The 288,358-nt window shown below is 35.3% G+C and overlaps 5 protein-coding genes and 8 long non-coding RNA genes across 29 annotated transcripts; 8 read left to right on the top strand and 5 right to left on the bottom strand.

The window, feature by feature from the left end:
- Window positions 1-2,211: 2,211 nt before the first annotated feature.
- LOC142221668 (oligopeptidase A) lies at window positions 2,212-4,667 on the top strand. The gene is made up of 2 exons (XM_075291434.1): window positions 2,212-2,402; window positions 2,468-4,667. Exons 1-2 carry the CDS (start codon window positions 2,314-2,316, stop codon window positions 4,560-4,562), a joined length of 2,184 nt encoding a protein of 727 aa, XP_075147549.1. The 5' UTR covers window positions 2,212-2,313; the 3' UTR covers window positions 4,563-4,667.
- A 5,591-nt stretch (window positions 4,668-10,258) lies between these two features.
- On the bottom strand, window positions 10,259-36,505 carry Osbp (oxysterol binding protein). Of its 6 annotated transcripts, none has more exons than XM_075291433.1 (3): window positions 36,430-36,505; window positions 33,806-35,802; window positions 10,259-11,525 (listed from the first exon to the last, which is right to left on the bottom strand). In XM_075291433.1, exons 2-3 carry the CDS (start codon window positions 35,612-35,614, stop codon window positions 10,776-10,778), a joined length of 2,559 nt encoding a protein of 852 aa, XP_075147548.1. In that variant the 5' UTR covers window positions 35,615-35,802; window positions 36,430-36,505; the 3' UTR covers window positions 10,259-10,775. The 6 variants fall into 6 exon arrangements, with proteins under 6 accessions (XP_075147548.1, XP_075147542.1, XP_075147545.1 ...); XM_075291427.1 differs by having other exon boundaries at window positions 35,880-36,492; XM_075291430.1 differs by having other exon boundaries at window positions 35,919-36,492.
- Window positions 24,379-25,703, top strand: LOC142221667 (uncharacterized). The gene is made up of 4 exons (XR_012718178.1): window positions 24,379-24,642; window positions 24,736-25,040; window positions 25,135-25,376; window positions 25,445-25,703. It is a non-coding gene; the product is annotated as an uncharacterized LOC142221667 (long non-coding RNA).
- Window positions 36,506-41,960: 5,455 nt separating the features above from the next.
- LOC142241344 (uncharacterized) lies at window positions 41,961-43,307 on the top strand. The gene is made up of 3 exons (XR_012723587.1): window positions 41,961-42,190; window positions 42,334-42,587; window positions 42,665-43,307. It is a non-coding gene; the product is annotated as an uncharacterized LOC142241344 (long non-coding RNA).
- Window positions 43,308-95,712: 52,405 nt separating this feature from the next.
- ssh (Protein phosphatase Slingshot) lies at window positions 95,713-117,414 on the bottom strand. Of its 4 annotated transcripts, none has more exons than XM_075291425.1 (10): window positions 117,277-117,414; window positions 116,767-117,168; window positions 109,498-109,541; window positions 104,958-105,147; window positions 104,285-104,883; window positions 104,151-104,216; window positions 103,887-104,081; window positions 103,539-103,808; window positions 98,452-101,160; window positions 95,713-95,893 (listed from the first exon to the last, which is right to left on the bottom strand). In XM_075291425.1, exons 2-10 carry the CDS (start codon window positions 116,827-116,829, stop codon window positions 95,803-95,805), a joined length of 4,227 nt encoding a protein of 1,408 aa, XP_075147540.1. In that variant the 5' UTR covers window positions 116,830-117,168; window positions 117,277-117,414; the 3' UTR covers window positions 95,713-95,802. The 4 variants fall into 4 exon arrangements, with proteins under 4 accessions (XP_075147540.1, XP_075147539.1, XP_075147541.1 ...); XM_075291424.1 differs by having other exon boundaries at window positions 117,226-117,387; XM_075291426.1 differs by having other exon boundaries at window positions 116,767-117,043; window positions 117,226-117,387.
- A 41,246-nt stretch (window positions 117,415-158,660) lies between these two features.
- LOC142241336 (uncharacterized) lies at window positions 158,661-160,033 on the top strand. Its single transcript, XR_012723586.1, has 4 exons — window positions 158,661-158,762; window positions 158,821-158,902; window positions 158,998-159,140; window positions 159,217-160,033. It is a non-coding gene; the product is annotated as an uncharacterized LOC142241336 (long non-coding RNA).
- Window positions 160,034-162,460: 2,427 nt separating this feature from the next.
- LOC142241328 (uncharacterized) lies at window positions 162,461-162,973 on the bottom strand. Its single transcript, XR_012723578.1, has 2 exons — window positions 162,881-162,973; window positions 162,461-162,812 (listed from the first exon to the last, which is right to left on the bottom strand). It is a non-coding gene; the product is annotated as an uncharacterized LOC142241328 (long non-coding RNA).
- A 3,532-nt stretch (window positions 162,974-166,505) lies between these two features.
- Window positions 166,506-173,107, bottom strand: LOC142241322 (uncharacterized). The gene is made up of 3 exons (XR_012723576.1): window positions 172,883-173,107; window positions 172,213-172,813; window positions 166,506-166,730 (listed from the first exon to the last, which is right to left on the bottom strand). It is a non-coding gene; the product is annotated as an uncharacterized LOC142241322 (long non-coding RNA).
- Window positions 173,108-178,168: 5,061 nt separating this feature from the next.
- Window positions 178,169-178,927, bottom strand: LOC142221663 (uncharacterized). Its single transcript, XR_012718175.1, has 2 exons — window positions 178,791-178,927; window positions 178,169-178,724 (listed from the first exon to the last, which is right to left on the bottom strand). It is a non-coding gene; the product is annotated as an uncharacterized LOC142221663 (long non-coding RNA).
- Window positions 178,928-179,058: 131 nt separating this feature from the next.
- On the top strand, window positions 179,059-180,360 carry LOC142221664 (uncharacterized). The gene is made up of 2 exons (XR_012718176.1): window positions 179,059-179,394; window positions 179,900-180,360. It is a non-coding gene; the product is annotated as an uncharacterized LOC142221664 (long non-coding RNA).
- A 2,350-nt stretch (window positions 180,361-182,710) lies between these two features.
- LOC142241317 (uncharacterized) lies at window positions 182,711-183,231 on the top strand. Its single transcript, XR_012723573.1, has 2 exons — window positions 182,711-182,974; window positions 183,043-183,231. It is a non-coding gene; the product is annotated as an uncharacterized LOC142241317 (long non-coding RNA).
- A 3,582-nt stretch (window positions 183,232-186,813) lies between these two features.
- Nmnat (nicotinamide mononucleotide adenylyltransferase) lies at window positions 186,814-264,198 on the top strand. Of its 9 annotated transcripts, none has more exons than XM_075291415.1 (6): window positions 186,814-187,197; window positions 187,258-187,664; window positions 188,110-188,211; window positions 188,275-188,426; window positions 190,828-191,005; window positions 191,072-191,292. In XM_075291415.1, the coding sequence occupies exons 1-6, from the start codon at window positions 187,092-187,094 to the stop codon at window positions 191,105-191,107; spliced, it is 981 nt and encodes a 326-aa protein (XP_075147530.1). In that variant the 5' UTR covers window positions 186,814-187,091; the 3' UTR covers window positions 191,108-191,292. The 9 variants fall into 9 exon arrangements, 7 of the variants coding, with proteins under 7 accessions (XP_075147530.1, XP_075147533.1, XP_075147534.1 ...); XR_012718173.1 differs by lacking the exons at window positions 190,828-191,005; window positions 191,072-191,292 and adding exons at window positions 190,306-190,404; window positions 190,462-190,619 and having other exon boundaries at window positions 186,815-187,197; XR_012718174.1 differs by lacking the exons at window positions 190,828-191,005; window positions 191,072-191,292 and adding exons at window positions 188,737-188,975; window positions 190,462-190,619 and having other exon boundaries at window positions 186,817-187,197.
- Window positions 245,853-264,866, top strand: mah (solute carrier family member mahogany). Its single transcript, XM_075291414.1, has 6 exons — window positions 245,853-246,406; window positions 246,474-246,719; window positions 246,782-246,891; window positions 246,950-247,090; window positions 264,062-264,268; window positions 264,326-264,866. The coding sequence occupies exons 1-6, from the start codon at window positions 246,045-246,047 to the stop codon at window positions 264,814-264,816; spliced, it is 1,557 nt and encodes a 518-aa protein (XP_075147529.1). The 5' UTR covers window positions 245,853-246,044; the 3' UTR covers window positions 264,817-264,866.
- Window positions 264,867-288,358: the final 23,492 nt, after the last annotated feature.

Below are 288,358 nucleotides of genomic sequence, written 5' to 3'. Positions count from 1 at the left end.
AGCTTGAGTGGCATTATGGCCCTTGAGAATATGGATCATAGAAATTACATTCTGGATAAGTTTGTGGAGATAATGGATGAAAGTGCCATCAGGGTAGAAATTCACTTTATACCAGGTCATACCAATATCAAGGAAATGGGATTGTGGATAGAATGGCCAAGAATGCAGTACGAGATGGCACACAGCTTTTTATGCCTTGGACTATTAAGGATGCTATTTCTTGTGCCCATGATGTCTTATGGAGTGAATGGACGGCAGATTATGAGAGAATAGCTAGAGGAGAAAGTGAAAATCATTATTACAAACTTTTTCCTACAACTAATAAAAAGACGTGGTTTACTCATAACAAGGCATCACCGGAACAGATTAAAATGTTAAACAGAATTCTCAGCAATCACTGCTTTTGCAACAGTACTCTCGCAAAAATGAAAGTAACTTCAACAGGAGAATGTGAGACATGTGGAATTGATGACACTGCTTCCCATATATTGTTTCAGTGTAGTAAATACAATTCAACAAGAAGTGCCTTCAGAAGTTTTCAAGGAATCGATACAGTGGATCAGTTTGTCCACACAAATGGTATGGAGACAAGGCATATTAAAGAGGTAAAGTCATGCAATCAGGTGACTAATATCGACATTCATCTTGTCAAAGGCTTTGTTTACGTTTAGTAGGTTTGTTTACATTCCTTGTGTACACCCTGCCAACATTTGTTGAATTTGGGGGCGCTTCTGAGAATCCCCACTACGTCGAAAACAGTCGTATACGATATCCAAAACTCCTCGGAAAAGCGCCGTCACTATTGAGAAGTTGTACCACGCCAAGTTACTACAAAAAAGTATCGCATGAGTGCAATTATTAGGTGCCCATCTGGATACATTTAGAAAGATGCCAATAAGAGCCCCTTCAAACAAACAGAGAAAGTGCATTTTATGATAGTTGTAAAAGAATCATTGTGGTCAAGTAAAACACGATTGTTTAGATGATTATTAATTTTATTAAACATTTATAAATTCTCATAAATATAACATTTATACGACTATCACATTTAACATATTTTTATGCATTAATAAAAGATTGAAGTTGAGTTTCAAGTTGCAAGTTACATGTTGTAGCGTCTATCAGCCAGTGCTTTTATTCCCAATGGAGGCAGCGTGTCTGGAAAAATATTTGAAAAACTATCACTTTATTCCATTTGGAAAATCAAAAATTGTTCACATATACCTTTCACAATTTTAAGCGAAATAACTATGTTTCCAGCACTTCATTATCGTTTTTATTTAAATAAATTATAAGAAGCTAGTTGTGCTTGGTTTTTCACAAGATATAAAATGGCTCTTGTAACAATAGTGATGGCAAACTACTCTCATGCGAATAGTGATGGCAAAATACTATCACATTTGGCGATTGTTGCAGTGTCACATACGAGTCTGTGGTAGCGATGAAGATGAAATGGAACTTTGAAATGCTGGCAGGGCATAAATATTACAATACAACAACACTACACATACACAGAATGTCAACTTAAGTGACCTGCCATTTTAGTTTGACTTTCTAAATATCATGGGGTGTACACATGTTTGCTCGTGACTTTACCTTTAATTAATATGCCTTGGTATAGGCCGGTATTCACCTCTAGCGAAAAATTTCATTCCCATAAGAAATGCATTGCTATTTATGCTAACGAAATTTTCGGTAGCGTTCAACTTCGAAAGCTGGTACGCACCTCTAATGAAAATAACAGGGTTGTCAAAAGCATATTTTGGCAGCAAACATTTAATGTATTACAATCATTGTGTGCGTAAAAGTTTTAAAAGGTCTGTAAATAATAAACAATTTTTTTGAGGAATATTTGGAACATATATTAACAATTTTTAAAAGCGATTAGCTGGTTTAAAATTTGTGTTCACAGCCCTGTTTCTTTTGTTGTAGACTTAAATAAATTTTTGCTACCGAAAATTTCGCTAGAGGTGCATACCGGCCTTATGGAGAGAATTGTAGAGCTGACGAATTTTTTGGAGATGGCTGATGTTAAATTATGAACTAAAAATTGTCATATTCTAAATCATGGGTTTTCTCATACAATTGGTGGTGGCGTTTTGGTTTCCCTTGTGGGAATCTGGCCAGTAGACCTCTGGCTGTTTTGCAGTCGGATGGCAACGTTAAAGAGGAAAGAAATCAAAAATTACAAAAGCACGTGGCAACGCTTGCTTGAATCAGTTGATATCACAGTGAAAAAATGAAACAGCTGTCTTGATTGTGTAAATCATAGATCAGAATTAATCAGATTAATTATTATTAAAAACGAGAAATATGCTTTCCGCAGTTCGTCAATTAGCGAAACACCAAAGTTCTCGAAGATATTTACACATTACCAAACCAAGAAATGGCTACATTGTATTGTAAGTGGTTACAGACGGCCGGTGTTTGATTGATATAACCAAAAATGTGTTTTGTTGCTTCACAGAGTTCCAGAGATAGGAGAGGAATGCCAAGCAGGCGACGTTATCGTCAAGCCTGATGGCTTACCAGCCTTCAATGACATAACAATTGAAAATTGTTTGGGTGCTATTGGCAGTCAGGCTGGTGCTATCGAGAAATTGGTAAAACGAGTGGAAAATGAAATAAACGATCTAAAGGAAAACGAGAAAGTAGATGTTGGTGGAATTTTTAAGGAGTTTGATGAAGTAACAGGCCCCTTGGATACAACTTGGGGCATTGCGAAGGCTTTGTATTTAGGCAATAGTACGTTAATACCCACTAAAACTTATATGAATATACATGAAAGAGCTAGAAATGCCAGAGCATCCCGATTTTGCAATAAAACATTGTTTCAAGCGCTGCAAGGGCAAAACGCGGATGAGTTAAAAGATCCCCAAGAAAAAAGACTTCTTCAAAAATATTTGTTGGAAGGACAGCTCAATGGACTGAACTTAAAAAACGATACTCGCAATGGCCTCAAAGAAATTTTAATGCAGTTGGGAAAAGAACGTGCTACATTCAAAAACAAAGTAAACGTATCGATGCACAGTTTCGCCCATGTTGTTAATGACTACCAACTTGTACGGGATTTTCCATCTACTCTATTAGAAGCCACAATAATAGACCCCAATGCACCCATAATACAAGGCCCATGGAAATTTACACTACAGCCTCAGATAGTAGAAGGCTTCCTTAAGTATTGTCCAGATCGCACACAACGTTGGAATATATGGCAAGCCAATACTAGAAAAGCATCAAATTATGTAGAACAAAGTTTGGAAAACAGTACCCACTTGGAGAAAATAAGAGCTTTGCGTAGAAGGCAAGCCAACGTATTAGGATATCCAAATTATGCAACCATGTCAATGCAAACCAAAATGGTCAAAGAAATTTCCCAAGTTAAACAAATATTTTCAAAACTATTGAATTTTGCGGGACCAGCACAATCAGTCGAAATAAAACAGTTACAAGAATTCGCAGTTAAGTGCGGATTCGAACAAAAATTGGAGTTGTACGATGTAACGTATTGGCAAAGAAAATATTTGCTATCGGAACACAAACTTGATGAAGAAGCACTGCGAGCATATTTCCCCATTCCCCGGGTATTTTCTGGATTGTTTGCCTTGAGTGAAAAGCTGTTTAATATAAAAATTCTTGAACGGAAAGATACCCAGGTTTGGCAACCGGCAGTCAAATATTTTGATATATACGACTGCGATGATACCAATAGAAACACACCCATTGGAGGTTTCTATGTAGATTGCTACTCCAAAGAGAATAAGTTCGGAAAGAACAATGGATGGATGGTTAGTGTCAGAAATCGGAACGACGCTGCTAAACTATCACCATTATGCGCTTTAATATTCAATTTCAACGCTCCTCTAGACAATAAGCCATATTTACTAAATAATGACGATCTAAAAATGGTATTCAAAACGTTTGGCTCTGCAATGCAACATCTTTTAACAAAATCTTCATTCACCGATTTAGCTGGGCTATCGGGTGTAGAATGGGATGCCTCACAAGTTGCAGGCTACGTAATGTGTAACTTTTTAGATAATCCCTCAATATTAAAGACAATATCCGGCCACATAGAAACCGATGAGCCAATACCAGACGATTTGGCAAATAATATTCGTTTACTAAAAACTCATTTGGGAGGATATAATTTATGCCAAGAACTTTACTTGTCTGATCTGGACTTAGAACTTCACCAATCACAACATTTTTGGACAGACGTTGTTCGTAAATTATGGCCTGTTTATAAGTGTATGCCTCTGGATAAAAAAGATTCTCATCCCTGCTCCCTCACAGAAATATTTTCTGGTGATTGGGGAGCTGCGTACTTTAGCCATCTATATTCTAAAATGATTGCCGCTGACATATCCGATGCATTTTTAGAGAATCCCCAAGACATGGGCGTAGTCGGTAAACGATTTAAAGATACGTTCCTTTCATCCGGCAGCACAATGCCTACTGCAGAAGTTTTCCGACACTTCCGTGGCCGTGATCCATCAGTAGAGGCATTATTGAGGTCGTTAGATATCTATAAAGAATCGCAAACGACGGGCGAATTGTAAGAATTGTGTATATCATAATTTCTTTCATAAGTTAGTTTTTGTTGTTGTAAACTATTTTTATTTAAATAAAATAAATAACAAATAAAAATATTGTGTCGTATACAATGCAATTTTTCAATATCGCATACTTATCCCATAGAATATGAGAATACCCTCTTGTTTATTGGCTATTGGTTGAACTTATGATTTAGTTGAATAACTAAAGCTCATTTATTATTTTGTTTAGTCTGGTTTAGTCAATTTAATTAAAAAATAGTAATTGATATTAAAAATATTCTTTCATAAATTAATATCTTAATAATGCTGCAAAAAAGCGTCGCCAAAAAAGAAGTGAAAATGTTCTTTTTGGGTCCGGAAGTGGTGCAAAATTGACGGGGAAGCGATGAATGTAATATGAACTTGTCATAGATCGAATGTCCACCGTTTCAACCAGCCGTTGTAATAAATTTTCATCACTTCTTAATGTGTGAACTGAATTCAGTGTTTGGAATGTGAATTAAAAAATTTTGTTATATTTTGTAGGTTGTAAAGATGATCTAGGGATCTCTGTCTCAAATCGGCCGACAATAGGCTTTTAATTCGTCGTTTTCATTGTACCCTTCTCTTATTTTATGAAATCAGTTTGTGTTATTCTCCTTCAGTACGAGGGCGGTTCGGAAACTTCTTAGCCTATCAATGAAAGAGAATAGTTAGTTTTTCAAAAATATTTTTATTTTTCAATATAATCTTCTGAAACTTCAATACAACGCTTTTCTAGCAATTCTATCCCTTGATTAAAATAGTTTTCCTCAAGGTCTTCAAAATAGTGGTAAATTAAAAGTCACTGGGAGCTAAATCAGGAGAATAAGGTGGGTGGTCAAGCAACTCGTACTTTAATTCGTTGATTTTAGCCATTGTTAAAACAGAACGCTTTTCTCGAATTTGTACATTTAATTGATCCAAAAGGTTGCAATTTATTGTTTTACCCTTTTGCAGATAGTCAATCAATAAAATACCTTTGAAGTCCCAAAAAAAAAACCATTGCCATAAACTTACCAGCCAATTGAATTGTTTTTGCCTCCTTTAAGGCACTTCCTTCAGCTTCAGTCCATTGTTTGGATTGTTCTTTTGCCTCTGGAGTATAGTGGTGGATCCATGTTTCATCAACAGTTATGAAACGACGCTTAAAATCCATTTTATTTCGCTTAAAACGATTCAAAAAAGCTTGAGAAATGTTCATTCTTATGCGTTTTTGATCGACTGTTAACAAATGCGGCACCCATATTGCAGAAAGCTTTTTCATCGGTAGTTCTTCATTCAAAATTAAATGGACTCGATCATTTGAGATACCCATGATATTAGCAATTTCACGCACTTTTTTTCGTCGATCATTTAATAACATATCATGCACTTTGGCTACAATTTCCGTTGCTGTTGCTGTTTTTAGACGTCCACTACGTGGTTCATCTTCAATGCTTGTACGACCACGTTTAAATTCAGCAACCCAATTTTTTGCTGTTGCATATGAAGGAACACTTTCACCTAACACATTCACCATATCATTATGAATTTCTTGTCCCGATAAACCTTTTTTATGTAAATATTTAATGACAGCACGCATTTCTAATTTTTCCATTGTAAAAAAATTGCGGATGCGTCTTTTTTGAACACCTGTTTCTATATGAAGGAGTTCATAACAGAGATGGAAGTTTCCAAAACACTCTTTTCTGTTAATACCGCGCTTTTTGTGCTAGGCTAAGAAGTTTAGGAACTGCCTTCGTAGTACCTTAGTTCTTTATTTATTCATTAATTACATTTACAATTAAACTTACCTTACCGGTCTTGAGCCACCGTGGTGCAATGGTTAGCATGCCCGCCTTGAAAGCTCACTATCTGTCAAAGAATACACAATCGTGGCGTTTCTATACATCGAAGACAATAATGACAATAATGTCCATCCGAGCTCGATATTAAATGGACTGACAACTCTGAATGTTGATCCATGTGTACTTAGGCTGTTAGACGAACTTCTAATTAAGAGACGTATTTCAGCCACACTAGGACAAGCAAACATACAAAGGTATGTGAACAGAGGCACTCCCCAAGGAGGGGTTCTATCACCTCTTCTTTGGAATGTTGCTATAAATAACCTTCTGGTTACCCTAGAAAAAGAAAGGATAAAAGTTGTGCCATACGCAGATGACGTGGCTCTAGCAGTCAGGGTAAAATTCCCATCCACAATCAGAATATTAGTCGGAGGACCCTCCGGATGACTGAGAAATGGGCAAAAGACAATGGTCTTGGGGTAAATCCTGCAAAGACAGAACTAGTCATGTACTGCAAAGATCGCAAAACTCCCACGGTTAGGTCCATTTCCTTAGGGGGTATTGCAATTCCCTTTGGTGAGTGTGCAAAATACCTTCGCGTTACTTTGGACAGGAAGATGAACTTTCAGCTTAATATTGAAGAAAGGACGAGAAAAGCAACGGTAGCTTTGTACTCGTGCAAAAAGGCAATAGGAAAAAAGTGGGGACTAAAACCAAAAATTGTGCATTGGCTATACACGGCAGTGGTTAGATCTATAATGCTATATGGTGTTGTAGTCTGGTGGCTGGCACTTCACCAGCCAACAAGTTTAGACAAAGTTCAGCGTATGGCGTGTTTGTGTATCTCAGGCGCATTCAGCAAGACAGGAACAAATTCCCTTAATGCCATTCTGCATCTATTGCCTTTAGACATTTTGGCCAAACAGTCATATGCAACAACGGCTGTGCGGTTGCGCGAGCTACACAGTTCGGTCCTCAAAATAATGCCAGATGCGCCTAACGCAGTGGATTACACTTTGGCGAGTCCACTTTTCGAAAAAAAAGTTTGGGACTCTAATTCCCAACAGTGAGGCGTGGTGTACACAGACCCCGGGGAATAAAGAATATATAGATTTCTACACTGATGGCTCCAAATTGGATGGACAATTGGGTTTCGTAGTATATTCTAATGATCTGGAACTTCAAATAGCGAAACGATTACCTAATCACTGTAGTGTTTTTCAGGCTGAAATATTAGCAATAAGAGAGGTGGCGAATTGGCTGAGAAGTAATGTTCCAAAAAATGTGGGCATTAATATATACTCAGACAGTCAACCTGCAATAAAATCCTTGGACTCTGTGTTCCTCAAATGAAAAAATAAATGAAAAATATTCACCTAATATGGGTGCCTGGCCATAGGAACATACCGGGACTATCTTACATATTCCAGGGGAACTAGAATCTGTTGGTATGCACCTGGCTACCTGCCAGCTCATGCTGCGTGAGAAGAAGAATTGCAAGGGCTGTAACGACACCAAGCAAATATGGCCCCATTTAAACTTAAACCGCACACTAGATATGCTAGTGTTCTCGAGACGTCAGATATCACTCCTGATATCTGCTATAACGGGTCGCTGCCTGATAGGCGATTTTGCAAAAACTATAGGCGCGAAGGAACTATATGATGCGGAGGAAAAGGAATCAATTAAACACCTCTTGTGTGAGTGTCCTGCATTTTGTGTAAAGCGCAAGCCACTTTTAGGAGCATATAGCTTCAGATTACTGGCGGATCTGGAAAACGTTAACTTAAGCAGTCTGCTATTGTTTTTGGAACAATCTGGTTGGTTCAACAAAGAAAAATAATCAAGAAGGTTCAGCGGTTAAAACTAGAAGTGCCCATATGTACTTTTAGTACTTTTAGTTAATGTGGTATCACAATGGACTGAGTAGTCTAAGTGAGCCTGAATCTTAATCGGGCTGCCACTTTAACGTGGGTTCAAACCCAAAAAGTTTTTCAGCGGTGGATTTTCCCACCTCAGTAATGCTGGTGACATTTCTGAAGGTTTCAAAGCTTCTCTAAGTGGTTTCATATAAAAAGGAGGTCCCTTCTCATTGAGCTTAACTTATAATCGGGCAGCACTCAGTGATAAGAGAGAAGTTCAGCACTGTGGTTTCACAATGGACTGAATAGTCTAAGTGAGCCTGAAATATCGGGCTGCCACTATACCTAACCTATAGGTTGTTAAAAGGCCAACAAAAGTAATATGCTTGTTTTCTGTTAATAACTCTTTTATAGCGCATTTTTGTGTGATTACAGCTCATAAAGACTTATTGTTGTTAAAAACAAAGATGCAAATGGCACATAGAAGTCAAAGAGTTTGTTTAAAGACAAATCTATATTTGATGCTTACTGTTGTGTATATCCAACCAACTACTGGTTATTACTTTACGTTTTCGTTTGATTTTTTCCGTTTTCCAAAATTTTTTGATATCAATGATAATTCACAATAGAGAAATGTTTAATTTCAAAACGATAGGATGTTACTTAATTCTAACGTTGATCATCCGTTAAATTCAAACCTAAATTATATATAAAAGTGGATAAATTATAAATAAAAGTAGACTTTTTGGTTTCGAATTTCAATTTATTTTTTGCTAACATCAAAAAACGATTATACGCCATCTAATAGAACTAAAAATAGTTTTAATTATTAAAAAAAAATGTTAAACATATTTGACTAGGTATTAGTCTAAAAGTCCACTTTTTTACTTTTTACTAATTTATTAGGGACGTTCAAAGAGAAAGGCTATTAATGGCTTTCTTGTTTCGTGGTAAAAATTTGCACAAAAATGCAATTTACTATATAACCAGCACATGTATTATACGTAGATAGTAATTTCAGATTTAAATCAAAATTGAGAAATACACCGAAAGTATACCGGAGACTAGACAATGTTTTAACAAGTTCTGAGTTGGGGACATCAGATTTTTATATATTTTCTCATTTGTTTCACACATACCTGATCACGCCGTTTGGAATCTGCTATAAACAATATGTCCGTACCACTAATCTTAACAAAGATTCGGGCAGCATTCATTGTAAAGGGAGAAATTATCATGTGTGGCATTGCAATGGATATGATAATCTCAGTACCTGCAACAACCGATAGTGGGTATGCCTAACTTTCTAAATGATCAAATTTATCATATTTATCAGATATCCTGATGAATATGTGTAATTTTTAGTTTTCTACATTTTTCTTCTATTTGGGAAGAAAAAAAATTCCCGTTACACATTCTTAGTATGTTGATAAATATTTATTTAAAAAAAAAAAACAAACGACCACGAAAACATTTTACAAATATTCTCTTTGTTACAACAGATCAATACATAAATCATACTCTAATTAAATTGATTACAAAAAATATTTACCTTTTACATTACTGCAACATAATACCATTGGATTTTAATAAGAAATCTTTTGATATTTCTGTTACAATTGTACTATACGACATACTAAACATTGGGATTCACACATTTATAAACTTTAAAGGGATAGTAGTGTATCATTTCATAACAATTAAATCAATCAGACAATATTATCAATGTCAAATGCATAAATAATTTCAATTGAAACCTGATGTACCTCAATACGGGCTTAGTGCAACAAAAAAACAAAACACAAAAATGGGGCTGGCTTTTATGTATGTACGATTTGGATTGTAATTCAAGCTACTTTTTTTGAGCGCCCATGCGTGTGGTTTTGTCATTTCTTAAGAAAGAGTACAACATTCATTCTATTTATTCACAAATTGTCATGTTGTGTCATGCAGTATGATTGATTTACTAATTAATATTGGTGTTTTACACATACCTATTATATGGCTGGATTATACTTAAAAACTCTCATTTATTTTTTCATACGTTTGTATTTTTAATTACTTTCAATAATTGTTTATTACATTATAATTACTGCATTCTGCTAGTGGCGGGTAGCGATACAAAATAGCAGGTTAGGAAAGAACGGAAATCTTTTTTTAAAGTATGGTGTGTCATAGAGTTTAAGTGCTTCCATACATCAAATTTTTTTATAAAGTACGGTTTTTTATTGCAAATGAGAATAAAATAATACATAACAACTAGTTTTGTTTTGTGGTTTCATTCATATTGAAGCATACATTATTATATCGTTTCATAGTATTTTGAAGAGATGATGTCTTAGCGTGTTTTTTATTTTGTTTTGACATTTAATTGTAAGGCCTAATTTAACTACATATTTATATATTGATTATTCAAGGTTTTCTATAACTCTTGCAATGTATGTTTAAAATTGTTTTTGTTTTTATTATCGTTTTTCTATTAATGGTTATTTGATTTCTTGTTGTTGCATGTTTTATTGTGAATTACGTTAATTTTTTGTAGCTGTTTAGAAAATATCTTGACATTTTGACCAATCTTGTCTTTTTTTGTGTTCCCAATAATTGCCGGTATGGATATGGACAATATTATCGGTACCCTCTTCGCGTTCTTGTGTGAACCACATGGGTTGGTATGGCGGGAAGGGTTCGCCTTTGCTGGCAGCGAGTTCTGCTTCAGCTTCACGTTGCTTTCTCTTGGCTCGTTGTTTCTCTTCAAGTCGCAATTTCTCACGATTACTTTCATCCCAGGCACCATCTTCCATTAGTCGTTGATCAGGTCTCAAGCGCGAATCTGTAGGAGCTACACCCTCCTCCATTTCATTAAGTTGGGCGGCCAGGGTAGTGAAATTGTAATATTTTTCACTATCCGGATGTGGCATGTTTCGTTGCCATGCCGTCTTATAAGCCCCAGTCTGATACACTGGACTATCGGGTGGCCCTGATGTCGATAGGGCGGGGGCAATTTCAATTTTACTGTCCCAGGCACCTCGTACAACCCATTTGACTTCATTATTACGATTCATAACAACACCCTTTACACGTCTCTGAGTGTCTCGTGAGAAATATGAATAAGGGATATACTTAAGCATACATTTCAGACCTGAAGCAGCATTCAATCCAGTAATTTCCATTTCACCATGTTGATCCACCCATAGTTTTCCCACTATAATATTGTTTACCGTGGTTGTCACCTTACGCCATGTATATTTATGATCTGTTTTAGGGAAATGGCAATAAGCACTACCCAAAGGGATGATCTAAAACAAATAAAAAAATAATGAAGGTTAATGTTAATACTACTATTAAAAAATATATATTTTTACTAAAATAACAGCAGCAAATTTGGCAATTTGCATGTATTTCTCATAGCTGATAGAAAAATTGACTAGAGTAAATTTTGAAAAAAGTCGAGAAGTCGACATTTACAATACTCGAAAAGTCGACATTTCCAAAGTTCCAAAAAGTCTCTGCTCAATGTTAGGAATATAAAAGTGAATTTAATATATCTTGTAATGACTTATGTTACTTATAAAGTGAAAATTATGTTTTCCAAAACAAAAAAATTATCCTCTGAAGAAGTACTAATCAGATGATGGGAAATCGGCCATAAGAAATATAACAGCAGAAACCGACTGCTGTTGTTGAATGTTTTTTTGCATGGGTGTAGATAACCAACAAATTCTTCATTTAAAACTCGTACTGCAGGAAAAACTGTTAAAGTCAAGACTTTAAGAAAGTATGTCCAAAAAAGTGCTAATGAGCTTACAAGATTTATTAATGTTGTCAAATGTGTTATCATTGTACTGAATACTGATATATGAGATAACGGGTCGTTGTCTGATAAAATTCGCCAAAAAATTGTCACGAATGAACCAATTCTTAGGTGTGAGTGGCCCAACAATAGGTTTTAGTTTGAATCATCAGGTATTTCGGTAGCTGCCACTTTTGAAGCTTTTATTCTTTGACGTTTGATAAGTAAATACTAAACCATTACGAAAAATCGAACGACACAAGCTTCAACTACAATTCACTACAAAATTGGTGAAAATCTTGCAGTTACAGTTCCGGAACTCCATCGAAAAATTATCCTGACTAATAAAGCCAATTTCTACTTCAATAGCTACGACAAAAAGCAAAATTGTGGCATCTAGGAATCGGTATCGGAATCCAAAATTTATTGTTGAGTTACCTATTTTCTAGCCAGCAGCTAGGATATATGGCTGCCAATTTCCGGTTGGTTATGAAAGATTTCTTTAAAAGAACATGGTCTGTAACATGATCTTAGTTATTGCTAGTTATTGTGATATTGCTTTTCATTACTGACAGAATAACTTCCTAAAGTGAAAAACACTAAAGTGATTTGCGCGATATTGATTACCTTTGAATAGCCACCAAAACTTGTCCATTCAGTTCGGAACCATGTCTACAGAATTCAAAATAGATTTTACTTCCAGAAATCTGTGTGGGAAATAGTGGTTGAAAATTATTGTTGAATAGAGGTTTCGCCAGAGTATAATACACAGTGGTTGGAATTATTTAGGAAACCTCAATTAGGTCGTTTTTTTTCAACCACCGATATCTAGCTCAGTCCTATGACTTTTGCTGCAGTTGTTTGGCCAATATGTCTAATGGCTATTGACACAACTTGTCAGTAAGAAAATATGTACCAGTAATGCTGTTGACACTTTTGAATTTTTTATGTTGGTTATCGGAGTCTAACTGTATCTATATATCATACAATTCATAATTTTTTTGCTTTAATTATGCTGGTTTCACATATACCTACATATCAGGCGTTTGAGATAGGAATACCCATAACATACATCATGGGCCTAAATACGCAAATGTTATTTTTCACAGGCCCTCTCATAATTGTTTAATATTTCAATACCAATATGAAATTATGCAAAATAATTATATAGGCATTTCACCTCATTGGCCATGTCCAGTATACAGAAACATTCATACAGAAACATTTTTTATTAATTGTAATCAAAGCTCGCCACAATTTGATTATTATTTTGACCTGGACCCTAAAATTTTAATGTGTCGAATGAATAAAGTGTTAGTTCGTAGAATCTAATTTCATATGCAAAGAACACTGAAGTCATTGCGTGACAATAATGATACATGTGTATTACAAAAAATGTGTAGTAAGGTGTCTCGAGTTTTTCTTTATTGAGTATTTTATTTATTCTTTTTAACAAAATACATTGAGTGCCTACAAATTTCAAGAACTTTGATTGTACCAAATCATTTCTTATGCAAAATAGGCAAAGGAAAAGTGAAATATTTGTAAGAGTTGATAAAGGGAAAAGTCTACTATCAAAAACGAAAGGTTCGAGTGTAATTCACAGTGAGTGTAGTGAATTCACCAAATTGTTGATAGTTTCGCTAAAAGAAGAGGATGTTGATAAAGAATGGGGTAGTTCCAAAATTAATGTCCGTTTTACTGTCTTGTAGTCTAAAAGGTTTTGCTCTTATCAATTTGACAAACAATTTTTTTCCTGTTTAGGTTAAGCTACTTAGTCGACATATGGTTTTAAGCTGTAGTCAAATAGTAATGAATAACTCGAAGAAGATATCAATAAAAACAAAGTATTTATATTGGATAAGTATGTTTGAAGTTTAATATAACTTTCTTGTAGATGGATGAGGTGTAATCATGGGATCCACCGTGGTGCAATGGTATGCATGCCCGCCTTGGATACATAGGGTCGTGGTGGGTTCAACCTCAGTTTCAACGGAACAAAAACTTTTTCAGCGGTTAATTATCTTCTCTCAGCAATGCTGGTGACATTTCTGAGTGTTTCAAAACTTCTAGAAGTGGTTTCATCGCAATTTGGAACGTCGTTATGAATCAGAAAAAGATAAGGGCCGCGGCGATCCAGGAGACTAAGCTGAATTCCACCTGCAGCCTACGCCATTGTGATGGATACAAAGTACTTCGAAAGGATCGCACAAGAAGTGGAGGTGGTGGCCTGGCTTTCATAATACACCGTTCCGTGCAGTATAGACCTGTCCCGCTTGTGCCAGACACTAGTGACCCGTATATGGAATCTATGGGGGTAGCAGTCAAGTCTGAGGCTGCCAAACATTGAGTGGCTATTGTGCGGGCATAACCGATTGGTTCTAGGAGACTTTAATGCCCACCATGAACTTTGGAATTCACTCCTAGGTAATGACTAGAGAGGCATAGCTTTGGCAGAGCAGATAGATGACTTCACATTTTGCACGGTGAACGAAGAGGACACACGTAAATGACGTTTCCTGGAAACCCGTCATTTCATTGGGATCGGACCACCTCCGAATAATTCTCACCATTAACCGACCCTCCGATTTCATAACCTCTGAACGCCGGACGTATATCAATCAGGTCGAATTGCCCAAGTCAGGCCCAACTTCCCAGTCGAAGCGGCTGGACTCGCAGACGAGCGTGATGAACGCCGTCGTGCTAACCCTGCTGATCCTAGAATCATATAACTAAATCTAGAGATTAGTAAGATAGTCGGCGAGCACAAGAGGAACACTTGGTTAGAACACCTGAAGCAATGTAACTTAGGCACAGGAACTGGTAAATTGTGGTCAACAGTGAGAGCCCTCTCGAACCCCGCTACAAGGGATGATGGGATTTCAGTCACCTTTGGCGACGTGACTGTGACTGATCCGAAGAGATGCGCCAAATACTTCAACCGACAGTTGTCGAGCATCCCGAGAGTGATAGAGCGAAAAGGAGAGCCACTCGTCGCATACGTGGTCTCCGAGCCGACGACACACCACAATTACCCGCAGCCGAAGTTACCAATGTCATCAACAGCGCGAAACCATCTAAGGCGTTGGGCCCCGACGGAATTTCAATGCTAATGCGGAAGCATCTGGGAATACTGGGAGTTGAGTACCTGACCAGATTCCTCAATTTGTCCTTGGAATCACTCATTATACCCGTGTCTGGAAGATGGGAAGAGTGATTCCACTACAGCCTTACATGCCATTTCGACACATATCAATAGGGGACTTAATCAGCCCAAGCCGTGTCATAGGACGGTCCTCGTGGCGCTTGACCTATCGAAAGCGTTCGATACGGTCAACCATGCCACATTATTCGAGGACATCGAGAACACGTCCCTACCGGCAGGAACGAAGCGTTGGGTTCTGAATTATATGTGTGGACGCCAGTCGTACGTGGAATTCAGAGACAAGAAGTCAAACCCCGTAGAGTTAAACAGAGAGTTCCCCAGGGCGGGGTGATATCTTCGGCACTGTTTAAGCTCTACCTGTCCTCGATTCCACCCCCTCCTGACGGCGTCGAGATTGTGTCTTATGCAGACGAATGCACAATCATGGCATTCGGGCCCATTGTTGATGACATTTGCAATCGATTTAATGTCTACCTCGCTGATTTCACGGCACGAAATTTGAGGATATCTCCCACCAAATCCTCAGCCACACTATTCACTACATGGGCGGCGGAAGTATACAGGCAGTTGAATGTCAGAGTCCATGGCGAAACAATTCCGACAACAAATTACCCCAAGATTCTCGGGGTCACATTCGACAGCCTTTATAAGTCGTCCGCCCATGCCACTGCAATTTGTGATAAGCTCCGTGGTAGAAACAAGGTCCTCAAGTCGCATGCCGGCAGCACTTGGGGTGCGGACAAAGAAACCTTGTTAACTACATATAAGGCAATTGGCCGGTCATTGGTAAACTATGCAGCGCCAGTGTGGACACCTCAAACGAACGATACGCAATGGAATAACATACAGACCTGTCAGAACACTGCCCTTAGAACCGCAACCGGATGTCTCCGCAGTACACCCCTGGATCACCTTTATGCGGAGACCAAGATCATCCCAGTGCGTCGACACAACTACATGTCAAAGCAAAGGTTGCCATCGAAGTTGTCATCCGAATCACCATCTTGTGGATAGACAACCTCCACCCAGGAATGTAAGGGTTGATATTCACCTTCTAGAGCCCGAGACCCAGCGTTACAAAAGAGAGCCTCTAGATCAGGCAGCATACCAGACAGGTCTGAACAGGATTCATGAGGATACTGTAGCTGAAGTGGTGAGAAGCTACAAGGTTAGTCCTGTTCTCGGAGTCCGACCGCCGCCCATAGCACCGGAGGAGAGAGACAAGGGTAGTTTTGGTCCAACTAAGATCAGGCAAGTGCAGCCGCCTCAATTCATACTTATCAATGATTGATAGCAGCGTAGATGGCTTGTGTCCCATACGTAATCAAGGGCCACATGACACTCGTCACCTTTTTGCTTGCCCAGCTAAGCCTACCCGTCTCACTACCAGATCACTCTGGACACATCCCATCCTTGTCGCAGAGTTCCTTGATCTGGCTACCAGCTGAACTACACAAGCATAGAACAAAATGAATAAAACTACATTAAAAAACTGTTACAACAACAACAACGTCGTTCGTAGTCGGCTTGTCATTGAGCTAAACATATAATCGTGCAGCACTCAGTGATTCACTGTGGTATCACACTGGACTGAATAGTCCAAGTGAGCCTGAAATATCGTGCTGCCACTATACCTAACCATATTATTTTTTTAATGAATTCTTATTCTTTTTTCCTAAACGTAGATATAACGTACATATCCTGCCAGCATTTCAAAGTTCCATTTCATCCTCATCGCTACCACAGACTCGTAAGTGACACTGCAACAATCGCCAACTGTGATAGCATTTTCAATCACTATTCGCATGGAAGTATTTTGCCATCACTATTGTTACAAGAGCCATTTTATATTTTGTGAAACACCAAGCAAACAAACAAAACACGATAATGAAGTGCTGAAAACATAGTTATTTCGCTTAAAATTGTGAAAGGTATATTGGTGAACAATTTTTGACTTTCCAAATGGAATAAAGTGGTAGTTTTTCAAATATTTTTCCCTACACGCTGTCCATTGGGAATAAAAGCACTGGCTGATAGACGCACAACATGTAACTTGCAACTTGTAACTCAACATCAATCTTTTATTAATGCATAAAAATATATTAAATGTGATGTGATAGTCGTATAAATGTTATATTTATGAGAATTTTTAAATGTTTAATAAAATTAATAAACATCTAAACAATCGTGTTTTACTTGACCACAATGATTCTTTTACAACTATGCATTGATCAGCTATGATGCGCGCATTCGAGACTGTTGTTGTACGAAGTACATTATTGTACTCTAGTACATGTAATGATATTATGGCTCATATATATTAGAGGTCTGCATCGAATAACTTTTCACTACATGTATGCAATTCGCTGTCGAATATAGTACATACAATGTCTTTCTCTCAGAGCGCAAGTAGTGAAGTGAAGAGAACACTTGCTTGTCAAATACCACCAAGTAATAATCCGAAACAATATGTGTTCCGAAAAAAAGGAACAATAAAAATGCAAGTACTTGAGAAAAAGTACAACATGGATTCTCTTCACTTCACGTTGTACCATAAGTATTTCTCAGTTATGTACGAAGCAAAACTATCCATTGTTCTTAATCATAGATATGTATGTATGTCACATATATCATATATTTATGTATGTCACACACTTACCTTAACGTTTGCCGTTCTTTATAACAAACCGAAAACATATATTATGGAGAGTAACTGTTTTTTGTATTTCTGCAACTGCACGTGGTACATGGAGTACTCTATGAAGTTTTGTTCTCGCAACATACTCGACGTGATCACTCTGAGTACACTTCAATAAGAGAGAAAGATGAATATGTGTTTGTTGGTAGTGAAGACATCAGAGTAGCAACAAGAAGTTACTCGTGGCTTTTGGTGTTCATCAAAATGTGTACCAATTGTTTTGCGACTCTCTCAAATAGATGTACTCATGTAGCAAGTACACGTGTACTCTTCATTTACAAATGAAATTGTGCAGACCTCTAATATATATGAGCCTATCATTACACATTTTTTATGATGTTATGGAAGAGCAAAAATGTTGTCCAAAATGGTTGGGAAGACAGCTGTTTCGGATTTCCACATCCTCATCAGTTCCCTTTATTGGACGATCTACTAATTTCAATTATTAGACAATATTGGTAAAGCTTTCTTATATTGCAAAGAATGAGCTTCAAACAATCCAAAATGTCCAAAAAAAGAAAAATAGTAGAAGCATTTTTCCTTCCAATTAACACCACTCTAAATTGCACTCTTAAAATGCACTTTCTCTGATTATTTGAAGGGGCTCTTATTGGCCTCCGTCTAAATGTATCCAGAAGGGCACCTAATAATTGCACTCATGCGATTTTTGTAGTAACATGGCGTGGTACAACTTCTCAATAGTGACGGCGCTTTTCCGAGGAGCTAATGATGAAGTTTTTGAAGGAGATGATGATGTTTGTTTGGGCGCTGGTAGATATGCAGCAAAGTTTCAGAATAACGAAGAAGACAAACCATTGATGAACAAAGGAATAAGCAAACGCATGCAAATAGAAAAAAATCAGAATGTAAACAAAACTCGAAACAATGAAAGTTCGATGGCACAGTACTATGCATCGAATGTTGGCACAAGATTTTCTATGAATTTTCGGGACATAGAGGAGTCAATCAGACCATTTGATGGTAGTGGAGTTTTAGCCGTTAAATCTTGGATTGAAGAATTTGAGGAAACAGCTGAGGTCATGGGCTGGGACGACTTCCAGAAATATGTTTTTGGTAGGAAGTCGCTGAGAGGACTTGCTAAACTTTTTATCTCTAGCGAAAGGGGAATCACAACTTGGAATAAACTGCAAGAGTCTCTGATAAGTGAATTCGGGCCGAAGATGAATAGTGCACAGATTCACAAATTGTTGGCTGAACGCAGGATTGGTAAAGAAAGCGTGCATGAGTACTTTTTGCATATGAAGGAAATAGCTTCACGTGGAATGGTCGAAGACATCGCATTGATCCAATACGTGATTGATGGCATCAGAGATTCAACGTCAAATAAAATGATTCTCTACGGTGCGACTAATCTAAACGAATTTAAGATGAAACTACGTTGTTATGAAGACATGTGGGTGAGACCAAAAAATATTGGTGAAGCAAAACAAAACACGTCAAACGTTAACAAAACGACACCCAAGAATACAAATAAAGACGTTTCATGTTATAATTGTGATGCAAAGGGCCACACGTCGAAAACATGCAAGGACAAATCGAAAGGTTTAAAGTGCTTTAACTGTAACAATTTTGGGCACATTTCAAAGGATTGTCCTTTGAAGCAGGAAAAAGCGAACGTTCGCCAATTAGTCTCAGAAGACGCAATGAAAAAGGAAACTAAATTTGGAGATAAGTCGTGGTATGCTTTATTTGATACTGGCAGTAAATTCAACGTTGTATCTAAGAAGATTTACGAGTCATTGGAAATGTCCGAACTGAAGGAGTCGAAGTTTCACTTAATAGGGTTTGGTAATAACTCCAAGGAGAATGAAGTAAAACATCTTGGTAACTTCTCATACAGAGTCGAGATAGACGATGAATATTACGATTTGGAGTTTCACGTAATGCCAGATACGTGCACCGACGTGGAAATAATTCTTGGATGTGACATTTGCAAATATGCCAAAATAACTATTACTTCAGATCGTATAGAAATTAATAAAATCAAGGATGCGGCAAGTCAAGATATCCATAGCATTATGATCATGAATGTTTGTGATGATAACGATCAAGATTTGGATATCGATAAGGCAGCTGGAGAAGATTTTGCCAATAGGGTTAGGTTAGATTAGGTGGTAGCCCGATATTTCAGGCTCACTTAGACTATTCAGTCCATTGTGATACCACATCGGTGAACTTCTCTCTTATCACTGAGTTCTGCCCGATTCCATGTTAAGCTCAATGACAAGGGACCTCCTTTTTATAGCCGAGTCCGAACGGCGTTCCACATTGCAGTGAAACCACTTAGAGAAGCTTTGAAACCCTCAGAAATGTCACCAGCATTACTGAGGTGGGAAAGTTTTTTTTTATACCCTTCACCACTACTGTGGTACAGGGTATAAGTTTGTGCATTTGTATGTAACGCCAAGAAGGAAAAGTCTGAGACCCATCGTTTAGTATACCGATCGTCTTAGAATTAAATTCTGAGTCGATTTAGCGATGTCCGTCTGTCTGTCTGTTGATGTATTTTTGTGTGCAAAGTACAGCTCGCAGGTTTAATCCGATTGTCCTAAAATTTGGTATAGGGTCCTGTTTCGGCTCAAAGACGATCCCTATTGATTTTGGAAAAAATCGGTTCAGATTTAGATATTGCTGCCATATATATTTTTCACCGATCTGGTCATAATTGGCGTGTATATCAACCGATCTTCCTCAAATTCCGTACATCCGAATATTTTGAGTCTCGAAAAACTTGCAAAATATCAGCCAAATCGGTTCAGATTTAGATATAGCTCCCATATATAGCTTTCGCCCGATTTACACTCATTTGCCCACAGAGGCCAATTTTTTGCTCCGATTTAGTTGAAATTTTGCACAGGGAGTAGAACTAGAATTGTAGCTATGCGTGTCAAATTTGGTTGAAATCGTTCAGATTTAGATATAGCTCCCATATATAGCTTTCGCCCGATTTACACTCAAATGACCACAGAGGCCAATTTTTAACTCCGATTTAGTTGAAATTTTGCACAGGGAGTATAATTAGCATTGTAGCTATGCGTGCCAAATTTGGTTGAAATCGGTTCAGATTTAGATATAGCTCCCATATATAACTTTCGCCCGATTTACACTCATATGACCATAGAGGCCAATTTTTTGCTCCGATTTAGTTGAAATTTTGTACAGGGAGTAGAATTAGCATTGTAGCTATGCGTGCCAAATTTGGTTGAAATCGGTTCAGATTTAGATATATCTCCCATATATAGCTTTCGCCCGATTTACACTCATATGACCGTAGAGGCCAATTTTTAACTCCGATTTAGTTGAAATTTTACACAGGGAGTAGAATTAGCATTGTAGCTATGCGTGCCAAATTTGGTTGAAATCGGTTCAGATTTAGATATAGCTCCCATATATATGTTTTTCTGATTTCGACAAAAATGGTCAAAATACCAACATTTTCCTTGTAAAATCGCCACTGCTTAGTCGAAAAGTTGTAAAAATGATTCTAATTTTCCTAAACTTCTAATGCATATATATCGAGCGATAAATCATAAATAAACTTTTGCGAAGTTTTCTTAAAATTGCTCCAGATTTAAATGTTTCCCATATTTATACCCTGCGCCACACTGTGGAACAGGGTATTATAAGTTAGTGCATATGTTTGTAACACCCAGAAGGAAACGAGATAGACACATGGTGTCTTTGGCAATAATGCTCAGGGTGGGTCCCTGAGTCGATATAACCATGTCCGTCTGTCCGTCCGTCCGTCTGTCTGTGAACACATTTTTGTGATCAAAGTCTAGGTCGCAATTTAAGTCCAATCGCCTTCAAATTTGGCACATGTTCCTAATTTGGGTCAGAATAGAACCCTATTGATTTTGGAAGAAATCGGTTCAGATTTAGATATAGCTCCCATATATATCTTTCGCCCGATATGCACTAATATGGACCCAGCAGCCACTGTTTTATACCGATTTGCTTCAAATTTTGTACGAACATAACACTTAGTCGTATAGTCAAGTGTGCAAAATTTGATTGAAATCGGTTCAGATTTAGATATAGCTCCCATATATATCTTTCGTCCGATATGGACTTATATGGCCCCAGAAGCCAGATTTGTGGCCGAATTTGGTTGAAATTTTGCACTAGGAGTACAATTAGTAGTATAGTCAAGTGTGCAAAATTTGATTGAAATCGGTTCAGATTTAGATATAGCTCCCATATATATCTTTCGCCCGATATGGACTAATATGGTCCTAAAAGCCAGAGTTTTGGCCCAATTTGGTTGAAATTTTGCACAGGGAGTAGAGTTAGCATTGTAGCTTTGCGTGCCAAATTTGGTTGAAATCGATTCAGATTTAGATATAGCTTCCATATATATCTTTCGCCCGATATGCACTTATATGGACCCAGAAGCCAGAGTTTTATCCCGATTAGCTTGAAATTTTGCACAAGGAGTACAATTAGTAATATAGTCATGTGTGCCAAATTTGATTGAAATCGGTTCAGATTTAGATATAGCTCCCATATATATGTTTTTCTCATTTCGACAAAAATGGTCAAAATACCAACATTTTCCTTATTAAATCGCCACTGCTTAGTCGAAAAGCTGTAAAAATGACTCTAATTTTCTTAAACTTCTAATACATATATATCGAGCGATAAATCATAAATAAACTTTTGCGAAGTTCCCTTAAAATTGCTTCAGATTTAAATGTTTCCCATATTTATTTTTTACTAAAATTGTGTTCCACCCTAATGCATTAGCCAACTTAAATTTTGAGTCTATAGATTTTGGAAAAGTCTATCAAATTTTGTCCAAATCGAGTGATATTTAAATGTATGTATTTGGGACAAACCTTTATATATAGCCCCCAAGACATTTGACGGATGTGATATGGTATCGAAAATTTAGATCTACAATGTGGTGCAGGGTATAATATAGTCGGCCCCGCCCGACTTTAGACTTTACTTACTTGTTTTGTTTTGCAACAAACGTAGAGAAGAGGTTTTGTTATATTTGTAATGTGTGTGTGTATGTTTATGTTTGCAACAACCTCCATCGAAATCAGTCCGTGGTATACCTACGAATATTCGTACTCAGATCTACTGTTTTCGCTCTTTTCTCCTTTATTGTAAAAATACATTTTCGAACAGCGTTTTTAAGAAATGTTCGTTCTCAAAAAAAGTAGATAACATGCAATAATACAAATCAAGTCATTAGTTTTCAATGTGAGAAAAAATTAAAATAAATGTATATGCTCACATTTCTCAACCAAAATTTAAACTATCCATAATTTTAATTAAATTTTCGAGAACTAATATCAGAAATAAGAGAATGCTAGGATATAGTACAATAGTAAAGCAAATATGAATGTCCTTACACTGAAAAAAGCATGCCCGGTTCCAAAGATTTTGTCTTTACTTTAACAGTTTGGGTATTAATTCCGAGCCAAAGAAGCGGAGAATACAAGTAAGGATATTTTAAAAAAGCAATTCTCTTTTAAATTTGGGGGTTATGTACTTGCTTCTAGGAAGCAAATGTTAATTTTTCATTTTTTTAAATTTTTTCGCCAGTTGTTATCAAAATCCTTTAAAAACAAGTTAACGACAATGTTATTTTCCATATTAAGACTCGACTTCCAGTAGAAATTATGCTATGTTTCAAGTAAAAAGCGTCTTTAAAATAAAGTGTTGAAAAACAAGTCTTATTTTTTAACGATTTTTTGCTTTGTAGGCAAGATGCAAAAAGGAAACAAATTTAAAGACAATTTTATTATTTTTAAAGAATTTTTCTTAATTATTAAAGTCACGTTGACCTTACCTCAAAAATTTTATCTTTCATCTTATGATACACATTTTTAAGTAAAATCACTTAATTATAAGGACATTACAACTTCATTCAAAAGTTTATTGACTTTTGGACAAGGAAAAAAACTTTATTTTAGAGAAATGCGTCTTCCATGTTAAGCAAAATTTGCATTCTTATTCTAAGGACATGAAATCTTTGACTTCACGACAATATTTTTTTCAGTGTAGAAAACTAAAAAATTAAATATAAATAAGACCGTTTAATTGCATTTATTTGACGTTCATCTTTGTACACATCTTTGTATACACAAAAAATTATCACCAACATTTTTTCAATTAAACACTTAATTGAATTTGGAAACGGATTCAATTAATATGTTAATTGATTCAATTAATTATTTAATCAAATCCGAATAAAACCCAATTAAAAAAATGATTGATATTTGTTACGTTTCCAATTAAAATATTAATTGATTCAATCAATTTGTTAATCAATTCGGAAATAATTTTCAATTACAAACGTGATTGAAATTTTTTCCGTTTCCAATTACACATGTGATTGATCCAATCACCATTGTGATTGAAACTGAATAATTTTGAGAAATGGAAAGAGCGAAAAGAGAACAAGAGAATAGGTATTTATTCAACAATGTATGATGGAGAGATCAGTCTGTGGAAGTAACTCGTAACGAACGGTTGGGTTTTTGTTTTTCGCGTAAATTGAAAAACATGATTGGCAACATTCTGTCTGCTGCATTCAAAATGTGTGCATAAATATTTTGAACGCAACAACAAATCATAGCAAAGGGTTGAAATAAATAAAGTGTGCAACAACAAACGGCCACGTGGTAAAGGTTTGAAAAAATATATGAGAGAACGCATTTGAAATTACCTGTGTTTGTGTTTTGTGGTATTGTAAATTTGGAAAACAATCTACGTTTATTAAAGGTAAGAAATTGTGAAATGTGAATACCGTTTTCCATTGAAGACTGTTTACATTAAACGGACTAAAATAATATATTTTTTATTCATTTCTTTTAGTGACCAATTTTATTTCGTGAAATTGACCAATCAATCCCATCAACTCCATCATTTTATCAAATATATAAGAATATGCTTGCAATAAAAAAGTGGGTACCGTATTGATCTTTTAAAATTATATTTTTTTTTCACTCCTATTTTTCTTAAAACCAAGAGCGGTATGGGTTTGTTGGAAGATTCACCTTGAAGTTGCGAAGTGGCGTTGGCATTAAATTGCATTTTTGTTTTACCTGCCTTTTTCAGTTTGAACCCAAGTAGAGAGCAGTATATTTGGTATATAAACTAATGAGCTGAATTATGTAATGGTAAAAAGTTCTTTCTTTTAGATTTAAAAATATGAAAAATATCCGAAAATAATAAAAATGTGTATTTTCCATTTATAATTTTTTCTATTTCCAGAATTTGCAAAGTATCATCAATATAATACCAAATATTACATTGCTTTCCCATTATTTTTGTCTTTGATTGGTTCAAATTTTAATAGACGATTTCAATGTGTGGATTTTGGAAAGGAATTGTTACTAAAATTAAATTACCGAATATTAAGGAATACACCTTTTTATGCTAAAAGACTACAACTGCAAAAGAAGATTATAAATCTGCAACCTGGAACTAAGAATTGAACTTGATATTCAATGCAGGTAATGTTTAACAAAATTAACTTTTAATTGAACAAAATTAAATTCAAATTATTCTGTTTTTTTTTCAGAAAAACTTATTTAGCTTACAGACTGCTGATTTATTGGAAATCTAGGCGCATCTACATATTAGAAGGAACATGCTGACATGGTTATTATGATAAGGAAGTGAATGATTTATATAGTTTATTTTTTCACCCTATACTTGTTATTGATAATAATTGTATTTGTAAGTTATGTTAGAACAAAACACAAATGACAAGAACAAAATTTATTTGTCTATTTCATAATTCAAAAAATAATAATATATTAAATATGTTTTATAAGAAACACATATTTTCTTTTATTTCAAATAAAACTAAATACGATTTTGGGGTCGCAATATATAATTTTTTTGATCGAAATTTATAGCCAATTTCAATTAATTATTTAATTGAATGAATCAAATAGTTGATTGATTTTTGTCGCGAAATTAATTAAAATTTTAATTGATTTAATTAAAACTGTGTGTGAATTTTATGTAAAAAATCAATCACGTTTTTAATTGATTCAATCACACAATTAATTGATTCCCTGACAAAAGTCAATTAAATTTTTAATTGAAAATCGTGTTGGTTTTCAATCAAAATGGGTGATTGATACTATCATTTTCGTGATTGAAGACATTTCAATTAAAAAAATGATTGAATCCGCGATTTTCGTGATTGAAATCAAAAAAAATTTTTTTGTGTGTAGTAATACGGGATGAAATTGATCGAAAGTACTGTTGTTACTTTTACAACACGTACTAGAGATATATTTTGACATTTGCCGTTTTTGAAAACAATTACCAAAGAAACACGTTGTGTTTTCCCCAATGTACGTACGTACAAAAATACATATCGTACATTTTAAACGTTTACTCACACTGCGCTAAGTACTAGCTATATTTGAAATTACCTACACCTACACAGTGTAATTTCAAAGTTACACATTTCATTCAAGTAATATTTTATTCGGAGCGGAGCGGTTTTTCATTTGGGAACCGCTCCGCTCCGCCCCGAATTTTAGAAATGCCGCTCCCGCTCCGGCAAAAAAAGGGCTTGCTCCGCTCCGCTCCTGATCCCTGCTTCTCGGTACACAGAAAAAAATATCACCAAAATATTTCCAATTAAAAAGTTAATTGAAGTTGAACATTTTTTCAATTAATAAATTAATTGATACAATTAACTTTTTGATCATGATAGAAACATTAAGTTAATTAAGTCAATGATTGAAATTTTTTAAATGTTTAATTAAAAAATTAATTTATACAATTAATTTTGTAATCAAATTCGGAAGACTAATTCAGTTAAAAAAAGTGCTGATTTTTTTTTACTTTTTTAATTAAAAATGTATTTCAAACAATCATTTGTTAATCCAAATAAAAACTCTAAACCAATCTAACTAAGTAATTAAAAATAGTTACCTTTTATAATTAATAAATTAATTGCGTTTTGCAATCAACATCAATTAAATTTTTAATTGAATCAGGCGAAAGATATATATGGGAACTATATATAAATCTGAACCGATTACAACCAAATTTAGCAAGGATTGGTAGAATGTCAATTCTACTCACTGTGAAAAATTCCACGCAAATCGGTAGTAAACTGTGGCCTCTGTGGTCATATGAGTCTAAATCGGACGAAAGATATATATGGGAGCTATATCTAAATCTGAACCGATTTGGCTGATATTTTGCATGTTTTTCGAGACTCATAAAATACTCTGATGTACGGAATTTGAAGAAGATCGGCTGATAAACACGGCGATTATGACCAGATCGGTTATAATAATATATAGCAGCTATATCTAAATCTGAACCGATTTTTTCCAAAATCAATATCGATTGGCTTTGTCCCGAAAAACGACCCTATGCCATCGGACTTAAACTCCGACCTGTACTTTGCACACAAAAATACATGAGCAGACAGACGGACATAGCTAAATCGACTCAGAATTCAATTCTAAGACGATCGGTATACTAAACGGTGGGTCTCTGACTGTTCCTTCTTGGCGTTACATACAAATGCACAAACTTATACACTGTACCACAGTAGTGGTGAAGGGTATAACACCTTATTTGGCCATATATTTCTTTGACATTCCTGTATAATTCCTGTATTTGACACCTAGAGAAAAATATTAAAGTCTTCAAGCCTTTAAAATAGGTTTCTACAATATTTGACACTTGGAAAATCAGTTCATAATTTACACCTTTTCCAAATGAATGAAATACATGCGGTTTCGACAACGGTGATGAAATTATATATCATTAGATCTAATTCCTTTAGAATTAGATCTGATAAGATATTACCATTTTACGGGTCTGATCAGATCTGCCTAAACATACTACCGTATCTAATCAGATATGGCGGTAGATCTAATAATATCTGATCAGATCCCCCAATTTTTACACGGGTAAAAATTGAGAGATCTAATCTGCATTTCTATACCGCATATAGAGCTAGAACTCCTACATTTTTGATTGATTTATTTAAATTTACAAGATATACTAGGAATCCTCAGATGTTTATCCCAAAGTTAACTTCTATATTAGAGCGATCATTCCACGTTAGGGCTGCCCGACTATACAATGTCTTGCCTCTTCCTTTAAGAAGTTTTTAATGTACTACAAGTTCTTTTCGTCAGAAATTGATTGCTCACTATAATATAAGTAATGATTAATGATTCCCTGGGGTTTTAACAAATTCCTACATAAAAAAGATATATATATAATAATTAAAAAAAAAAAAACAATATATTAATAAATAATTATATTAATAAATGAACTAAAATATGAACTGGTTCTCATGCATACTTTAAGTAATAGGTAATGATGAACTCTAATATGAAGTAGATATAATTCTATAATTCTTTAGTTCTTTTCTGTATTATACATTTTTGTAAGTAATTTCTCAGTATTAGTTTTTCCTATTATTTATTTATTATTAATGTTATGCTCATTTCCACAAATTTATAATCATTTAATCCTATATTCACATTTCTAGACTATAAGCTAGGTAATGTTGAATTTAATTAATGTTATAAATTAAGTCAATTATTCAAAGAATTGTGTAGTTTTTGGGTCATATATGGTCTAGCGACTTGACTCTTTATGAAATAAATAAATAAAAATAAATAAATAAAATTTGATACAATTAGATATGAGTATATCCGGTAATTGGTAAGATTTAATCATATCTAATTTCTATGGAGTTAGATCTGATCAGGTCTCAATATTGGTCTAAATCTAACGTCTTATATATGATTATATCTATCCCTATATATAGTTGGATCTGATGTTAGATCTCGTCATATGTGGAATTATATATAATTATATCTGTCTCAGCATATAAAATGATTAGATCTAGAGTGGTCAATTTTGAGATCTAATCATATCTAATTAGATCCCCAAATTTTTACACGGGTTATTAAAATTATTACATTACACTGAAAAAAATTCCGTAGTTAAACTACCGCAAATTTTAACTTATTTTTATTGCATACAAAAATTATTTGTTTATAGTTAAATTTTATTATTTTTTGCGACATTTTCCACAGCCCAAAGAAATTTGTCCTTTTTTAAGTATGTCTCAAACATTTTATTAACTAAACATATATATGAACTAAACATATAAAGTTCAATGACGTACACATAAGTCCAATATGAACTAAAGCATAAGAAAATTTTCGTAAGACTATCAAAAATAGTAAGAATGAACTACTGTATCGTTAAAATGGCCATGATTTGGCGTCAATGATTTCTTTTTTTAGAGTAATTGCATGAATTGCAGTTAGAATGTGCACCGCGGCATTAAATTTTACGCGTTTTAACGACGCTTTGTGAAAATCTCAAAATGTGGAGTACAATTTAGTTCAATTTTCATTCTTGCTATCCTTAAGGCTTTTTCAAATACCTACCCAGTCAGAAATTTACGATGGTTATAAATATTGAGCGTTGCAACAGCGTTGGAACTCAACGTTGAAACAACGCTTGCTAAACAAATTAATTGACGGTTTTTAAATAGTAAATTTTCCATAAAATTATCGTTGAAAATGCATGTTCCATCAATGTCCAATGGTTTTTAATGAGTAATGGAGGTATTATTGTTGATAGGAATTGATTTATAATAGGATAATGTTCCTTTATCATATAAAGTGAATATGTACATTAACAGTGAAACCACTAGGAACAACAATTTGGGTAATTTTACAAATGAGTAGAAAGTTTTAACTAAACTAAACGCTGACCTCACGCCAAAACCCAAATATAAGTACTTATTTATCGACTAATTGAAGAAATTTTGTTAGACATAATTACTTTTTTTCACATGTTAAGGTGAGTATTAACTTCGAGTTTAGCCGCTTAAATCGCTAAAGTGAAAACTAAATCAATAAGAAAAATTCACAAAATCATACATATTTGTTGCAAATTTTATTATAACTTGATGGGGAAAAGCCCAAAGCAAATTTTCACAAAGTTTGTATTCCTTAAAATGGATTATTAAAGAAAAGTAATCGTGAAAAAATGACGTTTTTATCGCCTAAACTCGAACTTAATACCCACCTTTAAAGAAAATTTCATTGTTTGAAGGAAAAAATTGGAGTTCAGTATTGCAAGAATGTTCTTTTGGTGCATTTGGGGTAAAATGTACAAATCTTTTGGCGCATTTGGGGTAAAATGTACAAATCTTAAGAAATTCTGAAGTGTTTTGTGTGAAATACCCACATTTGTGTATAACTTTTTCCCTTTGTTAAGTTCATTTTAGTGTCGTAGAGGATTCTCTTTTTAATGTACCTTAAAATTTTTCCAAGAGTGAATTTTGAACTATTACCTATAGGAAATAATAAAGACATATGACTAGCCCCTAAAATCACAAAATTTTCACGATTACTTTTCTTTAATAATTCATTTTAAGGAATACAAACTTTATGAAAATTTGCTTTGGGCTATTCCCCACCAATATATAAAGAAATCTGCAACAAATATGTATACTTTTATGCCGTTTTTACTGATTTAGTTTTCACTTTAGCGATTTTTGACCATATTAAAATATTTTTTTTACCAATTATAAATGTCAATCTTAATCTTAGTTATGTATTTTTCCTATTAACGGCCATTTTCATGTAGCTCCGTTAGGCTTTAACTGCCAAATAACAGAAAGTAAATTGCAAATATCTTCTCTCCAGTTAACTTTAAGTGAAAAATGTTCGTCAGTTGTGTTCCTAACTGGCTATGGAATATATATGCAAGATGATAATTTCGTCCATAATACGGTTCAAAAGTTGGTTAGTTAACGGAACACTAACGGAGCTTTATGAAAATGGGGGTAATTGTTAAGTTTTCTGATGTTCCTTTGTAAAGTGTAAAACACTAATTTTGTTTTGTTTCAATAGCGGTTTTAAGGTACTGTAAAATTATAATTCTAACCCTCCTAAAGCATTCTAGAAACAATTGGAAAGACGTATGAAATTTTGTTTTTCAGTGCTTTTTAATGGTTGTAAAAACCATCGATACACCGTATAACGATGTTATCATTTTGGGGTTGTCAAAGCGTTCGTTAAACCATCGGAAAAGCGTATAAAATATTGTTTTCATGACGCTTTGAAAACGTTGTTAAATACAATCGATACACCGTGGAATGATGTTATCATTTTGGGGTTGTAACAACGCTTTTTCCCACCGTGTATCAACCGTTCACAACGCTTTTACAACGCTTTTCCGATGGTTTTTTTCTGACTGGGTAGTGATCAAAGTTATCAAAAATTCGATATGTTATGTACGTCATAAATCGGCTTTTGCTTACTATTGTACCCCTCTGTCTGTATACATCAAATATTAATCTAAATGAAAATCCATTTGTTTATCCGTGATTTACCAATCTAAAATTCGGAAATATCCGATAATATGTCCAAGAGTTTTTAACTGATTATTTTTCTTATGAAACGATCCGCGTGGCAATATTTTTGCTAATCTATGTGCTACTTAAAACCTTGCATTAAGAAACAATAAATCATTAAACAAAGAGGGAAATGCAAGAAGTTTGTTAAATTATATTTTATAGGAGAAAAAAGAAAACAAGGTAATTAGTACACCTCATTAAGGGGTCTGACTGATATCAGACACAATAGAATTATTGTATTAATGTCACACAATTTGTAAAATATTTTCAATAGGTTGCCGAATACACGTCCTGCGTACATCTGCGCATACGAATAGTATAGCAAATGACAATGGATTGCAAACACAAGTGCTACATATAAGCATAGTTACTACTGTTTATTTGTTATCAAATAAAACAGCCAACTAAACTGAACCAAACACAAAGCGAATATTTTTGCTTGTTTAGATTGAGAATATATTTTCTATGTTATAAAGTATGTATGCACATATATACTACTAACGACATAAATAGGTCTATATTAGTGGCATCATTGAGAATTTGTTTATAAAGTCAAACACAAATGTTCAGTTTTGTACAAAATACTTTCATTATATACTTTCATTAGTTTATACTGTTTGAATCTGTTGAAATTTGTAATACATATTTTCTTCAAGTAATTCTATAACGCATTTGATGTTATTTAAATTGTTCACAATTTGTGAAAAGTTATATTAAGATTAGAGTTAAGAGAATTCTATGATTAGTTTTTTGTAATTTTGTATAAAGTAACTGTATAAGGTCTTTGTAAGGCTTAGTTACATATGATGATAATACTAAATTAAATTAAATTATAAATTAGATTATTTAGATTAACCATGTGCGTTCTAGCTGTCGGACGAATGACTGCTATTTTAACTGTTTATTTTCTGTACAATAACACAACTGCTAAATAAAGTAATTAAATTCCATTTGTTTTTGCGATTTAAGGTTTGGTTGATTTAATTCACTTAATTCTTTTATACAAGCTTAGGCAGAGAGTTACCGAAATAAAAGTTTTGTAATACTTTTTTTAGATTTCAACTGCGGAGAGTTACCGAAATAAAAGTTTTTTTAATACTTTTAGATTTCAACTGTGAAACATCAAATATTTATCTATGGCTCATTTTACATGATTTGGCATCGCATTTATTCCCTTAATTGCTTATAACTTTGTCGTTTTTCGGTCGATTTCCTTCTAGTTGGTCTTATTTCTTACGTTAAAGTATAATCATTACGAACATGGTTTATAATTTTCTGGCGGCAAAGAGTCATTGTAAAACACGATTTTTTTTTTTAAATGCGCCCCATTTTTATCGATATATATAAGTACTTAACTTATCACAGATTCCATTATACATGTTTGTTCGTCATCTCAATGCCTTGCATTTAAGTACCAGCAACGATATAATCGGACATTTCTAGCTCGAGATATAAGATGTCTAGTGAAAAAAGGACGAAAAACTAATGCCCTATTTCTGTATGTCGAACGAAAACCCAGTCGACTGAAAAGTAGTCATTCGAATTCGAATCAATTTGGGTTTCTCTAATTTTGAAAGTTCATATCATTTGTATGAGAATAAAACTGCTCCATAAAAAAATGTTAACCTTCATTTTCGAATTCAGCAGATGAAAATACATAAGAAAAGTCCCCTCTCATCAAATGTAAATTTTCAGTGTAAAATAGTCTTATTAATGATCACTTATATATGTATATAAGTGGGTACTTAGAAATTTGTCACTTTATTTTTAAAATTGTAATTTTTAATTAGACTATAAAAAGGTATACATTCAAATTAAAATGGTTTTACGTCATTCTCCTTAAAAAAAACACCGCATTTTCAACGATAATATTGTAGAAAATTTGCTTTTTAAAAACCGTCAATAAATTTGTTTAACAAGTGTTGTTTCAACGCTCAAAATTTATAACCATCAAGAATTTCCACCTGAGGAATTGCATGATTGACCGTTTATCCGCTTTTTCAATCAAATGCAAAATACAACCTTAAGTTTATATAATAATGCTTGCGATTGTAAGGTAACATCAGAGAAGTGCTATTTAGTGGTTCTTCAGTTCGGATAATATTGGATTGAAAGAATTTGCGTACATAATAACAAATAAAAAGTATGATTCCATCGTTTTTTTATCCTAGTCGATATAACATCACGATAATTTTCCGATATGTATTGTATTTATTTTATGAATCCATACGTATGAGAACCTTTTTGTGACCCACCCATCACTTGGTCTCTAGCGACAAAATAGCGACAAAAATTAATTAAAAGCGAATACCATACTTTATTTGGATTCTGACTGTATACACTGCTTGTTGATAACAAATTTGCTAATTCGACAACAACAAAATACGATGAGGAAGGAAATGTGATTCACAGTGTAGACAATAATAATCAAAATAAAATGGATGCGTTCCAAGGCTTTAGGAAATTGTATTGATTAAATTTGTATGTTTCAATAGTTGATCTTACCTGCAAATACTTTCCACGAAATTTACTTGTCATTGTAAATTCCTGCCAACACGTCCACTCCCTGCCTTCACAATGTATAGCTGCCATTGGTGGATGATGTGAAACTTGTTCAGCTATACATCGCCAGCCTAAATCATCCATACGATCACATTCGTAGGTTTCGCCAAGAAGTGGATTGAAAGGTTTTCCAGTACGATTTGTTGTAGTGGCATAGGCGGACACTGTAAACGCAGCTAGGTAGGCTAATTGTTCGCATTCGTCAGTACAACGAGCAGCAACATCTAAGATATTTGCGTACTCGTAGTCCTCGGTAAGACGTTGAAGCATGGACAGTGGTTCGTTGAAGTTTACAGGCATGGGTATCTTGGACAACTCCTTTCCAATACAGTTTTTCATAATCGACCATAAGTTGAGAGGGTAGTGAGGTTTATCGGGAACCCGAGTTCGTCTCTGACGAACAAGTTTTGTTGAATTAGTATTGCCCGTAAATTTGCCATCGGGCTTGTTATGGTCATCATCATCATTGCCACCACCAGCACCACCTCTAGAACCATCACCAGAATTATGTTGATTACGGGAACTACCCCCAGATGAAAATCCATCACTATGACCTCCACTTAAACTATTTGGTGATGAATTACTACCTGAAGGAATTTGGGTATTGTGATCCGAGCCGCCAGCTGGTGCTGCTCGATCGGGTGTGTCCATAGTTTTCTGATTATCCAACACGCAGACCTGCTGCGGTAATTTCCGAATAGATGAAAGGTCGGCTTCTGAAGAACTACTGCTACAACTGAATCGTTCAGCCTGCATTTGTTTGTGACTGTGAGGCAATTGTAGAATAAATGCTCCTCCATCTGAGCCATTTTGTGGACTATCCTCATTGGATTCATTCTGCATCAAGCTAGATGAACCTTCAGCATCGAAGAATTCCGTCTCATCATCGGAAACAAAATTGGATTGAGTCATCGAGGAGTCCATAATTTGGGGTGCAGCCAATGGTGGATTTGGTACCACTTTATTATGCTGTACAAGATGGGCGGCTTGTTCCAGTTGTGTGTGTTGTTTTGCCAATTGTTCGACCATTTCTTCTAAACGCTGGCGACTCTCTCGTTCATGTTGCAATGCCTTCGACCACTTGTGACCTTGCGACTCGGCAGAGCGTAAGTAATCATTGCATGCATTTATCATTGCTTTGGACGTAATGCGAAAGAGTGTTGCGCGTTCATTAACAATTTTTATACGACTGACTACAGTCTCTTCGTCGCTCGCAGCAAGATTTATCGATCGTAATTCATTGAGAGCGCCCTGTAGAGCGATGCCGTGCTTGTTAATCAAATCGTAACAGGTGCGTAGACTCTCCAGACGATCTGTTAAGTCGCGGACGACCGTAGTGATCTCTTGACTGGGAACAACTTGGAAGGTTTTTTCTTCTTCTTCTTCTTCACTTTCCATTGCCCGAATTGCCTTCACTTTGGCCAATTCCAAAGCAGTGACCCACGATTGTCGCTCTACTTCATTGGCAGTTTTGATGTGAAATGTTTGCGTACCACCATTGGAGACGACAAAGGTGCAAGAGTCAACGGTATGGATGAGAGCACCGTGCAATGAAATTGTTCCTCTACATGTATGACTCATTTCGCCCTGACTACGATAATAGCTGAGAACACCCTTAGATAATACGAACCAGCGTTTTTGGTAACCCTTTAAGTAATTGGTCCACTTAAGAAGCCAACCTTTCATCTCCGGGTCATTGTCATGTTCATTGTCGTTGCCGGGTACTTTAGAAACTACGGAAACATCTGTCATTATCACACCACCAGCGCCTCAGTTCTGTTTTACACTCGTCCTCTCTCGTTCTACTCTCCCCTCCACGACGACTTTCCAAAGCAAATCTACGTATGGAATTCCGTATATATTCGGTCGATAATAGTGACTGTTGCTCCTCCAAATCACTTCCAAATTCTTTTTACGTAAAGTAGCTCGTCTACCAGTGGCTACAATATAGGAATTTCTTCTTTGTTTAGTAGAATAAAAAAAGAGAAAAGCAAATTTGCAATAATGGAAAACTAACAATACACGACCATTGAACTATTTAACGCCACGTACGTACTTCTTCGTAAGTTCCACAGAGAAGTAGCAACAATAAAACAAAATATAAAAATTCAATCAACCAACCCGTAATTCGCGAAAGCTATATTTTACTTGTCACTTCTACTTCTTCACCACACACATACAATTCTTACTCTTTTTTCACTTGGTTATCAACTTGTTCATATTTCCTAAAAATGGACATTCATATACACAAATGGGTAACAACCAATTTTTTCACTCAAACATTAAGAATATTCCGACTTTTCGAATTGTTAATAAAAAAACATATGTACGTTTATTTTTCTTAGTTTTTTTTTCTAGTTAATACTTTTTTTATGAAATCCCATTTAGTGTGCCCAGATTTTTGACAATTAGTTTAGTGGTGTTGGTAGCGATTTCATCTACAGATGAGAGGATTCGATGGTGTTCTCTCATCGTGAATTTGTTGATTTAAACAAGTTATAAATGTTTACTATAGTTTTTTATTGTAATCAAATATATGGGAAGATTAGGTAATTATGCGTAATTACTGCAATATTTTTCTTTTTACGACAGCCCCCATAAAAATGTCTATCATTGAATGACTGAGAGATGACTTTGGCACAGCAGAGAAATGTCAATTGACAAACTGTCAACCGTTCAATACAGAGTTGTATTTTAAGTATTAGAAGCCCATGATGCACCAATTCCATGATTGCTAAATAAATGTTGCAGCGTCTATCAGCCAGTGTTTTTATTCTCGATGGAGGCAGCGTATCTGTAAAATATCTGAAAAACAATCATTTTATTCCATTTGGAAAGTCAAAAATTGTTCACCAATATACCTTTTACAATTTTAAGCGAAATAACTATGTTTTCAGCACTTCATTATCGATTTTATTTAAATAAATTATCCCTGCCAGCATTTCAAAGTTCCATTTCATCCTCATCGCTACCACAGACTCGAAAATGTCACCACAACCATCGCGAACTGTGATGAGGGAAGCATATCAAAAAGTACAAAATGTACATGAAAGTATTTTGCCATCACTACTGTTAGAAGAGCCATTTTATTTTTTGTGAAACGCCAGGCGCAACCAGCTTGTTATATTTTATTTAAATAAAAACGAAAATAAAGTTCTGAAAACAAAGATATTACGCTTAAAATTGTTAAAGGTATATGGTGAACAATTTTCGACTTTCCAAATAGAATAAAGTGATCGTTTTTCAAATATTTTTCCAGGCACGCTGTCTCCATCGAAAATAAACAAACTGGCTGATAGACGCTGCAATATGTAACTTGCTACCAAAAAGTCAACATCGTTCTTTTATTAATGCAAAAAATTATGTTAAATATGATGAGATAAACCGAAAAATGTTATATTTATAAGAAATTATAAATGTTTAATCAAATCAATAAACATCTACACAATCGTGTTTTACTTGACCACAATGATTCTTCTACAATTACCTTAAAATGCACTTTTTCTGATAGTTTGCAGGGGTTCTTATTGGCGTCCTTCGAAATTGATCTAAATAGGCACCTAATTTATGAGAAAATTTTTCGTAGTAACTTGGCGTGGTACAACTTCTCAATAGTGACGGCGCTTTTCCGACGAGTTTTTGATGTCGTATATGATTGTTTCGACGTAGTGGGGATTCTCAGAAGCGCCCCCAAATTCAAAAAATGCTGGCAGGGATAAGAAGCTAGTTGCGCTTGGTGTTTCATAAAATATAAAATGGCTCTTGTAACAATAGTGATGGCAAAATACTTTCATGTACAATTCATACTTTTTCATACACTTCCATCACAGTTGGCGATTGTTGCAGTATCACTTACGAGTCTGTGGTAGCGATGAGGATGAAATGGAACTTTGAAATGCTGACAGGTTTATTACAATTTTAATACGAGCTAATTGGACATGAAGATTAAGGAATTGGTATTATTACGCAATTGAAAAGAAAATGCCAGATACCCATATTACAAGCCTGACTATACATATGTTTCAGTGTCGGCCAATCCACATTTCCATAGTCTCTAGTAAGATCTGGCAGGGTGAGATGATTCAATTTGGGTCTTATATGCTAATTTCTTATGTAAATTACATACGAAAATTATTTTCTCCCAAGGTGAACCATTTTTCACCACCACTGTGCATCGTCTTCTCATATATTTTGATATTTTGTGAAACACCAAGAGCAAATAGTTTTTTTTTACATTATATGAAGGAAACGTAAAATCAGAGGTGAAACATTGTTATTAAGCTTAAAACTGTGAAAGGTATATTAGTGAAAAATTGTCGAAATACAATATGGAATAAACAATGATTTTTAATATAATTGAAATAATTAATTGTTTTGGGTATTTTGGTTTATACAAAAGAAACTTTCAAATAAAAAAAAATTTAAGTAAAAGTTTTCATTAACTTTCGATTGTGTAAATTGTATTTAAAGAAAGTTTTATCTTATGACGTTATCGTTTCGCAAAAAATGTTGTTACGAATTTGATATTTCTATTTAAGTTTATTCAAATTAGTTTCCGTTAATTTAAAATTTCAAATTGTAACGGTCAAATTACGTCATCGCATTCAAAAACAAATCTTTATTTTCTAGTACTTTCCTAAACATCTTTTGTGTTCTTAGTTTTACAATTGTAGTAACCCCTTTTGTTTTGTTATTGTTGCACTGGTAGAAAAAGGCGGTATGTGGCCATTACCGTTCGGTATTACTAAATTGATTCACGTTACCTTTTAATTTTGGTACCACTTCCCTGCCAAAATTTTTTGAATTTGGGGGCGCTTCTGAGAATCCCCACTACGTCGAAAACAGTCATATACGATATCCAAAACTCCTCGGAAAAGCGCCGTCACTATTGAGAAGTTGTACCACGCCAAGTTACTACAAAAAAGTATCGCATGAGTGCAATTATTAGGTGCCCTTCTGGATACATTTAGAAGGACGCCAATAAGAGCCCCTTCAAACAATCAGACAAAGTGCATTTTAAGATAGTTGTAAAAGAAACATTGTGGTCAAGTAAAACACGATTGTTTAGATGTTTATTGATTTTATTAAACATTTATAAATTCTCATAAATATAACATTTATACGACTATCACATCACATTTAACATATTTTTATGCATTAATAAAAGATTGATGTTGAGTTACAAGTTGCAAGTTACATGTTGTAGCGTCTATCAGCAAGTGCTTTTATTTCCAATGGAGGCAGCGTGTCTGGAAAAATATTTGAAAAACTATCACTTTATTCCATTTGGAAAATCAAAAATTGTTCACATATACCTTTCACAATTTTAAGCGAAATAACTATGTTTCCAGCACTTCATTATCGTTTTTATTTAAATAAATTATAAGAAGCTAGATGTGCTTGGTGTTTCAAAAAATATAAAATGGCTCTTGTAACAATAGTGATGGCAAAGTACTTTCATGCGAATAGTGATGGCAAAATACTATCACAGTTGGCGATTGTTGCAGTGTCACTTACGAATCTGTGGCAGCGATGAGGATGAAATGGAACTTTGAAATGCTGGCAGGGTTTGTATCAAATAATTTACATCCCGTATTATTGTGGTATTAACTATCACAACGACGTAACACATAATATGTAGACGTTGCGACCAATTGTAATTGGTCGCCTTGGTAGTTTAGTTTTTTTTCATCCCAACAAACACAAGGATGAGCATTTTTCATAGGTAACGGCAATCAATTTGATAATGAATCCCATCATCAACATTAATTCAAATGGCCTTGCAAATTGCTTGCGTTCAACAAATTTTCCAATAGGTTTGAAGCGTTAAAATGAAATTTAGTTTGAAAAGTTGTTGGTAATATGTTGAGAAATTGTTGCTAACGTGTTGAATTCTACTGTTGAGGGTAATGCCTGTTTTTTGTTGAGAACGCGATTTTCTAAACAATTTCTCAAATAACATTCTAATCTAATTCTTTGAAAAAATGTTTGAAAGCGTATTGAATATAAGTATTTCTCCAATGCTTGTGTTTATTGGCTTGTAAATAACAATAGTTTGGGATAAGATGACGAAAATTAAATGAATTCAGTGAATAATGCGAAGTATAGGTAAGTATAATATGTTTTTAGAATTATTTATGTTTTCTAATTCGATCATCCTATAATTAGATGCGCAACTGACATACAAAAACCTTCCAAATACAACAACAGACGACTTGTGGGATGCAGTGCCTGAATTGCGACATGGAACTGAATTGGGAGAAAAAATTAGCATGGAGAAATTACTTGAGGGATGCTGTGCCTGAATTGCGACATGGAGCTGGATTGGGAGAAATTAAATTTTGAATGGAGACATGATTAGGTTTTTGTATGTATGTTATGTATTAAATGAAGTACGTAACAAAGACATTTTACGTGTATTTTATTAAACTAAATATTATTAAACCAATACCATTTTGGTATTATTTGGTAATACCGCACTGTTTATACATCAATACCTTTATGGTATAAATAATAGTACCGCTTAGGTATTATTTTCAATATCATATTGGTACTTTTATAATACCGAATGGTACTTTCATGCTTTGCGTACCGCCTGTACCATTCGGTATTGATAATGTACCATATGGGGTTGGCTAACTATCAATAACGTACGGTATCGATTTGAGCCCGTATGGTAATAATTTTTCTATGGGTGTGTAGTAATATGAGCACAACCCCCCTGCCAACATTTTTTGAATTTGGGGGCGCTTCTGAGAATCCCCACTACGTCGAAAACAATCATATACGACATCAAAAACTCGTCGGAAAAGCGCCGTCACTATTGAGAAGTTGTACCACGCCAAGTTACTACGAAAAAGTTTCTCATCAGTGCAATTATTAGGTGCCTATTTAGATCTATTTCGAAGGACGCCAATAAGAACCCCTGCAAACTATCAGAAAAAGTGCATTTTAAGATAATTGTAGAAGAATCATTGTGGTCAAGTAAAACACGATTGTGTAGATGTTTATTGATTTGATTAAAGATTTATAATTTCTTATAAATATAACATTTTTCGGTTTATCTCATCACATTTAACATAATTTTTTTGCATTAATAAAACAATGATGTTGAGTTGCATATTGCAGCGTCTATCAGCCAGTTTGTTTATTTTCGATGGAGACAGCGTGCCTGGAAAAATATTTGAAAAACGATCACTTTATTCTATTTGGAAAGTCGAAAATTGTTCACTTTCACAATTGTAAGCGTAATATCTATGTTTTCAGAACTTTAGTTTCGTTTTTATTTAAATAAAATATAACAAGCTGGTTGCGCTTGGCGTTTCACAAAAAATAAAATGGCTCTTCTAACAGTAGTGATGGCAAAATACTTTCATGTACATTTTGCACTTTTTGATATGCGATGGTTGTGGTGACATTTACGAGTCTGTGGTAGCGATGAGGATGAAATGGAACTTTGAAATGCTGGCAGGGCCTCTGTCAGCTAAATTACGAGATAGGCAGAAACGTCAAAGTGATTGTTCTAGATAATTTGTCACAGCCCGGAGGCTACCACCATCTGGAGGGAGGAACCGAGTTGCCGTACGCTGGTTGCTGAACGGTGTTGCCGGCTTTTGGCTCAGTCTGTGGGGCGCGGTTCATTGGCAACTCAGTCCTCTGGCAGGTGACAAAAAACTAAACATTCAACCAGCTTTGGAGGACAGCACAAAGATCAACAGGTACGTATCACAAAAATTAATATCCACACAACTTACCACCCATATTGGCTTGCTGGCATGCCGGTTTTCCAAGGCATGCCGTGGCCTGACCCTCCCCAACCATGGTGTCCCCGTGGCCCATCAACTCGGGACACCCCAAATGCTACTCACCTGTTCTTCAAATCACCTTTTACCTTTTCCTTTTTAAAATTCCCTTATTCCCCCATATTTAAATTAATTTCCAAAGGCAAATATTTCAGTTCATAACGTTATAAATATTTATGATTTATTGAAACTAATTCTAACAAAATATTCAAATTAAACAAAATCCAAAATCAAAACATATAAAAATTCCATTATTAATTATTATTGCTTCTTTCCCAGGAATGAATGATGAAAACTTCCAGTCTTCTTCCTTTTCGTTTCCTGTCTTTTCCGTCCGTCCGTCAAGATAAGGTAAGTATAGTATAACGTCAAGTAACATTCTGTCAATAAAAATTTGTATTTTTTTTTTTCAGATCAAACTTTTACAAGCAATCACAGTCCGGTCTAGAGTCTTATGGGGAACACATTAAACACTTCTATGGGGGACACACTTTCTTTGTCCACGTAGATTAAATAAATTCCTAGGGTGAGCTCAGCCTAACACTATTGCCCAAATCTGGCACTATTTATAAAACCCAACTGTTAATGACAATCCCCTTAATACCCTACAGCAATCTAGTGAAAATGTACTACTACGCTTATTAATATTCAAACAATTTTTATTTACAGAAGTGGAAAAGTGCCAGTCTGTCCGTCCGTCAACGTCCAAAATACGTTTCTGTCCAAGTTTTTGTAAGACTACGAAAACGAAAGTAGCACGATACCTGGGCACTGTAGGATGACCAGCGCAATGCAAGTATACCCAACTGATGATGATGACAGCAATGAAATTGATACCAACGAATGGAAATGGGTCATATGAATCCTGTCTGCCGGTAATGCTTGGGGCCGCAAATGAGGTGATGAATCGAGGTGGACGCTCGGTAAGTATCGTAATAACTTTACTTGACGGTTACTTCCTCTTAATTAAAATGTCTTTCTTCGATTTTTTTCTTTCCAGGTTGCCTTTTTTATCTTTTAAAATTTATTTCTTTTATTATATTTCATTTGCTTTTCACTAAAGTTCTCCTTTTTTCTTGTTTCCTTTCGTTCCAGGTCAATTAGCATTTAAGTCTAGCTTTAAGTTTGGTTTAATTTTCTCTTTTAGCATTTAACTTTAGCTATACGTTTTATTTAACTTTTTTTAGCGTTTAAGTTGGGAGCCACCGTGGTTCGATTCCTGCTACGACCGAACACCTGCTACGACCGAACACCAAAAAGTTTTTCAGCGGTGGATTATCCCACCTCAGTAATGCTGGTGACATTTCTGAGGGTTTTCAAAGCTTCTCTAAGTGGTTTCACTGGAATGTGGAACGCCGTTCGGACTCGGCTATAAAAAGGAGGTCCCTTGTCATTGAGCTTAACATGGAATCGGGCAGCACTCAGTGATAAGAGAGAAGTTCACCACTGTGGTATCACAATGGACTGAATAGTCTAAGTGAGCCTGATACATCGGGCTGCCACATAACCTAACCTAACCTAACCTAGCGTTTAAGTTTAGCTATAAGTTTATTTTACTTTTTTAGTGTCTAAGTTTAGATTTAAGTTTATATGCTTTAATCTCGCCAATTTTAGCTCAATAAACATGTATAGTTCAGATTTAACTGGTTTTCGTATTTAATTTATATCAATTTGGATTGCGTTTGTATCAAATAAATTTGCTTCCACTATGCTTTTCCACTATATTCGTATCAGTTTTCCTTGAAATGAATAAACATATACATTTGTTTACATTCGTAGCGAGTGTCTCGCTTGTATTTTTATTTCAACAAACTTCAGATCAGACTTTATTTAACTTTCAAAAAAAACAACGCTCAAGGTCCAAAATCCTCCATCATTCACGCTTCATTCGCCATCATCCCAAGCTTTCCCAGCCATTTTATCACCAAATTCCAAAACACCATCTAAACCAAATCATCTGTCAGACATCCTCTCATAGAGAATGCCGATTGATGTCCATCATCTCTCCCTCTGCCTATTTCCTCCTGTAGTCCATAGATGGCGCTGACCCCTCTAGTATTACCAATCAAACTAGTGGGCGCACATGACAAATTGTAGGCAAGACTATGAACATAATCAGCTATGCATGTGCAACATCTGCCGGACACTAGTAGAACATTATAGATGACTGTAGGTAATGAAGATAACCAGTTGAATATGTGCTGTTAGATAAATTGTATCTAGATAGTTGTAGATGGTTGTAGGCCAGACTACCAAGAATTTGTATGACTGATTGCATGACTTTACCTCTTTAATATGCCTTGGTATCAAATTATATGTAAGTAAACCGGCAAATAAGAACCACAACGATTTTTAATTCAATAAAATATGGATAAGTACATAACAAGAAAAGGTATTTTACTTAAAGTATAGTATACATATGTTTGCAAAAATTAAATCCTGGGTTTTTATAGAAAACAATACGGATGAAAAAAATACTACTGCATCAAGTATCCAGCAAGATCAAGCTAGAAAACGTAAACAAAAATCGCAATGGATTGACTATGAAACGGCTAGTTGGGCAGAAATGAGGAACAATTTTTTCTTTTGTAAATTGTGCAACGTACAGTTAAAGGCGACTTCGGGTAAATGCGACCTCCTGGCCCATTCTAAAACAAGAAAACATTTAACTGCGGCAAATGCTATATCGACGCATTAGAAAATTTCAGAAGCTTTCAGTATGGAACAAAATGCGTCCAAGAAGGCGGAAATAAGGTTGGCTTTATTTATCGTAGAACATAATCTTGCTTTTTCTGTTGCGGACCATATGACCAAGGTTTGTTAAAATTCATTTTCTGAAGAAGGTGCAAAAAATATGGCATTAGGGAGAATGAAGGCTACTGCCATTATAAATAATGTTGTGGGTAAACGACAATTTTTAAATGTCTGTAAACGTTTAGAAACCAACAAATTTTCGTTATGTATAGATGAATCTACAGATCTATCTAACAACAAATCTTTGTGCTTGATAGTTCGAGTTTGTGTTAATTTTGAAATTCTTGATCTTTTCTTTGGTTTGTTAAAAGTTCATTCAGAGCAATGCAAAAAGTTTATATGAATTAATTTTGGCACATTTTACAAAAAATAATGTAAATTATAAATCTAATATGATAGATTTTGCAACTGATGGCGCCGCCGTAATGACGGGTAAGCACAATTCTGTTGCTCAACTTTTCAAAAAAGAAATACCAAGTTTGTTCGTTATGAAATGTGTTTGCCACTCATTAGCACTATGTTCTTCCTATGCTTGTCTTCAATTGCCATCAGAAATAGAAACTTTGGCAAGAAACATCTACAATTACATTGGGCATAGTCCTAAACGCTTTGGCGTATTTGGAGACATACAAAAATTGCAGGATCTTAATCCAAGAAAGATGTTACATCCTAGCCAAACAAGATGGCTATCACTTGAATCAGTCATTGTAAGAATACTTGATTTGTATGAGCCGTTAAAAATATATTTCTCATTTGCTGCCAACGTTGATAAAATAGATACGGCCAAAGTAATTTTAGAAAATTTAAACGAAACAAATAAAATATACTTGTGTTTTTTGAAGTATATTCTCAACATTATTAATAACACTAACAAAATATTTCAAAAAGAATCAACTGAAATCCACCGTTTATATGTTCAAACGGAATTATTGTTCAGAACAGTTTTATGTAATTTTATAAAACAAGAGGCTTTAGAAGATAAAATTTATTTAATTTTTTATTTATTTATTTTTTTTATTTCCTTTCCCATGCACAAGACCACGAAAGTCTCATATTTCAGCATGAGAAGTTTAAAATCATAATGTACAAGTAAATAAATATAATATAATTACAATATTAGGTTTCACGAAAAAAAAGAATCAAAATAGATATTTTATATTGAAAAACTGATTACAGACTGAAAAAACACTATTAGAATTTAAGTTTGACAATTGTAAAAGGAGACAAATAACAACAATTAAAGTAAAATTTATAAAATTTATAATAACAGATAATGGATAAAGAATATTAAAATTAAAAATATGAAAAACAAAAACAAACAAAAGACAGAAAAAATTGAACGAAAATTTTATAGCAAATAAAGGAAAGTTAAAACTAAAGATAAATATTGCATAAAAATAAGAGTACATATTGCATGAATACGAAAACAAATTTTAAGAATTAAACTGGCTAGCAAACAATATAGAGTAAAAAATGATAAAGAAACTAGTATAATTATTACTCAAAAACGAGATAACATTTTTCTTAAAGACATCTGCGTTACTTATACATTGGATATTATAAGTAAGTGAGTTCCACAGACGGATGGAGTTAATAAAAAATTGCCACTCAGAGACCAAACAGCTATGACGAAGCAAAATTAATCTTTTTCCTCTATTAAATCTTGAAAAACGCAGGCGTTGAAATAAATGCACAGGGTGACCACTATAAATAACCCTATGAAAGAAAACAAAGACTCTTAACTTAAGTAGGTTGTGAAATGTCATGTCATACAAGCATACTGAGAAAGCCGAAACACTGTCATATCTTCGTATACCATATACGTAGCGGGTAATGCTATTGAACGTCCTATTCATTCTCTGCATGCTTAGGGCATCGCACTTAGCAAAAAGTTCACATCCGTAAAGCATAATGGACATCAAGAATGATTTGGCTGAGATAACTCTTATTCTTAACGGAGTACAACGTTGTGACTGCCATAGTGTCCGAAGTATTGAATACACACCCCCACACATAGCAGTAATATGGTCAGACCACGTCAGAGTGCTGTTGAACATCACCCCAAGATTTCTGGCACGCTCCACTATCCCAATCGTCTGATTATCTATCCTTATGTCAACATTAACTCTAGACCTCACAGTTCGCCCTTTAATTACCAAACACTTAGATTTTATTGGGTTAATAGTAAGACCATTGGCCGATGCCCACATTGATATCCTCCCAAGATCCTCATACAATAGAGCCTCACAACTACCAATTGATGACGGTTCGCACCCTATATATAACTGAACATCATCAGCATACATTCGCATCCGACAATGTCTCACCTGCTTAGGTAGATCATTAGAGTATAGGGAGAAAAGCAAGGGTCCTAATATTGATCCTTGCGGAACACCCCTGTTCACCAACCGCAGCTGTGATTGCTTGTCCCCAATCCTAACATACTGATACCTATCCCAGAGGTATGATGAAATTAATCTTGCTGACGTGATTGAAAACCAAAAGAAATTGCGCAATTTAGCACAAAGTAACTCGTGGTCTACGGTGTCAAATGCTTCAGAATGATCTAATATCAGTGAATTCAAATGACACATGCAACGTCGGATGATAGCCATCCTCAGGAGTAACATAGGGAGCAGTACGCGACACACTCACATCAAAACAGTTGCAAAATACCAGATCAAGTAACCTACCATTATTATTGCGAATCTCATTAAGCTGACGTAAACCAAACTCAAATAAAGAATCAAAGAAACACCCAAATGCACCTAAAGACGATGGGATCAAGTCACCAGACTCCGAACACGTTTCCCACAAAATACCCGGCATATTAAAGTCACCAAGAACCAAAATGAATTATATGAATTAATTTTGGCACATTTTACAAAAAATAATGTAAATTATAAATCTAATATGATAGGTTTTGCAACTGATGGCGCCGCCGTAATGACGGGTAAGCACAATTCTGTTGCTCAACTTTTCAAAAAAGAAATACCAAGTTTGTTCGTTATGAAATGTGTTTGCCACTCATTAGCACTATGTTCTTCCTATGCTTGTCTTCAATTGCCATCAGAAATATAAACTTTGGCAAGAAACATCTACAATTACATTGGGCATAGTCCTAAACGCTTTGGCGTATTTGGAGACATACAAAAATTGCAGGATCTTAATCCAAGAAAGATGTTACATCCTAGCCAAACAAGATGGCTATCACTTGAATCAGTCATTGTAAGAATACTTGATTTGTATGAGCCGTTAAAAATATATTTCTCATTTGCTGCCAACGTTGATAAAATAGATACGGCCAAAGTAATTTTAGAAAATTTAAACGAAACAAATAAAATATACTTGTGTTTTTTGAAGTATATTCTCAACATTATTAATAACACTAACAAAATATTTCAAAAAGAATCAACTGAAATCCACCGTTTATATGTTCAAACGGAATTATTGTTCAGAACAGTTTTATGTAATTTTATAAAACAAGAGGCTTTAGAAGATAAAATTTATTTAATTTTTTATTTATTTATTTTTTTTATTTCCTTTCCCATGCACAAGACCACGAAAGTCTCATATTTCAGCATGAGAAGTTTAAAATCATAATGTACAAGTAAATAAATATAATATAATTACAATATTAGGTTTCATGAAAAAAAAGAATCAAAATAGATATTTTATATTGAAAAACTGATTACAGACTGAAAAAACACTATTAGAATTTAAGTTTGACAATTGTAAAAGGAGACAAATAACAACAATTAAAGTAAAATTTATAAAATTTATAATAACAGATAATGGATAAAGAATATTAAAATTAAAAATATGAAAAACAAAAACAAACAAAAGACAGAAAAAATTGAACGAAAATTTTATAGCAAATAAAGGAAAGTTAAAACTAAAGATAAATATTGCATAAAAATAAGAGTACATATTGCATGAATACGAAAACAAATTTTAAGAATTAAACTGGCTAGCAGACAATATAGAGTAAAAAATGATAAAGAAACTAGTATAATTATTACTCAAAAACGAGATAACATTTTTCTTAAAGACATCTGCGTTACTTATACATTGGATATTATAAGTAAGTGAGTTCCACAGACGGATGGAGTTAATAAAAAATTGCCACTCAGAGACCAAACAGCTATGACGAAGCAAAATTAATCTTTTTCCTCTATTAAATCTTGAAAAACGCAGGCGTTGAAATAAATGCACTGGGTGACCACTATAAATAACCCTATGAAAGAAAACAAAGACTCTTAACTTAAGTAGGTTGTGAAATGTCATGTCATACAAGCATACTGAGAAAGCCGAAACACTGTCATATCTTCGTATACCATATACGTAGCGGGTAATGCTATTGAACGTCCTATTCATTCTCTGCATGCTTAGGGCATCGCACTTAGCAAAAAGTTCACATCCGTAAAGCATAATGGACATCAAGAATGATTTGGCTGAGATAACTCTTATTCTTAACGGAGTACAACGTTGTGACTGCCATAGTGTCCGAAGTATTGAATACACACCCCCACACATAGCAGTAATATGGTCAGACCACGTCAGAGTGCTGTTGAACATCACCCCAAGATTTCTGGCACGCTCCACTATCCCAATCGTCTGATTATCTATCCTTATGTCAACATTAACTCTAGACCTCACAGTTCGCCCTTTAATTACCAAACACTTAGATTTTATTGGGTTAATAGTAAGACCATTGGCCGATGCCCACATTGATATCCTCCCAAGATCCTCATACAATAGAGCCTCACAACTACCACTTGATGACGGTTCGCACCCTATATATAACTGAACATCATCAGCATACATTCGCATCCGACAATGTCTCACCTGCTTAGGTAGATCATTAGAGTATAGGGAGAAAAGCAAGGGTCCTAATATTGATCCTTGCGGAACACCCCTGTTCACCAACCGCAGCTGTGATTGCTTGTCCCCAATCCTAACATACTGATACCTATCCCAGAGGTATGATGAAATTAATCTTGATGACGTGATTGAAAACCAAAAGAAATTGCGCAATTTAGCACAAAGTAACTCGTGGTCTACGGTGTCAAATGCTTCAGAATGATCTAATATCAGTGAATTCAAATGACACATGCAACGTCGGATGATAGCCATCCTCAGGAGTAACATAGGGAGCAGTACGCGACACACTCACATCAAAACAGTTGCAAAATACCAGATCAAGTAACCTACCATTATTATTGCGAATCTCATTAACCTGACGTAAACCAAACTCAAATAAAGAATCAAAGAAACACCCAAATGCACCTAAAGACGATGGGATCAAGTCACCAGACTCCGAACACGTTTCCCACAAAATACCCGGCATATTAAAGTCACCAAGAACCAAAATGATATCGCTCAATGACGCCATTCCATAAACATAACCGATCAATCTGAGATGACTCTCATAAATCTCAATACCTGAATTCGGAGGAACATAAGAGCACGTAACAAAAACCGTCCTACCATGATGCACCAAACGAACACATAGAAACTCAATTTCCGCCGGAATATCAACCTCGCATAAAGTCGACGAAATCGTACAACGAACCGCAATGGATATCCCACCCCCTCTACGCAATGTCCTATCATGTCTATAGAGAAGAAAATCGCTGCAGAATACCTCACCATCTAGTACATCAGGCCTAAGCCACGTCTCCGTGAAAACCACCACATCAAATTCACAACCAAAACTACCCAAGAAAACTTTTCTAAGCTTCGTATTCAATCCACGGACATTCTGATACAATAAAGACAATGAAGGAGACAATGATCGATTCAGTTTTTTGAAACAGTACCCAAATCTATACCATTAGAGCGTCCCTGCCTGACACGAGGCACAAACTCACGTACTAGAACACCCGAAGGCCAAAACGACTCACTCACGATAGAATCAAATAACCTCGAAGGAACAATAATCCGAAAAGAAGAAATATCCCTAGGTCGTTGATAATTAAATTTGTGAACCTCACAATCATTCCCATTGAACTCACTACACCGCTGTGTAATATAGGATACCAACTTATCAACAGAAGTATTCTCGGCCAAGCGAGACACGAAAACCGTCTTTCTTGGTGGCACAACCTCCAGTTCACAAACTGGCGGGGAAATTTGAACATTAGACGCCCTAGGCACATGAACAAGGTCATTGTCAATCCGCGAATCCCTGCGATTGGAGTTATCCAAGCCACACACATCAATAGACTCAACACGAATAATAGGAGTATCCAAAAAACCAACAGATGACTGAACTTCAAGAACATTTCCCACAGTAGACCGACATGCAGAAGAACCGGTAGAACTATTACTCGGAGGCAATCGCGCTGAAACCATATCAACCCTAAGATTATCAAAACCAGTAGAAGACTGAGTCCCCATAACATGCTGATTAGATGAAGTAGCAGAAGAATCAGACGGTCTCAACCGAGCATCAGTTATATCAACGGAAGGCGCAAAGCAATTACGCAAATCCGGTGTGGTCGGTGTAGTAACCGAGGCATAATCAGCGACCAAGGACGCAGGTCTCTTCCTCTTAGGAGAGACATTCTCAGGAAACTTAAAATCAGAGAACATTCGCTCATACTTCCTAAACTTATCCACAACCAAATACAAGTCCTTATGCAATTCAGAAAAACCTTTCTTTGCTTCAGGGAACAATTTATAAAAATCTACATCCAAAGACCTACATTTCAAACAAGACCAACGTAACCCATTAGAACGATCCACTATCTTATCAAAATGTCGACCATTCAAGCCCGCGCACTGAAGGTGAGCATGACCATCACATAACCAACACGTTATCGACCGTTCAAGAACGTTAGTCACCTTGCAATTGTCATATAAACAATCCATATCAAAAATGCCTAAAACTATGCACTGAAATATCTCAATATTTATATAAAGAAGAAATAATAAAAATGCCTAAAAGCATGCACTGAAATACCGCAATATCTATGTCCACGCAATGACAACTATAATACGGACAAAAAATGAAACAACAACAAAGTGATAAAGATGCACAACCAACTGCCCAATACGACAGCAAATGGAGATAAATTCAAAACAAAACGGGGAAAACACTCAAGAATCACAAAATCTATGAGAATACCTCAATATGATTTGACTCACTCTCTTGAATGGTATACAACACTTGGCACAATACACAATAAAAGAGTAATAAAATAATAATTTCACACAAATATTTAGGAGCGCACATAAAATACGTCAAACTCACAACAGGGTTGCCAACTATGATCATAAAGCGCCTGATATCCTCCGACACGTCAACAAGGGCTGTAATACAACTATTCTTCTGTCGAAATCCAGATTGTGACTCCGTTAACAAGGCATTCGTACGCAAGTACTCATCCATTTGATCCCTCAACACACGCTCAAGTGCCTTTGATAGAAATGGCAGAATCGCTATGGGTCTGTAATCTCCGCCTGTCTTTGGTACAGGAACTATCCATGCTACCTTCCACCTACTTGGATAATAACTATTGGTTATTATCCTATTAAATATGAAGGTAATAAAGGGAAGGAGTTCACGCAATATGATCCTGATAAACCTAGGGTCTACACCATCAGCACCTACAGAGTTCGATCCTATGGACATGATACTTTCCAAGACATGCATCTCCTCCACTCCAGTGAACTCAAAATGATTATAAAAGCAATGGTTGTCATATCATAGAAGGAGGAATCAGCGTCCCGCATGGGAATGTTCAGAAACTTCGCGTTAATATTGTCAACATCAATTGATTCATCATCCACATAACTATCTTTTCTACCAACATCTAGCTCGCGTACCAAACTCCATATTCGCCTTGATCCAACAGCATCACCAAATTTAGACATATAGTACTCAGACTTAGCCTTCTTTATATCATCATGAGCATCCTCCTAGCATCACAGTACTCACCGCGTTGTTCAGGAGTTCTATATCTCTTCCACCTCCTGTAGGCAACATCCCTCACTCTTAAGGCATTTGCAACCTGATGCGTAAACCAAGGACGATTTCTTGGGCATATAGTCTTACCCCTCAATGGCACCGCTATATCGTAAAGCTTAACTATATTTTCCTCAAGATAAGTCAGTTGGTCATCGATAGACGTCATACCATAAATCAAACCCCAGTCAATACACTCGAACTCAAAATTCAGAAGATCGTAATTAATATTCTTAAAATCACGAAACTTGACAGAATGTTTCTTGGCATCCAGGCGATAGTCATATGTCAAGAAAATAAGGTCATGACGTGAAAAGCAAGGTACTGAAAGTTGATCATACAAAAGTATATTCGATAAATCATTAACAAAGAAAAGGTCCAGTAAAGTCGCGTTAGTGGAAGTATAATGTGTGGGTGTAGTATTATTAACAGAAAAGAGTCCTAATGATAGCATAGCATCGACAAATCTGGATTCAATGAGGGCATTACTATTAAAATCACCAGCAATAACTATATTCCCATAGCGAACAGTAAGTGAGTCAAGAGTAGTCATAAAATCCTCTAAGGGTACACTATTGTTTGGCATATACACACATCCAACCAGTAAGTTGGAGGAACCATTCGTCACCTCAAGAAATATATACTCGACATTGTCCATCTCCAAAGAGCTACTAATAAATCTGCATTTTATCCCATGCCTGACATAGATGGCAACACCTCCCCCACGTCTCCCTCTATCAGCTCTAAAAACCCGATATCCTTTAAGTGATACCAAAAAGTCGCTAAGATCTGAATTCAGCCATGTCTCAGAAATACAAACAAAGTCCACGTCCGAGGTTTCAAACATTATACGAAATCCATCCATTTTGTTCTTCAAGCTTTGGGCATTCAGATGGCAAATTTTTATACGTCTATGCTGTTTACATAGAATCTTTATCATATTGGCTGTGCCTTCTGTGGAACTTAAACCTATGTCACCAATGTGTGTCATATGAACGATTTGATTTACAAGTGTTGTAACGCATATTAAAGCATTTATCAGAGATGCAGTTACCCCGCTTTTGCTTATGATAAAAAGTCGTAGAAGATTCAAAAAAATAAATATAAATCATGCAATACTGTTTAAGATAAATACTAATGAAAAAACTTGCTTGAACTTGATGATTTTGACTTTGGTGTCGGGAAGCATCATCTTGTTCCAAAAAAATATTATTATTCAAGTCATCCATTTCCTCAATCCGAAACGAAGGGCCATCAGCAGTTTTTTTAATATATACGAAACCACGCATTGAAAAAGCACTGTGTAGAAGTTTCTGTCGTTTTAGTCGTACAGCTTCCTGTAGTATTAAATAGTTCGGCTTCGTTAAACTTTCATTGACAAAAAATGTAGATTCTGAGTTAAATCCAATATGCGATAGCTTGAAGTTGAAATTCTTGTTCTGCTTCCTGTAAATTGATAATGATTTGAGAAAGAAATTCTTATCATATGGAGACCACATCTTGGCAATGATTGATGCATCACGAGAATTATTTTTGTGTTTGTTATTTTGGTTTTGTATCCTATATATATATTGGTAAGCTGGTGTTGGAGTGTTTATTGTACAGCATATATTGTAAAAAATTTCTGGCAAATTTTCATTTTGCATGAAAGGTATTCCGCTAATACGAAGATCAGATGCAACTGTATTGTTTTTTGCTCTCTTAATTCAGTTTTAAGTATTTTATACTTGTTAGTTTGCTCCTTGAGTTCCATCTCCATTTTATTCATTTCTTGCCTTATGGCTATTATAGCATCTTCTGTCGCAGCTTCAATTTTGTCAACTCTTACCGTCACTGCTCGTAACTGCTCATTAATCGAGTCTAACTTTTTTTCTAATTGTGTTAGAATTCGTTTTTCACTTTCTTTCAACATACTCATCAGTTTAGCCTCAATCGTTTCAGTTAATTTATCGAATCGTTTGTCCATTGCTTGCATCAATTTGAAAGGTGAATCAATGTTTCCTAGAGAAGTGCGAGGATTTTTTGATTCACTTTCCAGTAGTGATTTTTGCAGGCGTTTTTGCGTGGGTGTGTCCATAGTGATTAGATAGGTTTACTAAGTTTATGTTGGGTATTGTCTACGCTGAATGTTTGAGATATATCCGGTTCGTGTCAACAGTAACCGTGTTTAGTGTTCTATTTATTCAAATATGTGATCTATGTTAAATATCACAGGTTGATGTCCACAGTAAACGTGTTGAGTATAACATAAATTCAACACACCGGTTTGTGTTCACACTGAGTTTGTTGAGTATTGACTTCGATTGTAAGCTCGATCGTTGTGCTAGAAATTGACATACAGAGGGCGGTGTTGTGTAATTGCAAATTTATGAAGTTTTGATGCACCCTGCAATGTTCTTATTTCGGACAAGAACCATAAAACATGTAAATTACAATTCTTTTTGTGGTATAATTTTCAGATGAAAATATTATTTAATGTTGTAGTTAATTTTTTTGAATTTAACGGCTTTACGCATTCTATTAAAAGATATGTCAAATAAAAGCTTTCATTAAGATGAGAGCCTAGTTTGTGACGTTTATTATCGAGAAACACTGCACTCCCACTGTTTATGATTGATTGTTTATGTTGATAATGTACTTATTGATTTGCAATTTGCCATTTTTTTTGATCAATTACTTTAATATGTAAAAATAATCACTTATTTCACTTGGCTTATGTTCATGTAGTATGTTTTTAGTTCGATTTCTCAGTTTTTGGTAGTGATCTGACAATGTTTTCCGGCAATAATCATTGATTTAGTGGAGCCGCGATACAAACACGTCCGGAACAAACGACAATTTAACGGAATTTATGAACACTAAAAATTTTTTAGAATATGATGAAGTACATTTAGGTTTGTATGTAAAAGAAATTTTTTCTGAAACAAAACTAAACAAAAATGAGTTAAACAAAATAGTTAGTACTTGCATACATTTTTATATAGAACTTGCAAATCAAATATTAAAACGTTTTGATTTTAATTTAAATTCATTTAAATGTTTAAAACTTATTGATCCAGAAAGAGTAATGATGAAAAAAAAATCATTCTTTGTTAGATATTTGTAAAGAATTTCCTAATTTTGTTTCAGAAGACGAAAAACAATTTTTAGATTCAGAGTTTAGGGAGTTAAACTTTTTAAATTTCGAAGAAATTTTTCAAAATATTGAAAAGCTTGTGGAAAAGAATTTCTGAAATAAAACGTGGGGACTCCACTTTGGCTTTTCCTTTTTGTCAAACTTTGTGCAAAAAATTATGATTCTTCCACACTCGACAGCAAATGTGGAACGAATTTTTAGTCAACTTAACCTTAACAAAACCAAAATTAGAAGTTCGCTTGAAAATGATTCATTGGAAGGCATACTTTATTCAAAAGATTACCTGAAATTAAATGAATCAAATTGTTTTAATGTAATAATTGACAATGACTTAATCAAAATGTTTAATACAAACATGTACTAATTATTCAGTGTTATAAATAAATCCAAAGATCTCACTACACTGAAAAAACAGTGAACCCACCATGTAGAAAACTTTTGGTTGATTTTAGCAAATTTTGAATATTTTTAGAAAATTTTAACTAAACGGTAATACAAACGTTGGCATCACGCCGATATCACAAAAATAAATAAATATTTTTCGACAAATTCAAGAAAATTTATTAGACATAAATAATTTTTTTAATATGTTAAAGAAAATTGTGTAGTTTGAAGGAAAAAATTGAAGTTCAAAATTGCAAGAATATCTTTAGTGATATAGGAAGTTCATGATAGACGCATTTGTAGTAAAATTTACAAATTTAAAGAAATAATTAACTATTTTGTGAGATATACGAATTTAGTAAATATTTATGCTTAATTTGTGTATAATTTTTTCCCGCTTTTTAGTTCATTTAACTACAGTACAAAAAAAAATTATTAGAGTTAAGTAAAGTTTCTCCAAACATAATAATTCCATGAACTAAAATAAAGTTAAATTGGCTTTAGTGAAATAGAGAGTTCACTTTTTTTTGAGTGTAAGGATAGTATATTTTATTTATGTGATCTAATTTTTTTATAGAAGCTTAGCTTTGTGTACTTGTTTAAGTTAAGTTTTTTTTATGAAATACATATTTGTGCATATTAATCTTCTTTTTTTGTATGAAATAAATACTTTTGTTTTGTTTTTCACCAAAAAATATGTTTTATTTTGATATTATTTACGTTGCCGATTTTTTCCCGATTTTTAAAAAGCAAATGGCGATTATGACGATTTTTTTTGAAAAAAGTGACGATATTTCTTGAAATTTTATTGGCAGCCCTGGCTGTGAAGTCAGTCGTAAACTAAAAGGCAAACAGTACACAACGTAGTGCAAATGTGAAAGCTATCAGTTAAGCAAATAAATTGTAGATTGTCGTTATTTGAAAAGAACTGTGTTTTAATTATCGGGTTATTAAACACGCCTCAATATAAAAAACGTAACAATTGGTGTCGGAAGTGAAATAACGAAAAAAATCTACAATAAAGTTTAATCAGCTTCGAGTGGAAGACTTGAAGAAGGAATGGAGCAGCCGACTACAGGAAATAAGGCTCAATTACAATAGCGACTACTGGAAGAGTTCGAGCGGCGCAGTATTGATATCGAAACACATGAGTTCGATTATAAGGAAGATCTTGACGAATCACACGGATGAAAAAGACTGTTTTTCATATGTTGGGCTATAAACATTATATGTTTGGAACACAAATTTTTAAACACAATATTTTTGAGTGCAAGCATATAATGTTCATAAACTAGCATAACATGTTTGGGACATATATGTTAATATGTTAGGACATATTATGTTTGGGACATAAAATGTTTGTAAATATAATATGCTTGGATGCAAACATATATTAATTTAGAAATAGCCTATAAACATATATGTGTTTAGTAGCTTGGAGCGCTATTTAACAGGGAGCGATATTGAATTAAGTTGGTGGTTGTTGCTTGTTATTACAAAATTAACATTTTATTTATCCTTATGCAATTGATCAGCTACTTCTTATCCTTACAAACTGTGTGGTCCGCTGTTCGAATCCCCGTCCGGCAAAAGGTAAAATTAAAATAAAAAAACATACAATTGAATAATTTCTTCTACAATGTTTGTATTACAGAAAAAGGTGCTAAGAACTAAAAAATCTCGTGGAAGTGAGAAATATGTGGGGGAATATACAATTGGGCAGAAACAAAAATTTGAGCATTCAGGTCGAAAACCTATGTTGTTAGCACCTATATTACCTGTTTATTTTCATAATTCATTATGATTGTAAATATATAAATAAATAAATAAAATTTTGAGCACAATATTGTTTGGGAGAATTTTTTTAAGCATATAATATTTTTGGGTGCAAAATGCTTCCAAACATATTATATGTTCACATAGGTTAGGTTAGGTTAGGTTAGGTGGCAGCCCGATGTATCAGGCTCACTTAGACTATTCAGTCCATTGTTATACCACATTGGTGAACTTCTCTCTTATCACTGAGTGCTGCCCGATTCCATGTTAAGCTCAATGACAAGGGACCTTCTTTTTATAGCCGAGTCCGAACGGCGTTCCACATTGCAGTGAAACCACTTAGAGAAGCTTTGAAGCCCTCAGAAATGTCACCAGCATTACTGAGGTGGGATAATGCACCGCTGAAAAACTTTTTGGTGTTCGGTCGAAGCAGGAATCGAACCCACGACCTTGTGTTCGCAAGGCGGGCATGCTAACCATTGCACCACGGTGGCTCCCATTGAAGGGTAATGTTGCCGATGTAATACAAAGTATCCCAACTTCTTCCAGAAATAACTATAACGAAGTAATAGCTGCACTACAACGCAAGTACGGTGGAGAACATAAGCAAGACGTCTTCTGAATGGAATTAAGAGGAAGAGTCCAGAAATCAAATGAGACTCTACAAGACTTTGCAACAGAAGTTGAGCGGTTGGTGCTATTGACATACCCAGGAGAGTCACCCACTTGTGGACCGCATCAAAATTGAGACCTTTGTGAAAGGCATTCGAGACCCAGACATAAAATGTGCAACATATGCGTCACAAAAGGCTACATTCGCAGAAACAGTAACATTTACACTTGCACAAGAAACTGCGAGATTGCTGGCACGGCCTCAAATTCACAAAGTACGCAGAATAGAGACCGAGTGTGAAGAATCGAAATATGTCATTGAATCGATGAAGGAGGGAATGAAGCAGTTAATGCAAGAATTGAAACAGGATGGAACTTAATCCCGAATCAAATGCTATAACTGGGATAAGCCGGTACATATAGCTCGAGAATGCAAAGCACGACGCAAACTTTCAAGATCCACATCACCATCTCCATCAAACAATAGCCATAAGAAGGTGAAACCACAGTCAAGTGAGTCATCTAGTTCAACGGGGCAAGAGCTGGCTCCCACAGATGATGGTCCCACAATCTCCATAGCAATAGTACAACAGCGAAATAACAATTTAACTGTCGCGGGGTTTATTAACAGCGACAAGCGTACATTGACGTTGGATACGGGTGCGTCGAAGTCTATCATTAGATCAGACATAGTAAAAGAAAAAGTTACACCATTGATTGGAGTCAAACTACGCCCCTGCCAACATTTTTTAAATTTGGGGCGCTTCTGAGAATCCCCACTACGTCGAAAACAGTCGTATACGATATCCAAAACACCACGGAAAAGCGCCGTCGCTATTGAGAAGTTTTACCACGCCAAGTTACTACAAAAAAGTATCGCATGAGTGCAATTATTAGGTGCCCTTCTGGATACATTTAGAAGGACGCCAATAAGAGCCCCTTCAAACAATCAGAGAAAGTGCATTTTAAGATAGTTGTAAAAGAATCATTGTGGTCAAGTAAAACATGATTGTTTAGATGTTTATTAATTTTATTACACATTTATAAATTCTCATAAATATAACATTTATACGACTATCACATCACATTTAACATATTTTTATGCATTAATAAAAGATTGATGTTGAGTTACAAGTTGCAAGTTACATGTTACATGTTGTAGCGTCTATCAGCCAGTGCTTTTATTCCCAATGGAGGCAGCGTGTCTGGAAAATATTTGAAAAATTATCACTTTATTCCATTTGGAAAGTCAAAAATTGTTCACCAATATACCTTTCACAATTTTATGCGAAATAACTATGTTTTCAGCACTTCATTATCGTTTTTATTTAAATAAATTATAAGAAACGTGGTGCTTGGTGTTTCACAATATGGCAAAATACTTTCACGCGAATAGTGATGGCAAAATACTATCACAGTTGGCAATTGATGCAGTGTCACTTACGAGTCTGTGGTAGCGATGAGGATGAAATGGAACTTTGGAATGCTGGCAGGGGCACAGCCACAGGGGAACCCGCAACAGTAAATGGGAAAGTCGCCATGAAGTTAACTATTGCTAACATATCCGTTAAGTATGAGTTCATTGTGGCCGATATAGTAGATGAAGTTATAATAGGTGCGGATTTCATGGTTGCATTTGGTCTAAACCTGGATATGAAAGGTCGTGTCATGACCTGGTTCAAAACCGAAATACCGGTTAATGTGGAATACGAATATAATACCTCTATCAGGCAAATGACTACGAGCAAGCCAGAGTTAATATCACCGCATGCTGAAACAATGATTGGAGATTGTGAAGTCGGCAAATTGTGGGTGGTTGAACCAGCAAATAGTAAAAAGAGAAAACATGTGGAAGATTATGTCGAAGCTTGGTCAAGCCATCCAAGCAATTGTTATGGAAAAATGCCTCAGCATTTGCCATTGAGAAGAAAAATCAAGGGAGAACATCTGTGGTGAAGCACGAAATAAATACTAGAGGTGTGCACGTGAGTAATATTTTGCTCACGCTCACGCACACTCACGACGGAGAAATCTTATTCACGCACACTCACGCACGAAAATCTTTAAAATGTCATGACTCACGAAAAATGTCGTGACTTACGAAAAACTTCGTGAATCACCAATAATTTTATGAGTGATTTACCTTCAGAATCTGACTGAAAACATGAGTATGGTTAAAATCGTTTGCGTTATAAAAATCTTACCACCTAGGATGTCACTAAAATTATAAATGAATTCAAATCGTAAGCATTTTATGTTCGTCAGCGGTATTATTTTCGTGAGCGTGTTTTTCCGAAATTCGTACTCACGCACACTCACGAAGATATTATTTTCGTGACTCACGCTCACGCACGACATTTGGTTGGTTAATCACGCTCACGCACATTCACGCCGTTGCCGCCAGCGTGACTCACGACTCACGCGTGAGTCACGACAATTTCGTGTCACGTGCACACCTCTAATAAATACCACGGAAGAAAGGCCCATAAAACAGGCACCTCGAAGTGTTCCTCTAGCAAAACGAGATGAGGTTCAAAAGCTCATTAAGGAAATGGTGGAAAGTGGTGTAATCGAGCCATAATCAAGTCCTTGGTGTTCGCCCGTTGTACTAGTCAAAAAGAAAGATGGAAGCACCCGATTTTGAGTGGACTACAGAAAATTGAATGATGTTACCAAAAAGGACAGTTATCCGCTTCCATTGATGAAACGTTGGACACACTAGCCGAAACAACGTGGTTTTCCAAGCTTGATTTGCAGAGTGGATATTGGCAAGTAGAGATCGCAGAGAAAGACAGCTTTTGGCGTTAATGACGGTCTTTGGCAGTTCAATGTAATGTCATTCGGGCTCTGCAATGCTCCGGCTACGTTCGAGCGATTGATGGAGCGGGTGCTAAAGGGGTTGCATTGGAAGTCCTGCTTGATATACCTAGACGATATCGTAGTTATGGGCAAAACATTTGACGAGCACCTTAAAAACTTGAAGGATGTTATCCAGCAACGGTCAGCCGCTGGTCTACGACTAAGAAGTGCACGCTTTTCCACCGAGAAGTTAAGTACCTGGGTCATCATGTTACAGCAGAGGGCATATCCACCGATGAAGACAAAATTCAAGCAGTAAAAGATTAGCCACGTCCCAAAAATCTCAATGAATTGCGCAGCTTCCTTGGTTTATGCACATACTACAGGCGTTTCGTACCAAATTTGCGTAACGAGAAGAGAGTTGCTTGCTGTTATAGAAAGCTTAACGATTTTGTCCTCCTTTCACAATTTCAATACCTACAAATATAAAAAATGATAAAACATTTTTGTTACATAAGGTTAGCGTCACTGAATATTACCTGATATTTGAAGATTCCAAAATGAAGGCAAATGAAAGGGTTGTTATTCTGCTGGTGTTTTCTTCCTTTATACACCGTCACGACATTGATAGATTTATTTTCAAAAAACGAAAAATTTTCTCACTAATTTAAAATAACAAATATTGTATATTTTATTTGCTATTTATTATATTATTTTACCATATTATTCAACCGTCGAACGGAACGGACGTGTTTTTTTAATAGCGGATAAAGTCATCGTAATAAGTACCTACTACGAATTTCAAGTGTGGTGGGATATTAGGCCACCATGCAGAGAAATTCAAAGACATCCACTGGGTTGCTAACTTCAGGGCCCAGTGGACGGGTATCGACTGGAGTTATAAATTTGGGCAATGACCAAGAGTTAGGCCCAATTAGTCGACCTGTAGACGGGTCGACAGGTGGCGACAATTTGACAAGTCGAACGTTTTCCAAGGTAACGGCATCAAAAGGAGGTAATCCCTCACGAAAGAGATTCAAGGAACGCAGAAATGCTTTGTTTATCCTAAAGAAATTAGGATCAGTCGACCCAAGCACGTTGTCGGCTAAACAAAGCGATTCCTTAAAATGGGCTCAAGGAATTCTTGAGGCTGGAAAAAGGGAACGATCACCGGATGAGCTGCCATCCTCCAAAAGGGATCAACGATCGTTTGCCTCAGTTGCTAAAGACAGTTTTGTGATGGCTATCATAAATAAAGGAGCATTGGACGGTATGGTTCCAAAGCAAAAATGGCGGGAAATTGAGAATGCTTTGTCTGGCGTCTACTCACAGGTGCTGTAAAAGTTTCCCGGCCCAGATCCTCGACACCAAGAGTCTGGTTGGTATCAAGGACGATTTAAGCTAGTCGCATTTGAGGACCAGAGGTCTATAGAATGTTTTAAAGTTGCTCTGATACTAATTGGTGAAGTTTGGGAAGGAGATGCTCTAGAGTTAGTCGAGAAGAAAGACAAACCGGCTAGACCAAGAGCACATGCGTGGATACCTGCAAACCCTCCTGACCCTGAATCTATTTTAAATAGACTGAAACAATGTAATCCAGATCTTCCAACAGCTGATTGGAAGGTTGGCCGTTTGGATGAAGTGGATGAGCCAAGACGGCATGCAGTGTTTATATTGAACACTCAGTCTTTGCCACATCTAGCAAAGTCTCAGGGCCGTGTATGTTATGGCTTTCATTATATCCAAATGAAGGTGTATAAAAACGATCAGCTAAAGGATTCAGAAATGGACAAGCCTCTGTCTGAATCAGAAGTAAGCGGATCCTCTTGCGAAGTCGAGGGAGATACCAAAGTTGAAGACATGGATAGATACCGTATGCGTGAGGAGGCTTCTACTGCCTCAGAACTCACCAAAGTTGAACCTATGGTTATTGCGAGAGTCACCGATATCTCTGAAGAGGACATTCTTGATGACTCGATTGAAGCGGCTGATGTGACGGTTGTTGAAAATCTCGATGGTCCTACGGATTCTCCAGATAAATCTTCATCATTGTAAGGCTGCATGTGCTGCCATAAAAGTTCTCATGATGAAAGGGGACATAGACATAGTTCTTATTCAAGAACCGTATGTTTATAGAAACAAAATATGTGAATTAAGTACTCCGGGGTTCAAACTATTGCAGTATACTGGTAATGATGTAATTCGAGCCTGTATAATTGCTAAAAACGAGCTTAACTTGTTTCTGCTTCCTTCAATGTGCAATGCAGACACTGTCGTTGCCAATTTAGAAATAGCCAAATGCAAATATTGGGTATCTTCGGTCTATATGGGACATGACAGGGAGATGCCTCCATGTGCCGTTAAGTCCTTAGTTGAGGAGTCACTGAAAACAAAGACGAAACTCATTATGGGATGCGATGCGAATGCGCATCATAGTATATGGGGAAGTAGTGATACTAATGCAAGGGGAGAGTCGCTAATAGAGTTTATTTTGCGTACTAATCTGGTAGTTCGCAACAAGGGAGATGCCCCAACCTTTGTCACTAAAAACAGGCAAGAGGTTTTGGACATCGCAAGAACTGAATGAAATGATATCTGAGTGGCATATTTTAAGTGAACACAGCTTCTCAGATCATCGCTACATCAGTTTCAAATTTGATGTTCATACAACCAAGACCATATTTCCGCCAAATGTTAGGAAAGCTGACTGGAATAGGTATAGGGAATCGTTCAATATGATGATACCGGAAATACCAGAGACAAATATGAGCACTGTGCAGAATATCGAACACGCAGTGGAGAGGATTACTAAGGCCTTCAACATTTCACTGAAACCTGCATGCCCTAAAGGGAAGCCAAGGGGAAAAAATCGACCACCATGGTGGTCTACGGAGTTAGTTAATATGAGGAAATCGTGCAGGAAGCTCTTTAACAAAAGCCTCTCACTCGAATGCGAAGGATTTCCGACCAATCAGCTTATCATCATTCCTACTTAAGACTCTGGAGAGGATTATAGATATTTATCTTAGAACTAGCGTCGATTCAAGTTTGCTCTCGAAACGACAACATGCATACTCGAAAGGCAGGTCTACTGAGACCGCATTACATGAACTAGTAAGCTTTATTGAAAGCTCACTATCTGTCAACGAATACACAATCGTGGCATTTCTAGACATCGAAGGGGCGTTCAATAACGTCCATCCGAGTTCGATATTAAATGGAATGACAACTCTGAATGTTGATCCAGGTATACTTAGGCTGTTAGACGAACTTCTAAGGAAGAGACGCATTTCAGCCACACTAGGACAAGCAAACATACAAAGGTATGTGAACAGAGGCACTCCTCAAGGAGGAGTTCTATCACCTCTTCTTTGGAATGTTGCTATAAACGACCTTCTGGTTTCCCTAGAAAAAGAAAGGATACAAGTGGTGGCATACGCAGATGATGTGGCGCTAGCAGTCAGGGGAAAATTCCCATCAACAGTTAGAGATATTATACAGAGAGCCCTCCGGATGACTGAGAAATGGGCGAAAGATAATGGTCTTGGGGTAAATCCTGCAAAGACAGAAATAGTCATGTACTGCAAAGATCGCAAAACTCCCACGGTTAGGCCCATTTCCTAAGGGGGTATTGAAATTCCCTTTAGGGAGTGTGCAAAATACCTTGGCGTTATTTTGGACAGGAAGCTGAACTTTAAGCTTAATATTGAAGAAAGGGCGAGGAAGCAACGGTAGCTTTATACTCGTGCAAAAAGGCAATAGGGAAAAAGTGCGGACTAAAACCAAAAATTGTACATTGGCTATACACGGCAATGGTTAGACCTATAATGCTATATGGTGTTGTAATCTGGTGGCCGGCACTTCACCAGCCGACAAGTTTAGACAAAGTTCAGCGTATGGCGTGCTTGTGTATCTCAGGTGCATTCAGCAAGACAGGAACAAACTCCCTTAATGTCATACTGCATCTATTGCCTTTAGACATTTTGGCCAAACAGTCAGCTGCAACAACGGCTGTGCGGTTGCGCGAGCTATCGCTGTGGTCGGAAAAAAGTTACGGTCACAGTTCGGTCCTCAGAATAATGCCAGATGTGCCTAACGTAGTGGATTACACTTTGGCGAGTCCACTTTTCGACAAAAAGTTTGAGACTCTAATTCCCAACAGTGAGGCGTGGTGTACACGGACCCCGGGGAATAAAAGATATATAGATTTCTACACTGATGGCTCCAAATTGGATGGCCAAGTGGGTTTCGGAGTATATTCTAAAGATCTGGAACTTCGAATAGCGAAAATATTACCTGATCACTGTAGTGTTTTTCAGGCTGAAATATTAGCAATAAGAGAAGTGGTGAATTGGCTGAGAAGTAATGCTCCAAGCAATATTGGCATTAATATATACTCAGACAGTCAACCTGCAATAAAATCCTTGGACTCTGTGTTCCTCAACTCGAAAACGGCCATCGACTGCCGCAAATCTCTCAATGAGATGGCTGAGCAGCACAATATTCACCCAATATGGGTGCCTGGCCACAGGAACATACCGGGGAACTGCGAAGCAGATGAGCTAGCAAGGCTAGGAACTACCTTACATATTCCAGGGGAACTAGAATCTGTTGGTGTGCCTCTGACTACCTGCAAGCTCTTACTGCGTGAGAAGGCTGTCATGATGGCAAATGTTCGATGGGAGAATTGTAAGGGTTGTAACGACACCAAGCAAATATGGCCCCATTTAAACTTAAACCGCACACTCGAGACGCCAGATATCACTCCGGATATCTGCTATAACGGGTCGCTGCTTGATAGGCGATTTTGCAAAAACTATTGGTGCGAAGTATAATGACTATTGTATGAGCTGTCATGATGCGGAGGAAAAGGAATCAATAAAACACCTCTTGTGTGAGTGTCCTGCATTTTGTGTAAGGCGTAAGCAAATTTTAGGGGCATATAGCTTCAGATTACTAGCGGACCTGGAAAACGTTAACTTAAGCAGTCTGCTAATGTTTTTGGAACTATCTGGTTGGTTCAACAAAAGAAAATAATCGAGAAGGTTCAACGGTTAAAACTAGAAGTGCCCATATGTAATAGGTACTTTTAGTTAATGTGGTATCACAATGGACTGAATAGTCTAAGTGAGCCTGAATCTTAATCGGGCTGCCACTTTAACCTAACCTACCATATTATTTTTTAACAATCTCTCCGTATACCACAACAACGCGATTCCAACTAAAAAAACAAACCACGCGCAAACATATCGATTACACCCTGTGATGTATGCTTTTTGAACCAGTTGTGAAATGTGTGGTGGGTTGCCTTACTGAGAATTAATCTATCTCAACTTTTACTATCGGTTACGATCAAAAGTTATTAATAGAGCAACAGAGGAAACTCAAATCCAGCCATCGAGTTAGAAACGAACATTATCCAACTCCCACTCATTGGTAAGACTATGTCTGTAATTTGCCGGTTCGAACATCAAGCCTAGAGTAGCACAGTGGGAACACGCTGAACTAGAAGTGCCGAGGACTCGGGTTCGAGCCCGGGACCGTCCTCTATTATTTTATTTTTTTTTAATTACTTTTCCTTTCGTATACATTTCTGAGTGCTTATATATAGATTTTTTTGTCTTTGTCAAGCTAGTACTAAAACGGGATCTCCCTAACATTGCAAATTAAATTCGGAGTTGAGTGTAGCATTGGCCGCAGTTTTTTTATATTCTTTCTACTTTTGGCAGTTGAACGGTTAGACACGCATTTAAGAGGAAATAGAAAATAGACGACAGCCGTCTGAAAGAAAAGAATTTTTTTTGAAAGAATTGAATTAATTGATCCATTGGGATCCGTGGCATCTACAATTTTATTTGAATTCAATAAAGTGCTGTGACATTTTAAAATTCATAGGACAAATAAAACAAAAGGTATTTATGGAAAAAATTATCTTGTGAACAAATTTCTTTAACATGACCCATAATCTAGAGTAATCTTTGGGACATTACCATCCATAACCCGTGTTCCATAAAGACCCATAAAAAGAAATAATTCCCGGTTGATCCAACATACATAGAGGCTAATTCCAATAAACGAACATGAAGGTATTTTTTCCTGTAAATATTATCCATTGATTTTATTGATCTGATTGCGTTTTTTTCCCAGACCTATTCAAGGAGCTTGGTGCTCCAAAACGACAAAAGGCACTAGCCTTTGTAAAATCATACCCTTTATCAAGACTATTTCATCGTATTGTCATCCTATTCATTCAAAGCCTGATCTGAAAGTAGTATCCAGCAGGGCAGAGATACTCTGATTTTTTTGAGAATTTTATTGGGCGATTTTTGGAATAGTGGTCGTGTCTCTAAATTTAAGTCTCAAGAAGTCCTTTCTGGTAGCAGGCAAAGCAAATGTCTACCATAGATTAGAATTATTTAACCACCATCATCATAACGACGGAGAACGTAATTCCTACCTGGAAATAAACTATTTACGGGAAATAAACTATTGTATATATTTTTGGACTAATGAAACAGATTAAATGCAAAGGTTCCAAAAATTAATATAAGAAGGAGCAAAAATTATACAAGTTTCCAGGCAAATTGCACCCCAAAACAAATCGTCAACAAACACCAAAACTCCACAGCTGTTCATCGAGGCCTCGGCGTACATCTCGGATGGTGGTAAGTGAAAATTCAACCTTAATTGTTTTTAATCCTGGTATATATGTTATTATATAAATTTTGCTCCAAAAAACGGCCCTAGAATTGGGCAACATACTTTGAAACCTTTGCAAGAGTATTCAATTCCAATATTTTAAGTCAATTCTTAGTCCTATGGGATTTTTTTTTGTTTTTTTTTTCTATAAATCATTAATCTAAGCTAATTTTTTTATCGATTATCTTAATCAGTAACAATAACTATAACTATCCTAAAGTTACCGAAATATTAGAAAAGTTTAGTGTAAGGAGATAATGTTGAATTGAATTTTACGAACATAGTATTTCTAATTTAATTGTTGTTGTTGTTTTTAATAGCAATACCCATAACAATGCAACATCGAACATAGAATTTTAAGAAATTTCATTTTCATTCGAAACTTATTTAAATTTCCTAGAGGTTGCGGATGGTGCAACGTGTTTATGTTTGATTCGAACCGAAGTATGTAGTATAAATTTGAAATCACTCTGTTATCATTAAAGAGAGTAATGTTAATAAAGATGAATTTGTCTTTGAAAAATAACATCATGATGTAGATTGTTTTCCAGTTCTTACGGAGGAAATGTAAACAGTGGGAATGTAAGATATAGTATCTGTTTTGGGGATCTTGACAGTATGGAAAAACGGGCTCACAAGATCAAGGCAGGGAAGGGTTGAGAGGCCTTAGGCTCCAATAACATCGGGAGATCTAATTTTTTTTTGTTTTACTGGCACTTGTAACTAATACTTATATACATTTTATTCTGACCCGACAACTAGGGGCATTTTTTTTATGGATTGCGGGATCAGGCCAACTAAAGTAGTTTCAGTACTTTTTTTTCTTTTCCTTTTTCTTTTTTTTTTGGTCTATGTGTTTTTACTCGGGAGTCTTAAATAATTTTAATTATGTTTTGGGTTGTGCCAATCGTGATCAAGGGGACCCGAACCCCCCACCTGACTGCAGCTGGCACTCAAAAGGCTCCCACTGTCTTCTTTGGTCACATTAGGAAAAAAAATATATTTGCTTTACCATCTTGGTTACAGCCGAGCTATACGATGGCTATAGTCCTGTTTGTTTTAAGTGGCTGTTGCTTCGATATGAACAAATTTTAGCTAATGAACATTACAACCCACGCGCAAACACATCTATTACGATGACAGGTATCGATTACAGGTAGACAATAGAAATATAGGAAAATTTCCTATATTCTAACAAGTTTGTTTCCTTAAGTTTTGAAAGGATTGCATACTCCTTAGTACGAATGAACTAAAATATTTTTCTAAGCCTAGTGTTGTTCGTATATATGAAAAAGTTTCTATTATAAAGGAAGTCGCAATTATCATTTTATAAGAAATTTTACTAATTTTGAGGAAACTTGGTTTTAGTTCGTTTTTTGTTTATTTTTACGAATGCTTTGTTATCGGTGAATAAAACTTTCTTGTTCAGTAGGGAATTCTTATACCCAACGAAGAAAACAGTATGAGTAAAATTCCATGCCTTATTCTAGTTAGTGAACTATTCCTAACTGCTTACAGTTTAGGATTTTTATACCCTCCACCATACGATGGGGGTATATTAACTTTGTCATTCCGTTTGTAACACATCGAAATATTACTCTAAGACCCCATAAAGTATATATATTCTGGGTCGTGGTGAAATTCTGAGTCGATCTAAGCATGTCCGTCCGTCCGTCCGTCTGTCCGGATGTCCGTCCGTCTGTGGAAATCACGCTAACTTCCGAACGAAACAAGCTATCGACTTGAAACTTGGCACAAGTAGTTGTTATTGATGTAGGTCGGATGGTATTGAAAATGGGCCATATCGGACCACGTTTACCTATAGCCCCCATATAAACCGATCCCCAAATTTGGCTTGGGGAGCCTCCCGGAGCAGCAAAATTAACCCGATCCGGTTGAAATTTGGTACGTGGTCTAAGTATACGGTCTCTAACAACCATGCAAAAATTGGTCCATATCGGTCCATAATTATATATAGCCCCCATATAAACCGATCCCCAGATTTGACCTCCGGAGCCTCTTGGAGGGGCAAAATTCATCCGATCCGATTGAAATTTGGTACCTGATGTTAGTATATGGTCTCTAACAACCATGCAAAAATTGGTCCATATCGGTCCATAATTATATATAGCCCCCATATAAACCGATCCCCAGATTTGACCTCCGGAGACTTTTGGAGGGGCAAAATTCATCCAAGCCGGTTGAAATTTGGTACCTGATGTTAGTATACGGCCTCTAACAACCATGCAAAAATTGGTCCATATCGGTCCATATAGCTCCCATATAAACCGATCCCCAGATTTGACCGCCGGAGCCTCTTGGAGGAGCAAAATTCATCCGATCCGGTTGAAATTTAGTACGTGGTCTTAGTATACGGTTTTTAACAACCATGCAAAAATTGGTCCATATCGGTCCATAATTATATATAGCCCCCATATAAACCGATCCCCAGATTTGACCTCCGGAGCCTCTTGGAGGGGCAAAATTCATCCGATCCGGTTGAAATTTGGTACCTGATGTTAGTTTATGGCCTCTAATAACCATGCAAAAATTGGTCCATATCGGTCCATAATTATATATAGCCCCCATATAAACCGATCCCCAGATTTGACCTCCGGAGCCTCTTGGAAGAGCAAAATTCATCCGATCCAGTTGAAATTTGGTACATGGTGTTAGTATATGGTCTCTAACAACCATGCAAAAATTGGTCCATATCGGTCCATAATTATATATAGTTCCCATATAAACCGTCCCCAGATTTGACGTCCGGAACCTCTTGGAGGAGCAAAAGTCATCCGATACGGTTGAAATTTGGTACATTTTGTCAATATATGGCCTCTAACAGCCATGTAAAAATTGGTCCATATCGGTCTTTAGTTATATATATCCGATGACTTATTACACAAAAATTGGTCCATATCGCCAAAAATAATCTACCAAAACTTTATTTCCATAGAAAATTTTGTCAAATTTTATTACTGTAGAAAGTTTTGTCAAAATTTCATTTCTATAGAAAGTTTTGTCAAAAGTTTATTTCTATACAAATGTTTGTCAAAATTTTATTTCCATAGAAAATTTTGTCAAAATTTTATTTCTATAGAAAATTTTGTAATCTACCAAAACTTTATTTCCATAGAAAATTTTGTCAAATTTTATTACTATAGAAAGTTTTGTTAAAATTTCATTTCTATGGAAAGTTTTGTCAAAAGTTTATTCTATAGAAATGTTTGTCAAAATTTTATTTCTATAGAAAATTTTGTAAAAAATTTATTTCTGTAGAAAATTTTGTCAACATTTTATTTCTATACTAAGTTTTGTCAAAATTTCATTTCTATACAAAATTTTGTCAACATTTTATTTCTATAGAAATTTTTATCAAAATTGTATTGCTATAGAAAATTTTGTCAACATTTTACTTCCATAGAAAATTTTGTCAACATTTTATTTCTATAGAAAATTTTGTCAAGTTTTTATTTCTATAGAAAATTTTGTCAAATTTTTATTTCTATAGAAAATTTTGTCAAAATTTTATTTCTATAGAAAATTTTGTCAAGGTTTCATTTCTATAGAAAATTTTGCCAAAATTTTATTTCTATAGAAAATTTTGTCAAACTAGATTATATACGTATTTAATCGGCCTTTTTTTGTTTAATATATACCCCGTATGGGCTAACTTACAATTTAGAAGACAGTGCACCCAGAAAACAGTGCCTTCGAAACTAAAGGAAAAAATTTTCATCAATATAGTTTATCCATTTTATTTCCATTAAGGTAAATTTTTGTGAAAAATAATAAAATTTACTCGTTTCAGTAAAAAAATCCTAAACTGTAAGCAGTTAGGAATAGTTCACTAACTATTCAACCGTCGAACGGAACGGACGTGTTTTTTCAATAGCGGATAAACTCATAGTAATAGGTACCTACTACGAATTTCAAGTGTGGTGGGATATTAAGCCACCATGCAGCGAAATTCCAAGTCATCCACTGGGTTGCTAACTTCAGGGCCCAGTGGACGGGTATCGACTGGAGTTATAAATCTGGGCAATGACCAAGAGTTAGGCCCAATTAGTCGACCTGTAGACGGGTCGACAGGTGGCGACACACTGACAAGTCGAACTTTTTCTAAGGTAACGACATCAAAAGGAGGTAATCCCTCACGAAAGAGATTCAAGGAACGCAGAAATGCTTTGTTTATCCTAAAGAAGTTAGGATCAGTCGACCCAAGCACGTTGTCGGCTAAACAAAGCGATTCCTTAAAATGGGCTCAAGGAATTCTTGAGACTGGAAAAAGGGAACGATCGCCGGATGAGCTGCCATCCTCCAAAAGGGATCAAAGATCGTTTGCCTCAGTTGCTAAAGATAGCCTTGTGATGGCTATCATTAATAAAGGAGCATTGGACGGTATGGTTCCAAAGCAAAAATGGGGGGAAATTGAGAATGCTCTATCTGTCGTCTACTCACAGGTACTGGAAAAGTTTCCCGGCCCAGATCCTCGACACCAAGAGGCTGGTTGGTATCAAGGACGATTTAAGCTAGTCGCATTTGAGGACCAGAGGTCTATAGAATGTTTTAAAGCTGCTCTGATACTAATTGGTGAAGTTTGGGAAGGAGCTGCTCTAGAGTTAGTCGAGAAGAAAGACATACCGGCTAGACCTAGAGCACATGCCTGGATACCTGCAAACCCTTCTGACCCTGAATCTATTTTAAATAGACTGAAACGATGCAATCCAGATCTTCCAACAGCTGATTGGAAGGTTGGCCGTTTGGATGAAGTGGATGGACCAAGACGGCATGCAGTGTTTATATTGAACACTCAGTCTTTGCCACATCTGGCAAAGTCCCAGGGCCGTGTATGTTATGGCTTTCATTATATCCAAATGAAGGTGTATAAAAACGATCAGCTAAAGGATTCAGAAATGGACAAGCCTCTGTCTGAATCAGAAGTAAGCGGATCCTCTTGCGAAGTCGAGGGAGATACCAAAGTTGAAGACATGGATAGATACCGTATGCGTGAGGAGGCTTCTATTGCCTCAAAACTCACCAAAGTCGAACCTATGGTTATTGCGAGAGTCACCGATATCTCTGAAGAGGACATTCTTGATGACTCGATCGAAGCGGCTGATGTGACGGTTGTTGAAAATCTCGATGGTCCTACGGATCCTCCAGATAAATCTTCATCATTGTAAGGCTGCATGTACTGCCTTAAAAGTTCTCCTGATGAAAGGGGACATAGATATAGTTCTTATTCAAGAACCATATGTTTACAAAAACAAAATATGTGAATTAAGTACTCCGGGGTTCAAACTATTGCAGTATACTGGTAATGATGTAAATCGAGCCTGTATAATTGCTAAAAACGAGCTCAATTTGTTTCTGCTTCCCTCAATGTGCAATACAGACACTGTCGTTGCAAGTTTAGAAATAGCCAAATGCAAATATTGGGTATCTTCGGTCTACATGGGACATGACAGGGAGATGCCTCCATATGCCGTTAAGACCTTAGTGGAGGAGTCACTGAAAACAAAGGCGAAACTCATTATGGGATGCGATGCGAATGCACATCATAGTATATGGGGAAGTAGTGATACTAATGCAAGGGGAGAGTCGCTAATAGAGTTTATTTTGCGTACTAATCTGGTAGTTTGCAACAAGGGAGATGTCCCAACCTTTGTCACTAAAAACAGGCAAGAGGTTTTGGACATCACCTTGGCCTCGTAAGAACTAAATGAAATGATATCTGAGTGGCAGGTTTTAAGTGAACACAGCTTCTCAGATCATCGCTACATCAGTTTCAAATTTGATGTTCATATCACCAAGATCATATTTCCGCCAAATGTTAGGAAAGCTGACTGGAATAGGTATAGGGAATCGTTCAATATGATGATACCGGAAATAACAGAGACAAATATGAGAAATGTGCAAGATATCGAACACGCAGTGGAGCGGATTACTAAGGCCTTCAACATCTCACTGAAAGCTGCATGCCCTAGAGGAAAGCCAAGGGGGAAACATCGACCACCATGGTGGTCTACGGAATTAAGTAATATGAGGAAATCCTGCAGGAAGCTCTTTAACAAGGCAAAGTCCACCAGAGCCCCTGAGGACTGGGACGCTTACAAGAAGAATCTGAGAGGATACAAGCGAGAACTGAGAAAGGCTCAGCATAACTCTTGGAATGCTTACTGCAGCAGTATTGAGAATACGTCCGAGGCTTCCAGACTACGGAAGGTTCTAGCATCCACCAACTCCGCTCCAGGTTTCATTAAAACATCGGAGGGCAATTGGACAACGTCCAGTAAGGAGACGCTGGAGGTACTATTGGACACACATTTTCCTGGAAATCAGACGGTTGAACCATGTACTGGCGGTGCCACAGTTGCTCAGCGGTCGTTTCCTGTCGAGGAAATTGTATCGGAAACTAGAATAAGATGGGCGCTAAATAGCTTTGGACCATTCAAATCCCCTGGACCTGATGGAATTACTCCGGCGGAGTTACAAGCTGTAACTGACAAAATTATCCCCTGGTTGTCGGTGATATATAAAGGATGTATCAACTTATCATATATCCCAGGAAAGTGGAGGGAAACAAAAGTCGTTTTCATACCTAAAGCGGGAAAAACCTCTCACTCGAGGGCGAAGGATTTCCGACCAATCAGCTTATCCTCATTCCTACTTAAGACTCTGGAGAGGATGATAGATATTTATCTTAGAACTAGCATCGATTCAAGTTTGTTCTCGAAACGACAGCATGCATACTCGAAGGGCAGGTCTACTGAGACCGCACTACATGAACTAGTCAGCTTTATTGAAAGCTCACTATCTGTCAAAGAATACACAATCGTGGCGTTTCTAGACATCGAAGGGGCGTTCAATAATGTCCATCCGAGCTCGATATTAAATGGACTGACAACTCTGAATGTTGATCCATGTATACTCAGGCTGTTAGACGAACTGCTAATGAAGAGACGTATTTCAGCCACACTAGGACAAGCAAACATACAAAGGTATGTGAACAGAGGCACTCCCCAAGGAGGAGTCCTATCACCTCTTCTTTGGAATGTTGCTATAAATAGCCTTCTGGTTACTCTAGAAAAAGAAAGGATAAAAGTGGTGGCATACGCAGATGATGTGGCTCTGGCAGTCAGGGGAAAATTCCCATCCACAATCAGAGATATTATTCAGAGGGCCCTCCGGATGACTGAGAAATGGGCGAAAGACAATGGTCTTGGGGTAAATCCTGCAAAGACAGAATTAGTCATGTACTGCAACGATCGCAAAACTCCCACGGTTAGGCCTATTTCCTTAGGGGGTATTGAAATTCCCTTTGGTGAATGTGCAAAATACCTTGGCGTTATTTTGGACAGGAAGCTGAACTTTAAGCTTAATATTGAAGAAAGGGCGAGAAAGGCAACTGTAGCTTTGTACTCGTGCAAAAAGGCAATAGGAAAAAAGTGGGGACTGAAACCAAAAATTGTGCATTGGCTATACACGGCAGTGGTTAGACCTATAATGCTATATGGTGTTGTAGTCTGGTGGCCGGCACTTCAGAAACCGACTTGTTTAGATAAAGTTCAGCGTATGGCGTGTTTGTGTATTTCAGGCGCATTCAGCAAGACAGGAACAAATTCCCTTAATGTCGTGCTGCATCTATTGCCTTTAGACATTTTGGCCAAACAGTCAGCTGCAACAACGGCTGTGCGGTTGCGCGAACTATCGCTGTGGTCGGAAAAAGGTTACGGTCACAGTTCTGTCCTCAAAACAATGCCAGATGTGCCTAACGTAGTGGATTACACTTTGGCGAGTCCACTTTTCGACAAAAAGTTTGAGACTCTAATCCCCAACAGTGAGGCGTGGTGCACACAGACCCCGGGGAATAAAGAATATATAGATTTCTACACTGATGGCTCCAAATTGGATGGACAAGTGGGGTTCGGAGTATATTCTAATGATCTGGAACTTCGAATAGCGAAAAGATTACCTAATCACTGTAGTGTTTTTCAGGCTGAAATATTAGCAATAAGAGAGGTGGCGAATTGGCTGAGAAGTAATGTTCCAAAAAATGTGGGCATTAATATATACTCAGACAGTCAACCTGCAATAAAATCCTTGGACTCTGTGTTCCTCAACTCGAAAACGGCCATCGACTGCCGCAAATCTCTCAATGAGATGGCTGAGCAGTACAATATTCACCTAATATGGGTGCCTGGCCATAGGAACATACCGGGGAACTGCGAAGCGGATGAGTTGGCAAGGCTAGGGACTACCTTACATATTCCAGGGGAACTAGAATTTGTTGGTATGCCCCTAGCTACCTGCAAGCTCATGCTGCGTGAGAAGGCTGTTATGATGGCAAATGTTCGATGGGAGAATTGCAAGGGTTGTAACGACACCAAGCAAATATGGCCCCATTTCAACTTAAACCGCACACTAGATATGCTAATGTTCTCGAGACGTCAGATATCACTCCTGATATGTGCTATAACGGGTCGCTGCCTGATAGGCGATTTTGCAAAAACTATTGGCGCGAAGTATAATGACTATTGTATGAGCTGTCATGATGCGGAGGAAAAAGAATCAATTAAACACCTCTTGTGTGAGTGTCCTGCATTTTGTGTAAAGCGCAAGCAACTTTTAGGAGCATATAGCTTCAGATTACTGGCGGATCTGGAAAACGTTAACTTAAGCAGTCTGCTACTGTTTTTGGAACAATCTGGTTGGTTCAACAAAGAAAAATAATCAAGAAGGTTCAGCGGTTAAAACTAGAAGTGCCCATATGTAATAGGTACTTTTAGTTAATGTGGTATCACAATGGACTGAATAGTCTAAGTGAGCCTGAATCTTAATCGGGCTGCCACTTTAACCTAACCTAACCTAACCTAGGAATAGTTCATTAACTAGAATAAGGCATGGAATTTTACTCATACTATTTTCTTCGCTGGGTATAAGAATTTACTACTGAAAAAGAAAATTTTATTCACCGATAACAAAGCATTCGTAAAAATAAACAAAAACCGAACTAAAACCAAGTTTCTTCAAAATTAGTAAAATTTCTTATAAAATGATAATTGCGACTTCCTTTATAATAGAAAGTTTTTCATACATACGAACAACACTTGGCATAGAAAAATATTTTAGTTCATTCGTACTAAGAAGTATGCAATCCTTTCAAAACTTAAGGAAACACACTTGTTAGAATATAGGAAATTTTCCTAAATTTCTATTGTCTACCTGTAATCGATACCTGTCATGTGTTTGCGCGTGGGTGTAATCGATATATTTGCGCGTCGGTTGTTTTTTTAGTTGGAATCGCGTTGTTTTGATATACGGAGAGATTGTTATGGTATGATAATATGGTAAAATAATATAATAAATGACAAATAAAATATATAAAATATTTGTTATTTTAAATTAGTGAGAAAAATTTTCGTTTTTTTAAATAAATCTATCAATGTTCGTGATAGTGTATAAAGAAAGAAAACACCAGCAGAATAACAACCCTTTCATTTGTCTTCATTTTGGAATCTTCAATTATCAGGTAGTATTCAGTGACGCTAACCTTTTGCAACAAAAACGTTTTATGATTATTTATATTTGTAGGTATTGAAATTGTAAAAGGAGGACAAAATCGTTAGGCAGCAACTTATTAAAAGTGAAAAGTACAAGAAGAAGAAAAAGTGCGTTTTACAGTTGATAATCTCACACGGAAATTGGAAATAGTGGAATAATAAACTAATATTTCAAAGAGATTCGATTCTGTTGATTCTTAATAAATATATTCAATATATTAATAAAACATGTCTTTTATTGAAGATAAAATTGCTTATAGAAATAAATAAAATTGTATTTAAAAACGAAGGTAAGCAGTTCTAATTATGAAGTAAAAGTTTTACCACAAATGTGTAAGATTTGTCGAAATGAATGAAAAAATTTCAATAAAATCATTCCATATATGAATTCAAATTAGTTAAATTTTTTCATTCTGTAGTATAGTGGTATATAAATATAGAAAAATGTTAACTAATATATGGAATGCATTATTCCTAATTTCTACGAAAATCACATCGTTCAAACAAATAAAAATGTCTTTGGCGCTATACGAAGTTCAACTTTCTTCACAATGAGTTCATTTTAACTTAAAGAAGGGGTCACTTTTTTCTGGGTGTGTTAAAAAGTTTTACGATACCTTGCCATCGGCAAGTGTTATCGCAACCCAAGTAATTCGATTGTGGATGACAGCCTTTAGTAGAAGTTCCTACGCAATCCATGGTGGAGGGTACATAAGATTTGGCCTGGCCGAACTTACGGCCGTATATACTTGTTTTTACTGAAACGAGTAAATTTTATTATTTCTCACAAAAATTTACCTTAATGGAAATAAAGTGGATAAACTATGTTGATGAAAAATGTTTCCTTTAGTTTCGAAGGCACTTTTTTCTGGGTGCAGTATATATTGTTAATATCAGAACTGAAAGCAAATTTAAGTACAGTATTAAGTACAGTATTAGAAAGCATTTATTAGATAAGCAATGAAGGTGAACTGAATAAGAATGAATATTTTTATGTAAAGTTTCTATAAAATTGAATGTTGTTATTTGTCTATATAAAAATTAATGAATTTTTTTCCTGTAGACGAGCAAGTTTTATGCTTCGCGGGATTTAGTGTATACATTTTTATTGTTTGTAATATATATATATATATATATATATATATATATATATATATATATATATATATATATATATATATATATATATATATATATATATATATATATATATATATATATATATATATATATATATATATATATATATATATATATATATATATATATATAAACATTATTTATTAAGCCATCTTACTCAAACTTGGCTTACTCTAACCTTTTATGGTACTGACAATATGTGTCAAAAATAATCGAACTCGGTTCAGATTTAGATATAGCTCCCATATATATGTATCGCCCCATTTGATCAAATTTGGCCGTAGAACCGATCGTACTCAAAGTTGGGGCCTCATTTATTAACTGATCGTACTCAAATTTTACACAAAGTGACCTTCTGTGGTATCAATCATACCTGCAAAATATTATACAAATTGGTTCAGATTTAGATATAGGTCCCATATATATGCATCGCTCGATTTTGTCATATTTGGCCATAATACCCTTATTTATTACCCTATGTTATTCAAATTTCAAATTTTGATGTAACAGGCTGATCGTATTTAGACTTACATGTAGTCCTATTTGCAGAAATTTGGATTTATTACCCACAACTAATTGACCGATTTCCTGTTTTTTAAAAATGGACTCAATATTAGTGACATACTAACTCTTTTGGTGCAAAATAAACTATAGCTCCTAATAGTAGACATTTCTGCTTTATGTTCTCCAAAACCTATACCAATGATACTCCAAAACCTATACCAATGATACCCCACAAATGCTTATGTTTACTAATTCAGTTGGGGTGGTTTAGGGTATGATATAGTCGGCCCCGCCCGACTTTCTACTTTACTCACTTGTTTTATCATATATGGTTGATATTTTGTTTGTGGAACTCGGGGCCAAATTTCAATAAGCTGCGGTTATACCTAATGGGTATTGGGTTCGAGTTTAGCCGCTAAAATTTAAAATAAATATGTAAAAGCGAATAGCATTATAACTTGATGGGGAATGATAAAAAACAAATGAAAAAAGTTTATTTTCTTTCCAAAGAATTATTTAACTAAAAGTAGCGGTGGCTATTTTAGAGCGACAATGCGAACGTAATACCGGCCGTAAAGGAAAACTTCCTTTGATATGACATGCATATTAGACATTGGAAATAGCTTGAAGCTAGGATTCTAATGAGCACTTTCTCATCTTCCTATAAATACTTAACCAGAATATATAGCATTTTCACTTCAAATGAAACCTTTTACATTTCAAATGAAACCTTTTTCGTGTTAAAATAAATGCAATTAAATACTTGTGGTCTCAATACTTTGTTTCTTTAATTCTTTGTTGATCAAGTATGCTTTGTTGTTTTGTGTATGTATTTAAAAGAAAATTTTCATTTTTCTGTACATTGAGTTTTAAATTGTTCTTCAATAAACTTCGTTTGTCTTTATCCTAAACATTTTAATTGCTGAATTTTTATCTGGTTATGGCGGAAGAGATGTTCTCGGTTCATTTGTTTGAGGGTCGGAATTACGACAACTGGAAATTTAGATTGGAAACGGTTTTGAATGAATATAATTTGATGGAATTGATACAGAAGGATGTGACTGAAATCATATCGCAAGAAACAGTAGAGGCAAAGAAAATTGAATGGAAGAAAAAGGATGCAAAGGCCAGGTCTTTAATAATAAGAAGAATTGGAGACTCTCATTTGGAACACGTAAAGGACTGCAAAACCTCATATGAAATTTTGTCCTCTTTATCAAATGTGTTTGCCAAAAAGAGCGTTTCAAATCAATTATTCCTGAGGAAAAAGTTACTAACAATGAAATGCGAGGAAAATGAAAATTTGGATTCCTTTTTCCTAAAGTTCGATGGAATCGTCCGGCAGTTGAACTCTTCAGGTGCAACATTGGAAAAACTGGATATAATATGCTTACTGCTTCTTACATTGCCAGAATCGTACAACAGCGTGGTAACTGCAGTTGAAACTTTAAATCCAGATACTCTTGAAATGGATTTTGTAAAGAATCGATTGCTTGAAGAGGAAAGAAAACGAAAATGTATGGGCAACGAAGATATTGTGGACAGTGTAGCTATGAAAGTTTCCTTTAAATTCAAGTGTGGCAAAATTGGTCATAAAAAGAAAAATTGTTTCAAGATAAAAAGAGAGCAATCGAATAAGAATAGAAATACTGCTAATTCCGATTTTTGTTTTATAGCTGAAGAGGAATGTTATTCAAGCCAAGCCAATATAAATATGAAATGGGTTGTTGATTCAGGAGCCAGTGACCATATGGCTAATGAAGAAAAATGTTTTTTGAATTGCACAAGCTGGAAAATCCGGTCATTATTGGTGTTGCAAAAGATGGTGTAAGTATTAAAGCCGAAAAATTTGGAACGGTTGTGGGATACATAAACACCAATGGGAAAATGATGCTCAATTAAAAATGTGTTACTTTGCAAGGAACTGAAGTGCAACTTATTTTCTATAAAACGCATTGAAGAAATAGGAATGAAGGCTGTATTTGAAAACAAGACGGTTAAAATTTTTCAAGGAAAGTCATTGGTTTTAGAGGGCGAAAGGAAGAGCAAAACGTACGAGTTTGAGTTAATGTTTGAAAATGCTACAGCTAATTTAACAAATCATCAACAAACAACAGATTTATGGCACCAGCGTTTATGCCATCTAAATGAGCAAGATATGAGAAGGTTAAGTACAATGGTAAATGGAATGGTCGATATTAAGGATCAAAAGCCTTTTTGTGAACCATGTGTACTTGGAAAGCAACACAGATTGCCGTTTAAAGGTAAGGCAAATAACAATTCATCTTTTAGACCCTTGAGAATGGTACATAGTGATGTATGCGGTCCTATAACCCCATGTTCCATGGGAGCCACCGTGGTGCAATGGTTAGCATGCCCGCCTTGCATACACAAGGTCGTGGGTTCGATTCCTGCTACGACCAAAAAGTTTTTCAGCGGTGGATTATCCCACCTCAGTAATGCTGGTGACATTTCTGAGGGTTACAAAGCTTCTCTAAGTGGTTTCACTGCAATCTGGAACGCCGTTCGGACTCGGCTATAAAAAGGAGGTCCCTTGTCATTGAGCTTAACATGGAATCGGGCAGCACTCAGTGATAAGAGAGAAGTTCACCACTGTGGTATCACAATGGACTGAATAGTTTAAGTGAGCCTGATACATCGGGCTGCCACATAACCTAACCTAACCTAACCCCATGTTCCTGGGATGGAAAGAAATACCTAGTGACATTCATAGATGACTACTAACATTTTACCTGTGTTTATATAATGGCTAATAAATCCGAAGTTTTATCATATTTTAAGACTTACAAAGTAATGGCTGAAAGCCTGCATGGCTCAGAAATTATAAATCTGAAGTGTGTGAGTATTCGTCCAAGGCATTTAAAGAATTTTGTAGAGACTCAGGTATTACTATACAATACACCAATGCGTATACACCAGAGCAGAATGGAAAATGTGAAAGGATGAACAGAACTTTAATTGAGAAAACCCGGTGTATGATTTCCAAAAGTGGTGTGCCAAAATATTTGTGATCTGAAGCTGTGTACTGTGCTAACTACGAAACAAACAGAAGTCTTACAAGTGCTCTTTTAACCAATAAAACCCCATTTGAAGTTTGGTCCGGAAATAAGCCTGACTTGCCAAACTTAAGAGTGTAGCCTACTCCCATATCCCAAAAGCCCAACGAACAAAACTCGATATAAAATCAAAGAAGCTGACAATGATTGGTTATAGTGGAAATGGCTATCGTTTATGGGATGCTGCTGGAAGAAAAATAGTTTTGTCAAGAGATGTTTTATTTAATGAAACTGAATTTATCAAATATAAGCCAGAGAATAAAAATCAAATAACAGTTATGGAAAAAGCTACAAGTGGAAATGGAAATATCCAAGAACAGGATGTTGAAGTTGAAGAAGAAATCAGTGAAGACGATATTTTCGAGGAAGCAATTAACTTGCGGGAAGAGCCAAATATATTGGAAAATGGTACTGAAGCGCCAGCTTCGAACATTGAACAAACCCCTCGTAGAAGTGCTAGAACAATACGTCCACCAAGCAGATTCGATTATATGCCATGGCTCTAAGCGCAGAACAATTTGTATCAGAAGTTCCAACAATGTATGATGGCGTAGAAAAATGCATTGATGCTTGTAAGTGGTATAGAGCCATTGAATCAGAATTAAATTCTTTGAAGAAGAACAATACGTGGGAATTTGTTCAACGACCTAAAGGAAAAAGCATTGTAAGTTGTAGGTGGGTTTTTCGACGCAAATTGGATGCAGATGGTAATCCCTCTGAATACAAGGCTAGAGTTGTTGCCAGAGGATTCTCTCAGTGCCAAGGATTTGACTACAATGAGACTTATTCTCCTGTAGCTAGAATTGGAACATTTTGCATTCTATTGGCAATCGCAAAACAAACTGAAATATAATATTAACAAATGGATGTCAAAACAGCGTTTTTAAATGGGTATCTACGAGAGGAAATATACATGGATCCACCTAAAGGTCTTAATTGTGAACCAAATACTGTGTGCAAGCTGAATCGTTCCTTATATGGACTAAAAAAATCTCCTCGAATGTGGAATGAAAGGTTTAATTCCTTCATATTGTCATTGAGCTTTACAAGATCTAAGAATGATTATTGTTTATATATTCGTCGCCGGGGAGACAATATTATTTATTTGCTGCTTTATGTAGATGACCTACTGATTATTGGTAATAATGCAAATGAAATAGACATTTTGGAGTCGAAACTCAAATCTGAATTTGAAATGAAAGATTTGGGAGATGTTGATGTTTACTTGGGAATAAAAATACTTCGAAATGTTGAGGAATGTAAAGTCAAGATAAGTCAGAAAGGTTTTATTAATAACCTTCTGAAGAAATTCGGAATATATATATATATATATATATATATATATATATATATATATATATATATATATATATATATATATATATATATATATATATATATATATATATATATATATATATATATATATATACACATATACATATATATTTGCAGACCCAAAGGGTGATGAAAAAGTTTACTACACACACAAAAAAAATGGTCATTAATACAATGATCGTGTTTCATAACTTTCATTTCATAAATACAATGATACGTGTCATAATATTAAAGAAAATTCATAAATACTATGAAAATATTCTATGAAAAAAATGTAAGAATATGACCATTCATTAAAAAAATTTCTTATATTTATGAAATTTAGTTTTATAAATACCTTGAAAATTTTCATAATATTAAACATTTCCGTCATAAATGCTATGAAGTCGAAAAAATAATAATTATAATGAAGCCTGTCATTACATTAATGAAAAATGTCATTCATTTAATGAAAATTTTCATGTCTAACATTAATTTTCTTCATAAATTCAATGTAATAATTCTTTCCCTTATGAAAATTGTTCTTGATTTCAATAAAAATTATCATTAAATTAAACATTTCCATCTTAAATCAGCAATAGATGTCAATGAAATTCTATCATATATGTCGAAATGTTTCATTGGATATTTCTTGGTATAGGGAAATTTGTGTTAATTTGGTGGTGGAACTTAGAATATTAAAAAATTGCTAGTTATCGTTTGCAATGAGTTTATAATTTTGCCTTCGTTGTTTTTTGTTTTAATTCTATGTTGCTGCCTGTGTGTTTTTTCTTTTTATGGGTACAGACACAACATGTTGTGAGTGTGAATGTTTGTGCTTTTCTGCATTGCAATGCTAAAAAGCACAAACACTCACAATGCCTGCCCACAATGAATGAAAAAAATAAACACACATACACATAAACAGGAGTATGCATTAACATTAACAGTTAGATCTTTGCGTCATTCATTTTACGCGATTTATTGAAAGAGGCCGGTTGCATTTTAGTTGTGCTACACTCATAGAAAAAAGTCTGCTAAAAACAGCAGTCGATGTCTGCTATTATTATTTTTGTACTTCAGGGCCTAATGAACAACAATTTATAAAATTTTTAGGTTATAAAATTTTCCCAAAAGCATATTTAAGAACCATAAGTGGTTTTGGTATATTTTTGCACTGTAATATACTTACAAGCTCCTAAATACGATCAGCAAACATTTTGTTTGCTGTTATGTCTCAATTCGATAAATATTCAGATTATTGGTCGAATACTGTAGATATTCATAAAATATTTTGTTAATTATATTAGGATAGCTCCTAAGTTGACATTTTTATTTATTTTAGCCAAAAATAAAACATGTTTTTTTAAAACATGTTAAAAATAGCAGGAAATGTTTGCTATTTCAGCAAACAGTGACTGCCGTCCCTTTTTTCTGCAGACTTTCTGCTGTTTTAGCAGACTTTTCTGCTGTCCCTACTAACAAATTTCTTTGGGTGTATAAATTAAAAGTGAAAAAGTGAATTAATTAGAAACAAAAAGTAAGTGTTACGCTTAAAGGTAAGTACTATGTTCGCTTTTTCGCGTTGAAATGTTCGCGGTTACTTTATTAAAACAGTTCAATATAAAGCAGATAAATTAACTCAATTGATGTGCAATTTCTTGTTCCTCTAGATTTCGGCAAGACTTTACAGGAATGTGTCTGTTTTCATTTATAATTTTGATTATTTCAGGAAAAGTAATCGCGAAAATAAAGTGATTTTCAACTCGAAAACCAAACATAGTACACACCTTAAAATGGAGTGTTTTATGTGCAAAAGAAAATTTTGCAGTCAAAAGATTTACTTTAGACATCTTAAAGTATTTCATTTTTGCAAAATAATGACAATTATAAGTGTTGTGGGCAAATATATAAGAATTTGTCTTCTTTCCGCAAGCATGTAAATAAAAAACACCAAGATTCCGATCAGATCATTTAACAATACCAAGAAAAAAAACAAGTATATACGGCCGTAAGTTCGGTCAGGCCGAAGCTTATGTACCCTCCATCATGGATTGCGTAGAAACTTCTTCTAAACACTGCCATCGAATTACTTAAGTTGCGGTAACGCTTGCCGATGGCAAGGTATCTTAAAACCTCCTAACACCATCTTCTAAATTGTATGTAAGTCCATACGTGGTATATATTAAATCAAAAAAGATCGATCCAATACGTATATAATTCAGTTTGACAAAGTAGACATACAATTTTGACAAAATTTTCTACAGAAATACAATTTTAACAAAATTTTCTATAGAAATAAAATTTTCACAAAATTTTCTATAGAAAAAAAAAAATTTGACAAAATTTTCTATAGAAAGAAAATTTTGACAAATATTTCTACAGAAATAAAATTTGAACAAAATTTTCTATAGAAATAAAATTTTGACAATGATGAAAATTTTATTATGAACCGAATAAAATTTTAACAAAATTTTCTCTAGAAATAAAATTTTGACAAAATTTTCTATAGAAATAAAATTTTGGTAGATTATTTTTGGCTCTAGTGGAAACCATGATTATGAACCAATCACACAAAAATGGACCAATTTTTGTGTGATTGGACCAATTTTGGTATGGTTGTTAGCGACCATATACTAACACCACGTTCCTAATTTGAACCGGATCGGATGAATTTTGCTCCTCCAAGAGGCTCCGGAGGTCAAATCTGGAGAACGTTTTATATGGGGGCTATATATAATTATGGACCGCTATGGACCAATTCTGGCACGGTTGTTAAAGATCATATACTAACACCATGTTCCAAATTACAACCGGATTGGATGAAATTTGCTTCTCTTGGAGACTTCGCAAGCCAAATCTGGGGATCGGTTTATATGGGGGCTATACATAATTATGAACCGATGTGAACCAATTTTTGCACGGTTGTTAGAGACCATATACCAACATCATGTACCAAATTTCAGCCGGATCGGATGAAATATGCTTCTCTTAGAGGCTCCACAAGATAAATCTGGGGATCGGTTTATATGGGGGCTATATATAATTATGGACCGATATGGACCAATTTTTGCATGGTTGTTAGAGACCATATACCAACATCATGTACCAAATTTCAGCCGGATCGGATGAAATTTGCTTCTCTTTTAGGCTCCGCAAGAAATATGCTTCTGTTAGGGGCTCTACAAGCCAAATCTGAGGGTCCCTTTATATGGGGGCTATACGTAAAAGTGGACCGATATGGCCCATTTTCAATACCATCCGACCTACATCGATAACAACTACTTGTGCCAAGTTTCAAGTCGATAGCTTGTTTCGTTCGGAAGTTATCGTGATTTCAACAGACGGACGGACGGACATGCTTAGATCGACTCAGAATTTCACCACGACCCAGAATATATATACTTTATGGGGTCTTAGAGCAATATTTCGATGTGTTACAAACGGAATGACAAAGTTAATATACCCCCATCCTATGATGGAGGGTATAATAATATATTTTGAAAATCCCCATAAGAACAGTGAGAATCATACTACCTCAAATGAGTGTAATGAAGATAGATTTTATGCAATTGGTGATAATTTGGGGGATGGTAAAGACCAATTTGATCTTTTTTCTAAGAAAGTTTTAATGTTCCAAACTAAAATGCACTCAAAACATAACTTTGCACGTTCCGATGTGCAATTTATAAACGAAAACATTATGGAATTTCTTATGAAACCACTATTAAATAGTTTACATGCTTTCAGAAAAAAATTACATTACGATGTGTCATTGGAACTTTATAATTTAATAACAAAATGTTCAAATATTTTAGGAGCGCTTCGAACTGAACATCGTCTTTACGAAGAATTGAAAGGGAAGGATTTTGCTACAAATTTGCATATTGAAAAAATTAACAGTAAGTCAACATTGGCACATAAAAAAGGTGATTTAAAATATTTTTATATTGATACTGAAATTAGTTCTATGCCTATGGCATTTTCATTTAAAAAAATTATGGAAAAGGATGATGCTCTTTTAAAAATAACATCTTACATGAATTCCTTAGAAAAAGACACTAATTTCCAAAATATTGTACAAGGGAATATGTGGAAACAAAAATGTAAATTATATCCTGGACGTTTGTTGATTCCTTATTATATATATGCTGATGATATGGAAGTCAACAATCCTTTGGGATCTCGCTCTGCAAAGCATTCTATTTGTAATTTTTATTATTCTTTTCCGTGCATTCCTGACGGGACCCCTATTGAAAATATTTTCTTTCTTTCTGCGATTAAATCTGCAGATTTAAAAATCAATGGCAATAAAAAGTGTCTAAAGCCCTTAATAGACCAGATGATATATTTGGAAATGAAGGGAATCACGACCAAAATGTCTAACGGAGACGTTTATAACCCTTATCTGGGAGCCACCGTGGTGCAATGGTTAGCATGCCCGCCTTGCATACACAAGGTCGTGGGTTCGATTCCTGCTACGACCGAACACCAAAAAGTTTTTTCAGCGGTGGATTATCCCACCTCAGTAATGCTGGTGACATTTCTGAGGGTTACAAAGCTTCTCTAAGTGGTTTCACTTCAATGTGGAACGCCGTTCGGACTCGGCTATAAAAAGGAGGTCCCTTGTCATTGAGCTTAACATGGAATCGGGCAGCACTCAGTGATAAGAGAGAAGTTCACCACTGTGGTATCACAATGGACTGAATAGTCTAAGTGAGCCTGATACATCGGGCTGCCACATAACCTAACCTAACCTAACCTAACCTAACCCTTATTTCATACCAATTTTAATATTGGGCGATAATTTGGGTTTAAATGGCATTTTGGGGTTTTTGAAGTCATTTAATGGACATTTTTGTAGATTTTGCAGAATAGATAAACAGAAAAGCCAAACGTTATGTACCTTGGACCCCACTCTAAGACGAAATACAGATAATTACACAAAAGATGTAAAATCCAAAAATTCAAAAATTACAGGTGTCGTTGAGGAATGTGTATTTAACCGAATTCCAAGTTTCAATGCAGTTAATAATTTATCTGTTGACGCTATGCATGATATAATGGAGGGAGTATGTCATTATAGTATGTGTCAATCCATACAATATTTTTTAAAACAGAAGTATTTTTCTCTAAAACTTTTAAATAAACGAAAAGAAACTTTTGAATATGGAGAAATTGAAATTCAAAACATTTCTCCAGACATAACCACGACTCATCTAAAAAATCGTCACTTAAAAATGTCAGACAGACAAATGCAAACATTTGTTACACTATTCCAATTATGGTTGGAGATAAAGTACCACAAACTGACGAAGTTTGGGAATTTGTTTTAATATTAATAAGTATGGTTGAATTCATTTTAAAATTCCAAGTTGATGAAATTGCTATTAAATCCTTCGAATGTATAATTGAAAAATTTAATAAATTGTACCTTATATTATTCGAAGACACGCTGAAACCAAAGTTTCATATTCTCTTACATTATCCCGAGGTAATGAGAAATTGCGGACCTGTGCGCAAATTTGGTCGTTTCCATATGAAGCAAAACACAGACATTTTAAAATGTACACACATGCGATTACATCTCGAAAAAATTTGTTTACGGTTGCCAAAAAGTACCAGTTTGAATTTGCAAATTTTTTTATTCGAGAAAGAACAAAATGTATTTATTTTGCCAAAAAAAAATTGAAAATGTTTTGTATTTAGAAAATTATAGAGCATTCGAACTTAACCCTACTGATTTAGGAGAATTCAAAATTCTCGAAGTAAATGACTTGATATGTACCCCAGCCACTATTATAAATACTGCTAAAGGAAAATATATGATTCGCTTTAAAGAAATTTTATAATCTTTTTTGTCATTTAATTTCATTAAAATTAAATACTCAGAAGAATTGATGGTGAAATAAACTGTGGATGGAATTTAGAGGAGCTTATTATATCTTGGAATCTGGATCATATGCTGCCATCTTTAAAAGGTAAGTTTATATAGTATTACACAATTGTGTTTTGGCCTTACTATTTTCTAATTTCTCCCAACTTTTTTCAGAAGAAAATATTATTATCGATGTGCTTAAAATAATGAATCACGATGAAATGCAATTATTGTTACAAAAGTGGAAAGTAGGCGATAAAATTGTTTTTTCGTATAATTTGGAAAAGTGGAGAGAAAAGCATAACATTCGACTTTGCTGGTAACATATCGAAATAATCATTGCTACATCCATCTGGGTCAAGTTCACCTTCAATTAAGTCTGTTTCCTCACGTGAATACGACAGTGATGAAGAAAATAAAGTTGATGTGTTACATATCTTGAGACAGAACAAAGTTGGAAATCGTATTCTGGAATCATACCAAAGAAGTAAACAAATTTCAAATGAACATACACGGTTGAAAAAGACTGTTTTTCATATGTTTGGCTATAAACATTATATGTTTGGAACACAAATTTTTAAACACAATATTTTTGAGTGCAAGCATATAATGTTCATAAACTAACATAACATGTTTGGGACATATATGTTAATATGTTAGAACATATTATGTTTGGGACATAAAATGTTTGTAAATATAATATGCTTGAATGCAAACATATATTAATTTAGAAATAGCCTATAAACATATATGTGTTTAGTAGCTTGGAGCGCTATTTAACAGGGAGCGATATTGAATTAAGTTGGTGGTTGTTGCTTGTTATTACAAAATTAACATTTTATTTTTCCTTGGGCAATTGATCAGCTACTTCTTTGATCCTTACAAACTGTGTGGTCCGCTGTTCGAATAAAAAAAATCATAAAATTGAATAATTTCTTCTCCAATGTTTGTATTACAGAAAAAGGTGCTAAGAACTAGAAAATCTCGTGGAAGTGAGAAAGATGTGGGGGAATATACAATTAGGCAGAAACAAAATTTTGAGCATTCAGGTCGAAAACCTATGTTGTTAGCACCTATATTACCTGTTTATTTTCATAATTCATTATGATTGTAAGTATATAAATAAATAAATAAAATTTTGAGCACAATATTGTTTGGGAGAATTTTTTTAAGCATATAATATTTTTGGATGCAAAATGCTTCCAAACATATTATATGGTCACATAATAACATATTGTTTTTTGGAAGACAACATTATTGAATTTGGATGCAAAAATACAAAATGTTTGGAACTTAGACTACCCAAACATATATTGTTTAGACCAATATGCTTTCAAACATATTATATATTGGAAGAGATCAAACATATACATGTTTGGGCAATACCCAAAAATGTATATGCTTGAAGCAAAATATGTTTGGGAGTATATGTTACAGAAGCGATTTTTTGTGAGCGTGTAGGTATTTGATAAAATTTGATTTATAAAATCTAAAAACTCTACTAAAACTGCTATATACATTTGTAGATCGATAAAGATTTTGCTGCAATCTTCAAAAATACCGATTCTATTCTCAACTTGCATGGAGACAAAATGTTGAAATTGTATACTTTTTTGCAAAAAAATAAGCAGATCAAAGGTCGTGAAGAGCAAAAACTTCTGGAAACAATTCAAACCAATGATATTCACAATGGTAAGTTTATATTTCGAAAATATGCATGCGAATATTTTCCATTTTTTTAATGTTTCACCAGTGTAACCTTATAATAAATTAAGAATATGTTTTTACTCATCAGATCCGGATTTGTTTTCGCTCAAAGTTTTGTGGACATTACACTGTTATCTGCATCCTACAGGCCGGTTTGAAAGAAAAATTAGTGGAGGCAGAAAGGAGGTTTATAGATATACATCTAAAGATTCTCAGATGTCATTTTTTTACATTGGTAATAGTTTGCAAGCTTTGCAGGAGCACATAAGTTCGCTTTCCACAAAAACGGAAGAAATTCTACCGTTCATTTTGGGAGTAGGCGAATTAAACAATATTAAAGAATATTTTATATATACGGATGGAACATTGTTGGCATTCTCCAGTTTTTTAAGATCAGTGGATGTGTGTTTCAAACTATTTCACTTGTTTCATCAGCAGTATCCAAAGCCGTCAGAAACAGTTTGGAGTTTCATCGAACACTACTTTTTTGAAATTAATGAAAATCCCATTAATTCTAAAGTGAGTATATTAATTTATGATCTCCAAAGACAAACAAAAAACGATTAAATATTGGGTATCCGTTCGGTGTATATTATTTTTTATGAAATTATTTCGAATATGTTTTTTTTATATATCTAATGTCCGGTATATTTCATTGTTTCGTATTAAAATCACATTATCTAACATTCACCTTTATAATAAATTCTAATATAAGTAAAGGCTGATTTTTACGTAAAAGACAGTTATCGAGCTGGCCTTGATCAACTAAAATAGACTCAATTTTTTTCAAGATATTGTAAATTCAAAAACTTTTTTTTATTATACTTGACTAAAGTTATGAAATGAATTATACTAGTCTATACCATTTGGCTAAGTTGTTGTACCTTTTTTGTAATGTAATATTAAATATATTTTGTGTTTGTTAAATGGTTATAAAACCCAATGTAGTTTCAACCCTTTAAACTATTTTAGTCATTATAGGTGGGTATTAAGTTCGAGTTTAGCCGCTAAAATTGTCATTTTTTCACGATTACTTTTCTTTAATAATCCATTTTAAGGAATACAAACTTTGTGAAATTTTGCTTTGGGATATTCCCCATCAAGTTATAATGTAATCTGCAACAAATATGTATAATTTTATAACTGTTTTTACTGATTTAGTTTTCACTTTAGTGAAAATTAGCGGCTAAACTCAAACTTAATACTCACCTTATGACAAAATTTACACCAAACAATAGTGTAGTGTGGATTAGCATAGTAAGCAAATAAAAAAAGAGAATTTATTTCATTTTAAAGCATTATTTTAGTAGTCGCGTTGTTTGCAATAAAAGCGATATAATTTTTCTATGCGGTGATAATAATTATAGAATTGAATTATTTATTTAAATATAAATATTCTGCTACTAAAGCAAGTTTTGTTAATCGAAAAATCTATTCAATAAATTTATTTGAACATCTAAACCTTTTTTGTATTTTTATTAAAAAATGGGAGCAATAGTTATAAAAAAATAATAATATTAATGAAAATTGTCATACATTTAATGTTTGAGTTTCTTATAATCAATGTAAAATTTCATAAAAGTAATAATTAGAAATATTAAATTTATGAAAAAATCATTAGATTAATTTTCATGCTGCTTTAATGATTTATGAATAACATTCATAAATATAATGAAAACTTTTCATTAATCTAAAAATGGGGTTTCATAAAAGTAAAAAAACGATCATAAATAGAATGATGAGATTTCATAAGTGCTATGAATAATTTTCATTAATGGTATGAAATCCTTTCATGTATGCTATGAAAACTTTTCATAAAATTCAATGATTGCGTTTCATAAATATTATTTGAAGCTCGATTACACTAAAACATGTTTTATTTTGGCTAAAACAAATAAAAATGTCAACTTAGGAGCTATCCTAACATAATTAACACAAAATTTTATGAATATCTATAGTATTTGACCAAAAATCTGAATATTTATCGAATTGAGGCATAACAGCAAACAAAATGTTTGCTGATCGTATTTAGGAGCTTGTAAGTATATTACAGTGCAAAAATATACCAACAACTACTTTTGGTTCTTAAATAGGCTTTGGGGAAAATTGTATAACCTAAAAATTTTATAAATTGTTGTTCATTACGCCCTGAAGTACAAAAATATAACAGCAGACATCTACTACTGTTTTTAGCAGACTTTTTTCTATGAGTGTAAATATTATGAAAAATTCATTACTATTATGAACACTTTTTTTCTGTGTATGTGCAAAATTTGATGGCGATCGGTTTGTAAAAAAACGCAACGTGACTCCATTTGTCTAAATCGGGCGATACATATATATGGGAGCTATATCTAAATTTGATCCGATTTCTTTCAAATTCAATAGCGTTCGTCCTTGTGCCCAAAAAACACCTTGTACCACATTTCATCCCAATCGGTTAATAATTGCGACCGGAATCCTGTGAACAACAAATACATGGACAGACGGACGGACACCAAGCGCTAGATCGACTCAGGAGGTGATTCTGAGTCGATCGGTATATATTTTATGGGGTCTAAAATCAATATTTCTGGTAGGCACATTTTTTGGCCGATCAAACTTATTATACCCTGACCACTATGTGGTTTAGGTTATAATGAAATCATTTATGGATTTCACTTCTAAATTCCAGAATAAAATATCACAAACATTCATGGTGCAGTTTGCTCTGTTTCTCAAAAAACTGCAGAGAAAAGTTTGTTGAAATGACCAAATAATGACTGCTTTCCCCATATTTCTGCAGACAAACAGGGAGGGAGAAAACAACTTCTGTGGATCAACAACATTCAACAGTGGACCGGCATACGCGATACCACAAATCTGCTAAGCGAAGCCAGAAACAGAGAGACTTTTGCCGATATTGTAAACAATATATGATTATATATATGTACTAAATAATAATAAAGGGTGATACGGTCAAAATTTAGTCAATATAAACTTGACGTATTTCTTTCAATTTTGCATTTAAAAAACCTGAACACCCCTCATTTTCAAGGTGTGTGTGTGTAGAAGTTGCTCCTATTTTGATTTTGGAATTCACTCTTCAGTTGTCAAAATGCCGTCCAAGCAAGAAGAGCAGCGTATCAAAATTTTGCTCGCGCATCGCGAAAATCCGAGCTACTCGCACGCAAAGCTGGCAAAATCGCTAAAAGTTGCCAAATCAACCGTTACAAATGTAATTAAAGTGTTTGGGGAACGTTTGTCGACATCCAGGAAGTCTGGATCGGGGGGAAACCGAAAACCGGAAGCCGCTGAGATGACAAAGAGAGTTGCCGGTAGTTTCAAGTGTGACTCCAAATCGCGATGATAAACAAAATACGATGGCCAAAGTGCGATCCTGGAGGCTGTACACGACGATGCTGACGAAGTTTGACTGCGTGGTAATGGACGACGAAACCTACGTCAAAGCCGATTACAAGCAGCTTCCGGGACAGGAGTTTTATACGGCAAAAGGAAGGGGAAAGGTAGCAGATATTTTCAAGCACATAAAACTTTCAAAGTTCGCAAAGAAATATCTGGTTTGGCAAGCCATCTGTACCTGTGGCTTGAAAAGCAGCGTTTTCATAGCTCCCGGGACTGTCAACCAAGAAATTTACGTGAGTGTTTGAATAAACGTCTGCTGCCTTTCCTGAAGAAATACGGTTGTTCCGTACTGTTTTGGCCGGATTTGGCATCTTGCCATTACGGTAAAAAGGCTATGGAGTGGTACACCGCCAACAATGTGCAGGTGGTTCCCAAGGACAAGAACCCTCCCAACACGCCAGAGCTCCGCCCAATTGAGAAATACTGAGCTATTGTCAAGCGGAACCTAAAGAAGACCAAAAACACTGCTAAGGACGAGAAGCAGTTCAAGGCAAACTGGCTTTCTGGGGCGAAGAAGGTGGACAAGGTGGCTGTACAAAATCTGATGGCAGGTGTCAAGCGTGAGGCCCGGCAATTCGGATTTGGAAAAGCGAAAGCCTAACTGAATATTTTCCCTGAATTTTATACTAATTGAACTTCAAAAAGAAATTTAATTTGATTTTTAAAATAAGAGGGCTTAAATTGATAAATCAGTGAATACTTGCTATGAAAAAATGTTACAATCTAATAACTTACCTTCCTTCTCAAAAACGAAGAATTTCTTTAACTGTAAATTTTAATTTTTATATAATTTATTTTTTAAAAACCATTGGTTTCATACAAACATAAAAATAGAAAAATCTTACAATATTTACAAAAAATTATTCGTTTTCTTTAATTATTTAGAGCTAAAATAGAGTACTTTGTATAGTTTGCTGATGTGATTTTCTTTTGTTTATTTTATCATTTCAATATTAATATTATTATTATTAATATTAAACTAATAATAATTATTTTTGTTGTATCGAATTTTTCATCGCAATAGACGAATAAAATTGTTTGTTTGTGTTTTACGATCATATTTTTTAGATTTCTTAAAGGAATATTCTTTAAAATTTATTTTTCTATTTCTCAAATGTCCTATGAAAAGTAAAAAAAAAATATATATATATATATATATATATATATATATATATATATATATATATATATATATATATATATATATATATATATATATATATATATATATATATATATATATATATATATATATATATATATATATATATATATATATATATATATATATAAGGATAATTTTCGGAATATATAATATGTAATAGAAGTGAAGGAGGATATTGGGAAGTACAAAAGTAATTCAAATAGAATTGCACTATTTCGTCGGTTGTTTTCGTTCATAGTATTTGGTGTTATTGATTGTTGTTGGCGTGGTTGTTGTAATAGCATATGATGTTGGTGTAATCGAAAGAATACTTAACCGAACGCAACATTCGAAAAAATCTGGAAGAAAGTTTATTTTGTGATTGTAGAAAAGTGTATATTTGATTTGTTTCTCAAGAAATAGATACTAAGCTAAATGCGTTGTTCATTTATGAGTTGATAAAATGAATTCTATAGAAAATATCAATGTTATTAATGCAATTTCCAAAGACACTAGTTTCATGAAGGCAGTACAACATCAGGCGGACATTCATGTCTATTAAGAAAGAAAAACTCGAATAACTGTAACCAGATTATGCAGGATGTGAAATAAAATGTACGCAGTCATTAAGTAACCACGCAAATTTCAACGCAAACACCCCAGCATGGTACCGGCATTGGAAGAAAAAATAGTTAGACGTTCTTTCAACTTCTTCGAAGGATTCGACCATTAAAAAAGACCCCGAAGTTTTGAGTTTCTCTCAAACCCGTTCATGTCAAAATTTTAACGTCGTAACTCTTTTTCTAATGCTAGATATGTTTTCAAACAGACCAAACATTTTAAATTCTAGCCAACAGCGAGTTTTTTTAGCAAATTATTTTATAAATTTGTAATGTACATTATTCTTAGAACTTTGCTATTTGTAACTGACGGACTTCTTTTGATTCTAAAGGGAACTCCTCCATGAATTTATTAGAATTTAAGCACCCTAAAAATAGTTATTTATCATTACTACGCTTATTTGTGAATCGGATCGAGAGCTCTGAAAAATAAGTCTTTGAGACGGTTAGAACATTAAGAATTTCTGGTTCCAAATTATACAGTTTAAGGTTTCTATCCTTACAGTAGCTTCGAAAACAAACGAAACAGGAGCGATTTTGATTCGATAGGAAATAATATAAGTGCATTTCGCATGTACAGTGAAAAATGTCGGATGAAAAATAGGTAAATAAGTTATTTATTAGGTACTTATCCCAACAATTTTAAATCTTATTTTTTATAGAAAACTTCATTAAAATTATGATTTGTTTGATATTTTGTGCAAAAATTGAAGGAGTCTATTTGATATGTTCATATCCGAGAAGATCGGGGTTTGAAATACATTTGTATCAAATTTAAATTTTCAGTTCAATTTTTACTTTACCTAGTGTTTCATTGTTTTTTTGAAGTCTCCAATGAATCAACTAAAAATCTGTTGATTACACAGAAAACGATTTCAAAGCCCATAAAGTTTATATTCTTTATAAGGGATTAATAAGAAAATTATTCGTAAAATATAATGATTTTAGGGGCTAAACTCGAACTTAATACCCACCTTAAGACCGGATATTTCTCAGGCATTTGTAGGGTCACAACAACAAGTAAAGTACACATAAAATAATATTTTATAAACAACAATTACAAACAAAACGAATGAAGATAGAGGAAGCACGCTCAAAAACAACCCCAGCCAACTACATTCAAATCGATGATTTGAGTTTGGCAAAGGAAAAGAGATATGCTTGTAAATTTGTTTAGACTATAGCCGACTATCAAACCTTTTTCGGAAGGTTCAAGTGTAGTTCACTTTGGGTTGAGTGAATTACCCGAATTTATTCTGATAATTGGTTGATAGTTTTGCTGCAAGTAGTGGATGCTGATGAAGAATGTGGTAATTCCGAAACAGCTGTACATCCAACCATCTTGCAGTCTATAGGGCTTTGCCCAAATAAATTTGACAAGCATACTTTTCCTCTGTTGGTTAATCTACACTTGTAGTTTAGTCAATGCATGGTTTTAAGCCGAGATAAAAAACAACAATAATTTTACAAACTTTAGAAAACGTTAGGACATTCCCTTGTGTAGAAGGAGAACAGTTGACAAAACAGGCAATACGGTTATAAAAATAAATGAATTGGCATTGTGAAATGATAAATGGCATTGAGATTGTGAACGAAAACATTCGAAGAAGCAATTGACAAGAACGTGATTAAGATTGTTGTAAAAGGAGAAGCAGAATGTTATTACCAAGAATTTAGAGCAGTATTGTTGGAGAGAATCCGACTTTTCGAAATGAATGATATCTTACTCAATTCAATTTTATAACAATTCAGAGATATACCTCGTACCTTATAAAGACATAAAGAACGAAGTTCTTTGTACTTAACAATAACACCATAACAACCGATTGCAAAAATTGAGTTCTTAGAATAGATTGAAAGAACACACATATGTACGTACAGGAAGTAAGTATGAGGGCGGGAGAGTAAATTCTTAAGACATATTTATAAAAATGTTTTTTTCTTTTTGTGAATGTATTACATTGTGGAAACAAAATAGGACAATATATATAAATAATAACACATAACACTTGTTTATAATTACAATGATAAATGATTACACAAATATGTGGGGTGTGATTTTGTTTTCTGAAATTATGAAATGCGTCATGATTTGTTAGTATGGTGAGTGTGAAGAATGAGGGTGGTTATATAATTGGTATATGTTTGATGCTGGTGATTGTGGGTGGTTTTCTTGGTATTATGATAATCCATGATTATGTGGAGATTTGTTTGAAAATAAATGTTTTTGCTTGCTTTCTTTGAGAATTTGTTTTGATTCGATATCGGTTTTGTTTTCATAATAAGATGATGATTACATGGTATTATAAGCCGCTGCATTGAAGCTTTGCTTTGGTAAACTTAGCCTAGACAGTGGATGAGTTTTCCCATGCTGTTGCAAACGCCTCTGGTGTGGGGGCTGCTGCTGGAGCTGTTGTTGTAGTATACCCTCGGTTAAATGATGAGAGGGTGTTGCTATTTTTTGGGGTGCTGGGGGTGGTCTGCATTCGCTGAATTCGTGTGGCTTTCCCGACATGGACCTCTGAGGTTCGTAGTACGATCGCGGCCTAGGCTTATATGTTGCCGAATTTACAATTGAACTGAGTGGCTGGTGTTGCGGTGTTGTTGACTTCGTCGGCATGTTAGAGCTGGTGGAAGATGAAGATTGGTATTTATGTACCAAACCTTTAACATTCCGATCTGTTTGTTCAGAGGAACAAGATTTTGTCATGAGCGTACTGGTTTGATTAGTTGTTGTATTTTGTTCTAGAAACGGTGCTTTCGTCTGATGCTGCTGATTGTGTTGATGATCTACATGATGCTGTGCCACCGGTGATGACGGCAATGATTGATGTCCTTTGGTCGGCTTATTTGCTATAAGATTTCCCGTTGTTGCATTTATTGATGTCTGGGCTATTATACCACCGGTGGTTACATTTCCTGCAACCCCTGCTTTAGCTTCAAAGTTCTTTTTGAGAATTTGCACATTCCCAGATACCCGTTGATCTTCTGCAGCAGACAATGCAGTCTGAATGTCACTTCTTAAAACCACATTTTCTTCATCGCTACCGCTCCCCGTCATTGTATTTTTATTTTCAATATCAGACATGGTGTAGGCTTCTGGCGCGGAGGCAGGAAATAAGTCAGTTGCTGCACAACGACTACCTTCACTTCTGCTCACTGGAGCAGTTTGGGTGTTTTGGACACCACTGCTTGGTACAATTTCTTCACTGTTACATCGTTGAGCAAAACGTGTACGGGTTCCCGCTGCCGCTGACGAAGAACGAAACAAATTGGAAATGCGCTTAGGATGTGCCGATTCAATTTCATCTACTGTATCTATCGTCGTTGAGCTTTCGGTTTCACTACCATTCTCTTGACAAAGTTTTTTAAGAACCGTTGATTCTTCCAACTTCTGTTTAGTTCGTTTTACAGTGCCAAATGGATGTTGGTGGTGTTGATTAGCTTGAGACAGTCGTATTTCGGTTGAAACAGTCTTATTACTCGTGGTTAGTTCATGAATTTGACCTTCAAATATTGCATTAACATTTACATGCTGATTGAAGTTGTACTGACAACTATTTCGGTTTGTGTCAAAAGCTCCCCAGGAGCCGTTGCGCATTGGCATACCGCAGCGATTATCACCAGAGCCCCAAGAGGCGTGTCGAGATGGCAATTCTCTTTGACGGGGACGTGTTTTCACAACACTTTCGTACGCTGTAGAAGATGACGCAGGCGCAGAAGTTTGAGTCGATATGGAATCGATGCTACTATTGGAACCCACAGTGTTATCCATTATAATACCTCCGCTGGATGCAGCCCATGATTGTGTTTTCCGATTGTGTTGACGTTTATGTATGGTTTCATCTTGGTTAAGAGATGTACTAGCATTGATGTTGGAGGTTTGAGTTATTAATTTGGAGGAAGATGTCCAGACTGGACTACCCATTTTTATAGCGGAAGGGTTAGTTTCACTATTAATTACAGCAGATGTGTGTGGTATATCGACATTTTGTAGGCAATCATTTTCCTCAGCAGTTTTTCCAAATGGCAAATTTAGGGATTTTCTATCTTCCGTATTCTTTCGGTTAGGATCATTTATTTGATGATTTTCTAAATCATGTACAATCGTGCGCACAGATGTGGCAGTCGGTGGCGAAGTTTGCATCTTCATCACAGCCTTGCGTTGGATTATTGATGCTGAATTCGAAGGTGGTGTGTGCTTCTGTATATGTAATACTTGGTTTTGGGTAACACTATAGTTTTCTCCGTTACTTCCAGGAAAACGCATGTTTTTCGGTTCTTCTGAAATGCTACGATCCGGGGTAAGATTTTCCAAGCTCTGTGATTGTTGTTTCATAACAACGATAGATGACATGGGAGCCTGAATGGTACGAGGGGAAGTGCTGTTCGATCTTTTCAACAATCGTCTATGTTTGTGTTCACCACGAGCGGTTGGACGTGTAAGTGTTGCCACTATGGTGGGAACAGTCATAACGTCCAAGGATGCTACGTTAACATTTAACTCAGCTTCTTTCCCGTCACCTCCAGACTTGGATTTCGACTGATTTAGGGCCTGTATTAGTGGGGTTGGCTCACTACCCGGCAATAAACGGGCATCTTTTGTGCTCTTCAAATTGGTTTCACTTTTACTGCGCTGCAGTTTCTCCTTATTCTTCATGGCATCTAGCATTCCTCGATACGTTTCTAATTGATTTAAGAAATTTTTGTTAGGCTTTATACAACTACGTCTCTCCTTGACATGTTGTAGGGCCTTTTGAAACTCCCAATTGTACGCTTTCATTGCATATGCTATCACTACTGACGCTGAACGACTTACGCCCATCTTACAATGGACCAGGACCTTGGAACCTTCAGCTTTTGCTCTGGTTATATACCGAAAAGTATTGTCCCAATGCTTAAGTAAATTAGTTTTTTCATCATCGTACACGCGAATATTAAGATAATCGAACATGCCTGGGAAAAAGTTGTCTATTTCACGGGTTACATTTAAAATATGACGTACGCTGAAAATAAATAAAATTCACATAAATTAATATTTTCAAGGCATTCAATCCGACATGGCATGAATTATCTGTGATTACGGTGAGTACCCTTGACTAATTGTGAACAATATTGGAAATATTCGTAAATAATTTTTACCAAGTTCTTTTTTTGAGCAAATGCAAAACATATTCTCGAAATATTTTTTAAATATTCAATTAATCACCAATTTTATAGAATGATCCTTTTTGCAATTTTGTCGCCTTGGTACTTTTTTATTGCCTACACTTTTGAGCTTGAAGAATATGGTGAGTAATAACATACACAACAATCTTGCAGAGAACATACTTTTGCTGCTTATTTGAGACCAATATTTATTGGAATACTTTCAGTCAATCTGCCACTTTAACGCAAAAACACTGCAAGATTCGTGTAAATCTTTATTTATGTTGTAGGTATTTCCATTAGGTTAGGTTAGGTTAAAGTGGCAGCCCGATTAAATTTCAGGCTCACTTAGACTATTCAGTCCATTGTGATATCACATTTAACTAAAAGTACCTATTACATATGGGCACTTCTAGTCTTAACTGAACCTTCTCTATTATTTACTTTTGTGGAACCAACCAGATTGCTCTAAAAACATTAACAAACTGCTTAGATTAATTAGATATGAATGCTTCCTAGCGGTTAAGTTTTCATCCATATGTGTAGGAATTTAAGTAAACTATTTTACAAGTACTCTGAGAACTTAATACATCACTACCGGAAATTTTTAATAAAAAAGGGTAGTTTATCCGTGATTAACTCCACAGTGATTGGTAGATATGTTGATTTACAGTCCAGGTTAATAAACTGTTTCTTCTACTGTGAAAAAATGTCCTGGAGATATTTGAATACTTTTCGGCGGATGATGTAATTTTAAATGTATGCGACATGATGGATGCGATATGAATGTTCAAAATGTTACAAAATCAATCTGGCGCAATTAGTACCGGTTATTAAAATATGACAATAATTCGGTTAGATATATAATCAGTAGAGATCTCATGGAGCCAAATAATTTCCTGTGTTAGCAATTTTTGAAAAATCATTTTTTGTTTTTATATTTTAAAAATTTCTTTCGACTTTTTAAAAAGCGATTGATTAATTAATAAAATTTGTTATTAATCATTTATAAAAAAGAGTAAAAAATACCCTTACAAATAAATGATGATTGGAAATCAGAAAGGATGATATTAAGGATCAAGTTTCGGTTGTGTCTGTCCTAACGCACCTTCCTTCTGATCCTAAATAAAACTCAATGTCGATTTTCGGGTTTCCTGTGTTAAAAGTCAATTAGAAGTTTTTAATCAAAACCGATTATTTGGTTTTCTCCAACATAAAGTTGGTTAGTCTACTTGGACTTAAAAAATAAGATTTTGGACAATTTATAAATTTCAAAAGTTTGTCAATTTTTTTATCCCTAGTGGGATGAACATTTCTTTCAAGAATAGTATGCAGCGAGCAAATTTTTTATTACAACACTACAATAAATTTTATAAATACCCTTGGAGAAAGTACAAATCTTACAGTGACACACAATAAGTATTAGTTTTTTGATTTCTTGAAATCAAATGCTTTTTTTTTGCAAACCGCTTAACATTTTTATGAAATAGTTTTATTAAAATGTTTCCATGGATATACATAAATGAAAAACCTAAACAAAAAATCGTGAAATTAATTTCATTGTATTAATTTTAATCATTAAATTAAAAAACTACAAAAAACAAAGTTCACAAAAGTATTCGTCGTATAAGTAAGTAATCACATTGTATGAGACATTATTTTGGTCCACTTAGTATTTGGTATAGTGCCCTTTGTTAGCGCAAATGGCTTCCAGTCGTCTTAGCATCGACTCTACCAATTTTCGACACGTTTCTTGAGAGATTTTGCCCCATTCTTCCTGTAACACCTTTTGTCGTGTCGAAAATTGGTAGAGTCGATGGTAAGACGACTGGAAGCCATTTGCGCTAACAAAGGGCACTATACCAAATACTAAGTGGATCAAAATAATGTCTCATACAATGTGATTACTGATACGACGAATACTTTTGTGAACTTTGTTTTTTTTTTTGTAGTTTTTTGATTTAATGATTAAAATTTATACAATGAAATTAATTTCACGATTTTTTGTTTGCATTTATGTATATCCCTGGAAACATTTTAATAAAACTATTTCATAAAAATGTTAAGCGGTTTGGAAAAAATGCATTTGATTTCAAGAAATCAAAAAAAAAAAAAAATGAATAATTATGTGAGTCACTGTACATTCCTTTTCAAATACAATTAACAGCTTCACATCGGTCAGATATGACATATCTTATAATAATCTATATATAAACAATAATTTATTGTTAAATACCCATTTTTTTGTAGTTCCTCCAAATTACTAGCATTCCATTCTGAGCCCAGATAAACATGATCAAATATTTCGGTGGGAGCATCCATTTGTCCCAATATCATAAGCATTTCCTCGTCAATAAATGATTTGTATTCGCCTAAATCCATGTCCAAATGTTCCTCCAAACGGCTGCGTATATATTTCGAGGTAACTTCATCCAAATCAACTGACATCATAATTTCTTTTAGTTTCATTTTAATAACTCCTTCTGTTTCTTCTTTTGCAGTGGGTCTAAAAAGAAAAAAATAATAATATACCAAAAAAACAAAGACAATTTAAGATAGCATATATTCCTGCTTGATAACTAACTTATTTCTTATGGCATCGGGTGATGGAGGTCGACGACTCTCTAATGAATCCATAGCATTCCATTCATTCAAACATGATTGCTCAGATTCTATGCGACTTTCATAAAAAGACAACCAATCATGGGATGGGCCACCAGGATAAAAATTATTCTCACGAGCCTTTTGGGATACTTTATGTAAGGTTTGCAATGCCGACCTTTAAAAATACAAACATATTTACTTTATTATATAACAAATTAATATACATACGTAAGAAGATACATACCACATTGCTTGTACAGAAACTGGCTTAAAAATATGAGTCTTGCCATAAACAGATACACTAAATCCACTGCAAAAAGAAATAAAAATAATTTATTTGTTCGCAGAAGATTTGTCAAAGCACTAAGTATTACTAACCCATCTCCATCGAGATGTATGGTAGTATCTGCTAAAATTGGCACAACCAACCCTATGGTGGCCCGTTCATTATAGTCAATGCCAAGTAAGCAAGATTCCTCAACACCCACATAATCTTGAGCTGAGGCGGCCATTGAAGTGGTCACCGTAGCAGAGTTTGAAGGAATCATTGTGTTTGTATTGGCAGTTGAATTTTGTGTAAGGGAATTACTATTTTTATTATCACCAGAAGCACACAATTTTTCAGAAACATCGCATTTAAGACTTTGACGGTTGATTGCAGCACTATTTGACAAGCGTTTCTCACGCATTTCCACCCAGCTATCGTCAATCTGTTGCAACTGTTGTTGTGTTGCCACCCTGCTACTATCCATAGAGAGCTGACGTGTTGTTCCCATGCTCCCTATTATAGGCGCATTGTTTGATGTTGAAGCTGCTGCAGCAGTTGAGGATAAAGAACAGGACGACGACGATATTCTCGCTGAATTGTGACGCATTATCTTACTGCGTCTTTCGGTGGTAGTAGACCGATAACAACAACGTGATGCTATAACAATGTACCTTGTACGATTAGCACGTTGCGATTCTAGTTTAACCGCCTATTGAAAAACAAACCAATAATTTCAATCAAACAAATACGTAACGAAGACATTTACTAAGTTATCGTACATACCATTTTTAAAGTCTCCTCATGTCGCAACAAATAAAACATAGACTGCAAGTGGTGTTGTATATCCGAATTATTACTTTGTGTGCTATTTGTTGACCTTATTGATTCCGTACTCAGGCGACGTTCAGAATATTGTGGAATATCTTTGAGCGCTAATACTAATGCGGTGCCTTTGCCAGCAAAGAAACATTCGCTACAAAATAATGGAAAAATCAGATATAAGAGAATAGTTTATAGGGAATTGGGTAATTTATGACTAATCCCAACTAATTTGAATTACCATTGGCATAAACGATGAATAAACTAAAAATCGCATATGCAAGTGGTGTTTCCTTAAGCTACTTCACAAAGCTTTGAACGATAACAACTTCTTATATACCAGAAAGATAGAACTTTCCACCATCCTCTCTAAGCCTTCTTAAATTTAATTTTATTTGATTTGCTTCCTTTACTATAATTAAACTTTGGTTTAATATAATTTTATAGAAATTAGTTTAAATGAAATTTTTCAACCTAATTTAATAATTGCTATTTTAATATTACTTATCATGTTTCGGGCTCCATGGATTGTTACTCCTTAATATTGGTTGTTTTTAAATTAATTTTGTTTTTTTATTCTGTCCGGTTACACCTACCGAAATACGTTTCTTTAATATATTATTTCGGCTACATAATTTAAAGATAAGTTATACAAGCTCGACTGAAGCGGGTTTTTTGCTCGAAGCCGATGTTCGGCAAAAAAGCAAAATTCGGCCGAAGACGAATATTTTCCTGAACTTTCCCAGCAAAAACAAGAGCTTCTAAGAAAGTAGTTTGTATCCCCAATTCGTGATCCGGAAGTAGTGCAAACTTCGATCATCTCCAATGAATTTTACATGGACTTGTCAAAGGACGGATGTACACAATTTTTGGATCCTTTGCATTGCTTCATAAGTTGTGCCTTGGAAGTTCATTTGGATGAAGAAATTACAAAAAAAAAACAAACAAAAAACAAGTAAGGAAAGTCTAAAGTCGGGCGGGCCGACTATATTATACCCTGCACCACTTTGTAGATCTAAACGTCGAATGTGTTGGGGCTATATAGCCCCCAACACATTGTATTTGTCCCAAATACATACATTTAAATATCACTCGATCTGTACAGAATTTGATAGACTTCTTCTATATCTAAATCTGAACCGATTTCAATAAAATTTGGCTCACTTGACTATAGTACTAATTGGTCTTCTTGTGCAAAATTTTAAGCAAATTAGGGTAAAACTCTGGCTTCTGGGGCCATATAAGTCCATATCGGGCGAAATATATATATATGGGAGCTATATCTAAATCTGAACCGATTTCTTCCAAAATCAATAGGGTTCTATTCTGAGCCAAAACACATACTTGTGCCAAATTTGAAGTCGATTGGACTAAAACTGCGACCTAGACTTTGATTACAAAAATGTGTTCACGGACAGACGGACATCGCTATATCAACTCAAGAGCCCACCCTGAGCATTTTTGCCAAAAACACCATGTGTCTATCTGGTCTCCTTCAGGGTGTTGCAAACATATGCACTAACTTATAATACCCTGTTCCAAAGTGTGGCGCAGGGTATAAAAATAAATAAATCAAAATTATCGTTATTTGCAAAACCTTCTCAAAAAACTTCCAAGGAAATAAAAAGTCAAATAGCACAGATTCAAATCCAAGCGGAGATGAAATTAAATTTTTTTATTTTTTTTAATTTTTATTTTTTACTTTTTTTATTGGTTTTCTATATTTTTATGTGAAATTTAATTGTCCAAAACCAAAAGTTTCACTTGTAATAACCTAATTGCGAAATTTTTAATAAATGTACAAAAGGACTGCATCGGGTGGTGGAAAAGAATTGATAGGGGATGCCGGGATGCGTTCCAAAAGAAATGTTTGTGGATTTGTCCAAAAGAACTGTATCGGAGATGAAATTTAATTTTTTTATTTTTATTTTTGTTTTTTAGCTTTTATTTTTTAGTTTTTTTTTTGTATTGGTTTTCTATATTTTTATGTGAAATTTAATTGTCCAAAACCAACAATTTCATTTGTAATAACCTAATTGCGTAATTTCTAATAAATGTCCAAAAGGACTGCACGGGAGTGGAAAAGAATTGATAGGGGATGCTGGGATGCGCTTCAAAAGAAATGTTTGTGGATTTGTCCAAAAGAACTGCATCGAAAGTGGAAAAAATTGATGGTCGATTCCGTGATGCGCTTTAAAAGATATGTTTGTGGAACAACTCCAATTTTTTTCTGGGATTATAATATTCTTTTAGGTTAGGTTAGGTTATGTGGCAGCTCGATGTATCAGGCTCACTTAGACTATTCAGTCCATTGTGATACCACAGTGGTGAACTTCTCTCTTATCACTGAGTGCTGCCCGATTCCATGTTAAGCTCAATGAGAAGGGACCTCCTTTTTATAGCCGAGTCCGAACGGCGTTCTACATTGCAGTGAAACCACATATAGAAGCTTTGAAACCCTCAGAAATGTCAAACAGCATTACTGAGGTGGGATAATCCACCGTTGAAAAACTTTTTGGTGTTCGGTCGTAGCAGGAATCGAACCCACGACCTTGTGTATGCAAGGCGGGCATGTTAACCATTGCACCACGGTGGCTCCCTATAATATTCTTTTAGAACTAACAGACTTTTTAATATTCAAAAATCAGTAGTTCAATATTATAATGACAAAAAAGGTTTATTTGTACTGAAGAATCGTCTGCTGGCCACACTTGTCTGTGAAGCTCTTAAATATGTTATTGCCGCTGCTCATAAATGTTGAAAGGGATAACTATTCCAATATTCAAATAACAGGTTGGCTGTTAAGTCCCCGGTCTGACACATAGATGGCGTCGCTAGTATTAAATGCATATTATTTTTATATAGTGCCAACCTTCAAATTATTCGTGTCAAAATTTGACGTCTGTAAGTAAATTAGTTTGTGAGATAGAGCGTCTTTTGTGAAGCAACTTTTGTTATTGTGAAAAAAATGGAAAAAAAGGAATTTCGTGTTTTGATAAAATACTGTTTTCTGAAGGGAAAAAATACGGTGGATGCAAAAACTTGGCTTGATAATGATTTTGCGGACACTGCCCCAGGGAAATCAAAAATAATTGATTGGTATGCAAAATTGAAGCGTGGTGAAATGAGCACGGAGGACGGTGAACGCAGTGGACGCCCGAAAGAGGTGGTTACCGACGAAAACATCAAAAAAATCCACAAAATGATTTTGAATGACCGTAAAATGAAGTTGATCGAGATAGCAGAGGCCTTAAAGATATCAAAGGAACGTGTTGGTCATATCATTCATCAATATTTATGCGGAAGCTCTGTGCAAAATGGGTGCCGCGAGAGCTCACATTTGATCAAAAACAACAACGTGTTTATGATTCTGAGCGGTGTTTGCAGCTGTTAACTCGTAATACACCCAAGTTTTTTCGTCGATATGTGACAATGGATGAAACATGGATCCATCACTACACTCCTGAGTCCAATCGACAGTCGGCTGAGTGGACAGCGACCGGTGAACCGTCTCCGAAGCGTGGAAAGACTCAAAAGTCTGGCAAAGTAATGGTAAATGGCTGGCAAAATAATGGCCTCTGTTTTTTGGGATGCGCATGGAATAATTTTTATCGATTATCTTGTGAAGGGAAAAACCATCAACAGTGACTATTATATGGCGTTATTAGAGCGTTTGAAGGTCGAAATCGCGGCAAAACGGCCCCATGTGAAGAAGAAAAAGTGTTGTTCCACCAAGACAACGCACCGTGCCACAAGTCATTGAGAACGATGGCAAAAATTCATGAATTGGGCTTCGAATTGCTTCCCCACCCACCGTATTCTCCAGATTTGGCCCCCAGCGACTATTTCTTGTTCTCAGACCTCAAAAGGATGCTCGCAGGGAAAAAATTTGCTTCAATGAAGAGGTGATCGCCGAAACCGAGGCCTATTTTGAGGCAAAATCGAAGGAGTACTACCAAAATGGTATCAAAAAATTGGAAGGTCGTTATAATCGTTATATCGCTCTTGAGGGGAACTATGTTGAATAATAAAAACGAATTTTGACAAAAAAATGTGATTTTCTTTGTTAGACCGGGGACTTATCAGCCAACCTGTTATGTTAGCGTTACGCAGCATAGTAGGCTCCGTAATATATGAATCCATTTTATTTTAATTTTTTACACTTATTGGGTATGGAGTTACATTCTTTCCATATTAAGGACTTTGAGCGTTTTGTGTTATTTGGGTATTTTGACTGGTCAAATTCAACACTGGAACAATATCATTTGAAGTAATATGTTAAAAATGATTCAGCATCGGCATCTTAACGATAATCGATTTTTGAAAGCCGAAGTCGAAACCGATTCTTCGGTTGAGCTCTAAAAGGTAGTAGGGATCAATGGGACCTACGAATGTTATCAAAATTTGAAAATTATAATTTCATATAGGATTGTTATTTTTGTTTGCCAAACCAGGCTTTGAATAGCTTTAATAAACTGAAATGAAAATATAAAATTTGATTTACCTTTTTTCATGTTTGCTACCCTCTTCTTCATCTGCTTCACTATCCTGTAATTTAAAAACAAAGTACAAATTATAATGGGTATGTTAAGATAAAGTAGTTTTTAATTATTATTGGTTCACAATTAAAAAAAATATTCTAGAACATATTTGCAGCATTTTTTTTCTTTTTAAATTATTTAATTAAATTTATTTATGATTTGCATACACATATTCTACGAAAATCCAATGCCAGGGCCAAAGAAACCCGCCTTTCTTTATAGCCTAGTTCAAGTAGCATTTATGCAAGGCTGAAATAACAGAGTTTTGAACATTTTATGGTAACAAAATAAGGCCAATCACAATAGATTCAACTAATTTTGACATATTCATGGACATTCTTCCTATATCTAATGATTTTTTAAACATACAAATGAGCAAGGAAGTCTACATTTAATTCAAATGTTTACTGCGTAAATTTTGTTGAACCAATTTTTCTCACGTGTGAATTTCTATGTCAATATACCCACATACCTATATTATGTGCAGTATCGGACAAAACATTTGCAACTACCATAAAAATTTCAATATTTTGCCATAAGAAAAAACGGAGTGTTAAAATATTCAAATTTTTTAATTTATTTGTATTTTGTACAATCTGCCTAATATATAAGAAAAAATTAAATTAATTTTATTAATATATAACATTTTGTGAAGCTGAATAGATATATAGTACCCAAATCAATAATACAAAACAATTGCAACTCATAACATCTTGTATTCTAAGGCTTAATATTTTTTAATTTTTTCCGAATCCTTTATGTTTAGTAACAGCTTTGCATTGTTGGGACATGGACTTTATTAAATATTCAATTGCATCCTGTAATATATTATTCCATGCACTCTTCAGCAAAAAATCGTCCCCAGACCATGACGTGGGCCCCTCCATGCTTGACAGCCTTAGCACAAAACTGTAGCCTATTTCCTCTGTAGCGCTTTTCCTCAAACACAACGATGCATATCTGTTACTAAAAATAAAGGATTCGGAAAAAATTAAAAAATATTAAGCCTTAGAATACAAGATGTTATGAGTTGCAATTGTTTTGTTTTATTCATTTTGGTACTATGTATATATTTAGCTTTAATTAATTAAATTAATTTAATTTTTTTCTGATATATTAGGGAGATTGTACAAAATACAAATAAATTAAAAAATCTGAATATTCTAACACTCCGTTTTTTTCTTATGGCAAAATATTTACATTTTTATGGTAGTTGCAAATGTTTTGTACGATACTGTTTACCATAGCCTACTGCCGCGCCGATTTATATTAGCGTGATGACAGACCAATGACCTTAGCTTATTTTCATGCTGACTAATAAGTAAAAATATAGAATAGGAAAACTTCCTCAAGGAATAAAAAAAAACAAAACAACCACAATGTTGGCGATTTTTTGTTTATATTTAGTCGAAAAGACAGTGGGCGTGGTTGATGATATAAATTTTAAAGATATGTGTAAGAGGGCGGAACGCAAAATATTTTCCAAAGCACACTTGGATAAATGTAATCAATGTAAATTAATGGCGAAGTTTAAGTCATCTTTTTATGTATTTCAACGATTGCGAATAATGTTTAATATTTGTATTGATTAGTAGTTGTAATTAGTACTGAATTCGTTTTATTTTATAAGTATTATTATTGCTAAAAAAATAATTAAAGAACTAAATTATGATTACACACAAAAAATTGTCACCGACATTTTTTCAATTAAACAATTAATTGAGTTTGGAAACGGACTTAATATGTTAATTGATTCAATGAATTATTTAATCAAATCCGAATAAAAAAATGATTGATATTTGTTACGTTTCCAATTAAAATATTAATTGATTCAATTAATTTGTTAATCAATTCGACAATAATTTTCAATTACAAACGTGATTGAAAATTGTTCCGTTCCCAATTAAACATGTGATTGATTCAATCGATGGAGATGGAGAGGAAGAGCGAAAAGAGAACAAGAGAATGTGCATTTTTTCAACAACACGTGATGGAGAGATCGTAACGAAGGTCGGGTTTTTGTTTTTCGCGTAAATTGAAAAAAAAAACATGATTGGCGACATTCTGTCTGCTGCGTTCGAAATGTGTGCATAAATATTTTGGATACAATAACAAGTCAAACAAACGGGTTGAAGAAAATAAAGTGTGCAACAACAAATGACCATGCGGTAAACAACTGAAAAAATATATGACAGAAAGCATTTGGAATTACCTGCGTTTGTGTTTTCCGGTATTGTAAAAATGGAACACAGTCTACATTTATCGTAGGTAAGCAATTGTGAAATGTGAATACTGTTTTCCATTGAAACATGTTTATATTAAACGGACTAAAATAATATATTTTTTTATGAAAATGTAAAATTAATTTTTTTTGAGCATTTTTATTTCGTCAAATTGGTTAATCAATTAATTCCTTCATTTTAATCAAAAATCATCTACAATACAGAATATTTTGGTGGTGGCGCCTTAGTTTTTGTACAGTGGGTTCATTAGAAGATAAATATTGAAACCCTATTTTTCAATACTGTGTGTTATTTGATTTTTTTTCGCGATTTGGCCAAAGCGAAGGCACAGAAATTCTTTCGAACTAAGCCTCACAAAAAAAAATCAAAGAACATATTTCCAATTTAAATCTTAATTGAGTTTTTAAAAATATTCAATTAAAATTTAATTGATTCAACAAATTTTTTAATTGAAATAAAAATCAATCACACAAATTAATAGTATCAATTAATTTTTTAATTGATACTATCATTTCTGTGATTGAAGAGATTTCAATTAAAAAATTAATTGGATCAATTAATTTTGTGATTGAATCAGAATTTTCTTTTGTGCTCATGGGATGTTTTAATCTGAATTCATTTCCCTCGACGAGCAGTGCGTCCCCTTTTTTCTGTGCCATATATTGGGACTCCCAAACACATTTCGCAATATCCGTTTTTATCATCGAATAGAGAAGTAAAAGATCTGGGCGCCTATCTTTTTCCATTTGGCCACAGTGGTCACATTTCTTTCAAGGAGAATTGCGTCCACTATTTTCAAGAACATATATTGGGACTCTCAAACACATTTTGCATAGAACGCTAAAAGATTTATCTTTTACATATAAAGCTGGATGCCCATTTTTTCCATCTGACCACAGTTGTCACATATGCATATGTCGAATATGCTGTACTACTGCGATTCAGATTTTTTTTTTTGGAAAACGGTAGTTATACCAATCGTTTCTTTGGAGGAATATATCGCAAAACAAAAATTTTTGAAATCGTATTTAACTGTTCCACATATAGATGGCGCTGAAACGAATATTCATATATGGATTTATGCTACTTTACATGTAAATCTGGATGCCCATATTTTCCATCTGACCACATTTGTCACATATGCATATGTCGACTATGCTGTAGATTTTTTTTGGATAACGGTAGTTATACCAATCGTTTCTTTGGCGCTGAAACGAATATTCATATATGGATTTATGCTACTTTACATGTTAATCTGGATGCCCATATTTTCCATCTGACCACAGTTGTCACATATGCATATGTCGAATATGCTGTATTACGGCGATTCAGATTTTTTTATGAAAACGGTAGTTATACCAATCGTTTCTTTGGGGGAATATATCGCAAAACAAAAATTTTGTAATCGTGTGTAACTGGGGTTTTCATATATAGATGGCGCTGAAACGAATATTCATATATGGATTTATTCTACTTTACATGTGAGGTAATGCGGCACACAGGGTGAGCCTGTCGCAAATTGTGACTTTTGCGACATACATTTACCACGTATGTCTCATAAACCGTAATGCTAATGTAGAAAACCTAGTTTGAACAAAAGAAATTATAAACATACTTTAATTTAATTTTGTTTGGCTCCCCTATAGAAGGGATGCGTGGTCCATAATGTTCACCCAAGCTTTTCTTGCATCAGCGAATGACTAGCTAGAGTTTTGAAAATTTTTAATCAGAAATTGGCAGAAATTGTGAAAGATCGTCACGTTTACTGCATCATAAAGCCTCCCTTTGAAATAGGTATATTCTCTAGTCTACTTTTTTAAATCCATTAATTATTTTATGAACATTCCTGATAATTGAAACTCTTGAAACATGTCATCATCTTGGATATCATAGAATTCGACGCCCAAATGACGCGACTGAAGTATTTTGAATTTGCGACGTTTGTTTGTTTTTCTACATTTGCGACGCCTATGCCATGTTTACGGCGTTTACAACAACAGTCGCAAACGTAGAAAAGTTTGATACAGATCATCAAAAAATTCGTCTCTAATGAAAAACGAAAATTTGTTGAATTAGCGTGCTAGTAGTAACACGCAAGATGAAACTTCTTGAGAGGGCTATCATGAGGGCTGACCAAACGAGCGTGGAATTAAAGTATAAAACGAGATCTGCTCAAAAAGACCACAGACCCGCTGGGGCGTCGAGATATGGTCCATTTTGTGTTAGGGGCCACTCACCCTAATTAGACATATAGAGGGCGTCCGTGTTGTGATTTTATAACGAGAGGTTAAGCCCACTGCAAAGAGTTGTGAAAAGCATCAGACATAGGATCAAAAGTGGTTCAATGATCAGAAAACAATGATATACTTTAGGTATTCCTTGATAATGTGATATAACACAATGAATTATTTGAAGTCTGAAATAGCAAACTGTCAATATTACATAACCTAACCTAACTAAGGAATTTTTAGGTTCCTTTTCATTCTAAACCTCTTTAATGTGCTCTCTATTAAAACGTATCCACATACCCACGTAACTATAAAAAATATAGTATTGATGACAATCAAAATATAAACAAAACAAATTGAAATATTTGATATATGCTGCTGCTTACGCTACTTCTTATCTAGTGATTGATATTTTTGTTACCAAAAAAATTAACAAAAAATTATGATATATTCGAGTACAAATAAATTTGATAGGATACAAATAAATTTGATAGGATACAAATAAATTTGATAGGATACATAGGACGGGATGGGAGGCATGACAAAACTAGTTTATTTTTCCAAACAAACTCTGTTAATACGCTTTTAAAGTTCATAACAACTACAAATATTCGTGGTCTGTGGTCAAACACAAATCCACATTAGTTTAATCTTCTTCCGGTTTGAAGGATTTATACGACATAAAATTTTTATGTTAGCCTGATATCAACGCAGGCTGGTTTTTCGTCCAAATCAATTACTTTACATTAATTAAAATTTTAAATGCGAGCTAATTGGACATGAAGATTAAGGAATTGGTATTATTATGCTATTGAAAAGAAAATGCCAGATACCCATCTTACAAGCCTGACTATACATATGTTTCAGTGTTGGCTAATCCACATTTCCATAGTCTCTAGTAAGATCTGGCTGGGTGAGGTGATTCAATTTTGGTCTTATATGCTAATTTTTAATGGAAATTACACACGAGAATAATTTCTCCCAAGTTGAATCATTTTTTCACCACCACTGTGCATCATCTTCTCATATAGCTACAATCCCTTAATCTTATTACTTGGGTTGAGGTAACACTTGCCGATGGCAAGGTATCTTAAAACTTCTTAACACCGTATTCTAAATTGAAAGCTTGTCCATACGGAGTATATAACAAAAAAGGCCGATTAAATACGTATATAATTAAATTTGACAAATTTTTATAGAAATAAAATTTTGAAAAAATTTTCTATAGAAATAAAATTTTGACAAAATGTTCTAAAGAAATAAAATTTTGATAAAATTTTCTATAGATATAAAATTTTGACACATATTTCTATAGAAATAAAATGTTTACAAAAATTTCTGCAGAAATAAAATTTTGACAAAATTTTCTATAGAAATAAAATTTTAAAAATAAATGTTATTTTTAGAAAATCTAAAAACAAACAATTGTCCAAATCGGTCTAGATTTACAATAACCTGTAAATTTGATATTACGTAATTTTAGCACCTTTTGGTTTCGAAAAGTACATTTTAAATAATTTTTTAGTACTTTTCTATCAACATCGTTTATCATCCCTGGTGCGATAACGAAACCTAGAGCAACGAATATTCAGAATACGACAGGGTCCCCATTTATTGGGGTCGGCAAAATGTTGTCAATGTTGGCTTCCATGATGAACGACAATATCGAAGCTGCAGTCACACAACCGTGATCTTAAAGACAAGCCACTGTTGATATTCTATGCATTTGTCCACAATTTGGAGTTATTATAATGATTTGCACATTTCACTAAATATTGGAATAAGTTTCGAGTGTTTAAGGTACACTATTCTGGGACTACATAAAATATTAAAATGTTTTGTAGTTGCAGAGTAAATAAATGATGTGCTAGTCATCCTTCACAAGGGGCTTCAATTGATATTTTATGTCTGAAACATTTAGGTAGCGTTACCTACTGCAGTTTTGATAGCATATATAAAAAGAGTTATAACAGTCTTAAATGAAAAAATGTAATCATCCCATTGGTAGCTCGTCTAATAATGGCGTAGAGTGAGTTGTAAGTTCTGGATTGTCAACTATCCCTATAACCAGATAAATTCTTACACTATAATATCATTAATATTATATTGGTGTGTACCATATTAACATCGAAGGATACGAAATTCAAAGGGGTATTATGTAGGCCAATACCTAGGCCGGCCCCGCCCTACTTTCATGTCAAATTGTACATGCTTTTTAATGCTTAATGGTGACAAAGTCTATCCATTCAAGTCCAAAAGACTACGTTTTTCATTATTACTTTGTCAGAATATTTCCTTTCATTGAAGCATTGGGTGTATTTTATTCAAGAAAAACATTGATACCAAAACAAAAACCATAATAAAGCCTTATGATAAACACACGAATACACGAAAAAGGGGCAAACCAAAAGAAATGCAGAAGTGAGTAATTTTTGGTATTTGCGCAACTCGCACTTTTTGCCTTATTTTTGCACGTACAAAAATAATGAAGAAAATTACAATAAAAACGACGTTACAACTTATGAACACACTAATGAAATATTGTGGGAAAGGCAAGACAACTCAGTTGGAATATACAAAAATCTCAAGCGATATACTAACATCTGTAGAAAACATCTACATATAATGTCTTTGTTTTTATTTTTTTCTATTTATTTTCTTGTTTAAATATAGATATGGTTGGCTATCACCTAATCATAGTCATCCATTTCTTTATGTTTCGTAGATTTATAAGTCCATGACATTTGAGATGGGGTCTTACCGAATTCGAACACTGAGGTGAACCAGTGACACTAGGAGAACGTTGCACTGTAACCAGTGCCATTTTCCGCAGCTAAAACTCCAAAAACTCCTTTGTCCCAATAATGTCTTGGGCCGTTGTTGCCCTGCCTGTGGATTTTCTTGTTTTAGTTTTTATTATAGTTTTTGTTGTTGTTTTCTGCAGCAACGGCTTTTATACACACTTGTCGTCTTTGCTTCCTTTATTATATATATTTGCACAGATTTTTTTTACCATTACTGCATGTCTCCAGATTTTACTACATTTGTTGCACAAAATCATATTCTTTCATTATTTGTTATCATAAAACCATTAGATTTGAGATTTTTTTTTTGTAAAATTAAAGTTGGCGAAAAATTTCGGTCACTCTTGTTTGTTTGTTATCTGTCAAAAAAATAATTTAATATTTTTCTTTTATGAAAAAATGTAGGAAAACCAAACCGAAAGTCGAAAAGACGAGTATGTCAAAGCCCTTATGCGAACTTAGGACACCTTTATACGCAATATGACTATTATTTTGTATTTAATAATTATATTTCCGATTTTCCGATTTTAATTTTTGATTTTTTCCTCCTCATTACTCTTTACACACACATACACTCACGGCTGTTTCAAGACATTTAACACGACGCCATATTTATGAACTGTCAACCAGTAGTCAACTTAAAAGTCCATTTACTGATACATAATTACAGTAGCGTAAGCGTGATAGGTAAGGTAACGTAGCCACTTTACAACAGTTTTTATTCTACATCCCAATAAACACAAACGTTTAAAAAATGCTAAATTTCAACATTTTTTCAAACATTTTTTCAAAGGATCAGGGTAGTATTCAAGTTGAGAAATTATTGAGAAAATCGCGTTCTCAACAAAACACAGACATTACCCTCAACAGTGAAATTCAACACATTAGCAATAATATTTCAAGTGTTATCCTACTCAATAATTTGTCAAACAATTTTCGATGCGAGTCAAATTCAAAATTAACATCGTTGCAAATACTTTTCAACCTACATTTGTATGAATGATATCCCCACTTCAAATTGAAAGTCAAATCCAAAATTCTATGAATTTTGTATAATTTATTCATTTTCATCAATATAAAATATATAATAATACACTACACTACAATACCACTTGATAAATAATAATCTTATTAAGCATATAAACAAATAAGAAAAAAAAAGAAACAAACAACAAAACTTTAAATATCTTAAAACATTATTAGTAAACACTTTTGCATTGATAATTCGATTTCCTTCCTTTTGGTGTCATCCCTGCCAGCATTTCAATGTTCCATTTCATCCTCATCGCTACCACAGACTCGTAAGTGACACTGCAACAATCGCCAACTGTGATAGTATTTTGCCATCACTATTCGCATGAAAGTATTTTGCCATCACTATTGTTACAAGAGCCATTTTATATTTTGTGAAACACCAAGCGCAACTGGCTTATTATAATTTATTTCAATGAAAACGAAAATAAAGTGCTGAAAACATAGTTATTACGCTAAAAATTGTGAAAAGTAAATTGGTGAACAATTTTTTGACTTTCCAAATGGAATAAAATGATAGTTTTTCAAATATTTTTCCAGACACGCTGCCTCCATTGGGAATAAAAGTACTGGCTGATAGACGCTACAATATTTAACTTACAACTTGTAACTCAACATCAATCTCTTATTAATGCATAAAAATGTGTTAAATGTGATGTGATAGTCATATAAATGCTATATTTATGAGAATTTATAAATGTTTCATAAAAATGGTCAAGTAAAACACGATTGTTTAGTGTTTTACTTGACCACAATGATTCTTTTACAACTATCTTAAAATGCACTTTGTCTGATTGTTTGAAGGGGCTCTTATTGGCGTCCTTCTAAATGTATCCAGAAGGGCTCCTAATAATTGCACTCATGCGATACTTTTTTGTAGTAACTTGGCGTGGTACAACTTCTCAATAGTGACGGCGCTTTTCCGAGGAGTTTTGGATATCGTATACGACTGTTTTCGACGTAGTGGGGATTCTCAGAAGCGCCCCCAAATTCAAAAAATGTTGGCAGGGATAAAACAGCATTAAAATTTATTAACATGCGAGCAATTTGAAATTTGGAACGTACTGGACCGCGTGTTAGAAATGATTTCCAGCAGAAGGAATTCACAAAATATCCATTTTAAACTGATAATAGCATATGAATTAAACTGACGATGTGATGCGCATTCATCCAGAAGTTGTTGATTTCAACAATTTGTTGTTTTTACAATTTTAATTGGTTGCACTTGTAATGTTTCTGGAAACTTTTTCTTGTCGATAAGCCACTCATTTTTCATTGGTCAACTTCTTAATGTTTGCAAGAATCCCTGCCAACATTTTTTGAATTTGGGGGCGCTTCTGAGAATCCCCACTACGTCGAAAACAATCATATACGACATCAAAAACTCGTCGGAAAAGCGCCGTCACTATTGAGAAGTTGTACCACGCCAAGTTACTACGAAAAAGTTTCACATCAGTGCAATTATTAGGTGCCTATTTACATCAATTTCGAAGGACGCCAATAAGAACCCCTGCAAACTATCAGAAAAAGTGAATTTTAAGGTAATTGTAGAAAAATCATTGTGGTCAAGTAAAACACGATTGTGTAGATGTTTATTGATTTGATTAAACATTTATAATTTCTTATAAATATAACATTTTTCGGTTTATCTCATCACATTTAACATAATTTTTTGCATTAATAAAAGAATCCCTGCCAGCATTTCAAAGTTCCATTTCATCCTCATCGCTACCACAGACTCGTAAATGTCACCACAACCATCGCGAGCTGTGATGGGGGAAGCATATCAAAAAGTACAAAATGTACATGAAAGTATTTTGCCATCACTACTGTTAGAAGAGCCATTTTATTTTTTGTGTAACGCCAAGCGCAACCAGCTTGTTATATTTTATTTAAATAAAAACGAAAATAAAGTTCTGAAAACATAGATATTACGCTTAAAATTGTGAAAGGTATATGGTGAACAATTTTTGACTTTCCAAATAGAATAAAGTGATCGTTTTTCAAATATTTTTCCAGGCACGCTGTAGCACCCAAAGATTTTAGTTTTCTGCAAAGAGATTTAAATTTAGTGACTTCTTTAAAGTGTTGATTTAAGTTTTCATATTGACGTACCAATTATTATAAACTATTTGAAGCAGTTCCAGTTAATTGTCCACCATTTTTTCATCGATCAGCTTTTTAATGTTTTCAAGAACGTAGAATCCATAATTTTAGTTTTCTGCAAAGAGATATACATTTAGTAACTTCCTTAAAGTTTTATTTCATTTTTTATTTTCACTTACCTATTTTTATAAACTATTTGGTTATTTGTCTAAAATTTTCCATTTTTTTAATTTCTTGCAATTGACCACGAACTTCGTTGCACAAATAAGTATTAGGGTAGTGTTTTCAAAGATTTCGTCAACATTTTGGCAAATTGGAAGTAATTCGCAAACAATTTGAAGATGTATTGAAGATGAACTATTTTAAGTCAAGTTGAATTTATGTTGAAAATTATATTTACCCTCAAACTGAAAAGTTGTTGCATTTGAAAAACGCTTATCCTGTGTTTATTGGATCCCAATAAACACAAGCATTGGAAAAATGCTGATATTCAATACGTTTTCAACCATTATTTCAAAGAATTAGATTAGAATTCAATTGGAGCAATTTTTGAGAAAATCGCGTTCTCAATTCTCAAGAGTAGAATTCAACAAGTTAAGGTAGGTACTATGTTCGGTTTCCGCAAAAAGGCCGGTACTCTGTTTGTTGGTGCGAAAAAAGTTCCACTCAATCATTGTTTCGCGTTGAAAAATGATAGTGTTGACAATATATTTTAATGGGAAAAAACAGCCATTTTGGGACTTTTTTGCGTTTATTTCGTCGAAATGTATTGACCACATCGCAGACTGTCACGAAATGATTACATATACATACGCAACTAGTGGCTCGATTTACACACACACGCATACAAAATAAATAATTTGAAAAAGAAGAAGCAGGCGATGTTATTTTACAAATATCTTTGGAATTAAAAAACTAATTTTACAGTGCTGCATTTTATTTTTTGGAACATAGCAATTAATTCTTGTGATTCCATTTATTGCTACCTCGGTACTATACATGTTGGTTGAAGTGCTAATGCTTGTTTTGGAACATCAATTGCTGTGCCTCCTTTTGTTTAAATTATGTTTTGTGTTTATTATCCCGATGCCCAGTACAATTGAAACGATTGTAAAATATAATTCACCAAATAAAGCTTTTATTTTGTTAACATTTGTGTTTAAATTTCATGTTATATATGTACATTATTTATATTCTACCATATAGTAGGGAGCGGCTAGATATTGTTGCTAGTTTATTATGGAAATACAACTCCATGTTATACTTTGTTTTATCAATCATCAGATTACATTTTTAAATAATAATCAGATCCACTTTTGTGTTATAAATTCACAAAAATCAGTTTAATAAATAAATTGTTTCTTAATTCACATTGCAAATGGCGCCATGTTATGAAAATACTGACTACGCGAGTTACGTCAGTTTTTCAACTCGAAAAAAAACAAAGTACCACAAATGGAAAAAATTTCGCTAGTTTTTCGCATGTTTTGGTTTTGTATGGAGTTTCAACGCGAAAACCGAACAGAGTACCGGCCTAAATGCGAAAAACTACCGAAATATTTTTTCATTTGTGGTACTTTGTTTTTTTTTTCGAGTTGAAAAACTGACGTAAAGCGCACAGCCCCTAATTAGATCGTGTTAAATCCTTCCATATGTTGAGATTAGTTAGTTTCAAAACATGGCGCCATTTGCAATGTGAATTAAGAAATAATTTATTTATTCAAATGATTTGTGTGAAATTACAATACAAATGTGGTTCGCATTGTTATTTAATTTGGAGTGGTGTTTTCGTAATAAAGCCACCATCTAGCGGCTCCCTACTACATGATAGAATAGAAATAATGTACATAACATGAAATTTATAGAAAAGTGTTAACAAAATAAAGTTCTATTTAGTGAATTTTATTTTACAATCGTTTCTTTTTACTGGGTATAGGGATAATAAACACAAATGCTGGCCGTGCATCGTAATTATAAAGAAGGCAGTGCGATTGATGTTGCAGTACTATGATAGCTACAAATGGAATCACAAGAATAAATTGATATGTTCCAAAAATAAAATGCAAAAATTAATTATGCATATATCTTGCATTTTATCGATTCAAAACACTAGTTGAATTTTATAACGTGACTGAAATAGTTATAAAATTGTACATTGGGAGAGTATAACAAGAAACATTCTTCAGTAAACCAGCCACTTTGCATCTCAATGTATTAATTTCAGTCAACGAAGAGTTCCTGGTATAGAACACTAACATCCCTTTGTGACGAATTATCTTGCGAAATATAAGTCGGGAACAGTGACTTTATAGGCTTATGTTGATTGAACAAAAAGTTTCACTTTGACTATAGCTATCGTATGGTGTACGTGTTTTAACTGGTCACCCCATGATGTTGTTCCCCCCGAGGTAACAACATTGGCAAATGAAATGGCGTTATTATCCTTTGTGGGAACCGTGGTGGTGACCACTGGATTTTAAATTGCTAGTGAGGCGGCAACAGCATGGGCATAAGTACACTCTTGTCCGCTGGTATTGCAATGCGATTGTGTAGATATTGTGGACACCAACGAATTAAGTTTGTTGATGAATGAGTCCATTGCTGCGCATGATGTAAAAGTTAGCATAACACCGGAATTATATGTTTGTTAGATGGGCGTTACAAATTGACGGTATCCATTTGGAAAAGCTGAAGAAGACGACAATTTACCACATGTCGTTAAAGCTGTTGCCGAATGTGGTAAGACACCAGGAGTAGAGCGGCTGGCGTTTTATTCTTAACAATTATTAGTGTCCAGTGCTGTGTGAGGTTTGGTTGCAAAACAATTTAAAAACTGGTAGAAAAAACTTTTCAAAACAATTATCATGAATGTGTGTGTGTAAACAATCTAATCAGCTGCTGCGTATACATATGTAATAATTTTATGACGTTTGGCGATGTTGTCAATTAAATTTCGAAGAAATAAACGCGAAATATTTCCAAAATGGCTGTTTTCTTCCTTCGAAATCTATTGTCAACACTCTCATATTTCAACGCGAAAGAATGATTTAGGGACTTTTTTCGTGCCAATAAACATAGTACCTACCTTTAGCAACAATTTCTCAACATATTAGCAACAACTTTTCAAACTAAATTTCATTTTAATGCTTCAAACCTATTGCAAAATTTGTTGAAAGCAAGCAATTTGCAAGGTCACTTGAATTAATGTTGAAGATGAGATTCACTATCAAATTGATATGGCGTTATCTATGAAAAATGTTCATTCATGTTTATTGTCACGAAAAAAAGTCCCTAATGCGCTTTACAGACTATCAGTTATTCCGGACGTAATGTCAGTGTTTGTAAAGAATCTTGCAGTGTGTCGAATCGATACGACTTGTCGGCGATGACTAAATAATCGGTAAATGTGTTATCGATCCCATAAACATGCAGCAGTATCGATTATGCCTTCGGATTTAACTTATAATGTGCACAATATATGGGATATGTTCGACACGAGCACTGTCGTCCGGAATAACTGATAGTCTGTAAAGCGCATAAATCATTCTTTCGCGTTGAAAAATGAGAGTGTTGACAATAGATTTCGAAGGAAGAAAACAGCCATTTTTGAAATATTTCGCGTTTATTTCTCCGAAATTTAATTGACAACATCACCAAACGTCATAATATGATTACATATACAGATGCAACAAGTGATTCCATTGTTAATCAATATTTGAAAATAACACAAATAAAAATTTGAAATGGATAACAAAAATATTGAAAGATTCTATTCAAAACTGTTGGAATTAAATGGAAATAAATCAAAAGACATTAATTAACTTTACCGAGTGTGCTTTAAAATGTACAAAGGATTCCGAAAATATAGTCAAATTATTGGAAAAATATTTATATCGAGTTTCTGGTCACCAGATAAAACGCACGTACCAGATAAAACGCACGATGACAATCGAAAACATCTCCTATAACGAGGCCAAAATAAAATATGCGGCTGTGTACTCGAACCGCTACAGTATCCTTGAGGAAAATTTGGACATTAGTACTAAGAAAAAAGCAGTACGATGTGAAGAGGTAATGAACAACACTACTGAGTCGGCAAGACACATTCACGCTGTCCGTTCTTTTGCAAAAGTGGTAAAAGTCAACGAGAACAGAGAACGTGAACGAGCCAATGCGTTACAAACTCAACTGGAGCATAAACAGGCACTCAATGAGGAAGATGGTTTCAAGACACCTAATGGCACGGCATTGCTGTCAAACTTCAACAAAGTCAGTGGTCTGAGCAATGAACAGAAACTTATTTTGGAGGAGATTCGAAACAAGGTCAATAGCCAAATGTTGAATTTAGATGTGTATAAAGTACAAGTTGGTTCCGAAGGAAACATAATTAACAATTGACAATGAGAATTCTGCAATATAATATACAAAGTCTAAATAATAGAGAAAATAAAGACGTTTTGGAGCTGTTTATGGAGAGAAACAAAATAGATGTAGCGTTGTTGTCTGAGACATGGGTCAGGGACAACTCGCAGGCAAGCATTTGCAATTATAATTTTGTATGTAAAAGCAGAGCTGATGGTCATGGCGGAGTTGGTATATATTTGAGACGAACAATTACTTTTAGTCTAATTAACTTTGAAGGCGATTATGAAGAGGTGGGTGTAACGACCCTGAACTTACGAAACAACATAAATTTAATTTCAGTTTATGTTCCACCGAATTGCAATGCCAGAGATTTTCTACAAATTGTTAAAACCATATTTGATAAGGTTAAAAACCTCAGACATCCTACGTTGTTAACAGGAGACTTCAATGCTAAGGCTGTGTTATGGGGCAATTCATTCACAGACAGTAATGGTGAAACTCTAAGAAACTGGATAAATAAAAGTGATTTTATTTCCTTAATAATGGAGAACCAACTTTTATCCTCAATGAAACAGTGTTTTCTGCAATTGATGTGAGTCTCATTAACACAAATAGGTTCAATGTTACCTGGACAACAAGAAAAGAGAGAATAACTGGAAGCAATCATATTCACCTATTTAAATGGCCATTTGCAATGTGAATTAAGAAATAATTTATTTATTAAACTGATTTTGGTGAATTTATAATGCAAAAGTGGATCGGATTATTATTTAAAAATGTAATCTGATCGATTGAGAAAACAAAGTATAACATGGAGTTGTATTTCCGTAATAAACTAGCAACCAAGATCTAGCCGATTGTAGAACATAAATAATGTATAAAACATGAAATTTAATCACAAATGTTAACAAATAAAAGCTTTATTTTGTGAATTATATTTTACAATCGTTTCATTTGTACTGGGCATCGGGATAATACACACAAAACAAAATGTTAACAAAAGGAGAACAGCAATTGACTTCAACCAACCAAGCATTAGAACTTTAACCAACATGTATAGTACCGGGGTATCAATGAATGGAATCACAAGAATTAATTGCTGTGTCCAAAAAATAAAATTGTAAAGCATTGTAAAATTAGATTTTTTAAATCCAAAGTTATTTGTAAAATAACTTCTGCTTCTTCTTTTTCAATTTAATTATTATGTATGCGTGTATGTGTGTAAATCGAGCCACTAGTTGCCTATGTATATGTAATCATTTCGTGACATTTTGCGATGTTGTCAATACATTTCGATGAAATAAACGCGAAAAAGTTCCAAAATGGCTGTTTTTTTCCTTCAAAATATATTGTCAACACTATCATTTTTCAACGCGAAACAATGATTGAGTGGAACTTTTTTCGCACCAACAAACAGAGTACCGGCCTTAACATATGAAATGATAATCAGATTAAACACTGAAGAAAAGGAGAAATTTTTTGACAATAGTGGATTTTTCCCAGAGAGCTGGAGAAATGTAAGAATTGCTCCGATTCCTAAAAGAAGAAAGAACTTGGCGGACATACGAAATTACAGGCCAATAGCTTTGATGTCGGTCCCTCAGAAAATACTTGAAGGCATGGTAAAGAATATTTTGCAAGTGTATTTTGAGGATCAAGGTATTCTCCCCCCAAGATCATATGCTTATCGGAAGGGCAGATCGACGTCCAACTGCATTAACAATCTTTTAAATTCAATAGATTGTCTAAAAGGAGCGAATAATCATGTAGTTGGGGCCTGTATCGACGTGGAAAAAGCGTATGATAACACAGATTTGACAAAATTAACATTGAAGCTTTATTCGGTCGGTCTCAATTCCCACATGGTTCTATGGATACATGAAAGTTTACGTAAAAGGATTCTTCACCTTGGAAAAAGCACAGTTTCTGTCAACAATGGTTTGGCCCAGGGGAGTGGGCTCAGTCCAATCCTTTTTAATGTGTATACTTCGCAATTGCATGATATTGCATCTGATAGTTCCCGAGTTTTTCAATTTGCGGATGACTTTTTTATATTGTGTTATGATAAATCATTTGAAATGGCCAAACTATTGCTTGAGGAAGAAATTTGTGACTTCAATTCGAGATGCTCTCAACTTAATTTGAAATTCAATACGTCAAAGGTAAATGTTTTTCATTTCAACCGAAAACCCAGGGTCATGGACATCACAGTTGAGAACAAAATTCTAACACAGACGAGTGAAATTAAGTATCTTGGAGTTATAATTTCATCAAACAGCACATCCAATGAACAAATTGACACCACGATTGCAGCAATAGACCGGAATTGTAATTTTCTACGTATTTTGAGTGGATGCAAATTTGGTGTGAGCCCGAAAAAGGCACTGACATTTTACAAGGCTTTTGCGAGGTCTAAAGCCGAGTATGGTGCAGCCGCTCAAAGGGTGTCTCAATTTATTTTTGAGGAAGGCATTGGGATTAGTACGCTCAACACCCACAACAATTTTGTATGGCCTGGCTGCAGAATTACCACCGTCGTATAGATTTCAACTTGCGACTGCGATAGAAATTGTTAAGAGCTTTGCATATGATTTACCAGTCACAAAAACTCTTTTAAACAGCGTTGAGTTATAAACAAGTTACCACAAAGTTTTTCGCAAGTTTAATGACATATTATCTGACATTGGCCCAACCAGGATGAATAGATTATATTCGGAAAAACTTATCCTATTTCATGATTTCTTTAAGGGGATTGTCCGGAAAAAAAGTGAGGCCAATACAACAATCATAAACAAACTCATGGCGGAAAAACTCCAGCAACTTAAATTGGAGAATTTTGATATATTTTTTACTGATGGATCCATTACATGACCATACGGGAGCTGCTTTCTTTCATTTGAATTCAGATACTACACAATCTTTTCATGTAAATAAAAGAATGACGTCGATGTCAGCAGAAGTACTCGCAAAGATAATTAAGTATAACAAGATTAAGCATTGTGCTCTTATAAAGAGAAAACAATTTTTATTCAAGTTGCCAGATTTGCAGAGAACAACAACATAGATAAGGTGGCCATGCTGACGGACAGTCAAAGTGGGATTTTGGCATTTGATAATAAGGATCACAAAAATTTTTTGATTGATGAATTCATTCATTTGATTGGCTTTTCTTCAAAAGTTGAGATTCATTTCATACCAGGTCACTCTTGAGTGGTACTATGTTGACTGTTAGTTGGCCTATCAAGGATGCAGTTGTCAAGTTAAGTGAAATGTTGTGGAGTGAATGGACGGAAGAATATATTAATTTGGCAGCGGAAGGTAATGTTACGAATGTGATATTTCTAGATTTAATTTTATTTAAATTAGTTTACGTTAATTTAAATTTCAAATTGTAACGATAAAATTACGTCATAACTTGTTAGAGTCATTTCTTTATTTTCTAGTACTTTCTTAAACATCTTTTGTGTTTTCCAATCGTTCATTGTAAAAGTAACGCCTTTTGTTTTACTTATTGTTATAATTGTAGTAATATGACCATAATCACTCATGTTATGCCTGCACGACATCTACCTAATCTAGTAGAATGCAGTAGATTATTAGCATAAGCCTACAAGTATGTGTGCCATAACGCCGATAGAACATTCCAGATGGCTGTAGGCAATGAAGATAACCAGTTGAATATGTGGTGTTAGATAAATGGTATAAAGATAGTTCTAGATGGTTGTAGGCCAGACTATCCAGAATTTTCGAAATCGTCAAATCACGGTATATAAGCCCCTGCCGGAGGGAGCAGTCAAGTCAGTCGTAAGCTAAAGTTTATACAGTACACATCGTAGAGCAAATAAATGAAACCAATCAGTTAAACAAATAAATTGTAGATTGTCGTTATTTGAAAACAAACTGTGTTTTAATTATCGGGTAATTAAATACGCCTCAATATAAAAACGTAACAATTGGTGTCGGAAGTGAAATAACGAAAAAAAAATCTACAATGAAGTTTAATGAGCTTCGTGTGGAAGACTTAAAAAAGGAATTGAGAAAACTGGAGCTGCCGACAACAGGCAATAAGGCCCAGCTTCAAAAGCGTCTACTGGAAGAGTTTGAACGGCGTAATATGGACATTGCGACGCATGAGTTTGATTATAAGGAGGACATTGACGAATCAATACTCGTCAATACCAGCAGTGTAGAAAATCCATCTGTGGCTTCAAGTGTTGTGGATTACACCTCAATGCTCAATGTTTTGAGCAAAATGATGGAAGAGAATTCTAGAAAACTGGAATCAAATTCTCTAAAAATGGAAGAAACTTCTAGAAAAATGATGGAAGAAAATTCTCTTTTTTTGGTGGAGAAATTTGACGAAAACTCTAGAATTCTTAATGAAAAGTTACAACAAATTTCGGAAGGTATGGAGAAACGCGTGGACCACATTGAAAGTCAAATTGTGGAATTGGATAAGAAATTTGTGGTTCACGATGAAAAATTTCTACACCTTGAGAAAAAAATGTCGGAACTAGAAATGAAAGGTGGTCCAGTGCGCGTAATCGAGGGCCCAAAAATCAAAACTCCTGTTTTTGATGGCTCATCTTCATTTGATGTTTTCAAATTCCAATTTGAGACGGTGGCATCCAGAAACATGTGGAATGACAACGACAGAGCAATTGAACTTCTGTTGGCATTGAAGGGTAATGCTGCCGATGTAATACAAAGTATCCCAACTTCTTCCAGAAATAACTATAAGGAAGTAATAGCTGCACTACAACGCAAGTACGGTGGAGAACATAAGCAAGACATTTTCAGAATGGAATTAAGAGGAAAAGTCCAGAAATCAAATGAGAATCTACAAGACTTTGCAACAGAAGTTGAGCGGTTGGTGCTATTGGCATACCCAGGAGAGAGTCGCCCACTTGTGGACCGCATCAAAATTGAGACCTTTGTGAATGGATTTAGAGACACTGATATAAAATGTGCAACATATGCGTCACAAAAGGCTACATTCGCAGAAACAGTAACATTTGCACTTGCACAAGAAACTGCGAGATTGTTGGCACGACCTCAAATTCACAAGGTACGCAGAGTGGAGACCGAGCAAGATGAATCAAATTCCGTAATTGACTCAGTGAAAGAAGCCGTTAAGCAGGCAATGCAAGAAATGAAGCAGGAGACAACTAAATCCAGAATAAAGTGTTATAACTGTGAAAAGCCTGGACATGTTGCTCGTGAATGTAAAGCACGTCGTAAGCGATCAAGATCGAAATCGCCTTCACCACCAAACAATAGCCATTTGTGGGTGAACCCACAGTCCAGTGATTCACATTTAAACTAAATCGAGCTAGTTCAGCGGGACAATCTCTATAGCAATAGTTCAACAGAAAAATAACAATTTGACTATTGCGGGTGGTGTTAATGGATACAAGCGAACTTTGGATACTGGTGCATCGAAATCTATCATTAGATCCGATTTCGTAAGAGGAAAAGTTACACCACTAATAGGAGTCAGACTACGCACGGCTACAGGTGAACCCGCAACTGTATATGGAAAGGTTCCTGTAAAGTTAACCATTGCGAACAAATCGGTTAATTATGAATTCATTGTGGCCGATATAGTGGACGAAGTTATAACTGGAGCGGATTTTATGATTGCTTTTGGACTCAACTTGGATATGAAGCGTCGCGTAATGACCTGGTGCGATGTCGAAATACCGGTAAACGTGGGCTACAGTGAGAATACACCTGTAAGATGTTTGACAATGAGCCAGCCAGTCAATACCACCAAATGCCGAAACAATTATATGGGTTTCTATGAATGGAGATTGTGAAGTCGGCAAATTGTGGGTTGTTGAACCAGCAGAAAATAAAAACAACAACATCTTGATAGCAAATGCTCTGGTAACAACAAATGAAGAGGGACTTCTACCAGTTCGAGTTTTGAATTTATCTGACCATCAAGAGCAAATTGGAAAATTTTCGGACATTGGCAAATGTACTCCTGCCGAAGCAATAGTCAACTTGGAAAGCAAATCGCCAAAGAAGCATAATGAAGGGATGAAACATCTGGAAGGTTATGTCGAAACTTGGACACGTCATCTATCACTGTCCGAGAAAAATAAAGCCAAGAAATTGTCATGGAAAAATGCCTCCGCCTTTGCCATTGAGAAGAAAAATCAAGGGAGAACATCTGTGGTGAAGCATGAAATAAATACCACAGAAGAAAGACCCATAAAACAGGCACCACGAAGTGTCCCTCTAGCAAAACGAGATGAGGTTCAAAAGCTCGTTAAGGAAATGGCGGAAAGTGGTGTGATCGAACCATCATCAAGTCCTTGGTGCTCGCCAGTTGTGCTGGTCAAAAAGAAAGATGGAAGTACCCGATTTTGCGTGGACTACAGAAAATTGAATGATGTTACCAAAAAGGACAGTTATCCGCTTCCACGCATTGATGACACGTTGGACACACTAGCCGGAACAACATGGTTTTCCACGCTTGATTTGCAGAGTGGATATTGGCAAGTAGAGATCGCCGAGAAAGACAAAGAAAAGACAGCTTTTGGCGTTCTTTGGCAATTCAATGTAATGCCATTCGGGCTCTGCAATGCTCCGGCTACGTTCGAGCGATTGATGGAGCGGGTGCTAAAGGGGTTGCATTGGAAGTCCTGCTTGATATACCTCGACGATATCATAGTTATGGGCAAGACATTTGACGAACACCTTAAGAACTTGAAGGATGTTATCCAGCAACTGTCAGCCGCTGGTCTACGACTTAACGCAAAGAAATGCTCCCTTTTCCAGCGGGAAGTTAAATACCTGGGTCATCATGTTACAGCAGAGGGCATATCCACCGATGAAGACAAAATTCAAGCAGTAAAAAATTGACCACGTCCACGGAATCTCCACGAGTTGCGCAGCTTCCTTGATTTATGTACATACTACAGGCGTTTCGTACCAAACTTCGCCGCAAGCCTCCATAAGTTAACGCAAAAGGTACGAAGTTCCAGTGGAGTGAAGAACAGGAACAGTCAATTCATCATCTAAAAGAACTTTTATGTTCAACTCCTGTTCTGGCGTATCCAATTCCTGGCGAAAAATTTGTTTTGGATACAGATGCTAGTGCCTACGGAATTGGTGGTGTACTATCTCAACAGAATGACGGTAAAGAAAAGGTCATCGGATATTTTAGCCGAACGTTGTCCAAGCCCGAAAAGAACTATTGCGTAACGAGAAGGGAGCTGCTTGCTGTCATAGAAAGCGTAAAGCATTACCACAAATACTTGTATGGACAGAATTTCTTGCTAAGAACTGATCATTCAGCTCTACGATGGTTGCTTCAATTCAAGAATCCGGAAGCTCAGCTGGCACGTTGGATAGAAAGAGTTCAAAGCTATGATTTCAGTATCGAGCATAGAAAAGGTGGCTAACACGGAAACGCGGACGCCTTGTCACGTCGACCTTGTAATGTCGAGTGCAAACACTGCTCGAAAGCTGAACATAAGGAAGAAATCGTGGATATCAGGCTGTTGCACGTCGAATCTGGAGTGGACTGGCCAGCAGAACAGCGTAAAGATCCCATTTTGAGCAAAATTATTTCGGCGAAGGAAGAAGATAAGAAACCCAAAAAGAAAGACATCGCAGCCGAAAGCCCACTTATGAAATCATACTGGGCTCAATGGGACAGTCTATGTCTGGTCAATGGAACCCTTCAACTTAAATGGGAAAGCGAAGATGGTAAGAGCAGCCGAAATTTAATCATCGTGCCGGATTCTAAAATAAGAGATGTTTTGACGGAATCCCACAATGGACCTAGTGGAGGTCACTTGGGAATAACCAAAACAGCCGAGAAAGTGAAGCAACGATTCTACTGGGTTGGATGCCAGAAATCAATTGCTGAATGGGTGGCAAATTGTGAGAAATGCATAAAGGCGAAAAGGCCAAGACGAAAAAGTAGAGGTCTTATGCAAGAGTATAGGCCAGGAGCGCCATTTGAAAGAATAGCAATGGACGTTGCAGGGCCTTTCCCAGTAAGCGATTCTGGAAACCGATATGTCCTTGTGGTCATGGATTATTTCAGCAAGTGGCCAGAAGTTTATGCCATTCCAAACCAAGAGGCGAAGACGATTGTAGACGCAGTCAACAAGAACTGGATATGTCGCTACGGTGTGCCGTCCGAGATACACTCAGACCAAGGAAGAATTTGAATCGGCCATATTCCAAGAGATGTGTGACTCCCTTGGTATCAAGAAAACAAGGACTACGCCATTGCATCCGCAGTCTGATGGCATGGTAGAAAGGTTCAATCGCACTCTGGAAGAACATCTTCGAAAGGTGGTGGATAACGGCCAACGAGACTGGGACGATCATATACCAAAGTTTTTGCTGTCGTATAGATCAGCCATACATGATTCTAGGTCACGAACACCGGCCAAGGTCCTATTCGGAACGGAATTGAAGTTGCCCGGAGATTTGATATTTGGCGCTACACCCAATGAGCTCGCCATGGAAGAAACCAGTAACGACATACCAAACACATTTGGTAAAGTTCACGAATCAGTGCGAAACAAAATAAAAATGGTTAGCAACAGAATGAAGGCGAGATATGATCGTGCAGCAAACACCAAGATCATATGCTTATCGGAAGGGCAGATCGACGTCCAACTGCATTAACAATCTTTTAAATTCAATAGATTGTCTAAAAGGAGCGAATAATCATGTAGTTGGGGCCTGTATCGACGTGGAAAAAGCGTATGATAACACAGATTTGACAAAATTAACATTGAAGCTTTATTCGGTCGGTCTCAATTCCCACATGGTTCTATGGATACATGAAAGTTTACGTAAAAGGATTCTTCACCTTGGAAAAAGCACAGTTTCTGTCAACAATGGTTTGGCCCAGGGGAGTGGGCTCAGTCCAATCCTTTTTAATGTGTATACTTCGCAATTGCATGATATTGCATCTGATAGTTCCCGAGTTTTTCAATTTGCGGATGACTTTTTTATATTGTGTTATGATAAATCATTTGAAATGGCCAAACTATTGCTTGAGGAAGAAATTTGTGACTTCAATTCGAGATGCTCTCAACTTAATTTGAAATTCAATACGTCAAAGGTAAATGTTTTTCATTTCAACCGAAAACCCAGGGTCATGGACATCACAGTTGAGAACAAAATTCTAACACAGACGAGTGAAATTAAGTATCTTGGAGTTATAATTTCATCAAACAGCACATCCAATGAACAAATTGACACCACGATTGCAGCAATAGACCGGAATTGTAATTTTCTACGTATTTTGAGTGGATGCAAATTTGGTGTGAGCCCGAAAAAGGCACTGACATTTTACAAGGCTTTTGCGAGGTCTAAAGCCGAGTATGGTGCAGCCGCTCAAAGGGTGTCTCAATTTATTTTTGAGGAAGGCATTGGGATTAGTACGCTCAACACCCACAACAATTTTGTATGGCCTGGCTGCAGAATTACCACCGTCGTATAGATTTCAACTTGCGACTGCGATAGAAATTGTTAAGAGCTTTGCATATGATTTACCAGTCACAAAAACTCTTTTAAACAGCGTTGAGTTATAAACAAGTTACCACAAAGTTTTTCGCAAGTTTAATGACATATTATCTGACATTGGCCCAACCAGGATGAATAGATTATATTCGGAAAAACTTATCCTATTTCATGATTTCTTTAAGGGGATTGTCCGGAAAAAAAGTGAGGCCAATACAACAATCATAAACAAACTCATGGCGGAAAAACTCCAGTAACTTAAATTGGAGCCACCGTGGTGCAATGGTTAGCATGCCCGCCTTGCATACACAAGGTCGTGGGTTCGATTCCTGCTTCGACCGAACACCAAAAAGTTTTTCAACGGTGGATTATCCCACCTCAGTAATGCTGGTGACATTTCTGAGGGTTTCAAAGCTTCTCTAAGTGGTTTCACAGCAATGTGGAACGCCGTTCGGACTCGGCTATAAAAAGGAGGTCCCTTGTCATTGAGCTTAACATGGAATCGGGCAGCACTCAGTGATAAGAGAGAAGTTCACCAATGTGGTATCACAATGGACTGAATAGTCTAAGTGTGCCTGATACATCGGGCTGCCACCTAACCTTACCTTACCTTTACCTTACTGATGGATCCATTACATGACCATACGGGAGCTGCTTTCTTTCATTTGAATTCAGATACTACACAATCTTTTCATGTAAATAAAAGAATGACGTCGATGTCAGCAGAAGTACTCGCAAAGATAATTAAGTATAACAAGATTAAGCATTGTGCTCTTATAAAGAGAAAACAATTTTTATTCAAGTTGCCAGATTTGCAGAGAACAACAACATAGATAAGGTGGCCATACTGACGGACAGTCAAAGTGGGATTTTGGCATTTGATAATAAGGATCACAAAAATTTTTTGATTGATGAATTCATTCATTTGATTGGCTTTTCTTCAAAAGTTGAGATTCATTTCATACCAGGTCACTCTTGAGTGGTACTATGTTGACTGTTAGTTGGCCTATCAAGGATGCAGTTGTCAAGTTAAGTGAAATGTTGTGGAGTGAATGGACGGAAGAATATATTAATTTGGCAGCGGAAGGTAATGTTACGAATGTGATATTTCTAGATTTAATTTTATTTAAATTAGTTTACGTTAATTTAAATTTCAAATTGTAACGATAAAATTACGTCATAACTTGTTAGAGTCATTTCTTTATTTTCTAGTACTTTCTTAAACATCTTTTGTGTTTTCCAATCGTTCATTGTAAAAGTAACGCCTTTTGTTTTACTTATTGTTATAATTGTAGTAATATGACCATAATCACTGTATCGACGTGGAAAAAGCGTATGATAACACAGATTTGACAAAATTAACATTGAAGCTTTATTCGGTCGGTCTCAATTCCCACATGGTTCTATGGATACATGAAAGTTTACGTAAAAGGATTCTTCACCTTGGAAAAAGCACAGTTTCTGTCAACAATGGTTTGGCCCAGGGGAGTGGGCTCAGTCCAATCCTTTTTAATGTGTATACTTCGCAATTGCATGATATTGCATCTGATAGTTCCCGAGTTTTTCAATTTGCGGATGACTTTTTTATATTGTGTTATGATAAATCATTTGAAATGGCCAAACTATTGCTTGAGGAAGAAATTTGTGACTTCAATTCGAGATGCTCTCAACTTAATTTGAAATTCAATACGTCAAAGGTAAATGTTTTTCATTTCAACCGAAAACCCAGGGTCATGGACATCACAGTTGAGAACAAAATTCTAACACAGACGAGTGAAATTAAGTATCTTGGAGTTATAATTTCATCAAACAGCACATCCAATGAACAAATTGACACCACGATTGCAGCAATAGACCGGAATTGTAATTTTCTACGTATTTTGAGTGGATGCAAATTTGGTGTGAGCCCGAAAAAGGCACTGACATTTTACAAGGCTTTTGCGAGGTCTAAAGCCGAGTATGGTGCAGCCGCTCAAAGGGTGTCTCAATTTATTTTTGAGGAAGGCATTGGGATTAGTACGCTCAACACCCACAACAATTTTGTATGGCCTGGCTGCAGAATTACCACCGTCGTATAGATTTCAACTTGCGACTGCGATAGAAATTGTTAAGAGCTTTGCATATGATTTACCAGTCACAAAAACTCTTTTAAACAGCGTTGAGTTATAAACAAGTTACCACAAAGTTTTTCGCAAGTTTAATGACATATTATCTGACATTGGCCCAACCAGGATGAATAGATTATATTCGGAAAAACTTATCCTATTTCATGATTTCTTTAAGGGGATTGTCCGGAAAAAAAGTGAGGCCAATACAACAATCATAAACAAACTCATGGCGGAAAAACTCCAGTAACTTAAATTGGAGCCACCGTGGTGCAATGGTTAGCATGCCCGCCTTGCATACACAAGGTCGTGGGTTCGATTCCTGCTTCGACCGAACACCAAAAAGTTTTTCAACGGTGGATTATCCCACCTCAGTAATGCTGGTGACATTTCTGAGGGTTTCAAAGCTTCTCTAAGTGGTTTCACAGCAATGTGGAACGCCGTTCGGACTCGGCTATAAAAAGGAGGTCCCTTGTCATTGAGCTTAACATGGAATCGGGCAGCACTCAGTGATAAGAGAGAAGTTCACCAATGTGGTATCACAATGGACTGAATAGTCTAAGTGTGCCTGATACATCGGGCTGCCACCTAACCTTACCTTACCTTTACCTTACTGATGGATCCATTACATGACCATACGGGAGCTGCTTTCTTTCATTTGAATTCAGATACTACACAATCTTTTCATGTAAATAAAAGAATGACGTCGATGTCAGCAGAAGTACTCGCAAAGATAATTAAGTATAACAAGATTAAGCATTGTGCTCTTATAAAGAGAAAACAATTTTTATTCAAGTTGCCAGATTTGCAGAGAACAACAACATAGATAAGGTGGCCATACTGACGGACAGTCAAAGTGGGATTTTGGCATTTGATAATAAGGATCACAAAAATTTTTTGATTGATGAATTCATTCATTTGATTGGCTTTTCTTCAAAAGTTGAGATTCATTTCATACCAGGTCACTCTTGAGTGGTACTATGTTGACTGTTAGTTGGCCTATCAAGGATGCAGTTGTCAAGTTAAGTGAAATGTTGTGGAGTGAATGGACGGAAGAATATATTAATTTGGCAGCGGAAGGTAATGTTACGAATGTGATATTTCTAGATTTAATTTTATTTAAATTAGTTTACGTTAATTTAAATTTCAAATTGTAACGATAAAATTACGTCATAACTTGTTAGAGTCATTTCTTTATTTTCTAGTACTTTCTTAAACATCTTTTGTGTTTTCCAATCGTTCATTGTAAAAGTAACGCCTTTTGTTTTACTTATTGTTATAATTGTAGTAATATGACCATAATCACTCATGTTATGCCTGCACGACATCTACCTAATCTAGTAGAATGCAGTAGATTATTAGCATAAGCCTACAAGTATGTGTGCCATAACGCCGATAGAACATTCCAGATGGCTGTAGGCAATGAAGATAACCAGTTGAATATGTGGTGTTAGATAAATGGTATAAAGATAGTTCTAGATGGTTGTAGGCCAGACTATCCAGAATTTTCGAAATCGTCAAATCACGGTATATAAGCCCCTGCCGGAGGGAGCAGTCAAGTCAGTCGTAAGCTAAAGTTTATACAGTACACATCGTAGAGCAAATAAATGAAACCAATCAGTTAAACAAATAAATTGTAGATTGTCGTTATTTGAAAACAAACTGTGTTTTAATTATCGGGTAATTAAATACGCCTCAATATAAAAACGTAACAATTGGTGTCGGAAGTGAAATAACGAAAAAAAAATCTACAATGAAGTTTAATGAGCTTCGTGTGGAAGACTTAAAAAAGGAATTGAGAAAACTGGAGCTGCCGACAACAGGCAATAAGGCCCAGCTTCAAAAGCGTCTACTGGAAGAGTTTGAACGGCGTAATATGGACATTGCGACGCATGAGTTTGATTATAAGGAGGACATTGACGAATCAATACTCGTCAATACCAGCAGTGTAGAAAATCCATCTGTGGCTTCAAGTGTTGTGGATTACACCTCAATGCTCAATGTTTTGAGCAAAATGATGGAAGAGAATTCTAGAAAACTGGAATCAAATTCTCTAAAAATGGAAGAAACTTCTAGAAAAATGATGGAAGAAAATTCTCTTTTTTTGGTGGAGAAATTTGACGAAAACTCTAGAATTCTTAATGAAAAGTTACAACAAATTTCGGAAGGTATGGAGAAACGCGTGGACCACATTGAAAGTCAAATTGTGGAATTGGATAAGAAATTTGTGGTTCACGATGAAAAATTTCTACACCTTGAGAAAAAAATGTCGGAACTAGAAATGAAAGGTGGTCCAGTGCGCGTAATCGAGGGCCCAAAAATCAAAACTCCTGTTTTTGATGGCTCATCTTCATTTGATGTTTTCAAATTCCAATTTGAGACGGTGGCATCCAGAAACATGTGGAATGACAACGACAGAGCAATTGAACTTCTGTTGGCATTGAAGGGTAATGCTGCCGATGTAATACAAAGTATCCCAACTTCTTCCAGAAATAACTATAAGGAAGTAATAGCTGCACTACAACGCAAGTACGGTGGAGAACATAAGCAAGACATTTTCAGAATGGAATTAAGAGGAAAAGTCCAGAAATCAAATGAGAATCTACAAGACTTTGCAACAGAAGTTGAGCGGTTGGTGCTATTGGCATACCCAGGAGAGAGTCGCCCACTTGTGGACCGCATCAAAATTGAGACCTTTGTGAATGGATTTAGAGACACTGATATAAAATGTGCAACATATGCGTCACAAAAGGCTACATTCGCAGAAACAGTAACATTTGCACTTGCACAAGAAACTGCGAGATTGTTGGCACGACCTCAAATTCACAAGGTACGCAGAGTGGAGACCGAGCAAGATGAATCAAATTCCGTAATTGACTCAGTGAAAGAAGCCGTTAAGCAGGCAATGCAAGAAATGAAGCAGGAGACAACTAAATCCAGAATAAAGTGTTATAACTGTGAAAAGCCTGGACATGTTGCTCGTGAATGTAAAGCACGTCGTAAGCGATCAAGATCGAAATCGCCTTCACCACCAAACAATAGCCATTTGTGGGTGAACCCACAGTCCAGTGATTCACATTTAAACTAAATCGAGCTAGTTCAGCGGGACAATCTCTATAGCAATAGTTCAACAGAAAAATAACAATTTGACTATTGCGGGTGGTGTTAATGGATACAAGCGAACTTTGGATACTGGTGCATCGAAATCTATCATTAGATCCGATTTCGTAAGAGGAAAAGTTACACCACTAATAGGAGTCAGACTACGCACGGCTACAGGTGAACCCGCAACTGTATATGGAAAGGTTCCTGTAAAGTTAACCATTGCGAACAAATCGGTTAATTATGAATTCATTGTGGCCGATATAGTGGACGAAGTTATAACTGGAGCGGATTTTATGATTGCTTTTGGACTCAACTTGGATATGAAGCGTCGCGTAATGACCTGGTGCGATGTCGAAATACCGGTAAACGTGGGCTACAGTGAGAATACACCTGTAAGATGTTTGACAATGAGCCAGCCAGTCAATACCACCAAATGCCGAAACAATTATATGGGTTTCTATGAATGGAGATTGTGAAGTCGGCAAATTGTGGGTTGTTGAACCAGCAGAAAATAAAAACAACAACATCTTGATAGCAAATGCTCTGGTAACAACAAATGAAGAGGGACTTCTACCAGTTCGAGTTTTGAATTTATCTGACCATCAAGAGCAAATTGGAAAATTTTCGGACATTGGCAAATGTACTCCTGCCGAAGCAATAGTCAACTTGGAAAGCAAATCGCCAAAGAAGCATAATGAAGGGATGAAACATCTGGAAGGTTATGTCGAAACTTGGACACGTCATCTATCACTGTCCGAGAAAAATAAAGCCAAGAAATTGTCATGGAAAAATGCCTCCGCCTTTGCCATTGAGAAGAAAAATCAAAGGAGAACATCTGTGGTGAAGCATGAAATAAATACCACAGAAGAAAGACCCATAAAACAGGCACCACGAAGTGTCCCTCTAGCAAAACGAGATGAGGTTCAAAAGCTCGTTAAGGAAATGGCGGAAAGTGGTGTGATCGAACCATCATCAAGTCCTTGGTGCTCGCCAGTTGTGCTGGTCAAAAAGAAAGATGGAAGTACCCGATTTTGCGTGGACTACAGAAAATTGAATGATGTTACCAAAAAGGACAGTTATCCGCTTCCACGCATTGATGACACGTTGGACACACTAGCCGGAACAACATGGTTTTCCACGCTTGATTTGCAGAGTGGATATTGGCAAGTAGAGATCGCCGAGAAAGACAAAGAAAAGACAGCTTTTGGCGTTCTTTGGCAATTCAATGTAATGCCATTCGGGCTCTGCAATGCTCCGGCTACGTTCGAGCGATTGATAGAGCGGGTGCTAAAGGGGTTGCATTGGAAGTCCTGCTTGATATACCTCGACGATATCATAGTTATGGGCAAGACATTTGACGAACACCTTAAGAACTTGAAGGATGTTATCCAGCAACTGTCAGCCGCTGGTCTACGACTTAACGCAAAGAAATGCTCCCTTTTCCAGCGGGAAGTTAAATACCTGGGTCATCATGTTACAGCAGAGGGCATATCCACCGATGAAGACAAAATTCAAGCAGTAAAAAATTGACCACGTCCACGGAATCTCCACGAGTTGCGCAGCTTCCTTGGTTTATGTACATACTACAGGCGTTTCGTACCAAACTTCGCCAGCATCGCCGCAAGCCTCCATAAGTTAACGCAAAAGGTACGAAGTTCCAGTGGAGTGAAGAACAGGAACAGTCAATTCATCATCTAAAAGAACTTTTATGTTCAACTCCTGTTCTGGCGTATCCAATTCCTGGCGAAAAATTTGTTTTGGATACAGATGCTAGTGCCTACGGAATTGGTGGTGTACTATCTCAACAGAATGACGGTAAAGAAAAGGTCATCGGATATTTTAGCCGAACGTTGTCCAAGCCCGAAAAGAACTATTGCGTAACGAGAAGGGAACTGCTTGCTGTCATAGAAAGCGTAAAGCATTACCACAAATACTTGTATGGACAGCATTTCTTGCTAAGAACTGATCATTCAGCTCTACGATGGTTGCTTCAATTCAAGAATCCGGAAGCTCAGCTGGCACGTTGGATAGAAAGACTTCAAAGCTATGATTTCAGTATCGAGCATAGAAAAGGTGGCAAACACGGAAACGCGGACGCCTTGTCACGTCGACCTTGTAATGTCGAGTGCAAACACTGCTCGAAAGCTGAACATAAGGAAGAAATCGTGGATATCAGGCTGTTGCAACTGTATATGGAAAGGTTCCTGTAAAGTTAACCATTGCGAACAAATCGGTTAATTATGAATTCATTGTGGCCGATATAGTGGACGAAGTTATAACTGGAGCGGATTTTATGATTGCTTTTGGACTCAACTTGGATATGAAGCGTCGCGTAATGACCTGGTGCGATGTCGAAATACCGGTAAACGTGGGCTACAGTGAGAATACACCTGTAAGATGTTTGACAATGAGCCAGCCAGTCAATACCACCAAATGCCGAAACATTATATGGGTTTCTATGAATGGAGATTGTGAAGTCGGCAAATTGTGGGTTGTTGAACCAGCAGAAAATAAAAACAACAACATCTTGATAGCAAATGCTCTGGTAACAACAAATGAAGAGGGACTTCTACCAGTTCGAGTTTTGAATTTATCTGACCATCAAGAGCAAATTGGAAAATTTTCGGACATTGGCAAATGTACTCCTGCCGAAGCAATAGTCAACTTGGAAAGCAAATCGCCAAAGAAGCATAATGAAGGGATGGAACATCTGGAAGGTTATGTCGAAACTTGGACACGTCATCTATCACTGTCCGAGAAAAATAAAGCCAAGAAATTGTCATGGAAAAATGCCTCCGCCTTTGCCATTGAGAAGAAAAATCAAGGGAGAACATCTGTGGTGAAGCATGAAATAAATACCACAGAAGAAAGACCCATAAAACAGGCACCACGAAGTGTCCCTCTAGCAAAACGAGATGAGGTTCAAAAGCTCGTTAAGGAAATGGCGGAAAGTGGTGTGATCGAACCATCATCAAGTCCTTGGTGCTCGCCAGTTGTGCTGGTCAAAAAGAAAGATGGAAGTACCCGATTTTGCGTGGACTACAGAAAATTGAATGATGTTACCAAAAAGGACAGTTATCCGCTTCCACGCATTTATGAGACGTTGGACACACTAGCCGGAACAACATGGTTTTCCACGCTTGATTTGCAGAGTGGATATTGGCAAGTAGAGATCGCCGAGAAAGACAAAGAAAAGACAGCTTTTGGCGTTCTTTGGCAATTCAATGCAATGCCATTCGGGCTCTGCAATGCTCCGGCTACGTTCGAGCGATTGATGGAGCGGGTGCTAAAGGGGTTGCATTGGAAGTCCTGCTTGATATACCTCGACGATATCATAGTTATGGGCAAGACATTTGACGAACACCTTAAGAACTTGAAGGATGTTATCCAGCAACTGTCAGCCGCTGGTCTACGACTTAACGCAAAGAAATGCTCCCTTTTCCAGCGGGATGTTAAATACCTGGGTCATCATGTTACAGCAGAGGGCATATCCACCGATGAAGACAAAATTCAAGCAGTAAAAAATTGACCACGTCCACGGAATCTCCACGAGTTGCGCAGCTTCCTTGGTTTATGTACATACTACAGGCGTTTCGTACCAAACTTCGCCAGCATCGCCGCAAGCCTCCATAAGTTAACGCAAAAGGTACGAAGTTCCAGTGGAGTGAAGAACAGGAACAGTCAATTCATCATCTAAAAGAACTTTTATGTTCAACTCCTGTTCTGGCGTATCCAATTCCTGGCGAAAAATTTGTTTTGGATACAGATGCTAGTGCCTACGGAATTGGTGGTGTACTATCTCAACAGAATGACGGTAAAGAAAAGGTCATCGGATATTTTAGCCGAACGTTGTCCAAGCCCGAAAAGAACTATTGCGTAACGAGAAGGGAGCTGCTTGCTGTCATAGAAAGCGTAAAGCATTACCACAAATACTTGTATGGACAGAATTTCTTGCTAAGAACTGATCATTCAGCTCTACGATGGTTGCTTCAATTCAAGAATCCGGAAGCTCAGCTGGCACGTTGGATAGAAAGAGTTCAAAGCTATGATTTCAGTATCGAGCATAGAAAAGGTGGCTAACACGGAAACGCGGACGCCTTGTCACGTCGACCTTGTAATGTCGAGTGCAAACACTGCTCGAAAGCTGAACATAAGGAAGAAATCGTGGATATCAGGCTGTTGCACGTCGAATCTGGAGTGGACTGGCCAGCAGAACAGCGTAAAGATCCCATTTTGAGCAAAATTATTTCGGCGAAGGAAGAAGATAAGAAACCCAAAAAGAAAGACATCGCAGCCGAAAGCCCACTTATGAAATCATACTGGGCTCAATGGGACAGTCTATGTCTGGTCAATGGAACCCTTCAACTTAAATGGGAAAGCGAAGATGGTAAGAGCAGCCGAAATTTAATCATCGTGCCGGATTCTAAAATAAGAGATGTTTTGACGGAATCCCACAATGGACCTAGTGGAGGTCACTTGGGAATAACCAAAACAGCCGAGAAAGTGAAGCAACGATTCTACTGGGTTGGATGCCAGAAATCAATTGCTGAATGGGTGGCAAATTGTGAGAAATGCATAAAGGCGAAAAGGCCAAGACGAAAAAGTAGAGGTCTTATGCAAGAGTATAGGCCAGGAGCGCCATTTGAAAGAATAGCAATGGACGTTGCAGGGCCTTTCCCAGTAAGCGATTCTGGAAACCGATATGTCCTTGTGGTCATGGATTATTTCAGCAAGTGGCCAGAAGTTTATGCCATTCCAAACCAAGAGGCGAAGACGATTGTAGACGCAGTCAACAAGAACTGGATATGTCGCTACGGTGTGCCGTCCGAGATACACTCAGACCAAGGAAGAATTTGAATCGGCCATATTCCAAGAGATGTGTGACTCCCTTGGTATCAAGAAAACAAGGACTACGCCATTGCATCCGCAGTCTGATGGCATGGTAGAAAGGTTCAATCGCACTCTGGAAGAACATCTTCGAAAGGAGGTGGATAACGGCCAACGAGACTGGGACGATCATATACCAAAGTTTTTGCTGTCGTATAGATCAGCCATACATGATTCTACGTCACGAACACCGGCCAAGGTCCTATTCGGAACGGAATTGAAGTTGCCCGGAGATTTGATATTTGGCGCTACACCCAATGAGCTCGCCATGGAAGAAACCAGTAACGACATACCAAACACATTTGGTAAAGTTCACGAATCAGTGCGAAACAAAATAAAAATGGTTAGCAACAGAATGAAGGCGAGATATGATCGTGCAGCAAACACTGAGGGCTTTAGAGAAGGACAACTGGTTCTGCTATTCAACCCGCAACGAAAGAAAGGATTATGTCCTAAACTACAAACGCAGTGGGAAGACCCATATAAAGTCATCAAGAAGATCAGTGATGCTGTATACCGCATTCAAAAAGACGACAGCCCAAGGTCAAAGATGAAAGTCGTTCACCTGCAACGTTTGGCTCCATACGGAACAGGTTCTGTGCCTATTCGGGACGAACAGTCTTAAGCGGGAGGCAGTGTTACGAATGTGATATTTCTAGATTTAAATTTATTTAAATTAGTTTACGTTAATTTAAAATTCAAATTGTAACGATAAAATTACGTCATAGCTTGTTAGAGTCATTTCTTTATTTTCTAGTACTTTCTTAAACGTCTTTTGTGTTTTCCAATCGTTCATTGTAAAAGTAACGCCTTTTGTTTTACTTATTGTTATAATTGTAGTAATATGACCATAATCACTCATGTTATGCCTGCACGACATCTACCTAATCTAGTAGAATGCAGTAGATTATTAGCATAAGCCTAAAAGTATGTGTGTCATAACGCCGATAGAACATTCCAGATGGCTGTAGGCAATGAAAATAACCAGTTGAATATGTGGTGTTAGATAAATGGTATAAAGATAGTTCTAGATGGTTGTAGGCCAGACTATCCAGAATTTTCGAAATCGTCAAATCACGGTATATAAGCCCCTGCCGGAGGGAGCAGTCAAGTCAGTCGTAAGCTAAAGTTTATACAGTACACATCGTAGAGCAAATAAGTGAAACCAATCAGTTAAACAAATAAATTGTAGATTGTCGTTATTTGAAAACAAACTGTGTTTTAATTATCGGGTAATTAAATACGCCTCAATATAAAAACGTAACAGTAATAATCAATATTATCGGTTATTTCAAACACCTAGCAAAAAGTCATGGTTCAATGATAGTCAAGCCAGTCCACAAGACCACAAGTCTATAAATAGAATTTTAAGTGACCACTGCTTCTGTAGCAGCACGCTGGCAAAAATGAATGTCACTCCGGAAGGAAATTGCGACGTATGTGACTTATGCTATGTTCCCACTGACTCGTTTTCCTCATTCGTTTTTGAAAAACATCTCACTGTTCACACCAATTTGAGATGTTTTGAAATTGACATTTCTGTGTTTACAAGCAATATTGTTTTGAAAAACATGGAGGAACTCCACAAAATTATTATAAATTATTTGATAACAAGAAATGAGAGCTTGGAAAAGCTAAAACTGCTTAATTGCGTTCAAGCGGAAAACAGAATAAGGAGAAATAAAATTATAAATAATATTATAAACATTCGACGGAAACAAATACAGCTGTTGGTGGCTGCTATTGATATAAAAAACCAAAGACGGTTTTGGCAACTTGTAAGTGATAGTACATATTTTTGGCTTTATTTATTCGTTTTTTATGCTTTTATTTCTTCAAATATGCAGGACCGGTCAAAATCATTTTGGGAAATCGATTGCCAGGCGAATGGCGAGGACTTCTTCAAGTCAAATTTTAGAATGGATCGGAAGAGCTTCGACGTCCTATGTTCAAAACTCACGGCCCTTCGTAAAGTCTGAGTCGATCTAAGCATGTCCGTCTGTTGAAGTCACGCTAACTTCCGAAAGAAACAAGATATCGACTTGAAGCTTGGCACAAGTAGTTATTATTGATGTAGGTCGGATGGTATTGCAAATGGGTCATATGGTTCTATTCTGACCCAAAACACATATTTGTGCCAAATTTGATGCTTAAATTGCGACCTATACTTTGATCACAAAAATGTGTTCACAGACAGACGGACATGGCTATATCGACTCAGGAACCCACTCTGAGAATTTTTGCCAAAGACACCATGTGTCTATCTCGTCTCCTTGTGGGTGTTGTAAACATATGCACTAACTTATAATACCCTGTTCCACAGTGTGGCGCAGGGTATAAAAAGCTTCTTTAGAAAAAGTTATCAAAATTTTATTTCTAGAGAACATTTTCGCAAACTTTTATTATACCCACCACCATAGAATGGTAAGTTTGTCATTCCGTTTGTAACACATCGAAATATCGATTTCCGCCTATATAAAGTATATATATTCTTAATCAGGGAGAGATTCTAAGACGATATAAGCATGTCCGTCTGGCCGTCTGTCTGTCTGTCTGTTGTAATCACGCTACAGCCTTCAATAATGGATCTATAGTCCTGAAATTTGGCACAGAATCGTCTTTTGTCTGCACGCAGGCCAAGTTCGAAGATGGGCTATATCGGTCCAGGTTTCGATATAGCTCCCTTATAAACCGATCGCCCGATTTGGGGTCTTGGGCTTATAAAAGCCATATTCTTTTATCCAATTTGCATAAAATTAGAAATCTAGAGGTATTCTAGGATTGTAAAGAGGTGTGCCGAAAATAGTGATTATCGGACCATGTTTTGATATAGTCCCCATATAGACCGATCTCCAGATTTTTCTTCTTGAGCTTCTAGAATCCGTAGTTTTTATTCAATTTGCCTGAAATTGGAAATCTAGAGGTATTCTAGGACCATAAAGAGGTGTGCCGAATATATTGTGTATCGGTCCAGTGTTTGATATAGTACCCATATAGACCGGCTATCCGATTTGGGGTCTAGATTCTAGAACTACAATAGATGTGCTGAATACTTTGTGTATCCCTCCACGTTTTTGACGTAGCCTCCATTTGTCCGATCGGACCAAAATTGATCCAAAAAATTATTGAATTTGGTCCAATGGTCAGACCAAATAGAATATGGTTGATTTTGGTCCATTTTCGTAAAATCGCCCATTTTGCAAAATTTTTAAAATTTTGACAAAATTTTCTACAGAAATAAAATTTTGACAAACATTTCAATAGAAATAAAATTTTAACATTTTTGTCAAAATGTTATTTATTTTTGACCATAACGGATCTTACCCAAACCTCAAATTATTATTTCGTTTTCTAGACGGATGTCATATCGAAGTTCACCCGAAGTCTGAAGATGCGGTTGATTATTTTAACTTTAAGGGATGATATTCTGTCATTTTATTCGCATTAGTTGACTATAGGTAAGTTATTCCAAGTACATATGTGGTCGCCGTATCCCACATGAAATGTCTGAAATATGTGTATTTTCTAGCATACATACTTGAAGAAATTTGTAAGTAGATTCAACAGGTAGGTTTTTGTTATTGTACTCTGTGCCACAGGGCATTATAAAGTAGTCCAAATATGGACAAAAATCTCATATTTTCAAACACTTTAAATAATAATTTCTCCATATTCTAGTCGTACACTGTACACTGTAAGACAGATTTTCCAAAAATCGAGTATGATTTTGATTGAGTGTTTATCGCCCCAACTATTCACCAGCTATCTTGGCTACATGTTCAGATTATTTTAAGCATAGTTAAATTATATAGAATTAATTAATCACGAGCAAAAATAAAATTCAATCAGTTAAATAAAATTAATTAAAAACAAAAAAGCTTACACCTTGTTTATTTTAGATATAGGTTTATGTATATAAATGTTGGAAGCCCTGGCCGATGCAATGACCAGCGTTGCCATAATTGTTTCACCAAAAACCGCTAGATTTGCCCAAAAAAATAGCTAAAAAAGCTAAAAAATGCTAAAAAAATAGCTAGAAAAAACGCTAAATTTTTTGTATCAAAAGTCACATTTTTGATTGAAATTTAACAAACTTAAAGGCTTTATTTCACTTACAATGCATATTATTTTCATTTTAATTCCACTTCTGTGAGACTGTAACAATATCTAAGGCATATTAGCTCTGTTTGCGTATTCGATACATTTTGATTACTATCACAAATTTTTTACTGGAAGTCCTTCGTTTTGTGGGAGCTACACGCTCACAAAAAATCGCTTCTGTAACATATACTCCCAAACATATTTTGCTTCAAGCATATACATTTTTGGGTATTGCCCAAACATTTATATGTTTGATCTCTTCCAATATATAATATGTTTGAAAGCATATTGGTCTAAACAATATATGTTTGGGTAGTCTAAGTTCCACACATTTTGTATTTTTGCATCCAAATTCAATAATGTTGTCTTCCAAAAAACAATATGTTATTATATGAACATATAATATGTTTGGAAGCACTTTGCACCCAAAAATATTATATGCTTAAAAAAATTCTCCCAAACAATATTGTGCTCAAAATTTTATTTATATATTTACAATCATAATCAATTACGAAAATAAACAGGTAATATAGGTGCTAACAACATAGGTTTTCGACCTGAATGCTCAAAATTTTGTTTCTGCCCAATTGTATATTCCCCGACATCTTTCTCACTTCCACGAGATTTTTTAGTTCTTAGCACCTTTTTCTGTAATACAAACATTGTAGAAGAAATTATTCAATTTTATGTTTTTTTTTATTTTAATTTTACCTTTTGCCGGACGGGGATTCGAACAACGGACCACACAGTTTGTAAGGATCAAAGAAGTAGCTGATCAATTGCCCAAGGAAAAATAAAATGTTAATTTTGTAATAACAAGCAACAACCACCAACTTAATTCAATATCGCTCCCTGTTAAATAGCGCTTCAAGCTACTAAACACATATATGTTTATAGGCTATTTCTAAATTAATATATGTTTGCATCCAATCATATTATATTTACAAACATTTTATGTCCCAAACATAATATGTTCTAACATATTAACATATATGTCCCAAACATGTTATGCTAGTTTATGAACATTATATGCTTGCACTCAAAAATACTGTGTTTAAAAATTTGTGTTCCAAACATATAATGTTTATAGCCAAACATATGAAAAACAGTCTTTTTCATCCGTGTACCTTCCCAACACCTTCATTTTATTTACTTGTTATTTTAAAATATTAAATGATCTAAGCATGCTTTGGATTTGGTAAAAAAATGATTTGTCATTTTTTTAAATAAAATTTTAGTTTGGTTTTGAAATTGTGAAAAATTCTAAATACATTACTTTTATTTAAATTGTAGAAAATACCTATAGTTTACATTTCCCAGTAAAAAGATTTTCCTTTTCTTCATGAGCTATCAAAGTGCTTTAAAAACGTGCTAACGCCAACTTAAATTTCCAAATTCAGACTCGACTTCAAGTAGATATTATTGTATATATACGTTTTTAAAATAAAGTGTTGAAAAACATCTTCTATTTTTGAACGCTATTTTAGTTTGTGGTTAAGATGCAAAAACTCCTCACAATTAAAGACTATTTCATTATTTCTTCCTTCTTTCATGAAAACATACCCATTTTTAAGTTGAATCACACCCTCACAAAAAATCGCTTCTGTAACATATACTCCCAAACATATTTTGCTTCAAGCATATACATTTTTGGGTATTGCCCAAACATTTATTTGTTTGATCTCTTCCAAAATATAATATGTTTGAAAGCATATTGGTCTAAACAATATATGTTTGGGTAGTCTAAGTTCCAAACATTTTGTATTTTTGCATCCAAATTCAATAATGTTGTCTTCCAAAAAACAATATGTTATTATGTGAACATATAATATGTTTGGTAGCATTTTGCACCCAAAAATATTATATGCTTAAAAAAATTTCTCCCAAACAATATTGTGCTCAAAATTTTATTTATTTATATATAAATATATTTACAATCATAATGAATTATGAAAATAAACAGGTAATATAGGTGCTAACAACATAGGTTTTCGATCTGAATGCTCAAAATGTTGTTTCTGCCTAATTGTATATTCCTCCACATCTTTCTCACTTCCACGAGATTTTTTAGTTCTTAGCACCTTTTTCTGTAATGCAAACATTGTAGAAGAAATTGTTATATTTTATATTTTTTTTTTAATTTTACTTTTTGTCGGACGGGGATTCGAACAGCGGACCACACAGTTTGTAAGGATCAAAGAAGTAGCTGATCAATTGCCCAAGGAAAAATAAAATGTTAATTTTGTAATAACAAGCCACAACCGCCAACTTAATTCAATATCGCTCCCTGTTAAATAGCGCTCCAAGCTACTAAACGCATATATGTTTATAGGCTATTTCTAAATTAATATATGTTTGCATCCAAGCATATTATATTTACAAACATTTTATGTCCCAAACATAATATGTTCTAACATATTAACATATATGTCCCAAACATGTTATGCTAGTTTATGAACATTACATGCTTGCACTCAAAAATATTGTGTTTAAAAATTTGTGTTCCAAACATATAATGTTTATAGCCAAACATATGAAAAACAGTCTTTTTCAACCGTGCACTTAATTATAAGGACAAAACGACTTTATCGTCTTTTGGACAAGGAAAACAGTTTATATAAAAGAAATTCACAAATGCTATTATAACCAAAATTCGCGTTCGTATTTTAAGGAGACGACAATATTTTTTCAGTGCACAAAACTATTCACATCTACTATTTTAATTTAGTAATATCGTAATAACTTTAGAATATTATAATAACATAAAAAGGATAAACGAGTCAAATGATAATATTCCCAATAATTTACTGACAGTTTATCTAACAAATTTGTATGGTAATAGTAGATTTAAAGTTTACGATAACTTTTATGTATATAATGAAAAAACTTTACAACAAGGTGTATTTGCTACAAAAATTCCCGCATAATGGCTGGACTCATTATTAATGTTTCAACTGAGCTTTGAAATATGTGGAAACCCTTATACTTGCAGCAAGGCTTAGATAAAAACGCCGATTTATCCATATTTCAATAGAAACATGTCGAAAATAAAACAAGTAAGGAAAGTCTAAAGTGGGGCGGGGCCGACTATATTATACCCTGCACCACTTTGTAGATCTAAATTGTCGATACCATATCACATCCGTCAAATGTGTTGGGGGCTATATATAAAGGTTTGTCCCAAATACATACATTTAAATATCACTCGATCTGGACAAAATTTGATAGACTTCTACAAATCTATAGACTCAAAATTTAAGTCGGCTAATGCACTAGGGTGGAACACAATATTAGTAAAAAAAAATATGTGAAACATTTAAATCTGAAGCAATTTTAAGGAAACTTCGCAAAAGTTTATTTATGATTTATCGCTCGATATATATGTACTAGAAGTTTAGGAAAATTAGAGTCATTTTTACAACTTTTGGACTAAGTAGTGGCGATTTTACAAGGAAAATGTTGGTATTTTGACCATTTTTGTCGAAATCAGAAAAACATATATATGGGAGCTATATCTAAATCTGAACCGATTTCAACCAAATTTGGCACGCATAGCAACAATGCTAATTCTACTCCCTGTGCAAAATTTCAACTAAATCGGAGCAAAAAATTGGCCTCTGTGGTCATATGAGTGTAAATCGGGCGAAAGCTATATATGGGAGATATATCCAAATCTGAACCGATTTCAACCAAATTTGGCACGCATAGCAACAATGCTAATTCTACTCCCTCTGCAAAATTTCAACTAAATCGGAGCAAAAAATTGGCCTCTGTGGTCATATGAGTGTAAATCGGGCGAAAGCTATATATGGGAGATATATCCAAATCTGAACCGATTTCAACCAAATTTGGCACGCATAGTTACAATGCTAATTCGACTCCCTGTGCAAAATTTCATCTAAATCGGAGTTAAAAATTGGCCTCTGTGGTCATATGAGTGTAAATCGGGCGAAAGCTATATATGGGAGATATATCCAAATCTGAACCGATTTCAACCAAATTTGGCACGCATAGTTACAATGCTAATTCTACTCCCTATGCAAAATTTCAACTAAATCGGAGTAAAAAATTGGCCTCTGTGGGCAAATGTGTGTAAATCGGGCGAAAGCTATATATGGGAGCTATATATAAATCTGAACCGATTTGGCTGATATTTTGCAAGTTTTTCGAGACCCATAAAATATTCGGATGTACGGAATTTGAGGAAGATCGGTTGATGTACACGCCAATTATGACCAGATCGGTGAAAAATATATATGGCAGCTATATCTAAATCTGAACCGATTTTTTCCAAAATCAGTAGGGATCGTCTTTGTGCCGAAACAGGACCCTATACCAAATTTTAGGACAATCGGACTAAAACTGCGGGCTGTACTTTGCACACAAAAATACATCAACAGACAGACGGACAGACAGACAGACGGACATCGCTAAATCGACTCAGAATTTAATTCTAAGCCGATCCGTATACTAAAAGGTTGGTCTATGATTACTCCTTCTTGGCGTTACATACAAATGCAAAAACTTATTATACCCTGTACCACAGTAGTGGTGAAGGGTATAAAAAGCCAAAAATAGCTAAAAGGGTCATGAAAAAAAGCCAGAAAAAAAGCTAAAAGCTAAATGCATTTTTTCCCCGCTAAACGTCTTCAAAAAAAAGCCAAATCTAGCGGGAAAAAAGCTAAATTGGCAACGCTGGCAATGACTCAACAATATTTGAACAATCCAATCTAAAGAAATACCTAGAGCAATGCACGTTGTTGGAGCAAATGTCTAAAGAAATGGGTGACACAAATGTACCAGTTTTAACAATTGGAGATTCCGCTTTCTGTTTGTCGAAATATGTCATGAAGCCTTAAGGTAGAATTACATACCATGCGTTCAATGCATACAATGCGTCCGATGATTGAAGAGTTGAAATTTGTCTTTGAAATCAAAAGCTCGAATAGTCTGCCTCAAACAGAAAAAATCAACCCTTCCATCAACGCACGGATTGACGCATGGTGTGTAAAGGTGGAATTACATAACATGCGATCATGCATGCGTACGTTGTATTCGAATGCGTTGACGAATACGACTCTTCAATTGAGTTACACAGTATGCGTCGGAATACCAATGAATTTACTGATTACATTCCTTGCCTCTGCGCTTTTTGTTATGTTTTTGTATTCCACACACTTTTTAAAGTATAGAACTTTATGTATTTTAAATTCAATCAATAATTTCTCGTCAATATTTTAAATTGTTTTTCGTTTCTTGATTTGTTTACATGTTGTTTAATGTTGTCAACGCACCCGACGCATTGAAAAGTTAAAAGTTCGTCAACTTTATGCGTCATATGCATACGTTACTTTTGTCGTGTAACTCAAACAATTGTAGTTATAACATTTTAACTTTTTTTGACAAAAGCATATAACGTACGCACGCATGACCGCATGGTATGTAATTCCACCTTAATTCAACCTTTATCCTTACCATTGCGAAAAAGATGAACAGACAAGAAATTATAACTACGCACTATCAAAAGCCAGACGTGTTGTGGAGAATGCGTTTGGTCATTGCAAAGCTAGATTTAGAAGAATTGGAAAAGGCGTTGATAACAACATTGATAATGCTAATTCAATCATTAAGGCCTGTTGCGTTCTTCATAATTTTTTAAATGATAAGGCCGGTATGCACCTCTAGCGAAATTTTCGGTAGGAAAAATTTATTTAAGTCTACAACAAAAAAAAAACAGGGCTGTGTACACAAATTTTAAACCAGCTAATCGCTTTTAAAAATTGTTAGTATATGTTCCAAATATTCCTCAAATAAATTGTTTATTATTTACAGACCTTTTAAAACTTTTACGCACACAATGATTGTAATAAATTAAATGTTTGCTGCCAAAATATGCTTTTGACAACCCTGTTATTTTCATTAGAGGTGCGTACCAGCTTACGAAATTGAACGCTACCGAAAATTTCGTTAGCATAAATAGCAATGCATTTCTTATGGGAATGAAATTTTTCGCTAGAGGTGCATACCGGCCTATAATAATGATAAAATAAACAATACCTGGTTGATTGAAGAACAAAACATGGATCATAAAGAACAACCTGAACAAGAAGTATTTGGAGAAACTGATGGAGCGGAAATAATTAGACCTGCAATAGCAATAAGTATATATATAATAAAATAAATAACAGTACATTTAATTGAAAATATTTATTCTAAAAAAGAATTTATATACATCAGTCTTCTGATAAAGTAATAATATTATTCATTTTATAATAATTCTTTTGTCACGTATACATAAATGCGTTAGTTAATGTTTTTGAAGAAATTCCAAAAGGGCGTTTTTCAATTCATTATTGTCGCAGACATATTGTTCCAGCAATTCTGTTTTGCGTACTTCCAACTCGTAAAATCGTTCGTCACTTTCTCTTAACTCATCTACTTGCTTACTTATATTTTTGTCGATTTCATCAATCTTATCTAAAAGTTCTGGTTGAAAGCTAGTTTTTTTTTGTTCTCTTTGTGCTGGCTTCGGAAATATTTCCAGATGAATATGAAGGAAGAGAATCATCTAAATCATCTAAAAATCCATCTTCCAGAATTTGCATATCAATAGATTCTGAAAAATAGAAATGCAAAATTCAGATTATATTTCAGACAAGTTGATCTTTTTACAAAAATTACAAAGACAGAAAAAAGGAGATCGCAAAATCTACTCATGAATAGATTCTAAGACGATTGAAAAATACACTTTGGCTTTGAAACACTCGAAGTTCCCAGCATTAAAGTTGGTATTAAGTTTGAGTTTAGAAGCTAAAATCGTCACTTCTTCACGACTACTTTTTTTATAATCCACTTATGCAATATAAACATTGTGAAAATTCGCTTTGGGCTATTCCCAATCAAGTTATTAAGAAATTTGCAACAAATATGTATAATTGTATGCTTTTTTAATGATTTAGTTTTCACTTTTGTGAAAAAATAACGCTAAACTCGAACTTAATACTCAACTTAACGCAGAAAAACTCTTTGCTGTTTGACCAATTTAGGATTGGAACTTTGACCTTAACAACATACATATATAATATGAAATTGATTTGATGGTGACTATCGGGGTAATTATTGACAATAACTCACCATCGAAGCTGTCTTCCACCAAATTTTCCACGTTGTTTATTTTAAAATTTCCCAGAATATTATGGATATCACCATAATGGGGCCATTGTGACGGTGATCCTCCCGATGGACCGATTTGTTGTTTTTCAGCTCTGAAACACGAATTTATGAATATATAAGAAATTCTAATATCTATTAATACTACCTATATTTTGTTGTGAGATTATGTATTTTGCTTTTAATTTCTTCCACGCAAACGCAGCAGCCGTACTTCTCCAAGTCATGTTTCATGTCGTTATAGATATGAGAATTTCTTCGATTTCCCCGAAGTTTGTGCACATATGTTGCCCAAACTTCAATAAACAACTTCTCTTCTTTTACATTCCAAAGTTTTTTCTTCTTCGCCATCCTTTTTTTTTAATTTATTTTTGGCACATTCACCGATTGCTTCCATCTTTTATTTTGCTATTTTATTTGACAGTTATACGGTGTTCTCACCAAGCATGTTTTCGGGTTTGAGATGTTTTCCCTTTATAAGCTTTCCAAAACGAGTCGTTTTCCCCATACAAAAAATCAAGTCCAAAACTTGTGTTTTCCTGCAAAACACGTACGGTTAGAGGATGTGAACCCCCTAAAATTCTAAGGAGTCAAATACTTTACATCACTAATGCTATGTTCCCACCGACTCGTTTTCCTCATTCGTTTTTCCAAAACATTTCACCGTTCACACCGGGTTGAGATATTTTAGCTTGACAGTTACCATTGAAACTAGAAATTCACATTTACTCGCAATTCACATATATGCAATTTATGTCCAAATAATTACCGCGAGCGCAAAGGGAAACATTTTTTTGTTATTTTCACATGTCCATGTTTTTAAAAGCCTTTGTTTATTCTTTTTTTTCTATGAAACTTATTTCAATATTTTGACATATATTTTGAATAGGGTATGTTATTCGGGGTATATTCCAAATTAGGTGTGTTCACATTCTAAAATTGACGTGTTTTGTAGGAAAACTTGTGTTTTGAACTTGTTTTTTAGTATGGCGAAAACGACTCATATTGAAGTGCTATAAAATATCTGAAAAACAATCACTTTACTACATTTGGAAAGTCAACAATTTTCACCAATATACCTTTTACAATTTTAAGCGAAATAACTATGTTTTCAGCACTTCATTATCGATTTTATTTAAATAAATTATAAGAAGCTACACCCAGAAAAAAGTGACCTCTTCTTTAAGTTAAAATGAACTTATTGTGAAGAAAATTGAACTTCGTATAGCGCCAAAGACATTTTTATTTGTTTGAACGATATGATTTTCGTAGAAATTAGGTAGAATGCATTCCATATATTAGTTAACATTTTCCTATATTTATGTACCACTATACTACAGAATGAAAAAATGTAACTGAATTGAATTCATATATGGAATGATTTTATTGAATTTGTTTCATTCATTTGGATAAATCTTACATATTTGTGGTAAACCTTTTACTTCGAAATTAGAACTGCTTATCTTCGTTTTTAAACAGAATTTTATTTATTTATATAGGCAATTTTTTCTTCAATAAAAGACATGTTTTATTAATATATTAAATATATTTATTTAGAATCAACAGCATCGACTGGCCTTGAAATATTTTTTTTTCTTCTAGGACCTTTCACTTTGAAAAAGTTGCTGCCTAGCAATTTTTTTCACTTTTTTCCAATTTCAATACCTACAAATATAAACAAAAAATCCTAAACCAATTTTTTCACAAAAGGTTAGCGTCACTGAATATTACCTGATAATCAAAGATTCCAAAATGAAGTCGAATGAAGGGGTTGTTATTCTGCTGGTGTTTTCTTTTTTTATAAACCAATTTTCAAAAAATTTTCTCACTAATTTAAAATAACAAATATTTTATATATTTTATCTGTTTTTTATTATATTATTTTAATATAATATTTTTTAACAATCTCTCCGTATACCATAACAACGCGATTCCAACTAAAAACAACCCACGCGCAAACATATCGATGACAGGTATCGATTACAGGTAGATAAAAGAAATGTAGGAAATTTTCCTATATTCTAATAAGTGTGTTTCCTTAAGTTGTGAAAGGATTGAATACTTCGTAGTAGGAATATACATAAATAAAATAAATAAATAAATTTATCATTTTATAAGAAACTTTACTAAATTTGAGGAAACTTGGTTTTAGTTCGGTTTTTGTTTATTTTTACGAATGCTTTGTTATCAGTGAATAAAATTTTCTTGTTCAGTAGTAAATTCTCATACCCAGCGAAGAAAACAGTATTAGTAAAATTACATGCCTTATTCTAGTTAATGAACTATTCCTAACTGCTTTCAGTTTAGGATTTTTTTACTGAAACCAGTAAATTTTATTATTTGACACAAAAATTTAACTGAATGGAAATAAAATGGCTAAACTAAATTGATGAACATTTTTTCCTTTAGTTTCGAAGACACTTTTTTCTGGGTATAGTTGCGCTTGGTGTTTCACAAAATATAAAATGGCTCATGTGACAGTAGTGATGGCAAAATACTTCCACGTACATTTTGTACTTTTTCATATGTTTACCCCATCACAGTTGGCGATTGTTGCAGTGTCACTTACGAGTCTGTGGTAGCGATGAGGATGAAATGGAACTTTGAAATGCTGGCAGGGAAGAGCCATTTTATAGTTTGTGAAACACCAAACGCAACTAGCTTCTTATAATTTATTTAAATAAATTCGATAATGAAGTGCTGAAAACATAGTTATTTCGCTTAAAATTGTAAAAGGTATATTGGTGAACAATTTTTGACCTTCCAAATTGAATAAAGTGATTGTTTTTCAGATATTTTACAGATTAATAAACATCTAAACAGTCGTGTTTCACTTGGCCACAATGATTCCTTTACAACTATGGGTGGATACTACTTTTGTTGACTCGAAAAGAACTTCCCTTAAGGCCAGTATGCACCTCTAGCGAAATTTTCGGTAGCACAATGTGACGGCCACTGTGTCCATATTTGTATGAAACGAATTTTAATTTCTTCTTCTTCGTGACTCCGAATGTCAGGATGTGGCAACACTGGAACAAATGACATAATTGGTTTTGAAATATTCATTCCTCAAACGTCACAGACTTCACACCCCATCTGTCATCTTTCAGACCGTGATGATGACAGACGCTGAACGTCATTCTTGAGGTGTTATGATGGATATCGGTGAGAAGTTCAGACGGACGTCGGTTGACATGCAGGGCGGATCTGGACATGTATTGAGGAGTTGAGTTGTTAGGAGAATATATTGTTAGGACATTGTGAATACCTGAATGATTCAATCATGTATTTTTGCATTTTTCTCTCCTAGATGACTAGCGCCATCTAGTGACAATTTCCGACTTTTTATGAATGCCCATTGGAAAGGATCAAATGGACCCCAATTATTTGACAAGTTGGCAGAACTGGACATGACCTTGCTAAAGGACACGTACAGATCGATGACATTGTAATGACAATGCAACAACGTTTGGGGTCATTGTCAATAGTGAGTTGCAAGTAATCGGGTCTTTTTCTACTACGAAACAGTGTTGTTTTTTTTGTGTAATTTTTTTACATATTTTCGGTAATTTAGTGCTACGGTATGTATGTTCGTAATGGTAGGAAGTGAATTTGAATTAATTTGTTGTTTAAATCTAGGGCAGAATTGCAAGAAAATCCATTTTGGTTCCCTGTTTGTGTAGATCCGGAATTTTTATGATTTTTTTTCTGAGAAACTCGGGTAAGGATCTTCTATTTAGTCTATTCTCCTGTGAGGACATATAAGTAATTCCTTTTTATTGTTCTTTGCTATTTTAATTATGTGCGAAAACTCAGGATATTGTGGGAACACCGTAGAGGTACTAGAATTGTCTGCCAGATCCATCTATATGTGATTGTGGAATTGAGACCCACACATCAATAGAGCCGCCACACTATCCCGAGGTTGGCAATACTGCACCTCCATATGGTAGACTGGGGTAATGAGAAGTGACATAGACCAAGAAACTATAGAGACATACCTTGACAATTCACCATTGTTTTGTTTATTTGCAGTGTGCAGTCATTCCACTCAATTGCGCAGTCAAGTGACTCAATTTCTTTTTGGAAAACGAGAATTACCGTATAAATTAGTCAATTTGCATTACAAAAAAGGTGTGGATGAATAGTATTTTATAAACTTTCACAATATTTGGTGTTTCAACGAGAGAACAAAGGAAAGAAAACAAATTAAAGCCAAATTAAAAAATCACTCAATTGCAGACGAAAAAGAGCCATCTACGGTGTGCAGACAAACTACAGCGCTGTGAATTCACTTGAGATGTCTATACCTTCCTTGGTCTATGGAAGTGATCCCAGGCAGCTGAGTGAGTACAAGTACCCAGTAGGAACAAGAATTAGGCAAAATCTTCCTGGTTGACGAAATCCATCTCTGGTTTCGGTGCACAGGTTAAAAATGAGCTCAGAGACGAAATTGAAAAATGCTAAAATTGCGTGTTACGTAATCAACTAGATACATGTTAACCTATAAAAACGTGTTGGATGTCGATTATCAAGTTTGAAGCGAAATTCAAGAGCTAATATTTTATACTTAAGGCCGGTATGCACCTCCAGCGAAATTTTCGGTAGCAAAAATTTATTTAAGTCTACAACAAAAAAACAGGCCTGTGTACACAAATTTTAACCCAGCTAATCGCTTTTAAAAATTGTTAATATATGTTCCAAATATTCCTCAAATAAATTGTTTATTATTTACAGACCTTTTAAAACTTTTACGCACACAATCATTGTAATAAATTAAATGTTTGCTGCCAAAATATGCTTTTGACAACCCTGTTATTTTCATTAGAGGTGCGTACCAGCTTACGAAATTGAACGCTACCGACAATTTCGTTAGCATAAATAGCAATGCATTTCTTATGGGAATGAAATTTTTCGCTAGAGGTGCATACCAGCCTTTAACCATTCTTTCGCGTTGAAAACTGAGAGTGTTGACAATAGATTTCGAAGGAAGAAAACAGCCATTTTGGTACTATTCCGCGTTTATTTCCCCGTAATTTAATTGACAACATAGCCAAACGTCATAAAATTATTACATATGCATACGCAGCAGCTGATTAGATTGTTTACACACACGCATTCATGATAACTGTTTTGAAAAGTTTTTTCTACCAGTTTTTAAATTGTTTTGCAACCAAACCTCACACAGCACTGGACACTAATAATTGTTAAGAATAAAACGCCAGCCGCTCTACTCCTGGTGTCTTACCACATTCGGCAACAGCTTTAACGACATGTGGTACATTGTCGTCTTCTTCAGCTTTTCCAAATGGATACCGTCAATTTGTAACGCCCATCTAACAAACATATAATTCCGGTGTTAGGCTAAATTTTACATCATGCGCAGCAATGGACTCATTTATCAACAAACTTATTTCGTTGGTGTCCACAATTGCATTGGAATACCAGCGGACAAGAGTGTACTTATGCCCATGCTGTTGCCGCCTCACTAGCAATTTCAAATCCAGTGGTCATCACCACGGTTCCCACAAAGGATAATAACGTCATTTCATTTGCCAATGTTGTTACCTCGGGGGAACAACATCATGGGGTGACCAGTTAAAACACGTACACCATACAATAGCTATAGAAAGTGAAACATTTTGTTCAATCACCATAAGCCTATAACTCACGTTCAAGGGTAGTTCCTAAGCAAAAGTCACTGCTCCCGACTTATATTTCGCAAGATAATGGATAATTTTATAACTATTTCAGTCATGTTATAAAATTCAACCAGTGTTTTGAATCGATAAAATGCAAGATATATGCATAATTAATTTTTGCATTTGCAATAGAACATAGCAATTTATTCTTGTGATTCCATTCGTAGCTACCATAGTACTGCAACATCAATCGCACCTTCTTTATAATTACGATGCACGGCCAGCATTTGTGTTTATTATCCCTATACCCAGTAAAAAGAAACGATTGTAAAATGAAATTAACTAAATAAAACTTTATTTTGTTAACACTTTTCTATAAATTTCATGTTATGTACATTATTTCTATTCTATCATGTAGTAGGGAGCGGCTAGATGGTGGCTTTATTACGAAAACACCACTCCAAGTTATTTTCATTTTGTCAATCGATCTTATTGCTTTTTTAAATAACAATGCGAACCACATTTGTATTGTAATTTCACACAAATCATTTGAATAAATAAATTATTTCTTAATTCACATTGCAAATGGCGCCGTGTTTTGAAACTAACTAATCTCAACATACGGAAGGATTTAACACGATCTAATTAGGGACTGTGCGCTTTACGTCAGTTTTTCAACTCGAAAAAAAAACAAAGTACCACAAATGAAAAAATATTTCGGTAGTTTTTCGCATTTTTGGTTTTGTATGGGATTTCGCTGCGGAAACCGAACATAGCACCTACCTTATCTTAAAATTCACTTTTTCTGATTGTTTGAAGGGGCTCTTTTTGGCGTCGTTCTAAATTTATTTAAAAAGGCACCTAATAATTGCACTCATGCAATGCTTTTTTTGTAGCAACTTGGCGTGGTACAACTTCTCAATAGTGACGGCGCTTTTCCGAGGAGTTTTGGATATCGTATACGACTGTTTTCGAGGTGGTGGGGATTCTCAGAAGCGCCGTCAAATTCAAAAAATGTTGGCAGGGTTTATACGAATAAAATCACATCCCAATAAACACAAGCATTGGAGAAATGCTTATGCTCAATACGCTTTCAAACATTTTTTCAAAGAATTAGCTTAGAATTCCATTTGAGAAATTGTTGAGAAAATGGCGTTCTCAACCAAAAACATACATTACCCTCAATAGTAGAGTTCAACACGTTAACAACAATTTCTCAACATATTATGCGCTTTACAGACTATCAGTTATTCCGGACGACAGTGCTCGTGTCGAAGATATCCCATATATTGTGCACATTATAAGTTAAGTCCGAAGGCATAATCTATACTGCTGCATGTTTATGAGATCTGTAAAGCGCATTACAGATTATCAGTTATTCCGGACGGAATGTCGGTGTTTGTACACCCAGAAAACAAATTCGTTGCCTCAACCGAATTATTTGCCAACCATCAACTATCAATGATATCTGTCAGAACAACTAACATTTGGCAATTGTAACTGCATAGTAGTATGTTGGATCAACTTTGCATTGGTTGTCGCAATCTCATATTTATTGTTTTGTTTGTTGGTGCAACCCCCATCGATTTTCTCTATTATTATCCTAACCAAATTCCAATATTAAGGGAAAGAGCAGATTATATTGCGATTTTATTAATTTATTACAAGATTTACAATCATAATAAACTACGAAAATAAATACAAAATGTGCTAACAACAAAGGCTTTTGATCTACATATACGTGAGATCAATTTACATAAGAATTTACAATATATGATAGGTAATATTTGTATACCAATGACAGATGGTTATTAGGTTGCAATTATGTGGTCAAACCACAGAACCTAATTCAATATATACTTGCCAGAAATTTCTTCCTTAATCCTCTAGATATAAATACAGATCGACTTAGACCTGTCCTGTGTGCTTAATACAATAAAAAAAGCTCGCTTGCCATAAAAAGTATTTGTGTTTGTTGGTGTATGAAGCCTGCAATTTTTATGGAAACTTTTGTAAGATTCCTTTTTTATAAATCGGTGCGATACTGTGACGTGTACCTTTTAAAATTTTATTTTATAAATTTCCTTTTATAAATTCCATTTTTCTGATTTCTTTCTCCTTGTTGGTCATTGTGCATCACTAATTCTGTTTACCATATGTCACCTTTTTGATGAGTAAACCATTCACAGTAATGTTTTCCAGATAGATCATATGGTGCAACCAATCTGAAAAACGTTCGCAATGGTAACACAGCTGGTTCTTTCCAGTGTGAACATATGTCGACGGAGGTGACGTTTTGCGCATCCCAAGGCAAAAATGTCTTTCACATTTTAACACCTTCGGGACAAGAACGAAATCGGTCGATAGAGATAAATGAGAAATTTGAATAAATATTAAAGTGACATATAGTGTGATAGTGTGTGCTCGTTATATTATTGTACACATAATTGATTGGTTGTAATTTCGTCAGATTCAAGGTGAGAAAAGTGTATATTCTTTATACTTTAAGGTATTTTCTAAAATTATGCGGAACCAGGCAATATAATCTCGGGACATGAATTAAACATGGGTTGGAATTGCATGTCCAACACAAAACCACGTTTTTCGTGCCATGCCAATCCAATGTTGATTCAAGACCTAATGATTCCATGCAAATTTAGAGGTTAGGTTTGACATGTAATTGGACATTGGTTGTGTATATCTGGAAATTGTGAAAAGGAAACAGTCTAATTTATCGAAATCGCCCATAATATTGAAGAAAAACGTGTCCTTCTAAGAATTCTTGCCGGTTTTAATGAAATTTCCCAGCGAAATTGTTTGACCAATGTCCAATAGAACATCGAAGGAAAATATGATCCACGCATATAAAAAGGGAATGTGTTCATAGTTAGGACACTCTTTGCCAGAGATTTCTGCATTTACAAATATTTTTATTCAGTTTCTGATGAAATATTCTTTTTTTTGTGAAAACGTTGAATAGGTACTGTGTGATCACCAACATTTTTTGGGTTAGAGCAGTAGAGACACGACCCCGATGTCTCAACTGCAAATACTTTGAAAGTCATTGTCGATTGCGTGGAGTGTAACAGCGGCCGAATTCAAGTGAAACAGCCAAGAAATTCAAATTAGGAATACTAGAGCAAAATCCCAAGGTAAAAAGTTGTGAAAAATGTGTGATTGTCCCGTGATGTATTGAAACAAATCATAAGAAACACGTGGGTACCTTCGATAACATACGTATCGGAGGTGCTCAACAAATTTTTTATAAAAGAAAGAAAAGAAATGGTAAACACTATAAAGAAATTCAAATTTCAACAATTATAACGAAATTTTAAAGAAACCATTTCAAAATACAAAAGAATAAGAAATGAAAGTTTGCTGAAAATATTTGAAATTTTACTAAACTAAAAATCTGAAAACTTGAAATAAAAAAAGAACTAATTATCTATGAAAATTACAAAATTATTAGTATCAAAATTACACAAAATATATATTGAAATTAATGTAAGAAAAATTATTAAAATTTCTTATGAATATATATATAAAAAAAAATAAATATATATATGTACTTATTTTGTTATAACTAATTTCGGAAAGAAAATTAATAAAATTCTAAAATAAAAATATTTTTTTTGGAATACTTAAATTAAAGAAAACAAAAATTAGACAAAATTACGTGCAAAGAAACAAAAATATAAGTTTTATATACACCAAAGCAAAAAAAAATATATAATTTATAATAACCTAATTGATTGATCTAATTAGAAATAAATAAATCTAATATATTAACATAATAAATAAATATAAATAATATATTAAATTAAAAACAGTAAAAAAGATATATAACTATAATTTAAATAATATTATGAAAAATAAAAATAATCTATAATCTACATAACTAAAATAAAATTAAAAATTAAAACATACATATATAATAAATATTAAAATAAAATAATAAAAACATCATAATTATAACGCTTAAAAATTTATATATTTATGTATAAAAAAATTAAGTATTATAAATAAAAAAAAATGATAATAAAAAAAAAAATAAAATTATATAAAATAATCATAAATATTATTATTATTGATTGTTAAAATATCATTAAACAATTAATAAATTAATATTAAAAATAATAAACAATTGAATAAATAAATGAATCTTTTTTGTTTAAAGCGTATATACATGATTCCAGTCTAATAACTTTATTCTTTAATTTTAATTGTTTTTATTACACAAATAATAAATATCCATATTAAAATTCCATTCTTTTTTTTTACCAGTAAAAATATAAAAGAAATCCAAATTAGTCCTAATATCATTTGTTTAAATTACATAAAATCTCAATATTATCTATTTAAGGCCTTAAAACTACACAATTATAATAAAATATTTCTATGTAAATGTTTATAACAAATGTCAATTATTGTTATTATTATTATTGTACTAAAATACATGTTATCATACTGTTAAATCTAAGAATAAAACGAAATGTGAAATTTTGAACGTAAAAAGAAATTTAAAAATGTGTTAAACTGTTTAATAAGGGTTGAAATGTAACAGCCGTTAAAAAGTAGGCTAAATCAATTTTAGGATATTTCCACATATTTATAGAGGCAACGGAAATATCATGGATGACAGAAATGTCATATGGGGTGGGCTTGTCTAAGAGACTGAACACCAAGTCTCAAATAGGAATCCAAAATGTCTATTGAATTTTAAATATATTTGTCCTTTAGCAAAACACCATAAAAAAAGCATACCCGTTTTACTCAAACAACAATAGCCCAACATAATGATTTGCGACTTCCCATCCCTGAATCAACTGGTTGAGAGAGTCACCCATACCATTTCACTCATTGAGAGAAAATACCAAAAAAACATCAGAGCTGTATATGCTTAATTGCTATTTAACACTCTTTGCATACTCCCAGCTCTGGTTCAGAAAAACATACTGGTACATTAAATATTTTAAATGTACAACCCTAAAAAGCGGAAAGAACCACCCCATCCGGCGAGCTAGGCCGCAGCATAACACCACTACGTACCAGGTTCGCTTTAATAAGGGGGTTGTCACATTTTGGCGCCCGGCAACATGGGGCTAATTTTTTTGGCGCCCGGCAACATGGGGCTAATTTTTTTGGTAGTATTAATAGTCAACCACATTTTGACGCCCAATAACATTGGACGACAGTATTTGGTTCGACTTTTTGGCCATCAAACTTTGCCGCCCTATATAGTGGAAATTATTTACACCTTGAATATTACAGTGCCATATAATGACACCAAACAACATAACATTCATTTCCACATAAAATTATCCATCTATTAATTTCTTTTTTTTATGAAATAGAACAAGGCCGATGAAAGAATCTATCAATGAACATTGGATGTCACGGAAGGAGCTTTAGCACCATGCCGATTCGCAACGATGTTCATATAGACTCCGCAGTTGTGTCATGAAACCAAAATTTAAATCAAATTGCTATGTAGAAATCTGAAAGCATAGATTATTATGGTTATATAGCCCAATATATCTATTTGTTTCAAATTTCTCGAGCAAAATGATTTAAAAGTTGGAATCTTCATCCAGTAAATTAATTATTATTTTTCCTATATGCTTTTTTTTACAAACCTGTTTTGCTAATATAAAACCAATACCAATAACTGAAACACAACAATTTAAAATTCAATAGAATTTTTAGTTTTGTTTATTTAAAATGAAAACCAAATTTTAAAAATTATTTACAATATTAAAATTTTCTACAATATTACAATTCTAAATTTAAAATTAGAAACTACTTATATATTACTGAAAATTATAAAAATATTGTATTTTTGGATTCCAATATTGCCTTCTTTTGACCGGACCTGTTACCAACTTCAACCTTAATGAATATAATAATCTGAAAAGAAAAGAAAAAAAAAACAAAAATTATAATTATTATTAAGTATATGTAATATATGTTTAAATTTTGTGTGTTACTAACTAGTAGAAACAGTATATAATACTAAAAAACTACAAAATCAAATAATTAATCATTATTAATTTGAAACAAATATTCTGCAAATTTCAATATTTTCCAAAAATTGGCTATATTTAAAAATTTGTCTATATCACACATTTAACAATTTTATTTAATCTTTTGGCGTCCATAACTACATTAAATACTTTTCATTTCGTTTATTAAATTTTCCAAAGACATTCATTTTCATTGACTGAGAAAAAGGAAAAAGAAGAACTACATCCACAGACACATTAAAAATCGATAGTTTTTAATTCTTTGAGTTTAAACCATGCCTATCAGAGCGAGGGTAAATGCACCATCTAGATCGTCAAGCAGAATTGCTGCTAGAAACAATCAATCAGGAAATCTAAACCCCAATGCGCAGGGTTTTGAGCCAGACAATAATAGGAATAACTCAAACTTGAATACGTCGACGAACAATTCCGCTAATAATACTCAACATTCGAATTCTAACACCTCTAGCGCTAATTCTAATACATCTAGTGCTAATAGAACCATTCTCAATTCTAATAATATACCACCTTTATTGTCTTTACGTTTCCTTAACGGATTAGGCCCACAAACTACATCTTCACCGGAATCATTGAATTCCATTACAACCCCTGAATATAGTAGTATAACTGCCAGGACTATTAGAAGGGAATTTTCAGAAATGAATCAATCTAGATTGCCTACGTTAGAAGAAAACGTTGAACCAGAATCTGCGGTGAACGAAAATGGTTTGAGCTTGCAAGATTATGTTAGTGCGTCCGTAGGAGCTGCTCAGGCGAATATGTTACAGATAATCGAGCAAAGGCTTGCAGTAATGATTCCACAAGCCATTAGGAATTCTTTGAATTCTCAAGCAACGAATTCGCTTGATAATGGTAGTAACAATCCTCCACCAAACAGAGCCTCAAATGAGCAGGTGAACAATAATCGACGGCAAAATATGCAAAATGTACAAAATGCACCAAATCCTTATCAGCCTTATCAACAAGCGCATTTCACACCACCTATGCCAGATCACCCGAACTATCTACCACATGGACTTATACAACAAAATATTCCAAACCAATATTAGCCTTACAATCACAAGCCTATAACACCCTTGCAATTGCAAAAGTGGGGTTTGAAGTATGATGGCTCGTCAAAATCAGTCAGCGTCGAAGATTTTGTTTTTCGAGCTGAATCATTGAGAATTGACTACAACTGTCCTTGGGATGTTTTTGTAAAGGGTTTCCACCACCTATTGACAGGTAGGGCACATGATTGGATTTGGCAATTTCGCCAACAAAACCCAATATGCCAGTGGGACCACTTAAAATATCATTTTATAAAGAAATTTCGAAAGTGATTTCGAAATACAGAGACGCATAATGGAAAGGCGACAATTACCTTCTGAGACTGCAGATATGTACATATCAGAAATTGTTAAGCTCAGAAACCAACTGCGCATTCCAATACACGAACATGAACTTGTACGGATTATGAAGGATAATCTTAAGGAGGGTATTGTACAATTAATTTTCCCGAAGGACATTGAAACGATCGATGAACTTCTGGAAGAATGTAAGAGAGCCGAGAGGAACATTTCTAAACGAATCTCTTACAGGCAACAGAATTATCGACGTATTAATGAACTTGATGTGGAAGAGATAGAGCCTTCGAATTTCCTTCCTGAAGTGGAGGCATTATATCAAAATGCAGGACCAGCTAGGCAACTTGTCTGCTGGAACTACAAGAAAAACGGACACACATTTGTAGACTGCCCGGACGAACAACGTAATGTCTTTTGCTATAAATGTGGGTTCGATGGTACCACTTCTCCAAAATGCCCCAAATGTTCGGGAAACCCGAACAAGAACATGGCGAGGACTGGGCAAACATGTTCAAAGAAGGAATCGACCCAGTAATATCCGAACATAGTCGAAATGATAAATTATATACCATAACCGAGACGACGACAAATTTTCCAGGAAATGAACTTTTCAAAAATGTTGATGAAGAAATGATAAATTCATCAAATTCTCTAAATGGATCTAGAATCACAGTAAATCACGATGAACCGAATATGCATCAAGGAAGTATTCTGAATTCCGAACATAGAAATGCTTTAATTAAGACAACTGATGATAAATGTAATATACGGAATCGAAACTCAGAATGCACTAAAATTCTTTCAAGTGGATCAATCCTAAATTCAAGTAGGAAAATAGAAACCATTATACCTTATGAAACCCGATTGGAGAATTATAATAGGAAAAGGGAGGAAATTTTTAGGGATTTCATACCTGAAATAAGTAGGAATGTTTTAAAAGCTAGGAAAGGATATCAGCGAAGAAAACAAGAGGATGTGAAACTAAATGGAATTGAATTTCATGGATTGATGGACAGTGGTGCAGCAGTCAGTTGTTTAGGGAAGAACTGTTTAGAAAATGTCAGGATGATGAAGTGTAAAATTTTGAATTATAAATCGAGGATAAATACTGCTGGCGGTGAGCCATTGCAAATTATTGGCAAAGTCAAATTATCTGTGAAATGTGGGAATACAGATAAAGAGATGTTATTTTATTTAGTACCGACGTTGAAACAAAGTTTAATCCTTGGATACGATTTTTGGCAGGAATTAGGAATACGAATAACGATGAATAATATGGATGTTTGTGAAATGGATACATTAGACGATGACAGAAAAATGCACGAACTGACGCCTGAACAGAATACGATTTTGGAGAATGTGAAGCTCTCATTTCGTTGCTACACCAAGCATGGACTTGGAAAAACTCATCTGGAAAAGCATTCCATAGATGTTGGAAATGCTACTCCGAAAAAGATGAGGTACTTTCCAGTTAGTCCTGGTGTACAAAAGCTTTTGTACGAAGAATTGGACAGGATGATCCAGCTTGATGTTATAGAGGTAGCAACAAATGCAGAGTGGAACAACAGGGTCACTCTGGTGATTAAACCGAACAAAAATCGCCTATGTTTGGATGCAAGAGAACTCAACAAGGTAACGAGGAAAGACGCTTACCCCTTGCCCAACATAGACGGTTTGTTAGCCCGGCTAGGTGATACCTTTTATATTTCCGCAATAGATCTAAAGGACGCATTTTGGCAAATTCCTCTGGAGGAATCAAGTCGCCCGTTGACAGCGTTCACAGTTCAAGGTAGGCCACATTACCAATTCAAGGTAATGCCTTTTGGACTGTGCAACGCTGCTCAACGGATGTGTAGACTGATGGACAAAGTGATTCCTTCAGAGTTGAAAGACCGTGTATTTGTGTACCTGGACGATCTATTGATTGTTTCACCTAATATCCAAGTACACATGGACCATAAATATGGAAAAATCAAAATTCTGTTACAAAGAGTTAAAATATTTAGGGTACATTGTGGGTGCAGGTAAACTCAAACCAGATCCATCTAAGATTGAGGCCATTATGAACATTAAACCACCTAAGAGCCAAAAAGATGTGCGTAAGTTTTTGGGTACTGTGGGATGGTATCGAAGATTCATCCACGACTTTTCGACTCTCACAGCCTCACTTACAGACACACTAAGAAAATCTTCTAAATTTGTAATGACCCCTGAGGCCTTGGATTCGTTCGAAAAATTGAAGTTGTGTCTAGTATCAAGCCCAGTTCTGACAAGTCCGGATTTTGATCGCCCGTTCTTTATACAGTGTGATGCTTCGAATGTTGGAGTTGGCGCAGTACTTTTTCAGAAAGATGACAACATTGGCGAGCATCCCATCGAATATTTTTCGAAAAAGTTAAATACTGCCAAACAAAATTATTCAACCACTGAAAAAGAATGTTTGGCGGTCATATTGGCGATCGAGCGTTTTAGGCAATATGTCGAACTGATGGATTTTACGGTTATTACGGACCATTCAAGTCTCCAATGGTTAATGAGGCAACGTGACCTCAATGGCCGATTAGCTAGGTGGAGCTTGAAACTTCAAGGATACAAATTTGCTATCGAGCACCGAAAAGGATCGAAGAATGTTGTGCCTGACATGCTGTCCCGATTAAGTATGGATGAACTTGCACTTGAAGATCAAGCCATAATCGATTTCAAATCCAAAGAGTTCAAAAATCCTGATTATCTTGCACTAATTGACACAATTGAGCAGAACGCAAACAGATTACCCGATTTAAAAGTATGTGATGGTATCGTATACAAAAGGGTTAAGTTTAATCAGGGCGATGTCGAATCAGAGGAGTGTTGTTGGAGAATTTGGCCTCCACAAGAATTAACAAATGGAATTGTGAGGAAATCGCATGAGGAGAACACAACGCATGGTGGAATGGCAAAAACTTTACAAAATGTTCGCTTATATTTCTATTGGCCTTCTATGGTCAATCATATAAAAGATTTTGTAAATAAGTGCGACATGTGTAAAGAAATCAAACATCCCAAGTGTACTTTACGACCACCAATGGGCAATGAGGTTATTACCCAAAGGCCATTTCAGAAGATTTACGTTGATTTCCTCGGCCCTTATCCTCGAACCAAGTCATTTATTTTCATTGTATTGGACCATAAGACCAAATTTGTGCTATTGAAATCAATGGCAAAGGCAACAACCAAATTGATTAACAAATTTCTTGTGGAAGAAATTTTCCATAAATTTGGTGTACCTGAGTTTATACACTCAGATAATGGCAAACAATTTCTGTCCGAATCTTTCCAAGATCTTTTAAAATTATTTGGTATACGACATATTCGATCACCGATACACTCACCGCAGGCAAACGCCAGCGAGCGAGTTAATCAGACTATATTGAGCAGTATTCGATCATACCTGCAAACTGACCAGACGAGATGGGATGAGAATTTGTCGAAAATAGAATGTTCGTTACGCTCGACAATCCATTCATCTACAGGTACCTCACCATATTTTGCCCTTACTGGTTATCAAATGATTACTCACGCTGACGCCTACAGTATACTTAGAAAACTAAACGCTCTTGAGGACGGCGAGACAATTGTTCTACCTAAGTCTGATAAAATGCAAATAGTGCACAAGAAAATAATAGAGAAACTACATGAAGCATATGAACGAAATGTAAGATCTTACAATAGGAGAAGTCGAGTCACAATTTTCCACCCGGGTCAAGAAGTTTTTAGAAAGAATTTTGTGCAAAGTAATTTTGTAAAGGGAATTAACGCGAAGTTTTGTAAACCTTGGCTAAAGTGTAGAATAGTAAAGTCGGTCGGAAATTGTCAGTACGAAGTGGAAACACTTAATGGAAAATTTATCGGAATAGTACATGCCCAACATCTACGCATATAAGTGACTACATACTATATATATATGAATATCTACCTATTCTACTTGTGAACATACACCTCATTTTTCTTACCACTTACGATTTCAATTATCATTCGTTGAAGTATAAAATATTAAATTTACAGCCGCAACTTCCATCCAAAAATCCATAAGTTTATATTTGTACTCATTCCATTCATAATCTGCTTTACGCTCATAATTATCCGCACATTCATAATTTAACCGCATTATCCATAGAAAATAATTACAGCATCTATACAAAAAGCAAATAAAAATTTTAGTAAACTTGGAAAATATTTTTTTTAAATACCTAAAAAGAGAAAGAATTGAATTAGTATATGTCCACAAAACAAAGTGCAATAGAACTTATCTTAATAAGGAACAAGCAATCCAAAATACAAAAGTCCATCTCACACATCATACAAATAACCACTTCAGGAAATTCCAATTGTTAACTTTGACCTCTTTTATGCTAGACAAATAATTTTTTTACGGCCGCAATGTTGTTTACAACGACGTCCGCATAATGCATAAACAAAATTGTCCTTCTTTGGCTATATGGAAATACCTAGCAACATAATTGCTGTAAGGATCGATTTTCGTCTTTATACACCAACATCTAATGAATTCCAAAAATGGTAAAACTGGTGTTTGAAAATTTCGACAGACAGGAAAACATACCTGAGAAGGAGAAAAATAAGGAAATAAGAATCAACATGATTACAATGATGCAATATACCAATACTTTACTTTTTCATTTCTATACCTAGAGGTTGTTGACATTCGCTACGAGGATATAGAATTTGTGTGTTTTATGTAGGCTACAGATTTGCTTTGTCATTTTTCGCTTATGACCCAATTGGTCTAATGGAAAATCATCCACACATTTTCCATTCATCCTCACAAGGAAATTTCCATTAATTTAGTTGTCAGGTAGACAGACATAATACACTGGATAGCTCCACTCGCGCCATAAACATCGAGTAATTCATGAAACACATACATGGTCTGAAAGAAAAAGAAGAAGTTTTACTGTTCGAAATCGAAAAACAATCATGGCATAATTACCTAAGAAAAAAACGTCGTTCAATGTGGCTATAAACACGACAATATTTTTTGAGGGTCACATCTAATTTGACCTCAAATTGTCAACATTTTTATCTGATGCCACATGCGGCCTAACCCAGGTTAGGTTAGGTTAGGTTAAAGTGGCAGCCCGATTAAGATTCAGGCTCACTTAGACTATTCAGTCCATTGTGATACCACATTAACTAAAAGTACCTATTACATATGGGCACTTCTAGTTTTAACCGCTGAACCTTCTTGATTATTTTTCTTTGTTGAACCAACCAGATTGTTCCAAAAATATTAGCAGACTGCTTAAGTTAACGTTTTCCAGATCCGCCAGTAATCTGAAGCTATATGCTCCTAAAAGTTGCTTGCGCTTTACACAAAATGCAGGACACCCACACAAGAGGTGTTTAATTGATTCTTTTTCCTCCGCATCATGACAGCTCATACAATAGTCATTATACTTCGCGCCAATAGTTTTTGCAAAATCTCCTATCAGGCAGCGACCCGTTATAGCAGATATCAGGAGTGATACCTGACGTCTCGAGAACATTAGCATATCTAGTGTGCGGTTTAAGTTGAAATGGGGCCATATTTGCTTGGTGTCGTTACAACCCTTGCAATTCTCCCATCGAACATTTGCCATCATAACAGCCTTCTCACGCAGCATGAGCTTGCAGGTAGCTAGGGGCATACCAACAAATTCTAGTTCCCCTGGAATATGTAAGGTAGTCCCTAGCCTTGCCAACTCATCCGCTTCGCAGTTCCCCGGAATGTTCCTATGGCCAGGCACCCATATTAGGTGAATATTGTACTGCTCAGCCATCTCATTGAGAGATTTGCGGCAATCGATGGCCGTTTTCGAGTTGAGGAACACAGAGTCCAAGGATTTTATTGCAGGTTGACTGTCTGAGTATATATTAATGCCCACATTTTTTGGAACATTACTTCTCAGCCAATTCGCCACCTCTCTTATTGCTAATATTTCAGCCTGAAAAACACTACAGTGATTAGGTAATCTTTTCGCTATTTGAAGTTCCAGATCATTAGAATATACTCCGAAACCCACTTGTCCATCCAATTTGGAGCCATCAGTGTAGAAATCTATATATTCTTTATTCCCCGGGGTATGTGTGCACCACGCCTCACTGTTGGGGATTAGAGTCTCAAACTTTTTGTCGAAAAGTGGACTCGCCAAAGTGTAATCCACTACGTTAGGCACATCTGACATTATTTTGAGGACAGAACTGTGACCGTAACCATTTTCCGACCACAGCGATAGTTCGCGCAACCGCACAGCCGTTGTTGCAGCTGACTGTTTGGCCAAAATGTCTAAAGGCAATAGATGCATCATGACATTAAGGGAATTTGTTCCTGTCTTGCTGAATGCGCCTGAAATACACAAACACGCCATACGCTGAACTTTATCTAAACCAGTCGGTTTCTGAAGTGCCGGCCACCAGACTACAACACCATATAGCATTATAGGTCTAACCACTGCCGTGTATAGCCAATGCACAATTTTTGGTTTTAGTCCCCACTTTTTTCCTATTGCCTTTTTGCACGAGTACAAAGCTACAGTTGCCTTCCTCGCCCTTTCTTCAATATTAAGCTTAAAGTTCAGCTTCCTGTCCAAAATAACGCCAAGGTATTTTGCACAATCACCAAAGGGAATTTCAATACCCCCTAAGGAAATAGGCCTAACCGTGGGAGCCTTGCGATCTTTGCAGTACATGACTAATTCTGTCTTTGCAGGATTTACCCCAAGACCATTGTCTTTCGCCCATTGTTCAGTCATCCGGAGGGCCCTCTGAATAATATCTGTTCACATACTTTTGTATGTTTGCTTGTCCTAGTGTGGCAGAAATACGTCTCTTCATTAGCAGTTCGTCTAACAGCCTGAGTATACATGGATCAACATTCAGAGTTGTCAGTCCATTTAATATCGAGCTCGGATGGACATTATTGAACGCCCCTTCGATGTCTAGAAACGCCACGATTGTGTATTCTTTGACAGATAGTGAGCTTTCAATAAAGCTGACTAGTTCATGTAGTGCGGTCTCAGTAGACCTGCCCTTCGAGTACGCATGCTGTCGTTTCGAGAACAAACTTGAATCGATGCTAGTTCTAAGATAAATATCTATCATCCTCTCCAGAGTCTTAAGTAGGAATGAGGATAAACTGATTGGTCGGAAATCCTTCGCCCTCGAGTGAGAGGCTTTTCCCGCTTTAGGTATGAAAACGACTTTTGTTTCCCTCCACTTTCCTGGGATATATGATAAGTTGATACATCCTTTATATATCACCGACAACCAGGGGATAATTTTGTCAGTTACAGCTTGTAACTCCGCCGGAGTAATTCCATCAGGTCCAGGGGATTTGAATGGTCCAAAGCTATTTAGCGCCCATCTTATTCTAGTTTCCGATACAATGTCCTCGACAGGAAACGACCGCTGAGCAACTCTGGCACCGCCAGTACATGGTTCAACCGTCTGATTTCCAGGAAAATGTGTGTCCAATAGTACCTCCAGCGTCTCCTCACTGGACGTTGTCCAATTGCCCTCCGATGTTTTAATGAAACCTGGAGCGGAGTTGGTGGATGCTAGAACCTTCCGTAGTCTGGAAGCCTCGGACGTATTCTCAATACTGCTGCAGTAAGCATTCCAAGAGTTATGCTGAGCCTTTCTCAGTTCTCGCTTGTATCCTCTCAGATTCTTCTTGTAAGCGTCCCAGTCCTCAGGGGCTCTGGTGGACTTTGCCTTGTTAAAGAGCTTCCTGCAGGATTTCCTCATATTACTTATTTCCGTAGACCACCATGGTGGTCGATGTTTCCCCCTTGGCTTTCCTCTAGGGCATGCAGCTTTCAGTGAGATGTTGAAGGCCTTAGTAATCCGCTCCACTGCGTGTTCGATATCTTGCACATTTCTCATATTTGTCTCTGTTATTTCCGGTATCATCATATTGAACGATTCCCTATACCTATTCCAGTCAGCTTTCCTAACATTTGGCGGAAATATGATCTTGGTGATATGAACATCAAATTTGAAACTGATGTAGCGATGATCTGAGAAGCTGTGTTCACTTAAAACCTGCCACTCAGATATCATTTCATTCAGTTCTTGCGAGGCCAAGGTGACGTCCAAAACCTCTTGCCTGTTTTTAGTGACAAAGGTTGGGACATCTCCCTTGTTGCAAACTACCAGATTAGTATGCAAAATAAACTCTATTAGCGACTCTCCCCTTGCATTAGTATCACTACTTCCCCATATACTATGATGTGCATTCGCATCGCATCCCATAATGAGTTTCGTCTTTGTTTTCAGTGACTCCTCCACTAAGATCTTAACGGCATATGGAGGCATCTCCCTGTCATGTCCCATGTAGACCGTAGATACCCAATATTTGCATTTGGCTATTTCTAAACTTGCAACGACAGTGTCTGTATTGCACATTGAAGGAAGCAGAAACAAGTTGAGCTCGTTTTTAGCAATTATACAGGCTCGATTTACATCATTACCAGTATACTGCAATAGTTTGAACCCCGGAGTACTTAATTCACATATTTTGTTTCTATAAATATATGGTTCTTGAATAAGAACTATGTCTATGTCCCCTTTCATCAGGAGAACTTTTAAGGCAGCACATGCAGCCTTACAATGATGAAGATTTATCTGGAGGATTCGTAGGACCATCGAGATTTTCAACAACCGTCACATCAGCCGTTTCAATCGAGTCATCAAGAATGTCCTCTTCAGAGATATCGGTGACTCTCGCAATAACCATAGGTTCAACTTTGGTGAGTTCTGAGGCAGTAGAAGCCTCCTCACGCATACGGTATCTATCCATGTCTTCAAATGTCTTGGTATCCCCCTCGACTTCGCAAGAGGATCCGCTTACTTCTGATTCAGACAGAGGCTTGTCCATTTCTGAATCCTTTAGCTGATCGTTTTTATACACCTTCATTTGGATATAATGAAAGCCATAACATACACGGCCCTGGGACTTTGCTAGATGTGGCAAAGACTGAGTGTTCAATATAAACACTGCATGCCGTCTTGGCCCATCCACTTCATCCAAACGGCCAACCTTCCAATCAGCTGTTGGAAGATCTGGATTGCATTGTTTCAGTCTATTTAAAATAGATTCAGGGTCAGGAGGGTTTGCAGGTATCCACGCATGTGCTCTTGGTCTAGCCGGTATGTCTTTCTTCTCGACTAACTCTAGAGCACCTCCTTCCCAAACTTCACCAATTAGTATCAGAGCAGCTTTAAAACATTCTATAGACCTCTGGTCCTCAAATGCGACTAGCTTAAATCGTCCTTGATACCAACCAGCCTCTTGGTGTCGAGGATCTGGGCCGGGAAACTTTTCCAGCACCTGTGAGTAGACGCCAGACAAAGCATTCTCAATTTCCCCCCATTTTTGCTTTGGAACCATACCGTCCAATGCTCCTTTATTTATGATAGCCATCACAAGGCTGTCTTTAGCAACTGAGGCAAACGATCGTTGATCCCTTTTGGAGGATGGCAGCTCATCCGGTGATCGTTCCCTTTTTCCAGCCTCAAGAATTCCTTGAGCCCATTTTAAGGAATCTCTTTGTTTAGCCGACAACGTGCTTGGGTCGACTGATCCTAATTTCTTTAGGATAAACAAAGCATTTCTGCGTTCTTTGAATCTCTTTCGTGAGGGATTGCCTCCTTTTGATGCCGTTACCTTGGAAAAGGTCCGACTTGTCAAATTGTCGCCACCTGACGACCCGTCTACAGGTCGACTAATTGGGCCTAACTCTTGGTCATTGCCCAAATTTATAACTCCAGTCGATACCCGTCCACTGGGCCCTGAAGTTAGCAACCCAGTGGATGTCTTTGAATTTCTCTGCATGGTGGCCTAATATCCCACCACACTTGAAATTCGTAGTAGGTACTTATTACGATGATTTTATCCGCTATTAAAAAAACACGTCCGTTCCGTTCGACGGTTGAAATAATAATTTTTAATAACCCAATTATTATACTCATGTCTTCGACCTTCTTGATGTTGGGAAAACAAAATTTATTACGGCGACACAGCTTCCACAAATATGTATATTTTTTTAGCTCCTTTGCTATACACAGTACAACCATCATGACTTTGTTGTAGTCCACAATAATGACAGAATCAATACCTGAAACGATAGGAAATATATATTAAGGAACTTTTGCAGAACAATTGCATGTAAATATTTATGATAAAATCATAATACACTTATCTTTATGACAGCCTTTGGTGGCATAAGATTATTGTTTTTTTACCAATTGTTACCAATCGTTTATGACATAATTGGCATATCGAACAAAATCATTTTCAAATTTTCCAAGTCTGTCCACAAGGGTAGTTTCAGTCATTTTGATTCAGGTAAACATTGGCCATTATTGATAGCATACAAATCCAATCCATGAACATAGACAATATTGTTGGCATAGTGTCCGATTCGATCACTGTAATTTTATTTTGCATTATTCTTATAACCTAATTCAAGTACCTGTATAAACAAAAGAACATTTGATGAAATTGAAGGAGAGAAAACGAAAATATTTACATCACATACCATTTTAACATTATCAATATTGCTTTGCTGGAAAGCAAACAAACATCAACCACACACACACACACGTACATAAGGAAATTTTCACCAAATTATTTGCACGTTTTTTACGTTCCAGTTTTGCAGATTCCCAACATTTTTTTTACTTCACAGGCTGCGAAAAAAATGCTGGCTTTGTGACGTGTACCTTTTAAAATTTTATTTTATAAATTTTCTTTTATAAATTCCATTTTTCTGATTTCTTTCTCCTTGTTGGTCATTGTGCATCACTAATTCTGTTTACCATATGTCACCTTTTTGATGAGTAAACCATTCACAGTAATGTTTTCCAGATAGATCATATGGTGCAACCAATCTGAAAAACGTTTGCAATGGTCACACAGCTGGTTATTTCCAGTGTGGACATATGTCGACGGAGGTGACGTTTTGCGCATCCCAAGGCAAAAATGTCTTTCACATTTTAACACCTTCGGGACAAGAACGAAATCGGTCGATAGAGATAAATGAGAAATTTGAATAAATAGTAAAGTGACATATAGTGTGATAGTGTGTGCTCGTTATATTATTGTACACATAATTGATTGGTTGTAATTTCGTCAGATTCAAGGTGAGAAAAGTGAATATTCTTTATACTTTAAGGTATTTTCTAAAATTATGCGGAACCAGGCAATATAATCTCGGGACATGAATTAAACATGGGTTGGAATTGCATGTCCAACACAAAACCACGTTTTTCGTGTCATGCCAATCCAATGTTGATTCAAGACCTACTGATTCCATGCAAATTTAGAGGTTAGGTTTGACATGTAATTGGACATTGGTTGTGTATATCTGGAAATTGTGAAAAAGAAACAGTCTAATTTATCGAAATCGCCCATAATATTGAAGAAAAACGTGTCCTTCTAAGAATTCTTGCCGGTTTTAATGAAATTTCCCAGCGAAATTGTTTGACCAATGTCCAATAGAACATCGAAGGAAAATATGATGCACGCATATAAAAAAGGAATGTGTTCATAGTTAGGACACTCTTTGCCAGAGATTTCTGCATTTACAAATGTTTTTATTCAGTTTCTGATGAAATATTCTTTTTTTTTTGTGAAAACGTTGAATAGGTACTGTGTGATCACCAACATTTTTTGGGTTAGAGCAGTAGAGACACGACCCCGATGTCTCAACTGCAAATACTTTGAAAGTCATTGTCGATTGCGTGGAGTGTAACAGCGGCCGAATTCAAGTGAAACAGCCAAGAAATTCAAATTAGGAATACTAGAGCAAAATCCCAAGGTAAAAAGTTGTGAAAAATGTGTGATTGTCCCGTGATGTATTGAAACAAATCATAAGAAACACGTGGGTACCTTCGATAACATACGTATCGGAGGTGCTCAACAAATTTTTTATAATAGAAAGAAAAGAAATGGTAAACATTATAAAGAAATTCAAATTTCAACAATTATAACGAAATTTTAAAGAAACCATTTCAAAATACAAAAGAATAAGAAATGAAAGTTTGCTGAAAATATTTGAAATTTTACTAAACTAAAAATCTGAAAACTTGAAATAAAAAAAGAACTAATTATCTATGAAAACTACAAAATTATTAGTATCAAAATTACACAAAATATATATTGAAATTAATGTAAGAAAAATTATTAAAATTTCTTATGAATATATATATAAAAAAATAAATATATATATGTACTTATTTTGTTATAACTAATTTCGGAAAGAAAATTAATAAAATTCTAAAATAAAAATATTTTTTTGGAATACTTAAATTAAAGAAAACAAAAATTAGACAAAATTACGTGCAAAGAAACAAAAATATAATTTTTATATACACCAAAGCAAAAAAAATATATAATTTATAATAACCTAATTGATTGATCTAATTAGAAATAAATAAATCTAATATATTAACATAATAAATAAATATAAATAATATATTAAATTAAAAACAGTAAAAAAGATATATAACTATAATTTAAATAATATTATGAAAAATAAAAATAATCTATAATCTACATAACTAAAATAAAATTAAAAATTAAAACATACATATATAATAAATATTAAAATAAAATAATAAAAACATCATAATTATAACGCTTAAAAATTTATATATTTATGTATAAAAAAATTAAGTATTATAAATAAAAGAAAAAAAATGATAATAAAAAAAATAAAATTATATAAAATAATCATAAATATTATTATTATTGATTGTTAAAATATCATTAAACAATTAATAAATTAATATTAAAAATAATAAACAATTAAATAAATAAATGAATCTTTTTTGTTTAAAGCGTATATACATGATTCCAGTCTAATAACTTTATTCTTTAATTTTAATTGTTTTTATTACACAAATAATAAATATCCATATTAAAATTCCATTCTTTTTTTTACCAGTAAAAATATAAAAGAAATCCAAATTAGTCCTAATATCATTTGTTTAAAGAACATAAAATCTCAATATTATCTATTTAAGGCCTTAAAACTACACAATTATAATAAAATATTTCTATGTAAATGTTTATAACAAATGTCAATTATTGTTATTATTATTATTGTACTAAAATACATGTTATCATACTGTTAAATCTAAGAATAAAACGAAATGTGAAATTTTGAACGTAAAAAGAAATTTAAAAATGTGTTAAACTGTTTAATAAGGGTTGAAATGTAACAGCCGTTAAAAAGTAGGCTAAATCAATTTTGGGATATTTCCACATATTTATAGAGGCAACGGAAATATCATGGATGACAGAAATGTCATATGGGGTGGGCTTGCCTAAGAGACTGAACACCAAGTCTCAAATAGGAATCCAAAATGTCTATTGAATTTTAAATATATTTGTCCTTTAGCAAAACACCATAAAAAAGCATACCCGTTTTACTCAAACAACAATAGCCCAACATAATGATTTGCGACTTCCCATCCCTGAATCAACTGGTTGAGAGAGTCACCCATACCATTTCACTCATTGAGAGAAAATACCAAAAAAACATCAGAGCTGTATATGCTTAATTGCTATTTAACACTCTTTGCATACTCCCAACTCTGGTTCAGAAAAACATACTGGTACATTAAATATTTTAAATGTACAACCCTAAAAAGCGGAAAGAACCACCCCATCCGGCGAGCTAGGCCGCAGCATAACACCACTACGTACCAGGTTCGCTTTAATAAGGGGGTTGTCACAATACTTACCTGAAGGCAACTTCTTTTCTATGGGATAAGCTTTATTCAATGTATTGCCGACAATTATCAAGTAAATGCTGTTCCCCGTTTTGCAAATTTTGTAGCGTCATATCATTTACCATGTCGATGTTGATATAAATATTTATTTGTTGCAACAACTACCTTACGCCCGTCCTATAATTGAACTAAGATTCTTTTGGTTGTACCAACCATTTGTTGATTCCCATGATGTAGGTCTCACTATGCTGGTGGTTAGCTCAACAATTTTATGCAGCATAAAACCAAATTTATCGGCATTGGTTATTCCCTGCCAACATTTTTTGAATTTGGGGGCGCTTCTGAGAATCCCCACTACGTCGAAAACAGTCGTATACGATATCCAAAACTCCTCGGAAAAGCGCCGTCACTATTGAGAAGTTGTACCACGCCAAGTTACTACAAAAAAGTATCGCATGAGTGCAATTATTAGGAGCCCTTCTGGATACATTTAGAAGGACGCCAATAAGAGCCCCTTCAAACAATCAGACAAAGTGCATTTTAAGATAGTTGTAAAAGAATCATTGTGGTCAAGTAAAACACGATTGTTGAGATGTTTATTAATTTTATGAAACATTTATGAATTCTCATAAATATAACATTTATACGACTATCACATCACATTTAACACATTTTTATGCATTAATAAGAGATTGATGTTGAGTTACAAGTTGTAAGTTAAATCCCTGCCAGCATTTCAACGTTCCATTTCATCCTCATCGCTATCACAGACTCGTAAGTGACACTGCAACTATCGCCAACTGTGATGGGGTAAATATATCAAAAAGTACAAAATGTACATGGAAGTATTTTGCCATCACTATTGTTACAAGAGCCATTTTATATTTTGTGAAACACCAAGCACAACTAGCTTCTTATATTTTATTTAAATAAAAATGATAATGAAGTGCTAAAAACATAGTTATTTCGCTTAAAATTGTGAAAGGTATATTGGTGAACAATTTTTGACTTTCCAAATGGAATAAAGTGATAGTTTTTCAAATATTTTTCCAGACACGCTGCCTCCATTGGGAATAAAAGCACTGGCTGATAGACGCTACAACATGTAACTTGCAACTTGTAACTCAACATCAATCTTTTATTAATGCATAAAAATATGTTAAATGTGATGTGATAGTCGTATAAATGTTATATTTATGAGAATTTATAAATGTTTAATAAAATTAATAATCATCTAAACAATCGGGTTTTACTTGATCACAATGATTCTTTTACAACTATCTTAAAATTCACTTTTTCTGATTGTTTGAAGGGGCTCTTATTGGCGTCGCTCTAAATTTATTAAAAAAGGCACCTAATAATCGTACTCATGCGATACTTTTTTGTAGTAACTTGGCGTGGTACAACTTCAATAGTGACGGCGCTATTCCGAGGAGTTTTGGATATCGTATACGACTGTTTTCGACGTAGTGGGGATTCTCAGAAGCGCCCCCAAATTCAAAAAATGTTGGCAGGGATGTTGTAGCGTCTATCAGTCAGTACTTTTATTCCCAATGGAGGCAGCGTGTCTGGAAAAATATTTGAAAAACTATCACTTTATTCCATTTGGAAAGTCAAAAATTGTTCACCAATTTACTTTTCACAATTTTAAGCGTAATAACTATGTTTTCAGCACTTTATTTTCGTTTTCATTGAAATAAATTATAATAAGCCAGTTGCGCTTGGTGTTTCACAAAATATAAAATGGCTCTTGTAACAATAGTGATGGCAAATTACTATCACAGTTGGCGATTGTTGCAGTGTCACTTCCCTGCAAACATTTTTGGAATTTGGGGGCGCTTCTGAGAATCCCCACTACGTCGAAAACAATCATATACGACATCAAAAACTCGTCGGAAAAGCGCCGTCACTATTGAGAAGTTGTACCACGCCAAGTTACTACGAAAAAGTTTCTCATCAGTGCAATTATTAGGTGCCTATTTAGATCAATTTCGAAGGACGCCAATAAGAACCCCTGCAAACTATCAGAAAAAGTGCATTTTAAGGTAATTGTAGAAGAATCATTGTGGTCAAGTAAAACACGATTGTGTAGATGTTTATTGATTTGATTAAACATTTATAATTTCTTATAAATATAACATTTTTCGGTTTATCTCATCACATTTAACATAATTTTTTGCATTAATAAAAGAATGATGTTGAGTTTTAAGTAGCAAGTTACATATTGCAGCGTCTATCAGCCAGTTTGTTTATTTTCGATGGAGACAGCGTGCCTGGAAAAATATTTGAAAAACGATCACTTTATTCTATTTGGAAATATACCTTTCACAATTTTAAGCGTAATATCTATGTTTTCAGAACTTTATTTTCGTTTTTATTTAAATAAAATATAACAAGCTGGTTGCGCTTGGCGTTTCACAAAAAATAAAATGGCTCTTCTAACAGTAGTGATGGCAAAATACTTTCATGTACATTTTGTACTTTTTGATATGCTTCCCCCATCACAGTTCGCGATGGTTGTGGTGACATTTACGAGTCTGTGGTAGCGATGAGGATGAAATGGAACTTTGAAATGCTGGCAGGGTTACGAGTCTGTGGTAGCGATGAGGATGAAATGGAACATTGAAATGCTGGCAGGGTTGTAACCAATTGAATGGTTATGGGAATTTCGTTTTGATCCTGTGAACTTTTTTATGGTCGTGTTGGATGTATAATGGGGAAAATAATCAAAACATTGTTCTTGTAACAAAAAATAAGTTACTGACATCATTTCCTCATTGTAATGATCGAATTGCAACCAACCATTTCTCTGGGTGTAAAGAATCTTACAGTGTGTCGCATCGATACGACTTGTCGGCGATGACTAAATAATCGGTAAATTTGTTATCGCTGCATGTTGTTATCGATAATTATTATCGATTATGCCTTCGGACTTAACTTATAATAGGTCTGTTCGCGTACTTTTCCAGTAAAAAATATCCAGTAAAAACTAGCAAGAGAGTAAGAGTGTATTTTACACTCTTTGCTTAAAATTGCTGAAAAGTACACGAACGGTATCCAGTAACTATTTGCACATTGAAAATTTCAGCTGCTAAAACATTGAAAACAAAAAATAAATCCTGTATATTTAACTTCCAATCGTAGTTGCCGAACATGTACATTGTATTGGTACTTTGTTTGTTATCATAAACCAGCTGACAAACTATGCTATGGTTTGCAAGATTTTACTGGGGAAAAAATCTCTAGCAAAAACTTGCAATTTCTCTATCTCATAACTGTCAAATGTTGTCTCTCTCCGGCTCTCTTTTGTTGGCGTTTTGGTGTAAACGAACGACTTCCAGTAAAAATTTGTAATAATTATCAAAAATTATCGGGTTCTCGAACGGAGCTAATGTGCACAATATATGGGATATGTTCGACACGAGCACTGTCGTCCGGAATAACTGATAGTCTGTAAATCGCATTAAGGCCGGTACTCTGTTCGGTTTTCACGTTGAAACTCCATGCAAAACCAAAAAATGAGAAAAACTAGCGAAATTTTTTCCATTTCCCTGCCAAAATTTTTTGAATTTGGGGCGTTTCTGAGAATCCTCACTACGTCGAAAACAATCATATACGACATCAAAAACTCGTCGGAAAAGCGCCGTCACTATTGAGAAGTTGTACCACGCCAAGTTACTAAGAAAAAGTTTCTCAACAGTGCAATTATTAGGTGCCTATTTAGATCAATTTCGAAGGACGCCAATAAGAACCCCTGCAAACTATCAGAAAAAGTGCATTTTAAGGTAATTGTAGAAGAATCATTGTGGTCAAGTAAAACACGATTGTGTAGATGTTTATTGATTTGATTAAACATTTATAATTTCTTATAAATATAACATTTTTCGGTTTATCTCATCACATTGAACATAATTTTTTGCATTAATAAAAGAATGATGTTGAGTTTTAAGTAGCAAGTTACATATTGCAGCGTCTATCAGCCAGTTTGTTTATTTTCGATGGAGACAGCATGCCTGGAAAAATATTTGAAAAACTATCACTTTATTCTATTTGGAAATATACCTTTCTCATTTTAAGCGTAATATGTTTTCAGAACTTTATTTTCGTTTTTATTTAAATAAAATATAACAAGCCGGTTGCGCTTGGCGTTTCACAAAAAATAAAATGGCTCTTCTAACAGTAGTGATGGCAAAATACTTTCATGTACATTTTGTTCTTTTTGATATGCTTCCCCCATCACAGTTCGCGATGGTTGTGGTGACATTTACGAGTCTGTGGTAGCGATGAGGATGAAATGGAACTTTGAAATGCTGGCAGGGTTGTGGTACTTTGTTGTTTTCGAGTTGAAAAACTGACGTTTATAGAATGGCGCCATTTGCAATGTGAATTAAGAAATAATTTATTTATTAAAACTATTTGTGTGGGTTTATAACGAAAACACGGATTATATTTTTGTTTTGAAACTATACAAAGGACCAAAGGAGTAGCAGATCAATTGCCCAATGAAAAATAAAATGTTCATTTTGTAATAGCAAGCAGCAACCATCAACCAACCATCAACTGAATTCAATATCGCTCCCTGCTAAATAGCGCTCCCTGTTACCTAAATAAACAATAATGGTTTCTATAAAATTTTTTCGCAAGAATGAACATAGTACCGGCCTTTACAAGTTTTTACTGGATAATTTTTACTGCAAAAGTACTCAAACAGACCTATTATAAATATTCTCTAGGACTTGTGTTTATTGGTATCTTGAATACATTTTCTATGTACTACTATTTCGTGGTGTACGTTCAGTGGGTTGATTTTCATAACAGCTGAGTTTTTACACCATGAACCTCTCTTATCGGTATGGGTGTTTTTGAATAATAGGAACATTGTTATTTATTAAGTTATTGAAAATAATACATATAAACTATAGATTTTGTTAACTATATGTATGAACAATTTTTGGCAATAAAGTGTATCAATTTCGAAAAAAAAAACAAACAACAGTTTAGTGACGAAATTTCGTTTCAACAGTGCAACGAGAAGCTGCTGGCAATTGCATGATAGTTATAAATATATTTATATAATAATAATTAAGGAATCCTTTGACAATATGTCGGCTATATTAGAAGAAACTTCGAATCGTTTATTGCCTAGAATAGTTTTAATTGCGTGTGGTTCATTTAGTCCACCTACACCAATGCACCTTCGAATGTTTGGTAAGTTAAGATGGAGAGTTCTAATGTTTTGAAAATTCAATTTTATTATTTTTTTGGCAGAAATCGCCAAAGACCATTTCGAAATGCAGGGAACACACAAGGTCATCGGGGGTATTGTGTCACCAACGCACGATGCCTACGGCAAGAAAGGATTGGCACCGGGAAAACATCGTTGTGCCATGGTGAAATTAGCTTTACAATCTTCATCATGGATTCGTCTATCAGAATGGGAGACTGTACAAGATGGTTGGTCTCGCACACAAGCTGTGTTACAATATCATCAAAATTTCATGAATAACTACATTAATTCTCCGAATTTGGATAACATGAATGGAACAAATAACAATATTCCTGGATGGTTGCCACCTACATTGAGGGAACGTCGTGATCCAGTACAATTGAGGCTATTATGTGGTGCTGATTTATTGGAATCTTTTGCTGTGCCTGGCTTATGGGCCGAGGAGGATGTAAGTGGATTATGTATTTATAAGGAAAAAATTGAATATGAGTACAAAAAAGTGAATGAAATTGCAAATTTTACTATATGCTATGTTATGTTATGAAAACATTTATATACGACCAAAAGTGATACCATGACAAAGTTACTATTCTCCACATCCTATATGTGAGGGTATAAATAGGTTTTAATTTTAATCCAAAATTTTCAAAGAAAATAACCAAGTTTACCCAAAATAAATGACTATTCTTAAAAACCATAGTTCACGATTTCTTTTATGAAATCGCAAAATAATACGCAGTATATATGTTAGGCTAGCGACATTTATAGTAATTTGTGTTATTTATATCATTATTGTGTAGATAAGTTTATACTTTTAATCTAATGCAATAAAATAAAATCAGATAAAAATACCGCAGGCATGAGTGCTAATCTCTGTTTATTTTCGTTTACAGATTGAAAACATTATAAGCAACCATGGTTTGGTTGTAATATCTCGCAGTGGCTCAAATGCAGAAAAATTTGTTTTTGAATCTGATATTTTGACAAAATATCAAGTAAGTATCCCTACGAAAGAGGGTATCATCCTTTAAATTTAATCATTTTAAATGATTTTTCAGCGCAATATAACTCTGGTAACCAATTGGGTTTCGAACGAAGTAAGCTCTACAATGATACGACGCCTATTAAGTCGTGGACAATCGGCTAAGTATTTAATAGACGATTTAGTTTTGGAATATATTAAACAATGTGGTCTCTTCCAACCAAAAACGTAAGTATTAGACTGGCTTTTTTGGTTTTTTGTGTGTTTCCTTGAATTATTACATACATGACGCAGCATTGCATTACTTATCATTGCCATATGTGTACATACATACATGTTACAGTTGCTTGTAAGAGAGATACAAACGTACACTGCACATCTTTTTATTTTGTTTGCCTTTATTGTTAATTATTTACAATGTGGTTTAGTGCAACGGTTTTTGTTATTGTTTTTATATATTCAATGCAATGTTTTATTCTTGTTTTCTTTGCTTTTTTCTCTTTTGACACACAAAATTGATAAACCTTAAATAACAAAGAAATTCTAGCTGACGACAATCACCTACTAGAACTCTTTATCTAACTCCTCAAGTTAATCAAAATTTAAGCCTCAAAATATGGACGGCACATAGCAATAAAAGTAGAATGTTGCAAACATCTTCCGTTTATTCGGAGGCTCAAGTACCACCAAGCAAAAGCCTTTCATATATTTCCACATTCAACAGTAAAAGTGACTACACCTACACCTTCTCCCCAAGCTGGAAATTGTTTATGGAGTGTGAGTTAAAAAGAAAGTAAACCTTTGATATAAAAATGTCTTTTTAATTTCGTTAATAAATCTTAAACAAAATGTGTTTGAAACCTGTTTAATTATAAATTGTGATTTTGTTTACAGTGTACGTTTGGTTCGTTTTTCCTTTATTGTTCAATTTTTGTTTTGCCTAAAAGTATGCATGCATTTTCTTATTTAACATAAAAAAACAAAAATCATAAAAGTCTCTTAATGATAGCATTTTTAAAGGCGTTATTGACATTCATACGTAGACTTCATTTAGTTATGATATGATGTTCGATAAATGGAGATATATATCTATGCCTTACACCATAGAATGGCGTTACAATAATCAAATGTAAAATATCATATTAGTTTTCGATCATATAAAGTCTTTGTTCTTCCACTACAAACGTTTCACCTTCGCCATTCCGTCAAAATAGAGAGAATCGTGCCAATAGATTTTAAGATTTTCTGTAGTAAATCTTCCAAGATCTAAGGAATAACTTTATAAATTTACTCATTAGCGACTATTTAAGTTTTATTTCCTCTTTTAGTATTACTAGTTCTTGAGAAAATTAATAATGTCCCTTCCCTACCTCATACGAAAGATTTTTGGTTATTTTTTAAGAGCTATAAAAATTTGAAAAAGAAAACAGCACATGAAATACATAAAACTGCAAGAAATCTGTATTTGAATCGATAGATCGATCCATATAATTTAATGTTTGAACATTATTTTATGGAAATGTTAACTGCGAACGCTTATTCCAATTCTTTGTAACATTTCGACTGGTATCTCACGAATAAAAGCTTCAATATTGTCTTCCAATGCGTCAATTGAAGCGGGCTTATCTGTATATGTTAGACATGAGCTTTATCATAGATCCACGATGAACTTTATTAACAGAGCCAGAATTTTGATAATAAAATTCAATAGTTTACAAGCGTTGTTCGTTTGTAAGGCGAATGATGGTTAAATTATAGACCCTACTAAAGAAGACAGTGAAATTAAACATGTGTCAGCTTTTTAAACCAGTGTTGCAAAAACAGATAATAGCTTAAATATCACCTTTTATTTCAAGCGAAAGAAAATTGATGATGGTGCCTATATCTCGAAATGCAAGTTACTTCATATGAAGTCGAACGTAACAATATGTGCTAGAAAAAAATAAAATGTGAACAAATCTTCGGCCCCAAAAAATAACTCATATTTGAAAATCAACAGTCCCCAGACAACTTTTGGGAGGTGCTCGATTTTCAGTGTCAAAGTTTGAGAGGTTACACTGTATTATCATACAAAATGAACTAAACTAATACTTGATTCACATTACAGGTCCAAGATCCAATTTAATATCCACTTTCAGAAATGTCCATTTGCTTAACTTGTACTCAGTCCTTGTTTTTATGACACTTAACTTCAGTGTTGCCAAAGGTGCACTCGCTTTATCTATATGCTTGCAAACTTTTTATTATTTTTGTAATTTTCCAGAATATGATGGTGATTTTTATTTGCTCTTAGTTGGACTTCTTAAACTAATTTTGGGCCTGAATTCGTAATTTTAACTAGTACAAATTTAAACACTTTTGTAAATGTCTATCTCTCTCATATACTTTTCGCATGAAATATCCGCCTTTTTGGATCCTTTAGTAAGTATATAACAGCCCTAAATAAACCTTCCAATCAGAATTTCCTTAATATCGCATACATTAACCAACAAAATATGAATATGCAAACATCGTCTAACGAAACCACACCCTCAGATGTGGAAGACGATGACAATGGTCAAGATATTACTAACAACGAAGAGCATATGGATGAGACAGATTTTTCTATAGCTAAAATTATAATGCCCAGAAATAATTTAGATAATCGGACATCCAATGTCTTCTGTTGTGGGGATACCAAAGGTGGTAGTGTGATCAACAAATTGTTGGGTGGCCAAGCCAACAAGAAGAAATCAAGTGGTCCAGGACAAGCCGTGCAAGTCGTAACCAATGAATATGGTGTTACCGAGATTTTGGATGACGATGAGGTGATAAATAAATTTGTTGTTATATTATTGCTTAAACCTTGAACGTTTTGTGTGTTTCTTTTATAGATGAAAATCAAGAAATTTAAAGTAGCTGATGTCTAAACCAGTACGTGAATAAAAACATTCTGTTACTTGCAAAATGTCCAGAGAGAAATGGCTATTCTATGTGACGACACATAATTCCAAAAATTATTAATGATATAATCAATACTGAATGTGCACATAAGCAAATTTATAAAGATTTACTCGAATTATACACAAACAATAAATATTTATTATTGTACAAAGTGTTAATGTATGTAATTATAACAAAGTGGTAGAACTGGTAAAAGCCTATATTTAGGCGCAAATTTTTTTCCAGCGTTCCCTATATCATATATGCTAATGTTAGTGAAATATTTTTGTTGATCTATCTAGAGTTCGCAATTTGTAACGCAATTGCATACTAGTATGTTTTACAACAATAAATAAATTTCAGTATGGTTTTCGGACAGGTCTAGGTACTTCCTCATTGCTCTTGGATTTGACGGAGACGATAAGGGGGTTTGTTGATACTGGTGAGAGTGGTGTGCTTGTTGCTCTGGATTTAACCAAAGCATTTGACAGGGTAGATTACATTAAGCTGATTGGTAAATTGAGGACCAAATTTTTATTTAGTTCTGATGCCTGTAAATTGATTTTTTTCGTACTTATCAGGCCGCTCCCAATTTGTCCAATTTGATGGCATTACGTCCGATACACTTTCAATTAGTAGTGGCGTTCCTCAGGGCTCGGTCCTAGGTCCATTGCTTTTTATTCTATATCTTAATGACCTTTGTAGCTGCATTCCAAAGTACTGTATTCCTTTTCTGTATGCTGATGATATCCATCTCTTTTTCCATAATAGTTGTATTTCTCAGCTTCAAACAAGTGTTGACTGTGTCTTGAATATGGTTGGTACTTGGTTGGAGTCAAATAATTTAGATGTCAATGTCTCGAAATTCAAATACTTGCATTTTGGACCAGTACTTGAACAGCCGTGGAGAATTGATGTTACTTATAAAGGTACGCCAGTTACAGGTGTTGATGTGATGAAATGTTTGGGTGTTTTTCTAGACGGAAAACTTAATTTTGGGGCCCATATTGATTACTTGTTTTCGAAGGTATTAATTTCCCTACGTAGGCTCTACAGTACTAACATGTACTTACCCTTGTTTGCAGGAGAAAACTTGCGTTTGGTTTACTTATGTCGAATATTTGCTACTGTATTGAAGTGATTTCCGGTACGACTGGGGAGAATATGCATAGGCTGGAAAGGATATTCAATATGGTAGTACGTTTTGTGTTCAGTTTGGGTCGATTTGACCACGTTTCGGAACAAGCTATTGAATTCCTTGGGATGCCTTTTGCACTGTACGTTCAATTGCGGAACCTGATCTTCTTTTATAGGGCCATCCATTGTGGATCTAGGTTGCTTTTTCTTGATAAGGTGTTTTTCTCCAGATCGACTCGCAATCCACAGATTATGTTGCCTCGTATATCGCATTCTATATGTGAACGTTCCTTCATTGTCCGCGTTGCTCGTATATGGAATAGACTACCTTTAAACCTTCGTAGTTTTAATTTTCCTATTAATACTTTTAGAGCTAGGTTTTTGGAGTTTTCTTTACCACGAATATAATCATTGTTAACGCATTATCAACGGGTGTTCCATAACTCTAAATACACATTTGCAAGTCCTTTGGCTGGGAGCCATTTTATCAAGGCTTAATATGAGATATTTACTATATCTTAATATATATTTAACATTTAGTATTTTTACTATTTATAAATATTTTTTTTATTATTATTTCTATTTACTACACCATTGTCTTAAAGATTTTATCTAGTTTTTTTTATATATATACCATTGTTGAAGTTTATATTTTATTACAATTTTGTGTGATGCAGGATTTTAGGTCTATTTATTGACTTTTGTATCACTTTGTACGATAATAAATGAAAATAAATAAATGAAATAAATGCATATATCAAATATGGTTTATATATTTTGCTGTTTTATATCCGTTTTTTATATCCGCAAACGAATGCCAAAACAAACATATCTGCACCGATATCGAAAGCTTTCATTTTCATATCATGGATTAAAGAACCAGATGCTCGATATTCACATGCGTGGTTGGGCATATTCAAAAGCCGATATGCTATGAACCAAAGATATTTAACATTTTAGTTGTGGACTCTCGGAGTCCTGTAGGCGCATATCAAATATATGATGTAGATAGGAGTTATATTTAAATCTTAGCGAATCAAATGTCTATAGGCGCACATCATTAAATCGACTAATGACCTGGGCCTAGCAAAATTTCAACAAAAAAAAGTACGTAAGATGGTACTGAACCAATCAACAACCTTGTTAATCTCTGTGTAAACAATGAAATCAATTGGCGTAAGATCCTGATGAAACTAGGTGTAAATTATGAAATTTTCCACTATATTTCCCCAAATCAGACGTAGATATATGTGGGAGCTATATCTAAATCTTACCCAATGTAAACTTAATTTGGCACACATCTTTAACATGTTAATTATACTCTCAGTACAAAATTTCAAGTAAATCGGAATGAAACTTTGGTCTCCGATGCACACAAAAATTTTTTTCTCACTCAATCACGAAATTAATTGATTCAATTAATGTAGGATTATAAATGTTAAAACATCTCCGACTTATAATAAATTTATATAATAATTAAATTTTGGAGATAAAAAGAAAATAAATAAAAATTAATATTAACAGAAAAAATATATAGAAAATTAATTTTAATATTCAAATACATTGCATTCTTGATGATTGAAATTGTGAGTTAATATTATATCTACAAGCAAAATTTTAATATTAGATATTCTAATTGTGAAATAAATTTTGATTATTCTTTTTAAAAGATGATGCGTTGCTCATGCATTGTATATCGGGTGGTAGAGAGTACAAGACCGGATACAAGACCTGTCCTTCTAAAGGGTATTATATTCCTATATCTAACAGATCTGGTAAACCGAATTCTATTATAGAGATAGCTTGGTTTTCGTAAATCAATTTTGATTGAATGTTAAGTTAAGTCTATTTTGAATGCCACGTTAAGTCCATTTTTGCTCACGGAGTCACAATTTGCGAAGAGTTCAGATCCGTAAATGAAACCCGGTGTCAAAAGATTTTTTCTCAGGAGAAGTCGAATATTGACTGGTGTGTATGAATGAGTAACCCAAAAAGCACGTAACTTTGCATATGTCTGTCCAACGACTGTGTTTACATGACTTGACCAACTCAAAGTGATATTGAATACAACTCCTAAATTCTTAGCACTAGTAACTACATCGATTTTCTGACCATTTATCAGAATATCAGCATTCGACAAAGAGAACCTTCTATTCTTGTGTATAATAAAACATTTAGACTTTTGTGGATTCAGTAGCAGACCAATGGCCCTTGCCCATCGAAACGGACGATCAATGTCGTGGTTAAGTTTCCCCAAACACTCACTAGCGTGTGTTTCAATAGCAAATTTCTATACATTTTTAATTGATTCAATTAAATTTAAATTTAATTGATTACTTTCTTAACTGACTAAGTTCTTTGTTTTGATTAAAAATTGAGTGTTTGAAATAAATTTTTAATTAAAAACTAAAAAAAAAATCTGTCGCCCTTTAACTGACTTAGTCTTAAAAAGTTAATTGCATCAATTAATGCTTTAATTAAAATTCTAAAAATATTCAATCATTGACTTAATTAACTTAATATTTCTATCATGGTTAATAAGTTAATTGTATCAATTAATATATCAATTGAAAACATTTTCAACTTCAATCAACTTTTCAATTGGAAAAATTTTGGTGATATTTTTTCTGTGTAGTCATATGAACCTAAATCGGGCAAAAAATATATATTGGGCCTATATTTAAATCTGAACCGATTTTAACCAAATTAGGCGTACTTGACAATTTCATAATTTGTACTCTTTGTGTAAAATTTGAAGCAAATCAAGTCGGAACCCTGGCCTCTGGGACCAATTAAATCAATATCTGGCGAACGATACTTAAATCTGAACGGATTTCAACCACATTTGGCAGGAATAGCACTAATATTAATACTACTCCCTGTACAAAGTCTCAATTAAATATGAGCAAACTTTGGTCTCTACACGCAGAGAAGAAACATGATTGTCACAATCATATTCGAAGAGCAAAATAATATGATAAGAGCTATTTGTATATGTGTTGTAGTCTGGTGGCCGGCACTTCACCAGCCGACAAGTTTAGACAAAGTTCAGCGTATGGCGTGCTTGTGTATCTCAGGCGCATTCAGCAAGACAGGAACAAATTCCCTTGTTGTTGTTGTAACAGTTTATTGTGATTTCATCCATTTTTATGTTATACGCTTTAGTACTTCAGCTTGTGGCCAGATCGAGGAACTCTGCGACTAATGTGGGATGCGTCCAGAGTGACCTGGCGGAAGTCGGGTTGGTTTAGCTGGGCAAGAGAAAAGATGACGCGTGTCGTGTGGCCCTTGGTTGCAAATTGGACATACGTCAGCTACGCTGCTATCAATCACTGATAAATAGGAATTGAGGCGGCTGCACTTGCCTGATCTTAACTGGGCTAAAACTACCCTAGTCTGCCGTGGGAGGTCTCTTTCCTCCGGTGCTATGGGCGGTGGACGGACTCCGAGAACAGGATTAACCTTGTAGCTTCTCACCGCTTCAGCTACAGTACAGTGCTGCCGCTACTACTTCAATCGAAGTATTTTGCTTCATTTTCACAAAATTTACTTCGTCACTCCTTCTTCCAAAAATCTGATTCACTTTTTGTTCTGCTTCAAATTTTAAAATTTTCCCCCATATTACCTAATTGTTTTTCCTATTCCTTTAATTACGATGAACATAGCGGTTTTAATCATTGAATTATTACCCGATGTGGACCAATTTTTGCATAGTTTTTAGAGACCATATACTTACACCATGTACCAAATTTCAGCTGGATCGGATGAAATTTGCTTCTCTAGAGTCCCCGCAAGCCAAATTTGGGGTTCCGTTTATACGGGGGCTATACGTAAAAGTGGACCGATATGGCCCATTTGCAATACCATCCGACCTACATCAGTAACAAATACTTGTGCCAAGTTTCAAGTCGATAGCTTCTTTCGTTCGGAAGTTAGCGTGATTTCAACAGACGGACGGACATGCTCAGATCGACCCAGAATTTCACCACGACCCAGAATATACTTTATGGGATCTTACAGCAATATTTCGATGTGTTACAAACGGAATGACAAAGTTAATATACCCCCATCCTATGGTGGAGGGTATAATAAAATGAATTCTATTGTTTTGTTTTCAAAAATGTATGCTACTTCAATTTTATTCAATCTACTCCACTTCTTTCCAAAATCTACTTCACTCAATTTTTCACTAGCGGCAGCACTGCTACAGTATCCTCATGAATCCTGTTCAAACCTGCCTGGTACGCTGCTTGATCTAGAGATTCTCTTTTGTAGCGCTGGATCTCGCGCTCTAGATTATGTATATCAACCCTTACGTTCCTGGGTGGTGGTTGTGCATCCATGAGATGGTGGTTTGGATGATTACTGCGATAACAACCCAGGAGATACTGCTTTGACAACATGTAGTTGTGTCTTCGCACATGGATGATCTTTGTCTCCACATAAAGGTGATACAGGGGTGTGCTGCGGAGATACCCAGTCGCAGTTCTAAGGGCAGCGTTCTGACAGGTTTGAATGTGTCCACACTGGCGCTGCATAGTTTACCACTGACCGGCCAATTGCCTTATAGGTAGTTAACAAGGTTTCTTTGTCCGCACCCCAAGTACTGCCGGCAAGTGACTTGAGGACCTTGTTTCTACCACGGAGCTTATTACAAATTGCAGTGGCATGAGCAGACGACCTGAAAAGGCTGTCGAATGTGACCTCAAGAATCTTGGGGTAATTTGTGGTCGGAATTATTTCGCCATCGACACTAATATTCAACTGCCTGCGCACTTCTGCCGTCCATGTAGGGATTTGGTGGGGGATATCCTCAAGTTTCTCGCAGTGAAATAACTGGTAAGATTAGCTAAGTAGACATTTAAACGATCGCAGATATCATCAACATTGGGCCCAGATGCTAAGATTGTACAGTTATCCGCATATGATACAATCTCGACGCCGTCAGGTGGGCGTGGAATCGAGGACAGGTAGAGGTTAAACAGTGCCGGAGATATCACCCCACCCTGGGGAACTCCCTGTTTAACTCTACGGGGTTTTGACTTTTTGTCCCTGAATTCCACGTACGACTGGCGTCCACACATATAATTCAGCAGCCAACGTTTCACTCCTGCCGGTAGGGACGTATTTTCAATGTCCTCAAATAATGTGGCATGGTTGACCGTATCGAATGCTTTCGATAGGTCAAGCGCCACGAGGACCGTCCTATGACACGGCCTGGGCTGATTAAGTCCCTTATTGATATGTGTCGAAATGGCATGTAAAGCTGTTGTCGTACTGTGTACCTTACGGAATCCATGTTGATGGTGGGCAACTGGAAAATTCTCCACAAGGCTAGGGAGGAGTAGTGCCTCAAGTGTCTTGGCTACTGGCGAGAGAAGGTATATCGGTCTGTACGATTCACCTTTACTCGAATCTTTGCCTGGTTTCAGTAGTGGAATCACCCTTCCCATCTTCCAGACATCGGGTATAATGAGTGATTCTAAGGACAAATTGAGGAGTCTGGTCAGGTACTCAACTCCCAGTATTCCCAGATGCTTCAACATTAGCATTGAAATTCCGTCGGGGCCCAGCGCCTTAGATGGTTTCGCGCTGTTGATGACACTAATAACTTCGGCTGCAGTAAATTGTGGTGTGTCGTCGGCTCGGAGACCACGTATGCGACGTGTGGCTCTCCTTTTCGCTCTATTACTCTCGGGATGCTCGACAAACTGTCGATTGAAGTATTTGGCGCATCTCTTCGGATCAGTCACAGTCACGTCGCCAAAGGTGACTGAAATCCCATCATCCCTTGTAGCGGGGTTCGAGAGGGCTCTAACTGTTGACCACAATTTACCAGTCCCTGTGCCTAAGTTACATTGCTTCAGGTGCTCTAACCAAGTGTTCCGCTTGTGGTCGTCGACTATCTTACTAATCTCTAGATTTAGTTCTCTGATTCTAGGATCAGCAGGGTTAGCACGACGACGTTCATCACGCTCGTCTGCGAGTCCCGTCGCTTCGGCTGGGAAGTTGGGCCTCACTTGGGCAATTCGATCAGCGGGTATGAAGCGAGCTGCTGCTGCGTTGATGATGTTCCGGAACGCCCTCTGGGCAACATGATCATGAGAGGGGGACAGGAGCTCACTGAAACGGCGATCGGTATATTCTCTGAAGCCTTCCCAGTTGGCTTTCTTTTGATTAATAAACGTCCGGCGTTCAGAGGTTATGAAATCGGGGGTTCGGTTGATGGTGAGAATTATGGGGAGGTGGTCCGATCCCAATGAAATGGCGGGTTGCCAGGAGACGTCATTTATCAGACCAGGCGACGCTAAAGATAAATCTGGCGAAATGCTGCAGTCACCCATAATCCTCGTGGGGGCCTCTTCGTTCACCGTGCAGTATGTGGAGTCATCTATGTGCTCTGCCAAAGCTATGCCTCTCTGGTCATTACCTAGGAGAGAATGCCAAAGTTCATGGTGGGCATTAAAGTCTCCTAGAACCAATCGGTTATGCCCGCACAACAGCCACTCAATGTTTGGGCTATAACCTGGAGCACAGCTACCAACCGGCGGTATATACACATTGTATAGCTCTATCTCGGCAGCCCCAGACTTGACTGCTACCCCCATACATTCCGTATACGGGTTACTAGTGTCTGGCACAAGCGGGATAGGTCTATACTGCACGGAACGGTGTAATATGAAAGCCAGGCCACCACCTCCACACATTGTATCCATCACAATGGCGTAGGCTGCAGGTGCAATTCAGCTTAGTTTCCTGGATCGCCGCGACCCTTATCCTTTTCCGATTCATAAAGTCCACGATCTCGCTAATCTTACCCCGGAGCCCGTTGCAATTGAATTGCAAAAACGATGCACTATACGGAACTGGAACAACAATATTGGGTGTGAGATGCTGCGGCGGAGTATATTAGGGCTGTTTTCTTTTTGCAATGGATACAACATTTGTATGGGCTATCGAGAACACCGTTGCACTGGTGTTCTATCCAGAACATCTCATCAGTGCAAGTCGCGCCGATCTTGCCAGATTGTGTTTTGATAAAGTGACGCTTCATCGATTCACAATAGCACTTTATTGTGACTAATTTATCGAAAAACATGAAATTCAAAGTGGTATAGTGTCATAAATAATCGCAGCAGTAAATATTTATTACTAATTGGAGCATTTCATACATTAAAAATGCAAGATTTCACTTCTTTTCTGTGATTGTTTTTGAACAGCTGATGACAGTGTTGCATATTTTTGGAGATGTCCTGGATAAACGAGTACTCTGTTTTCTTTTAGTCCTTCACGGCTTAGGGTATCCAGTGCTAAAAGAAAACAGCCCTATTGTTGTCACGGGAGATGTCGGGGGAGTCGCATAGTCAGACGACCCGCTGCTGTTATCGCTGGCACAGCACCCTGCCACGTAGTCAGTATGACTATACTCCCGCAGCGATGTTAAGCCGGAGCAGTTCCGGAAGTGCACCGGTTACACCTGACCGAAACCGAACGGTGGTGGATCAGGTTTCGGCAGACTGAACAATACCATGGTCCGGGGTTCTCCTCTATCCCGGCTCGGACCAACAGCAAACGGAGAAGGCTCCCCGGGATGCACCTTCTCCAACACGTACACCGATGTGGCAGCCGCTGGTCAATGGATGGGGTCCATCGGGTCGATCCGGTACACAGAACCCGCCGCCGTGGGATCGACAAATTCCCTTAATGTCATGCTGCATCTATTGCCTTTAGACATTTTGGCCAAACAGTCAGCTGCAACAACGGCTGTGCGGTTGCGCGAGCTATCGCTGTGGTCGGAAAAAAGTTACGGTCACAGTTCGGTCCTCAAAATAATGCCAGATGTGCCTAACGTAGTCGATTACACTTTCGCGAGTCCACTTTTCGACAAAAAGTTTGAGACTCTAATCCCCAACAGTAAGGCGTGGTGCACTCAGACACCAGGGAATAAAGAATATATAGATTTCTACACTGATGGCTCCAAATTGGATGGACAATTGGGTTTCGGAGTATATTCTGATGATCTGGAACTTCGAATAGCGAAAAGATTACCTAATCACTGTAATGTTTTTCAGGCTGAAATATTAGCAATAAGAGAGGTGGCGAATTGGCTGAAAAGTAATGTTCCAAAAAATGTGGGCATTAATATATACTCAGACAGTCAACCTGCAATAAAATCCTTGGACTCTGTGTTCCTCAACTCGAAAACGGCCATCGACTGCCGCAAATCTCTCAATGAGATGGCTAAGCAGTACAAGTTGGCAAGGCTAGGGACTACCTTACATATTCCAGTGGAACTAGAATCTGTTGGTATACCCCTGGCTACCCTGGCTCATGCTGCGTGAGAAGGCTGTTATGATGGCAAATGTTCGATGGGAGAATTGCAAGGGCTGTAACGACACCAAGCAAATATGGCCCCATTTAAACTTAAACCGCACACTAGATATGCTAGTATTCTCGAGACGTCAGATATCACTCCTGATATCGGCAAAAACTATAGGCGGGAAGTATAATGACTATTGTATGAGCTGTCATGATGCGGAGGAAAAGGAATCAATTAAACACCTCTTGTGTGAGTGTCCTGCATTTTGTGTAAAGCGCAAGCAAATTTTAGGAGCATATAACTTCAGATTACTGGCGGATCTGGAAAACGTTAACTTAAGCAGTCTGCTAATGTTTTTGGAACAATCTGGTTGGTTCAACAAAGAAAAATAATCAAGAAGGTTCAGCGGTTAAAACTAGAAGTGCCCATATGTAATAGGTACTTTTAGTTAATATCGTATCACAATGGACTGAATAGTCTAAGTGAGCCTGAATCTTATTCAGGCTGCCACTTTAACCTAACCTAACCTAACCATAGGAGCTATTTTTGCGGCGACCATGTAACATTTTCACCTGCAACCATGTTGGCTCAGTGAACATGGTTCTAAGAAAAATAACATTATCCTCATCTAAAATGTTATTATATTGATAAAAAGAATGTTGTTTCCATTAAAAGACAATGGTCACGATCTAAAATGTTATGGCATTCGTCAAAAATGTTTTTCTTCCAGTTAAAAGAACATGGTCCAAACCTAAAATGTTTTGATCTTTATGAAAAAAACTTTTTTCGTCGTCGAAAAAAGGACGGCACTTGAGAAAAGAAAACACAAAATTAACTTTATTTATTTGTTTTGATTTATTTATAAACTAATTCATTGTTTATTTGTATTTATAATATCGTGAAAGCAAACATCGAATATTTTTATACACTCTATTTTGGTTCAATTTCAACAATAAGTAATCATTCCATATTTACTTCGTGCCCATCAAATGTACCAACGCAGACATCATGTAACTGCAAATAAAAATAAATTATACCATATATCAAAATGCAGAACAAAAAACAGGTAAATTTTTTTTCAATTACACTCCTTTTTGTTGTTCACATAAAACCACGTGCCACTTCTGAATAAATAAATTAACGCAAAACACAGTAATTCCGTATTCTCTGTCCATTCCAAGAAACAATCAACACACGACTGACGCGCAAAATGAAAATCGTGTGTACCTGCTCAATGTTTTTATAATTTTTTTTTTCGCTGCAAAAAAATTAAATGGTCACGAAAACAATCTACATGGTGATTATTGCCATGTAATGGTTCCATACATGTCTATACGTAACCTATAAAAATACCTTTTTCTCTGCAAAAAAGTAAACAAATTGTATGGTCAGGTACATGATTTTTCCGACCATGTAATGGTCTCAAATTCTATCATTTATATAATGGAACATGTTTGCGGCATTTGAGAACCATTGAAATGCTTATTGCCAATATATATGTAGGATATGGTGTAAGAATATCCAAATAATAAACGCCAATAGCTTGGAATACGATTTATTAAAATTTAAATTATGACAATTAAAATTAAAGAACGTTAAGATATGTAAAGAAAAGCAAACTCAACAAGTATATACGGCCGTAAGTTCGGCCAGGCCGAATCTTATGTACCCTCCACCATGGATTGCGTAGGAACTTCTACTAAAGGCTGTCATCCACAATCGAATTACTTGGGTTGCGATAACACTTGCCGATGGCAAGGTATCGTAAAACTTTTTAACACTGTCTTGTAAATTGTAAGTTAGTCCATAAGGGGTATATATTAAACAAAAAAAGCCGATTAAATACGTATATAATTCAGTTTGACAAAATTTTCTATAGAAATAAAATTTTGACAAAATTTTCTATAGAAATAAAAACTTGACAAAATTTTCTATAGAAATAAAATGTTGACAAAATTTTCTATGGAAGTAAAATGTTGACAAAATTTTCTATAGCAATAAAATTTTGACAAAATTTTCTATAGAAATAAAATGTTGACAAAATTTTCTATAGAAATAAAATGTTGACAAAATGTTCTATAGAAATAAAATGTTGACAAAATTTTCTACAGAAACAAATTTTTTACAAAATTTTCTATAGAAATAAAATTTTGACAAAATTTTCTATTTTGACAAAATTTTCTTTCTATAGTAATAAAATTTGACAATTTTTACATGGCTGTTAGAGGCCATATACTAACGAAATGTACCAAATTTCAACCGCATCGGATGACTTTTGCTCCTCCAAGAGGCTCCGGAGGTCAAATCTGGGGATCGGTTTATATGGGAGCTATATATAATTATGGACCGATATGGACCAATTTTTGCATGCTTGTTAGAGACCGTATACTAACATCAGGTACCCAATTTCAAACGGATCGGATGAATTTTGCCCCTCCAAGAGGCTCCGGAGGTCAAATCTGGGGATCGGTTTATATGGGAGCTATATATAATTATGGACCGATATGGACCAATTTTTGCATGGTTGTTAGAGACCATATACTAACACCACGTACTAAATTTCAATTGGATCGGATGAATTTTGCTCATCCAAGAGGCTCCAGAGTTCAAATCTGGGGATCGGTTTATATGGGAGTTATATATATTTATGGACCGATATGGACCAATTTTTGCATGCTTGTTAGAGACCGTATACTAACATCAGGTACCCAATTTCAAACGGATCGGGTGAATTTTGCCCCTCCAAGAGGCTCCGGAGGTCAAATCTGGGGATCGGTTTATATGGGAGCTATATATATTTATGGACCGATATGGACCAATTTTTGCATGGTTGTTAGAGACCGTATACTAACATCAGGTACCAAATTTCAACCGGATCGGATGAATTTTGCCCCTCCAAGAGGCTCCGGAGGTCAAATCTGGGGATCGGTTTATATGGGGGCTATATATAATTATGGACCGATATGGACCAATTTTTGCATGGTTGTTAGAGACCGTATACTTAGACCACGTACCAAATTTCAACCGGATCGGATGAATTTTGCTGCTCCGGAAGGCTCCGCAAGCCAAATTTGGGGATCGGTTTATATGGGGGCTATACGTAAACGTGGGCCGATATGGCCCATTTTCAATACCATCCGACCTACATCAATAACAACTACTTGTGCCAAGTTTCAAGTCGATAGCTAGTTTCGTTCGGAAGTTAGCGTGATTTCCACAGACGGACGGACAGCCGGACAGACGGACGGACGGACGGACATGCTTAGATCGACTCAGAATTTCACCACGACCCAGAATATATATACTTTATGGGGTCTTAGAGCAATATTTCGATGTGTTACAAACGGAATGACAAAGTTAATATACCCCCATCCTATGGTGGAGGGTATAAAAAGACTAAATTAGAAATTGAAAACATGAATACATGAATTTTACTATATGCAAAGCTAACATGATTAAAATGTTAAACTAAGCAAGTACTATTTCACAAAGTATTCATGTTATTAAACAGCTATGAAATATAGCTATACTACACTCGGCCATCCTACTAAGCATCCGTCCCGCATGCGATATTTTATACATCATTACTCCAGCGTTTCATATTATCAGCACTTGTTGATGTCTTTCCAGGTCCTTCGTGGTCACCTATTTTCCGAACGTCGCACCAATAAATCTTGTAGTATGTACCCTTTTTGCGTTTTTCTTTAAATGATTTGCGATTTTCCAGTTGAACATCGGATATTTGTATATATTTGAGAAATTCTTTCGAAACGTCTTTTTCAATAATTTCCATAATACATATGTAAGTCATCTTTTGTATTCATTGGTACCCCTATCATTAGTTCAAACGGCGATGTTCCAAATCAAATATCTGTCTTTTATAATTTTCCTATTAGTTTGCCTATAAACGATGCATAAACGCTTTGTTCCATACTTCTTACTAACCAGAAAAACTGGACTTGCATACTCTGATGTGCGTGGACGAATAGCTCCATCATTTAACCAGGTGGTTATTTTTTATATACGACACCTTGTTCTACCACGGGCAGTCGTCGAGGGTTCTGCACTACCGGTATGTCGTCATAAGGAACAATTTTCATACTAACCGGTGATATCTTTTTTGGTTGTGGATTATGTTCCTCAATCATATTTTTGATCTTTAGTTGAGCTTCTTTGTCACGAATATGGTGAAGATCAGACATATTATTTTCAGAAATTGTTAATAAACAATCAAATGGGGCCTTCTCAACCACCCCGGATGCCATCTTTCTTTATCTGAATTTGTTATCTGTACGCCATTTTTGGAAAAACAGACAATGGCTTGGCTTATAAGGTTAGTACCTATTATAAGATCAACAGAAACTGAATCATTTGGTAGGATATGACATTGACCCACTAAATGGCATTCATCAGCTATTACTTCGATACCAAATACTCCAATCGTTCTTGTGTTAGCAGAGCCAACACCACGTACTGTCGTCTTAGTCTCCGAGTATCTTCCAAACTCGTGTTTTTTAAATGCTTCTTCTCTATATATATAGTTCCTATCATATTATTTTGCTCTTCGAATATGACAACCATGTCTCAAAGTCTGAGTCGCAGTTTTAAGGTTGAATTACATACCATGCGTTAATCCGTGCGTTGATGGAAGGTTTGATTTTTTTCTGTTTGAAGCACTCTAACCGAGCTGTTGCTTTGAAAGAGAAAATACAACTCTTCAATCAACGGACGCATTAACGCATGGTATGTAATTCCACCTTTAGTCCAATCGTCTTCAAATTTGTCGCTAGTATGTGTGTTTGAGTCGGAGTAGAAACCTATTAGTTTTGAGATTTTGCACAGTTAGTAGAATTAATAGTTTAGTTATGCATTTGTCAAATTTGTAATGCCAAATTTAGACAAAGTTCAGTGTTTGGCGTGCTTGTGTATCTCAGGTGCATTCAGCAAGACAGGAACAAACTCCCTTAATGTCATACTGCATCTATTGCCTTTAGACATTTTGGCCAAACAGTCAGCTGCAACAACGGCTGTTCGGTTGCGCGAGCTATCGCTGTGGTCGGAAAAAAGTTACGGTCACAGTTCGGTCCTCAAAATAATGCCAGATGTGCCTAACGTAGTGGATTACACTTTGGCGAGTCCACTTTTCGACAAAAATTTTGAGACTCTAATTCCCAACAGTGAGGCGTGGTGTACACGGACCCCGGGGAATAAAATATATATAGATTTCTACACTGATGGCTCCAAATTGGATGGCCAAGTGGGTTTTGGAGTATATTCTAAAGATCTGGAACTTCGAATAGCGAAAAGATTACCTGATCACTGTAGTGTTTTTCAGGCTGAAATATTAGCAATAAGAGAAGTGGTGAATTGGCTGAGAAGTAATGCTCCACGCAATATTGGCGTTAATATATACTCAGACAGTCAACCTGCAATAAAATCCTTGGACTCTGTGTTCCTCAACTCGAGGATAGCCATCGACTGCCGCAAATCTCTCAATGAGATGGCTGAGCAGCACAATATTCACCTAATATGGGTGCCTGGCCACAGGAACATACCGGGGAACTGCGAAACAGATGAGCTAGCAAGGCTAGGAACTACCTTACATATTCCAGGGGAACTAGAATCTGTTGGTGTGCCTCTGGCTACCTGCAAGCTCTTACTGCGTGAGAAGGCTGTCATGATGGCAAATGTTCGATGGGAGAATTGTAAGGGTTGTAACGACACCAAGCAAATATGGCCCCATTTAAACTTAAACCGCACACTAGATATGCTAGTGTCCTCGAGACGCCAGATTTCACTCCTGAAATCACTAAACAGTGCCGGAGATATCACCCCACCCTGGGGAACTCTCTGTTTAACTCTACGGGGTTTTGACTTTTTGTCCCTGAGTTCCACGTACGACTGGCGTCCACACATATAATTCAGCACCCAACGTTTCACTCCTGCCGGTAGGGACGTATTTTCAATGTCCTCAAATAATGTGACATGGTTGACCGTATCGAATGCTTTCGATAGGTCAAGCGCCACGAGGACCGTCATATGACACGGCCTGGGCTGATTAAGTCCCTTATTGATATGTGTCGAAATGGCATGTAAAGCTGTTGTCGTACTGTGTACCTTACGGAATCCATGTTGATGGTGGGCAGCTGGAAAATTCTCCACAAGGCTAGGGAGGAGTAGTGCGTCAAGTGTCTTGGCTACTGGCGAGAGAAGGTATATCGGTCTGTACGATTCACCTTTACTCGAATCTTTGCCTGGTTTCAGTAGTGGAATCACCCTTCCCATCTTCCAGACATCGGGTATAATGAGTGATTCTAAGGACAAATTGAGGAGTCTGGTCAGGTACTCAACTCCCAGTATTCCCAGATGCTTCAACATTAGCATTGAAATTCCGTCGGGGCCCAGCGCCTTAGATGGTTTCGCGCTGTTGATGACACTAATAACTTCGGCTGCAGTAAATTGTGGTGTGTCGTCGGCTCGGAGACCACGTATGCGACGTGTGGCTCTCCTTTTCGCTCTATTACTCTCGGGATGCTCGACAAACTGTCGATTGAAGTATTTGGCGCATCTCTTCGGATCAGTCACAGTCACGTCGCTAAAGGTGACTGAAATCCCATCATCCCTTGTAGCGGGGTTCGAGAGGGCTCTAACTGTTGACCACAATTTACCAGTCCCTGAGCCTAAGTTACATTGCTTCAGGTGCTCTAACCAAGTGTTCCGCTTGTGGTCGTCGACTATCTTACTAATCTCTAGATTTAGTTCTCTGATTCTAGGATCAGCAGGGTTAGCACGACGACGTTCATCACGCTCGTCTGCGAGTCCCGTCGCTTCGGCTGGGAAGTTGGGCCTCACTTGGGCAATTCGACCAGCGGGTATGAAGCGAGCTGCTGCTGCGTTGATGATGTCCCGGAACGCCCTCTGGGCAACATGATCATGAGAGGGGGACGGGAGCTCACTGAAACGGCGATCGGTATATTCTCTGAAGCCTTCCCAGTTGGCTTTCTTTTGATTAATAAACGTCCGGCGTTCAGAGGTTATGAAATCGGGGGGTCGGTTGATGGTGAGAATTATGGGGAGGTGGTCCGATCCCAATGAAATGACGGGTTGCCAGGAGACGTCATTTATCAGACCAGGCGACGCTAAAGATAAATCTGGCGAAATGCTGCAGTCACCCATAATCCTCGTGGGGGCCTCTTCGTTCACCGTGCAGAATGTGGAGTCATCTATGTGCTCTGCCAAAGCTATGCCTCTCTGGTCATTACCTAGGAGAGAATGTCAAAGTTCATGGTGGGCATTAAAGTCTCCTAGAACCAATCGGTTATGCCCGCACAACAGCCACTCAATGTTTGGGCTATAACCTGGAGCACAGCTACCAACCGGCGGTATATACACATTGTATAGCTCTATCTCGGCAGCCCCAGACTTGACTGCTACCCCCATACATTCCATATACGGGTTACTAGTGTCTGGCACAAGCGGGATAGGTCTATACTGCACCGAACGGTGTAATATGAAAGCCAGGCCACCACCTCCACACATTGTATCCATCACAATGGCGTAGGCTGCAGGTGGAATTCAGCTTAGTTTCCTGGATCGCCGCGACCCTTATCCTTTTCCGATTCATAAAGTCCACGATCTCGCTAATCTTACCCCGGAGCCCGTTGCAATTGAATTGCAAAAACGATGCACTATACGGAACTGGAACAACAATATTGGGTGTGAGATGCTGCGGCGGAGTATATTAGGGCTGTTTTCTTTTTGCAATGGATACAACATTTCTATGGGCTATCGAGAACACCGTTGCACTGGTGTTCTATCCAGAACATCTCATCAGTGCAAGTCGCGCCGATCTTGCCAGATTGTGTTTTGATAAAGTGACGCTTCATCGATTCACAATAGCACTTTATTGTGACTAATTTATCGAAAAACATGAAATTCAAAGTGGTATAGTGTCATAAATAATCGCAGCAGTAAATATTTATTACTAATTGGAGCATTTCATACATTAAAAATGCAAGATTTCACTTCTTTTCTGTGATTGTTTTTGAACAGCTGATGACAGTGTTGCATATTTTTGGAGATGTCCTGGATAAACGAGTACTCTGTTTTCTTTTAGTCCTTCACGGCTGAGGGTATCCAGTGCTAAAAGAAAACAGCCCTATTGTTGTACGGGAGATGTCGGGGGAGTCGCATAGTCAGACGACCCGCTGCTGCTATCGCTGGCACAGCACCCTGCCACGTAGTCAGTATGACTATACTCCCGCAGCGATGTTAAGCCGGAGCAGTTCCGGAAGTGCACCCACTCCAAGCACCGGTTACACCTGACCGAAACCGAACGGTGGTGGATCAGGTTTCGGCAGACTGAACAATACCATGGTCCGGGGTTCTCCTCTATCCCGGCTCGGACCAACAGCAAACGGAGAAGGCTCCCCGGGATGCACCTTCTCCAACACGTACACCGATGTGGCAGCCGCTGGTCAATGGATGGGGTCCATCGGGTCGATCCGGTACACAGAACCCGCCGCCGTGGGATCGACAAATTCCCTTAATGTCATGCTGCATCTATTGCCTTTAGACATTTTGGCCAAACAGTCAGCTGCAACAACGGCTGTGCGGTTGCGCGAGCTATCGCTGTGGTCGGAAAAAAGTTACGGTCACAGTTCGGTCCTCAAAATAATGCCAGATGTGCCTAACGTAGTCGATTACACTTTCGCGAGTCCACTTTTCGACAAAAAGTTTGAGACTCTAATCCCCAACAGTAAGGCGTGGTGCACACAGACCCTGGCCATAGGAACATACCGGGGAACTGCGAAGCGGATGAGTTGGCAAGGCTAGGGACTACCTTACATATTCCAGTGGAACTAGAATCTGTTGGTATGCCCCTGGCTACCTGCAAGCTCATGCTGCGTGAGAAGGCTGTTATGATGGCAAATGTTCGATGGGAGAATTGCAAGGGCTGTAACGACACCAAGCAAATATGGCCCCATTTAAACTTAAACCGCACACTAGATATGCTAGTATTCTCGAGACGTCAGATATCACTCCTGATATCGGCAAAAACTATAGGCGCGAAGTATAATGACTATTGTATGAGCTGTCATGATGCGGAGGAAAAGGAATCAATTAAACACCTCTTGTGTGAGTGTCCTGCATTTTGTGTAAAGCGCAAGCAAATTTTAGGAGCATATAACTTCAGATTACTGGCGGATCTGGAAAACGTTAACTTAAGCAGTCTGCTAATGTTTTTGGAACAATCTGGTTGGTTCAACAAAGAAAAATAATCAAGAAGGTTCAGCGGTTAAAACTAGAAGTGCCCATATGTAATAGGTACTTTTAGTTAATATCGTATCACAATGGACTGAATAGTCTAAGTGAGCCTGAATCTTATTCAGGCTGCCACTTTAACCTAACCTAACCTAACCATAGGAGCTATTTTTGCGGCGACCATGTAACATTTTCACCTGCAACCATGTTGGCTCAGTGAACATGGTTCTAAGAAAAATAACATTATCCTCATCTAAAATGTTATTATATTGATAAAAAGAATGTTGTTTCCATTAAAAGACAATGGTCACGATCTAAAATGTTATGGTATTCGTCAAAAATGTTTTTCTTCCAGTTAAAAGAACATGGTCCCAACCTAAAATGTTTTGATCTTAATGAAAAAAACTTTGTTCGTCGTCGAAAAAAGGACGGCACTTGAGAAAAGAAAACACAAAATTAACTTTATTTATTTGTTTTGATTTATTTATAAACTAATTCATTGTTTATTTGTATTTATAATATCGTGAAAGCAAACATCGAATATTTTTATACACTCTATTTTGGTTCAATTTCAACAATAAGTAATCATTCCATATTTACTTCGTGCCCATCAAATGTACTGCAAATAAAAATAAATTATACCATATATCAAAATGCAGAACAAAAAACAGGTACATTTTTTTTCAATTACACTCCTTTTTTGTGTTCACATAAAACCACGTGCCACTTCTGAATAAATAAATTAACGCAAAACACAGTAATTCCGTATTCTCTGTCCATTCCAAGAAACAATCAACACACGACTGACGCGCAAAATGAAAATCGTGTGTACCTGCTCAATGTTTTTATAATTTTTTTTTCGCTGCAAAAAAATTAAGTGGTCACGAAAACAATCTACATGGTGATTATTGCCATGTAATGGTTCCATACATGTCTATACGTAACCTATAAAAATACCTTTTTCTCTGCAAAAAAGTAAACAAATTGTATGGTCAGGTACATGATTTTTCCGTCCATGTAATGGTCTCAAATTCTATCATTTAAATAATGGAACATGTTTGCGGCATTTGAGAACCATTGAAATGCTTATTGCCAATATATATGTAGGATATGGTGTAAGAATATCCAAATAATAAACGCCAATAGCTTGGAATACGATTTATTAAAATTTAAATTATGACAATTAAAATTAAAGAACGTTAAGATATGTAAAGAAAAGCAAACTCAAAAAGACTAAATTAGAAATTGAAAACATGAATACATGAATTTTACTATATGCAAAGCTAACATGATTAAAATGTTAAACTAAGCAAGTACTATTTCACAAAGTATTCATGTTATTAAACAGCTATGAAATATAGCTATACTACACTCGGCCATCCTACTAAGCATCCGTCCCGCATGCGATATTTTATACATCATTACTCCAGCGTTTCATATTATCAGCACTTGTTGATGTCTTTCCAGGTCCTTCGTGGTCACCTATTTTCCGAACGTCGCACCAATTAATCTTGTAGTATGTACCATTTTTGCGTTTTTCTTTAAATGATTTCCGATTTTCCAGTTGAACATCGGATATATGTTTTTTGCGGGTATTCGTAATTCTTCTCTTTCGCCGAGAAATTCTTTCGAAACGTCTTTTTCAATAATTTCCATAATACATATGTAAGTCATCTTTTGTATTCATTGGTACCCCTATCATTAGTTCAAACGGCGATGTTCCAAATCAAATATCTGTCTTTTATAATTTTCCTATTAGTTTGCCTATAAACGATGCATAAACGTTTTGTTCCATACTTCTTACTAACCAGAAAAACTGGACTTGCATACTCTGATGTGCGTGGACGAATAGCTCCATCATTTAACCAGGTGGTTATTTTTTATATACGACACCTTGTTCTACCACCGGCAGTCGTCGAGGGTTCTGCACTACCGGTATGTCGTCATAAGGAACAATTTTCATACTAACCGGCGATATCTTTTTTGGTTGTGGATTATGTTCCTCAATCATATTTTTGATCTTTAGTTGAGCTTCTTTGTCACGAATATGGTGAAGATCAGACATATTATTTTCAGAAATTGTTAATAAACAATCAAATGGGGCCTTCTCAACCACCCCGGGTGCCATCTTTCTTTATCTGAATTTGTTATCTGTACGCCATTTTTGGAAAAACAGACAATGGCTTGGCTTATAAGGTTAGTACCTATTATAAGATCAACAGAAACTGAATCATTTGGTAGGATATGACATTGACCCACTAAATGGCATTCATCAGCTATTACTTCGATACCAAATACTCCAAGCGTTCTTGTGTTAGCAGAGCCAACACCACGTACTGTCGTCTTAGTCTCCGAGTATCTTCCAAACTCGTGTTTTTTAAATGCTTCTTCTCTCATTCATGAAATCTGACTTCGCCGCAAAAATAGTTCCTATCATATTATTTTGCTCTTCGAATATGACAACCATGTCTCAAAGTCTGAGTCGCAGTTTTAAGGTTGAATTACATACCATGCGTTAATCCGTGCGTTGATGGAAGGTTTGATTTTTTCTGTTTGAAGCACTCTAACCGAGCTGTTGCTTTGAAAGAGAAAATTCAACTCTTCAATCAACGGACGCATTAACGCATGGTATGTAATTCCACCTTTAGTCCAATCGTCTTCAAATTTGTCGCTAATATGTGTGTTTGAGTCGGAGTAGAAACCTATTAGTTTTGAGATTTTGCACAGTTAGTAGAATTAATAGTTTAGTTATGCATTTGTCAAATTTGTAATGCCAAATTTAGACAAAGTTCAGCGTATGGCGTGCTTGTGTATCTCAGGTGCATTCAGCAAGACAGGAACAAACTCCCTTTATGTCATACTGCATCTATTGCCTTTAAGACATTTTGGCCAAACAGTCAGCTGCAACAACGGCTGTTCGGTTGCGCGAGCTATCGCTGTGGTCGGAAAAAAGTTACGTTAACAGTTCGGTCCTCAAAATAATGCCAGATGTGCCTAACGTAGTGGATTACACTTTGGCGAGTCCACTTTTCGAAAAAAATTTTGAGACTCTAATTCCCAACAGTGAGGCGTTGTGTACACGGACCCCGGGAAATAAAAGATATATAGATTTCTACACTGATGGCTCCAAATTGGATGGCCAAGTGGGTTTTGAAGTATATTCTAAAGATCTGGAACTTCGAATAGCGAAAAGATTACCTGATCACTGTAGTGTTTTCCAGGCTGAAATATTAGCAATAAGAGAAGTGGTGAATTGGCTGAGAAGTAATGCTCCACGCAATATTGGCATTAATATATACTCAGACAATCAACCTGCAATAAAATCCTTGGACTCTGTGTTCCTCAACTCGAGGATGGCCATCGACTGCCGCAAATCTCTCAATGAGATGGCTGAGCAGCACAATATTCACCTAATATGGGTGCCTGGCCACAGGAACATACCGGGGAACTGCGAAGCAGATGAGCTAGCAAGGCTAGGAACTACCTTACATATTCCAGGGGAACTAGAATCTGTTGGTGTGCCTCTGGCTACCTGCAAGCTCTTACTGCGTGAGAAGGCTGTCGTGATGGCAAATGTTCGATGGGAGAATTGTAAGGGTTGTAACGACACCAAGCAAATATGGCCCCATTTAAACTTAAACCGCACACTAGATAGTGTTCTCGAGACGCCAGATTTCACTCCTGATATCTGCTATAACGCGTCGCTGCCTGATAGGCGATTTTGCAAACACTGTTGGTGCGAAGTATAATGACTATTGTATGAGCTGTCATGATGCGGAGGAAAAGGAATCAATAAAACACCTCTCTTGTGTGTGTCCTGCATTTTGTATAAGGCGTAAGCGGGTTTTAGGGGCATATAGCTTCAGATTACTGGCGGACATGGAAAACGTTAACTTAAGCAGTCTGCTAATGTTTTTGGAACAATCTGGTTGGTTCAACAGAAGAAAATAATAGAGAAGGTTCAACGGTTAAAACTAGAAGTGCCCATATGTAATAGGTACTTTTAGTTAATGTGATATCACAATGGACTGAATAGTCTAAGTGAGCCTGAATCTTAATCGGGCTGCCACTTTAACCTAACCTAACCTAACCTAGCATGTCTGCCTTACATGCAAAGGGTCGTGGGTTCAATCCCTGCTCCGACCGAAAACTTTGTTTTTTTTTTAATTTAACTTTAAAACTTTAAAATTTGGAAGGAATTCAAAAACTCTAACAAAAGAAGAACGTGGAGTCGAGTATAAACATACATAAATAATTTTATAATACAAACATAAATTTATTTAGGCGTGAACAGTTTTTTTACTAGCATTTAACACCATCGCTCTAAAATGCCTTTATTTTTCTTTAATAATTCATTTTAAAGAAAATAAACTTTTTAAATTGTTTTAGCTGCAAAACTCGAACTTAATGCCCGCTTTTATATTTGAAGGTGTCCGTCAACTCCTCGTGGACTATTTATTATTAAGGAGGAACTAAACTTTGTTTTTATACGTTTTACTGTGTAATTTTTCACTATTTTCTCCTTATTTCATTTTACTGTCCCAACTCTAAAAAGAGTATAGTGCCCTTTCGTTATTTTTATGAAGACCACTGATTTCTTTTAACGAACCAAGAAAAAATTGTGCCTATAATGCCAAAATGAAAAACACATGTCCACACATATATAAAAAGCAGCTCTCAAGGCGAAAACATATGCTGTTTGTTTTTCAAATGTATATTCTCTTGGTTCCGAATGTCTATTCTCTTTATTCAAATTAAATAATATTTAGACTTACGCATATGATTTTTATGAAACATTCATGCCCCAAACATAATATATTCTAACATATTAACATAGATGTCCCAAACATTTAGTGTAATTTAGGAACATTACATGTTTGCACTTAAATATATTGTTTTCAAAATTGTGCCCGAAACACATTTTTCTAACAGTGTAGGTATTGAAATTGTAAAAGGAGGACAAACTCATTACGCAGCAACTTATTAAAAGTGAAAGGTACAAGACGAAGGAAAAATGCGTTTTACAGTTGATGACATTACATGGAAATTGGAAATAGTGGAATAATAAACTAATATTTCAAGGCCAGTCGATGCTGTTGATTCTTAATAAATATATTTAATATATTAATAAACCTTGTAAACCCAGAAAAAAGTGACCCCTTCTTCAAGTTAAAATGAACTAATTGTGAAGAAAGTTGAACTTCGTATAGCGCCAAAGACATTTTTATTTTTGGACGATGTGATTTTCGTTGAAATTAGGTAGAAAGCATTCCATATATTCGTATATTATCATACTACAGAATGAAAAAAAATTAACTGAATTGAATTCATATATGAAATGGTTTTATTGAACTTTTTTCATTAATTGGGACAAATCTTACATATTTGTCGTAAACATTTTTACTTCAAACTTAGAACTGCTTACCTTCGTTTTTAAATACAATTTTATTTATTTATATAGGCAATTTTTTCTTCAATAAAATACACGTTTTATTAATATATTAAATATATTTATTAAGAATCAACAGCATCGACTGGCCTTGAAATATTAGTTTATTATTTCCAATTTCCATGTAATGTCATCAACTATAATAAGTTGCTGCGTAACGATTTTGTCCTCCTTTTACAATTTCAATACCTACAAATATAAAAAATCATAAACCAATTTTTTCACAAAAGGTTAGCGTCACTGAATGTTACCTGTTAATTGAAGATTCCAAAATGAAGACGAATGAAGGGGTTGTTATTCTGTTTTCTTTCTTTATATATGTTCGTGATCATAATTTTTTCTAATTTAAAATAAAAAATATTTTTTTATATTCTATTTCTTATTTATTATATTATTTTACTATATTATTTTTTAACAATCCCTCCGCAAAGATTATAGATTTGAGGAAGACGGGAGATTGGCTTGCGTCATACCAAATGTTGCATTTACCAGATTAGTTTAATACGTGTTTGTAATCTTTTAGTTGTTTTTAGTTTTTATTTTTTAAATGAAAAATGTAATTTTCTTAATGAAACAATGTTAAATTTTAGGCATTTTAATGATATTTTGCATTTTAATGCTATGTCAATACTTGTCGTATACGCGTTTGGTTCGAGTATTAAACTAATGTGGTAAATGGTTTGATGTGCTCAGTAGCCAATCTCCCATCTTCTGTAATCTATAATCTTTGTCCCTTCGTATACCATAACAACGCGATTCCAACTAAAAAACAACCCACGCGCAAACATACCGATTACATCGATGACAGCTATCGATTACAGGTTGATAAAAGAAATATAGGAAAATTTCCTATATTTTAACAAGTGTGTCTCCTTAAGTTTTGAAAGGATTGAATACTTCTTAGTACGAATGAACTAAAATATTTTTCTATGCCAAGTGTTATTCGTATGTATGTAGCTTTCTATAATAAAGGAAGTCAGAATTATCATTTTATAAGAAAATTTACTAAATTTGAGAAAACTTGGTTTTAGTTCATATTTTGTTTATTTTTACGAATGCTTTGTTATCAGTGAATAACATTTTCTTCTTCAGTAGTAAATTCTTATACCCAGCGAAGAAAACAGTATTAGTAAAATTCCATGCCTTATTCTAGTTAATGAACTATTCCTAACAGCTTTCAGTTTAGGATTTTTTTTACTGAAGTAAGTAAATTTTATTATTTTAAACAAAAATTTAACTAAATGGAAATAAATTGGCTAAATTAAATTGATGAAAATTTTTTCCTTTAGTTCCGAAGGCACTTTTTTCTTTGTGTATGACCAAACACGCACTAATAATCCATTTTAAGGAATACAAACTTTGTGAAAATTTGCTTTGGGCTATTCTATGTATAATTTTATGCCTTTTTTTTGCTGATTTAGTTTTCACTTTAGCAATTAAACTCGAACTTAGTACTCACTTTTACTCTCGTGGAGTTTGTAGTATTCGAACGCCTGAATCAGTAATGTTCACTTGCAGGCTACGAGCTCCGCCCCCCTTTTTAAACCATGTCCACACTGTGGACAAGTTAGTGCATATGTTTGCAACACCCAGAAGGAGACGAAACATGTAGTTATTATTGATGTAGGACGGATGGTATTGAAAATGGGCTATATCGGACCACTTTTACTTATACCCTCCATATAAACGGACCACCAGAGCCTCTGGGAGGAACAAAAGTTATCCGATTCGGTTGAAATTTGGTACGTGGTGTAAGTATAAGGTCTCTAACAAACATGCCCAAATTGGTCGATATCGGTCCATAATTATATATAGCCCTCATATAAACCGATCCCAAGATTTGACCTCAGGAGCCTCTTGAAAGAGTAAAATTCATCCGATCCGGTTGAAATTTGGTACGTGGGTTAGTATATTGTCTCTAACAGCCATGCAAAAATTGGTCCACATCGGTCTTTAGTTAAATATAGCCAATGGCCAATCACACAACATTTGGTCCATATCGCCAAAAATAATCTACGAAATCTGTATTTCTATAGAAATTTTTTTAATTTTTTATTTCTTAGAAAATTTTATCAAACCAAAACTAACTTGTTGAATGCGCCATTTTTGGTGGGTTAGAAACTTGGATGCCTACACCCAGAAAACAAATTCGTTGCCTCAACCGAATTATTTGCCAACCGAAAGCAGGTGGTTCCATCAACTATCAACGATATCTGTCAGCACAACTAACATTTGGCAATTGTAACTACATGGTAGTATGTTGGATCAACTTTGCATTGGTTGTCGCAATTTCATATTAATTGTTTTGTTTGTTGGTGCAACCGCCCTCGATTTTCTTTACTATTATCCTAACCAAATTCCAATATCAAATGAAAGGCCAGATTACATTGAGATTTTATTAATTTATTACAAGATTTACAATCATAATAAACTACGAAAATAAATACAAAATGTGCTAACAACAAAGGATTTTGATCTACATATATGTGAGATCAATTTACATTACAATTTACAATTTTTTATAGGTAATGTTTGTATACCAATGACAGATGGTTATTAGGTTGCAATTATGTGATCAAACTACAGAACCTAATTCAATATATACTTGCCATAAATTTCTTCCTTAAGCCTCTAGATATAAATACAGATCGACTTAGACTCTTCCTGTATTCTTAATACAATAAAAAAAGCTCGCTTGCCGTAAAAAGTAGTTGTGTTTGTTGGTGTATGAAGCCTGCAATTTTTATGGAAACTTTTGTAATATTCCTTTTTTATAAATCGGTGCGATACTTACTCGAAGGCAACTTCTTTTCTATGGGATAAACTTTATTCAATGTATTGCGGACTATTATCAAGTAAATGCTGTTCCCCGTTTTGCAAATTTTGTAGCGTCATACCATTTACCATGTCGATGTTGATATAAATATTTATTTGTTGCAACAACTACCTTACGCCCGTCCTATAATTGAACTAAGATTCTATTAGTATACTCAACTTTTGGTTGTACCAACCATTTGTTGATTCCCATGATAATCAATACCTTGTTCTTGTAACAAAAAATAAGTTACTGACATCATTTCCTCATTGTAATTATCGAATTGCAACCAACCATTTCTCTGGGTGTACATAACACTACCACCAACATCACACCAAAGGATAATTAAAGCCCTTAGAACAATTGAAGAGCTTGATATAATATCGTATGGATTTATGGTTATTCTTTAATGAACTAAATGTAGCAACATTTTTATTTATTTTTTATGAATTACGTCAATGTACCAAGGCCAAAGGGCTAATTTGGAACAATATCAGTATCAGCAATTATAAGTCCATATGATAGGAACAATTTAAATGTGTAAAGAGGAGAGCAGCAAGTGCAAGAAAGAGATTTATATAATAAAATTTGGTATTGTATATCTAATTAGAAACTGGCACTGGTTCAACAAGGGCTGTGGAGGCGGAGTCTGAAGATTTTGCTGGAGCCGGAGTATCAAAAATTTTGCTCGACTCCGACTCCGGCTAAACTAAATTTTTTATAACACTTCATATTTTTGTAAGTAAACACGTTTGTACGAAAATTAGTTTCCATTGCGTTATTCATTCGAGCAATGTACGGCACGACTGTAAATGAAAATCAACTTCCAATTACGGAGATCATTTTATGTTTCCTAGAATGTTAGCAGATGGGCCGAATCGATCCATTTTAATGCCCATATAAATTTATTTGAAATATTGACAGAAACTTTTTTCAAAGTTGTTATTATAGAAAATTTTGTCAAAATTTTATTACTACACTCAAAAAAAAAGTGAACTCTCTATTTCACTAAAGCCAATTTAACTTTATTTTAGTTCATGGAATTATTATGTTTGGAGAAAGTTTCATTTACTCTAATAATTTTTTGCGTACGTTAGTTAATTGAACTAAAAAACGGGAAAAAATTATCCTCAAATTAAGCAAAATGATTTACTAAATTCACGCTTCCCACAAAATAGTTCATTATTTCTTTAAATTTGTAAATTTTACCAAAAATGAGTTCATCATGAACTTCGTATATCACTAAAGACATTCTTGCATTTTTTAACTCCAAGTTTTTCCTTCAAACTACAAAATTTTCTTTGACAATTGAAAAAAATTAATTATGCCTAAAAAACTTTCTTGCATTTGTCGAAAAATATTTACTTATTTTTGTGATATCGGCGACATGTCAGCGTTTGTAATACTGTTTAGTTAAAATTTTCTAAAAATATTCAAAATTTTCTAAAATTAACCAAAAATTATCTTCCTGGTGGGTTCACTGTTTTTTCAGTGTATAGACATATTTTTTTCCTATAGAAAATTTAGTCAAAATTTTATTTCTATAGAAAATTTAGTCAAAATTTTATTTCTGCAGAAAATTTTGTAAAAATTTTATTTCTATAGAAAATTTAGTCAATATTTTGTTTCTATACAATATTTTGCACAATTTTATTTCTACAGAAAATTTCGCAAAATTTTATTTACCACACTTTTTCAAAATTTTATTTCTATTGTAATTTTGTCAAAATTTTATTTCTATAAAAAATTTGTATTCAAAATTTTATTGTGTCAGCATTTTATTTCTATAGAAAATTTTGTCAAAATTTTATTTCTATAAAAAATTTATTCAAAATTTTGATTATATAGAAAATTTTGCAAAATTTTACTTACTACACAAACATGTTTTCAAAATTTTATTTCTATAGAAAATTATGTCAAAACTCTTTTTCTATAAAAAAAATTTATTCAAAATTTTGTGTCTTTAGATAATTTTGCAAAATTTTACTTCTATTGAAAATTTTTCCAAATTTTATTCTATAGGAAATTTTCGCAAAATATCACTTCTATGGAAAATTTTGCAAAATTTTGTTCAATGCACAATTTTTTTCAAATTTGTATTTCTATTGATATTTTTTTCAAAATTTTATTTCTACATTTTTTTTTTTCAAAATTGTATTTCTATAGCAATTTTTCACTTTTTACACATCTTATTTCTATAACAAATTTTCTCAATTTTTTTCTTACTGATGCTCACTGATACTCACTACCTAAGCCGAAAACTTGTAAAAATGACTCAAATTTTCCTATACCTCTAATACATATCTATCGACTGATGAATCATAAATGCGTTGTTCCGAAATTGCCATCAAAAATTGTAAATATAGGACAGACATTGCCCTAAATTTGAAATATAGAGTTCAATTGGCAACAAGTGTGAAATTAAGACCATTTTTCTACACATAAATAAATACGATACTTTATATCGATCCATTTATGATACCCCCACAATAGAACTACAAATTAATATGAGATTTAGTTATATTGCCCGAAGTCGGAGTCGAGCTGATGAAAAATGCTGGAGTCGGAGTCGAGCAAAATTGACTCGACTCCACAGCCCTGGGTTCAACAGACTCTTCTGTTACAATTATGTCATTGGGAGAACGAACTTCCGCGGCATGCGCTAGTATTTCATTGACAGCATCTTTTTATTCGTCTCAACGTCACCATTTGTATTGCTTATACTATTTTCCTGCACCTTGCTGGATTCTTGTACCTTGGCGACTGCTTCCTCCGATATGGCTGGCGATGATTCCTTACTGATATTGGTCACTTGATTGCTATCATTCTTTTTAGATTTAGACTTTTCCTTTTGTTTCTTCTTGGACTTGCAATTGTTTGCCAGTGTCTGCTTTAGTGCACAATTCTTGGACATAATTTCCATTTTATCCGTGTCCGCAACACTTGTAATCGGCTTTGTTTGTAGTTGCTCAGGCTCTGGGGGTAAGGTAGATATAGGTGGAATTTCAACATTATTTTACTTGATCACTTCATACAAATGACTGTGTTCATTTTGTAAAGCTCTCAATAGCTTTTGGAATTGTTCCACTTGTTTACAGAATTATTTAAATCCATCCATTTTCCAAATCCATTTCACTACCAACAAGTTGATTTAGGGCAAAAACAATTATGCAAATTACCACCACAAACTTTGGTTTATTAATTTTTTGTTTATGTATCTATATTTAATATTATCAAAATTCACTTGTTGCTATATATTGGCGGTCTCTATCCTCTTTTTTTATTTGTAAACAAAAAATTTCATTTTGACAGCTGGGGACCAAGTGTTGCCAATCAAAATCGAAATTTGAACTGAAATTTTTTTTGCGTTTTATTTTAGCACTGGTTATCAGTGCAAAAAGAAAACAGCTCTATTGTTGAACAATTTTTGACTTTCCAAATGAAATAAAGTGATAGTTTTTCAGCTATTTTTTCAGACACGTTGCCTCCATCGAGAATAAAAACACTGACTGATAGACGCTGCAACATGTAACATGCAGGGTGGTTGCCGTATCCATTTAATGCTTATCTAGAGTAGATAATTGTCGCGAGAACCATGTATTTTGTCTTTGTGAAAATAATTTTCGAGCGGAGAAAAATATATGTTGGCAATAATCATTTAAATGGTTCTCAAATGCCGCAAACATGTTCTATTATTTAAATAATGGAATTTGGTCGGGAAAATCATGTACCTGACTATTCAATTTGTTTATTTTTTTGCAAAGAAAAAATTATTTTATAGGTTACGTATATACATGTCTAGAACAATTACATGGCCATAAAGACCATTGTTTTCGTGACCATTTAATTTTTTAATTTTTTTGCAGCGAAAAGAATTTGATAAAAAACATTGAGCAGGTACACACGATTTTCATTTTGCGCGTCAGTCGTGTATTGATTGTTTCTTGGAATGGACGGAAAATACGGAATTACTGTGTTTTGTGTTAATTTATTTACTCAGATCAGTGTAATTGAAAAAAATGTACCTGTTTTTGTTCTGCATTTTGATATTTGATATATGGTATAATTTATTTTTAATTGCAGTTACATGATGTCTGCGTTGGTACATTTGATGGGCACGAAGTAAATATGGAATGATTACTTATTGTTGAAATTGAACCAAAATAGAGTACAAAAATATTTGATGTTTGCTTTCACGATATTGTTACGAATGTGATATTTCTAGATTTAAGTTTATTTAAATTAGTTTACGTTAATTTGAATTTCAAATTGTAACGATAAAATTACGTCATAACTTGTTAGAGTCATTTCTTTATTTTCTAGTACTTTCTTAAACATCTTGTGTTTCCAATCGTTCATTGTAAAAGTAACGCCTTTTGTTTTACTTATTGACTTATGTTATACCTGCACGACATCTACCTAATCTAGTAGAATGCACTAGATTATTAGCATAAGCCTAAAAGTATGTGTGCCATATCACCTGTAAAATAACGCCGATAGAATATTCCAGATGGCTGTAGGCAATGAAGATAACCAGTTGAATATGTGGTGTTAGATAAATTGTATCAAGATAGTTCTAGATGGTTGTAGGCAGACTATCCAGAATTTTCGAAATCGTCAAATCACGGTATATAAGCCCCTGGCGGAGGGAGCAGTCAAGTCAGTCGTAAGCTAAAGTTTATACAGTACACATCGTAGAGCAAATAAGTGAAACCAATCAGTTAAACAAATAAATTGTAGATTAACGTTATTGAAAAGAACTGTCTTTTTAATTATCGGGTAATTAAATACACCTCAATATAAAAACGTAACAATTGGTGTCAGAAGTGGGATAACGGAAAAAAATCTACAATGAAGTTTAATCAGCTTCGAGTGGAAGACTTGAAGAAGGAATTGAGCAAAATGGAGCAGCCGACTACAGGAAACAAGGCTCAATTACAAAAGCGACTACTGGAAGAGTTCGAGCGGCGCAGTATTGATATCGAAACACATGAGTTCGATTATAAGGAAGATCTTGACGAATCAGTAGTAGCCAGCGCCTTGGAAACTCCATCTGTAGCTTCTAATGTTGTTGATTACACATCGATGGTCAATATTTTGAGCAAAATGTTGGAAGAAAATTCTCTAAAAATGCAAGAGAATTCTAGAAAAATGAAGAAAATTCTCTAAAAATGCAAGAGAATTCTAGAAAAATGATGGAAGAAAATTCTCTAAAAATGCAAGAGAATTCTAGAAAAATGATGGAAGATAATTCTCCAAAAATGCAAGAGAATTCTAGAAAATTGGAAGAAAAATTCGACGAAAATTCAAAAAAGATGGACGAAAATTCTAGAATTCTAAATGAAAATATTCAACAAATTGCTGAAGGCATGGAAAAACGTGTGGACCATATCGAAAGCCAAATTGGGGAGCTGGATAAGAAGATTATTTCTGTGGATGAGAAAATTATAGTTCATGATGAGAAGTTTCTACACATTGAAAGAAAAATGTCAGAGCTGGAAATTAAAGGTGGACCAGTGCGCGTTATCGAGGGCTCAAAAACCAAACCTCCTGTTTTCGATGGCTCAACTTCATTTGATGTCTTCAAATTCCAATTCGAAATGGTTGCTTGTAGAAATTTGTGGAACGACAACGACAAAGCAATTGAACTTCTATTGGCATTAAAGGGCAATGCCGCTGACGTGATACAAAGCATTCCCGCTGCCTCTAGAAATAATTATAATGAAGTAATAGCGGCACTTCAACGTAAGTACGGCGGAGAACATAAGCAAGACATCTTCAGAATGGAATTAAGAGGAAGAGTCCAGAAGTCAAATGAGACTCTACAAGACTTTGCAACAGAGGTTGAGCGGTTGGTGCTTTTGACATATCCAGGAGAAAGTCATCCACTTGTGGACCGCATCAAGATCGAGACCTTTGTGAATGGAATTAGAGACCCTGATATAAAATGCGCAACATATACCGCACAAAAAGCTACATTCACAGAAACAGTAACATTTGCACTTGTACAAGAGACTGCGAGATTGCTGGCACGGCCTCAAATTCACAAAGTACGCAGAGTAGAGACCGAGTGTGAAGAATCGAAATCAGTCATTGAATTGGTAAAAGATGCTCTAAGGCAGATAATACAAGAAATGAAGCAGCAGGCGAATAAATGTAGAATAAAATGCTATAACTGTGATAAGGCTGGACATCTTTCCCGGGAATGTAAAGTGTGGCGTAAAACGTCGGGGTCAATCTCGCCATCTCCATTAAACAATAATCATAAGAAGGCGACCACAAAGCCAAACGACTCAAATTTAAACTTTGCGTATAATAGACAAGGTGGCAAACAAGTTATTGATCAAGCCTTGACACGACGGCATTGCAATGAAGAATGCATACGTTACTCGAAGGCTGAACCGAAGGAGACAGTTGTAAATGTCAGGCAGTTACACATCGAATCTGGCACAGAATGGTCAACAGAGCAACGTAAAGATCCCATTCTGAGAAAAATTATTTCGGCAAAAGAAGAAAATAAGAAACCCAGCAAGAAGGACATCGCAGCCGAAAGCCCACTAATGAAATCATACTGGGCTCAATGGGACAGTCTATGTCTGATCAACGGAACCCTACAACGTAAGTGGGAAAGTGAAGATGGCAAGAATAGCCGCAACTTGATAATCGTGCCAGATTCCAAGGTAAATAATGTTTTGACGGAGTTCCACAATGGACCTAGTGGAGGTCACCTAGGAATAACCAAAACAGCCGAGAAAGTGAAGCAACGATTCTACTGGGTTGGATGCCAGAAATCAATTGCTGAATGGGTGGCAAATTGCGAGAAGTGCATAAAGGCGAAAGGGCCAAGACGAAAAAGTAGAGGTCTTATGCAAAAGTATAGGCCAGGAGCGCCATTTGAAAGAATAGCGATGGACGTTGCGGGGCCTTTCCCAGTAAGTGATTCTGGAAACCGATATGTCCTTGTGGTCATGGATTATTTCAGCAAGTGGCCAGAAGTTTATGCCATTCCAAACCAAGAGGCGAAGACGATTGTAGACGCAGTCAACAAGAACTGGATATGTCGCTACGGTGTGCCGTCCGAGATACACTCAGACCAAGGAAGAAATTTTGAATCGGCCATATTCCAAGAGATGTGTGACTCCCTTGGTATCAAGAAAACAAGGACTACGCCATTGCATCCGCAGTCTGATGGCATGGTAGAAAGGTTCAATCGCACTCTGGAAGAACATCTTCGAAAGGTGGTGGATAACGGCCAACGAGACTGGGACGATCATATACCAAAGTTTTTGCTGTCGTATAGATCAGCCATACATGATTCTACGTCACGAACACCGGCCAAGGTCCTATTCGGAACGGAATTGAAGTTGCCCGGAGATTTGATATTTGGCGCTACACCCAATGAGCTCGCCATGGAAGAAACCAGTAACGACATACCAAACACATTTGGTAAAGTTCACGAATCAGTGCGAAACAAAATAAAAATGGTTAGCAACAGAATGAAGGCGAGATATGATCGTGCAGCAAACACTGAGGGCTTTAGTGAAGGACAACTGGTTCTGCTATTCAACCCGCAGCGAAAGAAAGGATTATGTCCTAAACTACAAACACAGTGGGAAGGCCCATATAAAGTCATCAAGAAGATCAATGATGTTGTATACCGCATTCAAAAAGACGACAGCCCAAGGTCAAAGATGAAAGTCGTTCACCTGGAACGTTTGGCTCCATACGGAACGGGTTCTGTGCCTATTCGGGACGAACAGGCTTAAGCGGGAGGCAGTGTTACGAATTTGATATTTCTAGATTTAAGTTTATTTAAATTAGTTTACGTTAATTTAAATTTCAAATTGTAACGATAAAATTACGTCATAACTTGTTAGAGTCATTTCTTTATTTTCTAGTACTTTCTTAAACATCTTGTGTTTCCAATCGTTCATTGTAAAAGTAACGCCTTTTGTTTTACTTATTGACTTATGTTATACCTGCACGACATCTACCTAATCTAGTAGAATGCACTAGATTATTAGCATAAGCCTAAAAGTATGTGTGCCATATCACCTGTAAAATAACGCCGATAGAATATTCCAGATGGCTGTAGGCAATGAAGATAACCAGTTGAATATGTGGTGTTAGATAAATTGTATCAAGATAGTTCTAGATGGTTGTAGGCCAGACTATCCAGAATTTTCGAAATCGTCAAATCACGGTATATAAGCCCCTGGGGGAGGGAGCAGTCAAGTCAGTCGTAAGCTAAAGTTTATACAGTACACATCGTAGAGCAAATAAGTGAAACCAATCAGTTAAACAAATAAATTGTAGATTAACGTTATTGAAAAGAACTGTCTTTTTAATTATCGGGTAATTAAATACGCCTCAATATAAAAACGTAACAATATTATAAATACAAATAAACAATGAATTATTTTATAAATAAATAAAAACAAATAAATAATGTTAATTTTGTGTCTTCTTTTTTCACGTGGCGTCCTTTTTCGACGACGAAAAAAGTTTTTTCATACACCAAGAAAAAAGTGCCTTCGGAACTAAAGGAAAAAATGTTAATCAATTTAGTTTAGCCAATTTATTTCCATTAAGTTAAATTTTTGTTTAAAATAATAAAATTTACTTGCTTCAGTAAAAAAATCCTAAACTGAAAGCAGTTAGGAATAGTTCATTAACTAGAATAAGGCATGGAATTTACTAATACTGCTTTCTTCGCTGGGTATAAGAATTTACTACTGAACAAGAAAATTTTATTCACTGATAACAAAGCATTCGTAAAAATAAACAAAACATGAATTAAAACCAAGTTTCCTCAAATTTAGTAAAATTTCTTATAAAATGATTATTCTGACTTCCTTTATTATAGAAAGCTTATCATACATACGAATAACACTTGGCATAGAAAAATATTTTAGTTCATTCGTACAAAGAAGTATTCAATCCTTTTAAAACTTAAGGAGACACACTTGTTAGAATATAGGAAATTTTCCTATATTTCTTTTATCTACCTGTAATCGATAACTGTCATCGATGTAATCGGTATGTGGGTTGTTTTTTTAGTTGGAAATGCGTTGTTATGGTATACGGGGGGATTGTTAAAAAGTAATATAGTAAAATAATATAATAAATAACAAATAAAATATTAAAAAAATATTTGTTATTTTAATTTAGTGAGAAAAAATTATGTTTGTGATGGTGAATAAAGAAAGAAAACAGATTAACAACCCATTCATTCGTCTTCATTTTGGAATCTTCTATTAACAGGTAACATTCAGTGACGCTAACCTTTTGTGAAAAAATTGGTTTATGATTTTTTATATTTGTAGGTATTGAAATTGTAAAAGGAGGTACAAGAAGAAGAAAAAATGCGTTTTATAGTTGATGACATTACATGGAAATTGGAAATAGTGGAATAATAAACTAATATTTCAAGGCCAGTCGATGCTGTTGGTTCTTAATAAATATATTTAATATATTAATAAAACGTGTATTTTATTGAAGAAAAAATTGCCTATATAAATAAATAAAATTGTATTTAAAAACGAAGGTAAATAGTTCTAAGTTTGAAGTAAAAAGGTTTACGACAAATATGTAAGATTTGTCCCAATGAATGAAAAAAGTTCAATAAAACCATTTCATATATGAATTCAATTCAGTTAATTTTTTTTTCATTCTGTAGTATAATAATATACTAATATATGGAATACATTCTACCTAATTTCAACGAAAATCACATCGTTCAAAAAAATAAAAATGTCTTTGGCGCTATACGAAGTTCAACTTTCTTCACAATTAGTTCATTTTAACTTGAAAGACTTTTTTCTGGGTGCAATTTCAAACATTTTACGAATGAAATTAAATGCCCGTAAAAGTCAGCAAATTATTGCTGCCAAGTATAAGAGTGACAGACGGCCTAATGATACGAAACGTTAGTTTAATTGAATTTAATTAAGATTTCATTTGCTGGAGGTGACAGAGTGACCGACTGGATTTTGCGTTTGGCTCGTTTACTTGACAAGTGCGTGTGACTTCCCAGTTTACGCCAATATCTTAGAGTTAAGTATCCGAAAAGTTCTCATCCGCCACTCAACTAGCAGAATTAAACCGAGTCAATTGAAGAGCCAATGAACTTTTCGGTATTGTTTAGAGATAATCAGGAAAAGAAGTATGTTTAAAGTATGAAAATAAATAATAAAGTCGGAGATGTTTATCGTGGTCTGAGGTAGCTACTCCTAAAATTCAGTTTAAAGTGACTGATGCTAAATCGCACAATGGGGGACATATACACACCCGGAAAACGGAATGTTTTTCTTCTTCTTTTTCCTTTCACTTTTAATAAGATGCTACGTAACGATTTTGTCGTCCTTTTACAATTTCAATACCTACAAATATAAAAAATCATAAACCAGTTTTTTCACAAAAGGTTAGCGTCACTGTATGAATGTAACCTGATAATCGTAGATTCCAAAATGAAGACGAATGAAGGGGTTGTTATTCTGTTGCTGTTTTCTTTCTTTATACACCATCACGAACATTGATAGACTTATTGTTTGTTATTTATGTTCAATAATTTTCAAAAAACGAAAAATTTTCTCACTAATTTAAAATAACAAATATTTTATTTGTTATTTATTATATTATTTTACTATATAATTTTTTTTTTAACAATCTCTCCGTATACCATAACAACGCGATTCCAACTAAAAAACAACTCACGCGCAAACATATCGATTACATCGATGACAGGTAGATAAAAGAAATATATGAAAATTTCCTATATTCTAAGAAGTGTGTTTCCTTAAGTTTTGAAAGGATTGAATACTTCTTGGTACGAATGAACTAAAATATTTTTCTATGCCAAGTGTTATTCGTATGTATGATAACCTTTCTATAATAAAGGAATTCAGTTTTATCGTTTTATAAGAAATTTTACTACATTTGAGGAAACTTGGTTTTAGTTCGGTTTTTGTATATTTTTACGAATGCTTTGTTATCAGTGAATAAAATTTTCTTGTTCAGTAGTAAATTCTTATACCCAGCGAAGAAAACAGTATTACTAAAATTCCATGCCTTATTCTAGTTAATGAACTATTCCTAACTGCTTTCAGTTTAGGATTTTTTACTGAAACAAGTACATTTTATTATTTCACACCAAAATTTAACTTAATGGAAATAAAATGGCTAAACTAAATTGATAAACATTTTTTCCTTTAGTTTCGAAGGTACTTTTTCTGGGTGCATATATTTAATAATAAATCGCCCCCTCCCGATAAAACGTTTTTTCAAATCCTCGAAACATGCCAGTTATTCCCTTTGCGGTTTCGATTTTTTGAATAGTCCAAGTTCCACGGATCCTAATCAGGCGAATACGGTGGTTGTGGAACGATGTCATTAACAGCCCTGACGGAAAAATGTACTGCATAGGAATTGATTAAGAAGAGGTCCAAATACATCCGTAAAAGTGTTCAATTAAAAAATTAATACAAATTAATTAAATTTTTAATAAAAAAATGTCAATTAAGGGAATAATTGCAAATGTTTAAGGTTTCAATAAAAATGAAACCGGCGTTTTCAAATAAGAATTTAATTGGCTAAATTAATTTTTTAATCAAATATGTAAAGGACAGCATTACATAAAAACATTATTGAGATCAATGAAATCTATTAGATTTTTAATTTAATCAAGTAAAAAATGAATTACACTGTTTCGAAAAACATTTAAGTTTTTGATCAAGATGCAAAATTTACAAAATATTAAGGACAAATTTCCTTAAAATAATGAAATTTTAATTAAAATAAAGTTTATAGTCTTTCCTTCAAAATTTTTTTCATTAAATTTTGTAAAAAAGTTTAAAGTTTTTTTGGAATTAGGAAAACATTTTTTTACTTTGAAGTATCCGTTAGAATTTGGATTTTTAAACTGGCATTTATTTGTACCTGAGTACCTTTATTAATAAACCGCGAAAAGAGAATGCAAATTTGATGAATGAGATCTGTATCCTAATTTTAATTTTATTGGTCCTAGATTTAAAGCTTGATAGGTCGCTAAAAATTTCTTTATTTTAAAGACGCCGCATCTTTGACTCGGAATCAATACCAAAATCCTTAAGGGAAGGTCAAAATCTTTGGATCCAAGTAAACTGTTTTTTGAGTGTAGAAATTTATATTAAAGATTATCATCCACAAGGTATCCACAAACATCCTCTATATGAGGGTTATATATAATTATGAACCGATATGGACCATTTTCAACCTCATCGGATGAAATTTGCTCCTGGTGCGATATGACCCATTTGCAATACTATACGACCCACATCAATAACAACTACTTGAGCCAAGTTTCAAGTGGATAGCTTGTTTCGTTCGGAAGTTGCGTCGTTTCAACAGACGGACGGAGTGACAGACGGAGACCAATATTTCAGTGTATTACAAACGACCTAATGTGAAAGATATTGCAACCTAAATTTTAGAATACCTAATTTTTACAATTTCTATAAAAAAGACAAATTTCTTTAAAATAAGGACATTTTAATTAAAGGAAAGTGCATAGTATTTGCTTTGAAAATGTTTTTCCTTAAATTTAGGACACTAAACGAAAGGACACGACACTATCACAGACAGTGTTGCCAATTTGACTTTTTCCGAGATAAACATTACTGTCATGCGATTTTTAGCGGTATTTAGCCAGTTTTATATTTCTATTGAAATATGGACAAAACTGCGTTTTTATCCAACCCTTGCGGAATTTTAAGATTTAGCGTCAACTTCCCCAAAACTAGTAATCTTCCACACATCTTCCACTGTGTCTACCACAACTATTTAATTGTTGTAGTTTAAGACCGTCTGTCTGTCTGTGATGTTGATGTTATTTTTAAATGTTTGGTGGTGGTCATAACCAATGGACACTATGACAACAATAACAATATTTAACCTAAAGGAATGAACTAAATTATTTTCTCATTTTTCTTTCTTTTATTTGATCTTGAATGTGCTATCTTAGCCAGCTTCGTCCCATCTCAATTCTGAGTTTCGCGCGGCAGTTGTTTATTTTTTGTTTCATAAATTGTTTTGTAATTGTTGTAATTTTTCTGAGATTGTCAGCTCATTTCCTCACGGCGCAGGTTATTGCTATTGCTACTTTCGTCCCGGTGTACGGGTGGTAGTTTTTCGTTTTTGCATTCATTCTTTTTATCATCCACAATTTCTGGTTTTGAAAAGTTCATCGGGTTTATTGACACTGTCAGAGCAGCCCATGCCTGCCCTCGGTCACAGATTACGGTGATGCGAAATGAAGGCAAAAACTAAGGCACTAGTGACATATAGAAATATCCATTAGTGTTGTTGTAAAGTACTTAAGGCCACTTTGCCACATGCAAATCAAGGGCTTCCCTTCTTGGTAAAGTTTGCTTGCACAAACATTCCCGAACGCTCTGGTATGATAATTAGTTCAAATAGCAGAAACAATAATGAAGCTATTGTTAAATATGTGTTCATATCGTCAGTTCCACGGAGGCAATGTGCAAATCAAATGATGGAATTGTCATTTTGACTTAAAAAAGTGGCCAATGTAACAGTGGGACAGAAATTATATTAAACTAAGCTTTAACCTATACTTTCAGAAAAAGGTGAACGAATTTGTTATAGTCGATTTAACTTTATTTTAGTTCGTGAAAAGTAGTTGATATTGGTTAACATTTGCCAAATGTGAGAAAATTTTCCTTATTTTAACTATTTTTTGCTGACTTTAATGACGTCAACTAAAAATGAGAAAAAAGTTATATGCCTATGAAGTACAGAATTTTACTAAATTTGAAAATAGTTCATATTTTCCTAAAATGGGTGAAGTTTACTTGAATTGTGCTCATAAGTTTCTGAAAGCAGTAAGTTTTCCTTAAATTGTTTCTGTCTTGAACTTCACATAGCATTAAAGCCACTTTTAACATTTTTAACCATAATTTTTTTCTTCAAAATATGATATTTTCTTAAACAGGAGAAGTAAAATTATTATTTTAAAATAATTTCTCAACCAAAACCAAACAAAAGACAAAAATCAATAGAATTTTCGTTAGATCGACTTTTGGTAATTCTAAAATGCAACCAAACATTTTTTATATAATTTTTTGAAAATCGACTCATTAGAATAATTTCCCGTTTATGAGCACAAACCTAGACCACAAAAAAAAAACTAATATACACCCAGAAAATAGTGCCTTCGAAACTAAAGGAAAAGATGTTCATCAATTTAGTTCAGCCATTTTAATTTCATTAAGTTAAATTGCTGTTTAAAATAATAAAATGTACTTGTTTCAGTAAAAAAATCCTAAAAAGAAAGCTGTTAGAAATAGTTCATTAACTCGAATAAGGTGTGGAATTTTACTAATACTGATTTCTTCGCGAGGTATAAGAATTTACGACTTAACAAGAAAATGTTATTCATTGATAACAAAGCATTAATAAAAATAAACAAAACCCGAACTAAAGTGATACGATCAAAATTTGGTCAATATAAACTTGACGTATTTCTTTAAATTTTGCATTTAACACCCCTCATTTTGAAGGTGTGTGTGTGTAGAATGTTGCTCCTATTTTGATTTTGGAATTCACTCTTCAGTTGTCAAAATGCCGTCCAAGCAAGAAGAGCAGCGTATCAAAATTTTGCTCGCGCATCGCGAAAATCCGAGCTACTCGCACGCAAAGCTGGCAAAATCGCTAAAAGTTGCCAAATCGACCGTTACAAATGTAACTAAAGTGTTTGGCGAACGTTTGTCGACAGCCAGGAAGTCTGGATCGGGGGGAAATCGAAAACCGGAAGCCGCTGAGACGACAAAGAGAGTTGCCGGTAGTTTCAAGCGAAACCCTAACCCCTCTCTCCGAGATGCCGCAAATAACCTGGGTGTATCGTCTACAACCGTGCATCGAGCCAAAAAACGAGCCGGACTATCGACTTACAAGAAGGTAGTGACTCCAAATCGCGATGATAAACAAAATACGACGGCCAAAGCGCGATCCCGGAGGCTGTACACGACGATGCTGACGAAGATTGACTGCGTGGTAATGGACGACGAAACCTACGTCAAAGCCGACTACAAGCAGCTTCCGGGACAGGAGTTTTATACCGCAAAAGGAAGGGGAAAGGTAGCAGATATTTGCAAGCACATAAAACTGTCAAAGTTCGCAAAGAAATATCTGGTTTGGCAAGCCATATGTATCTGTGGCTTGAAAAGCAGCATTTTCATAGCTTCCGGGACTGTCAACCAAGAAATTTACGTGAAAGAGTGTTTGAATAAACGTCTGCTGCCTTTCCTGAAGAAACACGGTTATTCCGTACTGTTTTGGCCGGATTTGGCATCTTGCCATTACGGTAAAAAGGCCATGGAGTGGTACGCCGCCAACAACGTGCAGTTGGTTCCCAAGGACAAGAACCCTCCCAACACGCCAGAGCTCCGCCCAATTGAGAAATACTGGGCTATTGTCAAGCAGAACCTAAAGAAGACCAAAAAAACTGCTAAGGACGAGCAGCAGTTCAAGGCAAACTGGCTTTCTGCGGCGAAGAAGGTGGACAAGGTGGCTGTACAAAATCTGATGGCAGGTGTCAAGCGTGAGGCCCGGCAATTCGGATTTGGAAAAGCGAAAGCCTAACTGAATATTTTTCTTGAATTTTATACTAATTGAACTTGAAAAAGAAATTTAATTTGATTTTTTAAATAAACGATTTCACCGATTTACACGCGTTTTCCCTTGACCAAATTTTGACCGTATCACCCTTTAAAACAAAGTTTCCTAAAATTTAGTAAAATTTCTTATAAAATGATAATTCTGACTTCCTTTATTATTGAAAGCTTATCATACATAGCATAGAAAAATATTTTAGTTCACTCGTGCTAAGAAGTATTCAATCCTATCAAAAGTTAAGGATACACACTTGTTAGTATATAGGAAATTTTCCTATGTTTCTTTTATCTACCTGTAATCGATACCTGTCATCATTATCATTAGCGAGTAAATATTTTTTTTAAGAAAGGAAACACCAACACAACAACAACCCCTTCATTCGTCTTCATTTTGAGATCTTCAATTATCAGGTAAAATTCAGTCACGCTAACATTTTATGAAAAAAATTGGTTAATGATTTTTTACACCCCCGTAAAAAAATTATATGTGCAACGTGCAAATTTATGTTCTAGTCTAAAGAACTTTTATTAAAATCATTTTTTCTTATTTTGTTTACACTTTTGTACGTTAATAAAATACATAAACTTAATCGTTACTTAACGTTTGCTTTGACAGAAAATACATACTTAAATTTTTAGTCATAGTCATATTTATACATATGTGCAAAATTATATTTTAGCTATATGTCAAAATAAAATTAAGACAGTTTGATTAACTAATACGATATAGTATTGCCCTTGTTTATTAGAACTTGCTGTAATCGGTGAGGCATAGATCATACCAAGTTTTTCAGACTTGCCATATCGATTTTTTCCCATTCTTCAGTAATTGCAGACTTCAGTTCTTTGGGTGTTGTATATTGCTTGGACTTCGCAAATATCTTAGGTTAGGTTAGGTTATGTGGCAGCCCGATGTATCAGGCTCACTTAGACTATTCAGTCCATTGTGATACAAATATCTTAGCGGATAATATGCCCCAGAGATCTTCTATATGATTTAGATCGGGGCTTAGCGCTGGTCACTCCAGAAAAGGTATATCACGAGACTTAAAAAGCTTTTTGTGAGGCGTGCAACATGGATGGGAGCATTATCTACACACAAAAAATTTTTTTCCGATTCAATCACGAAATTAATTGATCCAAGTAATTTTTGAATTGAAATGTCTTCAATCACAGAAATTATAGTATCAATTAAAAAATTAATTGATCCATTATTAATTAAAAAATTAATTGATCCAATTAAAAAATTAATTGATCCAATTAAAAAATTAATTGATCCAATCAAAAAATTAATTGATACTATTAATTTCTGTGATTGATTTTTGTTTCAATTAAAAAATTTGTTGAATCAATTTTTAATTTTTAATTGACTATTTTTTAAAACTCTATTAAGATAATTGGAAAAATTTTTGTGAAATTTTTTTTCTGTGTAGTTGGAAAGTCCAAACTTCACCATATAACTCATCTGCAAAATCTATTAAATTGTTCTCCAATAAATTGGCATATATCTCTGCGTGCATTTTAGTGGGGACAAAACATATTTTAGATTTTCCTCGTGCTCTAAAAGCTGCCCATACCATAAGCGATCCACCCCCGTGGGAGCGTTTATAGCAAGTTTGACGAGGGTACCGAGAATGTCGCCAATATTTGTGATGGCCATCAGGACCATCCAAATTTAATTTCTTTTCGTCGCTAAGTATAACCGTTTCCAACTCATGGTCCCAAAACTTGAATTTTTCTGCAAAAGATATACGAGCATTTTTATGGTGTTGTATTAACTGCGGTTTAAGAATTTTATTTTCGTATTTTAGTCCTAGTCGTACTTGATAATTTGCTGTATTCATTGTCTAGTCACATTCAGACCCAATTCTACTTTTATTTCTCTGCAGCTCATATTTTTATTGGCAGCAAGTTGGCGAATATGTTGCTTTGTCCTTTGATCAACGCTTGGAATGCGCCCACTGCGTTTAGTACAACCATAGTTTGTGCGATTTTTTAAAAAATTGTATTACGGTGTCGATTTGTCGCCGATGCAATTTCTCCATTTTTTGCCAGCTAGGTCCATTCCGATAATTTTTCTGCGTCTTTCTTCTGAAAGTTCATTTCCTCGAAGCATTTTTCTTCTAAATTTCTTCTGAATACATAAAAAGAACTTAAAAGCAAGTCACCCACAATCTATATTTATTATTCACAACGAAACTGTAATGAGCCTGTGCACTCTTCAGCGAAAGAATGCAAATGATGTACAATGCACATATAACTATTTTCTATTGAACTTCTAACTTTCATTACAAATTTCATATAACGGTACATCGAATTGGTGTCTAGCGACAAAATCGCTGATGATAATCATAGCATACAGTAACCTAAACCTCGTTAAAAAGAAAAATTTTAAGTACCGTTATTTTCGTCCAAATGAGAAATGAAACAATTTTTGCACATATATTTATTTTGATTTATTTATTTATTGTCTTTGGATTACAAGAATTCCTTACAGACAAAAACTTAAAAACTATACATATGTCAAAAATATATGAATTCTAAATACTTTGTTAAACTTAAACTAAAATCAAGTTCGTAATAATTGGAGATATTATTCAACTCATTTAAGGCACGAGAAATGGGCTCATTTGTGAATATGGAAATTGCGGCGGAAAAGCTCCATTGTAAAATACGATTTTTTGAAAATTTTGCTTTTTCGCATCGATATATTTTGAACCACTTAACTTATCACAGATCCAATAATACACGATTATTCGTCATCTTAATACCTTTCATTTAAAAACCAACAACGATGTAATCGGACATTTCTAACTCGAGATATAATTTCTTTAGTGAAAAAAGAGAGAAAAACTAAAAGTAGCGGGATATCTCAAAAACTGTTCCATAAAAATTTTTAAACATTTAAACATCTCATCAAGTGTACATTTTCAGTGTAAACTAGTGTTATTAAAACTGGAAGGTAGAAGTTCCAACAAATTACGTTTTCCAGTTGATAACATTACATGGAAATTGCAAATAGTGGAATAATAAACTAATATTTCAAGGCCTGTCGATTGTTAATAAATATATTTAATATATTAATAAAACATGTATTTTATTGAAGAAAAATGCACCTATATAAATAAATAAAATTGTATTTAAAAACGTAAGTAAGCATTTTTAATTTGTAAGTAAAAGGTTTACTACAAATATGTGAGATTTGTTCAAATGAATGAAAAAAGTTTAATAAAATCATTCCATATATGAATTCAATTCAGTTAAATGTTTTTATTCTGTAGTATAGTGGTACATAAATATAGGAGAATAATTTTTACGATAATCAATCTTTCAAACAAATCAAATTTCTTTGGCGCTATACGAAATTCAACTTTCTTCAAACTTTGTTCATTTTAACTTAAATAAGCGGTCACTTTTTTCTGGGTGTAGTTATTGAAATTGTAAATGGAGGACAAAATCGTTGGAAAACTGGAAGGTAGAAGTTGCAAAAATTACATTATGTGCTTGAGAAAATGTAACAGTTTACTTGGATCCAAAGATTTTGACCTTCTCTTAAGGATTTTGGTATTGATTCCGAGCCAAAGATGCGGCTTCTTTAAAAAAAATGACATTTTTTAGCGACCTATCTGGCTTTAAATCTAAGACCAATGAAATTAAAATTAGGATACAAATCTCATTTATCAAATTTTAATTATCAAATACAGATCTCATTTATGAAATACTTCAAATACTACTTAGCCTATATTTGAAGCGTTTTTATATTAAATATAAAGTTTCAGTTAATTTAAGGACAATTTCTTTAATTAAAAAATGTGTTTCTTTAGCCTTAGTTCGAAGACATGCTACTTTAACGGAGGGACGCAAATTTATAAAATTTGTGTCCTAAATTTAATGAAAAAATTTTTGAAGCAAAGATTATAAACTTTATTTTAATTAAAATTTCATTATTTTAAAGAAATTTGTCCTTAATATTTTATAAATTTCGCATCCTAAAATTTAGGTTGCGTAATCTTTACTATCGCGTAAATATTTTTTTCAGTGTTGAAATAGTGGAATAATAAACTAATATTTCAAGGTTTTATATGTCAAATGACAGTTGAAATCTAGTTAAAGTGGATTTTGGAAGTGTAATGTGAATAACTATGGTACCAAGTTGTAGTAGTTGCCTTGTGGAACATACATAGTCATTGGTTCTAATCCAGAATCCAACGGGCTCCCAATTGTTAAAAAGAAGTTTGCACTTCCTAATTTATGATTGTCATATTTCTGTAAACCAACATTCCGAGACTGAGCAAACCTTTAAAAACAACGGGACATTTTACCTTATGTAACCCATGTTGGCAATTGCATAATTTCAAAATTTCATTATTGCAAGGATGTTTTTTTATGGAATAAGAAAATTTCAACCTTTTTTAAGATAGTTACTTTATTTTCAAATTTATACCTTATACACATTAGGCTTGAAATCTATTAAAATTGTGGTTTAAAGCCCTTATTTATAGGGCATACGACAACTGAAATCTAGTTAAAGTTAGGGTTTCCATATGGATAATTTTCAAAAGAGAACTTTCGCTTTAAAAAAAGAGAACATTTTAACTAAAAAAGAATTTACAATAAACAAATTCTTTATTAAATAATTAATAATTTTATTGATGTTAAAATTAAAATAATAATAGTTTCTAATGATAGAAATAACGAAATAAATATATTATAAAACAATAAAAAACAAAAAGAATCACATTTTCTTAAAAAATAAACAGAATAAATTAAAAAATACGCTGTCAAAAATAAAGCACACATGTACCTATGATCTCGCCCACAATTGACGACGACAACGTATTGGCGTATTTACGTCGTATGTTCAATTACATCTATTTCTAATTTTTACGCAGTACGTCGAAACGTCGCAATTGTGTTCCGGCCTTTAATTTGTCAACAGATTTAACCCAGTAAACAATTAGTGGCGAACAATAGTGGCGAATTCCTACTAAATAAAATTCCATCAATCTAGGAGTTTTTTTGAAATAGAGTACATAAAGAGCACTGTTGGACATAAAAGTACGGCACAAAAAAAAGAGAGTGAACAAAAAGATACGAACACAAAAAGAGAACATGTTCTCTTTAAAAGAGATGTAATGGACAGCCTAGTTAAAGTCGATTTTGGAAGTGTAATGCGAATGTCGTATTACATGGTAGTGTTTCCCATTTGGGAATATTGACTGAACATGTGCATTTATTGACCCCGTTTAACGATGGTGAAATCGAAATAAGTGTCTTTCATTTCCAAACAGTTGTTTAGTGTTACAAAAAATCCCACTATATTAATAGTGTTCTTCCGAAAACTATACCGAGAGAGACTGCCTTAATCATCGTCAAAATGTTTTGTATTCCAAAATATTTCGTATTTTAGTATGATTTATGGCTGATGTAAGAGAACAACATAATATATATTGTTAGTTGTACAGAGAGCGACTTATAACCGTAGCTTTAGGCGATTTCTAATTTATTCAAATGTCTAAATGTATTCCACATCAAAGTAGGTTTCCCTGTGACGGTGGTTGAAAATTTGGATGGTTCTACGGTTCCTCCAGATAAATCTTCACCATTGTAAGGCCGCTTGTGCTGCCTTAAAAGTTCTCCTGATGAAAGGAGACATAGATATAGTTCTTATTCAAGAACCATACATATATAAGAACAAGATCTGTGCATAATACCGGTAAAGATATAAATCGAGCATATATAATTGCTAAAATCTAACTAAACTTGTTTCTGCTTCCTTCATTGAGCAATGCAGACACTGTCGTAGCCAGTCTAGAGATATCCACATGCAAATATTGGGTATCTTCGATCTACATGGGACATGATAGGAGATGCCTCCATGTGCCGTTAAGACCTTAGTTGAGGAGTCACTGAAAACAAAGACAAAACTCATTATGGGATGCGATGCAAATGCACATCAAAGTATTTGGGGAAGTAGTGATACTAATGCAAGATGAGAGTCGCTTATATAGTTTAGTTTGCGTACGAACCAACCATCGTCACCAAAAACAGGTAAGAGGTGTTGGACGTCACATTGGTCTCTCCGGAATTGAATGATAAGATATCTGACTGGTAAGTTTTGAGGGAACATAGCTTCTCAGATCATCGCTACATCAGTTTCAGATTGGCTGTTCGTACTTCAAAGACAATATTTCCGCCAAATGTTAGGAAAGCTGATTGGAATAGGTATAGGGAATCGTTCAATTTGATTATACCGGAAATGCCGGAGACAAATATGAGTACTGTGCAAGATATCGAACACGCAGTGGAGCGGATTACTAAGGCCTTCAACATTTCACTGAAAGCTGCTTGCCCTAGAGGAAAGCCAAGGGGAAAAAATCGCCATGGTGGACTACGGAGTTAAGTAATATGAGGAAATCCTTCAGGAAGCTCTTTAACAAAGCAAAGTCCACAAGAGCTCCGGAGGATTGGGACACTTACAAGATGAATCTGAGAGCATATAAACGAGAACTGAGAAGGTCTCAACCAAACTCTTGGGATGATTACTGTAGCAGTATTGAGAATACGTCAGAGGCTTCCAGACTACGGAAGGCTGTAGCCCCCCTAGCTAAAAATTTATAGATGAACTTATAGGTTCAATTAATGTTTTATTTCATAAAATTGAATAAAAAATTAGACATCAAAATAACTCGACAATTAATTTATAATAAAGCAACTAAAAGTAGTTCCACACTTTTCCCAGCAAAAAAATTGTGAGTTGTTCTAAAGGCACAACTTTAAAATTACTTCCACAAATGTCCTCAATTATTTTAACTACACAGGAAGTTTTTTTACTTCATTTTTTTCATATTTTAATGTGTAATTTTTTGTTTCTTTTTTTTCAAATAGTTTAAAAAAAAAGAGTAAGAACAAATAAATTGGTACAAATTATTCAAATTTGGCACAAAACTGCTAAATTCATTATAGAAAAATCGATAATTTTGGAAATTGTTCGAGGAAAAACGTTTCAAACAAGCGTCAGAATGCGTTAAAAATCATAAAAAATATAAAAATTATTTATTTGGGAAAATATCACAAAATTTTTTAATTCACATTCAAAACACTGAATTCGGATCTCACCTTAAGAAGTGATGCAAATTCATTGCTGTTGAAACGGTGGACATTTGTCCTATGACAAGCTCATATTACATTCATTGCTTCTCCGCCAATTTTGCACCACTTCTAGACCCAAAAAGAACATTTTCACTGCTTTTTTGGCGACGCTTTTTCGCAGCATTATTAAGATATTAATTTATGAAAGAATAGTTTTAATATCAATTACTACTTTTTAATTAAATTGACTAAACTAAATCAATCATAAGTTCAACCACAGCTTTATTTCATAAATATCTGACTTCAAACATTGCCATCGGCAACCGCTACCACAACCCAAGTAATTCGATTGTTCATGAAAGTCTTTAGCAGAACTTTGTGCGATTGTATATACTTGTTTAATTTTTATAAAAATTAAAAAAAAACTATTGACATTTATTGAAAAACGGAAAATCATAAATAGAGTTCCAAATTCTGGGGGGGCTAAAATTTTTCTGGGGGGTCTAAGCCCCCTCCCAGAGGCCTTCCTACGCTTATGCCCGGACCTGATGGAATTACTCCGGCGGAGTTACAGGCAGTGGCTGAAAGAATTATCCCCTGGTTGACGGTGATATATAAACGATGCGTAAACTTAGCATATATTCCAGAAAAGTGGAGGGAAACAAAAGTCGTCTTCATACCTAAAGCAGGAAAAGCCTCTCACTCGAGTGCGAAGGATTTCCGACCAATCAGCTTATCCTCATTCCTACTTAAGACCCTAGAGAGGATGATAGACATGTATCTTAGAACTAGCGTGGATTCAAGTTTGCTCCCGAAACGACAGCATGCATACTCGAAGGGCAGGTCGACTGAGACCGCATTGCATGAACTAGTCAGCTTTATTGACAGCTCACTATCTGTCAAAGAATACACAATCGTGGAGTTTCTAGACATCGAAGGGGCGTTCAATAATGTCCATCCGAGCTCGATATTAAATGGACTGACAACTCTGAATGTTGATCCAGGTATACTTAGGCTGTTAGACGAACTTCTAAGGAAGAGACGCATTTCAGCCACACTAGGACAAGCAAACATACAGAGGCACTCCTCAAGGAGGAGTTCTATCACCTCTTCTTTGGAATGTTGCTATAAACAACCTTCTGGTTTCCCTAGAAAAAGAAAGGATAAAAGTGGTGGCATACGCAGATGATGTGGCGCTAGCAGTCAGGGGAAAATTCCCATCCACAATCAGAGATATTATACAGAGAGCTCTCCGGATGACTAAGAAATGGGCGAAAGATAATAGTCTTGGTGTAAATCTAGCAAAGACAGAACTAGTCATGTACTGCAAAGATCACAAAACTCCCACGGTTAGGCCCATTTCCTTAGGGGGTACTGAAATTCCCTTTGGTGAGTGTGCAAAATACCTTGGCGTTATTTTGGACAGGAAGCTGAATTTTAGGCTTAATATTGAAGAGAGGGCGAGAAAAGCCACGGTAGCTTTGTACTCGTGCGAAAAGGCAATAGGGAAAAAGTGGGGACTAAAACCAAAAATTGTGCATTGGCTATACACGGCAGTAGTTAGACCTATAATGCTATATGGTGTTGTAGTCTGGTGGCCGGCACTTCAGAAACCGACTTGTTTAGATAAAGTTCAGCGTATGGCGAGCTTATGTATCTCAGGCGCATTTAGTAAGACAGGAACAGACTCCCTTAATGTCATGCTACATCTATTGCCTTTAGACATTTTGGCCAAACAGTCAGCTGCAACAACGGCTGTGCGGTTGCGCGAGCTATCGCTGTGGTCGGAAAAAATGTACGGTCATAGTTCGGTCCTCAAAAGTAATGTCAGATGTGCCTAACGTAGTGGATTACACCCTGGCAAAACCACTTTTCGACAAAAAGTTTGAAACTCTAATTCTCAACAGTGAGGCGTGGTGTACACAGACCCCGGGGAATAAAAGATATATAGATTTCTATACTGATGGCTCCAAATTGAATGGACAAGTGGGGTTCAGAGTATATTCTGAAGATCTGGAAATTCGAATAGCGAAAAGATTACCTAATCACTGTAGTGTTTTTTAGGCTGAAATATTGGCAATAAGAGAGGTGGTGAATTGGCTGAGAAGTAATGTTCCAACAAATATTGGCATTAATATATACTCAGACAGTCAACCTGCAATAAAATCCTTGGACTCTGTGTTCCTTAACTCGAAAACGGCCATAGACTGCCGCAAATCTCTCAACGAGATGGCTGAGCAGTACAATATTCACCTAATATGGGTGCCTGGCCATAGGAACATACCGGGGAACTGCGAAGCAGATGTGTTAGCAAGGCTAGGAACTACCTTACATATTCCAGGGGAACTAGAATCTGTTGGTATGCCTCTGGCCACCTGCAAGCTCTTACTGCGTGTGAAGGCTGTCATGATGGCCAATATTCGATGGGAAAATTGGAAGGGTTGTAGCGACACCAAGCAAATATGGCCCCATTTAAACTTAAACCGCACACTAGATATGCTAGTGTTCTCAAGGCGTCAGATAGCACTCCTGATATCTGTTATAACGGGTCGCTGCCTGATAGGCGAATTTGCAAAAACTATAGGTGCGAAGTATAATGACTATTGTATAAGCTGTCATGATGTGGAGGAAAAGGAATCAATTAAACACCTGTGAGTGTCCTGCTTTTTGTGTAAGGCGTAAGCGAATTTTAGGAGCATATAGCTTTCGATTACTGGCTGACCTGGAAAACGTTAACTTAAGCAGTTTGTTAATGTTTTTGGAGCAATCTGGTTGGTTCCACAAATGTAAATAATAGAGAAGGTTCAGTGGTTAAGACTAGAAGTGCCCAAATGTAATAAGTACTTTTAGTTAAATGTGGTATCACAATGGACTGAATAGTCTAAGTGAGCCTGAAATTTAATCGGGCTGCCACTTTAACCTAACCTAACCTAACCTAGTAGGTACTTTAATGTAAATAATGTGTTCTTAATGTCAAGAACAAAATTGAAACCAAAGATGCAAAATCCCCATAATAAATCTTAGCCTATATTTGAAGCTTTTTTAATCTTTAATCCAACGATTCAATATCTCAGTTAATTTAAAGATTATTTCTTTAAATAAAAATATTTTTCTTTTCTTTAAGGAAAAACATAACTTTAACGAGAGGACTTCAATTTCAAAGATTCTTGTCCTAAATTTAAAGAAAACCATTTTTAAAGCAAAGATTATAAACTTTCTTTTAATTAAAATTTCAATATTTTAAGGAAATTTGTTCTTAATATTGTGTAAATTGCTTGCCCTAAAATTTAGTTCGTGTAATCTTTTAAAGCACATTAATATTTTTTTTTTCAGTGAGGAGTGTTTAGAATGAATTCTTGAAAGACGTCTTCTATTTTATAAGTCCTGTAGTCAAAATACAAAAATATCGAATTTAAAGATATATATTTAATGATATATGTATATTTAATGATATATGTATATTAAAACCAAGTTGTCCAGGATTCAATGGAATTTTCTTTTATGCATATTTTTTTATGATTTTAAAGACAAAGCACCTCATTCTACACAGAAAAAAATATCACCAATATATTTCCAATTAAAAAGTTAATTGAAGTTGAAAATTTTTTCAATTAATAAATTAATTGATACAATTAACTTTTTAATCAAGAAGAAAGATTAAGTTAATTAAGGCAATGATTGACAATTTTTAAATTTTTAATTAAACAATTAATTGATACAATTAACTTTTTAATCGAACAAAAGTGATAAACATTTTTTTATAATTTTTAATTAAAAATTTATTTCAAACAATCAATTGTAAATCAAACTAAAAACACTAAGCCAATTCAGAAAGCAGTTGAAAATAGTTACCTTTTTAATTAAAAAATTAATTGAGTTTTGAAATCAAAATCAATTAAATTTGTAATTGAATCAATTATAAAATAATTGAAAATAATTTTGAAATCAATTAATTTTTTAATCAAGTATTTTTTATGCCCAATTAAAACTGTGATTGATATTATCATTTTTGTGATCAATTAAAAAATTAATTGGATCAATTAATTTCGTGATTGAATCAGAATTTTTTTTTGTGTGTAAGGACACAGCGCCCCCAATGAATGAAAGAAATAATCTTTAAATAACTGAGATATTGAATCTTTGGATTAAAGACACAAAGCTTCAAATATAGGCTAAGACCCAGCAAAAAATTTGGAAGTTCTAAAGGCACAACTTTAAAAACACTTCCAAAAATGTTCTCCCAAAGATGTTGTTTATTTTAACTGCACAGGAAACTCATTTCAGTTAATTTTTTGTAAACATTTCTTGTAAGTTTTCAAAAAAACATTTGGATTTTTTAAAAAGATATTTGTACATGGAAAGCTTTGCTAATATATCGCAAAAAGAGAATGAAAATGTTTCATGGACTCAACCAAAATATATTTATTTTAAAGAATCAGCATCTTTAACTCAGAATCACTATCAAAATCCCTAAGGGAAAGTCAAATCTGCGTATATATGGGAATATGTTAAATCCACTATTGAAAAATAACTTGCTACACTGAAAAAGTATTGCCGCCCAAAAGTACATGTCATAGAAGACGTTAATTCAAAGATTTTATACTTAATCACAAGTCGATAAACTTTGCATTAAATGCGTTTTGTCCTTAGGATTCGACGTTTCTACTTGTCTTTAAAAAATCTGATCCACTCTTTACCTATTGTAGAAAAAAAAATCACTTTCTACTTGAAAGTCAAGATTTAACTTGGAATTTTAAATTGTGGTGCATATGTTTATAAAGGACTTTGACCTTACGTTAGAACAAAAGAACTATTATTGTGGTAATATTGGGACTTATATTTGAAAATTATATGCCCATAGTGAATGTTAAATTTCCGAATAGGTTTCCTGTGCTATTTCTAATTCAACTTCAACGAAGATAGGATGTAAAAAGACCATACAAAACTGGAGTACCTCTGAACACTAGAATGTAATGGTAAAGAGAAAAAGGGGAATATGAGACATTGCATTAGGTGGCAATCATCAGTGTTCACAACAATCGTTGCTGCAACATGGCTTCAGTTCATTATTTCCATTCAAAGCGCAATGTTGAGTGACATTCGCAATATCCACATAGCAAAAACTTTATTTTATTCTTCCTAGGTGGCATTATCAATAGAAACATTTTAGGACAAAATGTTCTCCAAACCTCGGTCATCGTGGTTAAGACCCTCGAAGGCCTATCAACGGCAACCAGAGGCTAATGATCAGTTACCCTTTCTGTCGAGGTCACGGTTCAGTGCCTTACCGCATTTTCGGGCCTCCAAACAAAATGATTCGGATGAAAATCTAACACTATTCGTTGCCATTTTATATGTCATCGATATGTTTGGTGTGCTTCCCTTTGTAACGCTTCCGGCTCTGCTGGTAGAGTTGGGCTTCTTTGGTATACCTTTGGTGATTTCTGTGGTCGTTTTGCAAATCTACACCTCATTTTTGCTAAGTGAATGTTGGACAATGGCCGAATCATTAGACCCATCCATAGTGCATAAAAGCAGGTGGGTATCATGCGTGATACGGACTTGGACAATGGCTATCACAACTTAACTTGGTTACTCAATGCAGATATCCCTATGTGGCCATTGCAAATATGGCTTATGGACGTTATTGTGGATTTTTTGTTACCGTACTCTTGAATTTAAGTATTTTTGCTGTTGGGATACCCAATGTGGTAATGGCTGCTCAAAATCTTGAACTGGTTGGAGATCGTATAACCGATGGAGAATTTAAATTCTCATTTTGTTATTGGGCAATTATCGTAGGTGTATTCATAAGCCCTCTGGTCTGGATTGGAAGTCCAAAACGGATGAGGTATATTGTATTCTGGTAAGATCATAAATTTTTTCTAATGTTTCCGATTCTAAATCATCCAGGGTTTTGGCAATTTTTTCGGTTTGTGTAATGATTGTAATAGTGATCCTATTGTGGTTTTGCCTATTCACTGCCACACCGATTGGAAAGAACTTTGAAGGAGTCAGTTTCGGTTGGTTGTTGTCAATGCTCAGTATAGGGTGGTTAAATAAAATCTGATTTTATTGCAGAATTACCCCCATTCTTGACTATCTTAAGTGGTTACAGCATTTTGGCTTTCCAATTCGATATACATCCGATGCTTTTAACTCTCCAAATCGATATGCAGCAGAAACATCAAGTGGCCTGGGCAGCATTCAGTGGAATCACAAGTGAGTCGACATAATAATAATGAATTGGTTAAAATTTCTTTGGTTAGTTATAGCCAAAACACACTTATAAAGAATTTACTATATACATTGTTTTTGGAAGTAGTGGCTCACCTGAAGGAATATATGAAATTACTGTTGTGTTGATGAGTACTTGGAAATTCATCTCAGCAAAATGTGCATGCGTGGGGATTAGTTCATTGAAGTGCCGATTAGTGAACTAGAAGAATAGGTGATTTGGGATTATGAGAAGATATTCTGAACCTAAAGAAATTATGACTTGTATAATGTCAATTTGCTTTGCCAGAGATATAGAGACTATATCTCTCTGGTCGTTGCCTGTAGAAAACAAGTAAGTAAAGTATAAAGTCGGGCGGGGCCGACTATATCATACCCTAAACCACCATTACAGAATTAGTAATCATATGCATTTGTGGGGGTAACATATAGGTCTGGGAGATAAACCGCAGTTGCATATTTAAGAAAATTAAGGGGTACATGTCTATGGGTGCTTTGTGTCAATCTGACTATAGCTCATAGTCAATGTTGCCAGGGAAAATGTTCGGTTTACCCTACAAGAACAAAAAAAGTTCCCTACTTTCCCATACATTCCAAACAATTTTCCCTACTATATTTTTTGTTAAATTTAAAAAATTTTACAAAACAAAAATGGTTCTAAATACTTTATCTTAAAACATGAATATGCAACATATATAACTTAGAATACAAATTTGTATTACCACCACGGTTGCCACAGTTGGTAGAATTCTACCCAAATTAGTAATCTTTTTTGTTAAATCTCTATAAAAATAAAATTTTGGAAAAGTTTCTATAAACAAATTTTTGTGAGAAATTTTTCTATAGAAGTAAAATTTTGACAATAAATTCTATAGAAATAAAATTTTGAGAAAAAATTCCACAGAAATAAAATTTTGAGCAAATTTTTTATAGAAATAATATTTTGAAAAAAATTTCTATAGAAATACAATTTTGACAAAATTTTCTATAGAAATAAAATGTTGACAAAATTTTCTACAGGAATAAAGTTTACCACACATTGTTAAAGATCAAGCCTTGCCGGCTTCTAATTTCCTCCTCTAGAGCCACCAAAATGTAAAAGTGATTACAAATTGTGTTGAGTGAAAATGTCCTACATTGTGGCCCTACGTCCCTACAAGACGCTAAATATTAGAAAAACCCTACATATAGGGAATTTCCCCTACTTCTAGCAACACTGGCTGTGTTGATATTGCGCCTACGGAGTTAGTATGCCACTAATGTTGAGCCCATTATTAAAAAAGAGAAAATCGTTAAATTAGTGTGGGTAATAAATACAAATTTGTAAAAATCGAGCAATATTCTTATGTAAGAGCTACAAGTACGTATAAGTACGATCGGCTAGTACATCAAAATTTGAAATTTGAGTAACATTGGTTAATAAATAAGAGTACTATTGCCAAATTTGGGAAAATCGAGCGATGCATATATATGGAAGCTATATCTAAATCTGAACCAATTTGCATAATATTTTGCGGGTTTGATTAATACCACAAAAGGTTACCTTGTGCAAGATTTGAGTAAGATCAGTTACGAAATGAGGCCTGTATGGTCAAACATAAGGTTATAAGGGCGAATTTTTCAAAATCGGGCGATACATATATGGGAGCTATATCTAAATTTTAACCGATTTCGATGAAATTTGGCACATATAGTTAGTACTATAGAGGACTGGATCTACCCAACTTTTAGTAAGATCGGTTAATAAATAACGGTTCTATGGCCAAATTTGGGGAAATCGGGCTATACATATATATGGGAGCTATATCTAAATCTGAACCGATGAATCGATGATTTTTTGCGCATATAGTAAGTGCTATAGAAGACTACATTTAGCCAAATTTGGGTAAGATCGGTTGATAAATAAAGGTTTTGTGGCCAAATTTGGGAAAATCGGGCGATACATATATATGAGAGCTATATCTAAATCTGAACCGATTTGGATGAAATTTTGCAGATTTGAAGGGCGATGGAAAAGATTACCTTTTGCCAAATTTGGTGACGATCCGTTTGAACAAACGCGAAACGTGACCCCATTTGTCGAAATCGGGCGATACATATATATGGGAGCTATATCTAAATTTGATCCGATTTCTTCCAAATTCAATAGCGTTCGTCCTTGTGTCCAAGAAACTCCCTGTACCAAATTTCATCAAAATCGGTTAATAATTGCGACCGGAATCCTGTGAACAACAAATACATGGACAGACGGACGGACGGACGGACACCAAGCGCTAGATCGACTCAGGAGGTGATTCTGGGTCGATCGGTATATATTTTATGGGGTCTAAAATCAATATTTCTGGTAGGCACATTTTTTGTCTGACCACTATGTGGTTTAGGGTATAAAAATCCAAAGATTTTAGTGGACATTAGAAAGACCCAATATCAATTAGTTATGTCACTAGTTCTTAAATTAACCTTTAACCCTTCGTTGCATGATTTAATTTGAGCAATGATAAAAATTATTTAGTATGTTAGAATTGTTGTATATGGAGTTATGATACCGTAAACCAATTTTCGTTCGATTCTGATCACTGAAGCAAAAGTTACGTAACATTGCATATATGCAATTTCATGCAGATAATCAATTTCTTTAGTCCACGTTGTTATCTCTATATATCACAGGTAGAGGAGAAAAGTGATGAGATTAAAAATGTTTTAAGTGAAAAATTTTATTGCTGGATGGGGAAAATGGAACATTTTTACTAAAAAAAATTTGTTTTCTCGCCAAACATAAAATGTTTGCCAAAATCAGATAGCATGGTTGCGTCAAACATGTTACATGTTCCCCATCGAAAACTAACATTTTACTTCTGAAACATGTTTGAGGTGATCATATTCCTTCTTGGGGTGCAATATTAAAAGTCAAACTCTTGGGATTCTAAATAATTTCTGCCTTTTTTGATGCACAGAATTCCCCAGTTTTGCATTTAACACAAAGGGATGTGAACATGGAGAACGCAATCCCATAGATGCGAGACCGTTTGCCGTTTACCATTGCACTGTTCCACGTAGAACAGTGCAATGGTCGGGGGGGGCGACGAAACTTCAAACATATGGAGTGACCCAAACAAGAAAAAGACTGGAGAAGTATCATGCATAAAGAAAAGAGGAACAGAAACGTCATAGCAATCATTACCTGATACCTAGAGTTGGAGCCACATCTGTGCCGAGTAAGAGCAGCGGATACTTGTGTATGCAGTCGATAAAGAGACTTTGGAACTCTTTTTATGTCAAATTCTACGCTTATGAATCGGATGATGGAACAAAGAAGTTGGAGCGTACCACATGCTGAAAACTGGTTTTGGTATATACCAGCTTATATGATACACGGAAATCTGGACTCTCGTTTTTACTTAGAGTAGGTATAATGGCGACTTTTCAGTTAATTATGATACCACAATATTGACCTTTTGTTTATCACTGAGTGTAGTTCGATTCAATATTAAGCTCTAAAATTGTCACCACCATATTGACAGGGGATAGACCACCGCAAAAAAATGTTGAACCCATTTAACCTATCTATCACGATGATATACGTGTACAATTACAACCCAGCAGCTTGTATGTTATACGATTCTCCAACGATGTAGGGCAAGGATCAAATCGAATCTTCTTCTACGACCTCGATTTATATCAAACTCGGTGTTTAAATCTTCATCATCATCAAAATACTCGTCTTTATATTCATATTCGTCGTTAAGTTTCCTAGTAGTAACAAAAATTGATTGAATGCATGACATTGCACATATGCAATTATATGGCATATATGCAATGACAGTTCATATCGGCTCAAACGCATGAAATTGCAGATATGATATCATACATTGTAGAGCACTTGTAAATATAATTTGTATTATAAAACTATATACGTAGCGTTTAGAATAGATTAAACTTTTCATTTTATATTTACATTTAAAAAAAATTTAAGAAAGTTTCATAATATTAAAACAAATATGTTAAATTTTTTGAGGTACTCAAAATACTTACTTTAATTTCGCTTTATTTAAATGAAATTGTTACGATACTGGACAAAATCCTTATCAAATATAATCTACGGCTTCCAAAATGTGAATAACAAAAAAAATTATGGTAAAATATGTAAAAGAATAGGAGCTAGACAGGCAAGAAACTAACATTGCATATATGCAATGTCATGCAACGAAGGGTTAACTGGCGAAGTGATTTTTTTTGCGTACTTTGGGACGTAGGGTAAATTTGACCCCCTCTTTTACATAAATATTTTTTCTATAAAAAATAGTTTTTTGTATCATTATTACATTTTTTGATTAGAACACATTGTATTTAACGAAAATAAAACAATATTTCGGAATAATTTATGTACTTTCAAAAATTAACATGTACTTTATTTCACACGTCTTATTTATAATACATGCACCCTCAAAAAAATCGCTTCTCTAACATATGTTCCAAACATATTTTGCAGGAAGCACATATATTATTTGATATTGCCGAAACATTATTATGTTTGTTTTATATACATATTATATGTTTGGAAGCATTTTGAACCCAAAAATATTATATGCTTGGAAGAATTTTCTCCCCAAGAAGATTGTGCTCATTCCCTCATATAATTTTCACTTCCACGAAATTTTTCAGTTCTTGGCACGTTTTTTCTGTAATACAAATAATGTTGAAGAAATTATTCAATTTTGTAATTTTTTCAAATTTTACCTTTCGCCTGGACGGAGAATCGAACCGAGAACCATGCAATTTGCAAGCCAACACACTACCACTGGGCTACGTAGCTGTTATAGTCACCAATAAACAATTATCGACAATTATTATTACATTTATATAGCATAGTTTGCAGCGCCCACGAGCCGATGTAAACAAAATATTATTCAACAGAAACATATATTTGTTGGCCACGTGGAGCAGTGGTTAGCATGTCCGCCTTGCTTGCAAAGGGCCCTGGGTTCAATCCCTGCTCCGACCGAACACCAACATGTTTTATTTTTGTATTTATATTTATATATTATTAAATTAAATTTTTACAATGAAACTTCAAAATGTGTGTTATTAAAGATTTAGAGTCAGAAAAGAACAGAGCTTGATATAAACTAAATGGACTGAGCTTTTGGATAAAATATTATTTTCTTAATTGCAAAAATAACAATTTTGTAACAAACAAATGGTTTGAAATTTTCGAAGAAATTCAAAAAGTCTACCAAAAGAAGAACGTGAAGTCGAGTATAAACATACATAATTTTACAATATACACATAAATTTATTTAGGCGTGAACTATTTTTTACTAGCATTTAACACCATTTTAAATGCATTTAAAATTTCTCGTATTTTGAAATACAAATAAATATGAATAGTTATTAACGAATAATTTTGTACTTAATTTCATTTTTACCTTTAGAGCCGGAATTAATTCGCATTATCGCTCTAAAATGGCTGTGTTTTCACGTTTTCTTTTCTTTAATAATTCATTTTAAAGCAAATAAACTTTTTCAATTGTCGATTTGGATCGAGTTTTGCCGCTAAAATTATTTTTCATTTTAGCTCGAACTTAATGCGCGCTTTCATTTTTGAAAGTGTACGTCAACTTATCTTCGTCTACTTTTTAATAAAGAGGGACTAAACTTATTTTTTTCTGAAGACCCCTTTGTAATTTTTATATCCACTGTGTTTTTTTAATTTCCTTTCTTGCTAAATATTTCGACTTACTCGTCGTACGTTCCGATTTCTTTTGACGAACCAACAAAAAAATTGTGCCCATAATGCCAAAATGATAAACAAAACACATGTCCACAGATACTTAATTGCTGCTCTCAAGGCAAAAACATATGCTGTTTTTTTTTTTTTAATGTATATTCTACTGGTTCCGAATGTATATTCTCTTTACTCCTTTAATGTTCAAATTAAATAATATTTTGACTTAAACATATCCAATTTTTGTCTTATTAACATGCCAAGCGCATAGTCAAAACAAATAACACGTAAAACAGTTTTCCGAAACAACATACAAGCAGTTTCAAAAATTTGCTCTCTTTTGATTCTCTCGCTTGATATCTTTCGTCAACCCTCCCGGTTTCTTTCTCTATACTATCTCCCTGTCTCTGTCGCTCCCTGAATAAAATATCACAACATATATATATATATATATATATATATATATATATATATATATATATATATATATATATATATATATATATATATATATATATATATATATATATATATATATATATATATATATATATATATATATATATATATATATATATATATATATATATGTTTACATTCACACATATTATTTTTATGAAACATTCTTGTCCTAAGGTGATGGTAAAATTTACCACCTCGCACACATGTTTACACACTGTTAGAAAAATATGTTTTCCATATGTTCCGATATAAAAAAAAATGTGTTCCACAATATATTTAAGTGCAACAATGTAATTTTCTAAACTAGCATTAAATGTTTGGGACACATATGTTAATATGTTAGAATATATTATGTATATTCTAACATATCTCTCAAATATCACACAGTTTGCGTCGGCGTCAGTTCAGTTCACTGCCGACTTTACGTAAATAAAATAGGATTTAAAGCCTACTTTGTAGTAACAAAAGTTAATTTTTATAAATGCTTTCATTCTATTAAAATTTTTGGCAGACAATTTGAAATTATAACTGCCGATGCCTTTATAAACAATTTATCAAAACAGCGCTTCGACCGCAACGTCGGTAATACCAAATCTGACATTCCCAGAGAGAATAAAAATACAAGAGGACGAAAATTTCTCTTCTACAAAAACAACAAATGTCAACCGTATAGATGTCGCACAATGCCTGCAGCTTTGGTATTATCGACGTTGCGGTCGAAGCGCTGTTTTGATAAATTCTTTATAAAGGCATCGCCAGTTATAATTTCAAATTGTCTGCCAACAAATTTAATAGAATTAAAAGATTTAAATAAAAGAACATTTGTTATTACAAAGTAGGTTCTAAATCCTATTTTCCTTACGTCTCCTAAAGACGGCAGAGAACTGAACTGGGTGACGCCGACGCAAACTGTATGATATTTGAGAGAAGCGCCGACAAAAACTGCATAATATTAGAAAAATTTTCGTCATGACTGCCATCTACTGACGCAGTTTCGCTTCATAGTTTCGTCCTCTTGTCTTTTTATTCTCTATGGGAATGTCAATTTGCGTGTTGCCACAGTGAGGCGAGGTACAGTGGCAGCCCGATATTTCAGGCTCACTTAGACTATTCAGTCCATTGTGACACCACCATAAGCGTAGAAAGGCCTCTGGGGAGGCCCCCCAGAAAAATTTTAGCCCCCCAGAATTTGAAAACCTATTTACGATTTGATATTGCTTTTATATAATATTAAACAAGTAATTAAAACCGCACAAAGTTCCAATAAAGAATTTCATATCTTTAGCACAATGTTCCGCTAAAGATTTTTCATTTCAATTGCCGATGGCAATATATAGCTTTATTTTTATATAAGTGAATTATTTATTATAAGTGAATGTTTGAAGTCTGATATTTATGAAATAAAACTTTGGTTGAACTTATGATTTAAGTTCCTAAATTTATGTTTAGTTTAATAACTAAAGCACCTTTATTAATTTGTTTAGTCAGAGTTTTAGTCGATTTAATTAAAAAAATTGTAATTGATATTAAAAATATTCTTTTATAAATGAATATCTTAATAACGGCGCAAAAAACCAGAATCTCCAAAAATGTTATGAAACTGTTCGTTTTGTGTCCGGAAGTGATGCAAAATTGGCGCAGAAGCGATGAATTTAAGATGGACATGTCATAGGACGGATGCCCACCATTTCAACAACCGTTGCACTGAATTTGCATCACTTCTTAAGGTGTGATCCGAATTCAGTGTTTTGAATGTGAATTAAAAAATTCAAATTGATATTTTCCCAAATAAATAATGGGAAATGGGAACGTTTGACCTAAAATATTTTCAAAACTTCGCAATTTTTCTAGAATGGAATTAGATTTTTTTCGACATCATTTAAATAATTTTTGTCATTTTATTAATTCTTACTTTTTTTATCCTATTTGAAACAAAAAATACCCATTAAGAATATAAAAAACGAGTTATAAAAATTGGGTTAAAATAATGAGGAAGTGCTTGTGAGGAAGTGCTTTTAAAATTATGCCTTTATAACAACTCCCATTTTTTTGCTGGGAAAAAGTGTGGAACTATTTTTAGTTGCTTTATTATAAATTAGTTGTCTAGTTATGATAAAGTCTGATTTTTATTTAGTTTTATAAAACAAAACAGTAATTGAACCTATAACTTCAGTCCATTAATTTTTAGCTAGGGGGGGCTATAACCCCCCCCCCCCAAAGCAAAATTGTCTAGCTACGCTAATGGACACCACAGTGGTGAACTTTTCTCTCATCACTGAGTGCTGCCCGAGTCTATGTTAAACTCAATGACAAGGGACCTCCTTTTCATAGCAGAGTCCGAACGGCGTTCCACATTCCACTTAGAGAAGCTTTGAAACACTCAGAAATGTCACCCGCATTACTGAGGTGGGATAATCCACCGCTGAAAACCTTTTTGGTGTTTGGTCGAAACTGGGTTTGAATCCACGACCCCGTCTATACAAGGCAGGCATGCTAACCATTGCATCGTTGTATGAATGAAATTTATTCATTGTATGGATGCAGCTTATACGTTGTATGAACGAAAATCATTCATTTTATGAACCTAGTTTTTTCATTGTATGAATGAAAGGCGAACGTTGTATAAATGAGCACAAACGTTATATTAATGAAACCAAACCAATTATTGAATTTGAGTGTAGTCATTGGTAGTGTATTATTTTTTGTTAAGATCTTTGAAATAGGATTTATATAGTCGTACAGTAGAAAATAATATTTATTGACACATTAAGTAATTTAATAAACATATAGTGTGACTTTCACTTAAGAAAAAAAGCCTCTACACCGAAAAAAAAAGTTTACTATTTTTTATGAAAAATGAACTAACCCATAGTAAGAATGACCATGATTTGGCGCCAAAGATTTTTTTCATCTATATAAGTTCATGATTTTCTTATAAATTAGTTCATGTGTTGCATCGTATTTTAGTTCATTATTACTATGCTGTGGAAGAATATAGTTAAACTCATTCAAAATATTCCTGCTATCCGGAAAAATTAACAATTTTTTGGGAAACCTGTATTAAGAAATTGGTTTGAAATAAACTGTTTGTCGGTATAATTTTCAAAAAAGTAGAGAAATTGAGGAATCAAAGGTACAACAAGCCTGTATACAACTAAGAAATTTTTCGTACAAAACAAGTAAATTTTCTATAATCACCAGTATTTTATTTCAAAAAATTATTATTATATTACACAAAATTATGGGTTATGATATACAATAAAGGAAATATTTTTATTAGTACGTTGGATGCAGTTACTTGTCGGTAGTTAGTAATTGCTTCTTCAAAAGAGTAATATTCTATGTTATTAGGACTAAACTAATTAATATAAATTTCCATGTCTTCTATCCATATGAAAGATACATATATGTGGCATAAGTTGCTATATTCAATTGAATTGTCCAATTTCATCGATTTTGGCTAACTTTTGTTGGGCGGATTTGTCTTATAAGCATCTGAAATTGCAAAGTTATACAAAATATAAGAAAAATATTATCAAATTCTATCGTTCATATTGATTTTTAACTTACGGTTTTCAAGAGTATTTCCTAGAGCCAATAAGGATATCAGCTTAATTAGCATTAAACAGTAAGAATATTCAAAAAAAAAATTACCATTACAAGACCTGTCTACCTGCAAGTGAAAATAATTATTTTTAATAAATTGAAAGTTTGGTTTTATTAAAAACGGATAAAATACCGTTTATAGAAAAACTTACCACTTACCAAAAATTCATCCAGTAGGTACATTATTGGAATCATATCCATGGACTAATGGGACGTTTTTGAAATTATTCTCTGAATATATTTGAAATAAAAAATATAAAATTAGACATAATTTCCTCTTGTCAGTATAGCATTTAGTGTTTAGGGTGGATATTAAGTTTATAAGGATAAGAGTTTAGAGGCTAAAATCGCAATTTCTCTTTAATAATCCATTATAAAAAAAATCTTTATAAAAAACTTGGTTTGGCCTATTCTCCATCAAGTTATATTTAAACTTGTATCGAAGACGTATAATTGTATACTTTTCTTAGTGGTTTATTTTTAATTTTAGCGGCTAAACTCGAACTTAGTACTCACCTGTAGGAATTGCTGTAACATAAAAAATATAGATTAAAAAAAAATGGTTTCATCTCCAACTTGTGATCCAGATGTATAATAAATATAGATCATCCCATTACCACTCATGTTGTATATTTTTTATGTAAATCAATTAAAAATCCGCACTAATTTTAAACTATTAACAGAAATATTCAGTTTCTTAATCTGTTATTTGTTTTTTAATCAATAAAAAGCGTGTTTGATTACTCTAACATCACATCATTCACTTCTCAGTTTCTAAAATGTTTCGAATAAATGTATTTTCATTAATAAACACCAATACCGCACGTACAATTTTGTAAAATTAAATCCACGTGTGCACTTCATAAATGCATCAACAGAACTGAATGCAGCAAAGACACAAATAGTCATAAAGGATACATACCTGCCGTAACGAAAAACACTCCACACACACACGATCCCTTTCTGATCTCGCTATTGCAAGAAAACAACTCGCACCACAAAAGATACCAACAACACACAAGAAACATTCCATTGTCTCTAGAATCAAAACAGCCAACAACAGCATAAATGACGCAATAACAAACACAAACAATCATACGAGATATACACAAAATGTCTTTAAAATCTCCCCACATGATGCACTCACATTTTCCAGTAGCACGCTTATTGATTATTTGGAATTCAATCTATAAGTTAAGGTAAAATATATACCAAATCTATGAGGAATCTATAAAAAATTATATACACCCGTCAAGGATTATATTAACTACTTTTTATTCTACTTTATCTAAAATTTTCAATGTGAGTAAAAACACTCCAACATATAATAAAAAGGGAAATAATCTGTAGGTAGCCATCGTACGAATCGGTAATGTCGTTAAGTTAATTTTTACTACAAAAACTTTTTCCATACAAATTTTTTTCTTAGTAAATTGTCCACATCCATGTATTTTTATAATAGAATCAACGATGCATTAACTACTGTGTTGGAAATTTATTTAAGGAAAAATCCTTCTCATTTCGTAGTTAGTGAACTAAAAAACATTTACTGAATTTTTATAAGTTTTCCTTTAGCTAAGTTAATTTTCGTTGTGGTTACGAAAAATGAACAATATTACAGTAAATTTGTTGAACTATGTGAAAGTTAAAATGGTCCTTAAATTTACAAGACACTTTTTTTTCTGTGTAATTTCTAAAACAAAAAAATGATAATCGTATCGCCGTGTCCATTCATCCAATTTATTTTTGCAAACAAGGTTCATTACGGTAATTGTTCCGCCTTCTTCATCTGAAAGTGCACTTCCCCGTGGCATTTTCACTAAAGATTAAAAATTTACACTAAATATCTTGCGAATATACAAAAAACACCAATTTAACTCACCCACCATCTATGTTTATTATTCACAACGAAACTGTAATCAAAGATTATAGATTTGAGGAAGATGGGAGATTGGCTTGCGTCATACCAAATGTTGCATTTACCAGATTAGTTTAATACATGTTTGTAATCTTTTAGTTGTTTTTCGTGTTTATTTTTTAAATGAAAAATGTAATTTTCGTTGTTTTTTGATTTCAGCTTAAAACCATGCATTGACTAAACTACAAGTGTAGCTTAACCAACAGAGGAAAATAATGTTTGTCAAATTTATTTGGGCAAAGCGCTATAGACTGCAAGATGGTTGGATGGACGCACGTTTCGGAATTACCACATTCCTCATCAGCATCCTATACTTGCAGAAAAACTATCAACCAATTATCAGAATAAATTCAGGCAGTTCATTAAACCCAACAATGAACAACACTTGAACCTTCCGAAAAAAGGTTTTACATGATAGCCGGCTTATGCCGAAATAAATTCGTACAAACATATCTCTTTTCCTTTGCCACCGTCAAATCATCGATTTGAGTGCAGTTGGCACGCTCAAAATAAACCCAGCCAACTGCACTCAAATCGATGATGGCAAAGGAAAAGAGATATGTTTGTACGAATTTATGGGTTTAATGAACTGCCTGAATTTATTCTGATAATTGGTTGATAGTTTTGCTGCAAGTAGAGGATGCTGATGAGGAATGTGCTAATTCCGAAACGTGCGTCCATCCAACCATCTTGCAGTATATAGGGCTTTGCCCAAATAAATTTGACAAACATTCTTTTCCTCTGTTGGTTAAGCTACACTTGTAGTTTAGTCAATGCATGGTTTTAGGCTGAAATCAAAAAACAACAACAATGCTTAAAGAACAAAACCAACAATAACAAAACAAAACGAATGAAAAAAGAGGAAGCACGCTCAAAATAAACCCAGCCAAATGCACTCAAATCGATGATTTGACAGTGGCATAGGAAAAGAGATATGTTTGTACGAATTTATTTCGGCATAAGCCGGCTATCATGCAAAACCTTTTTTCGGAAGGTTCAAGTGTGGTTCATTGTTGGGTTTAATGAACTGCCTGAATTTATTCTGATAATTGGTTGATAGTTTTGCTGCAAGTAGAGGATGCTGATGAGGAATGTGGTAATTCCGAAACGTGCGTCCATCCAACCATCGTGCAGTCTATAGGGCTTTGCCCAAATAAATTTGACAAACATTAGTTTCCTCTGTTGGTTAAGCTACACTTGTAGTTTAGTCAATGCATGGTTTAAAGCTGAAATCAAAAAACAACAACAATGCTTAAATAACAAAACCAACAATAACAAAACAAAACGAAATTTTCTTAATGAAACAATGTTAAATTTTAGGGAACAACAAAAAAAAATTACATTTTCCCCTTTATGGAAATTTATTTCGTGCTCTTAATTTCTTTTTATACCCTTCATCATAGGATGGGGGTATATTAACTTTGTCATTCCGTGTGTAACACATCGAAATATTGCTCTAAGACCCCATAAAGTATATATATTCTGGGTCGTGGTGAAATTCTGAGTCGATCTAAGCATGTCCGTCCGTCCGTCCGTCTGTTGAAATCACGCTAACTTCCGAACGAAACAAGCTATCGACTTGAAACTTGGCACAAGTAGTTGCTATCGATGTAGGTCGGATGGTATTGAAAATGGGCCATATCGGTCCACTTTTACGTATAGCCCTCATATAAAGGGACCCTCAGATTTGGCTTGTGGAGCCTCTAACAAAAGCACATTTCATCCGATCCGGCTGAAATTTGGTATATGGTGTTGGTATATGGTCTCTAACAACCATGCAAAAATTGGTCCACATTGGTCCATAATTATATATAGCCCCCATATAAACCGATCCCCAGATTTGGCTTGCGGAGCCTAAAAGAGAAGCAAATTTCATCCGATCCGGCTGAAAGTTGGTACATGGTGTTGGTATATGGTCTCTACCAACCATGCAAAACTTGGTCCACATCGGTCCATAATTATATATAGCCCCCATATAAACCGATCCCCAGATTTGGCTTGCGGAGCCTCAAAGAGAAGAAAATTTCATCCGATCCGGCTGAAATTTGGTACATGATGTTGGTATATGGTCTCTAACAACCATGCAAAAATTGGTCCATATCGGTCTTTAATTATATATAGCCCCCATATAAACCGATCTCCAGATTTGGCTTGCGAAGCCTCAAAGAGAAGCAAATTGCATCCGATCCGGCTGAAATTTGGTACATGGTATTGGTATATGGTCTCTAACAACCGTGAAAAAATTGGTCCACATCGGTTCATAATTATATATAGCGCCCATATAAACCGATCCCCAGATTTGGGTTGCGGAGCTTCAAAGAGAAGCAAATTTCATCCGATCCGCCTGAAATTTTGTACATGATATTGGTATATGGTCTCTAACAACCATGCAAAAATTGGTCCACATCGGTTCATAATTATATATAGCCCCCATATAAACCGATCCCCAGATTTGGCTTGCGAAGCCTCCAAGAGAAGCAAATTTCATCCAATCCGGTTTTAATTTGGAACATGGTGTTAGTATATGATTTTTAACAACCGTGCCAGAATTGGTCCACATCGGTCCATAATTATATATAGCCCCCATATAAAACGTTCTCCAGATTTGACCTCCGGAGCCTCTTGGAGGAGCAAAATTCATCCGACCCGGTTAAATTAGGAACGTGGTGTTAGTATATGGTCGCTAACAACCATACCAAAATTGGTCCAATCACACAAAAATTGGTCCATATCTGTTCATAATCAGGGTTGCCACTAGAGCCAAAAATTATCTACCAAAATTTTATTTCTATAGAAAATTTTGTCAAAATTTTATTTCTAGAGAAAATTTTGTTAAAATTTTATTCGGTTCATAATAAAATTTTCATCATTGTCAAAATTTTATTTCTATAGAAAATTTTGTCAAAAGTTTTTTTCTATAGAAAATTTTGTTAAAATTTTATTTCTGTAGAAATTTTTGTCAAAATTTTCTTTCTATAGATAATTTTGTCAACATTTTTATTTCTATAGCCAAAAAATAATCCCAAAATTGTAAAATTTTATTTCTATAAAAAATTTTGTTAAAATTTTATTTCTGTAGAAAATTTTGTTAAAATTTTATGTCTACTTTGTCAAACTGAATTATAACGTATTGGATCGATCTTTTTTGATTTAATATATACCACGTATGGACTTACATACAATTTAGAAGATGGTATTAGGAGGTTTTCAGATACCTTGCCATCGGCAAGCGTTACCGCAACTTAAGTAATTCGTTTGTGGATGGCAGTGTTTAGAAGAAGTTTCTACGCAATCCATGATGGAGGGTACATAAGCTTCGGCCTGGCCGAACTTACGGCCGTATATACTTGTTATTTGTATTTTAATGCTATGTCAATACTTGTCGTATACAAAGATAATAAAAGAGGAAGATGGGAGATTGGCATGCGTCATACCAAATGTTGCATTTACCAGATTAGTTTAATACATGTTTGTAATCTTTTAGCTGTTTTTCGTTTTTATTTTTTAAATGAAAATTTTAATTTTCTTAATGAAACAATGATAAATTTTAGGCAACAACAAAAAAATTACATTTTCCCCTTTATGGAAATTTATTTCGTGCTCTTAATTTCTTTTTATGTGCATTTTAATGCTATGTCAATACTTGTCGTATACGCGTTAGGTCGAGTATTAAACTAATGTGGTAAATGGTTTGATGTGCTCAGTAGCCAATCTCCCACCTTCCTCTTTTATTATCTTTGGTCGTATACGCGTTTGGTTCGAGTATTAAATTAATGTGGTAAATGGTTTGATGTGCTCAGTAGCCAATCTCTCATCTTCTGTAATCTATAATCTTTGAATGTAATGAGCCTGTGCACTCTTCAGCGAAAAGAACGTAAATGTTGTTAAGGTTTGCCCATCAGACAAGTTTTCTGTTGAACTTTTTACCGTTTGTTTTTCAAGACGCACACGCAAACATGTGCTTATTGTCATGTTTACATGTGTATGTACAAATTACATAGACGCTACAGACGTATTAGAGAGAGAGTATGGAGAGACGTTTTAGAGAGAGAGAGAGTAAGGAGAGGCAGAATTACTCAAACTCCCATTCGTATTATTAACGAACAAATTTCATTAATATGACGAAATATAACAATTTAAAATTTATTTTTTAACGATCTATATCATATTAACGATCGCTTTCGTTTTATAAATGAAATTTTCAATTCCAGTTTCGAAGTAAATATATAAAACGACTGTTTTAAGGGCTAAAAGTTTCCAAAAGTTACTCTCAATGTGCAAATGATTATAATAATTTCATCTTGGATAATTTTTTTATTCTAATTCTTGAAAAAATTACAAAGTTAATATTCACTTTCGTTCTTATAACGAAAAATTTCGTAATATTAATGAAAAATAATCAACGAAGCCCGTCCGTTAATAGTACGAAACATTTTTCTACCAGTGTAGTCATGTTAAGGAAATGGGTCTTAGTGAAGATCAAACATATAACGCAGATGAATATGCTATATTTTGGAGACTACTACTGGGTTCAACCAACAGAAACTTCAACACCTAAAAAAAAGAACTATCATAAATTTATGAGCATAATTTGTCACTGTTTGTAAGGTTTATTTTTTAAATTTTCGGGCTTCCTGTAACATATAAGGGAACGAAAATATTGGATGTCATCATCACACCCAAAGGAAAAGAAAATTGAGACTGATCCATTCGAAATCAATTTTTATCTTCAAAGTGCATTACAATACTACATCAATGAAAATTATGCAACCTTGGAAGCGTCCCTAAATCCTTGAATTTAATTTAATTATGTACCCTAAGTAGATTTAATCATATTTAGAATTAGACATAATTATATATAATTCCAGATCCAATTATATATGGATAGATATAGTTATATCTAACACATTAGATCTAGGCCAATACTGAGATCTTGTCAGATTTAATTTCATAGTAGTTAGATATCATTTAATCTAATTATCTAAATGGTAATTAGATTACCATTTTTTCGGATCTCTTAGAACTTGAAAATGTAATCAAAAACATAAAAAATAAAGCTGACATTGAAAACAAAACTCCTAAAATGATAATTGAAATCTAGTTAGAAACCATACACGCAAAGAATAAAAAAAACGTTTGGAAAACGTGCACCGAAAACGTTTTTCGTTTCTTAGAGTTTTTTGAATTCCTTCGAACATTTTAAAATTTTATCATATTATTAACCTATCTTTGAAATGCTTTACAGTTACATGTACCATGGCAATTTTGGGATCCGTCATAGCTGCCTATAAGTTTGGAACAATGATGGCCGAAAACGTTTTGGAAACTTTACCTAGCAGTGTTCCACTCTATATTCTTCTGATTCTAATGGCATTGCAGTTATGTTTCTCTACAACGGCAGCAAGTTCTGCATTATATCTACAAATTGAAAATTATTTCCACATATCAGAAGGTAATTACCAATTGAATACCGAAATCAAATTATTCGATTATTCCTTTTTTAAACTAGATTTCTCAATAAAACGTGTATTAATACGTACCTCTATCGTGGCATTACAAGTTGGAATTTCTGAATTTCTTCCAAGTTTTGATGCATTAATGGATATTGTGGGCGGTACCATAACTGGTCCATTGGTCTTTATTTTACCGCCGTTGCTTTACAGACGAATGGTACAATTGGAGCGTTGTCATCAGCGCATCGCAACTGAGGCAGCGTATGGTAGTTTGCCTTTGGATATGAATTATCAACCAGTGGAGGGACCACCACCTAACTTAGACCGGAGCTCAGGAGCCACATTGGCCGCCATGTTGGAGATCTGTTGGTTGCGCACTGTTTACACTTTTAATCGTCTTCAATGTGATTTATCTTTGTCCATGGGAGTCTTGATATTTGGTATTTTGGCCACATTCTTTTCCACTTACCTAAATCTCTTTCAATTGGGAGAATTATTTAGAAATAATTCACCTTGTTTTGGAAATCTTACGAAAGGAATTGAATGATTGATTTGTTAGATTAAACAAAACAATAAAGTTAAAAATTATATTGATAATTTGATTTGATAAGCTTGATTTGTGCCCATGTTCGCATATCCACTAAATCCTAAAAATTTTGATGTTCTACTCTCCATATTTACCGGAATTTTCGTGAAATTAATTCACTAGCATAAGTCATGGTGAAAATTGAATTATGTCCGAGATGGATGAATTTCTGGTTAAAAAAAGTACTCAAATAAAAAATTTATAGGTTTTATTTATAATATGAGTTTAATTAAAAAAGTTTTATATGTAATTCAAAAAAAATTATGAATTTGATTTCTACACTCAAAGAAAGAAACGAATTTTTAAACAAACGAAATTCCCATTACTTATAAATTAATTTCTTTTAGAGCAAATCAAACCGAATTTGTGATAACTGATTCAGCGATTGTCTCCAAACTTTTCTATTTGCTTTTAAAGATTTTTTTGCGTCAAAGGAAAACTTTTTGCGTCAAAGGAAAATATTCGTTGTTTGTGTTGATATCATAGTCTTAATAAATGAAATCCGTTTATAAATAGGGTAGTATATTTTACATTCACCGGATGATGTCTTTTACAGAAAGAGACACCGAAAACAAGGTCCTTCGTTTACCCCTAAATATATTTATTTGGTGAAAGGGTAGATCCACTGTATTTATCACATGCTCATTAAACCGCTATAGCCAAAATATATTTATTCTAAAATTTTAACAAATATATATTTCTCCCAAACGAAAGTTATTGTCATTTGCTGTAAAAAGGTTTTTTTAGAAGAAAACTATACAATTTGTTAGTGATAAACGTTGGCGTCTTGTGTAGGATCTGAACCTGCTTCATTGCGCCTTCTGAAGCTTATTTGTAGGAACACTGCGTTAACTTAGTCAAACATATCGAACTGAAAACAAATTCCATAAGATTGTAACTATTTTAAAGAGTAATGTCAGGAGAAGTATGACAAAAACTGTTTATGTAAAATTATGTTCTGTATTCAAGTCGTTGGACCTTCCTCTACATTTTTTGTGAATTTTAAGCGTGGTTTGTCAAGGGCAGTTATCCTTCTCCTCAACATACCTGAATATTAAGCATCATATTTCAACTACATACAAAGAATCTATGTTTCTCGCCTAATAAATAGGAAAAGTACTTACAATTTGAGCATATTAACGTTTGTTAAAATGTTGAACTTTTCCGAACATGTACCTGATAATGAAGCACCCTCTACGTTGCCTGTCATTTTTATGTAAATTTAAGTTTTTTACTTTAAAAAGTCTGGCAGATACCTGTGTAAAAATCATAAAATTATGTACAGAGTTCCCACTAATGGACAACCCTCTATTTTCAATTTTCAAAAAATTGGACAAAAGGGAAGCCTCTCCTCTCTTTCTCCTCCCCGACCAGATATCGGAAAATCACGTACCCTATATTGATTTCACGAATTATCCAAAACATAGCTATAAGCAAAACTTTCAAACATCAAATAAAACAAATATCAGAACATAACCTACGTAAGCGTATGGTTGCAAACGAACGATGTTTTGAAGGTTCTATTCGAAACCAAGTATCAAAGTTGCAAGCATTATATAACCTGTATGCATGTTCTAAAGTGCTTGCAACATGTTGTTATGCTTGCAACATCTTCTGAACAGAGCTGAAAGCAAAAAATTAAATGATAGGACAGTTGGTAGAGCTGCAAAACTATCGATAGTCGCTCCATTCGATAGTTTCCCTGAGCACTATCGATACTATCTCTTAATTTGCGTATGTTAGAATTAAAAAAAAATACACCCACTATTTTTACGAAAACAAATACGTTAAACAAATATGTTATTTTGCAAAATAAAATCTAATTCAAATACATAAAAGAAACAGAAAACAAAACACTTATTATAATGACTTAAGGTGGGTATTAAGTTCGAATTTAGCTGCTAAAATGTTCATTTTTTCACGATTACTTCTCTTTAATACACCATTTTAAAGAATATAAACTTTGTGAAAATTTGCTTTTGCTATTTCCCATCAAGTTATTATAAAATTTGCATCAAATAGGTATAATTTTATACTCTTTTTACTGATATATTTTTGATTTTAGTGGCTAAACTCGAACTTAGTACTCACCTTTAGTCTATGAAATCATTAAATGTCCCAAATACTATCCGGTTTAGGCTATAGAATTGTTGTGTAATTAAATGATTTGTGTTTAACAAAAAAACACAGAAATAAAATTAACTAAAAGTAAAGATAAAAAACATTGGCGCCAAATCATGACCATTTTAACCATACAGTAAATTTTTGGGCATCGTACGAAAATTTTCGTCTGCTTTAGTTCATATTGAACTTATATGTACGGTCATTGCAATTTATACCCACGTTTAGTTCGTAAAATATTTGAGACTTACTTAAAAAATGAATATTTCAGAGGGATGTGAAAAATTTCGCAAAAAATAATAAAAAATTTAACTACAAACAAATAGTTTTTGATGAAAACAAGTTAAAATTAGCGTTAGTTTAACAACGGATATGTTTTTTGGTGTATTGACAATTATACCGATACTATCGATAGTCGTTATAAGCTATCGATAGTGACGTCGAAAAATAACTATCGATACTGACGATAGTTTTGCAGCTCTAATAGTTGGTGTGTAGTCATTGAACTGTGTGTGTGTGTGTGTGTGCAAGGAAAGTTTGTAAGCCATGGATTCCCCGAACTTAAGTTTTTTTTGCATTAAAGGTGGTACTAAGTTTACCATTAATTTTGTGATGCCATTTTCTTTCAAGCTATTTTAGATTTTCCAAATAATTTCGTAAGTTTATATTTTTGCACTTTTATTTGTGATTTTGTGAAACATAAGCTTAGTACCGCCTGTTTATATATAAAATATCACATGGATTATAAAAATAGTTGTTTCTGACTTGAATGATTTTTTTGTAAATTTCATATTCTATGATACTTCCGTGAAACAACACAAAGTTGAGATTTGCATTAGAAGAAATAGAATAGGAGCTCGTTTATTTAGTGTGGCGTAGTGTAAGAAAAGTGTGTTCAACTTAGGCGGTGTTCACGTTACCGCGAGTATGTGGTTTAGGGTATAGAAATTCAGAAGTACACTGAAAAAAATATTTACGTAGGATGCGCAATTTAAGAAATATTAAGGACAAATTTATTTAAAATAATGACACTTTAATTAAAATAAAGTTTCTAATTATTACTTCAAATTTTTGTCATTAAATTAATAAACATATTTTTGATTTAAATAAATCGTCCTTAATAATTGCTGCTTAAGGCTTCTATATTTTCTGTTGAAATCAACTACTTTGTATGCAAACTACTTGTTCTTAAAACTTATTTACATGTATTTAGATTTTCCATTTGCACATAGTAGGCTAGTTTAACATATTCCATATACATAAAATTTTTCTTTATAAAAATTTTATTCAGTTTCGTAATAAACTTTCAATTTTGTAAGTCCTCTGCGTTTTACTCGGCGACAGGTTATGGGCCCAGGAGCGATGGATTTTCTAAAAGCTTCTTTTGTTAAACTAAATGGTGAAAATTATTCTTTGTGGAAATATAAGATTGAGCTAATTCTGAAAAAGGAAAAATTATGGAAATGCATCATTGATCCTATCCCAAAAGAACCTAATGAGGAATGGGTGAAAAGCAATGATGAGGCTACGGCGGTAATTGGATTATCTGTAGATGACTCCCATTTGTTCCTTATAAAGAAAGCAGCGTCGGCGAAGGAAGCCTGGGAAATACTAAAAGGTCACCATGAAAAAGATACGTTGGGTTCTAGTGTCCGCTTAATGAGGAAAATTTGTGGATTGCGATTTTCGAATGAAAGGGACATTTCAGAACATATAATGGAAATGAAGATGCTATTTGAAAAGCTTGAGGCATTGGGTGAAACATTTTCTGAGAGATGGTTAGTCGCCATGTTGTTGAGCAGTTTGCCATCGTCCTTCGATACCTTGGTAACAGCCTTGGAAGCAAGAAAAATTGAAGAATTGACATTGAAAGTGGTCGAAATTAGTCTGGTGGAAGAGTATCGAAAAATGTTGAAAGACGAAATCAAGAACACAGCTTTGAAGTCTGCACCAGCGAAGAAAAATCACAAAGATAAGGTATGTCATAATTGCAATAAAAAAGGCCACATAATGAAGAACTGCTGGAAAATGAAGAACAGTCAAATAAAGTCAGGTCAACCGCATGAGTCCAAAATGTGCGAATATGAAAAAGGAAACATTTGTTTCGGCGTTGGAAGTAATTCCCTTGATTGGGTTTTGGACTCCGGTGCAACTTGTCATATTGGTACACAAAGTAAATATTTTACTGATTTAAACACATCCGTCATGGAAGAGGTAACGGTTGCAAATGGAGAGACAATTGTTTCCAGCGGCAAGGGTTCCTGTAAGATTGAATTCGTTAACCGAGAAGGCGAGATCGAAGTTGTTCACATTAAGGAAGTACTTTTTATTCCAACGTTTCATGGAAATCTGCTCTCAGTGAGCAAAATTTTAAAGAACGGAAACAAAGTAATGTTTGATTCGGCAGGATGCAGCATTCTATCTGAATGTGGTAAAGAAATTGCATATGCTGATAACAAGGACGGTTTGTTCCGTTTACGTCAACCTAAAGTCAATAAAATTATGGTTGCTGAATGCAAGATGGAGAATTGTCAGCATTACTGGCATAGAGTTTTTGGCCATCGCAGTATTGACGCAATTATAGCTATGAAGAATGATAAAACGGTGAGTGAGTTTCATATTAAAGATTGTGGAATAAGAAAGCAGTGTGAAGTTTGTATCAAAAGTAAGATGACGAAAAATCCGTTCGGGATATCTAAATCTAAGTCATCGAAAGTGATGGATTTAGTTCATACAGACGTTTGCGGTCCAGTACAAACGCCTACTGCAAGCGGCTTCAAATATTTTCTAACTTTAATTGACGATTACAGCCGCTATACCATGGTTTATTTTCTAAAAAACAAATCAGAAGTATTCGAAAAACTCACATTGTATTTAGAAATGGCGAAAAACAAGTTTACGATTTATCCAAAGAAACTGCGTTCAGATAATGGCGGAGAGTTTACAGGTCATCGCGTGAAAGACTATTTGGAAAAACGAGGAATTAAGCATGAACTAACAATACCTTATAATCCACAACAAAATGGAGTGGCCGAGAGAAAAAATAGATATTTAGTTGAAATGGTTCGATGTCTTCTTAATGATTCAAATTTGCCGAAATACTTGTGGGGAGAAGCTTTGATGACTGCAAATTATCTACAAAATCGTTTAGTGACTAGTTGTATTTCGAAGACTCCGTATGAAATATGGGAGGGAAAGAAACCAGACATTCGTCATTTACACATTTTTGGTACAATGGCTTACTCTTTGACACCAAAAGAAAAGTTGAAGAAATTGGATAATAGAAGCGAAAAATTGGTATTTGTTGGTTATGATGAAAACAGGAAGGGATACCGTTTATTGGATTTGAAAACAAAAATGATAACTTACAGTAGAGATGTTAAATTTTTATCTGAGCCATTTAACAATCATAACTGGGATTCTGTTGATGTGGAAGTACCACTATGCCCTAATAAAGATGAACCATACAAGGATGGTAACATTATCTCTGAAAAGAAAAATTATTGCCCTTCAAATTTGGAAAATACTGCTTCTGAGGATGATTTTTGCAGTCTAGATAAGGAGGCGGTCGATGAAATTTCAAACAGTAATAAACATCATACAGACCAGAATCACGAAGTGTTGGTAAGACGCTCCGAGAGAACTGCGAAAGGAAAAATGCCATCTCGTTTTGTAAATAAAGCAATTAACCCCATAACTGAACCAACAAGTTTTGATGAAGCTATAAATTGCCCTCAATCTGAAGAATGGAAATTAGCCATGGAAGAAGAGATGGAAATGCTAAAGAAGAATGAGACATGGAACTTGGTAACCGTGCCACCAGATACTAACATCGTTGACTCTAAATGGACATATAAAATCAAACGTGATGAAAATGGCAATATAAAAAAATATAAAGCTCGCTTAGTAGCGAGAGGATTCAGTCAAAAGTACGGTCAAGACTATGACGAAGTTTTCGCACCAGTGGTACGTCAAACCACATTGCGAGTACTTTTATCAATTGCAGGATCAAACAAATTGAATGTTACGCACGTCGATGTGAAATCTGCTTTTCTAAATGGAATTTTGGAAAACGAAATTTATATGAAGCAGCCTACTGGCTATCAAGAAATTGGATCTAACTATGTTTGCAAATTAAAAAAGAGTATTTATGGATTAAAGCAGGCAGCACACGTATGGAATAAAGCCCTACATAATATTTTAGTTAAAGATAATTTCGTTCAAAGTAGCGGTGATTCCTGTCTCTATACAAAATGTCAGGTCGAGGAAGGGAATAATCCTATATATTTGTTAATATATGTCGACGACATTTTGATAGCAGCAAAATCAACTTTACAAATACAGAATGTTGAGAAATTATTGAGGAAACATTTCGAGATAAATAGTCTTGGAGAGATAAGTCATTATTTAGGCCTTGAAATTAAAAGAGATAAAGATAAAAACATTTGCATTCGTCAAAAGACGTATATTGAAAAGCTATTGCAAGATTTTGGTTTACAAGATGCAAAAATTTCAAGATATCCGCTGGATCCTGGATATGGAAAAACTGTCACTGAAAAATTGAATGATAACAAACATTTTCGCAAACTCATTGGATCATTGTTATACATTGCTGTTAATTCGAGACCCGACATAGCTGCTAGCGTGTCAATTCTTTCCCGTAAAATCGAAAATCCGTCGAAAGAGGATTGGACCGAAATTAAAAGGGTATTGAGATATTTAAAGGGAACATCTGAATTATTTTTAAGGTTGAGTTATGCCGATTGTCAAACTAATTTATTGAGAGGATTCGCAGACGCAAACTGGGCAGAGGACAAAATAGATCGCAAATCTAATACAGGCTTTATATTTCAAATAAATAATGGCTCAGTTAGCTGGTGTTGCAAAAAGCAGTCCTGTGTAGCCCTCTCATCAACTGAATCAGAGTTCATTGCGCTCTCCGAAGCATGCCGTGAGGCGATATGGCTACGACAGCTACTTAAGGATATGTTGGTTCCACAAAGAGAACCTACTATAATCTATGAAGATAATCAAGGATGCCTTCGAATGTTAGAAGATGGAAAATTTAGCAACAGAACCAAGCATATTGACACAAAATTGTTTTTCATCAAACATCATATTGAAAACAGTGATATTCAATGTATATATTGTCCTACAGAACATATGCTAGCTGATATGCTTACGAAACCCCTAAATTCAATCAAACTGGAAAATCACAGAACTAAAGCTGGAGTACAATCCGTTTGAGGAAGGGTGTTGAAATCAACTACTTTGTATGCAAACTACTTGTTCTTATAACTTATTTACATGTATTTAGATTTTCCATTTGCACATAGTAGGCTAGTTTAACATATTCCATATACATAAAATTGTTCTTTATAAAAATTTTATTCAGTTTCGTAATAAACTTTCAATTTTGTAAGTCCTCTGCGTTTTACTCGGCGACATTTTCTATATACATGTTCTATGCAACATGGATTTGATATTTGTTATGCTTGGTTTGGTTTCGATTAAAGATAATAAATTCGATTGCCATTTGTTGTGCTTGTGTTTTCAAGCCATGCGGCCGTCGAACGATGTATTTGTTCGGTTTATTTAGCGAAGCGCTGATGTTCTGCATGTTCTATAAAAATCCAAGCCATTTGAAATCGCTTTCAAGCATATTTGTGCAGGTCTTTAGTAGACTGAAAAAAAGCATGCCCGGTTCAAAGATTTTGTCTTTACTTTAACAATTTTGATATTGATTCCGAGCCAAAGAAGCGGAGAATACAAGTAAGAATGCTTTTAAGACACAATTCACTTTTAAATTTAGGTTTTATGTACTTGCTTCTAGGAAGCAAATTTTAATTTTTCGCTTTATCAGCTATTTTTCTGCATATTTTTTTCCAAATTCAGGCTCGACTTCCAGTAGAAATTATGCTATGTTTCAAGTAAAAAACAGCTTTAAAATAAAGTGTTGAAAAACATGTCCTATATTAGAACGATTTTTTGCTTTGTAGTCAAGATGCAAAAAGACAACAAATTTAAAGACAATTTAATTAATTTAAAGAATTTGTCTGAATTATTAAAGTCAACTTGACCTTAGCCCAAAATTTTTTTCTCTCATGTTATGATACCCATTTTGAAGTGAAATCACTTAATTATAAGGACAATACGAATTCATTGAAAACTTTATCGACTTTTGGTCAAGGAAAAAAAACTTTATATTAGAGAAATGCGTCTTCTATGCTAAGCAAAATTTGCATTCGTATTTTAAAGATATGAATGAAATCTTTGACCTCACTGCAATATTTTTTTCAGTGTACTTGATTTAAACCAGAACCGAATTCGATGTTATTTTATATGCGCTTGTTTTTAGTGTGATTTGGTTCATATATTTTTAAAATATTTATTATTATTTCTATATATATTCCATGGAATATATATAGAAATACGCGTTTTAAAACAATAAACTTTAATATTACTTGTTTTTTTTTTTAAATATTGTATGATGTCTCCACTTCCACTTTTTAAATATTTATTAATTTATCTTCTTCCTCACTTTCTTGTGAGGAGACAATAAATAGTTCGCTGTCAATTATGGTCAAAGACACAATAATACTAAAAGAATTTGGTAAACAAAATTCAAACAAAGCCAAAAAACACATGCTCGACATCAAACCCCAGCGGCGTAGTTCATGTTGTTGGAAGGCCTCCTTCCAGGTCTTCCAAGGCATTACAGAGGCCTGCTTAGGACATTACACCTTCCTTTCCATTTAGTACATGGTGAGATTGGAGGGAAAGGCCTTGTTTGTAGCTTCCATAAAAGTTCCTTGGCCAGGCCTCAATAGAGAAGGAGTTTTACAGGAGTGTACAAAAGAACTACATAATTACTGAAAATGTAAGTATACCTCATGTCGTTGCAATTATAGGCATGTTGCAGCGCTACACGAAGAAGGGGTTCTCTTCTTCCTAAAATAATGCCTTTATGATCAATAAAAAACAGGGTTATCAATTTATGCTTTTATTTAAAATTATGTATTTCTAAATTAAAAGGTTTACATAGATCAATAAAGAGGTATTTGTTTTCACAGCAATAAAATAATAATTAATAACAAACCCATAAAACTCATACATTTTTACATTTTCTAAACATTTTGCTTTGTATAGTTTGTTTTTCTCTTGTTTAAACGCTTTCTTTATGGGATTTTTATAAACATCAAATGTGCTCAATTCTTCTGCAAATGCTTTGAAAAATAGAGAGTCTATGTTTGGAAATGGAATCCATCATAATTAAACTCCTTGTCTAAAATTTGTCATTCAACCGTCGAACGGAACGGACGTGTTTTTTTAATAGCGGACTAAATCATCGTAATAAGTACATACTACGAATTTCAACTGTGGTGGGATATTAAGCCTCCATGCAGCGAAATTCAAAGTCATCCACTGGGTTGCTAACTTCAGGGCCCAGTGGACGGGTATCGACTGGAGTTATACATTTGGGCAATGACCCAATGAGTTAGGCCCAATTAGTCGACCTGTAGACGGGTCGACAGGTGGCGACACTTTGACAAGTCGAACCTTTTCTAAGGTAACGACATCAAAGGGAGGTAATCACTCACGAAAGAGATTTAAGCAACGCAGAAATGCTTTGATTATCCTAAATAAATTAGGATCAGTCGACCCAAGTAGGTTGTCGGCTAAACAAAGCGATTCCTTAAAATGGTCTCAAGGAATTCTTGAAGCTGGAAAAAGGGAACGATCACCGGCTGAGCTGCCATCCTCCAAAAGGAATCAAATCGTTTGCCTCAGTTGCTAAAGATGGCTATCATTAATAAAGGAGCATTGGACGGTATGGTTCCAAAGCAAAAATGGGGGGAAATTGAGAATGCATTGTTTGGCGTCTACTCACAGGTGCTGGAAAAGTTTCCCGGCCCAGATCCTCGACACCAGGAGGCTGGTTGGTATCAAGGACGATTTAAGCTAGTCGCATTTGAGGACCAGAGGTCTATAGAATGTTTTAAAGCTGCGTTGATACTAATTGGTGAAGTTTGGGAAGGAGCTGCTCTACAGTTAGTCGAGAAGAAAGACATACCGGCTAGACCAAGAGCACATGCGTGGATACCTGCAAACCCTCCTGATCCTGAATTTATTTTAAATAGACTGAAACAATGCAATCCAGATCTTCCAACAGCTGATTGGAAGGTTGGCCGTTTGGATGAAGTGGATGGACCAAGACGGAATGCAGTGTTTATATTGAACACTCAGTCTTTGCCACATCTAGCAAAGTCCCAGGGCCGTGTATGTTATGGCTTTCACTATATCCAAATGAAGGTATATAAAAACGATCAGCTAAAGGATTCGGAAATGGACAAGCTTCTGTCTGAATCAGAAATAATCGGATCCTCTTGCGAAGTCGAGGAAGATACCAAAGATGCAGACTTGGCTAGACACCGTATGCGAGAGGAGGTATCTACAGCCTCAAAACTCACCAAAGTTGAACCTATGGTTATTGCGAGAGTCACCGAGATCTCTGAAGAGGACATTCTTGACGACTCGATTGAAACGGCTGATGTGACGGTTGTTGAAAACCTTGATGGTCCTACGGATCCTCCAGATAAATTTTCACCATTGTAAGGCTGCATGTGCTGCCTTAAAAGTTCTCCTGATGAAAGGGGACATAGATATAGTTCGTATTCAAGAACCATATGTTTATAGAAACAAAATATGTGAATTAAGTACTCCGGTGTTCAATTGTATAATTGCTAAAAGCGAGCTCAACTTGTTTCTGCTTCCCTCAATGTGCAATACTGACACTGTCGTTGCCAGTTTAGAATTAACCAAATGCAAATATTGGGTATCTTCGGTCTACATGGGACATTATAGGGAGATGCCTCCATGTGCCGTTAACACCTTAGTTGAGGAGTTATTGAAAACAAAGACAAAACTCATTATGGGATGCGATGCAAATGCACATCATAGTATATGGGGAAGTGGTGACATTAATGCAAGAGGAGAGTCACTCCTAGAGTTTATTTTGCGTACTAATTTGGTAGTCTGCAATAAGGGAGATGCCCCAACCTTAGTCACTAAAAACAGGCAAGAGATTTTGGACGTCACCTTGGTTTTAAGTGAACATAGGTTCTCAGATCATCGCTACATCAGTTTCAAATTAGGTGTTCATACCACCAAGACCATATTTCCGCCAAACGTTAGGAAAGCTGACTGGAATAGGTATAGGGAATAGTTCAATATGATGATACCGGAAATACCAGAGACAAATATGAATACTGTCCAAGATATCGAACACGCAGTGGAGGGGATTACTAGAGGGAAGCCAAGGGGGAAAATTGACCACCATGGTGGTCTACGGAGTTAAGTAATATGAGGAAATCCTGCAGGAAGCTCTTTAACAAAGTCCACCAGAGCTCCTGTGGATTGGGACGTTTACAAGAAGAATCTGAGAGAATACAAGCGAGAACTGAGAAAGGCTCAGCATAACTCTTGGAATGATTACTGCAGCAGTATTGAAAATACGTATGAGTCATTGAAAACAAAGACAAAACTCATTATGGGATGCGATGCAAATGCACATCATAGTATATGGGGAAGTGGTGACATTAATGCAAGAGGAGAGTCACTCCTAGAGTTTATTTTGCGTACTAATTTGGTAGTCTGCAATAAGGGAGATGCCCCAACCTTAGTCACTAAAAACAGGCAAGAGATTTTGGACGTCACCTTGGTTTTAAGTGAACATAGGTTTTCAGATCATCGCTACATCAGTTTCAAATTAGGTGTTCATACCACCAAGACCATATTTCCGCCAAACGTTAGGAAAGCTGACTGGAATAGGTATAGGGAATAGTTCAATATGATGATACCGGAAATACCAGAGACAAATATGAATACTGTCCAAGACATCGAACACGCAGTGGAGGGGATTACTAGAGGGAAGCCAAGGGGAAAAATCGACCACCATGGTGGGCTACGGAGTTAAGTAATATGAGGAAATCCTGCAGGAAGCTCTTTAACAAAGTCCACCAGAGCTGCTGTGGATTGGGACGTTTACAAGAAGAATCTGAGAGAATACAAGCGAGAACTGAAAAAGGCTCAGCATAACTCTTGGAATGATTACTGCAGCAGTATTGAAAATACGCCTGAGGCTTCCAGACTACGGAAGGTACTAGCATCCACTAACTCCGCTCCAGGTTTCATTAAAACATCGGAGGGCAATCGGACAACGTCCAGTGAGGAGACGCTGGAGTTAGTATTGAACACACATTTTCCTGGAAATCAGATGGTCGAACCGTTTTCTGGCGGTGCCACAGGGGCTCAGCGGCCATTTCCTTTCGAGGAAATTGTATCGGAATCTAGAATAAAATGGGCGTTAACCACTGAACCTTCTCTATTATTTTCTTTTGTTGAACCAACCAGATTGTTCCAAAAACATTAACAGACTGCTTAAGTTAACGTTTTCCAGGTCCGCCAGTAATCTAAAGCTATATGCCCCTAAAATTCGTTTACGCCTTACACAAAATGCAGGACACTCACACAAGAGGTGTTTAATTGATTCCTTTTCCTCCACATCATGACAGCTTATACAATAGTCATTATACTTCGCACCAATAGTTTTTGCAAATTCGCCTATCAGGCAGCGACCCGTTATAGCAGATATCAGGAGTGATATCTGACGTCTTGAGGTCACTAGCATATCTAGTGTGCGGTTCAAGTTTAAATGGGGCCATATGTGCTTGGTATCGTTACAACCCTTGCAATTCTCACATCGAACATTTGCCATCATGATAGCCTTCTCACGCAGTAGGTTAGGTTAGGTTAGGTTATGTGGCAGCCCGATGTATCGGGCTCACTTAGACTATTCAGTCCATTGTGATACCACAGTGGTGAACTTCTCTCTTATCACTGAGTGCTGCCCGATTCCATGTTAAACTCAATGACAAGGGACCTCCTTTTTATAGCCGAGTCCGAACGGCGTTCCACATTCCAGTGAAACCACTTAGAGAAGCTTTGAAACCCTCAGAAATGTCACCAGCATTACTGAGGTGGGACAATCCACCGCTGAAAAAACTTTTTGGTGTTGGGTCGTAGCAGGAATCGAACCCACGACCTTGTGTATGCAAGGCGGGCATGCTAACCATTGCACCACGGTGGCTCACGCAGTAAGAGCTTGCAGGTGGCCAGAGGCATACCAACAGATTCTAGTTCCCCTGGAATATGTAAGGTAGTCCCTAGCCTTGCCAACTCATCCGCTTCGCAGTTCCCCGGAATGTTCCTATGGCCAGGCACCCATATTAGGTGAATATTGTACTGCTCAGCCATCTCATTGAGAGATTTGCGGCAATCGATGGCCGTTTTCGAGTTGAGGAACACAGAGTCCAAGGATTTTATTGCAGGTTGACTGTCTGAGTATATATTAATGCCCACATTTTTTGGAACATTACTTCTCAGCCAATTCGCCACCTCTCTTATTGCTAATATTTCAGCCTGAAAAACACTACAGTGATTAGGTAATCTTTTCGCTATTTGAAGTTCCAGATCATTAGAATATACTCCGAAACCCACTTGTCCATCCAATTTGGAGCCATCAGTGTAGAAATCTATATATTCTTTATTCCCCGGGGTATGTGTGCACCACGCCTCACTGTTGGGGATTAGAGTCTCAAACTTTTTGTCGAAAAGTGGTTTGCCAGGGTGTAAAAAACTACGTTAGGCACATCTGGCATTACTTTGAGGACCGAACTATGACCGTACATTTTTCCGACCACAGCGATAGCTCGCGCAACCGCACAGCCGTTGTTGCAGCTGACTGTTTGGCCAAAATGTCTAAAGGCAATAGATGTAGCATGACATTAAGGGAGTCTGTTCCTGTCTTACTAAATGCGCCTGAGATACATAAGCTCGCCATACGCTGAACTTTATCTAAACAAGTCGGTTTCTGAAGTGCCGGCCACCAGACTACAATACCATATAGCATTATAGGTCTAACCACTGCCGTGTATAGCCAATGCACAATTTTTGGTCTTAGTCCCCACTTTTTCCCTATTGCCTTTTTGCACGAGTACAAAGCTACCGTGGCTTTTCTCGCCCTCTCTTCAATGTTAAGCCTAAAATTCAGCTTCCTGTCCAAAATAACGCCAAGGTATTTTGCACACTCACCAAAGGGAATTTCAGTACCCCCTAAGGAAACGGGCCTAACTGTGGGAGTTTTGCGATCTTTGCAGTACATGACTATTTCTGTCTTTGCTGGATTTACACCAAGACCATTATCTTTCGCCCATTTCTCAGTCATCCGGAGAGCTCTCTGTATAATATCTCTGATTGTGGATGGGAATTTTCCCCTGACTGCTAGCGCCACATCATCTGCGTATGCCACCACTTTTATCCTTTCTTTTTCTAGAGAAACCAGAAGGTTGTTTATAGCAACATTCCAAAGAAGAGGTGATAGAACTCCTCCTTGGGGAGTGCCTCTGTTCACATACCTTTGTATGTTTGCTTGCCCTAGTGTGGCTGAAATACGTCTCTTTATTAGAAGTTCGTCTAACAGCCTAAGTATACCTGGATCAACATTCAGAGTTGTCAGTCCATTTAATATCGTGCTCGGATGGACATTATTGAACGCCCCTTCGATGTCTAGAAACGCCACGATTGTGTATTCTTTGACAGATAGTGAGCTTTCAATAAAGCTGACCAGTTCATGCAATGCGGTCTCAGTAGACCTGCCCTTCGAGTATGCATGCTGTCGTTTCGAGAGCAAACTTGAATCCACGCTAGTTCTAAGATACATGTCTATCATCCTCTCCAGGGTCTTAAGTAGGAATGAGGATAAGCTGATTGGTCGGAAATCCTTCGCACTCGAGTGAGAGGCTTTTCCTGCTTTAGGTATGAAGACGACTTTTGTTTCCCTCCACTTTTCTGGAATATATGCTAAGTTTATACATTGTTTATATATCACCGTCAACCAGGGGATAATTCTTTCAGCCACTGCCTGTAACTCCGCCGGAGTAATTCCATCAGGTCCGGGGGATTTGAATGGTCCAAAGCTATTTAAAGCCCATTTTATTCTAGATTCCGACCCAATTTCCTCGATAGGAAATGACCGCTGAGCCTCTGTTACACCGCCGGAACATGGTTCAACCGTCTGATTTCCAGGAAGTGTGTGTCCAAAAGTACCTCCAACGTCTACTCACTGGACGTTGTCCAATTTCCCTCCGATGTTTTAATGAAACCTGGAGCGGTGTTAGTGGATGCTAGTACCTTCCGTAGTCTGGAAGCCTCTGACGTATTCTCAATACTGCTACAGTAATCATCCCAAGAGTTTTGTTGAGACCTTCTCTGTTCTCGTTTATATTCTCTCAGATTCATCTTGTAAGTGTCCCACTCCTCCGGAGCTCTTGTGGACTTTGCTTTGTTAAAGAGCTTCCTGCAGGATTTCCTCAAATTACTTAACTCCGTAGTCCACCATGGCGGCCGATTTTTTCCCCTTGGCTTTCCTCTAGGGCAAGCAGCTTTCAGTGAAATTTTGAAGGCCTTAGTAATCCGCTCCACTGCGTGTTCGATATCTTGCACAGTGCTCATATTTGTCTCCGGCATTTCCGGTATCATCAAATTGAACGATTCCCTATACCTATTCCAATCAGCTTTCCTAACATTTGGCGGAAATATGGTCTTTGAAGTACGAACAGCCAATCTGAAACTGATGTAGCGATGATATAAGAAGCTATGTTCCCTCAAAACTTGCCACTCAGATATCTTATCATTCAGTTCCGGAGAGGTCAACGTTACGTCCAAAACCTCTTGTCTGTTCCTGGTGACGAAGGTTGGTGCATCTCCCTTATTACCAGGTTAGTACGCAAAATAAACTCTATTAGCGACTCTCCCCCTTACATTAGTATCACTACTTCCCCAAATACTATGATGTGCATTTGCATCGCATCCCATAATGAGTTTTGTCTTTGTTTTTAGTGACTCCTCAACTAAGGTCTTAACGGCACAGGGTGGCATCTCCCTATCATGTCCCATGTAGACCGAAGATACCCAATATTTGCATGTGGATATATCTAGACTGGCTACGACAGTGTCTGCATTGCTCAATGAACGAAGCAGAAACAAGTTTAGTTCGTTTTTAGCAATTATACATGCTCGATTTATATCGTTACCGGTATTATGCAAAAGTTTAAAACCCGGAGTGCTTAATTCACAGATCTTGTTCTTATATATGTATGGTTCTTGAATAAGAACTATATCTATGTCTCCTTTCATCAGGAGAACTTTTAAGGCAGCACAAGCGGCCTTACAATGGTGAAGATTTATCTGGAGGAACCGTAGAACCATCCAAATTTTCAACCACCGTCACATCAGCCGCTTCAATTGAGTCATCAAGGGCTTCCTCTTCACAGATCTCGGTGACTCTCGCAACAATCCGCGGTTCAGCTTCGGTGAGGCTTGAGCCTGTAGAAACTTCCCGCATATGATTTTCGCCATAGTCTGCAGGTTTTATGTCTCCTTCTAGGAGATTTTTTCACTGCTGACTCTACCGGAGGCTTGTCCGTTTCGGTATCCTTTGGCTGATCGCTTTTGTATACCTTCATATGGATATCATGAAAGCCATAACTTACGCGTCCTTGGGTCTGGGCTAGATGTGGCAGCGACTGTATGTTTAATATAAACACCGCATGTCGTCTTGGTCCATCCACCTCATCCAAACGACCAACCTTCCAATCGGCGGTTGGAAGATCTGGGTTACATTCTTTTAGTCTCTCTAGTATTGACTCAGGATCAGGAGGGTTTGCCGGTATCCATGCGTGTGCTCTAGGTTTAGCCGGTATGTCTTTTTTATCGACTAACTCCAAAGCGGCTCCTTCCCAAACTTCACCAATTAGCATCAATGCAGCTTTAAAGCAATCCATAGACCTCTGGTCCGCAAAAGCTATTAACTTATATCGTCCTTGATACCATCCAGCATTTTGCCGTCGAGGACTTGGTCCGGGAAACTTTTTTCGCACCTCTGAGTAGACACCAGACATCGCGTTCTCAATTTCCCCCCATTTTTGCCTTGGAATCATACCGTCCAATGCTCCTTTATTAATAATAGCCATCACAAGGCTGTCTTTTGCAACTGAGACAAACGATCTTTGGTCCCGTTTCGAGGATGGCAGCTCATCCGGTGATCGTTCCCTTTTTCCAGCTTCAAGAATTCCTTGAGCCCATTTTAAGGAATCGCTTTGCTTAACCGACAACGTGCTTGGGTCGACTGATCCTAATTTCTTTAGGATAAACAAAGCATTTCTTCGTTCCTTGAATCTCTTTCGAGAGGGATTGCCTCCTTTTGATGTCGTCACCTTAGAAAAGGTTCGACTTGCCAAAGTGTCACCGCCAGTCGACCCGTCTACAGGTCGACTAATTGGGCCTGACTCTTGGTCGCTGCCCAAATTTATAACTTCAGTCGTTACCAGTGCTGCCGCTACTACTTCAATCGAAGTATTTTGCTTCATTTTCACAAAATTTACTTCGTCACTCCTTCTTCCAAAAATCTGCTTCACTTTTTGTTCTGCTTCAAATTTTTAAATTTTTACCCATATTACCTAATTGTTTTTCCTATTCCTTTAATTACGATGAACATAGCGGTTTTAATCACTGAATTATTAACCGATGTGGACCAATTTTTTCATAATTGTTATGGGGGGGCTATAAGTAAAAGTGGACCGATATGGCCCATTTGCAATACCATCCGACCTACATCAATAACAACTACTTGTGCCAAGTTTCAAGTCGATAGCTTCTTTCGGTCGGAAGTTAGCGTGATTTCAACAGACGGACGGACGGACCGACATGCTCAGATCGACTCAGAATTTCACCACGACCCAGAATGTATATACTTTATGGGGTCTTAGAGCAATATTTCGATGTGTTACAAACGGAATGACAAAGTTAATATACCCCCATCCTATGGTGGAGGGTATAATAAAATGAATCCTATTGTTTTGTTTTCAAAAATGTATGCTACTTCAATTTTATTCAATCTACTCCACTTTTTTCCAAAATCAACTTCACTCAATTTTGCACTAGCGGCAGCACTGGTCGTTACCAGTCCACTGGGCCCTGAAGTTAGCAACCCAGTGGATGACTTTGAATTTCGCTGCATGGTGGTTTATTATTTCCACCACAAGTGAAATTCGTAATAAGTACTTATTACGATGAAATACTCCGCTATTAGAAAACACGTCCGTTCAGTTCGACGGTTGAATAATATGAACGGGTATCGACTGAAGTTATAAATTGGGCAGTGACCAAGAGTCAGACCCAATTAGTCGACCTGAAGACGGGTCGACAGGTGGCGACACTTTGGCAAGTCGAACCTTTTCTTAGGTAACGACATCAAAAGGAGGTAATCCCTCACAAAAGAGGTTCAAAGAACGCAGAAATTCTTTGTTTATCCTAAAGAAATTAGGATCTGTCGACCCAAGCACGTTGTCGGCTAAGCGAAGCGATTCCTTAAAATGGGCTCAAGGAATTCTTGAAGCTGGCAAAAAGAAGCGATCACCGGATGAACTGCCATCCTCTAAACGGGATCAAATCGTTTGCCTCAGTTGCAAAAGACAGCCTTGTGATGGCTCTCATTAATAAAGGAGCATTGGACGGTATGGTTCTAAAGCAAAAATGGGGCGAAGTTGAGAACGCAATTTGTGGTGTCTACACAGAGGTGCGAAAAAGTTTCCCAGACCAAGTCCTCGACGACAAGATGCTGGATGGCATCAAGGACGATATATGTTAATAGCATTTGCGGACCAGAGGTCTATGGATTCCTTTAAAGCTGCTTTGATGCTAATTGGTGAAGTTTGGGAAGGAGCCGCTGTGGAGTTAGTCGATAGAAAAGACATGCATGGATACCTGCAAATCCTCCTTATCCTGAGTCAATACTAAACAGACTAAAGGAATGTAACCCAGATCTTACAACCGCCGATTGGAAGGTTGGTCGTTTGGATGAGGTGGATGGACCAAGACGACGGTGTTTATATTGAACATTGAGTTGCTGCCATATCTAGTCCAGACCCAAGGACGTGTAAGTTATGGCTTTCATGATATCCATATGAAGGTATACAAAAGCGATCAGCCAAAGGATTCCGAAGAAGAAAAATCTTGCGAAGCCGAAGGAGACATAAAAACTGCTGACATTGACGAACATCGTATGCGGGAAGTCCCTACAGGCTCAAACCTCACCAAAGCTGAACCGCGGGTTGTTGCGAGAGTCACAGAGATCTGTGAAGAGGAAGCCTTTGATGACTCAATTGCAGCGGCTGATGTGACGGTGGTTGAAAATTTGGATGGTTCTACGGTTCCTCCAGATAAATCTTCACCATTGTAAGGCCGCTTGCGCTGTCTTAAAAGTTCTCCTGATGAAAGGAGACATAGATATAGTTCTTATTCAAGAACCATACATATATAAGAACAAGATCTGTGCATAATACCGGTAAAGATATAAATCGAGCATATATAATTGCTAAAATCTAACTAAACTTGTTTCTGCTTCCTTCATTGAGCAATGCAGACACTGTCGTAGCCAGTCTAGAGATATCCACATGCAAATATTGGGTATTTTCGATCTACATGGGACATGATAGGGAGATGCCTACATGTGCCGTTAAGACCTTAGTTGAGGAGTCACTGAAAACAAAGACAAAACTCATTATGGGATGCGATGCAAATGCACATCAAAGTATTTGGGGAAGTAGTGATTCTAATGCAAGGTGAGAGTCGCTTATATAGTTTAGTTTGCGTACGAACCAACCATCGTCACCAAAAACAGGTAAGAGGTGTTGGACGTCACATTGGTCTCTCCGGAATTGAATGATAAGATATCTGACTGGTAAGTTTTGAGGGAACATAGCTTCTCAGATCATCGCTACATCAGTTTCAGATTGGCTGTTCGTACTTCAAAGACAATATTTCCGCTAAATGTTAGGAAAGCTGATTGGAATAGGTATAGGGAATCGTTCGATATGATGATACCGGAAATACCAGAGACAAATATGAGCACTGTGCAAGATATCGAACACGCAGTGGAGAGGATTACTAAGGCCTTCAACATCTCACTGAAAGCTGCATGCCCTATAGGGAAGCCAAGGGGAAAATCTACCACCATGGTGGTCTACGGAATTAAGTAATATGAGGAAGCTCTTTAACAAGGCAAAGTCCACTAGAGCCCCTGTGGATTGGGACGCTTACAAGAAAAATCTGAGAGGATACAAGCGAGAACTGAGAAATGCTCAGCATAACTCTTGGAATGATTACTGCAGCAGTATTGAGAATACGTCCGAGGCTTCCAGACTACGGAAGGTACTAGCATCCACTAACTCCGCTCCAGGTTTCATTAAAACATCGGAGGGCAATTGGACAACGTCCAATGAGGAGACGCTGGAGGTACTATTGGACACACATTTTCCTCGAAATCAGACGTTTGAACCATGTTCTGGCGGTGCCACAGTGCCTCAGCGGTCATTTCCTATCGAGGAAATTGTATCGGAATCTGGAATAGAATGGGCTTTAAATAGCTTTGGACCATTCAAATTCTCCGGACCTGATGGAATTACTCCGGCGGAGTTACAAACAGTGACTGAAAGAATTATCCCCTGGTTGACGGTGATATATAAAGGATGTATAAACTTAGCATATATTCTAGAAAAGTGGAGGGAAACAAAAGTTGTTTTCATATCTAGAGTGTGAAAAGTCTCTCACTCGAGTGCGAAGGATTTCCGACCTACTTAAGACTCTGGAGAGGATGATAGATATTTATCTTGGAACTAGCGCCGATTCAAGTTTGCTCTCAAAACGACAGCATGCATACTCGAAGGGCAGGTCAACTGAGACCGCATTACATGAACTAGTCAGCTTTGTTGAAAGCTCACTATCTGTCAAAGAATACACAATCGTGGCGTTTCTAGACATCGAAGGGGCGTTCAATAACATCCATCCGAGCTCGATATTAAATGGACTGACAACTCTGAATGTTGATCCTGGAATACTTAGGCTGTTAGACGAACTTCTAACGAAGAGACGTATTTCAGTCACACTAGGACAAGCAAACATACAAAGGTATGTGAACAGAGGCACTCCCCAAGGAGGAGTTCTATCACCTCTTCATTGGAATGTTGCTATAAACAACCTTCTGGTTTCCCTAGAAAAAGAAAGGATAAAAGTGGTGGCATACGCAGACGATGTGGCTCTAGCAGTCAGGGGAAATTCCCATCCACAATCAGAGATGTTATACAGGGAGCCCTCCGGATGACTGAGAAATGGCGAAAAAGAATGGTCTTGGAGTAAATCCTGCCAAGACAGAATTAGTCATGTAATGCAAAGATCGCAAAACGCGTACGGTTAAGCCCATATCCTTAGGCTGACGACAGAGTTGGAGCGAGAAGCAAAGCGATGCTAGATGCTATAATAGTTTATGCTATATCAATGCTATACTATGGCAGAGTGAGAGCGATATGGAGCAAAGCGTGTTGTTTGTTTACATCCGTTTTTTTCAGGTATAATGTGGTGTTTATTTACGTAAAATGTATTCCAATGAAGAATTTTTCTTGTCGCTAAATACTTTTAACGCATTCTTTGCAAGAAAGAACGGAATTCATGAAATAAACAAAAGTAGAAAAAATAATGAGGAATTCCATAATTTGTACTACGAACTTAGAAACCACCCCGAGAAATCTTTCAATTATACCAGGATGTCAGTTAAGACATTTGACTACATTTTGAAAAAAAAATAGAACATAAACTAGAGAAAAACTAATAATTACATTGAGGTAAGATTAAATTTTATTAATATTTATTATTATATTTTTTATTCACAATTCACAAATATTGGTTACAAAATGATGGAAATGCAAAACAAGATGTCAAAAGAATGAACCCAATACAGCCCAATACCGGAAAAATCAAAAAATACAAAAAGAAAATCAGAGACAAAGCGAGTTCTTGCTATAAACCATTGCACAACACGCTTTCTCGCTCAAACTAGCATCGTCTCGCTTGTAGCTACGCATTTACTCTGACATCTTTTGCGCTATATATATATAGCGCCATATCATAGCAACGCTTCTGGCTCCCACTCTGTCGTCAGCCTTAGGGGGTATTGAAATTCCCTTTGGTGAGTGTGCAAAATATCTTGGCGTTATTCTGGACAGGAAGCTGAACTTTAGGCTTAATATTGAAGAAAGGGCGAGAAAAGCCACGGTAGCTTTGTACTCGTGCAAAAAGGAAATAGGAAAAATGTGGGAACTAAAACCGAAAATTGTGCATTGGCTATACACGGCAGTGGTTAGACCTATAACCTATATACACGGCAGTGGTTAGACCTATATGGTGTTGTAGTCTGGTGGACGGCAATTCAGCAACCGATAGGTTTAGATAAAGTTCAGCGTATGGAGTGCTTGTGTATCTCAGGCGCATTCAGTAAGAACAGGAACAGATTCCCTTAATGTCATCGGTTAGGTTAGGTTAAAGTGGCAGCCCGATTAAGTTTCAGGCTCACTTAGACTATTCAGTCCATTGTGATACCACATTTAACTAAAAGTACCTATTACATATGGGCACTTTTAGTTTTAACCACTGAACCTTCACTATTATTTTCTTTTGTTGAACCAATCAGATTGTTCCAAAAACATTAACAGACTGCTTAAGTTAACGTTTTCCAGGTCCGTCAGTAATCTAAAGCTACATACAAAAAATTATCACCAACATTTTTTCAATTAAACATTTAACTGAATTTGGAAACGGATTCAATTAATATGTTAATTGATTCAATTAATTATTGAATCAAATTCGAATAAAAACCAATTAAAAAAATGATTGATATTTGTTACGTTTCCAATTAAAATATTAATTGATTCAATCAATTTGTTAATCAATTCGGAAATAATTTTCAATTACAAACATGATTGAACATTTTTCCGTTTCCAATTACACATGTGATTGATCCAATCACCTTTGTGATTGAAATTGAATAATTTTGAGCAATGGAAAGAGCGAAAATAGAACAATAGAATGGGTATTTATAAAAAAAAATGTATGATGGAGAGATGAGTCTGTGGAAGTAACTCGTAACGAACGTTTGGATTTTTGTTTTTCGCGTAAATTGAAAAACATGATTGGCGACATTCTGTCTGCTACATTCAAAATGTGTGCATAAATATTTTGAACGCAACAACAAATCATAGCAAAGGGTTGAAATAAATAAAGTGTGCAACAACAAACGGCCACGTGGTAAAGGTTTGAAAAAAATATATGACAGAACACATTTGAAATTACCTGTGTTTGTGTTTTGTGGTATTGTAAAAATGGAAAACAATCTACGTTTATTGAAGGTAAGAAATTGTGAATACCGTTTTCC

This window comes from Haematobia irritans, chromosome 1 (genome assembly GCF_050003625.1).
Source record: "Haematobia irritans isolate KBUSLIRL chromosome 1, ASM5000362v1, whole genome shotgun sequence".
NCBI lineage: Eukaryota > Metazoa > Arthropoda > Insecta > Diptera > Muscidae > Haematobia > Haematobia irritans.
This window is presented reverse-complemented; position numbering and strand designations above follow the sequence as displayed.

Bases quoted from the DNA above. Each gene is read 5' to 3' on its own strand.
- LOC142221668 (XM_075291434.1), top strand. From the start codon at position 2,314: ATGCTTTCCGCAGTTCGTCAATTAGCGAAACACCAAAGTTCTCGAAGA. The intron at 2,403-2,467 runs GTAAGTGGTTAC...GTTGCTTCACAG, and splicing joins AGAAATGGCTACATTGTATT to AGTTCCAGAGATAGGAGAGG.
- Osbp (XM_075291433.1), bottom strand. From the start codon at position 35,614: ATGACAGATGTTTCCGTAGTTTCTAAAGTACCCGGCAACGACAATGAA. The intron at 11,526-33,805 runs GTAAGATCAACT...TATTTGTTTTAG, and splicing joins TTCGTGGAAAGTATTTGCAG to ATCATCCCTTTGGGTAGTGC.
- ssh (XM_075291425.1), bottom strand. From the start codon at position 116,829: ATGGCACTGGTTACAGTGCAACGTTCTCCTAGTGTCACTGGTTCACCT. The intron at 104,082-104,150 runs GTATGTATCTTC...GTATTTTTAAAG, and splicing joins GTTTCTGTACAAGCAATGTG to GTCGGCATTGCAAACCTTAC. The intron at 103,809-103,886 runs GTTAGTTATCAA...TTTTCTTTTTAG, and splicing joins CCCGATGCCATAAGAAATAA to ACCCACTGCAAAAGAAGAAA.
- Nmnat (XM_075291415.1), top strand. From the start codon at position 187,092: ATGTCGGCTATATTAGAAGAAACTTCGAATCGTTTATTGCCTAGAATA. The intron at 187,198-187,257 runs GTAAGTTAAGAT...TTTTTTTGGCAG, and splicing joins AATGCACCTTCGAATGTTTG to AAATCGCCAAAGACCATTTC. The intron at 191,006-191,071 runs GTGATAAATAAA...TTTCTTTTATAG, and splicing joins AGATTTTGGATGACGATGAG to ATGAAAATCAAGAAATTTAA.
- mah (XM_075291414.1), top strand. From the start codon at position 246,045: ATGTTCTCCAAACCTCGGTCATCGTGGTTAAGACCCTCGAAGGCCTAT. The intron at 246,892-246,949 runs GTTGGTTGTTGT...ATTTTATTGCAG, and splicing joins CTTTGAAGGAGTCAGTTTCG to AATTACCCCCATTCTTGACT. The intron at 247,091-264,061 runs GTGAGTCGACAT...AATGCTTTACAG, and splicing joins AGCATTCAGTGGAATCACAA to TTACATGTACCATGGCAATT.